Source organism: Colossoma macropomum, unplaced genomic scaffold (assembly GCF_904425465.1).
Source record: "Colossoma macropomum unplaced genomic scaffold, Colossoma_macropomum, whole genome shotgun sequence".
Lineage (NCBI taxonomy): Eukaryota > Metazoa > Chordata > Actinopteri > Characiformes > Serrasalmidae > Colossoma > Colossoma macropomum.
Genome location: NW_023494787.1, coordinates 11,657,387 through 11,945,744, shown reverse-complemented (window position 1 = coordinate 11,945,744; position 288,358 = coordinate 11,657,387). Strand labels below are relative to the sequence as shown.

The window sequence follows — 288,358 nt, the reverse complement described above, 5'->3', positions numbered from 1 at the left end:
TGCAGGAAAGTAGATGTCCAGGAGGAGAGTTGTTTAAGCAAGGTACTAGTGTGCTTAATGCAGTTCATTTAAACAGTAGGGTCTGTCAACTATAGAGAGTCAGAGACATTATAATGAACAAGTGACAGTTCTGACATAGGCCCTGATGACTCTAAAACATTTATGCCAGGGGAACTCAGTCCTGCCTCCTGAAGATCTACCACCTTGTGGAGTTTAGGTCGAGACCTAATCTAACACACCTGATCCAGTTAATGAGGGTCTTCAGGGACATCTGAACATTAGAGCTATGTGTGTTGGATCTGAACTCTCCAGGACCAGGGTTGAACACTCCTGATTTACGCAATGCTATGTGGTGCTTTTTAGGGTTCTGGAGTGAACCAAATTTTGGCTATACCTGATATTTACACTGAGCACCTTCTTGTGCCTGTCATTATATTGACTTATAATTCTGCTGTTCATTGAAGTTATATAACATACTTATTGTGTATTTAAATTATGTATTTAAAAGTTTCAATATCTGGGGGAAAAAATAAAGGAAAAAAATCCCCCAATCACCAATTCTGTTTGTCTGTTCTCTTTCAGCACGCGTTTCATTTCCACTGCATCTCCCGCTGGCTGAAGACGAGGCAGGTGTGCCCTCTGGATAACAGGGAATGGGAGTTTCAGAAGTGAGTGACTTCTCTTCTTTAAAGTACACTGTCCTACAGTTTTAGCCAAACTACACTGCATGGATGTCCTAGAGGGTTTTTACTAGTGCTGTGTGGTATTAACCAATCTCAGTATCACAATATTCTCCAAATATATCACAGTATCAGATAAGTCAAACTTGTTAATGTTTACAATACTATACAAGAAACAAAGCATGGAAACTTGGTGAATCTGAATCACCCAGGATATGACACAATCCAGTACAGTAAGTTTTTATCTTTTAATACTGCTAAAACCAAAAATCAGTATTGTGCAACAAAATTAGCAGTATAGGTGAGATTTAACACTCAGCACTGATACACTGGTCTGTCTATCAGCATTAGAGTTAGTGTGACTGACTGTCTTCCAATATATTTTCCAACACTGACATATACTTTGCTGCTGGGCTCTGATTCCAGCTGTGTCATACGCTGTATGTGGCAAGGGCCTTGTGAGTAACACTTTACAGGAGCTAGCACAGTAGCAAGCAGTACATAAACAGTGTGTAATCTGTTACTGTTTTGAATCTTCCTGATGTTCTGCTCTGGTTCTGATTTCAGGTATGGGCACTAAACACCAGGATCAGCTAGAACTTTCTCAGCTGATTGCTTCACCATGTTCAACAGTCTGTGTTTATTCAGCACTTTGCTTTTTGCTGAAAATCTGCCTGCATGTTAACTGCGCAGAGTAGTTTTAAGTTAGCTTAAAAGGTTGTTTTTGATAAGTTGATCGAGAATTGTTGTAAATTATAAATAAAAGTGTCTGTTCATCATTCCTGTTGAGCATTACCTGTCAGTCTATGTGGTTTATTTTTCAAATGCTTGTTTACCTTATCTTAAAGTGCATACACTGATCAGGCATAACATTTATGACCACCTCCTTGTTTCTGTGCTCACTGTCCATTTTATCAGCTCCACTTACTATATAGGTGCACTTTGTAGTTCTACAATTACAGACTGTAGTCCATCTGTTTGTCTGCATACTTTGTTAGCCCCCTTTTTACCCGGTTCTTCAGTGGTTTGTTGGTTTCAGAACAGAACATCTTAACACGGACCTCCACGGCTGGAATATGAGTCTTTATGACTAACATCCACAAATTAACATGCATGTTAGCATAATTTATCTCAGTGTCTGTTCTGAACATGCTGAGACTAAACATGCCCAAACTTTTTGTACTGGGGCGAAAGCACAGCATTTGTGGTGGGAAGGCCAAAAAGACAAATAAGTGTACAAATAAAGAAGGCAGGTAAGATTAAATATATTTTGTAACAGAAATACATTTTTCAGAGGACAATAAGAATTCAATTAGTGTTACATAAAAACACTGTGCTCTAATTGGTTGAGGGGGTGGGGTAACTTTCTGCCAGGCCAAATCAAAGCTTACCATTAAAGATCCACCAGAGTGCTCCTCCATTCCTTGATGGAATGCTCATTAAGAATAAACTCCCTTGTTTATTTTTATTAATTTAATATATTTTACTTTAAAAAGACAGGACATTTAACTTCTGTGGGCAAATATTTTCAAAATATGTAAGCCTTTTTTGTTCAGAAAGATTTACAGCTTATTTATCTATGTAAATAAATAGCCAATGACCATACAATTTTAAATTATCATTAATAGTTAAGCATTTAAAGATAACCATTGTCACCATTCACTTGTGTTAAGTTTGTTTATCCAGAAAAAAGCAAGAAATTTGATGTAACTGGACCTTTTCAAGTTTTAGTTGAATAACGCTGAGACAAAATAGTGAAATTAATAGCAGAACAAAATAGAGTAACACTTTAATGTAGGGGGACATTAGAATGCCCTTGTAATTCTTTATAGGCTTTATCAAGCCAAATATTTATCAATCACCTGGCTGCTCATTACTATGTAATTAAGCAATAACGAGTTAAGCATTTTCTAGAGCACTTCTGTGTTCTGTTTGTGAGTTGTTGTGACACTGCAAATGAGCTGCTAGTGAGACCCCCTGCTGTGAATATTCATACCTCACCACAAAGATGGCTAAAATAAAACCGATAGCTTTCTTGATATAAAAATGCGTACACTGCCACAGTAAAACAATTTTACAAACAAGAAAAACACTGTTATAAATGTTGACTTTCTTGCTTTAGTTCAGTTCTTGTTTTCATAATATATTCCCTTTACATTAATGAAGAAAAATATGCATAGTACAACTGACGGACTTCATCCACAAAATGCAGAAACTGCATTTTATAGCTACTGCGAAAACATGCTAAAGCAGCACTTTTTCATATCATGGGTTGTATAATTTTCCTCATGTTATGTTCGGTCTTACCTGGTATTGATAGGATGCTTGAAAAACTGATACTTAAAACCCACAGACATTACTGCAACCAAAACCTTTATTGATTGACATTGTTCAACTCCATTTGAGATGCTCATCCTCCTTGATTTGAAGGACAAACACCTTTATCATTTGATTCTCTTCTTTTTTTTGCTTTTAAGAGAGAATAACAGAAAAATAAGAGATCTAGATTACAATGCGGGTAAAGAGAAAACTTTAACAAAGACCTGAGGATGAAAAGGGGTGTGAAATCTCATCAGAAATTACTGTTTCGCCTCTGAAAATCAAAAAGAAACCATTATAGTCAGCCCAGTTCAGCAGAGGAATACAGTGTTATACACGTACGGTGTGTATAAGACCAATTTGAAACCAGTTCTCTTTCCCATGACCCTATAATCCAATAATAGCTGTGAGAACCAGAGAAATCATTTAACAGTCCAATGCATTAATATTTAACAGGTTTATTTTCTGTATATGCAGTTTCAGTAACTCAATCAGTGACTGGACCATGTCAAACACACCTGTGCTGTCTTTGCACCAGCGTATCAGTTTGAGACTTACATCAGTTGCCTTTTATATGTCCTGATGTTCAATCCAGTTCAAGCTCCGCCCACAAATGCATTCTTTCACAGCAACTGCTGCTAGGTTGGACAAGCATTACAGATGGCAAGAATCTCATAATGAGAAACTGTAGCACACAACTATAACTACAGTTTATCAAAATACATTGAGCACATACTACATTAAGAGTACATATTAGTTTCAAGTCGTTGTAAAATCAAGCTAATATTAGGCAGTAAATTTGTTGCTCTTTCTGACTTGCTTACTTTTGAATAGCTACAATAATATAGTCCATCTTGTTAGTGTAGCATTTAAACTGAAGAGTCAACATTATGTAAACAAACACTGTAGCAGTTCATTGTCAATAATTTACACATTTTAACAAAAGAGTACAATAATACGTGCTACAATGTCCCATAAGGTTTTTTGCCAACGCTTTGCAAGCATAGCTAAGAACGAACACATTTATAGGTGAAGCATGGATAGATCAAGTCTATTTGAATCTACTATATTTACTCTGCTGAAGTAAAACAAGGGTCTGTGACAGTGGTTCCCAACTCTGCTCCTTGGACATGTTAGCATTTAACCAGGTCTGACACACCCACTTCAACTCATGTTAATTAGCTGATTAGTTTGATTTGGGGGATATTTTACAAAGCAGAATTTCAGAACTGGGAAACACCGGACTAGTAGAAGTTTAGGATTGGGATTAGGCCTAGACTGGACACTGTGATTGAGATTTGAAGAATCCTGCCGTGACTGGGCCTTCGGCTGCCCCTCAGTGCTAGTGGAGGTATAATGTTATAAAAATGTTCCAGGATCAGTGTGGATTAACACCAAAGTCCTTTCCTACTGTCGTTCCAATGCTTCTACACAGACTTCTCCATCCTAACACACCCGCTCCGCTGCACATAAGGATTGGATTGGTATTAAGCAAGACGGCAGTAACTCCACTTCAACCATGACCTCACCTATCCAGTCAGTCTCTTAGAAGATCAGCAAAAAGGAAGAAAATAAGCCATGAGAGAGAGATATAGAGAGAGAGCTCTGCCTCAGAGCACTGCAAACAACCCCTCACCTATTCACTCATTCAAAACACACACCCCACCCATCCCACTCCTCTGCTTTTAGCTCTCTAAGGCTGTGGGCCGCTGAACTTAGAGCTGAGTTTGTTGATAAGAGCCATGATTTTGGGGTTGCTCTGGTACTTGGCGATGTTGGCTGGGTTCTGAGCCACATCTTGGAATGCTGCCATCACTTCAGGGTCCTGAATGTACACAGACATAACAGTTGAGGACTTGGGAATACTGTCAATAATGTGTAATTTACTTCACCACTTTGGAAACAACCTTTAGTAAACATAGAGGTGGGAATATGGCAAAAAGATATTTTCACAATATTCAATTAACCAAGGCTAATCATGCACTCTTTATGATGAAACAGAGATGGCCTGTTTTTTTTAAGTATTGATGACATTCATAATTTATTTATTAAACCATATAATGTTAGTAGATATTGTCATACTGTCCACTCCTAGTACATATTCTATGTATCTCAATTTTATTAGTGGTTTGGAATTCATGGACAGCCAAAATTCATGCTTAAAGATGGCTGCTAATACTATTTTCAATTATGCAACATATATTTTCTAATATTCATAGAAACAGTAGGTTTTACATAGTCAGAAACAACGCAAGTCTACACATACTAGACACAACCTAATTTGAGGCAAGTGTATGATGATTTAAGCATGCAGTTTGCAGAGTACTAGCTGGTGGGGTATAAGTAGGACTGAGCATCAAATTTCAATAACTATATGATACAGAGCTAATTACTTCTATACTATTGAGCACTGAAACATTGTCATTCAACACCAAATTTCAATATCTTTCAAATTTCAAAGTCTTAGTATCTGTGAAATCTGAACTGCTGATTGGCTGCCTAAAGTATAGTCAAGAAGTATGCTATTAATAGCAGTGCTTCTCAATATACATGGACATTACATTAACGTTTACATTGCAGTAGCCCCATAGCGCTGGTGCAAAACTTGAAAAAAGGCGACTTCAGATGCCCAACATGTCTTGGCTGATCTTCTATATTAGGGGGAAATTATTAATTGTCTTATTGTGGTGTCTTATTGTCTAAATTAATCAACAATTTTTCTTCAACCTGAAACTCCTCATTTTAAAAAAAAAAGCTATCTGAACTGATAAATGTTCCTAAAAATGTTAAAATGTATATCATTGGTCTGCAAACTCCTTACCTTCATGGCCATCAGCACTTCAGGGTCGTTAAAGAGCTCCTGCAGGCCGGGCATCCCAAATGGAGCGCCTCCAGGGAAACCAGCGCCACCTACAGAATGATGATGAGCCATGAACTTAACATTGGTTTGCCACCGTTTAATATCTAGCTGAAAATCTCACTCCCAGACAAAGAAGATATTCCAGAAAACATGAGTACCTGGGAATCCTCCGTGTGCTCCACCTGCCTGCTCCCTGGCTTCCTGCTCCTACACACACACACACACACACACACACTTGCATTAGCTAGACTGTACATTTCTAGATCAATTTCTATAGATTTCTTGTTTCACTCCTATGTCTCTTACCCTCTGTGCTCTCTCATGCTCTTCTCTCGCTTTTTTCACTCTTTCTTTCCTGTCTCTGATCTCTCTCTCCTCTCGTTTGCGCTGATATTTACGCCGGTGCTCCAGGATCTTGTTGGCCTGTGAGGACACACGTCAAGTTAGCTCAGTCCACAGACATACGCACACACACAGATTTTAATCTGGGAGGAAATTCAGGTCAACGTAAGAATGGAGGAACTTGGGTGTAAAAAATAAAAGTAAACAAACACTGGGGCTAGTTTTTCCTGAGAACCAATGTCAGGTAAGACTGGTTCTAGACCAAATGACAGTTCCAGTATTGGTGATAACAATTACTCAAAAATATAATTATGAACATTTATACTATGGCTTCTATATTTTAAATATATTCATGGGAATTACTCGGAAAACCATTAACTTAAATGTGCGGATGGCATTTTTCACATAGAAGCAAATACAGTTGTATTTAAAGCTAATTAACCAGTTGTTGTACAGTAGTTAGCTAGTGAATGTATGTAATTCTGTGACAGCATGAGCTGCTCAATGTTCAATAGCCTGCTAAATGTGTCTAATTAACTGACAAATCACTCACAGTGCGTTTACATGCACTGTGCACAACCATGCGTAATTATCCATACAGACTTTACTTCTTTTTGAATCTCTAGCCATATTTGTTCTTTTTCTTTCTGCTCACATGGGTATGACACTACAAGTTAGCTGCTGCCCTCTTCAGGTTAAGTCATTAAATCACTCTACACCTTTTTTAGGAAAAAAAGGTTCTGTACAGGTATATTACCGTTCAAGTTACAGACCCTCAAAGGTACAACTGTGTAACATCAATAAGTTTCAGGGCGAAAGTACATATTTGTACTTTTTCATAACTTGTTTTAAATGTTTTATGTTTTTTAATGTTTTAAAACAGAACAGTAAAATAAATAAATAAGGGGTTCACAGGGTGTGTGGAGTCAATACAGCTTAGAAAATAAAACTGCAATGCAATATGGTACCTTAAGTGTACCACCACAGTGACAGTTTAGTATCCTTTTTGAAATATTTGTTGACGATTTATTTGTCAACATTACCAATAATTGTTTCAGCCCTAATTTATACACTTTAAAAGTTAGCTAAGGTTGTATTGTATTTAATAACTGTATGTATGTGTGAGACAGGGTGTGCATGTACATACTTTGGGCTGAACTTCCTTCAGCATGGCACTGGCATCTTCATCATAGTCTAGTTTGCAGGCTGTAGCCAAATCTTTAGCTGCATCCTCCCAATGACCGAGCAACCTGAGACAGAGACAGACAGACAGAGAGAGAGAGAGAGAGAGAGAATATAAGAGAAAATGAGGTAACTTTCACCATAGCATTTTTATTTATATTTTATTCATCTTTAAGCTATTCTTTCTATATTGTGATTATGGTTTATCTACATATACAATTCCATATTTTATTTTTCTATGAACCATTTCTATGTTAAATACCACTTCACAGTGTGTGTACTGTTACAAAGTGTTTATGAATGGTTTAGAATTAGTTTATTCATTATTATTAGGTTATAGCACCTTAAAAAGCAGTTATGATACATTTATAAAGTGACCTGTTATATGTGATGAATGTGACATGTATAACGCTGACTGTTCATTTCAATTATTATTATTGTTATTATTATTTTATTATTATTATTATTATTATTATTACTAGATGGAGTAATAGTCAGGGTAGCCACACAAAATCAAAATTTATTACAATCAAATTCAGCGCTTTTTAATAACATTTACTCCTCTGCATAATAAAAATAACATTTCCACTGCAAAAAGCACACTTACATATAGCATGTATTACATATCTATTTCATGCTTTGAGACTGAACAATCCTTACAAGGTTCTTTCAGTTTGTTATCAGCTCTGCTGTCTTCTAGTCTTCTATCAGCAGTCAGTTTAGGCCTTAGCACCACTGCCGGCTGGATATTGCAATATACTTCAATATACACATGATCCAGTTTTCAATATGGTCTTTTGGTATCATCTTACAATTTAATTAGAGATTTCACAATTTGTTCGTTGCCTTTTTGATCTGCTAGTTAGGTAGGATTATGTTACTCTGCCAATTAATACTACAATGAACCGATTTGCATGATGTGACATTCTGGACTGATATGTTTTGTTTTTCACCCTGCTATTTCAAAATGAGTTTGACTTTTTTAGTTTGTTTAATATATGCTTATGTTCAAATTTGATTGATGTGATTATTTGTCTTCTAGTTACTTTAATATGCAGTTAAATCACTTCATTTTTTATCATACACTTTGAACTGATAGTTTTAGGTTTTATTGGACTTCTTATGTGAAAAAAACATCTTATAGGCTAGTGAATATGCTTCAGTTTCATACGGCTCTAATGCGCACACAGCAGCTAGTCCTTTGTCTCATCGTTGAACTCGCTAGCCAGAAATGGTGCACGTGGCTGGTGAAGTACTTTGGAATTTGACAGTAAAAAACTTTGCAGGAGTGTATTTGGTAAACGGTTTTGGGAGCGTGTTGGTTGCAGCAAGCGACAGAACACATTCTCTAGTCGCATGCTCACATTTTACACGGCCATGTTTAGACAAAATGCGGCTAGTTAAACACACTGAAAACGCTGGAGCTGCACATATTACACAGTTTGAGCTTCCTCTTTAAAACAGTTCAACACTGCAGACATTTAAACTGCTTTGTTACATTCTGAAAACACTCCTCACCACTGTAGGTTGAGAATGACATCTGTTTATGACGCCTCTATCACTGCAGATTAAACAGTGCAAAAACGAACTAGAAAAAAAACCCTTTTTTTCCCGATATCTGATCAAATAAAATATGCCTGGACCTCCTTAAATTAATATCTCTAATAGTCAAAAAATAATACATTTCCAGACGTTTTATAAACTCAAATTTTCATATATTGTAGACCTTTTTAAAGGATCCATTTTAACCTTGTTATCACTTTTTTTTTACTTTATATCTCCTGTTATAAGCTATACCTGCTATAACTGCTCTTCCTCACCTGTGGGCTTTCCCTCTCCACTTGTACGGTTGTGCTGAGTCTGGGTTGATGTCAATGGCTCTGTCACAGTCCCGGATTGCAGCGTTGGGCTTCTGCATCTTAATGTATACACTGAGATGCACAAACATAGACAAATTATCATCATATAACATTTATTATGAAATTAGGGTTGAGTATACTAGAAAGCATACTGATCAGGAAATAATTACAGTAGTTGAGAAAAAATGTATTAAACAGTGTACAGGCATTCAGCAGGATAACTGCAACTTAAAATAGTTAAAAAACAATATTACTCGTGTTGTGGTACTGGGCAGCATATCAGTTTAAATCCTTCGTCAGGTATGAGTTTTGTCATAACCCATACACTGGTACGCCACAAGTAAGCACAGGTGATGTAAAAGCAGTGCAGACCACATTAATGTTAGCCTGTTTATAGAGCAGCTGAGTCATGGATGTTTCAGCCATGCTTCAAATGAAAATGAAAACAGCAGCAGATCACCTCCTGCTGTTTAGCCTGTTGCATCTGAAGTAGTCCACTTTGTTTTCAAGGCAGTGGACATAAAGCGATAGCCAGTCTTTTGAGATTAGCCTTAATCTAACATGGACACCAGAGTGGTCACCACACTTCTGCTGCCTGAGAAGCAGCCTGATTTGGTCAGCTGTATCAGACAACTGCGGTGCCTTGTGCGCGAAGCAAACCATGGACCAGCTGAAACTGATAGTAAGACTGAGTGTAATATTTTCCAAATTCCAGCACTGTCTGACAGTCTTTAGGAATTTGACAAAGCCGAAGCTGAATTTGAATTTTTCATTCCACCTTAAATTATGTAGCAGTTGCATTTATGTGCCTGTGCAGGTACCAAAACCAAAATTCGTATGTGAAACAACATTTAACACCATTTGAACTAGTATTAGTAATGAATACTGACATGGGTTTATCTACATAACGTTCGGTTTTGTTTTTTAGTACTTTGCACAATAAAAATATTTCTGATGTGCTTAGCTGTTTGTTTTTATTAAAACACGAAGGGACATCCTAGAAAAATACTGAGAACAAAGCAGCCTCATACACCTAGTTGTAAAGTGACAGCAGGCAGTTGGCTGTTACCTGGCTCTCTTGGCATAGAGGATGGCTGATCTGGGGTTCAGTTTGATGGCTTCAGTGAACAAACCCAGAGCTTTCTGTAGCTCCCCTGCACAAACCAGCACACATGAACACAAACACACAGAACTGTACTTTACAATACATCCTGTGGATCACAATACAGTCAGTTTTCTTACTTTCTACTGCTACTGCATTCAAAGCGTTGTAAAATCAGGTTACTTTTTTACACTGAAACATAATCTGTATCTCCTACCCAAAACATGACGTGTGGAAGTTCAAACTGCAGCTTTACCTCCACCTACTGTTCCCTCACCTTCTCCCAGAGCTCCAATAGCCTCCACTTTCTTCTCATTGGCCTGGTCGATCATCTCATCTGTCACCTAAAAGCAGCATTACCTTCTATTTAAAGAGATCACTTTCACCAAACAAAAAACAATAGACTGTGTTATATTCCCCCCAATTTCCCCAGTAAATGAACAACTAGCCCAAACATCAAATTTACAGTTTCATTCCTTAACAATCAGTCAACGCATGTTTGGTCTCTGAAGTTTGCTTTTTTCAGTTCTGCACTACAGCTATGAGGCTAATGTAGCTAGCAAATAATAAAAGGTTATATCTTACAATTATCATAATGCAAACTACACACCTAAGTCATCAAACAGCTGTCTGAAGGCCTTACATCATATTACATAAAAATCAGTGATGAACCATGACTATTAGAGCTAAGACTTCAATTCCATAAATATCAAAACTCTGTCAAAAGCACTAAGCTAACAGTGATTCACAACATTTTTGGCAGTTCCAGATCAAACACAGACAACTGAAGCTTCCAAAACATATTCCATGTTTCAGTTGAAGTTTGTGACTCAGTACAGTGACTCAGTAGAGAGGCCTGGTATAGAGGCTGCTATAGCGTCATCTTTCATTTTTAACAACCCTTTGATTAGACTGCTCACGGTCACAAACTTATCTAGGACTTCCAGAAGGCCCAAAGTGATGTTTTTCTGACACAATTGGTCCTGCCTATTGGAAATCAAACTGTGATTGGTTGATTCTTCTGTCACTTCGTAATTATACTGGCAGTTACTCTAATGCAGGAAGCCTTCTCTTATCTCCCAATAGGAGAGTTTTCCTAGCTATATCTACCTAAATACCATGGAGAAAAATCTTGACAGGCCAGTTTTCTACTTGGCATTTAAAGAATTCAACCCTTTTGTTTTAATCCAGGAATTAACAATGAAACAAGAGTAACTGTGTAATACTTGCAGAGTTTAAATAGAAGCATTATTCTAGTGAAGATAAATGAATAAAAATTGCATAAATGTATTAGGCCTTCTCTGAAGGCCCTGAGTGTTCCTCTCTGTCAAAAATGGAAAAAAGTAAGACAAAATTCAGGCGTTAAACTGGCTACTACTAATGAAATTAGCCTCTCCTACATACCATTTTTAAATAGACAGCAGTTTTAGGAATAAATCTGAGGTTTAGAATATTCTATTAGTCATAAAAAGTAAAAAAAGAAAACTGAATAGTAAATAAGGATTTCTCACATGCAAATTAGCTTCTCTCCAAAGTTGTACGTTTTCAGCTCAGAAGCTGAGATAAGCTGCCTGAACTCTACTCTCCACCAGAGGGCAGTATAGAGCTAGCCATTTTGGTCAGAGTTTCTAATGGAGGTTAACATAGTTAGCTAACAAGTAATGGAAGCTTACGTTCTATCATTTATCATTGTGCAAACTACATGCTGAATTTAACATAATGGGGGAAAAAAAAGTCTGAAAACGTGGCCTGTGAAAAGGTTATAGCACATAACTTTCCAAATATGTTAAAGAGTCATTCAAACATCTGCATACAATTGTAAGCAAGTCTGTTTAGGATGACTGCACATCGCTTGAGGAAAGTGTATTATAATTTGGGCATGCAGTTTGCATTATGCTAAGCGGTGGAGCATAATCTATTACTTGTTAGCTACATTAGCCTAGTAGCTCCAGTGAAAATATATTAAGCAAACTTCAGATGCCAAACATGTCCTGACTGATTATCTAAACTTGGAGTAAAAAAATGGTACATATATTAACACAGTCACACACACAAACACAGAGATAGTTGTGTCCCAGAGAGTATTGACCCCGTGTGTGATTTACTGATCCACAGTGGTTCTGCTTCTAACGATGTGGAGTGATTACCTCCAGGTTTTCATAGTCTCCCATCTCCTGAACATCATCTGTGTCTGGCTCTATCACTCCTTCCATGTCAATCTCTGCAGGGAGACACAGTTTCATTTAACACAATCACAGCTGCGTTCTGTAAGTGCTAAACCGCTGAGGCTGATGCTCAGCCTCTCTGTGTGTATGACTATGAATCTACAGAGTGCATTTTCCTTCATCAAACTAAGAGAACATCTGACTGTAATGCTGCATTAAACTAAACTAGAGCTCATAATTCTGAATTTCCCTCCTCTGACTAACAAAATCCACAGAAAACACCTCATCTGAGAATTCCTATTCCTAAGCTTGGGAAAGTGTTATAAAATCAGCTTAAGCTCATGCTTGCATTGTAAAAAGCAACAAATTGCACACTGCATGCAAGAGGAACCACTAAAATAAAACACCTGATGCAGGTGCAGCATGAAATTTGTGCACTGACCCATTGAGCTTTACACTCTATAATATTAACCGTAAGATTCAAAGCTTTGAGAACATAAATGCAACACAAACTTTAACATTGTCTGTTAATGTCAGTTGGCTAGCTTGTTGCTAACAATGCTAGCTTTTGTGGAGGTCCACTTTTTTTCCCCTACTACTACAAAATAAATGTGCTGCTAATTTCTGATACCTTTCTTTAGCTACATTAGAAATCATCAATATTTAAAAAAAACAAAAAAACAGCAAATGGTTTAATTCAGATGAAGTGCAGTCAACAATGCTACAAGACAGCTTACTGAGGCATATACAAGTGCAACACTTTATGCGCACAACTTCCCAAATTTCACAGATTTTTAGCAGCAGCTCATGCCACAATAATGCGTGTCAAGAACTGAATGTTAAAACAGGCCAACTACACAGACATTACACTCCTGATGTGCTGCTACAAGATGAGGAATGCATGCTCTGATGGAAAGGACCACCACATTTCAGACCACCATAAAATATTCGTTCCTGAAACAGCGGCATCATGCTCACTGGTGACTACAAGCTTACATTCACCGTTAGTGATATTACCATATGCTTGTTAAAAGTAACACAGGTCCAGCTGTGACAGGGTGAAGGGTGCACTGATGGAAAAAGCCCTTAGAGGAAAGAGAGGTGTCCAGATACCTAATTCACTCTCCTCGCTCTCTGAGGGCGGGGAAGGCTCGGCCTGTGGGGGCGGGGCTGTTGTGGGAGGTGGCCCTGCATCACATGGACAGCTTCCCTGTGAAGAAATGAACACAAATGTCATGTGAGGTCCTGCAGCATTCGCATAAGAGAACACACTGAAGTAAGCAATTTTGTACGGTAACGTTACGCAGCTCGGCTAATAACTCTGTGACAGCAGCCACATTGTGCTTCAGGCGACACAGTGCATCAAGGGTGCTCTGAGTCCACTAGGGTACTTTGTGTGCACACAAGATTGTACTGGATGTTCTTTAGGGCTAAAACTGTATACATTTTGATTGGGTTTTTTTGTGCATAATTGGGAAACTCCAGATGCCTTTAGTATTACGTTAAAATTTCATGATGAACCGACAAATAGAAATGTTCCAAAATGACCTAAATAAAGTGTGTAATGGCATTAACATTCAATACAGAGTAAGAACGTCATTTCCTTCTCCTGAAAAGCTACGGTTTTGCAGATATGAGGTTTGGTGCCGACAGACAGTAGGGACATCGAGGACGGTATCTTTTGTTTCAAAGAGAGGCAGCCATAAGGCCTTTTAATATCAAGTCCCAACACTGTCCTTCACATCAGCGCTCTTGGCAGCTCATAGTATTTTAAAGCTTGGAGGTGATCCAGAGCCTCAAACTCCTCACAGTACAGCTATCTGTGACGTTTTCAATTTCTGAATTTCTAATAGATAGTCTGGTTCCATTGACTTACATTAAAAGTAGAGTAGGTTTTTTACCTCTCTTGTAAAGTTACCATTTTGGACACAGAAGGTTTTCTTCCAACAACAGCGATATGTTTTGTTCAATATTATACACAAATGGCAGACTCTGAAAAATATCTGTGTAAAATGATCCATGTGTGAATGTATCGCTGATACAGCCTTTGCTGTTTTACGAGGGTCTCTCATTTATCATCTTCTGTGTAAACCACCCTCAAATCTGGATGCAGCCTATCAGAGCAAAGTGGGCTCTGATAGAGTGTGAGGAGCTTGTGCTATACAGACAAACATACTTAAATGCTTTTAATTTATCAGTTACAAACTGTAGGGGTTGTGATTTTTTTGGGTTATTTTGTTAGAGGGTGGCACAGTGGCCGCTGAAAAAGTTCTATTGACGAGCTTTCATTTATCTGAACCAAACCAATCTATATAAAATATAATTACTGTAGCATGAGTTTTAACATTCTTAACTCACATGAAAAAATCTCAGAATTAAAAATCATATAAAACTTGAAAAAAACTATTCACCTTGCATGAGGAGCTGTCATTTTGGGTCGCTGATGGAAGGGTGGCTCCCAGACTGAACGCAAAAGAGCAAAAGTACATTTGATGATGAGTCAGTGCATTAAGTGCCAGCACAGAGAGGGTTACACACTAATACATGTTGAAATGCACAGTTGCCAGCATGCTGTACCAACAGATGGGCTACTGGAACTTTCTAGCTCGATGAGTCGACTGATGCAGGGGGGCGTGACAGCAAACACACACACACACACACACACACACACACACACACACACACACACACACGTGGTTGTTTTGATGTTCTTCTGTTTGAGTATGTAAATGGTTCTTGTGTTCCACCTAACCTGAACTTCGGCAACCAAAAGATCAACTCTGGCCTTTTACTTTCTCTGATAACAGCTGCAGATTTTTTTTTGAGAATTCCTTTCTATAGAAATTGCCAGAGTTCACAGGGATGGTGATAGGAATCAGACATCTGAAGACTCTAAAAGCCACCTCACAGAAAGTTATTACACAAAATGACCATGAAAACATTGCCTGATGAAATAGCCTTATGCTTTCATTTTTCTTTTTTAAATACATTAATGGCTTAATGGATTAGTTAAATAAGTTATTCTTTACTTCTATATTATCGTTATCAACATTGTATACAAAGATGGGGAGAACTTGTGCAAGTTGACTGGATGTTTTGGATAGTAAATAAAATGGCTACATTTACATCGTAGACCTCATAACCTCTGGTTACTATCACCATCACTATTTTTTTTAAGAAAGCAGTTCAATGCACTGTTCAAGTTTCAAAAAGTGATATTCACTCTCTACTCCATACTATCAATGTATTGAAATGCACTGCAAAAACATCGCATTTTTAACTTGTTTCTGTGATGTCACAACTCATGCATATATACACCTACTCACAGCCTACAGCAGCTTAGCTCTGCCCATTAACATTTAAGTTGTAAAGAGAGTTCCATCCCAGACTGCTTTTTAATAATGTGCACAGCCAATCAGAGCACAGGCAGTTTACATTTTTCAGTCTTAAAGGCACAGTAACAAAAAAAAGCCTGTTTACTTTTGAGGTATGGAAATTATGAAATTGTAAAAATTAAATATGACCATTTTCGGTACATGAAGCTACAGAAATGTTATAAGTGGACCAAAAATAGAAAAAAAAAAAAAATAGAAGGAAAATGTAGAAAATGGGCCCTTTAAATATCTACAGTGAAGCATTTCACATCAAACCATTCTGAATGACTTCTTGTTTACATCTCAGGGAATTATGAATCCATACTTTTGCAAACAAGTGGAACTGCTCTTTAATCTACATAGAAAATATATTTCAAAAGATTTTTTTTTAACTCGTTTCCGAATTCATCGGATGTGATGTTTAAAATCAACGTACATGACATAATGTGCCTCATTCACTCTCATACAGTAAAAAAATATACACACATTCATAATTTATCACATTCCTTCACTTTCAGCACCTTACACAACTCCCACCACTTCCTACACAGTAAACCCAGCAGTGGGAGCCACATGGCGCAGAGCAGAGGGGGCAGATCAGCCAGATCAGTGCTCAGAGCGGTTAGTGAGTGTGTGTGTTTGTGGGTTTACCCCTGGAGCCAGGTCCGAAAGAAGCCCATCTCAGGCAGGTGCAGCACGGCGGGATTATCCGTGCACAGCTGCACAAAAGCCTTCAACTCGGCCACTTTCCGCGGGTCCATAATCCCAACAGGAGCGAGCAAACACGGCCTTTAAACCTGCTGGAGGCACACGAGGGACACCAGGCACTGCGTTAGCATTGGCAAGGCTACACTACTTCCATCCAGTCTGCACTAACTCCAGTACAAATCAGCACAAAGCTGCCCCAGTGACCCAAGATCCCCGGGATTATAATCGCACCCGATGGAAGCTTCTAGAATAAACGCGCCACTTGCTGCTTTCGCTTCAGTGTGAGCGCTCATGATAAACTAGTCAAAGCACAGCCGCATGTGGACGCGTTCACTAAACAATCGCACTGTAATCCTGTGATCGTGCTACCTGGATTAAAGGTTGCAGTATTATGGCTCCTTTTCTCCCGCACAGACTCCAACTAGCAGATCGCAGCAACAACAACCCAACTCCGCATTCAGCAGCGTTGCCGTTTTTCAGACAGGCGAGCGCCGGGCTTCAAAAGTGAGGAGGGTCTAATTGCTGGGCGTTTCCAGAGCCGGTTTAAGGGCAGAGCCATGTAGAGAGTCTACGGGGAGCCTGGTTTCCTCCTATTTCCCCCGTTGTATTAACAATATGACTGCAAAACGCCAGAGGGCGCCCGCCAGCGAGTCATCAATGAATGGGCATAAATGAAGCTGAACGGCTAAAAACGAAAAATTAAAACACTTTCTTATCACTTGCCCAGAATTTTCCTTTCATTTTAGAAAGTAGTAGGATGTATGTAAGTAAAAAGGTAAAGGAAACTTACCTATATTTTTCCATTTTTCTACAGCAAACGGGTTTTGGGCAGGAGGACGCTAGCATTACTGCTATTGAGTGCTGATTGGGTGGCGAACAGAGCAGCTTATTGGCTGTTCGCGCTCACAGACGTCATGCACGTACATGAGGCGCCCTTTTAAACCCCTGTAACGAGTTCAAAGGCTTTTAAAGTGTAACAGCGGTGTTAAAATATTTTATGCTGTTCTGTGATCAGGAAATTTATATACTATTTTACATTAAAATTGTTTAAGCATTTATAAAGGAAAAAATGAAACCTACTACGCACGTTAGGGATCATAAAACCGCGAGACAGTACTCTATACAAATCATCAGAAGCTATACATTCGCACATATTTGTTTTTAAATGCCAGATGCTTATTAGGTAAATATGTAGAAACAATGCCAATTTAGAATAACTAACGTCTTTAGTTATTTTTGCCATTGAGTGGACTCCGGTAATGAAAGAATCCATTTTGCGGACATATCGGCCAATGAAAGAAAAGGGGGCGTTGCCGATGTGGGCGTTCTTGTTTTACGAAAACGCCTTTCATTGCAGTTTGACAAACGTAGGCATTTAGCAGCGTTACTGTTTTAGACAGGCGGGCGCCGGGCTGCAAAATTACGCCAGTACGAAAGAGAGGCTGTGCTCTATTGTAATGTGCTCGCTCTTATGCCCTAATCCCTACTCTGCTCCCTACTTCCTTCACACAGATAGATAGATAGATAGATAGATAGATAGATAGATAGATAGATAGAACTTTTTATTGATCCCAAACGGAAATGCAATGTTACAGTAGTAAGACATTTAATTGCACATAAACTTACATATATTAGGCAGAAATAAAAATAGAAATAAATTTGGCACAAATAAAAAGGACATAACTCAGAGTAAACTAGGAATAAAAGTATATCTATTTGTATATTAAATAGCATATAAGATTTTTGTATTTATGCTGTATTTGTGCTGTTGTTTTGCTATGACCACTGAATATTGTAACCGAATATATGTGTGTGTGTGTTTGTGTGTATATATATATATATATATATATATATATATATATATATATATATATATATATATATATACGATAGTTTATATATATCTTGGAAAACCTGTGATGTCACATATAAACTCATAAAAATTATGTATATGTATGTATATATATATATATATATATATATATATATACGTATGATTTTTATGAGTTTATATATGACATCACAGGTTTTCCAAAGGTGCATAAGTAATCTATCTATCTATCTATCTATCTATCTAATACAAAATGTCCACATTGAGTGTGCACACTTCCTAGTCATCTATATGTACACTTATTGAAGCGCTTACCGAGGCCCCGAGTCAACTAGCGTCGCTCCCTGAATGCAGTCAGAGTCGACTTGGCCAATCAGAGAGCGCGCTATGTCAGTTACTCGACCAATCGGAGCTCGAATTCAAAATGGGGCTGGACCGAGCCGTTCACCTTTGCGAGTTCAACATGTGAAGAGGGTTTCACCCTCGGTGTGGTGCGGTGCTGTTGCTTTCTTCCGTAATGTTAGTGTTTTATAAATCGTCCTCCGTCCACATAAAGAAACCCTTCCCTCATGCTGAAAGGCAGCACATACACAGACGGTTCTGCTTCTACTAAAAATGCTGCAGCCTCCCTCCCACATACTGAAAGCTGCCATCCAGTTTGTGTCCAGAACACATCTGAGTTCAGGTAGGAAATGTTTATCTCTCTTCACTTTCATCCGGTCTGCATATATTTTGATGCATATTTTTGAGGGATTTCACATGAGAGTTCCTTATCTACATGTGATGGTGTGATTGCTGTTGGCGTGAGATATTATTACATTGGTCAAGTCATTTATACAAAATTTAATGCATAGAAACTCCAAAGACAAGTAGCTAAGAAAGTCAAAATTTCATAATGGAGAATCAACATTTACAACCAGACACCAAATAAACTCTTTGTAAGATGTGTTACAACGTGTGGAAAACACTGTAAGATGCTTAATGTGGCTCAAAACCCATCCCCATAGGACAATGTATATAATACATTTTCATTTTTTGTGTTTCTTTTTTTTCTTGAGGTAAACTTACTGTATTTGTGTGGTATTATATACCAAAAACAGTCATAATTAATTTTTACATGACAGTTTTCTAACCTCGCTGGGTGAAGGAGCCTATACTGTGCCTTTAAAGGGTCCATATGACTGAAAAAAGAAATTTTCACGTTTCCACTGTTTTGATTGGCTGCCATGTATTGCGCCTCATTCGATAAACTGTTCAAGTTGAAACACTACTTACATGTTCAACATGAACAGGCGGATGTACACTATATGAATAAAAGAAATAAAAACTTGGGATACACCTCTTAATCGTTCATTCAGACATTTACATTTACAGCATTTAGCAGACGCTCTTATCCGGAGCGACTTACAAGAAGTGCTTTGTTTATCTAGAGAAAGTATCTTTGCTAGTTACTAACAGGTTAGAGAGAAAGCCAGTCCTGAGCTTAGATACTGCTAGAAACAAAAGTCCCTGTTGATACCCAGAGAAAAAGGAGCAGAGTTAAACACAGAACAGTGTAATACAATACAATACAATACAATAGATTTCAATAAGTCCCATTGCCACAGGTTAAAAAAAATCAAGCATCTAGCCATGCAGTCTGCCTTTACAAACATTTGTGAAAGAATGGGTCGCTCTAAAGAGCTCACTGAACTTGAGCATGGTTTTGTAATAGCATGCCACCGTTACAAGTCAGTTAATGAAATTCCTTAAGTCCTAGATATTCTACAGTTAGCTGTGAGTGGTATTATTGAAAAGTGGAAGCGTTTAGGAACCACAGGAACTTAACCACGAAGTGTCGGACCACATAAAGTTACAGAGCGGGGTCTCGGAGTGCTGAGGCACAGTGTATAGAAGTCGCCAGCACTCTGCTGAGTTCCGAACCTCCTCTGGCTTTAACATCAGCACAAAAACTGTGCGCCGGGAGCTTCATGGCATGGATTTCCAAGGCTGAGCAGCTACATGTAAGCCTTACATCACGAAGCACACCGCCACTGGACTTTGGAGCAGTGGAAACAGCAGTCTGCCAGACGAGTCAGGGTTTGGTGAATGCCAGGAGAACATTACCTGCCTGACTGCACTGTGTCAACTGTAAAGCTTGGTGTAGGAAGGATGATGCTATTGGGTTGTTTTTCAAGGATTGGCCTAGACCCATCAGTTCCACTGAAGGGAAATCTTAATGCTTCAGCAGACCAAGACATTATGGACAATTCTATGCTTCTAACCTTGTGGGAACAGTTTGGGGAAGACCCTTTTCTCTTCCAGCATGACTGAGCCCCAGTGCACAAAGCAAGATCCATAAAGGCATGGCTGAGTGAGTTTGGTATGGAAGAACTTAACTGGCCCACACAGAGCCCTGACCTCAACACCTTCAGACACCTTTAGGATGAACGAGAATGGAGATTGTGAGCCAGGCCCTCTCATCCAACATCAGTGTCTGACCTCACAAATGCTCCTCTGGATAACTGGGTATAAATTCCTGCAGAATTTACACACAAAACCAACACTTTTAAATATATCTGTGTATTTGTTTTGAAGTTATAATTAGTCTTTCAGCCCGATTGTTTTTTGAATGAGGCGTGATACATGCCAGCCAAACAGATCAGAGGTAATTTACGTATATTGGTCTTAAAGGGCCAATTACAGGGAAAAAATGAAGTTTCTTTCCTTTTCTTGAAAAGAAGGAGTTTGATGTGACATAAACATTATTCCTGTGCAGTCCTTGAATAGAAACCTAAACAGTCAGTTTTGAATTTGTTTTGTGATGTCATGAAGACCAGCGCATTTACTGTATGACCACAAATTCAGTCTACAGCACTTTAACTCTGCCCAATGTATGCTGAAGTTATAAGGAGTGTGTCAGTAAGGGCTGCTTGAATGAGGCACAATAAGGACAACCAATTAGAACAGAGATTATTTGCTTATCGGTCTTAAAGACACAGTAACAAAATTGAAAAATGTTTTTTATTGAGGCACTTGCCTCAGAGGCAAAGGGAAAAAGGTGGAATCTACCTCACCTGCCACTTTGAGTCTCTCTCCTCTTGTGGTTTTGTATAGTCTTCAGTACTTACTTTGGATTGTTTGTTTCATGTATTTTTGCCTTACCTGCCCTCATCCTCCCCACAGGTGCTTTAAGGTGTCCATGCAGGAACATCTCTGTGAAGACGGGAGGATGGAAGACCAAGAAAGTTCCTCAACGATACCTGGGACAGCCGAGCCCCTATACACACCCCCACCTCATCAAATATGGTACCACACAGACACTGTACTATACTGTACTCACAGACATGAAGAGAATCCCTGACAGATGCAGACCTATGAAGATGTTTGGTCACTGCTGGTTAGATAACATGTTTTGTTGATTTTCTAAGTGAAGATCAGTTAACGTGTCCTCCAGAAAGAACATGCTTCTGCGCAATTTAATACAGAATTACAGTCTTATGTAGAAGCTTAGAACACCCATGTTCAAATTTTGTTTTGGTGATTTTCTAAGTGAAAGGGAGCAAAAACAAATATGGCCAGATTTTTTAGATATTGAATATAAAATGTGCTGTAACTTTTGCACAGGCTGAATTTTATGTATTATTTTCCCCCCAACTTGTTAAATTAGCGAATAAACAATAACGGTGCATTAAAATGTACAGATGTGATCTCTGTAGAGGACAGGTTAAAGTATTTTCACTTAAAATCGAGACCAGGGGCGCCCAAATTTGTGCATTTGACTATTTTAGGGTAGGAAAATAAATTATAAAATGTGGCCTGTGCAGAATTATGGCACATTTTATATTTTATACTTTAGTATTTTTGTTCACTGTGTTAAACTCAAATAAATAGAAACAAATGAGCATATTTTCTTCATTGATTTGCAGTAACGTTACCTTTTGAAGAATAAACAGGTTTATTTTTGGAAAACAATGTTGTGTAAGTATTTGTGACAATATTAGAAACAGTGCTTAGGCTGAATGTCAGAGTTCACCCATTTTATCCCCTTGTTATGATGTCAGCACTCATGAGCACTCAAACCTTTTAGCTGAATAAACTGTCTTTCAACAAAAGTGTTTCAGTACATGTTTTTAAAAGGGAATTCAACCCATTCAGTCTTTGAGCTGTAAACTAAGGCCCAAACCCATTTCTTATTTTTACCCCTACCCTGTTTTCCGAGTGTCACCTTGCCCCTTGGAACTGAGTTAGGAGGGGTAGTGGTTGAAATCTTCCGTTATGAAATGGGACAACGCTCAAATTAAAAAAAAGAACCTTACTTCATTAACAGGCTACTAGCGGTGTTCTGTAGGCTGCCCTGCCAGTCTGCAGTAACAACAGAGGAGGGTAGAGAAGTTCAGCAACCTTGCTGCTCATCTTCAGAATTTAGGGAATCACATGCCTTCAAAGAAGGGGGATGCAACAATTATTCATTATTACCCACCCCTAATTGTTCTGTGATATAAAATTGCAGTTGGCTATTCGCCAGCTTCTTGTTTGAATTTTCCCGTTCCACCTTAAATGGAGCAGCAGTTACATTCTGGCGCTTCAGGTGTCAGAACTGCTGCATTTAGGGTGAAATGGGGAAAAAACTGCACCATTTAAGGTAAAACGGGAAACCTAGCTAGCTAGCTACTGAGACATTAGCATACTACTAGCGATTTTTTATGCTTGTTATGAAGAAAAAGATCATAAGACATTGTAATATCTTAGTTTAAGATAGTTTCAATGGTTATCATAATTTATTAACAGAGAAAATACTCACATTTATGAGTTTCTTTGCTCGCTTGTGCAGCCATCTTGCTGTTTTTTCTTCTTTTTTTTCTCATACCACTCCGTTTGGAATGTGCCTCTGAAAAAACCTCCGTTTGGAGGGCCATGTAGCTCTAACAAACACCCTAACCCTCTATCTCAGCAAAAATTGGGACACCCTACCCCTAGGCGTGAACACGCAAAACGAAGGGGTTGGGGCAAGCCGTGAAATGGGATTGGGCCTAAGTTTAAGAACCAGTGGTCACTATGTCTACAGCACAAATATAAGCTTTTTAATTACTATTCAAAACCACCAGTGAGCCTACGCATGTCTTCATAGTTTTCATATGTAATATTGATACTGGTAAAACAGTGGAAAACATGAACTATAAGTTTTCTTTGGGACTGTTTTGCCTTACAAACCCTTGCAAGTATCCTTCTTGCATAGGGTTATACCTTTAAAATAAACTTCACCTCATAACATAAAAGGATGTTATTCCTAACCATTTAGTGTAATAGCTTACTGTGAGGGATATTAAACTCTTCAGACGTCTGGTTCTTATCACCACTACTGTGAACAATTCTAATTTGGGAAGAATTTCACATCAAATCTCTCTTAATGACTTCATACTAAAGGTGTTCAGAGGGGTTGAGGTCAGGGCTCTGTGCATGCCACTGGAGTTCCTCCACACCAGACTGATCAAATCATGTCTTGAAACTTGCTTTGGCACAGTCATGCTAGAACAGAAAGGGCCTTCCCCAATCTTTTGCCACAAAGTTGAAAGCATACAGTTGTCTAGAATGTCACTGTATGCTAAAGCATTAACATGGTCCTTCACTAGACTGAAACAGCCCCAGACCATTAATCCTCTTTCACCAAACTTTCCCATAGGTAGCGTTCTTCTGGCATCCGACAAAAATAGATTTGTCCCTGTGACCTGCAGATAGTGAAGCGTGATTCATTATTCCAGTGAACACATTACACAGCTCCAAAGTCCAGTGACAGTGTGCTTTACACCACGCCAGCCAACACTTGGTATTGCAAGATGTGATCTTAGGTTTGTGTGCAGCTGCTCCTGCAGCACAGTTCTTATGCTGATGTTGCTTTCGTAGTTCTAGTTTGGAACAATTTTTATGCACTACAAGCTTCAACATTTGGTGGCCCCAATCCCTGAGTTTGTCTTCTACTGCTTTGTGACTGAGCTGTTGTTGTTCCTAGATGCTTACATTTCATAATAATAAAATTTACAGTTGACCAGGGCAGATCTAGCAGGGTAGAAACGTCCTGAACTGACTTGTGGCAATGTTTGTCTATTGAAATTGTGCTTGATTTTATCCACCTGTTAGCCGTGAGTGTGCCTGAAACACCTGAACTCATTAATTAGTTAACATACTTTTGGCTGCATAGCGTATCCAAAGATTAATTCACATCCAAGAGAGGATTTTAGTGGATCACACTAATATGTTCTCTATTTCTCTCTTAGGTGAGGTGACTCCAGGTTTAACTCAGACGGAGTTCGAACTGCGGCGGCAGCGTCTGGCATCTCTCATTGAGGCTCATGCCGAGCGGCTGTCTGGTTCCAGCCGTGCTTCTGACTCCGCCCACATTGTCATTGTCCTGTCACACCCCATTCGTTACATGACCAATGACATTCCCTACCCGTTCCATCAGAACCAGGACTTCCTGTACCTGACAGGGATTCTGGAGCCGGATAGCGCTCTGGTGATGTTTGGTTCCGGGCGACCGGACCAGGCCGTTCTGTTCGTGCCCCGTAGAGACCCGGCTCGAGAGCTGTGGGATGGGCCACGATCAGGGCGGGACGGGGCAGCTGCACTGACAGGACTGGAGAGGGTCCACTGTATCGAGGAGCTGGGCATGGTCCTCAAAAGCCTTAAAGGTAATATCCACAGAGCCTTAAGATCAAAAACATTAAAGTGCCTAGTAGAGTTGCAGCTAATTATCATTTCTGTAATCGATTGGCTTTTTGCTGTCACCATCAAAGCCAGTGTAAGAGTAGCCTGGCCACTTCCTATTTCCCCTATTGTTAGAAACATGACTGCACTAGAGGGTTTCTATGCTCATTGTCCATTTTATCAGTTCAACTTACTATATAGGTGCACTTCGTAGTTCTACAATTACAGACTGTAGTCCATCTGTTTCTCTGCAAACTTTGTTAGCCCTCTTTTACCCTGTTCTTCAGTGGTCAGGACCCCCATGGACCCTCACAGAGCAGGTATTATTTGGGTGTTGGAGCATTCTCAGCACTGCAGTAACACGTGGTGGTGGTGTGTTAGTGTGTGTTGTGAAAATCTGAGTGGATCAGACACAGCAGTGCTGCTGGAGTTTTTAAACACCTCAGTGTCACTGGTGGACTGAGAATAGTCCACCAACCAAAAATATCCAGCCAACAGTGTCCTGTGGGCAGCGTCCTATGACCACTGATGAAGGACTAGAGGATGATCAGCACAAACTGTGCAGCAGCAGATGAGCTATCGTCTCTGACTTTACATCTACAAGTACATCTGCAGTGCTGAGAATGACCCACCACCCAAATTGTACCTGCTCTGTGAGGGACATGGGGGTCCTGACCACTGAAGAACAGGGTAAAAGGGGGCTAACAAAGTATGCAGAGAAACAGATGGACTACAGGCTGTAATTGTAGAACTACCAAGTGCAGCTATATAGTGAGTGGAGCTGATGAAATGGACAGTGAGCGTAGAAGCAAGGAGTTGGTCATAATGTTATGCCTGATCGGTGTGTGTGTGTGTGTGTGTGTGTGTGTGTGTGTGTGTATATGTATATGTATATATTTGCGCATCTCCAAACTTTACAGAAGAAAGAAAAAATGTACTTTAATGTAAGTCAGTGGAACTAGAGGTTTTTTTGATGTAATTTTGGGCCGTTTATTTTGGTTTGTTCATCATGAAATTTATACACAAAGTAAGGGGCAACAGGCATTTTTAAATTATGTCAAAACTGAAAAATGAAAATGGAAATACAAGGTTTTGTTCTGACAGCAGCGATATTAGAGACTTTGTAGTGGGGTGAACTGGCACTTAATAGTGTCTTTCGAGTTTGTCAAACACTAGTGGGTGCTCCAGAGTGAGTCCAAAATCAATTAGTTATTATAGAACTTTCTGCATATATAAAATCATTTACAAACCATGATTTTGCAGAAAGTAAGTAGTTGCTAATCCTACATCATCAGTCTAATCTTATTTCCCTTGGTTTCCGATCACAGTAGTGTTATTTGAGTGTTATTAAACCCCAGCTCATGTGCACATCCATCTTAAAATCCATGGTTTCGTTCAGTGGTGCATTCACCCACTCAAACGCCGGAGCTATTACGGTTGCAGCTGTAGATAGAAGCTGAAAGGATTCTGGATTAATATGCATCACATGAAGCATAAGCAATTTCACGGAGGCAACTATATTGACTTTCACAACATTAACTTTTATTTAATTTTTTTTTTTATTTATTTAATTCTTTTTTATAAAACAAGCTAATAGTTCTGAATTTTGGGGGAACTCCAGTGCCCTTAAGTTGAGTTAACTAAAAAATACTGTGCAGCCAGGTTTATTTTTTACAGCACAGTACCAGGTTTAATGGGTGTGAAGAGCTCTAAATCACTAAACTGTGAGACTAACTCCCAAAGCCTATAGGCACTGTATAAAAGCAAGGAAAGTAGTTGAACAAAACTTGGCAATCATTTTTTCAAATAATACTTTATAATGTGCAGTAACCTAACAGTCATTAATAACTGACACCCAAACCATGTATGTAACCACATGGTGCTAACGTAAAGAATTAAATATCTTTCTCTCTCAGGAGGGACAGTTTGGTATGATGGGTCTCAGCCCTGCCACCCTCGGTTGCATCAGAGCCATGTGCGCCCCCTGCTGGAGGGAGGGGCTGTGGCACGCTCTCTGCGGCCCCTAACTCATTCACTCAGAGCCATCAAGAGCCCCGCTGAAGTGGAGCTCATGAAGGAGGCAGGTCGCATCACCGCAGAGGTCAGTGTGTATGTATGTGTATCAGCTTATCATTTTTCCAGGGGGGATTTTCACAAAGCAGTTAGCCAGATAACAAAACCCAAAGTCAGCGCTGTCTAGTAGGAGAAGAGATAAGGGATATTCCTATGGAACAATCTTATCAATTGGCTTAAGTTAGCCCATTTACAGAGAAATCCTAATTTGTGGAATTCCCCTCAGAGCAATGCCACAAGAGTAGAAATGATGCCATGCTTTGTGATTATATTGGTTTGACAAACTGAAATATTCATGGTTAGATGACAGCACACAGTTTTCTGCGTGCTGACCATCTGACCATTCTCAGTTTCAGTAAGGTTCGTGAGAGTTGACATTTGCTGTGATCAATATATTTACTGTGAATAATGTACTGCAAATATTTTGCATGGACTGACTGCCTTGTGTCTGTTCAGGCTTTTAAGAAAACCATGGCGATATGCAGAGGGGACATTGATGAGGCGCTAATCTATGCTAAGGTAAATTGAGTGAAGTGTTGATTTTTGCTAATCTAAACTGGAGGACGTTATCTCATTAAAGCTGTGCAGGAACATGGGCTAATTCATGCAGATGTAAATCAGGGCGGTGCCAATCTATGCTAAAGTAGATGAGGACTTGCTAATGTATGCTAATAGATGAAAAGTGTGCTAATCTACACTGAAGAAAAAGGACACAGTGTTAATCTATGCTAAACTAAAAGGGGGAAGGCCCTATCTACGCTAAAGAAAATAGGGGCAAGTGCTAACTGATGCTAAAATAGATGAAGGTAGTGTTAATCTGTGCTTAGGCAAATTCAGAAAAATATTAACTGGTGCTAATGTAAAGTAAGGAGTGGATTAGACACTTGTCAAATTAATTTGCAAACAAATAATAACAAAACACATAAATAATAATAACAATCCTACTACTACTACTAATAATAATAATAACAATAAAAACAATTTTATTTAAAGAGCACTTTCCATACAGGTAGCAGCCCAATGTGCTTCACAAACAAGTTTAGTAATAATATTGGAAGAAATAAAATGTAATAAATGATTGTTAAGAGGATTCATTAAAATAAACAATAACACAGGTAAATATGTGAAGTTAAATGAACAAACATTGCAGAACTTTGATTAAAAGCTAAATTAAACATATGTTTTCAAATGCTTCTTTATAGTCTGTACCATGCCTAACTGTCTAAGCAACTTTAGTGATTGCATATACATGTAGGATAAAACATCTAACATCCAAGATTACACCCAGGTTTCGTACCTCAGATTTGAGGTAAAGAAGTAAAGGGGCCTTGTACCTCACAAAGCAGCTTTATGTGAATTTTAGTACCAAATTCAGTCGAGCAAAGTTTGTTTTTTCTTGATTTAGTTGTCAGTTATTTTGAGACATTCACTAAGAAATATTTTTGCTGAATGATTTTCCAAAGAGACAAAATTATACCCAGTCAATCTTGCGTATAAGCCCTGTAACACCTCCTTGTTACAAAAGCTGTGCTGCTACCTTTCCAGAACAAACATTAACATTATTATGTGGGTTGTTGACTATAATATTTGGCAAGAGTGTAATAATACACAAATTGCATGATATTTTAAATAGAAAAGTAAAAAATATACAAAGCATTTTGTGTATATTGCAGAGAAGGTTTTTTTTCTTACTTTCAAGGTTTTAAAAATGTTTTAAGAACATTTTAAAAGAAAAGTGAAAAAAATAATTAATTTCACAACATTAAAAATAATTAACTGTATTGATTCATAAATATATTTTATCGCAACCACCATATAGGGAAAAAAATGAATACTAACTTGCCTATAATATGCCGTAATATTTTGAATAATTGAACTGAAGCAAAATAATAGATGTATTTACTATTATGAATTAAATATAGCTTTTTCTACTTTTCTAGCAAGGCAAATCAGTGACAGCACAGCATTTGCTGGAGGTTGCTAGTATGTATGAGGGATTTTGATGTTTCAGAGAACATAAGATTGTTACACCTTTTGTTGTCTCACCTCGGCCTCTATCGTTGTCTGACTGTGCCCATTTTTCTCTTGCTCTTAGTTTGATTTTGAGTGTCGGGCGCATGGTGCTAACTTCCTGGCGTATCCTCCAGTGGTTGCTGGTGGAAACCGAGCAAACACCCTTCACTACATCAACAACAATCAGATAATTAAGGTACTGTAACACTGTAAAGTGATGGAAATAATTGTACAATAGTTAGAACCTTACATTTTTTAGAACAATGTTTAGGGCTTCTTTTCTTTACATTTTCCTTTACTTTGTCAAACTGTTGTATAAAAGCAATAGATCACTTTGGTCTGTTAGAGATGTACCTTTCAGTTTTAGTAGGGCCTCATAATTCAGAGAGGAGATTCTACAACACAAATCTTTGTTACAGCATGCTATGACAGTCAATGACACTAAATTCACCTTTTCTATTTAACATATTACATTGTACTGTACATTTGAATGCAGGGTTTACATGAACCTGAACATCATAGTCATGTGATTTCCATAGAGTGAACACGTATTCCAGTTTTCATAACCAGTGTGAGCAATGGGGCTGCATATTTCAACAAGTGAGTGTTTATATCATATGCACTGAAGAACCAAAACATCATGACCACTTACAGATGAAGCATTAACATTGATTTAGATGTCAAGGTCTGGGATATATTAGATGGCAAGAGAACAGTTCGTTCTCATAGTTGACATGTTGGATGCAGGGAAAAGGGCAGACAGGGCCAAATCACCATGGCCAGATGACTGGGTCAGAGCATCTCCGAAATGGCAAGGCTTGTGTTTTGCTCCCAGTCAGCAGTGGTGAACAGAAGTCTGAGGAGGGACAAACCACGAACCGGTGACGAGGTGTTGAATGCCCAAGGCTCATCAATGTGTGAGGGCATTGAAGGCTATCCTGTCTGGTCCAAACCAACAGAAGAGCTACAGCAGCACAAGGCTCAGAAATTTTTAATGAATGTTATGGGAGGAATGTGACACAGCGCATCATACTCTTTGCACCAGACCGGTCAGAGAGCCCATGTTAACCCCTGTCCACCTCAAAAGCACCTACAATGGGCTCACAGGCGTGGATGGTCAGTTACATGTGTGCCATTTACCTGGTGAAGTGATGGCACCAGGATGCACTGTGGGAAGAAAAAGAAAAGTCAGTGGAGGCAGCGCAATACTGTTGACAGTGTTCTGTTGGGAAACCCCCGAGCATTCATGCTGATGTCAATTTGACACATGCCACCTACCTAAACATCATTGTAGACCAGGTACACCTTTTCATGGCAGTGAAATTCCCCAGTGGCAGTGGCCTCTTTCAGGAGGATGATGCAAGCTGACAGAGTCAGAGTTCAAGGTGTTGTCCTGGCCTCCAAATTCCCCAGACCTCTATCCAATCGGGCATCTGTGAGATGTGCTGGAACAACAAATCTGATCCCCAGTGGCTCCACCTCGCACCTTATAAGATTTAAAGGATCTGCTGTTAATGTCTTTGTGCCAGTACCACAGGGCACCTTCAGAGGTGTTGTAGAGTCCATGCCTTGGTGGGTTGAAGCTGTTTTGGCGGCATGCAGAGGACCAACAGCATATTACACAGGTGGTCGTAATGTTTTGGCATAATCAGTGTATGTCAAATATACAGTCAATGGTTTGAAGGGTCAAACTAGGAAAATGTGTCAACAGTGTCAGCCTTACTGTAGGGCAGTGTTCATAAATCTGCATAAACATTTATTGCTTATTTCAAAAGGCATTGTCTGTCATAATGGCTGCTTTATTCAACTTTGAGGTCAAGTTGACATAAAACCTATGCATTAGGTTGTCATGAGAGCTTTTGAGTGAAATAACATAGCATGTAGCAACAGCTGACATTGTAGCTTAATGTACATTACAGTGACATAATGCTGAAGAAACTCTCACTCTCTCAGGATGGAGAAATGGTGTTGTTGGACGGAGGATGTGAATATTATGGCTATGTCAGTGATGTCACGCGCACATGGCCAGTTAATGGAAAGTGAGTGAACTGTTCTCTATGGCAGTGATATTCAACAACACAAGAAAACATTTACGTGATCATCCACATGGCTAGTACATCCACTAGGCATGCCGCCATAAGTGGAGCACCGTTTCCAATTTTTTTCAACACCAACATTTAAACACAGCATTTCAGTCAAACACAGCAGCTAGATGCTTAATATGTTTAATTGTAGATTAGCACATCTTTGGAGTTCCTTGCACACATTTTTGAAATGATGGAGTTAATAAGGTTATCTGAACTGGAATACATTTTCATAGTAATATTCCCAACCCTGCTGTAGGTTCAGTGAGGCCCAGCGGGAGCTCTATGAGGCCGTGCTGGAGGTGCAGCTTGCCTGCCTGTCACACTGCTCTCCTGGCGTCAGTCTAGACCACATCTACTCCACCATGCTCACTCTGCTAGCCAAACAGCTCAGAAAGCTCAGCGTTCTACCTCACAGTGCCAACGACGCAGACGCTATCAAGGTATGCATTAATCTACCCACACAAGTTAACACACCTGACTGTAACATTCAGATACTTCTGAACACTTTAACCCCTTAATTAAAGGGGCAAAAAAGCATCTTTTATGGTGTTGTCTTTTAGCCATGTAAAGAACAAGATCTGACAACAGTAATAGTGCATCAATTTTTATTTAGTTGGTGTGACAAATTACCATTTTAAGCAAAAACACATTAGTAGCAGTATAATTTACACTGCAGTTCCTCTGATGAAACAGATCCATACCTATTCCTTACTGGGTCTGAGTTCTGTTGTGAATGTGTGCACATGCTTGCTTAGAAACTATCACAGTGCATTTACAACTATAGAATGGTGCAGGGGCAAATCTGGGGGGGGCGTGGCAAAGATTGGCAGCTAGTGTTTGCCACTCCATTTCTGTTTAACACTACTGCATATACAGCATTTAAGAAATAGTTCAGATACACACATGTCCATTATCTCTAGCTAACTTGTCAGTTGTAGCAAGTCAAATGAATAATCATAGTTACATTGGAGTTGCATTCTTTTGTCAGTTATTGTTCCCTCATTGAATGTATTTCAAGATTTATTTTCTTATTTCTCATTATCTTCTTTAACCCACCGATCACTGCTTAGGAAGTGTTCCTATCAGTCTTTCAGTTCTTTAGCAGGGCATCTTTGTGATGTGTAGTTTGAATTTAAAGCTCTAGCTATGGTCAAAATTGTGTAAAATGTGTAAGATGTGTAAAAATTTCTACCCATTTCCAAAGCCAAAAACACATTTTCAAAACATCAGCTTTTGTTAAAAAGGTTCTTTACCTTTGATCTGTAAATTTGGTGCTTAAAAACTCTTTTACTAAAAAAGCTAAAATAGCTAAGTCAGAATATCAAAGCAGATGTCTACTTCCATGCATGACATCATCAAAGGTAAAACATAAACAGTCCATGAACATTTTTTTCTTGCCTGCTTTGCCAGTATAATGATTGCACTGCCAGGCTGTAGCCTTATGTAATGACATTGCAGGACATAATGTGTTAGGATATTTAACTCTCCCTTGTAGTTACACCACTGGCTTAGTGCTTCTTTGCGTATTGATAGAAAACACAGTGGCACACAGGAAGCTCCAATTCCATATACTAATCAATTTTACTATGGCCAGTGTGGACATGCCTGCAGGTCAACTACCGTTGGTAGTAAGTAACTACTTGGTAGTTATTACAAACTACTGGGGCAGATTATAAAGACTCAAAATAGGAGACTCTCAATGGATCGACGACTGTAGGGTTAGTTTTGATCTTGGTGTAGGTGAAAAAGCTGGCCGTGTGTGCTATATGAGATGAACATTTTCAACCATTTCAGCAGCTGCCTTCTTGGTGCTCTGTGCAACAAAAAAGTTGCATTTGCCTACTTGCCTTTGTCCTTTTGTCACTGTGATGTTGCTTTCCCTATACCTTAAAAGAATAGTTTGGCTAATAAAATCAAATTTACACCATTTTCGCCACATGGCATTTATCTAAATGACTATTATTATTGGTTTTAGCTCTGATCATTTCCTCCCCAGGTTAGTCGTGGCCAGGTCCACTGGTAGGAGAAGGCTAGCATGAAGCACTACAGCATCTTTTTCAACTGCCACTAATGCACAAACACTGGACAGCTCAACATTCCTGGAGCAAAATGCTAATTGTGAGTTCTGTTACCTCAGGTAGCAGACTCCTGCGTTGGCTAGCATCTAGTGATGCGAAAATTATGTTTTGAAGCAAACCGACATCTGTTTGCCCAAAGCGACGCAGTTGTTTGAATTTGTATGTTGCTGTGTGCACCGACTGCTGAACAGAACTGGACCGCCTTGTTTGTTCTTGCCCTTGATCATGATTGGTTCCAGTCACTGTATCCATTGAGGCCAATAGAGTTCTATTTAACAGAGGTGGAACCTACTCTTATTATAGTATTTATGTAAATTTTTCCCTCTAACTGTATTTTTTGGAGCAGAATTCAACTAAAAGTACTTTTATTTCTAGTACTTGTACTTCATGAACTTAATTTTTAATAACCATCAGTAAAAAACAAATGTGTTTCAGCTTATAAACCAATTAGAACAAAGCATGTTTAAGATTCAGTTCTAAAAGCCAGTCACAGTAGCGCCCAACACTGCACTTCATGCCCTGACGTGTTCAGAGACATCAAATTTAGTGGAGAAAGAAAGAGAAAATATGCACCAGCACACATGACAAACACTTTATCCAATTCGTCATCTTCATTCATTTCCACATGAACTAAAGAAAGCAGCTATTATCAGCTGCTAAACACATCGAGAGCTCCACTTTTCACAACTCCCATTTTGAAGAAGCACACAAGCAGTTATCTGGCTAAATAATCTTAAAGTAACTCAAACTAATTATGTGAGCAGATTTTCCAACAACTTATTTCCTCTTACTTTAGTAATTTCCTTTATTAAAACCTTTACTTGTACTCAAGTAAATTATCACTACAGTAACTGTACTCTAACTGAGGTAGGAATCAGTGTCTTAGCTAGATTAAGCTCGTAGCTCCAGCACAAAATTAAAGAAGCAAACTTCAGACACCGAACATGCCTTGCCTGATTAACTACATTTGGGGTAAGAAGGAAACTGGGAAAATTTATTATTTTTTTGCCAGACTATTTCTTTAAGGAACGAAGGACAAGATTCCTTGAGAAAGGGGGTTCTTCAGAAGTTCTAGTTCCAATCTGGCTCTTGTGCGCTGTGTGTGTTTGTTTAGGATTTTGCGCCAGAGCCCTGTGGTCAGGAAATGACTATAAGCTCTTCTGGGCCAATTTAAACTGTAAAGTCCTGACCCAATTACGCCTCTATAAAATGCCATAGTGCCGCATGTAGCGCCCATAAAAGGCACGGCTCTCTAACGCACTCTCATTGCAGCGGGCCTTGGGCTCTATGATGCTTTGGCAATGTGGTGGCACCTTGGGTGAATTTCACAGCGTCGTGGCCACAGCCGCTTGTTGCGGAGCCCACAAATAGAGCAATAATACACTAGCTGACACAGTGCGCATGTGAAGAAACACGATTTTCCAGGAGTGCTCCGACACCTCATCATTTGTTACAAAGACATTATTACTGTGGTTTCCTGTGCTATAATGAGTGCCAGCATGTGTTAATACATTTGCTTATTTACAGGCATCCAGTGATTTAGGAACTGTGTTTTCTAGGAATAGAAATGCCTGAGTTAATGTTGCTTTATTATTAATTCACCTTGTTCTTGCTATCTCCCTCTTACATCTTTTCTCTCACTTTTCTGATTCACTTGCCTTTTATTCTTATCTCTTTCTTTCTTTGTTCTTGCACACATACTTGACTCTTTATTCTTTCTCTCCCAAATTCCTTTCTTTTTCTTACTCTCATCTTTCTCTGCTTTTTTTCCTCTTGAACTCTTTATTCCTCCTCTGGTGATGCTTCACTCTCTCTCTCTCTCCCTCTCTCTGTCTATTTTCCTATTTTCATGCCATTTGTATTCTTATGGACTGGTTTTTCCCTTTTCTCTGTCCTTCCCTCTTTTTTCTCTCTCTCCTTCTCTTTCTCCCTCTTGCTCTCTCTGTAGGCTGCGAGGCGTTACTGTCCCCATCATGTAGGTCATTATTTGGGTATGGATGTCCATGACACCCCTGAGCTTTCCCGTTCTCAGCCCTTGCAGCCAGGCATGGCCGTCACCATTGAGCCCGGTAGGTAGAATCCACATTAAACACAGCCAAGTGAGGTGTCCAAGTATGCTGTAAATCCAGGTGTGCTATGCAGTCTATACAGCAGGGGGGTCATTTGTTGAGGGGCCGCAATCTGAATGCGGACCCAACAGGTTATTTCAGCAGACCAAACTGAGCGCTGTGTGTAACCGTAGCAAAGTCGATCAACATATGCAAATAAATTTTCTAACCATGAACCAACACATCCAATCCCATGCATTTATGTAAATTACTTAGCCGAAGGCAGATCACCTGAACAGAAACTAGCTACAGAGCTAGACAGCATGTCTAGCTATCTAATAATTTCACATACTTTTGTGGATTTTTAATTTCATTTACTGTTTTTGGTCTGAGAAGTAAAGCAACAACATGGCTTATTTAGGAAAAAGGAAAGGTGAGGACAAAAGCAGAGTGTTTAAAAGTTGATGAACAGAGAACTGAGCATTGTTTCTTACCGTTTCAAGCTCTCATCTGTTCAGAGTCCCTGGTGCTCGTCAAAAATGGAAACATTAAGTGTCTGTGCCGCTGCTAAACAAATCACTTCGAATTAACCTACCCACAAAATTCAGATCTGAGGACAAGTGAAAGAAACCCAAAGCTCAACATGAAAGCTCCATTAGAGTGCTTGTCCATTCCCTGACTGTGCAAGAGAATGAAATGCTCTTTAATGATAGCCTTTATTCATTTTTATTTTAACCATTAATAATTTAATTAAGTGTTTAATGGTAAGTGTTTTTGCCATTCACTTAAGTTAGTTTGTTTAACCAGACCTTTATAAGCAAGAAATGAGTTGCAACTGGACTTTTGCAAATTTTAGTTGAATACCCAGATATAGAGCATGAAATTTTGTTTAGAACCTAAACCAAGTCCAACCTGACCTACATCATTAAGTTTTGAGTATGAATCCGAACAGAGCCCGAAAAAAAAAAAAAATCTGTCCAAACCCAACACACCCTGAATCACATCAAGTTTTGGAAACTGACCCGAGCCTTTTCTGTCTGGAGTGCTTTCGAACAACATCCCAAATGTTTTTTAGTCTGGACAAACTTTCCAAAATGTGATGTGGGTTGTGTGGTGCTGATATGTAGTTCCGGCCACCATCATTGGCACCCCTGAAATTTAATTACATACTGTACAATATCTACAAAAATAAAAATGTGTAACATTTTTGGTCAGTATACACTCATGTCCATTACACAACAGCTAAGGGTAAAACTATTTAAAATGGAAATATGGATATGACACAATTATTGGCAACCTATTGATGAATTCCATTCAGATTAGACTAGATTAGACTCACCTGTGAGAAATTGGAAATTAGAATCACCCGACATGACTTAAAATTAACCAGTGAATGATGGCTCTAGTGTTTAAAAAGGCCACTTTATTTTCCCTGATCCCTTTCCACAATGCTGAATACAAGAGAACTGTCTGAGAGCATCAGAAGTGCTATTATCTCCAAACACAAGAATGGTAAAGGGTACAAGGCCATCCTCAAAGTCCTTGCCATCCCTGTTTCAACAGTGCGTAATGTAATTAGGAAGTTTATTGCTCATGGAACTATCAAGAACCTTCTAGGACGTTGGTCAAAGAGGAAAATCAGTAGGCATAGTCTCCAAAGGCCGGTGTGAACTGTGGGAAAAAACACTGTGTATTATCCAAAGAGCTAAAAGCAGACCTAGAGCAATCTGGAGTGATGGTTTCAACCCGTATCATACACCACACACTCAACCAAGAAGGACTTCATGGGTAAAGGCCAAGGAAGACTCTGTTGCTGAAAGAAAGACATGAGAAGGCATGACTGATCTTTCCAAAACATACCTAGATAAACCTCAATCCTTTTGATTGATAAACCTGAAACAAAAATAGGGCTCTTTGGCAATGCAGACCAACCATTTCTTTATATGAAACAAAATGAAGCGTAAAAGCAAAAGGACACCCTACCTCAAACATGGTGGTGAATCCACAATGTTGTGGAGTTGCTTTGTTGCCTCAGGTACTGGAGGCCTCAACAGAATTGAAGAAATAATTAAATCAGAAGATTACCAAGGCGTTTTACATTGAAATGTGCTACCTAGTGTAAGAAAGCTAGGTTTGAGGATTGTGGGTCCCCCAGCATGATGAAGACCCAAAGCACAAATCAAAAAGCACAACAGAATGGTTGCAAAAGGATAAGTGGACTGTTTTAAACTAGCCAGCAATGAGGTCTCATCTCAACCCCAGTAAAAATCTTTGGAGATTTTGAAATCTGCCATAAGGAATGGACACCCTGCAAACATCCAAGAGCTTGAAAAGTTTGCAATGGAGAAGTGGGGAAAAACTACAAGCAGACAGGTGAAAAAAGCTTGTACATGGCTACCAAAAATGTTTGGGGGCTGTCATTGCTGCTAAAAGGTGTGCAACAAAATATTAGGAAACGGTGCTATTAATACTGTCCATGCCATATTTTGTTAAAATATTCTAATGATAGAAAGTTGGTGTATTTCCATTTATTTATGAAGATATTGTAAATTTTATATAAAAAAAGAAAAGGGTGCCAATGATCTTGGCCAGAACTGTGGCATGATGTTAGCTTTTTCTGTACATAGAACATATGTAAGGTTTTTGGCCAAACAAATTAAATCTGAACATCCATTTGGCTGCACTAAACTGAACTCTCCTGAATCGTTTTGCGTTTTAGGTATCTTTCATCCATTTTGTCATGAGCGGGGGCTTTGTGGACCATGTTACTAAGTTCTTTCATGCCCCAGCATGCAAGGAATAAAGATTAAAAGTAATGAAAGTGAGGGGAAAAATAAAGCAGGGGGATATACAGGGTTAAATCTGTTAAAAGTTGAAGGGGGGCTGCCAGAACTCAGATGTGAAATTGATGTGAAATGAACCCAACGTGGGCCTGACAGATATTTGGGAAATGACATTCGAACCTGACGTGAGCTATCGGGTCCAGTCAGGTTTCAACAAATGTTTAAGCTCTACCAGCTTTTCCATCAGTTAGTATGTAATGAAGGTTAGAAGACTACAGTTATTATTATAATTTTGCTATTTAAATGTAATTATCTAATTCTATGTAGGTAATACAATTCACCCAACTTAATACACACTTATTTAGGAAATGAATTACATTTACACTTGATTTACATTCTGTATTGAGATGTTTGCACATCAGACTTTTTTGTTTCTCTTTGTTTCAATGTCAAAAAATAACAAAAACCAGGCAGTTTTGCTTAGTTCAGTGAACATCAGTGGGCTAAGTTATATAAAATCACAAGAGGCTTTTCTTACTGACAATAATGGCAACCACTAAGGGTTAAGTCCCTTAAGGGGCAAGGCTCCTATTTTATAATATGAGTAGCAGATCAAATGAAATTGCAGTTTTGAAATGAACAGTATTTATTTAATTAGTCAACACAACAGAGATGGATTAAGAGCAACTCAGTGGGTCAGGCTTCAGATGGAAGTGGAGAGATACTGATTTAAATTGATAGAGGAGTTGCATAGCTACAAAGAAAAGTAGCCACCTGAATTTTGTTCATACTTTTGTCCTTTTTTATAGATAGCATACATGCAAACTTGTCACCTTTCAACAAGATTTGCTGTTTTGAGTACTGAATATGTCAGAGTCATGTAGATTTGATGAGTTTTTCATTTTAACTACTGCTAAAAGAGAGAATCTGTCCTCTCCCCTAAACACAGCGCAGCAGCCATTCACGAATATCCTACAGATGTAGTGTTTAATTTTTAGTGGCCAATCACAACTAAGATGACATTTCAGAAATGCGAAAAGAGAGCGGTGAAGTTGGTTTTGTTTTTGCTTATTCAAATTTCTTTTTTCAGTAACTGCTGAATGAAGCTAATGTTAATAATAAAAATGTTAATGAGTAAATTATCATTGTTAGCAGCCAAGACAATCAGCTCTCATTCAGTTTTTGTCTGAAACTGATATAGAACATGTTGATTTCTGTGAACTATAAGCCAAAACAGCCATCCACAAATAACATTGCAAATGGCAATCATCAGGATCCAAGCACTGTGTGCCTAATAGAACCAGTAGAACATGGATGGGCAAAGTTTTTAGAATGGCCTCGATTTATAATGGATGTGGGATCTTAAAAATGGATGCCTGCCAAATTTCATACACACTAGCAAATACATCAAAATACCTAGAAAACAGTACATTATTCTGTGTGACTGGTAGTTGTATAGTTGAAGTAAATAATTCCACAGCAATCAGCCCTGAATGTTAATCAGAATTTCATATTAATATCTACTAACATTTTCTCCTGGGAACAATGCTGCTGAACTCAGAAAAAAGGTACAAAACTGTCACTAGGGCAGTACCCCTCTTGTCACTGGAGTGGTACTCTCAAGAGTACATCTCGGTACCTTTAGTCAAGGAACACAATTAACCGTAATCCATTGAAATGATATTTTCTAAGTTGTATTGAATCCACACCCCGTCTCATATCCAGGCTTTTTATTTTATTATTCTGTTTCAAAACATTAGGTTATGAAAAGGTACAAATATGTTCTTTTCCACAGGGAAAAACTTATTTCAGGTACACAAATGGACCTTAAAACCACGGCTGTACCTTTGAGAGTATGTTTACATTGTTTGTACCTTGAACGAAAATGTACCTGCACAGTACCTTTATTTCTAACAGTGTACAGTTTCTGAAGTTGTCATCTTTTTCACCGCTTGTTAGTTTTCACATATATAGATATAAGTATATAATACATGTTATGGTGAGGGATATACTGCATTCTTCCTTCGTGTGCAGACTCACTCCACACAGTTCCACAGGGACACTGCACCAAATAGAGATGTCACTGGAGAATTTGTGATGCCTGGGTTTATCAGGATTAGCACTACCCTAGACCAGAGCCATTATTCCAGACTAAGCATGCTAACCAGAGATCATTCATAGTGGGTTGAAAATGGCCCCATATTTCCACTGCACAGTCTTTCTTCTACCACAAACACTGCCTGTGAGAAATTTGAGGATGATTTTATACATACATGTTTTCTTTGTTGGATTGCAGTAACCTAAACTAGTTTAATATTAAAGACTAAGTATGGTTATTTTGAGGAAAACGTTATCAATATTGTAAATATGTCATTAAAACAAATACAATACTTGTTTTTATAAGCTTTTTTATAGGCATGTAGGAGGTTTTTAAGAGAGATTTTGTGTGTAGTTTCATTGGTTTTTTATCATTGTGACAATTTAATGTTATTATTGTTTTCCTTAAAATAAACTTAGTTATTCTTTAACTGAGAAAACAGGCATGAAAAGCTAGGTGGTCCCAAACTTTTAAGAAGCAGTCTATATACAAACATTAAACATGTTACTTAGCAATTGGATATTGATTTCTTTAAATCTGACCTAAACCTTATTCGTGTTTTTTACTTAAATTTCTTTTGAGCTGTGAGGTAGGGCTAGAACAAAATGAATGATAAAGTGTTAAGAAATTTCATTGTTGATGTTGATTACTTAAAGTGCTCTATAATGCTTTATAACAGTAGTTCTCAATCCTGGTCCTGAAGTACCACTGCCTTGATGCAGCTAATGAACTAATTAACAAGCCCTCTTGAAGTGAACTGGGTATGTGAGACTAGAAAAAATGCTATCACTTGCTGTGTAACACAAATAGTTGACGCTGTAAAAAGTTATTAGGCTTAAACACTAATGCGCAAAGGTTTGCACATGCACAGTGTACATAGAACTAAACTTACAAAAAAGTTGACGCTCGCCTGTGTAGAAGTATGGCTGAACATGCTGTGTTTAGTTATGCTGAAGAGGATGATGATATTCAAATGAAATTTAGCTAGCTGCCATGAAATAAAGACCACTCAATTAACTCTTTTAGGCGCTGTTTACGTTCTGAATGCCACTAAGAATCATTTTAGTCTGAGAATTGCTGTAACGTTACTTTGTCCTTCATCTATCCAACAGTGCTGTACGACAAATTCAGAAGCACTTACGAAGCAGACAGAGGAGTTAACTCTCTTGTAAATGTGATATTTTTAATTAGGTGAACTGCCTGCCATTTAAAAGCAAAGGGAAATATTTTAGCCACTGTGGGTTTAGTTACAGCAGTTTAATGTTAGATTAGAAGCAGCTGCTTTGAAACGAGTTAAATTATTTTCTGCTCAGTGGATGACGTAAATGTTGGCTTGTCGAGGCATAGAAATATGTTTTCTAACTTCAGATAGCCCAGCCACATTCATTCAGACTTGTCAGTCATGTATGTGGCAATTGTGTTTTTGAGTAACGTTAGAAAGATAATATATAGATCTCTCATTGGCCATTTGAGCTACTAAACACTGAGAATCGTGCTTCAGCTTTAGACTGCATCAAATATTTTCATTACACCGGGACTGCTAGATTGTGCTACAGGAATTTTAGGGATGATATAGCTTCTAGGTTAGATTCATATCCTTCATTCATTGTCTAATACAGACATAATTAAACAGATGGGACTTCGAAAGCAAATGTCAGCAGGTATAATACTTTGATTATTCAAATGAATCAAGTAATAGTCAATAGGTTAATCGATGATACAAGGAATCGTTAGCTGCAGCCTGACTGGAGTGTTTAGTTCTAACTCTGAGGCCTCGTCCACACGTTTTCAGATATTTAAAAAAAAAATCTTTGTCCATAACAGCAGCGTTTTTGAAAATCTCTACGTCTACATGAGTATGCAGACCTCAAGCAGAACATTATGAGCACAAGTCCTGCGCAAAATATAGAGGGCGCCATGAAACTAAATTTTCAAAAAAACATAACTTTGACCTGCAGGCCATCAGACCTGCATTAGTTGATATTTTACACGTATTGCTTTGAAAAGTAAAGGAAATTTAACCTTTTATGCTCGAGTCATATCTTTGGAATCATTGAGGTATTTTTAATATTTGCAGTCAAGATGACCCCAAGAACTGAGCACAGTACATTTTTCCCCCTTTGCACTACAGTTTAATGAAAAAGTGATGCTAAATTCAATGATAAATATATCTGCTCCCAAGTCACCCCCAAATTGCTGAGCTTTCAGAAATAACCCAGTTGTCAGTCGTATTTCAGACCGAGTTCTGCATGCTTAATAAATTCAGACAGCTACAGACAAACGGTGTGATGTCAGCTGTATGCCCACCCACACAAAAACACTGAAAACAGTTTTCAAAAAAGAGTTTTTAAAAATCTCTACAGTGTAAGGCATTTTCAAAAATTCTTTTTCAGTAAATGAAAAAACTGTTTTTTCATGGGTGGGAGGCCAAAATGCAGAAAAAAACAATGTTTTCAAAAATATCTGAATACATGTGAACAGGACCTCATGGGGTCTAGAATGTTCAGGAGCAGCTGAATGTCTGGGGCTAAGTTCTGCAGTGGTTATAGCTCCTGAGCATTGCTGAACATAATTTTCTAAACGCTGCCCTAAAATTTATAAAATTTAAAAGCATCATATTTTCTATATATATCATGGTATCAGCATTAATAAAAGGCCAAAAAAAGAAAGCCTCTCTTTTAAATCTGATGCCAGAGGAGTTGCTGTATGCGCACATTCTTATTGGCAACAGTGAATTATTTTGTCAATTTTAGCATGTAGAGCCAAAGCTTTCTGTGGGTTACCATGTTTTCTATCAATGTACAAAATATTCACAAGGCTTTTCTGTCACCAGTTTTTTTTTCTTCACGCAAGCTCGTTCAGTTTGGATCAGTAAGTGCTTATTGTTTTGTTTAATCAGAGTAATATTAAAGCACTTGATGTGTGACTTTTGTATTGCTGTTCATGTGTTTTCTTGTTCAAAATAGTAGTTTGTGCACAATGTATTTAATAGACAATAGTCTATTCACCCAAATCTGTAAATACATGCCCAAAATGTCTCTCAACTACATCCAGATCTGAATGTGCTGAATGTGTAGCTGAAGTCTCATAGGCATAAGTATGCTACAGGTTATGTTTCTGTTGTCACTATTTATGCATAATAGTGCTGTGAAAAAGTATTTGCCCTTTTCTCAGTTTCTTCTATTTTTGCATATTTGTTACACTTGAATGTTTCAGATCATCAAGTTACTTTTAATATTGGACAAATATAGTAAACACACAAAATGCTGTTTTTAAATGGTGATTTCATTTATTGAAGGAAAAATGCTGTTCAGCCCTGCCTGGCCTTATGTGAAAAAGTAATTACCCCTTAGCTACTAAATTAACCATTTAACCAAATTCAACTAACTTGTGGGTTCAACTTCACTCGCCACACCCAGGCATGATTACTGCCAGTCCTGTTGAATTTAAACATCACTTAAATAGAACCTGTCTGGAAATGTAAAGCAGGCTAGAAGGTCTCAAAAAGCAGCACATGATGCCACGTTCTAAAGAGATTGAAATACAGATGTGTAACAAAGTCATAGAAATCTACCAGCCTGGAAAGGGTTTCAAAGCCACTGCTAAGGCTCTGGGATTCCAGTGAACCACAGTAAGAGCCATTATCCACAAATGGAGAGAACTTGGAACAGTGATGAACCTTCCCAAGAGTGACCAGCCTACCAAAATTTCTCCAGGAATGCATCGAGTCATTCAGGAGGTCACAAAAGAACCCAAACTAACATCTAAAGAGCTGTAGGCCTCACTTGCCTCAGATAAGGTCAATGTACATAATTCAGCAATAAGAAAGACACTTGGCAAAAATGGCATCCATGGGAGGGCTGCAGGGCGCAAAACATCTAGATGACCCCCAAGATTTTTGGAATAATATTCTGTGGACTGATGAGTCAAAGTCTGAATAAAAGTCCTGACCTGAATCCCATTGAGATGCTGTGGCAGGACCCTAAACAGGCAGTTCATTCTCAAAAACCCTCCAATGTAGCCAAACTAAAACAATTTTGCAAAGAAAATTGGGCCAAGTTACTGCAAATGTTAGATTGCAGTTGTTACTGCCAAGGGTGGCACAACCAGATATTAGGTTTAGGGAGGTAGTTAATTTTTCACATGGGTGATATAGGTTTGGAATAAATCTTTATCTTCAATAAATGGAACAATCATTTTAAAGCTGCATTTTGTATTTACTTGTATCATCTTTATCTTGTATTAAAATTAATTGGATGATCTGAAACATTTAAATGCAACAAATTAGCAAAAATAGAAATCCAGTGAGGGGCAAATACATTTTCACAGCACTGTATAGGTTTAAAAATAGAAACAACATAAATTGCAAATGTAATCTATTGTCCATATGCCTGCATGACATGGGTGCATGCAACAGGGAGTTGGATTCCTTAGGGGAATCAGAAATCAGCACAACACCCCTGCTGTCTAAAATGGCTGACCACAGTGTTCAGCTACACTGTGAAATTATTTATAGTTCATTTTTATAGTTCATAGCAAGTCATACTGTGTCCCAAACCACACTGACAAGTCTAGACGACTTTACTGTGGTTTGGGGGGATTGAAAAGTTTTGAGGACATATTTACGGAAAAGATTTGAGTGAGTATTGACTTCTAATGTTTGTTAGCAACAATACCCTTGTAGCACATTAAACTAAAGAAGCAAAATTTGAACACCTAACAAGTCTTGGCTGATTGACTACATCTTGGGTAAGTGTAAAATTGTGCAAAATAGATTTTTCACCAAACTATTCCTTTAATTGCTCCATCAAGCAATCTGAAGCATCCAGCAAATGACACATTGATGTGAACTGTTAGGGCCTGGATATCATAAAAAAGACTGCACAGAATACAATGAAAAACTTAGCAAACAGGTTTGCCACTATTTTAGGGGCATTATATCATGGACATAATACTCATTGTCTATCAAACATATTGTTAAATATATGTCAGTATCATAGGTTAACAATACCAACGAAATATCACCCAATTCTACTCCAACCCTTTCTCCCTATACAGGATTGTACTTCAGTGAGGATGACGAGTCGTGTCCGGAAAGGTTCCGGGGCTTTGGAGTGCGGATAGAAGACGATGTGGTGATCCAAGAACATGGTGGTCCACTTATCCTGTCTGAAAACACACCAAAAACAGTGTTGGACGTGGAGACAGCATGCACACAGGCAGAATGCTGAAGGTGGAGGACAACACAAGAAACTTTACAGTTCACACCACATCCCACTGATGGCACCATCCCTTAGTGCTCTACTTTTCTAGCACCCCTTTCGTAATGCCCTCCTTTCTTTGACTTTCCTGTTTTAGGGCTCTTTGCCTTTAAGGGTTCTCCTCTAGTGCACTTACCCTGGTGAGTCTGCATCAGTGAGGATGAAGTCCGGACTGGAGGCGTTTAGGACACAGCAGGACAAGCATACTGGAGTCGCACTGTAAAACTTTAACAGTATGAGGAGAGAGTCTATGAAATTCTGGATCATGAAGGGCTATGTGAGTGTACAGTTGTATGCAAAAGTTTACATGATTTTTTAAGTGAACATAGAAAAAATAACGAATTTTGGTACATTTTAATGCACAATTACTGTTTATTTGCTGAATTTAACAGGTTGAAAAAAACATAAAATGTGGCCTGTACAGAAGTTATGGCATATTTTACATTTTATTTATTTATTATTTATTTTCCAATATATTAAACTCAGCAAATAAATTTAAGTTGTGCACTTAAATTTGCAGATAAATGCCATATTTCATTTTATTTCTGGTAGAGGATGTGTTAACATATTTTCACTTCGACAGTCAATAAAATGTATAATCTGACCGGGGCGCCAAATTTTTTGCATACGACTGTGTGTGTGTGTGTGTGTGCGTGTGTGCGTGTGTGTGTGTGTGTGCGCGTGCATGTGTGTGTGTGAACTGTGAGATGGATATTTACTGGATCTGATGGATATAATGACAGCATGGGTGTGATTAATTTTGTCTGGTTTTTTGTTAGTTGTAATAAATTTTGAATCCTACAGAATTATCAATATTTAAGACATAATTGTGCCCTAACTAATTATGACATTTGCCAGTTACGATTTTACAGCAGGCACATACTTTAGCAGTGTTCCTCAAAGGAAGAATGTAAAAATGCATTGATTTGAAGGTGGAAATTAAACCGCATTCATTTTAGAATGTTAGAAGTGACTGTTAACCATTATGATAATATTCAATATAGTATATACTCATTTTATGGCCATGATATTGGGCTATTTTCAAACATAAAAATCCAAAATAAAGCTTGCTGTCTAGTTTGTATTGTCTGTATTCCACTACAATCAGGTATTCTTAAAAAATAATTCTTAATCATACCACAATATTCATGGTGAAATTTAAGATTTGATTTTGTTTGAAATTTAAGTGAATTGTTTCCTGAAAAATCGTAATCAAATCAGAGACATAGACTCCTATGTACAAAGTTCTCACTGTTGTATGCATATTTAAGGTTCTCCGTTTTTGCATTAATTGCATTAATCTTCATACGATACAGGGAGACATGCATCAAAGCTTTGGAATCATCTCAGCTGTTTGAGGGGTTGTTAGGATGGTCCTCACGCTGCCACCTTTAAGAAGTGCTTGTGGGGAACCCTTGTCAGGAACAGTGCAAATCCTGTTCACAACTTTTTAGTTCCTTCTGCACCTAAGGTCAGGGAGGCCAAAGATGTTCTGTACTTTGGATGTGTCTTGGAGGGAAACAAGCTTAGTGTAATGGAAGAGATTTTTTGAGTGCAGAACTACTAGACCAAAATTTCCCAACACCAGCTCTGTAGCCCACCAGTACAGCATAGTTTCATGTTTTCCTGCTCTGAAACACTTGAGGGATGTTTCACAGAACATTATTTCTTAGTAAAGCAGGAGCACTTAGGCCCAAAGTGATGACTGTTCCATAGTGGTGACTTACATCTTATCCTATTGGACAGGTTGGGTTTTTGGCTTAAGTTATCCAGCTAAATTGAGAAATCCTGCTCTGTGAAATACTCACCCAATTCGCTTTCAGAATTAGCTAATGATGAAATAATGATGAATGGCTCTCTGGTAAAAAGAAAGCACAGTGGGCTTTTCAGGATTGAAGTTGAGAAAATTATATTATTCAAACCGTTGAATAATAATGTCAAGTGTCCTGTCTATGCAGTTGGAAATGAATTTCAAATGTTCCCTAATCCAGTGATTGTCAAACAGTCAAGTACCCCCTAGACAGTCCACATATTTGCTTGATCCCAATTCCCAACACATAGAGCAAAAATGTGGACCCTTTGGCGGGCCCTGAGGGCCGGGTTGAGAATCCCTATGTAGTGCACTACAAAGGTCATGAAATAAAGGTTTCTACACCTACACCTAAGTGGACTATAGGGAGCCATTTGGGATTCAGTACATGAGCCCAGCCTATAATCCTTGGTGGTTTATGAGAAACACTGCTTCTGCACTTTTCTGAGCTTTTCTCCTTCAAGGATGTTCAATCTTTGCTCTTTTGGTTTCATCCACCAAGGATAAAACCAAAAGAAATAGCCTTTTGGGCATATGACCCCCATAAAAAAACAACAAAAACAAACAAACAAAAAACCAAATTTAAAAAAGGACATCTGGACCTTTGCAGAACCTTGCAAGTCTGAAATAGTGAGGAAATCCCAAGCACCAACTCCCCCACCCCCCGTTTTTCTAGTGTTGCTGTACCTCCAAGCCTCCCTCCCTCCCCCCCATGGCAAAGGAGTAGAAACAACAAGCCGCCATTTTGTTAGTGCAGGGCAGAGCGAAGGAAGCAGCGGAGACCGAGGGGAGCGCGACGGCAGTACGGCGGAGAGGGGGAAAAACGGGAAAAAAACACACACACCCAAACCGAGATAGGAGGGGAGAGAGCGGGCGAGAGAAGGAGGAAAAAGCCCTCTTGTAAAAGAAAAAAAAAACAACGGAGGAGTGTTAATGGAGAGGCGGAAGAGGGCAATAGATTTTAAACCGACGGGAAAGAGAAGCCTGCGAGTGCGAGAGAGAGGAGCGCAGCGCTGAAAGAGATTTATTTCACTCGCAGTCAGTTCGGTCACGAAAAGTGGAAAAATCCTCGTCCGCGGTTCGGCGAGGAAAAACGACGGAGCCGGTCGGTTTTTAAACGACAGCTGCGCGAAAAAAAGTGAAGGAAAGAGGAGAGAAGAAGTGAGAGAGGGAGAAGAGGAAAATGCAGGGGGGTTCAGAGCATCACAAAGCCTGGGGAAGCTTTCAGAGGAGCCCTCGGTGTGAGGGGCTGGGATGGGAGGCTGTGCTCTCTTAATGCTCTTCTTGCAGCTGCGTTTCGTTTATTGACATTATTCTCTGCTCTCTCTGCTTACCGGAGGATTTTTTTTCTTCTTTTCTTGCATTGCGAGCTTGTTAGTTAGCTTGCTAGCTCCTTATTCCTGTGGGCACACTTCTTTTTTTGCAAACTACTTTTTATGTTCAGTGAGCTGAAACACAAATATCAGTACTGATAAGAAAATCCAGCTGTCCACTCTGTATTACTGTAGCCACATTGCTCAGCTGTCCACAGATAATACTCTTGCAAGAAAGGTGGTGGGGGGGAGGTCCGGTGCACATCAAAATCTGGACCTGACACTTGGTCATTCGTCTTGAACTGAAATGATTTCTTTGCACGCATGAACTTTGGACATTGTGTGCACGAGGACAAGTTTCAAGTGCAAAAGCGATGGGCAGAGATTTCTCGATTCTGGCAAAGATTGTGGTCAAGTCTCCGTGCAGTGGATAATATCCACGGATAGGGTGAAATCTGCTGCATGCATACATGCACAAATATAGCCCTGCACATTTTATTGGTCACTTTGATGCTTTGTCAAACACTACTAAAACCTTGAGCAGGATTAGAGGAACACCCCTTTCCAAGTGTACAACTTACAGTTTAGAAACAGAAAAATTAGTACATCGAAGGGTAGGCTAGTTGTGGTTGCAGTCCGGGGGGTGTTGAGTAGTATTGTGCACGTCATTTCCGAAGAAGCACAAATGATTTGATCTTGACTGGGTTACAAGCATTTCTGAAGGTTTGCATGCATTCTTTATGTGCACTTCATAACTGAACCGTGTTCCCTTTGCACATTTCCAACCATCTAAGTGTTGTGTCTTACTGGAGAGAGTGGAAGGCTACCTTGGAGAAATTGCAGTATTGATGAGGCGACGTTTGGGGGACCTCAGTACAGACCCCCAAAATCAGAGCAAATCATGATGTTTGAAAGAAGCAACGCTGACTGCAATGGAAACCCAATGCAAATGGAGAATTTCTGGATCTTGGGCGTTTTCATAACCATTGCCTGAGGGAGAAATTGATAACCAAGAGGTTGTTTTGGCTTCCAGTGCATTGCTTAATCTACCATTTCAGCTACGTCTCCAATCTCTAAAGCCTCCACTTGGTCTCCAGCTATGGCAGTAAAGATGGATCCAGCCTTGGAGGAGAGGTCACGGCACCAGGTCTCCGTCGCCCATGAGGCTACATGAGTCCACACAAAGCCCTTAATGAACAGCTTCCAACACCGTCTCACTATACCCTTCACCCAGATTTCACTAATACACCACAACATCACTAAATATCACAAGGAAAGAGGAGATTTCAGCCCTTAACCCAGAGCAGAATCGAGGAGAAGATAACGTTAACTTATTTATTTTCGGATGAGACTTTTCCCTCCCACTGTCCCAGTAAGTTAAAGGGGGAGAGGAGTTCAGCTTGTCTGATGACTTTTTAAAAAAGGGAATAAAACTTGTAAAAACTCCCAGGACTTCGGATAAGGGAAACTGTACTGTCCTCTGCGGGTATCTATGCTTTAATAGTCATTTGTGGAAGAAAAATATGGCCGATAATGTTTTGGACTCCGGCCCGTCTTCAGCCAAGAGGCCTAAGCTATCTTCACCGGCTCTCTCCTTATCTGCGAGCGATGGAAATGGTAAAAATAATTTTATTTTATTTAAATGTCATTGCCTATCTAAGATAACACGGCTAAGCTAACGTTAGCATTAATGGCTGCGTCTTCGCTGGCTAGCTAGATAACTAGCTGTCGTTAGCTAACGTTGGCGTTATTTCTGCTGTTTATACGTATTGCATGGTTAATTTCTTTACAAAGGTTGTAATGCTTTCGTGATTGTTTTGTTTTGTTTATTTTAAACGATGAATTCTTCACATTTCGTAATTTGTGTTTGTGCTTGACGCTTTTGCCAAGTTAGCAAGCTGGCTATAGCTAACTAGCTAATTGGCTTTGTGTTTTTATTAGCTAGCCGGCTAGCTTTGCCATTCTTTGCCAGACTTATGTGAAGTATTGCGACGATATTCTGCAAAAGTGGGAAATTAAGGGGAAAAAATAAGATTACCATGGCGTATTTTTCCTTTTTGCAATTTAAAGTCGACTTAGTTCATGTGGTCGGTGAAATAACGTTAAATACAGTATATATTTGTAACTTAACCTAATGAAAAGAGGATAATGTTGTTACAATATATGCTTGGAATTGCCCACAGCAGATCATCATCACACGGTTGAAATTGCTTAGCTTACTGAAGCTATTAATGAAGTTTGTGATGCATGTTTTGCTCGCAGACGTTAAATTCGCGAAGAAATCCTCTTTATCCAAGTTCGTAATGTATTTTGTTTTAGCTACAGCATAGGGGTGGGCGATATGGCAGAAGTAACACTATGATGCTTTACATGATGCTAGATATTTTGTTTTTTCAGAGATTTATGAACAAGTTACACAAAATGAACCATCAGAACTGCAGGGCAGCATTTGAAAAAGACTATAAAAAACTGCCATTTTTACTTTTAAAAAATGTAACATAAACAAAAAAATGAATTTAAAAAGTTATTTTTTTATGATGCATGCAGTTGTCATTCTAAAAGTACTGACAGTACTCGTACTCAGAAAAGATATTGTGATGTAATTCAAAACATTAGTGATAATATGTCATCGTTTTCCTCTTACGCAGCATGATTTACCTGGGCAATTAAATGTAGTTCAGCATCCTTGAAATGCAGTTGTATGGTTTGCAGCTTTATCTTTTGTATTCAACCTTTCTGCAAGTGTGGCCATGAGTCCTCTCAATAAGCGGATGCGTTCAGTAATCTTGCTCAGTTTTTATAGCATTTAGATTTGATTTTATTCCGCCTGTGACCTGGCATGACAGTTCCTGCTGAAGCATGTATGAAGGCCCCCATTTTGTCTCACCATTTTTTTTGTTGATTGTTGTAAGGCCTGTGTGCCATGTGGTTTTTGTTAGTGCACCCATTATTCAGCACTGTGGACGGGGAGTGTTTTCTCCCCCCTGCACGCGTGATGCAGCCCAGTTCTGCTGTGTATTGGCCCACTGTCTTTCTCAGTCTGTGTTAGCTTGAGTAGGGCAGAATAATTGATGCTGCATGCTGAAAACCGCCCCCTTCCCTCGCTTCTCGTCGTTTCAGAAGGCTTTCAGATTGCCGTTTCCTTTTCTCTCCATTAATGTAGGTCTCAGGTATTTGTTTGTCATGTAATTCACTCTCTCTTTTTCTGTCGTTCTCTCAGATTTTGGTTCACTCTTTGACCTGGAGCATGACCTCCCTGACGAGCTCATTAACTCGTCCGACCTGGCGCTCCCTAATGGAGGAGTGGATTTGGGCCAGCTTCCTTCAGGCATGTCCAGTGGAGGTCAGTCAGCGCTGGGTGGCCCGGTCCAGGATGCAGCCGCCAAACACAAACAGCTTTCAGAGTTGCTATGCTCTGGAGCCCCTGCTGCCCACTCTGCGGCTTCCGGCAGCCCTGGTAATGCAGCCTCCATTGGGCTTATGGGGGGCCTGAGTGGGTCCCCTGGACCTCAAGGTCTGGGGCACCCAGCTTCACAACAGCAGCAGCAGCCGGGTATGATGGCACCTGGTGGCATGGTGGCTGGCTTGAACAGGGGTATGATGGGTGGTCAGAAGGGTAACGGGCAAGCGCAAGGCATGATGGGAGGGCAGGTGATGAATGGGGCGCCCAGGATGGGTTACGCCAGTGCAAATGTTGGTGCAGGGATGGCGGGTAATGGCGGAGTGATGGCTGACCCTCTACAGCAGCAGCAGCAGCAGATGGGGCAGGCGACACTCAGAGCCCAGCAACCAGGAACAATTAACAAGGTAAAGCATGATGACTCCCCACACACGCTCAAGCTTCTAACTGTAGTGTCTAAAGCCACAGTCAGACCAAAATAAATAAAATTTGCCTGGCGCAAAAAGCCAGTCCACTTGAATAGGAAAGGATGTGGGAACGTGAAAACGGGATCTGCATCCATTTTGAATAGGTTACCTTAACCCAACAAATTTGCAAGTAAGCATAAGCCAATAGACTTCTAAAGTTAAGTCAAGTTAAGAGTTCTCTATGGGGAGAAATAAATGCTGTTTTAGAAAACTGCCTGTATTGTATTCTGTGGTAAACAAAATGTTCCAAAATTATGTACGTTTTATATTTGAATATCAGTAGATCCTCCTAATCAAGTACACAGGACAAAATGTATCAGGTTTGAAACAGTTTTGTTTACCATAGGTTACTTGTAGAGTTGAGTATACTCAAAAAAGCCCCATGTGTATTTACATGCATACATAATGTGTAATGTGAGTAGGCCTCGTCTCAAACCCCAGTATGCTGAGTTTAGGGCAGTTGTATGCCCACTATACTATACCACCTACCCACCAACCACCTCCGAGAAGGTAGATGAAAAGAACACTTCATGAAAGGTAAAACTAATCAGGCTAATGTTGGTCTTAGCCTTAGCAGGGGTGAAAAGTTAATAATTTTATATCAAAATTGTAGTTTAAAAGAATACAGTTGTCAGATTGTTCAATAGCTGTTTAATATCCTAACTTTTATTCAACAGTGTTTTAACAACATTTAAGTGGGAAAATTTAACCTAAAAATAGAGCTTATGAACTAGCACTCGGGCATATTACGTTCTAAATTTATAAAAAAATTATTGCATTTAAACTGCAGTCACAATATTGGTAAGAAGAAAGCGCAATATTTTACCCAAATCGTTCAGCTCTGAATTTTAACATTGGAACATCAACATCAACAGATCTTATCAGTCTAGCACCAAGTTTTGATTTGACTGGTATTTGGAAATTTGAAATAGCTTATGTGTGATGGCAGAGACTATTGATGATTGACTGCAATCACAGGTATCTTCGCAGATGGAAGGTTTTCCATTTTTATGTGAAGGTTCGTTTTCTGAAAGTACAAGTCATTCTGATGAAACCAGCAGGTGATCTTGAATCAATGTAGGCAGGCACTGTTAGATAAAAAATAATAATAGGGATGCGCTGAAATGATATGATGCTGATATTTTTCACGTACACATCAGCTGATGCCCATTTATTCTGGCCTATAGTTTGCAAGACTGTTGGTTAGTTGTGGTTGTGTTGTCAAGTATGCAGCACATGGGTGTTCAGTTGCTTCTGATTGGAACTATTCAACAGGCTCCATGTTATTAGGTTGAATTTCTCATTTAAAAGTTGTAGGCTTGTTGCAGCTTTTGTGATTTTAAAAAATTGCACTCACTTACAAATTGTGATTTGCGATTTAAAAACTAGCGATCTTCAGTTGTACCAAAAATCATAATCAGAAATATTTGTCAACTCTAAATATCTATAAATTTATATACATTTTATGCCGATACTGATATCGTTCTGATGTCATTGTGCATTACTAAAAAAATAATGCTGTTCATTATGGAGTGGTGCAAACTAGGTGTTAGGAACATCGTTCTCCATATACTTTTAATGCAGCTGTTTATCTCGCAAGAATGCTCCATTTTCAGTGTGCTGCATTGTACGGTGGTCCTGTCTCACAGTCGTGGCTCTATTATGCTTCAGGTGTACAAATACACTGAAGTACTATAGAAAAAGTGAGTGAAAAGTCCTGTACATATTCTGACTACATATAAAAGCCTGGCCTGTCCTACTCCAGGAAACAGTTTGATTTAAAACAATTAACTAATGTTAATGTTTGTCATTTACATGACAAGCATTAACATTAGTTAATTTTTTGTCATTTACATGACAAAAAATTGGAAGAAATTATATTAGTCTGAAGTGATTTAAGCCCAATGTAGATATAAATAATATAATTTATTTTCAAATGTGTTCTTTGAACTAGATCAAATTGCAAAATGGCCATCCCACTTGAAACATGGATGTTGTGCAGCTCGTTGTGGAAATGGAGATTCCAGTAGTGGCATTTTCCTTTCTGTGTCCTGTGGTTTAGACCAAAATATAGAATTAATATATTAGGAGATCTGTAATGAAAGCATGTTTATAAAGTCTATTCCTAACCAGTATAAAAATGTTCACTGCTACAGATTTAAGGAGAATTCTGTAGGGCTGGACCCGAATATTCAACTACTCGGCTGTTTGTTCGTTGACTAGATTTTCAGGTTTTAATTTTGGGATTGGGATATACATTTTTTTATTTATTTATTTTATTTATTTAGGCAAAATGTAGACTGTCAAAGGCAAACTGCGACACACTGTAATATGTTTGGGGTTCTCAGGAGAAAGGTTAGTCAGTAAAGCGGACGAAGCCGCAGATGTGCTTTCAACATGGGCAGATTTTCTAAACGACAAATTTGTGGTTTTGAAAAAGATGTCGCTTACATTTGCTGCTATTATCCTGAATAACTCTTCTGCTGTACATGAAGCATCTGCTCACTATCAGTTAAAATTACGACAGTTTAGTCATGAAGGTTAGGTTATTGCCAGAGCCATTGCCACTACATATTGTATGGGTTCCTAAATGGCACAGTGCATAACTTTGGTCCAGCTGCTGTCGCTGCTGTCTAGCACAGTTTGGTGATTCTCCTGCTCAGACACATTCAACTCGTACGTAATTGCCAGGTTTAGCGGAGGTGAGTGCTAGACACTGGCCGTCCACCAACTGAATATGTACATTCCTTTTCTAAGGGCTCGTCCTGTCATCGGGAGTTGCCATGGCGCAGTTGCCCTCTCCTCATTACTCGGTGTGATGCTAGCCAACGTGAGTCTGCTAGCTGATGTAAAAAAAAAAAATTGGCAGTTAGTGTTCTCCTCCAAGTGTGCTGAGCTTCTATATTAACGTTGTGTTAATGGCACTTTGAAAAGATGTGGTGGCTGACTTTGCTTATCTCAGAGGAAGAACGTGCTAGCCTTCACCCTCCCAGCTTGGTAGCTTTGAGGGATAGAGGAGACCTAGCTGGTGGGTGGAATTGGCCATGACTATATTTTTTGTTTACTACCTCAATTTTCTCCTCAATTGTGTACAGATTATCAGTGTATATGGTCATATAATAACAGTTATCAACATAATCACTGTTCCATAGGGTCCAACATTAACATTTTTTCCCCAACTTGCCTGATTGGGCGAGTGGATTTTTTTTTTTTCTGAATTTTTGCTTTTAAAAACATTTTTCAAAAATAAATAAGCACACATACACACGTCTGTTCAGGGAAATAAATGCATTCTTAACATAAAACATTTATTCACTCACTCACTCATGCACACACTCACTCACTCACTGAGTGAAAAAATTGGAAGTAAGTGTGTCCGGGTCTTATTTCCGCTTTGCTTACATTTTGAATCCTGCCTCGCTGTGCAAGCAGTTACCAACAAACAATGTGTCTGGCTACGTTTTATATGACAAACAGTTGGATAACACCATTTTACCACATTGAGGAGGTGTTTGGATATGAAAATGAATGACGGCAATATGAAGTACATTCTTCTCCAAGTCGATTGTCGTCAAAACCGTCAAAACCATCAAAACATCAACTTGCCCAACCTGGCAAGTGATTTTCAGCACTGCTGTCCCTATGTAGTGTTTTACTTGCCCCGGGCAGTCAAGCTGTCATTAATGGTGACCCCTGCTCTATCCTTACTAAACCCAGTTTGTTAAGTGTGATCATTTCTTTCTTTCAGATGAATATGATGCCTGGTGCTGGTTCTGCCCCCTATGTGGCTGGATATGGTCAGTGCGGTGGTCAGTCTCTTGCTTCTCCCCACCAGAACAAAGCAGCTCTCCCCAACAGCCTTGCCCAGTTCAGCATGGACAAGAAACCTCAACCTGGCCAGAACATCCCAGGCCTGGTGAGTGGCATCACAAGAATTGGAGTTCACTCTTCTACACCTACTTTGTCTCAGCTTGGGGACTTTGCTCAATGGTTTGGAAAGATACACTACATACACTAAAGTAATTAACTACCTAGAACCTTTTTTGTTGAGTTTTATAATCTTAAAATGAACACTAACTTTTGCACTAAACAAAAGCAAATTACTGTTCACTGCCTCATGCCAAGGTTTCTAGTCAGCTAACATTACTAGCAAGCTAACATTAGCTATGACAGGCCCTAACATTATAGCAGCCTTAGTTGTATATCCAAAATAACATTGCATTCAAATAGTCATTGAAGACATCTAATTTGAAATTTCAGAAGGCACCTCTTCTGCTATCTATGGCAGTGTGGTAGTACAAACAATGTCTGTTTCAGTTCTTGGTGGAATGAATCGATTTTGCTTTTTCACACGTACCCAGGAAAGCTAGAATTATATGAGATGTTAAGATGTATGTTCTAAATGTCCATCCTCTCTCTGCCTCCTCAGCCTGGTTCAGGTGTGGTGGGTGGTGTATCTGGTCCAGGGGGTGCTGTAGCGCCCCCTACAGCAGACCCAGAGAAGCGGAAGCTGATTCAGCAGCAGCTGGTGCTCCTGCTGCATGCCCATAAATGCCAGCGGAGGGAGCAGGCCAATGGTGAAGTTCGCCAGTGCAATTTGCCCCACTGCAGGACCATGAAGAATGTCCTTAACCACATGACCCACTGCCAGGCTGGGAAGTCCTGCCAGGGTGAGGACCTGTCTATTGTTCAGATATAAAGAAAACCAAATTCACCATGTTTAATTAAATGGGGTTTTGAATAAAGGAAATGTTGTTTGAGGGGAAAAAAGTGAAATGTGTGAAAGGGATAATGTACTATCTCTGAATATAATATCTGAATGTAATATCTCTGAATAACTCTGAATTTGATCTAAAAATCTGTATTATTTAAATACTTGTTTACCAGTTTGTAATAAAAATATAATTCCTAAGCCAATATATATGAAAACATAGAACTGCAGAGGATGCTTGGACTCACTCAAGCAACTGAGATTTTGTCTCACACTACATGTAATAGGCAAAGCTAAGCAAAGCTGTTTAAGGAAATAGTCATAAATGTAAGTTGTGCAATTCTGAGTTATTATAAATGTGCCTAAAACTCAAAGGAAAATCTCTGAAACACAATAGGGAACAGATCACCTCTTTTGGTAACTGCACGCAACAGACAAGGATTCTCTTTATTCAGAACAATATTCAGTATTTTCTTGCTGGGGTATTTAAATACTAATCACTTTAAAACGCAGATATGTGAATATCAAATATCAAAAACTGGTTAAAATGGCCATCCTTACTAGGTAACTACCTGTGTTGCTCATCTGTCTGTTTGTTCAGCTGTTCGACTGCCTTCATCTAACTCTCCTGTGCATAGCTCAATTCTCTCTCTCTCTCTCTCTCTCTCTCTCTCTCTCTCTCTCTCTCTCTCTGCAGTTGCTCACTGTGCATCCTCGAGGCAGATCATTTCTCACTGGAAGAACTGCACACGGCACGATTGTCCTGTCTGCCTGCCTCTGAAGAATGCAGGAGACAAGAGGAACCAGCAGTGTGAGTATATACACACATTTACACATGCTTACATGTATGTTACTGTCAACTTTTTTTTTTTCCTCTTGATAATCAGAAGAAACTATGTCAAAGTCAGCTTTTCTGTCAACTTCTATGTTTATTGGGTTATTCCCTTTCTTTTTGTGTGAAACACAAAGAAATAGCCTGTCAAAATCAAATGAGTATTCTAGGGATGCACAGTAATTCTGGCCACTGAAACATTTTGGCAGAAAATGGTCAGAAGTTACACTTTTGAGTTTCCACCAAAAGAGAAAATAGTTAGGGAAAAGATTAAATAGGACTACCACGAAATGTCAAATTACATTTGAATAAAAACGGGAAATAATGAATAAAAACTCTGTTTGTTTCCTTCCCTCTCCTGCACCAGTCAGTGCAGGCACGTTGAAACAGTTTGAGCTGCAGTGCCAGAGAGCAAAGTATATCTAAACCTGAAAAATAGGGGAATTTGTTTTGTTGTCAAGGATGTTGGATTTCATATACAAATACTGTAGCCTAGATGTAATAAGATGTAGTAATCTTAATTTTTTTCTATGTAAATTGTTTTTTATGTATTTTCAGATCAGTTTTGTTGTATTAAAAGTAGACTTTATCGGTGATAAAAGTGTGTTCTTTATTATTTTGTAGTTTAGTATGTTTATTCAAAAGCATAAATAAAATGGCAAAAAAGTTCTGACTTCCAGTTTCTGACAAGATGTGTCTTAACCACTGCCAGGAATTTTCATTGCTGTGCATCACAAGGATGTTTGTTGAATTCAGTGAAAAGAAGTTGCAAATCAGCAGTGCAAAATGTCCATTTGGATGTTTAAAGCCATCTCTGCAGTGGCTTCTAGCATATTTCAGGCTAATGAGTAAGAGCAACTGCCAGACACATGCAAGAGCATGCTATTGCTGACCGTAAATAAAGGAAAACAACAGTCTGTTTAATTTTGTGTTTAAAGGTATAAGAACATTTGCAAACATTCAGCAGCTTTTTTAGCAACTCCTGAACGAAATGATACCTTTACTTTCAACGTTGACTGCCAGAAAGTTTTTTTTTGTTTGTTTGTTTCTCTTTATGACAAAGTTCTGTAGTGTAGTAAGCTAGTAAGTGTGTAAATTGTTCAGCGGTTTACACAAGTACAAGGCAGTGAAGTAAGGCGCTAGTTTAGCTGCTTGGCTGGAGCCATCTGCAGTTTTTTTTTTTATTTTATTTTTTTTGGCCACAATTCATTGCGCTTGCGCTTTCGTTAACACAGCCTGTTTCTGTTTGACCTGGAGCATATTATTACTGCTTGCTTTATATGGATTAAATGTCAAAATTGCTTGGTTTTTCAGTGCTCGTTTATGTCTCTAAGTAGCTGCTGTCTACATAGTTTGTTCCCGTCCACTGCATGAGACCGACGTTTACTTACCTCAGCTGTCAATCACATTTAGCCAACATGGATCTGCTCTGGCAGTTTATATAGCGATTTTAATTGTATTTGCTCTGAATGAAACAGCAAAATAGACAATAGTTGTAGTCAAACGCGGAAAGTATAGGCTATTTGTGCATCTTTATCACTAGAAAACAGATAAATACCCCAGAAAATCAGAATAACTTACATTAGAAGATGACATCGCTGCTTGGTGAAGCGCTTCTGCCCGCCATCTTCAAACAAAAGTTGCGGCGCGCTGCATCGCGGGATTGCCTCAGCGGCTGAGGAAACATCCGATGCTCTCTTGATATTCGGCCAAAATGAGGTACCTCAGTAGGCAGCATATTTGAGATATCTAAGAATTAGGACAGCCTTCTTGTCGGGAGCGCACATATTGTGACGTAAAATGCTGTCTACGTAGAGAGCTCACTAGGTTTTGAGACACACCCATTGTCTTCTTGAAAAATAATTTATAATTCAGTTTATTTTTTACTTGACACCTCTAAAAAGCACAAATTCTTTGTTTTTGTTTTTTGTCTTTGTGTTCTGTCTTTTTTTTTGTCTATTCTTTTTTTTTCTTCTTTCTTAATTTTTTTTTCTTTTTATATCTTCCTCTTTTTTTTGTTCTTTTATTGTCTTTGTCTTATCTTTCTCTCTTTCTGTCTCTGTAGCTCTGTTGGGTGGAGCTGGTATGGCTCTAGGGGGGTCTATAGGCGGTTCTGTCCCAGGTGGTGCCCCTGCTGCCCCCAGCCTGAACCCCCCAGGGCAGATTGACCCGAGCTCCATCGAGCGAGCTTACGCCGCCCTTGGCCTCACCTACCAGGGCACACAGACGACAGGGCAGAACCCACTACCACCCGCCCCCACGCCTCCCGGGGTAGCGGGGCAGACGGGCATGAGGCCACTTAACAGCGTGGGTGAGTAAATCCACACCTATGAGTCCCAACAGCAGGGCTGGGGGAGTTCGGTCCTGGAGGGCCTAGCTCAAGGATAGTTTGGTAAATTTCCTTCTCAAGCACACTTGATTAGACTCATAAGTTACCTAATAGATTTAGTTGGTGTGCAGGAAAATCGCCAGACTGTGCAGGACTTTGACCCTCACCTCCCCATCCCTGCCTTTCAAGGACAGAAATACAAATACAGTATTGTTCAAAAGTTTCTAAATAAATAACAATGTATGCCTATTGACAGATGTTAAATGATATTAATATGTTGGTACTGTGTAATTTTGTAGGTTTGAAATAAATAGTATGAAGGTATATAAAATATAATGAAGATCCGGAATATTCTGTAATATGTTGAATAAAATGCTTAATATTGTTTGCTGTCTAATTAATAATATTTAAATCTTTCTTGTGTAAGTTGTTGTTATGTATATAAATGTATTAAAATTAACATGTGCATCTCACTTCTTTTTGCACAGGTGCCAACCCAATGGGTGTTAATGGTGGTGTTGGCGTTCAGGCCCAGAATCAGCAGCCCAACCTCCTACCAGACAACCTACTACACCGAAGCATCAACACGCATGGGTACAAAATAATGCAGTAGACTAGTGCAGTACTGTGCTAATGCTGCAATACACATTAGGGCAGTCACAACATTCTGTTGAAATAAATAAATAATAACATTATTTAAACTTTACTTTCTTGATAAATCAGCAGTCATAAAGTGTCAGTTTGCAAGATGATAAGGCATATGTAAAATTATCTACTGCTCTCTTACAGTAAGAAATCTGATGGAAACACCCATTTATATACATAGTGCCTTCAGGACTGTGCCTTTTTCATTTGCCTGTGAGGTATTTTAGAATATTTGAATGCTGAAGATGTATTATTTATTAAGTCCCCTTTTTTTGGACCTTTTAAACTCTTAGTGCAGTTACTACTATAATCTGTTAATCTGTATAATCTTAACATATGTTTGATGCTAAAAATGTGTCCTTTAGTAGTTATCTGCTGATACCAGTATGATTGCGATAGTATCTTGCATCCTATCTACCTTTGAGACTGTATGTCAGTTTGGCTTTAGACAGCTTGCCATGGAAGTATTTCCGCACTAAAGAAGTACTTTGGGCTTTGTGTTTAGCAAAAAAAGAAGAGTTGCTTCCTGGAAGTTCGCTACTGTTTTCCTCCCCCCTGCCCCCAGTCTCTGCATTTTACTACTCAATTCATGCACTGTCCTCGTCTAGTTTGCTGCTACCCACAGCGCAGATTTGTGGGTTTATTAGTCGACTGGTCTATGCAACCCCTACTGTGTTGATAGCACACTACCACACTGCGCTGTAATGTGTTATTGGTGCACTACCACATCATTAGTGATGGAAATCACTTGCTGTTTGTTCAGTCGATTCCAAAGTCTGAATACCAGCATATTATAGGATATTTGCCCCCCGTTATATGGCGGGGTGGCTGCAGATCAGTGGTAGGTTGTTTTCAGCTACTTTTATAAGAGGTTTAGGGCAGTTGACCCAAAGCTTATACATAGGTATCTCTCTCTCTCTCTCTCTCTCTTTCTCTCTCTGTCTCACTCAGTCTAATTAACGAGGGAGCAGGAGTGGGGGGGTTGGGTTCTGTTCCTGTGGCCACGCCCCCCTCCGCAGCGGGGGTGAGGAAAAGCTGGCATGAAGATATCACACAGGACCTTCGCAACCACCTTGTTCACAAGCTGTAAGTAATGCACACACATACACGCGCATGTTCACACAAACCCATGCAGCCTCATCAAACTGACCAAATCGTAACGAGCAGATCCCCACTTATCCAACAGATACATACACACACACTTGTCACAGATGCTACTGCTCACTTTAGTCATCTCATACTGGGAATGGAAATAATGAGTCATTTTCTTTTTTGTTTGGTTCATTATCAGTATCTGTAGTGATGACCAGCGTTGATTTGAAGGGAATGAAAGAAAAACACATTTTCCTCGCAGCAGTTGTACTTTCCAAAAAATAAACATGTTAAAATCGGGATCATGACTCATTACTTAATGCAGTTTGATTCAAGAACAATGTCTGTTCTACAGACTGTATTAGGGCTGCAAGGATCAATACACCACCATGATGGTAGCATGCTAGCTATGGTTGGCTAATCACCACCATAACAAGGCATTTTTTGCAATGAGAGCACAGCCAAGTGAAGAAAATTTCACATCAGAAGCAGTAACTTTGATGTGAGTGGCAAGCTTTCCACATCGTGTGTTGTGCGAATGACAACAGAAGAGATGCATTGTCGCCATTTATTCCTGCTACATTTGTCAGTTTTTCTTTGCTGCTGTGTCATGTGACTTGGCATAAAGCAAGCTTGCCTTAGCCTAATTTTGGGCTGTTGATTTATGATACATGCAGTGGAATAAGTAAGTCAGTCTAATGCCAACATTGACCGATTTGTGTGGGTTTTTTTTTTTATGTAAAATGAGTATGAAATGTATTTACATACATGCCACCTGAATGCTCATCACACATGCAGTCTGTGTGCGTATCCTTATGTAAGGCTCTCAACAGGCTACAGTCATTTGTAGGTTGGAGAACAGGTTGTGCAGTTGGTTTCTCTTTGGTCTGTTTCACAAACAAGATTTTTGCAATTATTTTGTTTATGCTTTATAAAGCAATTTGATTATGCATTTGTTCATATGGTTATAATCGTTGTTTATATATTTCAAATTCTGTTGTAGATGTTGCAAGTTTTGCTATGTAAAAAGTTAGTAAATACACATTGTTTATCACAGAATTGGTGTGTTAAGGAATTATGGGAATCGTGGAATTAATTAAGAACACTGTTTGTCTGTTGGAGCAGTGTGCAGGCTATCTTCCCCACTCCTGACCCTGCGGCTCTGAAGGACAGAAGGATGGAGAATCTGGTGGCTTACGCCCGAAAAGTAGAGGGAGACATGTATGAATCTGCCAATAGCAGGGTGAGAACACACACACACCAGGTTTCTCAAACACAGATATTGTTTTTTCTGCGGTTCTTAGTCGTAGCTTATTAGCTCTAAAATGTATTGTGTTTCTATGTTTGAGTTTTTAGTAAGGATACAAAGGCTATACTTAGTTTGTTGTTTAGTTTTTGTTTGTTTGGCTGTTTTAAAAAAACACTCTGATTACTTGATTACTCGATTAATAAGACAATTAATAATATAATTCAAAGTGACAGCTTTTAAATAGACTATTTCATATTTATCCCCCCAGGCGGAGTACTACCACCTGCTAGCAGAGAAAATTTATAAGATCCAGAAGGAACTGGAGGAGAAGAGAAGGACGAGGCTGCAAAAACAGGGCATAATGGGCCAGTCGGGCATGCCAACCAATGCACTACAGCAGCAGGGGCCACAGAGTGCGTACACACACACACACGCACACTGGGGTAGACATTGCCTATTCCCCCATGCACGTGGCCACAACGCTTCAAATTTTGGCCCCTAAAAACGCAGAGGCAGTGGCCTGATTAATTTTTTAATTTTATTTGTATTGTTTGTCGTTTTAGAAACCACCAGACCAGCTGAATTTTCAGGCATTTATAAGTATCCACCATTGATACAAAACATTTTTCACCCTCTGACATGAGATCCAGAGCTTGTTTTGGAACCAATTGCATCAAATCAGATTTTGTCAGAAATGAGCAACCGTAACTTTACCGTTTCTACTGTGGTAGCTGGCATAGCAGCAATTGACAACTTCTTTCTAGAACTCCAAGCATTTCTTTATAGTGTGCTGTGATAGCTCTATGATTAAAATCAGACTTTCCTGCCAATAACTGGTTTGACGCTGCAAAAGTGAACGATAGTCACCTCAAAAAAAGAATTGAAATTCAGAGTTCAAAGTGGATGAACGAAATTATTTCCGGAAGGATATGTTGTTGAGCATGTCAGTTTACACAGCAGATACAGATTTAAGTGTATTCTTTATTAAGAGACACAAAAGCATTGCTGCAGCTTTCAACAGAAGTGCTGTTGTAGTGCAGCGATTTTCAGTGATTCCATTTACAAGCCTGCAGGGCCAATTGATGAAAGCCTGCTGATGGAGGTTAGTTAGCAGCATCGAATGATACATCGTTAAATTAGTAACAATATTGTGAAAAATAAGGGTCCCATTGTCATTTGCTGGTTTAACTGGTATAATGAAACAATGTGGAGTGGACCTCAGGGAATCATAGCAGAAAAGGACAGAATGAATGTTTTTGGGTGCCGAAGCATTCATGTTCATTTTAAATGCAGTGTACATAAACATGTTTCTGTATTTATGGCCACAAGATTGGCTTAGTATGCCGAGTAATAAGTTTATATATACAAGTTGCTAAAGGTTCTTGTGTGACAATGTTGACAAACTTCTCTCTTTCTCTCAGATGGCCCTCTGGCAGATCCATCCCTCGTTCGACCCACTGGACCAAACCAGATGGTCAACAGAATGCAGAATCCTGCTGGTACACACACACAGACACCACACAAAACACGCTCTTTGTGGCTCCATAATTAAAGTTAAATAAACTAGGGTAAAAGGACTTAACCAAGACCTACTGCTTGATCAGACCTACTGTGTGATCCCTCCTCTGCTGCATAAAGACCCACATAAAATGTTTAAGGAACTTGATGTAAAATAACTCTTTGATTGGAAACACTAACTTTATTCTCAACCCTCTTTCTCACCTCTGCAGGTATGAATCAGTTTGCTCAAATGGGAATGCAGAGCATGGCTCAAAGGGGGACACCTCCACTGCCCATGGGTGCTAACCCAAATCAGGTAATCAATACGGTAACTAATCTACAGTTTTCATGCTTCGTCAAGGCTTGCAAACACCCAGAAACGGCTCTTTCCACAGCTCCAACATGCGTGATTCAGCTCATTACAACGTGCTTTGTGAGTTGAATCAGGTAGCAGGTAAAACACTAAAATTATGGGGTAAAAAGGAGCTCCATAACTGCATCAGTTTAAGAATATTAGAATAAATTTAATATGTTATCAGTAAGAATGATACGTTATTCAATAAACTATGCACTAATGTTGTGGACAAAACAAAATTCGTGGTTTTTCAATCCAAAAAATTTGATGACAATCAGATTAACCCACTTGGGGAAGGGGTCTGAAGCGCAACAGACATTACAAAATGTTCTTATACACACTACATGCAATAACACAAAACGTACATAGTGTGTCTTCAAATTTGTGAGGATTGTTCTCTAATGTGTTAAATATTTTCTTGAAGATTTGTCATAGAATTGAATGATGTGCCTAATAAATTGGCTTATTGGTGTAGAAATGGGATGAGTAGTCTATCGTTTGACTGAGTTTCACTGAAATGAATTGAATACATGCTTTTTTTTTTTTTTTCCTTTGTTTGTTGTTTTTAGATGGGTATGCAAGGAGCACCCCGAATGGCTCAGCCCAACATGGGTTCTCTGCAGTTCATACAGAACCAGAACCAGTTCCCTGGAGCTGGCTCTGGGCCAATTCAGAGCAGCATGGGACTGAATCAGCCGGGGCCACAAGGACCACTGCCTCAGGTCAGCACTCTGATTCCGTGTTTGGTTTGTGTAGTAATCGATGTCTATAATTTCCTGTAAATACTGTATCAGCATACACATCACAGGAGCTAAAATACTAATCATTAGAATCATGTAATTATTTAGTTTGTGGGTCAACAATATTCCGTCTTTCGTGCCATCAACTACGCTATCAAACATCGCTGTGATTGCAAAAGCAATAGCTCTGTATCGGTGTTTGATGGTATCAGTGTTAGTTTGACATTAGCTTAAGTTACATGAGCTCTATTAATATTCTGCCGTCCTCTCCGCTGCTTTCATTATCTAGCTAAAGCAAAATAGAACTAGACATTAATAGTCAAATTAAAAAGTCAGTCATCAATGTCAGTTGTCAGTTAACAAATAATTCTCAATGATGAGGGCAAAACTGCAGAATTGATCTATCATGTGCCTACCTGTGACAGATTGATGAGAGAAAACTTTGCTGAAGGGAGATGGCTGAAAATTTTTCCTGTTTATTTTCGTCATACAAAGATTTCTCTTTCGCTGGCTTAACTCTTTAGCCTCTTTCCGCTCATGACGTCGGACAGCCGGGATACTATAAAAGGTTTTTTTGGGTTTTTGGGTTTTTTATTTATTTATTATTATTTTTTTTATTTTTATTTTTTTTTGCTGTTGTCAGTATAGTCATGAAACATGCAAGACACCTTGGCTATATTTTATCTGTCAGGATGCTTCATTAACTATCACAGTATTTCCAGTAGGATTTTCTTCAGTTGTGGTGGCAGGCCCACACTCCAAACCACACCCCCCCCCCAAGACAGTTCACTTAAAATAATTTTGTTACTAAATACATGTGTAACAGAGTAATTAGTAATCAGTAACCTACTGCACTTCAAAAGTAATCTTCCCAATATACATATCGTTGAGAATTATTTCAGTGATGTTTATTGAAGTAACATTACCAGAATTATGATTCACTGAATTCGCGAACGTTAATGGTAGGTTAGCCGGACCATTATTTGACGGTACAATATTAATAATAATACTAATAGCAGTAGTAGTAGTAGTTATTTGGCCATGAACATCAATAGAGAATAACTTTACATTGCGAATGTTCTTTTACAATGTAAAACTGTAATCTTACTTAACATTAGCTTGTTTAATCTACCTTTTTGTTTTCTCTCTCTCTTTCTTCTTTTTCTCTCCTTCTCATCGGATGCATAGACATAGAAAGACCGGGTTGGGTGTCACCACATGTCTCGACTTACTGTATTCGTCTTTTCAAATTAAAACCCTCTGCTGAGTTTTGTATTTGCAATTTCATGACATTTCATAAAATTCAGAAGCAGCGTCGACAAAATATATATATATATATATATATATATATATATATATATATATATATATATATATATATATATATATATATAGTGGAATCATTGTATCGGTGCACATACATTGCGGCGTTGACCTGTTGGTATGTCAGTATGGCAGCAGCGACAAGTGTTTAATCAATCCAATATCTATAAATGAACTTCTAGTCAATCACATTTGTGATTTCTGAAATATTTTTTTTTTAAATAGGAAGTAAACAAAGCTGACCTAACAGTGCTCTCTCTCTGTCTCTCTCTTCCTTTCTTTCTTTCTGTCTGCCTTTCTTAGATGTCCACTCCTCCATTATTGCCGGTCAGTAGTCCAGCCGTTCCAACTCCGCCTGCTGTTCCAAGTTCTGGCCCACTGGGGCCTTCCCCCAACCTCCCGTCCTCCACACAACCCCCTAACTCGCACACACACTGTCCACAAACACCCAACACACACACACATGCTCCACCCCTGCAGCAAAATACACCATCTCCTGCTAGGAGCCTCACCCCCAATCCTCATCAGACTCCGCCCCAGTTGCCTGGCAACCACACGCCCCAGCCACACACACCAAACTCAGTCACCATGGCCCCTCCTGCCCCGCAGCAGCAGCCAGAGAAAGCCAATCAGATGCAGCCGCAGACACACTGTGGTGGAGCCTCAGGAGTTCCTCAGGTGGGGCTGGCGTCGTCTGTGCCTTCCCAGAATGCTCTGGGGCTGAATGCTCACCCTCACACTCCGGTGAGTTGCACAATTTTTGAAACTGCCTTTCTAGACTGCTGTCTGCGTTATTCTTTTCATTTCCCTAATTTTAACAGACAAACCCGAGTTCTGTTTTCAATTTTATTATGATTCTTTGGGAAAATAATTCAAGAAACTAGACATTAACTCCCAAGTTTCACCACAACGTGATTATTTTGGTACAATCCAGAATTAAAAGTACACGGAATATACAAATGTGAATGGAGAAACTATTTAGTATTTATTGTAGCATTTAGACAGTTAAATCAATACATTTTATTATTTTAGATTTTACAGTTAAAAATAGCGAAAGATAGCACCGATCTGATACTGGGTATCAGATCAGCAGAAAATGCTAGATCAAAGATCAATGAAAAAGGAATGTTTCCGGCCCTATTCTGTCACAGACATAGCTCTGCATGTAGCACCACAAAACAAAGTACAGTCGCATTACACTCTTTAAAAAGATGATTCTTTAAGAGTTCTTTAAAAGCAATGTTTTATTTAAAACCATGAATTTTATATAGAACCCTTTCTTGCTTAAATGAAATGGTTCTTCAGATTGATAGTTCTTCTGTTTATACGCTTGACATAACAATAGCAGAACTCTTGTTGGAGCTATATCGACCTATTTTCAAAAAGGGGCTATATAGAACCAAATGCAACACATTCTCCATTAATCTGAAGAACCATTTAATATATATTATAAATAGAGCCATTCTTTTTACTAAAGAACCCTTGAAGAACCATAATTTTTAGTGTATAACATCATTAATCATGCAATAATTTTGCATGATAATAGGGTTTAAGTAATTTGAGCATGGACTATAAATATATCTTTCATTTCTATTTGTATTTTAAAGAAAAGAGTATCAGCTTGATATTGGAGAGGCTTTCTTGTTGGTATCATCATCTGAAAAGTCAGCATTACACCTCTCTGATCTCAGATAGCCTAAAATCGAAAATATGAAATTCTAACAAAATGCATTCCATACCTCATAAGCAGTTCCAGCTTTCCAAAACGCCTGCAGTAAATGCAGTTTTACACTTCTGTTTCTAGCTTTGATCTGTCTTGCATATTCAGATACAGAAGGACTGCTATTGCTCATTGCCTAATTTGTGTTTGTAGCTCTGTTTTATTGGCTATTTTCTCTGTTCTGTACTCTTTAAAGTTTTCTTTATTTCTTAATGTCAATGTATCTCTTCTTTAATTGGCTGATGTGTAACTATGCTGTTCTTGCTGTTCCTCAGCCATCTCAGAAGTCATCTCTGGATGGGCAGGTGTCTACACCAGCCTCGGTCAGTTTCCCTGACCCCCAGCTGACTTCAGTGGAAGGCCCCTCCCTGGCTGACCTCAAAACGGAGGTTAAACAAACAGAGGAAGAGGAGGAGAACGAGGCAGAGAGCAAAGCCTCAGGCGCAGTGTCCACCATGCAGGAGGAGATGAAGACTGAAGAAAAACCGGAGGTGAGAGAAAATGAGGTAAAGTGATAGTTTGGCCAAAAATCTAACATATTTTTTCAGTTTTGGTAAATGTAGTAAATCAGCCAAGACATGTTTGATGTCTCAATTTTGCCTTTGTAGTTTTGCACTGGAGCTAAAAGGCTAATATAGCTAACAAGCAATGGAAGATTTTATCTCATCAATCAGCACCATTCAAACAGTACCACTAAATCACAAACTGAATTTTGTCTGTACTTCTGCTGAAATCATTCCAGTGTCTGTGTTGTTTGTGTTGTGTGATCACATCTAACATCTCTCCTTCCATTGGTGGGACAGATTAAGAAGGAGGAGCCATCTGGTGATGACTGTAAGGAGGAGCCTATGGAGACGTCGTTAGCAGCGATGGGAGAAGAGAAGAAACCGGAGATGAAGACTGAACCCAAAGAGGAAGAGGAAAAACCTGCGACAACAAACAGCTCCACCACCAGTACACAGAGCAAGAAGAAAAGTAGGCTTATATATACATATTTTTTGTGAAATACATATTTTATAATGACAGATATTCACTTGGAAATACATATCCCACCTAGCAAATGTGTATGTCAGATGTATATCCCACAAATCAGTGTGTATGTTAGGTGCACAACACACTATACAAGTACCCCAGTCACCACCCTTACTTTTTTCATCAGAGTTTGCGCTTTTTTCTTTTAATGGAGAAAAAATTTCATCATCTTCAAATTTCATACTCTATAGATTCTATGTGTATTTTTTGCTGAGTTTAATATATTAGAAAAAATACAATGTATACTAAAAATGTGCCATAACCTTTGCACAGGCCACTTTTATTTGGCTTTATTTTAAAGTTCAGCCAATAAACAGTAGTTGCGTATTAAAATATGTAGAAGTTGTCTGTTGAAGATGTTTACTTTGTTCCATTGTTACAAGTGGATATGCTGTATTTTAGAATGAAACTTTTGTAATTTGACCACAGGTTCCCAAACCTTTAAACATGTATACACACAAATGTTTTTTCTGTCTCTCTCTTTTTCAGTCTTTAAACCAGAGGAGGTCCGGCAGGCTCTGATGCCCACTCTGGAGGCTCTGTACAGGCAGGACCCCGAGTCTCTGCCCTTCCGCCAGCCGGTGGACCCCCAGCTGCTGGGGATACCTGTACGTATTCGAACTAGTAACAAAACTAACCTGGTAAGGCCCTGCGCTCACACGCATTCTGCTTCCTGTGCTCCAATCAAAAAACCTAGCTCTAGAGTCATTAGAATCATGTTTCCTTTTCCTCTTTCTATCTCTCTCTTTCTCTTTCTCTTTCTCTCTCTCTCTCTCTTTCTCTCTCTCTCTCTCTCTCTCTCTCTTTCTCCTTCTTTCTCTCACACCTTCCTCTACTTGTGATGTCTGAACGAGAGAGTGTAGAGAAGTTCACCCAGACTGTGTGCGTGTGTGTATGTCTGACTTCTCTGACCCTCAGCTCACTGTACACCACATAATGCAATGAATTCTGTGGCTGTGTGTTCATTGCTTTGCTGGTGAATCAGGTCAGTGTGGACCAAATAATTTTGTTTTCTCTGAATAACTTATTCATAATGAATTATGTACTTACTTATATCACTCAATTTTAAACATCCACATCGGTTTGTGATTGGATTGCAGTGATAAAAATGAATGTAAGCAAAACTGGCTGTGTAGTCCAAGTCCAAGATTGTGGTTTTAATGTGTCACACCTCAAACCGCTTCATAGCACATCGCTTTATGTAGAGCTGATGTCCATGCTTGGTGCCCGATGACTGTTGCTCGAGTTTGGCCTGATGCTTACATCTGCTAAAATTGCCACTAAATCACCAGAATAGCTGTATACAAAGTTAATAATAATAATATGATCCTTGACCTGCGCTGAGAGAGGGAACAGAAGGGATTTTACTTGGACAATAAAAAGCCTCTCTCTGTGTTCCTTAGCAATCTCTCCTTTTCAAAACTCATGGCCATATCAATCAAATTGCAAAACAGCTATAGTGAGTATTTAGTTTTCTTGCCTCCCAGGGTAACTGACTGTGAATGTGTGTGTGGTTTATGGAGGTTGGGGGGACTTTGATTTTCAGGCACCTCAGCATTTGCTTTTAGTTCAGGGAATATAATCTTAGCCCTTTAGCTGTTTAACAGCAGTTTGGTTGCATTAGGCCATGTGTTTGTCTATGTATCTGTTTGTGTGTGAATATGAAGTGTGCCAAAAACACATGCGCTTCAGTGACAGATGCTGGTCTAAAGAAATCATCAGTGATGCACTGAAATGAAAATCCTTAACACTGATTGCACGTCTTGATATTTGGCATTAAAAGTAATTACATATCACTCTTTCCCTCCTAAAAACTTACAAAACTTTACAAAACTTTAACACTTTAGGCATATTTAATGTTACATTTCAGCCTGTTTTCTTTTCTGGCCAAAAACAAAAAGTGTAATTTTTTTTTTGACCATTTTTGAGCTATTTGGTGGCCAAGATTTCAGTGCATCCCTAGTTTTAATAATAGGATATCTGATGGTAGACCTTTAGCTACGTTGCTGTTGGTACAGCCTGTCGTGCTGCATTCTCTAATTCTCTATAATGAACTATGACGACTGCTCAGTTTAACTTGATTACTCACTTTAAAAATCAATTCAAATACACATTCTCTGTGAGTCTGTTATAAAAAGTCATTTACATATACGTAATACATATTTTAGATTGCCACTGACATCTCCTATAGTAAGAAACTAAGCGTGGTTTTTTTCGTATAATACAGTGAAGTCCATTCTGAAACAATTTTTTAATGCAATGAGTAGTGACAATCCTAAAATCAGCACAGCCTTCCTCACCCAATCTTAGATCAGCTGTCATGTGAGTGTATGGGTATTTGGCACGCTTTTACTGCCTCAGCTTCACTGTTCCCATAGCATAGTGTGCTTAATGTGCTAATTTACTGTTTACAGCAGTGTTCTCAAATGCTAGCCTTGGCGGGCTCTAGCACTGTATGATTTAATGCTGTGGCGATCAATTCCAGTTATGGGGATCCCTTTCAGTGCACTTTTTTGTGTTCTTTCGGCTAACGCAGCTGATTCAACACCTGATTCAAATCAATTAGCTCAATACCAAGCCTTTCATGAGCTGAACCAGGTGGGTTAGAGCAAGAGAAACACAAATGTCCCCCCAGCACTGGGATTGAAAGCCACTGCTTTAATGCAGCCTTGCCCAATCTTATCTGCAAAGGGCTGGCATGGCTGCACGTTTTAATTACAACTAAACAACTGGTTAGTTATGTGAAGTGTGCTCCTTCCTGATTGGAAAGAAAATCTGCAACCACACTGGCCCTTTGTGGAGAAGATTAGGCACCTCTGCTTCAGTGTTTTCTCTGCTCTAACATACTTGCTTTAATTGTCAGGTTAAATCTGGTGTTTTAGAGCCAGAAAATGCTGTTCTGTAGCCCCCCAATTCATCATTATTAGCCATATACACTACAACATGGGTCACCAGTCTTATTCATGAAGAGAATGTGGCTGCTGGTTTTCATTCCAGCTGAACCAGAGCACACTTCATATGACTGAACAGTTGTTTGAAGGCTGAGACCAACTGATTTAACAGGTGCAATCAGATGTGTCCTCTGCTTGATTGGAACGAAACCTGCAGCCAAACCGGTCTTTTGTGGATAAGATTTGTGGCTCCTGCACTACAGGCTAAAAGTCTGAAAGAAATATTAACTCTGTAAAAATAGATATGGCTTTTTTTGCCAAGGCATAAGAGTAAGAGTGAAAGAGGTGAATTTTCGGTAAATACAAAACTCTCTGCTTAGTCTGCATCTAATTTTTTTTCATTGCATTTTTGAAACTTCAAAAACGGACCACTTGCTCCTATACTTTTGCCTGTAGTCTATGTTAGCCATATTGAACAGTTTTTAGCAGTTTATTTTAGTCTCTGTTCTCTCTCTGAATGCTGTCATGCTGTCTTCATCCTGAAGGTTGCGCCATTTGCTTCAGTTTGCTGTTAATGCTGCTAAAAATTCAGTGTGCTGCTCTAGTTCATTAATGTGTGATGTTACAGTCCAGTCTCCCTCTGCACCCAACCAGCCAAACCGCACACACGCCCATGCGGCCACATCGCTTCAACACCCATTAATCCTAAACCCCAGCCAATACAGACCCAGCAAACTAAACTCATCTCACCTTTTTTTTCCTTTTTTTGCTGTGTGAATATCAAATTTTAAATAAGTACTATTATTTTTTTTATATAAATATTTCCATATACATATATTTGACTTAACATGAGATGCATTATCGACTGCTTGTGTCTCCACATTCTCTGCAGCTGTGCAAAATCCCAGCGTTTGGTTTTGTTTGGGGTGTTGGGTCAGTGTGGCATGGTGCCTGCATCAGAGAGCTTTAGACCTAGACCCTTGAACACACAACACAAGCTGTGTTTGCTTAGACCAGTTTCTACAGTGGCTACATTCAAGGTTCTTCCAAGATGACCATTCAGTTGGACGGCTGAGTGACTTCTGAGCAGTAATTTGTAATTCAGATGCTACCTTCTTATTAAGCTATTAGCTAAAAACCTAAACAGATTATTTGGGGCAAATTAGATGTAACAGTGCATCATTGCATTATGATATTGCAGCGCAAAACTGTGATACTGCATCGTAGAGAATGAACATTCTATTAATTATGGGGTCTAATACAGTTGCATTGTTTAAACACCAAAGTTTGCAAACAACCAGCATCAGTCAGCAACTCTCTCCGGCAATTTCATTGGCAAGACATGCAACAACATGGATACACGGTCATCATTTTGCTTCATTCAGATATTGCTCAAAATATCGTGAGAATATCAAATCGTGATGCTAGTATCATAAATTGAATCATGGGCTGAGTGTCGTTAGACCCCTATAAGCACATAATTACTGATTACTTTGACAAACTGAGTATGGAGTTTAAAAAAAGACTTTGAAAAGAGTTAACTGAGCAATAACAAGGTATTTAATAGCCTTTTGAAAAAAGAAAGCCGATCATTGAAATTTGCTGCTACTGGAGCTTTCTTTGTGCTTCTGTTTTTTCAATGTCTCTGTAAAATATCCATGAGGTTTCTTGTGCATGTATCAAACATGCATTAACATCAATCACTTTATCAATAAATCATTGTCTGTATTTGTGTTCAGACATAATCTTTGTACATTACTGAATCAAACAGGTGGCAGCTTACAGCTGTTTAGTGTTAGTGGAATATAAGCTTAACTTACACTATAATGTGATGCAACCTGTTTTGTTTAATGCGTAAAATTTAACTTAAATTATACTTCGCCTAATTTTGAGCCATTGCGACTAGTTCCAAGTCTTCACTTACTGTCTGGCAAGTATCACCAAAGCTCAATAAAGTCTACAGCTCACTAATAATCATCTGAAGTCCCTTGATGTAGTCCTTTGCTAGCCATTTGCAGCATCGGCTCCTCTCATTCTCATAGCCTACAGTCCTCCATGTGATTGTATTAGATCACATGCATGTATGGAAGTATCTCTGTGTGTTTGTGTGTGTGTGTGTGTGTGTGTGTGTGTGTGTGTGAGGGTGCAGGGTGATATGAGGGAGCAGGAATCTGTTACGTTTCTCTGTTTGTGCACATGAACTCTTCCACAGCCCTCAACATTGCCCCCTCTTCTCTCCCTCTGACCCGGCTTTCACCTCCACCATGGTCTCACTGCTGGATGTCTGCTTTCTCTGCTGCACTTGAACGTCTTTGCTACGACGAAAATGGTGACATCCTTGTCTATGACCTACAACTCTGCCTCTTCCTCAATCCTGGAATGCTGTACTGCCTGGTGACGACGGCCCCCTTTCCTTCCATTCGTCCGTCTCAATCATTGCCTCTCCTGTTGCCTTCACGTCCTTCATGCTCCTCCAGGACTATTTTGACATTGTGAAGAACCCCATGGATCTTTCCACCATAAAGCGGAAGCTGGACACGGGGCAGTACCAGGAGCCGTGGCAGTATGTAGACGATGTCTGGCTCATGTTCAACAACGCCTGGCTCTACAACAGGAAGACCTCGCGTGTGTATAAGTATTGCTCAAAACTGGCCGAAGTGTTTGAGCAGGAGATCGACCCAGTCATGCAGACTCTTGGCTATTGCTGCGGAAGGAAGGTGAGTGTGCATGTATGGGTTTGGCGATATTGCAAAAATATAACATCACGATACTTCAAGACATTTTCTCAGTCACTATATGCATCGTTCTGCACCAGACACATCAGTGTTCTAGTTAGGATTTTATCTTCTTCATTAGAATATTCTTGGACATAACATAGCATTAAAATACTTAGAATTAATAGAACTGTATGTAAGCTATTTGTACTTTATAGCATAAGGTATGAGTGATTCATATAATTTATCAAGACAGACTCATAGTGGGGGCAATGGCAAAAACATATCACAACACTAAGATGTCTTCAATACGTTTTATTCACCGTTTCAGATACAGCACTGCACTGAATTCAGTTAAGTAGGACTAAGTGTGCTCTGTTTGAAATGAAACATGTTGAATAATGTTCCATAAGTACCTAGAGCCCTGATAGAAGATCGTATTGTGACAAAATTGCCATATTGCCCACCCTTGCATAAGCACCAAATATGCTGAAAAGGTGTAGTAACCTACCCAACCACCACTACTCAAATAAAACAATTTTAGACTTGTATTGCATTCTTATAATACTTGTCAACAGAACAACATAAGGCTTTTACAGAATTAATCACTGAAACAGTCCCCTTTATTCTGCTCTACGAATTTAAATAACAGTATTTAAATTTATATTTTAGTAGTTATTTTAGTGAATTCCAGCTCATTCTGTCCTGCTTCCATAGCGTTTTTTGGCAAGTAATTAAAAAATAAAAACTTATACAAACATCCATGTTCTGCACTGGAGCTATCAGTGTTTTTGTCATGATTATACTTCTTTTAATCTTTAATAACAGTGCATGACAAAAAAGGTCTATGACATGAATAATAAACAACATTTAAAGAATGATTGCTTGTATCTAATAGAACCAAATGTCAATTAATAAATAATACAGTATTTAGCGTGGTAAGTTTGTTAATTTATTGCAGTCATTTTATGGCAGGAATTTAAGTACTTTACAGCATTAGGTATGAATGATTCATGTAATTAATCAAGACAAAATTCTCTCTCCCTTCCTCTCTCTTTCTCTATTTGCCTCCCAGTTGGAGTTTTCTCCTCAAACTCTGTGCTGCTATGGGAAACAACTATGCACTATCCCACGAGACGCTGCCTACTTCAGCTACCAAAACAGGTCAGCCTTACACGTACACTCACACACAGTCTCACACACACACACACACACACACACACACACAAGTATAGCTTTGCAGCTTCATTTATTATATTTTTTATTGCAACCAATGTGCCCCGCACTCAATACAACCAAAACATGAAAGTAAAACAGCTTATATTCAGTAGAGCCACATACCCACTTGCACCATTATAGATCAGCACGCTTTTGTTTACATTTTTCCAATATCAGTTATTTCAAATGTTCTTGAGCGATTTTGTCCTGAGCACACATCTCATGAAGTAAAGCATTGTTCAATCACAGGTGGATATTTGTTTGATGGGGGGAATTTTCAGTGGTTTTTATTGACCACCACTCACTCCTGCTTTACCATTTGACTTACAACGCGGACATTTTCAAAGAGAATCCTCAGTCTACCAGCAGATTACCACAGTAAATGACCAGTCTGTGGTCCTGTACATCTGTGTTGAACTCTGCCACTACCCATAGTGCTTTATCACATAAGTCCTGTTTGGAAACAACAGTGCATAATTCTCATTGAAAGCACTCTAAGCTATGCATTTTGTGCATTTTGGAGATTTCCTGTGCATTGTGTGCATTTGATATGCTTTTTTGGAGCTGATTGAGCGTAAATGAAAGGCATAAGGCTGGATCTCTTTGAAATGGTCTGATAGGATGATGGGTCTCAGTTGCACCAATACTCGTTCCTCCGTATCCACCTGTTTCTTTTGGCCTCTGTTGTCCTTCTCTCCGCCCTGTACGAGTGTGCGTGTGTGCGCGTGCGTGAGTGAGTGAGCATATGCATGTGTTCACGTTCATGTATCATACTCGTGTTCACTTGTCAGGGTTGGGTTAAATTTCATTTCAGATTGTTAAATGAAATTTCACTTCAGTCAGTGAGTTAAAATTGAATGCAAAATTGGCAGTTTTATTCTAAATTACTGATTTTAAATAATTAACCCTTAGAAGTCAAATGAAGTCAAAAATACTTTCCTATACTGTTTAAGTGTATATTTTTGATTACATAGCTCATTACATTTGATTTCCACTTGATTTACATTTTGTATTGGCAGTCTATAACAATGTAATGGATCTTTTTTTTTTTTCATTGCACAAAACAGATCTGTACACGAAACAAAAATCCAATTCAAATCATATTACAACATCTCTTCTACATACAAATGCACATGGTATTGATTGAAAGTTTAGAATCTACACTTTACAGAACATCTCCACTTGTTTCGATGGGGTACGGTTTAGGGCCGGGTATTGATGACAGATGACAAAACACGCCAGATGTGCAGCAGGCATTTTTGCTCAATGCTTACCCTAGAATTAGTTCCCACTTTTAATTTTTACTTCAGTCTAAAATGCTAGTCAGAGTATGGGTAGGCAGAAAAGAGAATTTAGTTCACTTTTAATCACAAAAGCAGCAGCCTTGGGGGCAGTGGTCAGAATTTAGTAGTAGTTCTAGGCTATAAACTATTAGTTTACTAAACATAGTACTTACCCTTGAGCTAAGACACTGCCAGAAACAACCTAGAAATAGATACAAAATACAGAATTAAGGCATGACACAAGTTCAGTACAAGACATTTCAGTAAGTGGTAGATTAATGTCTCTTAAAGGCTTTACAAAGAGCTGGGTCTTCAGTTGACATTTGAAGATGTTAAGAGACTTTTAGACTTTTGCTGTTTGGACAGCATTCGAAGTTGGTTCCACCACTTGGGTTCCAGGACAGAGAAGAAACTTGATGCTTATCTTTCATGTGTCTTAAACGATGGCGAGTCGGGCCAAGCCATACTATTGAACGTTGCTATCAAGTAGGTAGGGGCCAATCCATTTTTCGGTTTAGGCAAGCATCATGGTTTTAAAGCAGTGGAGTGCCATGATCATGTTATTGTTCTTCGTATGGCCCCAGACTTATCCACAATATATTTGCGTTAATAAAAGTTGTAGGTCATAGTTTTGAACACAGTGAGTGAGACAATTGATATAAATTTACAGAGTACTGTTATCACTGACGATAACTGCAACTTCTAAGGGTTAATGTAGTCAGGCTCAGGGATTTCCTGAATTCATGAATTTAGCTCCAACCATTGGTGTGTGTGAGGAAGTATGCGAGTGCCTTTAGGGGCTGGTGGATGGGAGGGTGTCTGTGCTTTGCTTGGCTTCCAGCTAGATGGTTATTTTGTCTTGAAACGTGTTGATTCATTTTCTCCACCTCTCTCTGTTCCACCCCTCCACCTTTCCATCCTCCATTCTTCTTCTCATCCGTAACATTTTTGTTTTTCACACTTTTTTAAATTGTTCATTCTACCCTCCCCCTCCCCCTTCTCCCCCTTCCCCCTTTTCTCTCCCTCCTTCTTTAACGCTTGTGATGTCTGCATTGGCCTGCTTTGGTGCGACCAATCATCCTTCTCCGAAATTTACACGCAACCAATCAAATCAATCTGCCCACACAAAAACGCTGCTTCATGATTGGCTGCATCCGGCGACGACCCTGCGCGCTGCCTTCCCCGGCCTGCCCTGCCCTGATTGGTGACTCCCTCCGCGTGCCTTCTCTGTGATTGGCTGTGCTCTTGGCGAACGGTGTAGTTCACCCAAATATGGGCTTCTTGCTAACAGGTACCACTTCTGTGAGAAGTGTTTCAACGAAATCCAGGGGGAGAACGTATCCCTGGGCGACGATCCAACACAGCCACAAACGTAAGTAATGCATCACTGCTGTTGTTTTATCTGTGATTTTGTTTTATTTGTTTTTGTCAGAGCTGTTGTTGCTTGAATCAGTTAAAATGTACATCATTGAATCAACAGTTTTTTTTGTTTTTGTTTTTTTTTTTTGGTTACATTTTGTAATTTATTGAAGTATTCTTAAAGGCTTTTCAGTAAAGTATTTTGATAACTTTGAAAAGCTATGCATGATTTGTTCCATTCACTTTTTTTATTGCTTCATCTTTTGTTAACTCTTTCTTGTTAGAGTACTTGAGTAATCACTCAATTACTAATCTGATCAATAGTGACAGCCTTATTTTGTTTATTTTATGACTATGTATTTAATTATATTAAGACATGTAGGACTTGATTCTTGTTCTAAACTTGGCAAAAAAGTAGTGACAAAATAACAAGCCAATAGATGATCAGGCAAATTAAAATGTATAATAATAGAAAATACAAGAAATACCTGTTAAAAAATCAAATAACTTATTTTCTACAGGGCTAAATTAGTGGTTCTGAGAACAAGGTACATGATGGATGCCTGTCAAGGTGTTGACCTGTATAAAGTAGTGGTACATAGGTAGTTAAATTGTTGTTAAGGAATAGGTTGAACACAGTTAACAAACTTCATCACATCATTCCATGAACCTCCCTCTACCCTTTGGTTTTTTACAGATCCATCAACAAAAACCAGTTTCAGAAGAAGAGGAATGATACACTCGACCCTGAGCTGTATGTTCACTTATTGCTCCGTTAAATAACAGCCTGATCTTGCAGATTGACTGTTTAAGGAATTAACAGCTGAAATTTGTGACATATTTAATGGAATTGATTTTAAAATATACATTCATTTTTTTCTTTTGCTAATCAGTTCTTTCATTTCTTTATTCATTCTCTATTCATTCATTTTCTCCTATTGACATATTTCCCCTCTCTCCTGCAGATTTGTGGAATGTACCGAATGTGGCCGTAAAATGCATCAAATCTGTGTTCTGCACAACGAGACAATATGGCCATTGGGGTGAGCTGGATTTTGTCTGACTTTTGAGCCTCCAATTTTCCAAAGAGAATTTAACAAATCAGCAATAAACAACAGCTAGCTGTGAGGCCAGTATGCTAAGAGATTTTTTTCACCTCCTCCTTCCATCTCTGTTCAGCTTTGTGTGCGACGGCTGTCTGAAGATATCCAAAAAGACGAGAAAGGAGAATAAATACACAGCCAAAAGTAAGTGGATGGTTTTTCATTTTCTTCTGGCTTAAGAGGGAGGAGAGCCAAAAAGGGCGAAGGTTAAAAGAGAAGACTTAACATAGTTTTATGGTTTAATAAAGAGCTTTTGGAGTCCCTTTCTTTTGCCAGTTGAAGATACAAAACATTTGAACACAAAATAATTGGTCTTTACAGGGGTAGATGCAGCCATTTGTAATAACCTATGTAAATCTGAAACATTTTCATTGAGCATTGTGTTAGACCATGGAAATGTAGTTATAACTAACTAGCAGTTACTACAACCTAGTGACTGCTACCACATGCTGGAATAGTCTCCTTTTTGCTTAATCTGAATGCTCACTGGCGTAAGTAAGCTGAATGCTGATAATTGTCCACATACTCTGATTTGTGGAAGTATCCCTGATATTTTTGAAGTTCAGGATGGTAAATGACTTTTGTGTTGATACCCTCAGACTCTACACAGCCATGTTGCTGTCACCGTGCTAACAGCAAACGTTATCCACTTTTTCTTCCTCTCTCGCTCTCAGGGCTTCCTCAGACGAAACTGGGTAACTTCCTGGAGACACGGGTGAATGAGTTCCTGAAGCGGCAGAACCATCCGGAAAGTGGCGATGTCACCATCCGGGTGGTGCACGTCTCAGACAAAATGGTGGAGGTGAAGCCAGGCATGAAGTCCAGGTGCGATCCTGCTTTCCTGTTAGGAATTTGATCATACATTAGCCTAATGCAAAGACATAAGGCTATCTATTTTTTAACAATGAACTCTGCTTTGCATGTGTGCCATTTTCAGTGTTGTACCAAGCTTAAGTTCCTCTTTCATGCTGAATGACATTTTGAATAGATCAAAATGTAGATCTTTGTCCAAACATTCATTCAGTGTTACAGTATTTGCAGTAATTGCATGTGTAGTAACTGGAGTTGCAACAAATGTTCAATAATAATTGGAAAATCTAATTAAAATGTTCGGAAAGGAGAAAGCCATATGAATAACCCACACCCATGCAGCGGGCGGTATTAAGCCAAATGCTAATTTGTTACCTGTAACACACAGGCAGTGGAGCGATATGGTGCAGCTTGCGAGAATCTCGCGATATGAGGTGATAAAACCGGTTCTGACTCCAGGTGCAGTCTGAATAACTTTTCTGCAGCTTTGGGTTGCTAGCTTTGTTAGCATCTTCTTGGTTGCTTTAATTGCATAAAATAATTAAGCATGGGCTGGCTAACTAGCTTACCAGAGCTGAAAGAAACAGACTGCAGTGGGTGAAAAAGCAGACATGGTTTAGTGTGTGCTCTGACATGAAGTGGTTTTGAGCAGCGTAAAAATAAGACTCCATTCAGTTGTTCATGTTGAACGTTTCGTTTTGTACCCTTATAGAATATATGAATATTCAATAAAATATTCAAAAAAGAGTATATTCGATAGCCCAAGTAGTAACATACATTGTTGCTGCTGTTGAAATATGAGTAAAACTCTGTGTGTGTGTGTATGTGTATATGTGTGCACATGCAGGTTTGTGGACAGTGGTGAAATGGCTGAGGCGTTCCCATATCGAACAAAAGCACTGTTTGCATTCGAGGACATTGATGGAGCTGATGTGTGCTTTTTTGGAATGCACGTGCAAGAATATGGCTCAGATTGCCCTCCACCTAATCAAAGGTGACAGAAAATCTACCTGCAAACAAACACTCACTCATCACATTCTCCCTAGTACACATACACTCATTTTAGGCTTCTTACAAATAGGATGTAGACCATGTGTCATCCATCTTTTTTATGGATGTTCCTTAAATTTTGGGATGTCTAGGTGATACTGTTCTTTGGAAATTAAAACTTTGTTGTAATATGCTTAATGGGGTTAGAAAGAACACATTTACTCACCCTCCTTTCTCTTTGCTTTTCATGCAGACGTGTGTATATATCCTATCTGGACAGTGTGCACTTTTTCCAGCCGCGTCAACTGAGGACAGGCGTGTATCACGAGATCCTCATAGGTTACCTTGAGTATGTTAAAAAACTGGGGTTCACCACTGGACATATCTGGGCATGCCCACCCAGTGAAGGTGATGATTACATCTTCCACTGTCATCCCCCGGAGCAGAAGATACCAAAACCCAAACGTCTGCAGGAGTGGTACAAGAAGATGCTGGATAAGGCTGTGGCTGAGCGAATTGTGCATGACTACAAGGTAGATCACTGGTGTAGTGTATTACTAAGCTATGAAGGAGACTGTCCAAAGTCCCTGCTGAACATTTGCCCCAATTTTTCTACCTTGGAACCTCCCCTTGTTCCCTATAGCTGTTCATGCATTTTTTTTTCTTTTTTTGCTATGTTTATGTAAAGCTCTGCTCCACATCTGATTTCAACCCCTGGCCCATTTTCTTTGCCTTTCCTCTCCTAGGACATTTTTAAGCAAGCCACTGAAGATCGTTTGACTAGTGCAAAGGAACTGCCTTATTTTGAGGGTGATTTCTGGCCTAACGTGCTGGAAGAGAGCATCAAAGAGCTGGAGCAGGAAGAAGAGGAGAGGAAGAGAGAAGAGAATAGCACCTCCAGCGAAAGTGTTGATGTAAGTGTTCACTTAGGAGCCCTACATATTATGCAGGATTTGCTTACTTAGCCTGTATGCCTAATTTTGTCTTGTCAAAAGATTTGACCTTACATGGTGAAATGGAGAGCGGGTCACAGAACTTACGCCTTGCTTCCTTCATGCAAATTTTGAATTTGATGTTCAGTCTAGAATTTGACATTTTAATAGGTATCTGTTGCAATCCCACTGTAAGTGTTTGATGTTTGTGACTCTTTAGGCCACCACAGGTGATAGCAAAAATGCCAAGAAAAAGAACAACAAGAAAACGAGCAAGAACAAGAGCAGCTTAAGTCGAGCCAATAAGAAGAAACCAGGAATGCCCAGTGTCTCCAACGACTTGTCTCAGAAACTGTATGCTACCATGGAAAAACACAAAGAGGTAAATTGCACTCCTCTGTCCTCTGAGCCTTTCATGCATTCAATCCTTAGAAGTTGGATCTTCTGACTTACCACCTCTTTCTTTCTGCTTTGCAGGTCTTTTTTGTCATCCGTCTCATTGCTGGCCCTGCTGCCAACTCCCTACCTCCTATTGTGGATCCGGATCCCTTGATGGCCTGTGACCTGATGGATGGACGCGATGCCTTCCTGACACTAGCACGTGACAAGCACCTGGAGTTCAGCTCTCTGCGAAGAGCCAAGTGGAGCTCCATGTGTATGCTGGTGGAACTGCACAACCAGAGCCAAGATCGCTTCGTCTACACCTGCAATGAATGCAAACACCATGTGGAGACACGCTTCCACTGCACTGTCTGTGAGGTGAGAACACAGCTGAGTGCAGTCTTATGTGCTGTATTTGTAGGCGTTGTACTTAACTCATTCGTAACTATAAAAGTAGATTGGGTCTATTAGCTGCTTGCTAGGTAGCTGTTAGTAGATTGTTTTTATAGAGGTCCTATAGAAAGTTTGGATGTAATGCAAGTAGATTAAAAAAAGGAAGAAGAGGACATCACAAAGGTAGAACTTTCTGGAAATACTCAATAACATTTCTTTCTTTATTGCTCTTTGCAGGACTATGACCTCTGCATCACTTGCTACAACACTAAGGGTCATGAGCACAAGATGGAGAAGCTTGGTTTGGGTTTGGATGATGAGAGCAACAACCAGGCTGCAGCAGCCACTCAGAACCCTGGCGACTCACGTCGTCTCAGCATCCAGCGCTGTATCCAGTCCCTGGTACACGCCTGCCAGTGTCGCAATGCCAACTGCTCTCTGCCATCCTGCCAGAAGATGAAGCGAGTGGTGCAGCACACGAAGGGTTGCAAGCGCAAGACGAATGGTGGCTGTCCTATCTGCAAGCAGCTCATTGCCTTGTGTTGCTACCATGCCAAGCACTGCCAGGAGAACAAATGCCCTGTACCCTTCTGTCTCAACATAAAGCACAAGCTCCGTCAGCAGCAGCTGCAACACAGGCTGCAACAAGCGCAGATGCTGCGCAGGCGCATGGCCACCATGCAGAGGGCTGGGCAGCCTCCTTGTGGAGGTGGCCCACCTGGAGGTCTTCCATCACCAGATAATAATGGTGCTACAGGCCGTAGCACACCAACATCAATGGGTACCCAACCTACCACGCCTCAGACGCCCACGCAACAAAGTCTTACGCCCCTCCCCCCACCTGGAATAGGAGCTGTTCCGGGCACAAACCCTCAGCAACAACAGCAACAACAGAGTAACATGCCTCCCCAGCACCCTGTCCATCAACAGTTTCAACAAATGCCTGGTGCTCAGGGAATGATGACCTCGCCACAGCCACAGATGGTTGCCCAGCAACAGCCAGGACAGTTGTCACATCCCAGTAACTTGCCTCAGTATGGCCCTCGACCTCCAGGCTCTTCTCCTCACTCACAGTCCCAGGGCAAACCAGGCCTTGGTCCTACAACCCCTCCACAACAACCTGGCAACCCAGGAGCAGTGACAGTTCCCCCACAAACGCAGCAGCAGCAGCCCTCAGGTCCTCCTCCTGCCGCTGTGGAAATTGCAATGAAAATCCAGCAAGTGGCAGATGCCCAAAGGAAGATGGCGAAAGTTCAGCTCCTGCAAAGACAAGCCACCCAGGCCGGCATGATTCCACCACATCCCCACCACCAACAACCCCAGGGGCAGATGGGGATGACTCATGCTGGGGTTGGCATGGTAGGTGGGCCAGGGCTACCTCCACAGGCACAAGCTTCTGTGGCCAGGGCCCAAATTGAGCAGCAGCAGCAGCAGCAGCAGCAGCAGCAGGGACCTCAGGGAATGATGGTGGGAACAGGCCCCATGCAACAGCAGGCTGCACCCCAAGCTAACATGCAGGGCCAGCTTCCTCCACAGGTGCAGCTGCAACAAAGGGCCAATGCTCAGCTTCAGCCTCCTCAGCAGCAATGGACAGGACAGGGGATTCCACCTCAACAGAGACCCCCAATCATGGGTCAGCCTGGGATGGTTACAATGCAACAGCAAATGCAGCAGTCACAACAACAGCAGCAGCAGCAACAGCAAATCCCCAGTCGCAATGCCTTGATGAGTATGGTGCAGGCAGGCCTGCAGGGCGGTGCTGCAGGTGGACCTGCAGGTGGGAGTCTCCCTCAAGGAGCCTTACAGGACCTCTTGCGAACTCTGCGGTCGCCAAGTTCACCACAGCAGCAACAGCAGGTCCTCCACATTCTGCGCTCCAACCCACAGCTGATGGCTGCGTTTATAAAGCAACGAGTACACAAGTATAAAGGTGGGCCCGGTGGCCCACCTGGGCCTCAAGGAGTGCCAGGGGCCATGAGTGGGCAGCCAGTTGGAGTCAGTGCAGGTGGGCCTCAGCCAGGCATGCATATGGGACAGAGTATGAACATGCAAGCTCAACTGGCTCAACTCCAGCAGCAGCAGCAACAGCAAATGCAACAGCAGCAAAGGCCTATGCTACAGCAACAGCAAGTTGCTGCATTGCAGCAGCAGCAACAGCAAGGAATGCCAGGGCAGGCACCTCCCAACATGGCCAACATTCACAACAATCCACAGTTCAGAGAGCTGCTAATGAGAAGACAGCAACTCCAGCTCCAGCAGCAACAGCAGCAGATGGGAAATCATGCTGCATTCCAACAACAGCAAGGCTATATGGGTCAGCAAGGAAACATGCAGGTACCTCCAGGGGGCCAAGCGCCACCAGGGGCACAACCTGGGCAGCAGCAGCCCCAGCAACAGGGTTACCCAGGCAACCCTACACAGCAACAGGCTGCAGCAGCCTTGCAGCAGAGACTGCAGCACCAACACCACTTGCAGATGCAGCAGCAGCAGAATGCAGGACTACAGGGGCCTGATGGAGGCTCTGGTGCAGGTGGTCCACAGGCCCAACCCACGCAGGGAAGGCCTCAGCCCCCCTCATCTCCTGCGCTATTGCAGCAAGCCTTGCACCAGCGACTGCTTCAGCAGCAGCAGCAGCACCTGGGTGGAGCTTCGCCTGCACAACAGAACAATCCCATGAGCCCGCAGCAGCAGCAGATGTCCCAGTCACCACATCTGCAGGGCCAACAGCAACTCCCCACCTCCCTTAGCAACCAGGTGCGTTCACCTCAGCCATCGCCACGTCCGCAGTCGCAGCCGCCACACTCCAGCCCGTCCCCACGCACCCAGCAGCCCCAGCCGTCGCCCCACCACATCTCCCCCCAGACCCAGACAGGGTCACCACACCCCAGCCACCTCCAGCAACACTTGCCAGGCATGGCTCCGCCTCCTCCACCCCCACCACCTCCGCAACAGCAGAATGCTATGGACCCTGGAGGATTCGGTACAGATCAGAACTCTATGCTGCCACAACTGAGCGGCATGGCAGGACTCCACGCGACAGGAGCAAACGACATGCTGTCCCCTAGTGGACAGGATCTTGGTGTGAATATGACATTAGACATTATGTAGTTATGGAACACATGGAAACTTGCCAGAGACAGTGTTAGCCTTTTTTATATTGCAGTGATGAATTATTTAATGTTTTGTCAGTATGAACACATTGAACTCTGACCTTCCTATGGGAGATACAGCAATTAATCAACATAAACGAGTATAAGAGGTGATTGCTAAATTATGGCTTTTTTTTCCCCCCAAATTGTGTACAGAGAAAGGATTATTTCTCAGACTCAGAGAATATGATGCAGGTAATATTTTTGGGGCTGGGTCTAGGGGAGTATTTACCTTTTTTAAGATATATTTTTAAGATTTTAAAACTGTTAAATTTAAAAGACCGAATCATTGAATGCAATGGGCTTTATTTTCTATATATACATATATATATATATTTTTGCTCCATGAACCAGTCTCTGTTACTAGTTTTACAGTGTGGAGTGTTACAAATGTTATTGATTATCATTGTTTTTGTTATTGTTAAAATTATTAATTATCCAAACATCATGCATATCTTCTTTGTCAAGTTTGGTTTTGCATTCTGTTATTTATTCCAGTGTTTTTGGGGTTTTTATTGCTCCTTGAGACTGCTACAATTCATAGATTATTTTTGTTAATACCCGTCAAAATGGGGGAACCGTTCCTTTACATCCACAGTGAGTTTATAAGATTGAATAGAGTAAGAATCAGTGTTTGGAGGACAAGGCTTAGTGGTGCGTCCTGTTGGCTAGTGGTGGTGGTGGGGTTTTTTTTGTTTGTTTGTTTTTGTTTTTTTTTTGTTTGTTTTTGTTTTTTTAATAAGTCGTGCCACTTTTGAAATGCCTAGCCATTCTGCCCGCATGGGACAAACCTCCTGAATGCACATACCCTGTACAACCTACCCCGCGAGTGTGAGTTTGCTTATGGACGTGTAGGGGTGCGTTTGGGTGTGTGCACACTCCATATGACACTTGCTGGATAGTGGAGGTGTGTCTTCATCAAAGTTTGTGTGTTGTCTGTTTAGCTGCTATTCATGCCAAGATGAATAGATGAAATTAGAGTTTATCCAACAGAGAGAATGCCACTGATCTCGCTCTCTTCTCTCTCTCTTCTCTCTCTCTCTTTCTCTCTGTCCGTCCTCTCCGCCCTTGCTCCACTCTCAGAAATGTCATTGCTCTGAAATTTGGGAGTTTAATTTAATTATTTTTTACTGTACAAAGAAAACGCAAACTGTGGACTCCTTACTTTTTTTTTTAATAAAATGAAGATAAAATATGTCAACACTTTTAGTTTGTTTATTTGTCACTGATATCAAACCACACTACTTTGCAAAAGTCATCGCTCGTTTAATACCAGTCAAAAGGCCATTATGTACAAGTTATTCCATTTTCATTATCAGGAACAAAAGCAGAAAGCTTTCCTTCTTTTCAGGATACCTGCTTTTAGTTTTTCAAAGAAATCTGCAGGAGATATTTTTCCAAACCACCAAAGTTTAGTTTTAACAGTGTAATTGTTCTTTCTTCCCTATTTCCTTTTCTCAGTAACAGATGTCCATTTTTAAGGATGGACAGAAACAGATCTGAAGCAAGAGTGGAGTTTGATTTTCTTCTGTCTCTCAAAGGTAGAAGCTTTAAGTACTGTATATCTGAAGGGGACAGTTGTGGTAGTCTACCAGGTCTTGCACGTTTCTTAGAGTCCCATTTTTCTCTTGTAGTTTTTTGAACTTGAGTTTTTCCCTTTGACTTAAATCTTCCACATGCAAGCAGATGATATCTAATCTCCTCAGATGTATCACCTGAAAAATGAATGACTGGTACTTAATGGATATTTGGACTATATTTAAATGAAGGATGGTCTCTGACTTTTGCACAGTATTGTATATTGGCCATTTTTACATAGAAAAATGGTTGCCCGCATGATTAAATCCATGTTACTATATTTGAATTGTAGATCCTTTTTTTATGTAATAGATCTTGCTAAATCTGGACCCTTTTATTTTTAAATTACCACACACTAGTGAGCTTAATGAAATGAAACCTATTTCAAGTTTGAGGCGTAGCTGTATGTTCTGAAAATACAGGATGATTCAAAAAGATTAACCCAATTTCAAAATGATTTATTTCACTTGTAAATCATTACAGAGCAATGCAGTAAATTGTAAATGATTTAAGTGGGCATAAAGTTTATTACATAATTTTACAAGTGCTCAATATGACATCCTCCAGATGTACGGACAACATTAACACCATAGTCAAATTCATCCCATACTTGATTCAGCATGTCTGTACTCACGGCTCTTTCAATGTGATTTCGGAGATCGTTCGGAGACAAATGCTCTGAGCTGTTGGAGGTTCACTGCCGACAAAAATCACATTGCACAGTAATGACGGATTCACTCTTGTTAAAGTGGAGAACGCAAAATGCTTTCTATCACCATCTTCTCGCAGACTGAGGGGAGCCATCGTCCAGTGACAGTTAGAAGCTCTGTGACCCGTCTTTCAGTTGGTATGTGATTGGTTCCTAGGCGCTTCACGGTTGTAAAAATATGGCACTTTGAAATCGGATTAATCTTTTTGGGTCACCTTGTGAATATACACTATATGGCCAAAATTATGTGGACACGTGACCGTCACACCTCTCAAGCTTGTTGGATGTCCTATTTCAAAGCTATGGCCATTCATATGGAGTTGCCCCCCCCCCTTATTGCAGCCATAACAGCCTCCACTCTTCTGGAAAGGTTTTCTACAAGATTTTGGAGTGTGTCTGTGGGAATGTGTGCTCAATCAGTCAAAAGACTTTGTGAGGGCAGCCAATGATGTTGGACAAGAAGGCCTGGCTCACAATCGACATTCCAGATCGTCCCAAAGGTGCTCACTAGGGTTGAGGACAGGGCTCTGTGCAGGCCACTGGAGTTCCTTCACACCACACTCAAACTATGTCTCTATGGATCATGCTTTGTGCACAGGGGCAGTCATGCTGGGACAAACTGCTACCACTGTAATTGTTTGAAATGTCTTTGTAAGATGTAGCATTATGATTACCTTTCACTGGAACTACGAGGCCAAGTCAACACCCTCAAAAACAGTCCCAGACCATTATCCCTCCTCTACCAACCTTCACATTGGCACTATGTGTTCTGGTAGGTGGCGTTCTGGCATCCATCAAACCTAGATTTGTCCATCAGATTGCCAGTTAGTGAAGTGTGATCCATCATTCCAGAGAACGTTTCTACTGTTTCAGAGTAAGCCTCTGTTTCAAGCTTGAGATCACTATGCGCAATGTCCACTGTCAGCTGGAGTGGTGTAAAGCACGCTGCCACTGGACATTGCGCATAGTGATCTTAGGCTTGTGTACAGCTGCTCCGCCATGGAAACCCATTTCATGAAGCTCCTGATACATAGTTCTTGTGTTCATGGGTGTGTGTGACCTCTTGAGGTCATGAAGGGAACTGCACTGATAGCAAAGTGGCCCTTTTGCCCTGTTCCTGTAGGTGTAACACAGGAACAGTTTATTTTGGCTGTGGTTAACTTGTGCTGTGCAACTGATCTTTATCTTGACCGAAGCGGTCAATGCCAATCCTTGTACAAAAGAGTTTGTTGTCAGCCAGTCTTCATTTGACCATTCAACATCAATAATGATCACAAATAATGATTATTTTTCTCTTTCTGTGAAAAATCTTAGCATATTATAATTTAAAAACCATGCACTTTTTTGCAGGATTGAACTGTTAATATGATCACAGTGACTAACAAATGGACTTTGACACAACATTTGTCATTTTATTTATTGTAAATACAAATAAAAATGTCACCTTGCCATAGATGAACTACAAGTTGACAAAGGCTGTTGTTTTTATTTTTTTTCCTTTTGGAAGTCCCACCACATAACCGATCGCATAAGTTAAGTTCAGCTCGATACATGCTATAAATACATCGAAAGCACACTGGATTCGTATGCGAACAGGGCCTACACTTCAGTACAGCATCTGCAGCAGTGTTTTGTAATGTAAACTGATACTGTCTCTTTAAAAATGCAGGAAGGCCTTGGAGCACAATGAGGGTGCACACTCTAGCCACAGGTAGGACAAACCTGAGCCAGGTAAGCCTTTGCCTTTCTCCAGCCCACCTGGACAGGTCACACAGAGCTATAGACTCTACAAAGTAGTAATGTCAGCTACATAAACTTTTTTTTACCTTTTTTTCCAATTTTGTTATAACAGTAACACAGACTATGCGTTGAGAGCAAATGTTTGTGTTTGCGTGCATTTAAGGCTTCACTGTCAGCAACACTGAATATTATCAAAAATCCTTCACCGATAATTCACTCTTTGACTAAAACGAAGAGAGAAAAACCAAGAAAAAAGCCTTCAGACATGAATGAGAGCATCTGTAAAGGATATCGAAAGACCTCACTACACTGACAGATCAATCAACTGCTGCGGTAATTTCTCCCTCTCTCATGTTAAAGAACTTCACCTAAAACAGCTAGCATTGCTAATACATTGCTAGTAAAGTTAGCAGGTGCCAGTAAGTATTAAAAGGAAAAAGCTAACTTGTCCCTATTAGCACTCACAGATTTTTTAGCCATGTTTACAATTAGAGGTGAAGTATTCCTTTATAGGAACAGTTCGAAAATTAGACTTGCCCAATTTTACACTTGACGCAAATGTAGTCGATCAGCCAAGACATGTTTGGTGTCCAAATTGTGCTTCTTTAGTTTAGAACTGGAGAAGCGAGGCTAATGTTGCTAACACTAGAACTAAATAGTTACCCAAAGAGCACAATTAATTTCTGTAAAAATACATCACCCAAACTTCTTTCAGCCCACTCGAACTGCATCCAGGTCTTTATTAAGGTTGTGCAGATTTGGGCCCAATCCCATTTCTTATTTTTACCCCTACCCCTTGTTTTGGAGTGTCACCTTGTCCCTCGGAACTGAGTTACAAAGAGTAGTGGTTGAAATCTTTCCCTACGAAATGGGAAAATGGGACAACTCTCAAATAAAGAAAAAAGAATATTATTTCATTAAAAGGTTACTAGCAGTGCTCTGTAGGCGACCCTGCCAGCCTGCAGTGATAGCAGAGAAGGGTAAAGTTCAGCAACCTCACTGCTGGCCTTTAGTTAAATTTAGGGCATCATATGCCTTCAAAGAGGAGCGATGCGACAATTTCTTCTTATCACCTACCCCTAATTCTTTATTTTATGTATGTATTTTTACATTGATGATTTGGGTGACCACTGGGTTCTAGTGTTAGCAATGTTAGCCTCGCTGCTCCAGTTCTAAACTAAAGAAGCAGAATTTGGACTCGAAACGTCTCTGCCGATCGACTACATTGGGAGTAAGTGGGAACTTGTGTACATTTGATTTTTCGCCAAACTGTTCCCTCAACAGCTGTAATTCTGATGCCTGTCTCCTCCTTTTCACTGCCTCTCAGACTTGCAGGCCGTAGCCACTGAAGAACCCTTCTGCAGTCATGGCCTCTTTAAACGTCACAGTCACACAGTTAATCGTCACATCGGTCACAATCACCTTCCCAGGATGCTCTGTGCTGCCAGGGCCCTGCGACTGGTCTGTCCTGACCTCGGCACTCAGCTGTAAAGTAGTCGTACACTCGGCTGTGACCTCATCCTCGTCCGTCTCTTTCTCCGTACTGTCCACTGACATGTCTGCCTGACCTGCCTCTTTCACCTGGCCCTGCATACAGCTGTCAATCAAGCAGATTACTGAAGCTCGCTTTTGGACCCCATCAGTCAAACCCACTTCTTTTGCTGAATAAACCGATTCTGAGCTGCTCTTCAATGATTGGTTAATTTTAGTCTCATTATGTGATGCTGGTGCAGAGGCCATGCCTCCTGACCTGTCTTTGATTGGCTCATGCGTGTCTGTGATTGTGCTGACCGCTGATTGGTCTGTCAGTCTCTGAACTGAACTGGTCTCAGTGTGGACATGCTTGGTTGGCTGGTCCCCGCATTCACATGACAAAGCGCAGTGTTCTGATTGGTTGGCCACGATGACAGCTTCCTGTTTTGCTGAGGGGGTGTGACCTCCGGTCATCTCTAGGGCTGAGAGAGAAAGAGAATCTTTAGGCTAATGCTGTGTTATGGTGCTCATGCATGTCAGATCATTGACTAGACATTCAATATACAACCACAACAGAAAAAGAAAGCATGGAGGTGTGGAGAACATTTGTTCATCCTGCTTTTTCTTTGCTATATTTAAACATTCACAATTTAAAACTAATATTCTCAATAAAATAAAATCTATTTGGTTGCAGATAAAATGGTTTTAATATGTCAGTCTTGTGAACTTGGAAGGTTTCAAGAAGCTGATAAAAGAAACTAAATGTAGATTTGTCCAGAAGTGATGGATGGAGCTATAGATAATGCTGAAATGACTGAGATTTCAATATTGAAATTGTAATAAAATAAACATCCATAACATATTTCAAAGGTAAATATTAAATCTTGAAGGAAAGAACTTCATAGAACATGATTTTAAATAGATAATTACATAAAATTATAATTTCATAATTTCTTGTTGTGCCCAAAATACTGTGTTGATTAAAAGACATAAGACTTCTTTTATATTTGTGTACCTTTATTATATATATATATATATATATATATATATATATATATATATATATATATATATATATATATATATATAAGGTACACAAATATAAAAAGGAAGTCTTGTGTGTGTGTATATATATATATATATATATATACATATGTACTTTATAAAACAACACTGACTTAATATGACTTATTTCATTATTTCAGTGTCTACTTTTACTGTCCATCATAATCCAGATTATAGACATGGAATTATAACATAGGTTGATTAAATTCCATCTGAAGTCAAATTAAACCACTGATATGGTTTATAATCTATTTCCAAAGTTATACACTGCACTGTTTCCATGGCTACAATACACCCATTTCCACAGTTATGCTACAGTGTTCCCATGGTTACGCTACAACCATTTTCATAGTTACAGCCCAATTTAGTACCGCCCCACTTCTGACACCCCAAATGCATCCTTCACAGATGTGTTTTATTCAGAGCAGTGTGAACACTGATGTTTTCAATTAGATCTGAGCCATGATGAGAGCGGTTAGATCAGAATTGTTCTGTTTGGTTTTGTATTGTTTTGGTTTTTTTTGTATTTTTCAGTGCACATGCTCACATCACTATGGCCATCATCTAGTATGGGGGGCAGTGGGTCAGCAGCAGCTTTAATGTTCACACTTCGGACAGATATGGGTCACTTACACATGTGAATGTAAACCATCAAAGGAGAAAGATCAGGTCCAAATCGACCAACAAAGCTTCTAATGTGAAAGAAGCTGGAGTTTGTGAAAACACATGAAGGAGGCTTAGCAGGGTGTAACTTTCAAAGAACAGTACATGCTTAGCAGGGTGTAACTCTGCAGAACGTTCATATAGAGCTACGTTTCATAAAGCTGATGTGTTCACATACCACAGGGTGCGTGAGTTTGTGGCTGCTCTGTGAAAGGCATCTCTGTGTGCAGTGTTTTTGCCACTGAGCTTCACCCTGCTGATGGTGATAATGCCTGAAATGATGATGCTGTGACTCTAACAGTGGAGGAAAAACACTTAAAACGTGCCAGATTTTTTTGTTGTTGTTGTTGAAAATGTTACATAACATTAGATCACCAACCAACTGATCACTGACACCTCATCCTCACACCAACTATCTCTAGGCAGAATGTGTTTTTCGTTTTGTAGGGCTTCGTCATAGTGCTGCATGGCAGAGGGACTGAACTTGAGCACAGAGCTCTTGTATGACTGGTGTTTTTCTTCATGTGTGCTGTGGTTGGTGCTTTTTTCCCCTCCTCTGATGTATTCACAGTGAGTTAGCCATCTGTATTTAGCTTAGATCGCTAACTCTTGAGTCGTGACAACTCAGAGATTTCAGCATGGCCTCTCTGACCTCAGTGCATGCTACATGCATGGTATCTTAGCAACAGTTGTCATGCCAATGCCATGTTACACATACCACTTGGAATGTCATGACGTGAGTCTGTTGTTTTCTCATCGTCTTTTTCTGTCTTCTTTTTCTTTCTCTTCTCCTGCTCTTTTTCCTCCTCGTCCTCCCACTCCTCCTCCTCCATAATGTCTTTTTTATGGGTCAAAGGTCGTTGCCGTGGATTTTCGGCAGTGACCGGCGGTTTGGATGAATAGTTCCTACTCTTGCGCTTCTCTTGCCTTTGGTAATAGACTCCGCCTTCTCTTGTCCTGTAGCGACGCCCATTCTGGTCTAGCTCCGCCCCCACAGAGCGGGTGAGTGAAAGGCGGATTCGGGGGGTGGGCTTCTCCGGGAGTTTGTGAGCACTTCGTAGTTCCATAGTGTAGATGTTCTGTTTGAAAAAGAAAAATTACAGAGGAAAGGTTTAATTCCAAAACACATAAACCACTTTCAAGAGTTTTTTTTTGTTTTGTAATATGTTGTTTGGAATGGGCTTTACCCATACAATAAACACCAATGTTATATCATGATTAACATGTTTATTATTAGAGCTATAAAAATTGCCAACTTAGCTTTACATTTGTTAAAATTTCATGATAAAAGGACTAGTAGAAATGGTCCAAAATTACTTATAAAGTTGTATTTAACTTACATTACAAATTAAGAACTTAACACAACACAAGGTTTTCTTCCAACAGATGTACAGCATTTTGAACCCTTCCCAACCCACCCCCCTCAACCCAGTACTACACTGATCATTGGTCGGTTTCTGACCACAGGACTGCTGTTAACCAGGTATTAGTTGGGTAGTGGATCATTCTGTTTCCCATTGCATCATAAACACAACTTACTTTTGGGTTCCTCTCTTGTTAAGGTTTTCCTGTAGTCACTGATCGATTAATCAGACTGTGATAATTATACACACAACCAAAGACATAATAACTTTAATAAAGGGTCATTTATTAATAACAAGGTAAACAGGCACCAAAGGATAGATTACAAAAGAGAAAATAGAGACATGAGATTCACCGGATGAACATACTGTGGTTAGCTGAAACTCAGAAATAGTTTATGGGGTTTGCGCAGTGAACAGAATCTAGGTTCAAAATTAAAGGGGAACAGTATAACACAGCTTTGAGTCTGATCATATACAGAAGTGAAAGTGCCTTACTGCGTATTCGTAGAGGGTGAGAGCCCCTGGTGCCGCGCATGCGTGACCTGATGATCCCTGGTTAGGGACGATGCAGTTAGAGAGGTGAACCCCAAGAGTGTTGCATCCAACCAGACCTGGATGGGCAAGGCGGGCTATCAGTTGGCTCGACCGGCCTCTCGTAAGGATGCCAGACTCTTCTGGTTCTTCTGCGGGGGCTGGCTGGTGACGTCAGGCAGGAGGTTAATAACGGGCCGCTGAAGCAAACTTCTGTGATGACTTGTCGGCGCTGTTTTATTTCTAAGCATAATTCTTGGACTACGCTTGCAGATTTCACAATGACCTACCACTGGCCAATCAGTATTTTTCAATGAATTGACACAACTTGAAAACGAACGCAGCTCAGTTAGACTCTTCAACGTGCAAATGTGGTGAGTCTAATAATTAACAACATGTCTGTCAGGTTACTGTGTGAGTGACAATAAAAAAATGAACTGAACAAAGACACGACAAACTAAAACAAATCTGCAGATTTAAAATGCATGGGTATGAGCTCTTAACTACTTCTTCTGTCCTGGTATATGAACAGACCTCTTGTGGGTGGAACTAAAGCAAGGAAAAAATGGGTTTTGTGCTCAATTTCCTAATGAATATGCACACTCTTTGGATTTCTGAGTGTGGTTGCGTAGCATTAAGTAAAAGAACATTAAGCATGTAATTTCATTTATAAGCATTATTACTGTTTCAAAGGTATATATTAATAGAAACTAATGAACATATAACCTATTTGAAGCCTTTCACACAATGGTTATATAAAACTACTTGAAACCTCTAACAATCCCACTTCTAAAATAAACATGATTACTAAGAATAGGAAATGAGATTTCTTAAGGACATACTTCCAAAGTTAGTGTTAATCAGCACTATAACAAACTCTCAACAACGGTTAAATGACAAAGAAGTTACGTAGCATAGAGTAAAAAAATGCTGAGTACATTATCTAATTAATATTAACGTTTCCTGTGGATGTTTACAGCAGAACTTATATTATGCTTGGAGTATTGCATTTTTTGTGAGAATTTCTAACTTATGGAATGCACTCGGAGTGTTTGCAAAAAAGAGATTTTGTGAGGGGGTCCATTAGCGTTGTAGACTCTGGATTATCTGGTCATGGTGTATTTTATCTTGGTTCTTGAGCCGGACGTCTTCCTCTCACACAATGGCTGTAAAGGGCTGAGGTGTCAGATGATAAGATGTGTGTGGGGAAGAGAGATAGATAGAGGGAACCCAGGAGGGAATTTCCAAGCCATAAACCTTAGTTTGTATCCAGAGTTTACTTTTGTTAAGTCAAAAGTCTCCAGACACACTGGGTTGGTATGAGAACATCGATGGTTCTGAGGTCAGGTCCTTCTCCCTTGCACAATGCTACCATGAGGTGAAAAAGATGGCAGATAAGGGGGTTGAGAGAGTCCTTAGAGAATTCCGGGGTCATAATCTAGGTTGGTCAGATTTCCTTGCATCTTCTGATTCCTTACATTCATCTTGTTAAGTCAAATGTGTTAACTCAGCTCATCTTATGAATGAAAGTAGCTGAATCCGCTAAAGCAGTGACACTGACATGGTAGTGGAATGGTACTGTGTGCGGTGTTGCTACGAATGTATGAGGCACAGTGGTGTTACTGGGGTCAGTGTCACTGCTAGGTTGAGAGTGGTCCACCACCCAAACATATACAGCAGAAAAGCAGCTCTGTGGTCAGAAACATCAAAAGAAGGGCTATATTCTCTACAGCAAAGTGGAGCTACAAGGTAGGTGTCTCTGCAAAACTTTACTGTATGGACGTGTTCATAACACTACAAGACACCTGTAACAGCCCTTCATGGCAACTGACATAAGCCTACATAGATTTGTCATACAGGCTTTCATGTCAACTGACATCAAAGCCTGTATGACAGGTTTACCTAAAAGCCAAGAAAATGCTGTTTTGACCAGCTTGACAACGGCTATAGGAATAAGCATTTATAAATGCTTTTGTAGGTTTAAGTCAATTGTCATGACAAGTTTATCTAGGTGTCATGAAGCCTTATGAACACTGCTCTACAGTAAATTGTTACTGATGTTTCTAATAAAAGGCCACTGAGAGTATGTAGCATATCATAATTTATAAATATATCGCTGGTGCCAGAACAAAACCTCATATCTCCGAAATGGAAACTTTAAAGGATAAAGGAAATATTCTTAATTTTGAATGGAAGTTAATAGAACTAGATTTTTTCAAGTAATTATGGAGCAATTCTTTTGGTCAACTCATCATAAAAATCTTAGAATATTGTGAAGAGCTGCCATTTTCAAACTCTAAAAAAGTACAACGTAACAAAAAAGGAGATATGAGGTTTTGTTTTCCGATATCAGCGACATGAATACTTATAAACAGCTTATGCTGCTAATCATAAGATGTTTCATTAAGGTTAATGACATTTATATTGACATAAAGGATCTGTGGCAGACATCTGTTGTATTTGTAACACTGCTATGAAGCATCATTCAAAAGTAATGGAACTTATAAAGCAGAGGCCTGGTTACAAACACTATATATCAGTTCTGTGGCCCTTTAAGTCAATACAGTGTCAGTTTAAATAAACTTCATTAAACACATGCAATTAGTGACATAAGTAATCAATACTCATGCTGCTTTACAACTATGTTATTCACTGCTTATGCATATGTTATGTAGTCCTTATGTAGGCAGCCTTCAGATAAAGCGTTACCAAAACAACTTGTAAGTTCTTCATACCCGTAAGATTAGTCTCCTGGGCCTCAGCCCTTTCCTCCTGTGAGTCTGTGCTCTGTCCCTCTCCTCCCTGTCAGGACAGAAAGACAAGAACAAGGAAAAAAATAACAATGAAGACCAAATGAAAATGAGAGGGGGAGAAGTGTATGATAATGATTGTGATGCCTTTGAAATGAATGCAAATAAATGAACAAATGAAGTTGCTCCAGTAGAGAGATGCTCACTTCTCTTCAAAGGCAAGAACAAGCTGAGGATCCAGTATGTTTTCCTCTGGCTCCCATGTGCTGTATCTGCCAAACACATATACACACACAGTGTCAAATGTAGTACCTTGCACAGAGACCATGCAGTCAGAGACCACGCACACACACACACACACATCTTCTAAGCTGCATATCCTTCTGGGTCACGGGGGGAGCTGGAGCCTATTCCACCAGTCAAGTCAGAGACCAGCCTTAATTTATTTAGTTTCCAGTCAAACCACCTAATAAGTAAATGTTATTGATATTTTAGTTGATATTTCTAAGAAGATTAAATGTATGATAATCCATTTGCATATGTAAGGAAAATAAGCAAGATCTTGGATTATGAGAAGCGGAAAATGCAACCAACTTCTAAGACTGAACTTTGGAGAAGTGGAAAAACATCCCTGCACATTTCTTGAAAACAATACTGAAAGCAAGTATCCTGAAAAGTACAGAAGCTGTAATAAAGACAGGCTTCTGTATAAATGATGTGTAAATATGCTTATGAATAAATGTTTTCTGCTTTCGTCCTGCCACTGAAACATTGGTAACTTGTACTTAATGGTTATTTTATCTAGAAATTACATAAATGAAGGGTGGTCTCTGACTTTTGCACAGTATTATGTGCAATGGCTTAAAACTTTTTTGCTCAGTGCGTGTGACTGTTAACCGTGTAAGGGCTGCGAATGTTACTGCATAAGTGTAGCAGCATAAGTTTTCAAACTGTGAGTCAGGACCAACTGGTAGTGTCTGAGTCTGGGGGACGACCGGGTTGCGAGGAAGCCTCATCAGTGCATGTTTTTTGTTCCTCCACAACAGCAGTGCAGTTAGGTTGTGTGATCACTGTGTTCAAAACTTCTAGTCTATTTTTCTGCTGTTTGCTGCGAGCTGCATTCCACTAGAAGCACAAAAAAACTCTTTGTTTGTCACTTACGACTGGTGTGTATAAGCACAGCTGTTGCAGAAAGATTCAGGTTTGCTGCCGTGTATTGCTTCTAATGTATAATAATGACTTTTCAAAAAGCGCTCACTAAGTGGGAGTGGCTATGTGTCAGGAGACCTGCCACTCCAAATCTGTTGACCAACGGACAGTGCATGTGAATGCCCTTTTTACACCAAAATGAGTAAAATGTTGTAATCTTTTTGAGAAATTAAGTTTGATTATTATTTGTATTTGTAGTTTATTTTAGACGCTTTGATACTTAACATTTTGCTTGTGAATTTCATGTTATTTGAAATTTCCAGCACACAATTAACTCCTAGAAAGCCTTTTGAATGCATTTATATCTTAAAGTGGGTCCTGGCATGAAAAAGTTCAGACCCCCTGCTCTTTCACAGCACACCTGATACCATTTTAGTTCTCTTGGCCATAATCATGTACAAGTTGTCTGACAGTCTGTCTGGCTAATTTTTTCAATGCAATCCACTTACTTTGGGGGCCATCCTTGCCACTTCAGTAGGTATTCCACATTTCCCTAATAGAGAGAGAACATCAGAGTAAAAAAAGTGTTTTGCTTTCACTTTACAAGTTAAAAATTATCATCATCATTTTATCATAACACACCCACACTATCCACTAATGACTGAAACCTTTTACACCAGCCTGTAGAAAACATTCAACTTTCAGCTGCTCTTAATAGCAGCACAGCCAGAGAGGGAACAGTGAGAGAGTGAGAGAGAAAGAGATGGAAAGAGGGAGAGAATGCACATGGAGTGAGGGAAAAAGAGAAAGAACGAGAAGACAGACAAAGAAAGTAGATGAAGCGAAGGGGGAAAAGAAAGAACGAGAAGATCTAAAAGGGGAGACAAAGCAGATGGACTGGGAGAGCGAGAGCAAAAAAAGGAGATGGAAAGAGGAAAGGTAGTAAGGGAAAAAGGAAAGAAGCAAAGATAGAAAGAAAGCACATGGAGTGAGAAAAAAGAAAGAAAGAAAGAAAGAAAGAAAGAAAGAAAGAAAGAAAGAAAGAAAGAAAGAAAGGGAACGAAAGAAAGCACATGGAGTGAGGGAAAAAAATGAAAAGAGGGAGAGAAAGCAGATGGAGTGAGGGAGAAAGATTAGACAGAAAGAGTGAGGGAGAAGAGAGAAATGAATAAAGAAAAAGAAAGCCAGTGGGATAAGAAGGGAGAGAGGAAGATAAACACAGGGAAAACAGATGGAAAGAGCGAGAAAGAATGGGAGAAGAGATGAAACAGCAGCACGTGCGTCACTGTTAAAGAGCTTCTGTCCCTTTAAGGCGCGGAATCCGCACCGCGCGCTGCCGAACGCAGAGCTGAAGAGCAGCACTCGGCGGCGGTGACGTCATTCCATTCCGTTCCATTCGAGGCGCGAGGCAGGGGGGCGTGTGCCCGCGCGCTCGCTCGAGATCTCGAATCAAACCGCAGATTCTAGAACGTTTATGGGATGGAGGAGGCGGGGCCACGGCGACAGCGTAAACAACCCCGCGATTGCGCAAGGCGGCCCCGCCCCCTCTTTACTGCTGCTGCACGATCGCACATGCAGCTCTGGCTGTTAGTCACCAACAACACCAGCAACAAAAACAACAGCACCGCCCTGCAGCAGCCAGCGGACACCCACACTGGGCTTACACGCGCGCACGAGCCGAGCAGCTAGAACTGAATTTAGAAACACGCGGTTATTATTGTTGTTGTTGTGTTTTTTCAGCGTCCTGCTCGAGCGCGCGCTCAGCGCGTCCTCCAGCAGCTGGGCCTTGACCCGCGTGTAAATAAAAACTGCGTAGCACACTCGTTCTGAGCTGAGCGCGCGGACGAGAGCGCAGCGAGTTCGACCTACACACACACACACGCACTGCACTTGCGCACGCACCTATATACACACACACCCGCACGCGCGCACATCGACAGCGATGACACACGCACTCTGATGGGTTCACAAAAACACGCGCACGCACGCGCACCTCCGATTCGTGCACAAGTGCAATAAAAGTGGACTGAAAAGGGGAGCTTCTCCGCGCGCGCGTTTTACTTGTTTATTTATTATTTTTCGTAAAGAAAGTCAACAACAACAAAGTTCCAAACGTCCCCGCTGCAGAAGATGCTCGGGGGGGGGGTGGGGTGTAAAAGTGTCCTGCACTTCCAAACGTAACCCGAACGCGCGATGTAAACAGAGTTAACTGAAGTGACTGTGTTCCGTTTCCGTGTTTATCTGTTCGTTCTTACCTTCCGAACCCTCTTCTTGGTGATGGACTCCACAGCGAACACTTGCTCGCCGAGCGATGACAGCTCCATCCGGACCAGCTCAGCTCAGCAGCGCAGCGCGCACTACGACTTTCTACAGCTTTCTATCTCTCTCTCTCTCTCGTTCTCAGTCACTCGCTCCCTCTCTCTCTCTCTCTTTCTCACTGTCTCTCTCCACTCACTCTCTCCCTCCCCCCCTCTCTCTCTCTCTCTTTCTCAGTCTATCTCCACTCACTCTCTCCCCCTTCTCTCTCTCTCTCTCTCTCTCTCTCTCTCTCTCTCACACACACACACACTCTCTCTCTCCCTCTCTCTCTCTCCTCTTCTCTATTTTTCTCGGTTTTCAGAGCCCAGTATTAAACTCTGCTCTCCTCTATTTCTCTCTCTTTGTCCTTTTCGGCCTCGCGCTCCGTTCCTAGCATTTTCGGAATCGCTTCCAGCCTTGAGAGTTTTTAAAATCTGCGACACACTCCACACACACACACACACTAAACACACACGCCACACACACACACACACACACACACACACACACACACACACACTAAACACACACTCACGATCTCGCTCCCTCTCGCGCTGCTTTGGGGGGAAAAGTTCTGTGCGCGCGCCCCCTGGTGTTCGGTTTTGTTTACTGCAGCAGAGAGAAAACAGAAAACAGAGAAACAGAACTGAAACAGCGCGAGGGCCGAAACACCTGAAACAGTTGGAACTGAATCACAGCAGAAGAGATGACGCCCACATTTCACGAATAATCTAAAATACAGGATTCGTGTCCGATTTCTGTTTCGTTTGCACTGACGGAGCGCGAGGAGCAGCTCCAAACAACAGCAACAAAAAAAAAAAATATATAAAAAGCTTTTTTGTGTAATAAAGCATTTAGGTCGTTTTATGTGTATAATCCAAGGAGTTTGGTGTCTCTTTCTCATGTATTTATTTATATATTTATTTGTGCTAACATTTATTTATTTGTTAAAAAATATGAGCAACCGTTTATGTATTCAGTCATTCATTCATTCATTTATTCATTCATTCATTGTTTTAATTCTGTTTCATTTTGTTTTGTGAACATACTTTCCTCGCGCGCGGGGGGAGGAAAGTGGGGGGGCAAATGCAGGAAAAGGTGGGCCTGTTCTTGTAAGTGAAGGGACCAGAGGGGGGGTTGAGTGGTGAGTCATTTAATGGCCTCAGCGTGTTCATTGTTCTCGTTGGCCTCTCTTCCTCCTCCAGTGTTCCCCCAGTCTGATAATGGTAAAAAAAAAAACAGTACACAGGTATGACACGCGCGCGGGGAAGGCCATGACGTAAGTTCTGTTCCCAATTACAGTTGTGTTTTCATTTGAGAATAAAATGGATTTGTGAAGCTCTTGTTGCGCATAATGCAGATCAAAGCAAAATATCTCTTTGCTACAGCAGACTTTGTATCTTTATATGAGCTAATTTTGATTTGGAATTACATGTAATACTGTTGCATTACAATATATCTACAATACATTTCTAAAACTATGTTTAAAATGACATATACTGGAAAAAAGAAAAGTCAAAATTTGGATTTGAGATTTTTTTGGCCCTGTCTGCTTCCTAATGTTCATTGCGATTTATTTTAAAGCAATAAGCCACTTAAGGCCGTGCGTTACTGCGACGTGAAGCGGAGTGCCTAAAACTCCCCTCCCTGAGAAAAAATCAAAGTACTGTACGGCCTCTCCTGGCTTATTGCTTTTATAAAATGGCGGCCAACATAAAACATGATAAAATACACATTTTTTAGAATATAATTCTATATAATAGAATAGTTATTATAATTCTATATAATAGAATAGTTATTATGATTAATAATCAACATATACAAGTATTCCACCAAGAAATGTAGTTCCTTTAGGTGTGGTATGGTTGCCAAGCAACCATGAACCCTTGAAAGAAGAGAAGGTTTGGTCGCCCATGGCTGCTGTCATTTTTATTAACTTTTTAACTTTTTGTCATATAACAATGAACATATCGTAACATAGCACTGTTTAATGCAAAAACCTTCACTTTACAAGTACTTTTTGGTCACCAAATTAAAACCCAGAGTCTTATAAAGCCTCAATCCAACACCAAATTACCACCCCGAGTCTTATAAAGCCTCAATCCAACAGTAAAGCACCACCCCGAGTCTTATAAAGCCTCAATCCAACATTCTTCAATCTCAACCCCTCTTACCACGCTGGGGCTGAATCTCAAATGGCTCCCTGCTCCCTACATAGCACATGACATAGGAATTAAACTGTGCATAATAAAACTAAAAATAGTTATTAAAAATAATTTGGGATTCCGCCACATCCATACTTGACAAATAGCACACCATTTGTTGGCAGAAGCTCGAATTTTAAAACCTCCATAACTAGCAAGCTACTTACGGAGTACACATGGTGTTTGGGATTCAGCCTGGGCTTGACGCAACTTCTGACTAAAACATAGACATTTGAAGCGTGTAATCCATTCAGGTGACATGCTTTAAACTTTTATATTGCAGTTTTACAGGCAATCACATCACAAGTACTTTAATTGAAAGATGTGATATTAATAATGGAGTTATTTAGGCTGTTGACTATCTTTTAGCCTGTTAGCTAGCTGACCAGCCTAGTTCTAGTTAAGAAAATAAGTTGCCAGCCCCTTCAGTTTAAACAAAAAGCAGGTTCTTACTTCATCAGTACACTCGGTGGTCCATGTGAGCAGCATGAGAGTCAAAGCTTATTCCATTAACGGCACAAGGGATTTTTGTTCTGTGGCGCAGTAATACAGAGTTCAGTTGTTGTGAGGAGGTCATAGTGTGCATATATTCGTTTTGAATGCAGCTCAACCAATCAGATTTTAGGACTGGGACTATTCGTTTTATTACAGAAATTTTAAAACATTAAACATAAAAAAAACAACTTCAAATAGGCCTTTTTCACAGTATCTGCATCGTCACATCCGGCTGTAAAGAGTAGCGTTATCGAACTTCCGCCTTCACTGTGTTATCAAGCCGGCAACGGAGGTTCGTCGGTTTTTAGCATCCTTCAAAAAACTTTCTTTGTCTTCAGTGTGGTTATTAGGAGAGCAGTTGGCATGTCAGGTAATTCCTCCAACATGGCTAGTTTGACTTGGCCAAAGCCCATTGCACAAAACTTAAAAACTTCTGAACTTTGTATGACCCTGTGTGTCTGCCGCTGAGGACTCTGTTTACCACTATGTTGAGCTCAGGGGCAGCCCGGTAAATGGAGTACACTCTGGCAGACGACTGTGCTGCGTACCCCACGTTTAAAAGTATATCTTCGAGTCAGGGCAGCTGCATTCAGGTGGCAGAACGTATTCCGCAAAAATCTGTGTCTGAACCCTGAGGAAATTTTGCAAAGCAGAAAAGCAGCAGAGCAGATCTTTATGTTCAACACCACATCACACATCTCTAAACAGATTTGCACTTACTGCGCTTCATTTTGGAGAAAAAGTCCCCCAGGTTTAATCCTTTCTACTCAGCCCTTGTGAACATTTGCAACATTAGCAAGTGCCCTGAACACCACAACCAGCACAGAGACACAGCATTGTATTTCTACATTACAGTAAACTAATCACCAAGCTACTGTGGTGAGGAGTCTATTAAGCAAACCTCTGTGATAACCATCTCCAGGATTGTAAAAATGCCAGTGAATAAATATTTGTCTTATAGCTGAGCATTTTTAATCACATATGTGAGTAAATCTGTGCTGCTGTACAACCCACATTCGCTCTCTAGTTAAATTTTACCTCCTTTTTTGATCGGTTACCTCTTTAAAAGTGATACATGATGAGCAGAGCTTTTCAGCTGAAGTTAAACTTTTTAAACTTGATCAAGTGAAAATGTAGGTAAGGCTGTTTCATTGGATTATTGGTGCATTTAGGAACACAGCAATGATTTCAGGCAGTATCACCCATTGTGTACAGCGCCACTGGAAGCCACTTTTAACACTACTATTTACTCTTCTGCATTAACAAACACAGAAGCGTGAAAATGGTTTATTAAAAATTTCATAGTGAATTCATGTTGTGGCATTGGTATAGAAGGAGTCGAGGTAGAGGCCATTATTTCTGACACAAGAAATGCTCTTTTATTTACACAAGCACAAAATGCGCACAAACAGCTGGGGAGCAGGCAGGCCACTTCAAGCCATTTGTTTTCTCCTTATGGTAAAACAGTCTAACACAATAAAACACAAATAACACATACTACATTTAAACTAACTAAACAACAACAGCAAGAGTTGTCTCTTTCACAGAGTTGGGGACAGAGCTTTGTATACCACGAGTCCCTGGAACGTGCAACATCCCGGGCAGCACAAGTGCCAAGGAGTACCTGATCTTGGCAGTGCATGCCCCCAGTCATCTGCACACAGTCCTTGGCACACCAGTCCTTGGTACACCCTGTCCTGGGCACGCCATCCTCCTCTGACCCTGGTGGGCAGCCAAACTGCAGCTTACTGGGTGTCTTCTTGATTGATGCGCCAGAGGATGCTGCTTGTGTGCACTGCCTCGACTGTCTGCCTCAGCTCCTCTGCTAGCCACTGCCATCAGCTTCACTTGTCCTGTTTCCAAGCCCAGCGTGTCTTCCTCAGATTGACCAGGGCTTAGGAAATCTAAGCTGAGTATGCACACATCCCATATAGGTGCAAGCCAGAACTTGAGAACTTGTGTACTTGGCCTCCCCCAGGATGACCTCCAGGTGGACTTGGCCACTGGTGACTGACCTGAGCTGGATGGTGGTTGCTTCCCAGCTCTTTGATGTGCCTCTCTTGGTGTGTGGGAGTACGCTTGGTTGTAGCAGGGAAACAAGCCCGGGTCGATGGTGAGCCATCTGCTGTTTATGCTGCCCTTGACCTCAAGTCCACATTGGCCACTGATCTTCCTGGGTGGCCTTGGGTTCCCTGACAGCTCAGGCTTGCAGTATTGTCTGGTGCGATGTCTCCTCTTCCTGCATTGCCAGCTCATCAGTCTCTCTCCCACTGCTCACTTGGGGGCCGCTCTGCACATCATCACCCGCCCAGGCTCCTCTGCTGTGTAGCACTGTGTTGCTGTCCATGGAGCTTCCACGTTGAGGGTGGGTTCTGCTTTCTCCACCTCAACAAAGGACTCTTTAAGGCCGACTGCAGCAAGCTGTTTTCCTTCCAGGGCCAGGCACAGCTAAATCGCTGTGATGGCCGCCATCCAGCCATGACACCAGGCGGTCTTTTGTAGCTGTGCAGAGTAGGCCTTCCACCAGCCTCTTCTGCACTCTGCCAGCTTCTCTATCACCATCTTCCTTTCGCCATCTTTTTCGTCATCTTCCCTTCTTCTTCAGCATTCATCTGTAAGTTTGCTGAAGCACCATTCTACTTCTTGCCCCTAGGCGGCACTATCCCATTTCTGACACCATGGTGGTGTCGGCGTAGAAAGAGATGCGGGAGAGGCCATTAAATCTGCCATGAGAAGTGCTCTTTTAGTTACCCAAAGAGAAAGGGCACATTTTGGGGTCAGTCGTGAGCTGGAGGTTAGGGAACCAGCCTTGTGACCGTCTTTAGTGGACATGACTGAAGTGCCCTTGAGCAAGGCATCTAACTCCTAACTGGTCCCTGGGCGCTCTGGATAGGGCTGCCCACTGCTTTGGGCAAATTTCAAACCAAACCACTTTGAATGATTTTGTTTACATATAAACGGTTGAATGAATAACTAATTTTGCAAAATCGGTGGAGTTCCCCTTTAACTCAAACACAGCCAGGGAGCAGGTAGGTCACTTCTAGCCAAACATTTCCTCCTAGACACACTAAACCCCAATATCTCACCAAAGCCCAACACAAGAAAATAAAAATAACACATACTTCATTTAACTTCATTTAAGCTCCTTTTCACGTCACAATATTTTATCTACAGTAGACGTTAAAAACAATCTACTCAAAATATAAAATATACAGCCTAGCTTAACAAGAATAAAAAATAACAAATAATACCAAACCTACCCTGAAGAGTCAATAAAGTGCACAGTTAAGGGTCCATATTTTCTTACGTTTTATTATTATTATTTACCTTGAGGTCCACTTCTAAGATGTAGCCTGTGTGGGTTCATGAACAAAAACCTGTCAATTATTTTTACATGACCATTTTCAAATGACTCCCAACCTGTCTTTTATCTATACTTGTTCTTTTGCCTTTAAGGCAGGTATATGTAAGTGCTCTCTGTTGTGATTGGCTTTCCAGGCTCAAACACTCCTTTTTAACTTCTATGTGTTTTTGCCACGTAGTTTTGCACCAGATTAGGGAGAAAACAGAGTGTTTTGAAACGTTAACAGTATTGACATGCTACATCAAACTAATTTATTTCTAAAAGGCGAGGAAAATTCCACAAGTTTTTCATTATTTGAACCAATTGTGTACTTGTGTATTAAAAAGTGAAAAAAATAATTGCCGCTGTTTTGTTGCCCCCTGGTGGGTGAGAGCGAGAACTGCTGCCTGACTCCTGAACAGCAGAGGGTGCTGTAATGTCGTTCAGTCGGACACTAGGGCAGATGCTGATGACCGTATACAAGTAGGTTATTTATAAACCCCTTATGTTAGTTGCGTTCACAGTGACATTAATTCAGATAGCAGAGAAAAACGCAAAATCAGACGTTTGTCTGTAGAAGAACTTGATTTTACCGACTGCGTATTTATTGCAGCTGCTCACCACCTCATCACAAACACGGCATGGATCCTAACGGCACAGCTTTTCCAGTCCAGCTATATATTTATGATCTGTCGAGGGGGATGGCTCGCCAGCTGAGCCCTATAATGCTGGGTGAGTGAAGATAATGCGCATTTTCATATCGTGCTTAGTGGACGATGGTGAGGAAAACACAGTGATCAACGATAAGGATGCTGAATAGATGGACAGAGCAACAGAGAGCTACAGCACCGGTGCTGCTGACCTCTGCCTTCATTTCACAGACAGTCTGGTCACTACAACCAAAAAAAAAAATAGGTTTTTGCTTTAACATGAGTATGACAGGCTGTAAAACTGAAATATCAGCCATGTAACACGGATTATTTTATTAATATTCTTATTATTGTAGGGAATTGAATGATCCATTTCAACATGTAGATGTGTAGCCTACACTGCTGTGTCTCTTTGGATGAACAACCCATGTTCTCTAGTAAAAGGAACCCAGGTAGCTCTCTGATTGGACCATGGCTGAGAGAACAGGAGATCCACTATACTATACTAGACTCCCTTTAAGAGAAAAACAGATTTACTAGAGAAACCAATGAAGATTTTTGAAAACGATAAACCTCGTATTTAGTATTTGTACTACATCTCCAAACTGACTATACACACTTAAGAAAGAGGGTTCTTCAAGGGTTCTTTAGTAAAGGGAATGGTTCTATTTAGGATCTTGAATTTGAAATAGAACCATCTATTTCTTTGCATGGTGAAATGGTTCTTAAGATTACCAGAGAATGTGTTGTATATATCTTTGAAAATGGTTTTGTATAGCACCAAAAAGGCTTAGGTAATAACAGAAGAACCCTTTTGGTGCTATATAGAACCATTTTCATAGACGTTCTATAAAGTACCATATACAGCACATTCTCCAATAATCTGAAGAACCATTTCACCATGCAAGGAACCATTTAGTAGGGGTGGGGGAAAAATCAATACAGCATATTATCACGATATTTTACAGGCAATATCGTATCAATGCACAGATGCCAAGTATTGATATTTTATTAAATGGCAAATATGAACAGATTAAGTTTGCTTACTTTTTCAGTCCACAAGATGGTGATGATTTTATTTCTGTTGAGGTCATCGGAGGGACAAAGGACATGGATATGACATGGGATTTGCAAGGAATGTCATTGGAAAATGAAATACTCAAAAAAAAAACTATAATAGTACTAAAATACTGCGAACATGGGGGCTCACCTCATACACCACCATCCAGAGATGACGTTAACTGATCATGGCAAACAAGGCTGTAGTCAGCGTCCTATTCATCAGCTTCTTGTTCAGATTGTCTTGTTTCACCTTAAATGGTGCAGCAGTTACTGGCCTCAGGCACCGTAAAATAATAGTTCTACAACCTCTTTAGTGGTCACCCATAACTTCTTGTTTCACTGGGGTAAGAGGGAGCTTCTTGTTTGAATTTTCAGCTTCTTATATGCCTACTTCTTGTTCAGATTTTCCTGTTCCATCTTAAATGGTGCAGCAGTTATATTCTGGTGCCCCAGAATTCAGTAGCCAGAAAATAAAAGCTGTATAGTTCAAGGTGAAATGGAAAATTTGAACAAGAAACAGGCATATGAGAAGCTGACTGCTTTGTTGATGGCAAAGCCAATGTTAGATCAGCTCCAACAAAAAGACCAAACAAAACTGAACACACTTAGCTTGACAAAGCTACCTTCCAATTCTTCCAATTCTAAATCTATTACCTACTTCATGTGCAAAGACCTGCATTCATACAACATCATAGAAAACAAAGGCTTTTGTCACATGCTCAAAAATATGTATGTGAGACCATTGCAGACCTCCTGCAAAATGTGGCACAAGAATGGGAAATTGCTGACAAGAACCTGGTGGTTGTATTTGCAGTTGAAAAAAATGTAATAAATCGCAATATATGTTATCACAATGCTCAGCATATTGCAGTATCTTCAAAATCGCAATAATATTGTGACTTAAGTATAATTATAATACCATATCGCAGGGTCTTTTGTGATGCCCACCCCTACCATTTAAGCGTGCAAAAGGTTCTATATAGAACTATTGCCTTTGCTAAACAACCTTGAAGAATCATCTTTTCTAAGTATGTATATTAAGTGTGGAATGATTCCAGTACAATTAAAATAAATCAAATTTAAAACCGTGTATCAAAACGTAAAACTGTATTTCTGATACGCTCCTCCTTTTTGAGTGTCTCTCATTTGCCGTCTCATTTGATAGACATCTGGATTTATCCTGTCAGAGTAATAAGGGCAGGGCTTACGTCATGCATGCACTCTCACTCAAATGACTGTTTATTTTTCTGTTCAAGTCTACGGGTGATTCTTGCGATGTACTTTGTTAAAGGGTGGCACGTTTTTTATTTACCTGAGCCAAGCCAGTCTGTGTAGTAAGTCATATAATTATATCTCCATCAAATCAAGACATTTTCACACATAAAATATAAAAAATCAGATCAAATCTTGACCTCAGAATCGAACATCATATGAAACCTGAAAATATGTGTATTAGTGCACCCTGATCCCTACAGTGGAGCCCTAGTCTATCACAGAGAGTTGCTTAAGCTTCTTTTACTGGAAGATAAATATTGTAACATTGCTGAAACGTTAAAATAAATGAAAAGGAAAGAAATGGGAATGCCTTAAAGCAGGACTGTCCCAAAGTTTGGCCTGTGAGCACCATAACACCACCCTCTCTACCAATGAGAGAACAAGCATTTTGTTTCATAGTATATATGTTATTAATAAGTCATTTAGTTGTTATTGTCAGATTATAGTAAAAAAACATAGTGTAGTAAATAAATAAACATAAACATAAATACAAATAAACAATACTTTGTGATTTGATGTGTGTTAGCTTAAAGGGGAATTCCACCAACTTTTCAAAATTTTTGCATAATCCCATTGTTCTAATGTAGACAAAGTCATTCAATGTAGTTTAATATAAAATGGCTTGTTGTAGAGACAGTTACAGACTCTGATTTCTTTACAGTGTTAGTGATGGGAAACATGGGTTGCAATGTCCACAACACAAATATAAACATTTTATTTACTATCCAATACCACCTATGTATGTCTTCTGAGTTTTTATATGTAATATTAATGGTAAATTAGTGGAAATTCTGAAAAAAAAAAACATTTTCTTTGGGGACTATTTTGCCTGACAACGCCCTACATATATCCCTAAACCATGAATGGATTAAAATAAATAGATTAATAAGATGTTTAGGCCAAAGCTTTATCACAAAACTACTCAGCTTCTCAGGCATTAGGTAGTGTATTCATAAACATTACATGCAGTAACTTTCTGTGAAGTTCTTATCACCACCACTGTGAACAGTTCTGACTCTGTAGGTTTCTCTAGAAAAGAGCATTTTACACAAAACCACCATGAATTACTTTTCTCACATCTTAACTGTTTAATTATGCAGAAATTTTCAAAGATTGGTGGAATTTCTCTTTAACCATTTCCAAAGCTCTCCTTAAAGAAGTCCAGTGTTTACAGTTACCATCCAATACCTAGTTTACCTTAGCAGTCATTTACTGAATTAAATCAGGTGTGCTGCATATGGAATTGAACAAATCCATGCAATTAGTGGAGTTTTTACTGGCATTAACACACTTACCTCTTGGACCTAATCTTAGTTTAGGCAGTCATGTCAAAGCAGTTACTAAATCAGCATTTTAATCAGCTTAAGAACGTCAACAAGATTACAAATCGTCTGACTAAACCAGACCTGGATCTTCATTTGATTCAAAATGCAGCTTCCAGAGTCTCGCTAGGAGTAAAGAAGGAAACACATCACCCCCATTTTTAAATCCGTACACTGGCTGCCAGTCTGTTACAGAATAGACTTGAAGGTACTGTTACTAGTCTATAAATCGCTTAATGGTGTAAGACCAGTGTATTTATCTGATATGCTGCAGTGATATGAGCCGAGCAGAACTCTCAAATCATTAGGAACTAGTCAGTCCTGCAAAAGGTAAAGACTAAACATGGTGAAGCAGCGTTCAGCTACTGTGCCGCTCTTAAATGGAACCGGTTAGCAGAGCATTAGAAGAGTGATCCCTGAAAACATTCCAGCAGCTTTCAGCTCAGTTTAAAACACTGTTAGCTCTACTGCACTTCTCTCCTCTAATGGCACTTTATTCATTTAATTTTTAATTTGAATTTTAATTTAAGGATTATTTTAAATCTATTGTGTATAATCATGTTTTAATCATGTTGTTAATTTATGTTCTTCTATGTTTTCAGTTTTAATTTGAATTATCTTTGTATTTTCTCATTTTCTGCTTTACTTTGAATGGCCACAGTTTGTGAAAGGTGCCATATTAAGAAACTTGCCTTGCCTACTACCAATATAAATCATTTTCAACAGCTTTCATGGCTACACAGTGCTGTATATCAATGGTCATATCATACAACAATGTTTATTATATTCAGAAAGCTGTAAGGACTGTTTATCTGTTGGTGACAGATTTGGTGGTCTGTCAGGTCTTGTACGGTTATTAGGAGTCCCATTTTCTCTGTATCTTTCAATTATTTTTTGAACTATAGTTTGAAAACTCCTATTTTTTCATTTATTTCTTTTGACTTTCCCTTCATTATGGACTATCTTATATCTAATCTCCCCAGAAACATCTCATCTGAAAAATTAATAACTTGTACCGAATACTTTGACTGAAAATTTAGTTAATGAAGGGTACTCTCTGACTTTTCCACAATACTGTAAATCTCTTGCAAGGGACGCAAAGAACGCTTCAAAGATTAGCTGATTGTTTTGTTGAGCACATTTGAAGCATCAGAATCAAGGACTTTTAATTTCATGTAACCTAACTGTTAACATTGCCAGCTGTTGCTATGGCAGCAGTGATGTTGCAAAACTAAATGAAAAGAAACTCATTTACACTCTCAGGACTTCAGAGCTCCTTGAGAGAAATGTGAATATCTGGACACTTTGTATGTTGTGGCATATGCTATTTATACTAATATACTTATTAGATATAAATAAACATAAATTAGCTGACATGTTTAGCAGCTTTGAAGGGTTTTCGTTCATGACTGTAGTGTCTTGGTGCATAAGACAGAAGAATGACTACCACTTTTTTGCTTTTTTTGTGGTCGAATGGTCACTGATGATTTGACAGTACTAACTTTTCTTACTTTAAATAACACATGGCAAAGTAAGGTTTTGTTGCCTCACTTTGCAAAAGTCAAAATTGTGTTCTAATTTGCTTTTTTTTGGTTTTAATTTATTTATTTATTTATTTATATTTACAGGGAAGCAGCTTGACGGAATTTGGTAAGTTGTGCCAGGCTGCAGTTTGTATCTTAGCCAAATTCCTTTGTATTGCATTTTTTTTGGTGGTGTAACAGCATGTAATAATAGTTTAAACTGCTGTTTTCATATCACTGTTGCTCATGCAGGCATACCTCCATAGTGGTGTATGGAGAGGAGTTCTTCTTTGGAGGCGTGGGTATCTCCAGCTGTCCCCCGGTAAACCTCCCCTCATTTACTCTGCTGCACTACAACTGAGACAGCTACAAGCTCAGGGACTGGGTTTTATGGACCATTATATTTGCCATAAACTTGTTATTATAGCTTTGTTAGACATACATCACATCTGCTGAGTACAAAAATGAATTAAAATTTAGATTAGGCCTGTGTCCGGTGACAGTTAGCCAAGTTACCACAGTAACAGCCCCCAATGAGGGTAAAAACACATTTACCACTGGTTTAAAAACCCGTCATTATTTTATTGTTGTATTTAAAGGGGAAGATTCAAGTTTGGGTATTTTTGCGTTATATGGTGCTGTGTTTTACCAGAGATTTGGGCATATTTCAAACAAAGAGAGGACACCCCACAACAGCATGATGCTTCTGTTAACTAGCTCAACCCCTTAAAACTCACACACAACAGTAACAGTCTATATAAGCATCCACTAACCCATAACTCACAACAGAAAAGGCAGTCATACCAACTGGGAATACATAACTAGCCACAGTAGAGTTTGGAGTTAAAAGCTAACAGAGTTTATCAGGGACGAGGGACTGTGTTTAAAGTTGGGGGTGCTGAAATTTTAAGCAGCATATATGTGATGTAAACAATGACATCATTCTAAATTATTTAGGTTTTTTTTCATTTTGGTTTCTTTGATACTTTACATCAAACACAGTGTGTCAAATTGCACTATAATGAGGCAAGAGACAACTATGTATACATATAACTGACCCATCACACTGATGCACCTCTCTGCTCTCTCATTCTGGACGAAATTTATGCAAACCAAGTGGCAACTAATCAGATTCTTGATATGTGGTGCATTTAATGTTGAAGTGGGAGATGCAATGGATAAAATGTTAGATGATTTTTTTTTTTTAAAACAGTATTAGGCTGCTTTGGGGTTCAGAACAGGCCTCTATCACTGCACACACATTCTCTCTTGAAACCTCAACCTGTGTGTGTTTTAGCGACGTGCCTCTAAAGCAGCCAGCAGTGGGCGAGGGAAGTGATTCAGCTCATTGTGAAGAAAATACAGAGTTAACTTAAACAATTTTTGGAAAATATATAAATGAAAATAGAACAATACAAATCTTCTCTAAAATAAGCAGACGAGTTGCTGCAGCCTCTGGAGCCTTTCTGCGTCCCTACAGTTTGAGAGTTGATTCTGAAGCGACCAGAAAACCGCATAATTTTTAACAGAAGGTCAAGTTGGAAGTGATAGAAGAGCGATGACTGCAGCTGCGGTACAAAAGAGAAACACACACTGGAGTCTATGAATGAAAAATGAATTGTGCTCAGAATATTTCAGCTGACTCTGCTGAGCTGAGGCTAACAATGTGTAAAGTTGCGAAGCAAGCTCGCTTTTCAGCAGTTAAAGCAGCATCTCTCAGTTACAGACAGCCAACCTCAGTTTTCTGTTTCTGTTGAGTGTCCACGGAAAAGGTTCGGTCTGGCTTTGATGCTGTTCGAAAGTCCAGAATCTAAATCCTTCTTGATGTCTTCTGGCTTGAAGTGTTTTGAACACATGCAAATGTTTCTCACTATAAATGCTGTTTGGGTTATTTATAGCAGCAGCAACTTTTAAACTCTTACCTCTTTCATGGTATTTCTGTGGTGTGTGATTCATGCGGTGTGTTTGCAGGGTGGCACAATGCTTGGCCCACCAGACACAGTGGTGGAGTTGGGGAACACTGAGGTTACCGAAGAGATTTTTATGGACTACCTATCATCACTGGGAGAGACCACATACAGGTGTGTGTGTGTGTGTGTGTGTCCGTGTGAGCTACATATTTACAGAATCATAAGTAAATACAGCTGCAAGCATCAGTTTGTTAGATCCAAGAAAGATTCAGCACAATAAAGCTTCAACCCCTGAATGAGGCCCTTGTGCAGACAGATGTTAAATGATTGGAAATCAAAGTTTTCCAAAAGGCCTCTATTTGTCATTCTTGATGGGTAATCTCTAAAAAAAAATGTATGCCAAATTTTGTACAGACTGACCTTTTGACTTCTTTATTGTAAGCAATAATTGTATTAACAAAGAGGTCAACATGAATAGCAGTAAATTTGAAAAGTGTGCAAAGTGTGTTCAAGGTTATGCTAAAAGAAATTAATAATTTGACTTTAATTATGTATCTCCAAGCTAAAGTAATTGCGTGGTTTTGAATTTGAGTTTTCACCTTCCTCTTAAAAGCTAGTTTGGAGACACAACAAAGAAAAACGCTAATTATATGCTTTAGCACCCATATTGACCAGCAAAATTGCAACCTCTGAATCAGCAGGCAAGGCTATCTAAACTTAGTCTTAGAAATCTTACAAAGTTTAGTTCTGACAGTAACTTAACACACATACCTTTTAATGTTAGGTGTTAGATTAGGTCTATAGCTAAAATCTGCAGGGCAAGTAGATCATTAGAAGCGCTAAAAATAATTTTTTAAAAAGATAATTGTTTACCTACTCCACCGATTGCTTCAAGACTGTTTTTGAAGTGATTGGAAACAAGTAACAAATGTGGAAACACAACGCATTTTATTGTTGGAAACATGTAATACTGCCAGAGGCCAGTTCTTAGAGTAGTGAAGGGTACCTGCATGGATGTACCATTTAGGTTCCATGAATTCAGTTCCCCAGTGTTAAGCCTGTCAAATACCTACTAAAAGCTGATTGGCTGGTCGTGGCCATATTTTTCCAAATATCCAGTCACTCTTATTTAACCTCTTACAAACTAGCAGATGCAGCATGCAAACGTTCAGCTTGATTGGATGAGCTGATACTTAGAAACAGTTGCTTACATGTTATGGTGCCCCTTCTTGACATACATGTGCCAAAATTGATATGCTACCTCGACAGTTGTAGTACTTGTAGTGTGTGTGTTTGCAGTGCGGCACAATACTTGGCCTACCAAACACAGTGTCAACATGTAAATGTTACAAATCAACAGAGGTTTAAATCAGGTTAGAGTGAATATATGGAGGTGAAAGTATTTTGACACCAGTTTTGTGAGGACTGGTTGAAATACCTAGCTGATAAAGTGGGTGGGGCTTATCGGTCCAAAGAATCTTCAAAACCAAGAATTTTGTCTTTACACGTCATAGACATCTGGACTGTCACTGTGGGTGGTCCTCAGATGGCCAAGCCTGCTAAGTTAGTTTGCTAGGCCAAAAACTGGTTGACATTTTTAATGAATTTAATTTAGTTGAATTTTTAAAATAAAATAAAATACTACTCTTTTTTGTCAAAAAATTTATAGCTGTGAATTTACCATTTTTTTTTATATTATTTTTTTTTTAGCTTATAGGGATTAGGCAAAAGCAGGTACTGGTTATTCTGAAAGGAGCTTTCACCTTAACCTGAATCCAATATCCAGTCCAACCCTCTGCCTTTAGCACAAGAGTTCAAAAAGAATAAAAATATTTGGGACAGTCTGGCTTGTTTCCGCTGTCACTAGTATTTACCTAAATAAGGATATGGTTGGATTCAAATCAAGTGTTTTTTCCTCAGCTGGCAGCACATATTTTAGCTGCGATCAATCCTGATGTGATCAGATCAGAATGTGACTGTATTTAAAGAGCGCTTTCAAAAGGTGACTAAGTTCAGCTATTCAGAGAAACGCAGAGTAATGTACTCTATGATAGTAGTGTTGTTATGGTTACAGTGCACACGTCATGTAAAACACTCCAAGCTGTGCTTTTGCTATTTGAAAAAAAGCTTAGCTCTTAAGCCTTGTAAGTTGAACAGACACAAAATGGTGACAGCTAATCTAAAGTACACTGTAACTGGAAAAGCTTGTTTAACATTTTTGGGCTAATAGAGGTGAAAAAATGCTTTAACTCCTATTCAGTTTTGTCTGAATTATTAAAAAGGCAGTTAATCTGAAAGATTAAAAGGCCTTAATGAAGGCAGCATGGAGGAAAACAGCTGAAAAAAATAAAAACTAAACAAGAAAACAAACAAGAAACTGAAAGAAATACTAAATATAATAAAAGTATAGTAACCTACAATGCCAGGCAAGGAACAAGGGGTACAAATACTGGGGGAAACGAATATGAAACACCTGTGAACAATTACAGGGCAGGGCAACAGATTAGATACAGGTGGGGTCCATGAAAGCCAAAACCAAAGCAAATCCTCCTGGGGAGTATTTCACAATAAAGTATTTTGCAGTTAGCCAGATAACTTAAGCCCAAAGATGAGGACTGTGCCTCAGCTCTTTTCCTATTGGATAAGCAAGATTTTGGGCTTATCCCCCTAAAAACCCAGGCTTCTTACATACTAAGGTGTATTATTCAGTTACTACAGGGACTTAAATGCAAACTAGTTGAGCTATTCTTAGGTTATAGAAGTATGTAATAAAACATTTTACTTAGAAAATCAAACATTTGACAAGGTGCGGCCAAACTTTGGCATACCAATGTATGCTTAGTCAAACAAGTGTGTGCCCAAAAGATACAACTGCCTGGCTTAAAATTTAGTTCTGGCAAGGGGTTTGGCCATGCCAGAAAAGTTGAATAAAACTTCTTTCTATGATTTTACCTGATCTGGTAGCCATGTGTATCCACATGGTAGGCAGCTTACCCAAATATATTTAGGAATTGAGCTACAGATCAGGGTCGAGGAAAGTAGATAGAAAATAAAAGTTTCATTCACCTGTTTGGATGCATGAAAAGCTGTGCTGCAGCTCCCACTTCAGACAGATCAGGCTCATCTTACTTGGCTGAGTAGCATGACAGAATCCTACCTATCCACCCTGCGCTTGGACCTCTAATTAAAGTACAGAATTCACAGATGCTAACATAACTAGTGTACAAATCTCTTTAAAATCATAGGAATTATAAGTTATGAAGTAGTAGTGTCACTTATTGTTGACAAAATATTCTCTCTATCGCTCTGTGTATAGAGGGGAGCGGTACAGGTTGTTTGAGCACAACTGCAACACCTTCACTAATGAAGTGGCTCAGTTTCTAACAGGCAAGAAGATTCCTTCCTACATCACAGACCTGCCTTCTGAAGTGCTCTCCACGTAAGTAGGCAACTGATATTTTTAAAAGAATTTAAAATGCCAATCTGATTCATTAAAGAGCAAATTATGTTATTTATATTGTGACTTTGTGACTCTGGAAATTGGTTAGTGTTTCATGTGTTCATTTACTTTACACGGTATAAATAAAAAAAAAAAGGCTAATAAAAATCAGCAAATCAGCCAATTTGGCTGTAAAGAATTTAGAATTGGAGTCTGCTGTGAAAAATCATGAAAAAACATGAAAAAAAAATGTGAAACAGAATTTTCTTTTTCCACATCACTGGTGGTGATATGTTCAATTCAGAATTGGCACACGTCGTATGAAAATCTGAAGACAGCTGAGTGTGATGTTGCAAGCTCTCGTTTTCTAACTTGTACGTCTCTTTTTGTTCTTTTTTTTGCCCATCTAGCCCGTTTGGTCAGGTTTTGAGGCCCATCCTGGACTCCATCCATATTGCGCCCCCAGGTGGAAACGTCATCAACAGCCATAATAATCACAGCTAAACTTCTTTAATCAGCTCTTTACACTTTCAACAGATACAGTCGTATGCAAAAGTTTGAATCCCCCTGGTGAAATTGCATGTTTTGTTGATTTTCTATGTGAAAACAAGTTAACACATACTCTAAAGAGAGTGCATTTAAATATTGCATTTTTCTGCTAATTTTAGTGCTCAACTTACATTTATTTGCATAACAATTTATAGTGATGCATCAGTCTGATACTCTGTCACCATGGCAACATTTGTGTGGCGTCATGCCTCCATCAGCCGCATACCGCTATGAGGTGCAGAATGAACTGATGTGGTGCATCAGAATAAAAGCCTGATTCAGGAACTGTTCTCTGTACTGTATCAGTTTTGCAACCGAAAAAGTAATTTCATAGGTTTGCGTTATCAATTTCATGTAGGCTAAAAAAATGATAGTTAATTAAATTTGAATAATTTGGTTAAATATGAAATTAATAATAAGGGTGCCTCATTTTAAAAACCCTCAATTTAAATGTCAACTAACAAGACAAGCTGCAGGACTCATGCTGGCTAATAACATCTGCAATTTGAAGGTATTTTACATTTAATACAGCTGCTAGCAGTACAGCAACTTGTAATATTTCAAAAGCTAAAGTTTCGAGGGTTAAACTCACATTTTGTTTGAATGTTTAGACGTCATAACTTTACTGTAGCACTGAAAAGTTTACACTGGAATTATAATTACTATTTATTTTCCTGTTGCATTATTCAGAAGCATATTAATAAAAAGTTTTTTGTAATACTTCATTCTCGTTTTTCATTCTTTTTCATTTTTATTATTTTTTTGCTCTAATTACAGCCTCGTGTTAGACACACTGAGGTATTCAGAATTAAAAACAATGTTTAGAAAAAGCACTGATATTGGATCCGTACTCTGTATATACCCAGAGTTCAGGTATCGGAATTGGTATTGAAAGAGAAAAACTGGGATCGGTGCCTCCCTTAACAGTTTAACATATTGGAACAAATAAAATGTGTATATAAAATGTGGCCTATATTTTGTGGTTTATTTTTCCAATATGTTACATTCAGGAAATATGCAGTAATTGTGCATTAAAAAGTGCAGAAGTGTGTTCTCTGTAGAGGGCGTGTTAACTTATTTCCACTTAGAACATCAACAAACAATGTAATTTGACCAGAGGTGCCAAACTTTTGCATGTGGCTGCACACACACAGATACAGAAGCACACTCAGACACACAACACCACAGTGGACAGGCTATCAACACAACAGCTGACGCATTCTTCTCACATAGACACGCTGTTTCATGCTACACGTGTTGGCAGTGTGTGGGTCAAATTAACCAGCCATCTTAGACTGAGAGCACTGTCCTGGGATCAGTCCTCACCCTGTACTGTCTCATCGTCCTCTTGCTATACTGAAAAGCCAAACTGACCTTGAGACAGGACTACTCTTAAAGCCACAATCAGGTATTTCACACACTGACCGGCCACTTCATTAAGTACACCTCCTTATTGTTCTCCAATTACAGACTGTAGTCCATCTATTTCTCTGCATACTTGGTTAGCCCCCTTGGTTAACCGGTTCTTCAGTGGTCAGGACTTTAGTGGTTACTACTTCATCAGTGGTCACAGGATGCTGCCCACAGGATACTGCTGGCTGGATGTTTTTGGTTGGTGGACTGTTCTCAATCTAGCAGTGACACTGAGGTGTTTAAAAACTCCAGCAGCACTGCTGTGTCTGATCCACTCAGACCAGCACAACACACACTAGAACACCACCACCATGTAAGTGTCGCTGCATTGCTGAGAATGATCCACCACCAAAATAATACCTGCTCTGTGGGGGTCCTGATCACTGAAGAACAGGGTAAATTATGCAGAGAAACAGATGGACTACAGTCTGCAATTGCTGAAGTACACCTATATGGAGCTGATAAAATGGACAATGAGTGTAGATACAAGGAGGTGTACTTAATGAACACACATACATATTTATATATGTTTTGAATGTACAGCTAGACTAATGGCAAAAGGAACTGTATTCATGAACACGCTTATCAAAATTGTAGTTATGCTGTCTGGTGTCTGTATGGGTATATAGGAAAAATCATAATGCAGATATTATCTACAAAAATCAGTGTTTAAAGTACAATCAAAAATCACTTTATTGATTCCTGATTGTGGCTTTACAGATGCTGCACGTAAGATAATAAAGTAATGGTGCTTTTTGCCTCTGAAGACTTTCGTTGATGTTTATCGTACAAGCTAAATTTCTTGCAAGTGAATGTTCAATCACTTTGTCTCTTTTAGACTACTTTTGTTGTATTTTGATCAAACTGGACTGTGCATGACAATTTAGAAACAACATAAAAGTGAAGTGGTAGTTGATAACAGCCATTTAATATGTGTGACCAATTAAAGAGCTTATTATTATCACATGGGTTATTACTTGGATTTTTATTGTAATATTAATATTAAAAATACAGTCTTTAGTGAACGCCTTTGGGCTTTATAGTCCAGTTTGAGCTTGCGTCACATTTTGTAGGTCTTCATATCGCTGTTCAGTCTGTTGTTCTATAGCTGCCATATGCTAAACTAGCTCTAACACTGCATTTTATTCATTTATTTGTGGATATTTTGTACCACTGAGCTGTTCTTCCCTCTGCCCTTTATAATTCCTGTACCTCATATGATTGATGTTGTTTTTTTGTCCTATTTTATGTTTTAAAATTGTCAATTACCCAGATTTGGTTCAACTGTTGCTTAGAACTGTTGGTTAGAAGTTGCCATTTTACCCACATAGACCACCAGCGTTTTTAGCAAATCCTGAACCAACCCAGTATAAGAGAAATGGTTTCAGATGCTGTAGTGACCAGTTAGAGGAGCTGATTGCTAGACCAGTCTGTATGTTGAATGTCCATGTTAGTTGCTGGGACAGTTTGCATGAGTTGGTTTGGCACTAAAAAGTTGCTGACTGATGATCACTTTAGACCAAGGCCTATTAGATTTGTTTTAGTGCTCACTGAATGAAACTTGTTCAAAGGAGATGTCAACTGGTTAACGTACATGGGCCGAAGGCTCCCACCAAAGCAGAAGATTAATGTATCTCTGTGCCTTCATCATGCCAGCTTAGGCACGTTTGACATTTTTAAATACAATCATCTTTGATTCTGTAACATTCCCAACGAAGATTACTAACATTAGTTAGTGCAGAGGTATTATATCATTTGAGTTGAGCTTTTAGGATGCCACTCATTTGTTTGGCTCAGCTGCTGCAATGTCAAATGTGTAGAGTTTTGACTGAAATGTAACAAAGTCAATGTGTCATCAGTTATATTGAGTTCTTTGTATTCTAGTTTTGTGTGTTGTGCTGCTGGAGAGAGAAAGAGAGAGAGAGAGTAGACAGACTTGCCAAAGACAGAGGTGAGAGAGCACAGAGAGGTCAAAGGAGACCTCACTTAAGTCATTTCTGATTTGCACCCATTTTTTCTTTGTATGTCATTGAGGAATATGTTTGTCACTTTATAACATATTTATTGATTTAGTGATTTAGGTTTTACAATCAAAATGTGTGCTGTATTAGTTAAATTAATAGACATCTGCATTTTAAGTATATATATGATTAAATGATGTATTGTGTTGCCATATATATATATATATATATATATATATATATATATATATATGTTTTGCCATTGTGTATCATGTATACATTTAATCTCTGCCTGAAATGCTTGGAATTTAAACCCATAAACTTAAAGTTAATCCTGTTTCATCTCAATAAAAAAGCAGGTCTGATTATTTGTGTATTTGGGTCGTAACGTCTTGTTCCCAAAGAGAAAAGCGGAAAATGTTTTTATTGTAAATATGTAACAGCTGTTTTGAACATAAGCTGTGATTTTCTGGACAAGATTTAGTCATAGATAAACTGATGATTGACACAACAGTCATTAAAGCTGCACTATGTAAGTTTATTTTTATTGACGTTGAAAGAAACGTCATTACTAAGTCAAGAAAAATAACACACTAAATGTTTTTTAAACCACATTGTATGTCTTTACATATTCCCGTGACAGATACAGGCTCAAAAAGAAGATCCGACTCAATGTTTAGGTCTCAAATACATGATTAAACGTTATACGGATGAAGACATGATGACAATAGAAGATCATTTATTTACATCGTCAGAAGACACATCCCTCACCAAATTTGACTGAGTTCTTTTTGAATACCGTTTCATTTGCCTGCAATCATCAGATTCATCTGCTCGGGGAAGGGGTCAGAAGCACAACTGATGTTACAAAATGTTCTTCCCCATAATGTGAGCAATTACACATTTCTACCAGAAAGGTATTTGCATGGACACCATATTATAAGATAAGATAATCCTTTAATAGTTCCACAATGGGGAAATTCACAAAAAAGACGTTCTTTCCTCCAGTCACAGTAAAGCTGCTTCTTTCAATTTTAACAAAAAAAAAAAAAAACCTTAAATAGTGCAGCATTGTCCATGTAGAACTGCATCTTATCTTGATTAACTAAGCGTAACTAACAAAATAGAGTCTTAGGTGTGTCTGGAGTGGCATTTAAATTTTTCAAAGACTAATAACTGAAAATAAAATTACAATAACAAATGTAGCCACAAGTTGCAATCATCAAAGACCAAGCACCTTATTGGCTACTGGTTTCTAATTTGCCATTATTTCTGTCTAACCCCCTCTAGTGATCAGATACAATATTACTACTCTGTATATGATGGACATAGTTTTCAATGAAACTGCCTGAATGTCTAAAATACATAGAACCATCATGAGATGTGTGGTTTGAAATCATTTATTTCTCTATTTTGATTAGAGAAAAAGTTTCTAAATTTAAACTTCTTCAGTTTGTCATTCTTTACATATGGTCCAGATTTGTTCATGATTGGACAATCCCTGATTGATGTATAGCCCCTTAATTCAGAATAACCAAGGCCACACTGACTGACTCATTTGTTTCAGACATACAGCGTAAAAACCTACTGCATTGTTTTCCTAATAGTATAATGTTGTAATAGTATTCCTATTCCTGAAAGTATAACAGTGTAAAAGAGAAACTTACAGACTATTATTAACAGTGATATATACAGTTATATGCAAAAGTTTAGACCCCACTGGTCAAATTACACATTTTGTCAATTTTCTTAATGACAAGAAGTTCCCTCTGCAATATAAAGTATTGGGAAAAAATAAAACAGAAACTGAGGCATGTGCAGTACTTAATAACACCTACTTTGGCTCCAAACTCTCCTTGTAGCCAGGTAACAGGCCTACTATTATTGTTTATTTTTTCCTGCTTTTCCTTGCAGAATGGTTCTAGTTCAGAAATATTTATAGATCATCTTGCATGCATATCATGTTTGAGATCTACCCACAGATTTTCATGATATTCAAGTCTGGGGACGGTGAAGGCCATTGTTAAACCTTAAGTAGTTTGAGGTTGATTTTGTTGAATGTTTTGGATTGTTATCTTGTAACATCCAGCCTCTTTTCTGCTTCTGTTTCTTCACTGATTGTGGAACATTAGCTTCCAGAATTTGTTAATGTTTAGCAGAATCCTTCCTTTCTTTTATCCCACAATGTATATTATGCCACTTGCTGCCACACAACCCCAATGCGTTAAAGGTCCGTTTAAATGATGAATAGTTGGCAAGGTGATCTATTTATTGATAATGAAAAAAATCATTTGGTGATTGAGGCCAAGAAGTTCATTTTTTATTTCATCAGACCACAGCACTTGATTCCAAAATGAAAAAAAAGTTTCTGTCATAGTACTAAAACAGTTTTCAGGATGAAGCTCAATAAATGTGTGTCGTATAGTTGTCATAAATTCACAGATGACATTACTATGGGAAAATGAGAAGGAGACCCAATTTGCTGAACATCAGGCAATCTATTCTATATTTTCTGTGGTATATGTTGTCTTAGTAGCCTGTAATCAAGGCTATTTAATTACCTATTAATAACCAAGGCATTTAATAGAAGTCTTCACTGAGTCTTGTCCATATATTCACCAGACCCTGCAAATAAACCCAAACAAAAAAAAAAACAAACTTGTCAATCAAGCAAGTTTTTGACATAAAAGAACCTCTGTCACTTCTCTGAAGTAGAAATGTGTTTTATGTGTATATGCTTTTAGTTTAATCTGAACAAACAAGAATTGCATTCAGAATGTATTAAAGTTCTGGATTGTGAATTCTTTCTGCTGCCACAATAAGCAGCTATGTTATCAAATATATTAAACCAGTTTCAGTAACAGCCAAGTTTCCACAATGTTTCACGCATGAAGTTTTTTTTTTAATCACCAAATATATGTATTTCTTCATGTCCTGTTTCTTTCTCCCTGGTTCAGGTTAACCTTTATCTATTCTGGCTGTAAGATTCTTTTGTGCACCATAAAGACAAGTGTCCAAATGTGTTTTGGTGCACTGAAATAGTGTCTTACTACAAGGTAAGGAATAACATAGTGATGATCAGAAAGTTGTTACATGGTTCAGAATATGAAAATAATGCCATTACAGCATATAGTTACGTCTGTCTGCATTCCTTTTTTTTCCTACTGTCCCTCGATTTCTAGCTATTAACCACATACATGTGTGACAAAACGGCAAAGTTTTCAGTACGTTAAATTATTTTGGTTAATATGATGGTAAGTTCCAAAATAGTGCAACTAAATTACACTGAAATGGTCAACAGGTTGATATTAATTGGGTAAGTAAGGACACAACCCTGAAGTGCTATGTACTTATTGTGGGTAAAATTTAGTGGGTAATTATATGACATTTGTTTTCAGAAAACAATACTTGTACTTTCTTTTGTTATTTTACACCATTTAACTACTCAATACTTGGAAGTGTTTTCCAATTTACTTTCCTGCTTAAACATGAAATTTAGTGGATGTTAATGAGATATTTTACTATATCCTTCATCAGCTTAATAACTAGAGCACGATAGTCATTTCAGTGTAATTTAGTCTTGGAACCAAAAATAATTATGCAGTAGTTTGGAATTTGTACCTCAGTCTTACCCAGTTAATACTTAGAACTTAGTAAACTGTAAAAGAAAATGTTACTGGCAAAAAAAACTTAAAAAACATAACTGTTCATCTGAAAACAAAAACATATATTGGTTTAAGTATTGTATATATTGGTTAGAGCCTGGGCAGCTTTTCTTATTGTATTTAAATATATAGAAAATTGTTGTCCTTTTATCAATGTGTGCTAAACCCTCAGTACCTAGATTTCATCTGTTGTGTATCAATCCACTGCCCAGCACAATTTCAGGTATTCCCTGCCCTGAACACACCTGGTCCAGCTCATGAAGAGCTTAATAATTGGCTGATAAGTTGGATCAGGTGTGAGACCGGGAAAAGCTGAAACTGTGTATTGCAGTATGTCCTCATGACTGGAGTTAAGAACCACTGGCATAGGTCACTCTTCCTGAAAAGACTACTGATTTAAAATTTTCACTTTAGTGACATGCAAACAAACAGCCTATTTAAACTCTTCACAAGCCTGTTTAAATGCAATGCATTTAACATATGTTATTGCTTTATAGCCATTGGTGTATAGCATTACAGCTGATCACATCCAAACCAAGTATCATACTTATTATTCATGATTGATACACGTTAGACATTAGAAATTTTACAGTGAAATGGGATCTTTTTATATCATAACCATGTTTTAAATGTCTGTGTACAATTATTTTAATAAAGTATAACTGGACAGTTACAAAAATTGCTATAATTTACTCACTTGGGCAAGATATATAATTTAACAGCTACATGATAGTAATATTGTATCATAAAACTTATAGACCATGCCATTTCAATTCATATAAATTAATGAAAAATAATATTTTTTTAAGAAATCAGTTATGGTTACAGTTGACAGTGACAGTCAGCCATCCTGTGGTGTGTGCTGTAAGTTAGTGCGAGCATCACAACCAACTCTACTCTACCGTAACTGCACTGTTTACATTTAGCTACAGTTGTTCTTAGATTATTGGTTTAACATGTTCTGAATGATGAACAATACATTGGACACTAGTTTTTGTAGTTTTTGTCTTGTTCTATCTGATCTGCTAATGTATGAAGTAGGCTGTCAAAATAAAAGTGCAGTCAGCTAAAAAGGAAAAAGAAATACTGTGGTTGTATCATCATGTAATGTGGTCTGTCTGTAACAGAAACAGGAGTTCCATGAGCCTCTTTGTGGCAGGGTAGTGTTAGAGATGTTTACTTCCTTTGGGATGCTCATATGACTAGTTTTAGTGTGCAGTAGAGGAAAACTATAACAAGAAATTGAATATAATAGATGTGTCTTGTCCATAAAGTACAATCAAAATTCTTTTACGAAATGACACATGCAATATATGTGCTGAAGGTTTAGCACAAACTGCTAATAAGACAAACAAGTCCACAGTTTTGTAAATATACAGTGTAACAACATTATATAATGTAACTGTTATTGTTTATATTACTTCCTTATTACAAACCATACAACTACTCTTAAGTACTGTTAAACATTTACTTAATTGTAGTTCTAATTGTAATTGTAGTTCATGTCACTGTCACTGTAATAAGGGCACTGCAAAACAGTGTTACCAGATGTAATTACTTGTACTTTAATTGCTAAATGATCAATCTGATATACTGTTTATAAACTGTTAAAAAAGATATGTTTATTTGAAGTCCCGAATACTCACTTGAGTTCATGTAGTTTGTAATGTTCATCAGCCTTGAGAGCATCTAGCAGCTTCACTCCTGAGTTTCCTAGATCATTCTCAGACAAATCTAGCACTTCCAGGTGTGAGGGGTTTGATTTCAGAGCTGATGCCAGAGCAGCACAGCCTTCATCTGTAATATTACAATCCCACAACCTGCAGAGAGAACAACGACACACCCTTCACTCCCTCAGTTCAGGACACAGATCAGTACAGCAAGATTTTTTTTAAATAAATAAGCAACAAATTAGCATTATAGCAATATATTACAGTACATGAATTTAAAAAAGCAACAAAATTCTGTTGACACTTTTCAGTATGTGTAAAAGAAAAATATGATTCACAAAACCAATCTGTTCTGGTCCTAGGTTTACCTCAGTGTCTCCAGTTTACAGAGAGGATTCTCCAGTCCAGCAGAGAGCAGCTTCACTCCTGAATCTCCTAGATTATTCTCAGATAGTTCCAACCATCTCAAGTATGAGGGGTTTGATTTCAGAGCTGATGCCAGAGCAGCACAGCCTTCATCTGTGACATTACAATAGTGCAGCCTGCAAAGAGAACAATACCATACACATTATTAGAGCATCTTAGTTATATCTGGAGTGGCAAGTAAAATGTTTGCAGGAAACTGTACATATGACTTATGAAACCGCTGACATTTTATTGTGTATTGTATTTTATTTAATAAGTAATTGGGAATTTGCATGTTGCTCTTGGGGTCTTTCTGCCTTTTTTCACCAGGTTAAGAGTTAGCACACCTTAAGTCAAGAAGTTGAACGTGCTGAATGTGTTACTGTTTTGTACACTTAACTGGCTTCAATATGTTTGTTGGATTTTATTAAAGCCTCTGAAACAGTCTAGTGCTGTGGATCTTACTCTGATGTAAGTGTGCTCAGGTGATCACATTTTAAATGTTGCCACAGATTAGTATTTTGCTGCTGAAACAAGCACTAAAGGTGAGTTTATGTAAGTGCAAGCCAAAGTGAACCATTTGGGGAAAACTAAACAATACACATGAATGATACACCCCACAGTACAGGTTTAATTCCAGCTTACTGAAGCTTTATTGCTGCAAGTGTAGAAAATAAAAACTCAAATCTGAGGAACCAGACCTGTTTGTGTGTTGAGACTTTGCTACTCTTACTCCACTATACTGTTCATGTTAGCACCAGAGACTAGCATTAGCTTAGTTAGCAGGCTAAAACAACTTCACGTCACAAAACAGATTCAATTTTGGTTTACTGATGCTTATTTGCAGTACATTTTGAGGATAAAAATGCAGTGAAGCTGTTTTTTTGTTTAGAGCCATTAACTATGCTATTCTCACTCTATTATACTGTCCATATTAGCACCAGAGGCCAGTGTTAGTTTAGCAAACAGCCTAAATCAGCTCTGTACCACAACACAGACTTAAAATCTGAATGAGTAAAGTTGAGTGTGCTGGAGTGACAGAAAGACAGAATCTAACCTGTTCTGTGTTGAGCTAAGGTATTAGCCAACTAAGCTAGTGCTCTTTTTAGCACTTTTCAGGACTTAACAATTGCTGTTCAATTTTGTGTTTAACATTTACTGAGTGATGAATTAAAAAATTTGCAGGTTTATTGTTTGATTATTAATATTATAGTAGGAGCTTATTTTTATTTTTGATCTTATTTTCTCATCTGCTGAATCTGTTCAAATGTAGAGGGCTATATTTCCAATTTACCAAATGTAAAAGCACAGAGGGTTAGAGTGGGGTTTGGAACTAATAGGCAAGGGAGCATTTACAGTTTGCATAAATATGAATATTTATAAATCTTTATATTCTTAATTAATTTTAAGGCCGAAGGATGGTTATATGACATTTTGGTAGTTTTCAATAATAACACAATATTTAACAATTATTCAACATTACTTTTCTATGTTTTACGTTATGATGTTAGGGGTAGTGTAAATGATTTGGACTAGATTCAGGAGCAAAAAACTGTATTGGGACATCCCTACAAACAAGTTAACTTTTTAAAATCAGCATCTGCAGATGGCCTTGTTCAAATGACCCGGTACTTTCTGTGCATGCAGCTTATGGCAAAACACAATGGCATTGTTTGTATGAGAACAATCATTGATGCTAATTCTAATTAATCTGTTATTGATGTAGCCATCCAGTCAGTTGGAAATGATACACTAATATCCTGCTGTGGTTTGTGAAAAATAAATAATCAATGGCAGTTTACAGTTTTTTTTCAGGCTCATTCTAACTTGTATTAGTTGACAAAATATGAAATCTCTGCTTTGTCTCACTACTTGAAAATATGCTTTGTTTAGAACCAGAGCCAATGCCGGAGGAGAATCAACAGGGGGAGTCTGAGAATCTGATAGGGGGCATTGATAACAAGAGTTAAACATATTTGCAATAAAGTGAAATCATACAGTCTAACTGGTACAAGAGGTAAAATGTAGTCAGTAATCCCAATTTGCCCAGACTGCATTATTCAAAAAGTATGAAAACCAAAACATAATAAGCAATTTTTAGCTCTTTTGTTTCTCAAGTCAAAAGTGACTTTTTTGCCTTATGTTGCAGAACAGTGTTTCTGCACCACCAGACATTTTATCTAATCAATGAGGGTTCTAGCGTACTAAGTGTAATTACAAGGGATGGGCAAAAATTTTCAAACTTAAATTAGTAATTGTTAACTTAATCAAGTAACTCAAATTAGGCATGTGTAGTTTGGAATACAAAAATGAAATAGACAGTGTAGCACATTATTACTTCTTATTTTTGACTGAGTATGGTATATATAGGGGCAGAGAAGTAACAAATGCATATCTTACAAACTTCAAATGTCAGCGTTAAAGCTAGAGCTGCAGTATGTAGCATTAACCCTCTGGGGTCCACCAACTCACTGGTGCATCAAATTCACTGTCTCTATATGTTTCTCTGTCTTCGCAAAAACATAGTGTAGAAATACAGTTCAAACTTAGAGGTTTCTGCAGCGATCTTGAATAGCAGCAATGAAGATAACAGAGCATTTTGATACAAAACATATGGGTATCATGTTACATAGAAGTACCTTTAAAGGCAAAAAAGAAGATATGCAAAAATCAAGGAAACATTTGTAGACCACAGAAGGTTAAACTTAGTGTGGTAAAGTGAATGTGCATCATCGTTAGCGTGGTGCTAGCATAACATGATAGAGGTGCTATGAGAAATGAGAATCACCGTAATCAAAAAAAATAATTCTGTATAATAAAATGAATCTAAAAATATATATAATATGTTTTGTATAATTATTTAAGATACATTTAAGATTACATAACAAAAATGCCATGAACTTGTGGAGACAACCACAGGCAAGAACAACCAAAAAAGAGCTGTATTTAGTTTTTATGTTTAGTTTTTAGTTTAGCTTAGTTTATTTTTTTTTAGTTTCTGTTTTGCACAATTTAAAATACATACTAAAACAAAGAATTTCTACAAATAATATTTCTATTCCTCATTTAAAATTTTGGAATGTCTGTCCTTTATTTGACCAGTAACTATAGAACAATAGATGTTTTTGGTAGGAATAATCTAGCTATTTGTGATGGTACAAGTAAGCAAAAAGGTTTGGATTTTTTATGTCCAAAACCAAGGGGACAGCGTTCTCCCTTTTGCCCCCTTCTGTGGTCTTGGCCTGTTGAGTACCTTGTCATCTGTGACTCTCAGAGAAATGATCTTACTTCAGTTTCACCAGTTTACAGTGAGGATTCTCCAGTCCAGCAGAGAGCAGCTTCACTCCTGAATCTCCTAGTTTATTCTGAGACAGATCCAGCTCTTTCAGGTGAGAGGGGTTTGATTTCAGAGCTGAGGCCAGAGCAGCACAGCCTTCATCTGTGATATTACAACCCCACCACCTGAAGAACACACAACTTAAAATAAGAAGTCTGCAAATATGTTAATGTACCATGGAGACACCAGAGCAGAACCATATTTGACCTCAGCACAATGACATCTCTGTTTTGACAGTTTTGTGCAAGAACAATTTTATTAATTTAACATGATGAACAGTTGAATACTGTTGTTAGTTTCGGTTCAAAAATGAGATAGAAAGCTCAGTGAAGACAGTGAAGAATATGTGTATGAAATGAACACAAAGTTCAGGGAAATAAAATTCTTGAAGAATCATTGAAGGATCAAATTAATTGAGCATCCTCCTGAGGATACTGTTGTTGAACCTTGAATGTCTGATTTAGTTTCATAAAAGAATATAGTGTATGCCTTATTGAGGACCAGGTCATGTGTGACTTTTACAGAAGTGATCTTACTTCAGTGTCTCCAGTTTACAAAGATGATTCTCCAGTGCAGCAGAGAGCAGCTTCACTCCTGAATCTCCTAGTTTATTCTCAGATAGATCTAGCTCTATCAGGTGTGAGGGGTTTGATTTGAGAGCTGAAGCCAGAGCAAAACAGCCTTTGTCTGTGATATTACAACACTGCAACCTGCAAAGAACAATGTCATAATGTTCTTTTGCTCTCTCAGTTCAGAATACACATATAACGTTGATCAGATCAAATTCTATAACAATGCAAAGTTGAAATTCACTGAGCTGTTCAGTACTGCCAACTTTATTTCCCTTGTTTGTCTATGAAGATTGCATAGCTGTATGCTTTATTTTATGCAATGGGTGAAACACTCACTAATTACAAGTGCTGTCTATGTACATTTGCCTATGTAGTAGTGTATCTAATGTAATAAGGACAAAACATGCAGTTTTATAACAAAATCAAAATTAGTCATATGAAATAATGATATTGATGCTGTAACCTTACTTCAGAGTCTCCAGTCTACAGTGAGGATTCTCCAGTCCACCAAAGAGCAACTTTACTCCTGAATCTCCTAGTTTATTTCCATATAGATCCAGCTCTCTCAGACAGGAGGATTCCAAGCTGAGCACTGATGCCAGAGCGTCACAGCTTCTCTTTTTTAGATTACAATTATAACACCTAAAGAAAGCAACATAATAACCCTTAGTCATCAAAGGACTATTAATAAAGCTCAAAGTCTGTAAATTCCAATTTATAACCCCATTTCCAAAAAAGTTGGGATGCTTTGAAAAATGTAAATTAAAAAAAATGTAATGATGTGCACATCATTTAAACCCTATATTTTATTGAAAATGCTTCAAAGACAACATATCAAATGTTAAAAGTGAGAAAGTTTATTGTTTTTTGAAAAACATATGCCCATTTTGAATTTGATGCCAACATGTTCAAAAAAATGGAATGGGGGCAACAAAAGGCTGGTAAAGTTGTATAATGCTAAAAAAAACACCTGGTATTTTGCTTGATTTGCCTGTTTGCTTTGATTGACAACAGGTCAGAAACATGATTGGGCATAAATAGAGCATCCCAGAGAGGCAGGGTCTTTCAGAAGTAAAGATGAGGAGGGGTTCACCACTCTGTGAAAGACTGCACGATCAAATAGTACAACAATTCAAGAAGTACTTTTGCTTTCCTTCATCTACGGTACATAATATCATTAAAAGGTTCAGAGAATCTGGAGAAATCTCTGTATGCAAGGGACAAGGCCAAAAACAGTATTTGCTGGCTGTGATCTTTGGGGCCCTCAGACAGCACTGCATTAAAAACGGACATGATTCTGTAGTGGAAATCACTGCATGGGCTCAGAAACACTTCTGAAAACCACTGTCTGTGAAAACAGTTTGTCGCTGCATCCACAAATGCAAGTTAAAACTCTAAAACACAAAGAAGAAACTGTATATAAACAGGATCCAGGAATGCTGCCACCTTATCTGGGCCCAAGTTCATTTGAGACAGACTGAGGGGAAGTGTAAAAGTGTCCTGTGGTCTGATGAATCAACATTTGAAATTCTTTTTGGAAATCATGGACACTTTGTCCACCGGGCTAAAGACCACTCAGCTTGTTGTCAGTGCACAGCTCAAAAGCTAGTATTCATGATGGTATAGGGGTGCATTAGTGCACATGGCATGGGTGATGTGCACATCTGTGAAGGCACCATTAATGCTGAATGATATATACAAGTTTTGGCAATATTTTATTTTATTTTATTTATTTTATCAGTGCTGTGTTATGTTAATGTTTAATACTAACAGCTTCTCTCTGTTTCTAATGATGCAGTAAAACAGCTGTGCTCAAAAATACTCACTGAGCTCTTCTGGATGCTGCAACCACAGGCAGGAGATTTAGAAGAACCTCGTCTGAATTGCTCTGAGAACTGGTGTATTTACTCAGGTCAAATACATCCATCTGCTCTGATGATGTCAGTAACACAAAGACCACAGCTGACCACTGTGAAGGAGTGAGTTTACAAATTTGTAGACTTCCAGATTGCAGGTACTGCTGAACTTCCTCAACTAGAGAATTATTCTCCAGTTCATTCAGACAGTGGAACAGATTGATGGATTTCTCTGCAGAGGGATTCTCTCTGATCTTCTTCTTGATGTACTGAACTGTTTCCTCTTTGCTGTGGGAGTTCCTGTTTGTGTCACTTCCTGTCTGTTTCACTAAGTCTTGTAAGAGAGTCTGACTGGACTCCATTGAGAGACCCAGAAGAAAGCGAAGGAAAAGATCCAGATGTCCATTCTTACTCTGTAATGCCTGATCCATAGCACTCCTGTGTACATCTGAGATTGTAATTTCTTTAATCATCAGGTTATAAAGTTTAGAGAACAAACTCTGTTTAAACACATTTCTCTTCTGGTTCATGAAGGTCAGATGCACATATAGAGCTGCAAGATGTTCCTGAACACTCAGATGAACAAAGCAGTACACTTTACTCTGGAGCAGCCCAGATTCCTCTCTGAAGATCTGTGTACACACACCTGAGTACACTGATGCATCTTCAACTTCAATGCCACACTCTCTCAGATCTTCCTCATAGAAGATTAGGTTTCCTTTCATCAGCTGCTGAAAAGCCAGCTGCCCCAGTTTGAGAAGCATTTCTTCATCTGTCTTCTGGTTCTTTGTGTATTTTTCTCTTATGATTTTTGTCTGAATGATGAGGAAATGTGTGTACATTTGAGTCAGAGTTTTGGGGATCTCGCCACTCTCTGCTTCACCCAACATTCTCTCTAGAACAGTGGCTGAAATCCAGCAGAACACAGGTATGTGACACATGATGTAGAGGCTTCTTGACTTCCTCAGATGTGAGATGATTCTATTGGCCAGACTCTGATCACTGATTCTTTTACTGAAGTACTCCTCCTTCTGTGGGTCAGTAAACCCTCGTACTTCGGTCACTCGATCAACACACTCAGAGGGGATTTGATCAGCTGCTGCAGGTCGGGAGGTTATCCAGATGAGAGCAGAGGGAAGCAGATTCCCCTTGATCAGGTTTATCAGCAGCACATCCACTGATGCTGATTCAGTTACATCACACAAACTCACTCTGCTCTGAAAATCTAGATCTAAACGACACTCATCCAAACCATCAAAAATGAACAGAGCTTTGTGCAGGTAGAAAATTTCTGTTTCTTTTGTCTTCTTAAACCACAGACAAAGGAGATCCACCAAAGTAAGTTTTTGGTCCTTCATCAAATTCAGTTCTCTGAAAGGAAGTGGAAATATGAACTGGACATCCTGATTTGCTTTATCTTCAGCCCAGTCCAGAATGAACTTCTGCACAGAGACTGTTTTTCCAATGCCAGCGACTCCCTTTGTCAGCACAGTTCTGATGGGTTTGTCTTGTTCAGATAAGGGTTTAAAGATCTCATTGCATTTGATTGGTGTGTCCTCTCTTGCTGTTCTCCTGGATGCTGCCTCGATTTGTCTGACCTCATGTTCATTATTGACCTCTCCACTGTCTCCCTCTGTGATGTAGAGCTCTGTGTAGATCTCACTGAGAAGTGTTGGGTTTTCCTGGTGTGCTATCACCTCATTCAAACACTGATACATGTTTTTCAGATAAAATTTCAGGTTCTCTTCTTCTTTCATTTCTTCAGCTTGGCCATATCTACAAGGTGGTGAGACATATGCTGAGACATAGAACCAACTGCTGGTAGATTAATAGTGTAAGAATAATAGTATAATTTTCTACACTATTAAAAATTGCTGTCTTGATGGCACTTGCATCTCTCCCAAAAAACAGTTGCTATCTGCTAAGAACAAATCTAGCATAATATGTATAATGTGCTATGTATATATTCTCTTTGTTTTGCTATACATGCTCTGTATAATCAAATCAATCTATACTCAGGCGGACTGCATATCACTGTCACTGTATGTTGGTTGTGATCTTACTCTATGACGATCTTTTCTTCTGTTTTGTCTGTTCCGCTCTGCAGGACACTATGAACACACAAAATTTTATGTTGTATACACTTATCTTTGAAAAGGTACAGCTTGACTAACAAGGCTTGACCAGCATTTCTGAACCAATACAAAATGAGTGGAGAAAATCTCTACCCATATTTTCACTCTAATTTTGTCCCACTGCACTGAAATCACTGTTTTCCTGATTTCATGGTAAGTTTATTTTCTCAGTCATGTATTGTTGTCTAAATTGTGGCAAACCCATTTACTCTGCACATGCAACCTGCCTACATGCCCTGATCATTACAGAAGTTCACAACAGTTTTGCAGCTGGGTTATTTCATGATAATCATCTACAGACTGACAGGACACATGGATTTTCATGAAAAAAATCAAGCAAAAACCTTTTTTTAGTTCAGAAAACAAATAAAAAAGCTTTGCTCTAAGGGTTTTAAATCATTTTAAATACTGAGTTTAACTTCTTATAAAATGGCTGAACTGAGTGGAAATATTAACTTGAACTACTGTAAAAATGTGGAACAAGACAAAGTTTTTTGAGGTTTGAATTGATATAAAAACTTTGCATCCTTTTATTTATACTATTTATTTGAATTACATATAAGAAGTTAAATTGATTGTTAACCTTTTTTTAGGCAGCACTGACAAACTATTTTTATTTACTCTGAATAAATACATAATAATATTTTACTTGAAATCAACTAGTTCTCATGACAGATTTGTGTATATAACGTAAACTCTCAGTCATGTTTCAAAATGATTTTTGTAAAATACAGCATTCCTATATTTCTATAAAAACTTTTAATTATTCATTTCTATGTGCAATATTTAAAACTAAATTTTTCCAAATTGCTCATTCCAGGACCTGCATGTAGAGTTCTTGCGCTGTGACCCACCAAATATTGTGAGAAGTGAAATAAGACATGAATGTGCCAAGTAGAAAATAATAAATTTGCATGATAATCTAATGCTACAGACTCAGAGAGACTCATTTAAATGTTACTTTTTTATCATGTATGTAAGATATTTATCTCAGATTCCATCCATTTGTATGATTTTTATTGTATCATGAGATTCTCATGTTTCTGTGAGACATATTGCGAGTTGACAAATATGTAAATATCAAAATGTGTAACCAATAGATTTTTGTAAATGTACATCCTTACACATGACCCTAAATTAGTATGATAATATAAATATGATATAATACATATTAAAATGATGTAGAATCCTTGTCATTGCACCTTTTTGCATATTATGTTTGCACTGTAGAATCCATATTTACAGGTCACTGTAATTTTTGTAGTATCCTATGTCTATGTATAGTGCAGTTACTTTATACAGGATAATTTGTATTGCGTGTATGGCTAAAACTTTGTAGTGTATATTTAATTGTGTTGTATTAAAGTACTGATCTATCTATCTATCTATCTATCTATCTTAAATATTTAAAAATGGATGGATTTTTTTTAATATTTGATTTCATTTGGCTGTTTTATGCTTTTAGGCTACATCTTAATGCAGTTAGGATTCAAGTGGCCAACTCAGTGAACCTATGTCATAGTGTGTAAAGCTGTTTTAACCTGCTTCCTAGGCAAATGGTTGCCTGAAGAGTTAATGAGGACAGTAGTGGAGAACGAGTACCTTAACTAACTGCTCGACACATAACTTGGCAAAATGCTCTACCCTCAGTAAATCATTTTGCCAAAAACAAAACCTATGCTGTGGTGTGGGAAGCTGTTATTAATATAAGCTGTCACTATGTACTACTTGGACAGTACATCGCTAACTTAGTCAAGATGCTTACTTACACACCACATTTGACAGTTTATTAGATATATGTGGAACATAATGTTGGCACAGTCAAAATAATTTCTATTTTTTAATTTTGTCTTCAAATCAATTCTAAATGCCATCAGTTCTTATCTGTTTTAGTTAACTGCTAACTGCACACACCAAACATCTCAAAAATTAAGATAGCTTTGTTAGTGCAGATATAGGCATGTTTCTTAACTCTAAACTGTCCGATACCACATTGTAATCCTTTCGTTAGCATATTTTAGTAAATTGGGTCGTCATAGGTTCAAGCATTCCAGGAACCATGATGATTAAAGCTTGGCCTTCAGTTTGGGCCATAACTGTAAAAGCTCTCCGCTAATGCTCCTATAGGATGTCTAGTAGTTCTAGTAGTTCTATTCTAGTATTTCTAGTTTTTTGATTATTCTAGATTAAACAGACATTTGAAGCTTGTAAAAGACATTCCATGTTTTATTTGAAGCTTGTAAAAGACATTAACATGTATTTTATGTTTTATGTAGCAGCTTTACTGTGACTCCTTCAGCTTCAGTTTCAGCATTGTTCAAAGTCTCTGCAAGCCACTTACTATGTTAAATTAAACCCAGAACGAGACCATAAAAAGCCATAGTGGATGACCTGTGGCTTGAAATGTACACAGATAAACAGACAAATGCTAATAGTATATTGCCTCAGCTAACATTACTAGCCTAGTCTTTTTCCCCTCATATCTTTCAGCTCAAAATCAGTTTTTATAGAGTTAGTAAACTGATACCAAATGTGATAAATTCATTAATTATGCTGAACATTTTATTCCATCAAATTTATATGAGTGGAGTGTAAAAATGAACTTGGTTGATGTTTGTGCACAGTGTGTCTGATGTGTGATGTGGCCTTCAGTATTGGTCCCAACCATAGGAAATTAAAAAAAAATGATTGGTTGATTTCATTGTCACTTCAGCTCCTTAAGTCCTAGTCTGAATAGTTGAATAAATATAAATCTATTTTCCTTAATTTGGCCTATTAAATAAAGGCCTTCCCTGAAGCCCTAGAAGGCTCTGAGGATTCCCTCTGACATGTAACATATTAACACTAATACCATCATTGATGTCAAATTTTGCTTTGAGGACCATCAAGTCTTGAGACTTTTTACTTGCAGCAAAACGACTTGTTCCCAACTCTAAAATTAATCCTTTCCCTCTACAGTGGCTCAACTGTTAGTTCCCATTACCTGTATCCAGATGAAGGGTCCCCATCTTTGAATTTTACCAGGTAATTCTTAGACGCATCACTCTTCATTGACACACAGCTGGGTACTGAAGAATCTGATCTCTTTGCCTGGATTAGACTGCACAATAACACAGATATTACATGAGTATTTACATACTCTTTCCTATTTAACCAGCCCTTATTATTTTAAAATTTCTTTTAACATTAATTTAAATCTCTTTATTTTATTTATTTTATCAGTCTTGTTAGAATTGTCACCATTTTCCTATACAGTGGCTAAATAGCGAGGAGCTGTTACCTGTGTCCAGATAAGGGAATTCCATCTTTGAACCATAGTGAAACTTTCTTAGATGCATCACTCTTCATGGACACACAGCTAGTTACTGGAGAGTCTGATCCCTTTTTCTGGACTTGACTGCACAAATCAGACACATCTCTTTAGTGATTTACATAAACTCTTATCTTAACACAGACAAGCTATTCCTTTAACATTAAAGAGGATCAAGAAAGTGCAAAATGCATTTACAAAATACTTCTGCAGATTGAGTATAACATGGACAACTGATGATAAAAACACAAAATCATGGTTACTTGCCTATGGCTTTGGTGTGGGGGCCCATTATGTGTGTCCAACAGAGGGGTGTCCATCTTTGAATAAAAAAAAATGGTCCTGGTGAGTCTGTCCTCTTCTGCTGGAATATATTACAGTCCTAAAAAAAAGCCTGGAATAACAATGGAATCAAATCATGCATATCTGTTTCACATTCTTTCACCTTTGGACACATATCAGAACATTCACATTTTGTAAATATAAAATGTTGCATTTACAACATTAAGCGATTAGTTTGTACACCAACTGCCCCTGGCTTCTCAAATTCCAATCAGCATATATCAAATTTAACACCCTAATAAAATTTCCTAAACAGTGGTGTGGAGTGTTTTTTTCCAACAGAAAGTGTGGTGCCATTATTCATCACTCCAACACAGTGGCCCAGTCTCACACTGGACTCCCTGGCTGCCTTTCCCTATTCCCACTGCCACTGGAAGATAAGTTCCTCTCTGTTTTTTGCCTGTGGTCATCCACAATGTAGCGGGAACAACCAAAACATGACAGAACAGCTGGACAGCACATATTATCAGCATCAAGCTCATGAACCTAGACAAAAACAGCACAAGACAAACCCTATCACAACAAGCCAGTTCAAACACACAATCAGCACAAGATTTAACAAAAATACAGAATACATATTTTCTTGAAAAATAACATAATAAAAGCTAAATGACATTTTGAAAAAATGTATATAGAACTTTAGCCACAGAGATGGTATACGTACAACATAAATAAACTTACTAGGCTGGCAAGATAAAAATACTAGAATATAAAATCATAAAACCCCTTTGGATACTCATCCGAACTAGTCTTTTTCCATGAACTCAGCCCACTTAACATTTAATTTCTCAACACTAGCACTCTGAATTGGATTTAAAATTAGCAGCACAGCTGTATCAACAGATAATGGGTGTGTTTAAAAATAGCCTACTACATACTGCTCGCATACTGCTTGTGCTCAAAAGTAGTAGTAGTATACAGTATGTGACCAACACAAATTTCTATAGTACACCAAAGATACTCAGGTGATGTACTGCTCCGGCAAAATGTTCTAGTACGTGGACAGAGCTCGCTCCATGATATACTGCATCCCAAAATGCAACGCTGTCATTTCAGGAAGACATAACAACTGAAGTAACCACCTGGATATTTTTTATAGCTCTGAACTCAGACTTTCTATGCATTGAAAATGGCAAAATGAAAGAAATTTGTCCAAACGCTGCTGCACCCGGTGCAACACTGAAGCCGTACCAGCTCTCTCTGCTGGTCTTGTGGTGGGTTTGCTTACTTCATCTAATTTAATAAAATTAACCAACTTACTGTGTAATTTATATAACATGGTTAAAATAGTAACTTAATAAAGTTGGTCTCAATCAAACAATTCGCTTAGCATTGGCTATTCAGGCTTCTGTGTGGAGACACACTGCTTATTAGTCAGTCAAACTAACTCATATTACCAACTATGAGTGTAATCAAAATGAAATTACTCAAAACGGAGGAAAATGGGTGTGTTTGGAAACCACACGTTTGTCACAAAGATCAATCCGAAGCTGACAATTTAAAAATTTATTAGTGGCTTTGGAGATGAGTCAAAACACCGTCCTGCCCACTATCACTGTATGGCAGGGTTCCTTAATTACTTTTCATCAAGGGCCACATTCATCCAACATCACAAAGGCAAGGGACAGTGTGTCATTCTCATACTGTTTGATACAGTATGGTATATAGTTTTTATTGCAGAAGTCCTATTATTATCACTATTATTATTATTATTATCATTATTAAGTGTATGTAATTAGGTAGGCCTAACTAAAGTTATTTGATTTTACTCACAATGACAGCATGACAGCAGCAGGTTGAAACAAGAGACCTGAAGTTGGGATAGTGCTCTGTTGTAGTGATGCGAAGCATTGCAATCATTCTTATTTGTCTGAATTCAGGAACCATATTAATCTAGAACTCACTCACACTATCATGCTTGTGCTGCTGTTCGAGCAAATCTGATTTTGACATTTCTAAGATCTCCAATAGAAAAGATGCTTCATCAAGAGATAGAAGTAAACTTTTGGCCTCAGCAGTCGACTGGTCGTCTGCAGAAATGGAGAACGGCTGTCACAAGAACAGGAGGATTTCACTTGAGAGCTGGAAGCTATCAAATCATTCCTTGAGATTCTCTAGCAGTCTCATCATTAACATTATGCACACACATCATTGAGCCTTTTTTTTCTCACTGTGTTGCTGCAGATTTGGAAAGTGCAGCTTTCTTCTTTGTAGATCTCATTCCAACAATGACAAACTTTAAGCGGAAAGCTTCAACTGCTTAGTATATCTCCGCAACAGTAGGCTTCTTGCCTTGCAATAGCAAATTCAGCAGATTTAGGTGAGACATTATGTCACATAAAAATGCTTACATGCCACTTCTTTGTTGTCATTCAGAAAATTTAGAAAGATGTGAGCCTTTTAGCTTTGCAAGTTACCAAGATAAGAACAAAGTTCATCTTGTAATTCACACACTCTCTCCAACACTCGGCCCTTGCTAAGCCAGCGCACGTCATTGTGCATCAATAGATCATGATGCTCTACTGACATTTCCTCCAGCAGAGCTCTGAAGAGGCAATGCTGCAAATTTAAGTAAATGTCCTTCATTTTCCCGCACAGTTTGGCACACAACACTGAATTGTGAATGATACAGTAAAATGTTGTCAGCACAGTGTTAACAGCAACTAACTTGCTTACCAGGCCTTTGTGTTGTCCTACCATGGATGGAGCATCATCAGTGATGACAGACATGACTTTCTCCAAATCCAAGCCATTTTTCTTAAAGAACTTGGTCAGTTTATTAAAAATGATTTTACCAGTTGTGCATCCTTAAATGGGGAGCAAATAAACCAGTTCTTCCCGTTAAGGTATCCTGTCAAAAAATCTCATGAACACAGATAGCTGTTCTATGTCCGTTCTATCACCAGATGTGTCAATGTTGAGTGACATAAAATCAACTTTCTTTAAGTCAGAGAGCAGAGCAGACAGGCAGTCTTCTGCTCAAACTTCTGCTCTTCTCACTGCAGTGTTGTCCGATAGTGGCACCTACCTCAACAAGTCTTGCTCTTGTTTTATCGTCATGACTTAAAACTTCTTCCACCATATCAAATGCACGCATCTTTATCAAATTAGCATCTGTGAAAGGTGTTTTAGCTTTTGCTAAGTCCCAGGACATATACAGAGACACTGCTGTTATGTTCTCTTGCAGATGTAGTTTTGTGGATGGTGGTAACAGAATGATTGTAGAAGGCAAGCAAATTTGCAGTCTTTTGCTTTCGACTCCAGACTTTGCAGGGAAGTTGTGATTGAAGCTGCAATGGTGTGTTTCGAGAGCAAAGCAAACAAGTTGGCTTAGCATGACTATGGTTTGGTAAAATAAAACAAATTGGGCTGTCCAGACAGAACTGAATTGTCTATTTTCATTATCAAGTTTTCATTTTTTAGCACTGGCCATGGTTTTTGTACAAACACAACCTACATGCACTGTGTCCATAGAGTGAGCTTGGTAAATCGCTACGACGTTCTGGTTTGTTTTGTTCTTTTTGGCACCAGTAACGCACATATGCGTGCCTATGTCTTGGCAGTCGGCTAACAGAGCCGCTTATTGGGAAATGCTGCTGTATAGGATGTACCTTAAAAGACACACAGGGCAATCTCATCACCAAAATATAAACATCCATGCTAAAGGCAGCTAGTAATCATTGATAAGCAGAGATTGGAAGGTTAAGGAAAATGGGACGGGTCTTGATGGTCTGATTGGCTCAGTGCCTAATGTAGGCAGCCTAGTCGCACCCCTGTCCTGTAGTACGGCACACAGCTTTGTCACGTACAGGATACTGTCTAATACTAATGATGAAGGGTAGCAAGGTACTAGTACTAATAATACTAGTGCAGTATACAGTACACAGTATGCTATTTTGAACACTGCCAATGTCATATTAACCTTGTTTATGAAACCAAGTGCCTGAAGCTTTTCACTGAAGAAATTGTGGCCAATCATTTTGAAGCTGTGTGTGAATGTTACCTCAATTGGTCAAGGGTATTTTCTTTAGTGCCCTGAACTAGTTTTCAAAGTACTGTACTGGTCTAACAGTCTAACTGTTTTACTCTGAAATACAAAGTTGTTTCTGGCTATTAAAGGGCATAGTAAAATATCTCATAAATTGAGAAATTATTTGGAGTAAAAACGTAAAAAAAAAAAGGAAACAAAAAAACAAACTTGCAGTAAATGTCAAAGCAATGTCATGTCACAGGCTGGAAAGTAAAATGGAAAAATAAAGTAAATGGTAAGGACCCAGTAAAACTACAAAAATTATCATTACTTTCTTTTACAGTCATTTCAGTAAAGTTTAGAGTTTGTTTGTACCCCACATAATCATCCAAATGTGAGACATTTTATTATGTTCTTTATTTGCTTAACAGTCAGCCAGTTAATATCTAGAACCTGTTGGGTATTTCAGTGTCTAATGTAATTAAACTGTCTTTCCTGTCTTACCATCATATTACCCAAATTAATTACCTAGAACTTTGAAATTTGTACCTCACACTTGTCCAGTTAATACTTAGAACTTGGGAGACCGTAAAAAATGTTAGCACTAATTCCCTGCCCTCTTAATTGGCTTACACAAAGGCAAAGACAAAGAGTTTGGAATCGACAGGGGTTGCTCTGTGACTGCCACTCTGCAGCACAAACAGAAACTACAGCACCAGTTTTTAGCTGTTGTAAATGATTTATAAACTGGCATTAATGTTTTGACACTCCACTCAATTTCACAGACATGTATCAAACAAAACCTATTTATATATGTAGTAGATAAATAGTTATATATTTCAGTCTGGTTATTTATTCTTTATTTATTCTGTTTTGCTAGTGGTAACAAGTAGAGTACCCATCATGGATGAAACGCCCATGTTCCTAACAACCGTAGCTTCCTAAAAGATCCTGTAAGCACATATTCTGTAAGCACCAATATAAAAGGTTCTTGTTTGAACAACCTGTTAAAACTCCAAACTTCTGCTTTCAATCACAGACCTTGACTTCTCGTAACAAGAAATAAACCCAGCTGTTCAGAATTCCAAGTGTGTAAAACAGACAAAATAACAACAACAACAACAAAAAAAACTCAACGGAAAGAAGTCTAACTTCAGTAGTAGCTGATTAGACATAGTTTTCCACCCTGTTTTCACCAATGTTTAAAGAACAAAACATCTGTTTTTACCTTGAATGCCATTATCGGTGTTTCTGCTGCTGTTGAACAAAATGGAGTCTGAGGAAGTGAAACATTTAGCTCAGCTGTTTTCACTTTCAGTGTAGAGCTTGTAAGTCACAAAGTATTCCAGTATTTTTTGTCAAGATAGTCCCCATCCATCTGATTCTACTGCAATTTACAGTATAACCAATGTAATTATATTTAATTAGACATCACAAATTAATATATAGTTGGTCTCCTTTTACAGCTATTATCTCCACTCTTCTGGGAAGACAAGATTTTGTAGTTTGTTGTAACAATACATCCTTTACAACTCGTACATAATGCAGCAGTGCGCATCCTAACAAAAACAAAAAAGAGAGATCACATCACTCCCATTTGGCTATCTGTATCGTTCAGGATAGATTTTAAAGTTCTGTTGCTAGTTTTTAAGGCTCTAAATGACCTTAAAGCACCCTCTTACATCACAGAGTGTCTGTCTGTTTATGTTCCAACATGTGATCTTAGATCTAAAGATACTGGCCTTCTGCAAATACCTTCTGTAAAATACAGAAAACATGGAGAGGCCTCGCTCAGTTATTATGCTTCTAAACTGTGGAACTCAATTCCATCTTTTATTACACAGTCAAGCTCAGCGCTCACTTTTAAGAAGCGCCTAAAACGTATCTTTAACTTTTCTTAAATGATTCTAAATTAATACTTATAATTGCTTGTATTATTGTTAAACTTTATCACCTGTGTGTAAAGCAGTTTGTGCTGCCATCAGTGCTATATAAATAAAAATGATGATGATGATTATTATTATTATTTGTCTTTATGATTATTATTATATGTTTGTCTGTGGGAATTGGTGCCTGGTCAAAAGAGCATTTGTGAGGTCAGGCATTGATGTTGAACAATAAGGTCTGGCTCACAATTCCAGTTCATCGCAAAGGTGTTCAGTGGGGTTGGGGTCAGGACTCTGTATAGGCCACTGGATTTACTCCACACCAAACTCTTTATCGACCATTCTTTGTGCACAGGGGCCCTGCCTTCCCCAACTCTTGCCACAAAGTTGGAAGCATTTAGCTTTCTAAAATATCTTTGTATGCTGTAGCATTAACATCACCTATCACTGGAACCAAGGAACCAAGGAGCTGATTAACATTGTATATAAATGTCACATCGACAACAGACAATCCACTTTCAGCAGACTTAACATACTACAGGACACAGCAATGCCCCCCGGCTCTACCTGGATTGTAACTGGGTTGGGGAGATGGCGCAGTCGGAGGAGGGAGCGGAAGCAAAAGCGAGGATGCCAAGCAGGCCTACTAGCTAGACTAAGGAAACAGCCACACAAGCCCCCATTACCAAGTATCTTCCTCACCAATGCCTGATCCATCATGCACAAAACAGACAAACTACAGCTACAAATAGCAGCAAACTTTTATGTTTGTGAGTGTTGTGTGATGATCATATCAGAAACCTGGTTAAATCCGTTGATCTCTGATGCTGTAGTACAGCTGACAGGCTGCACTACCCCTCGCCAAGACAGGAACAGAGACTCCGGTAAGAGCAGAGGAGGAGGATTATGCATATATGTATGTCACAATGTTATGAAAACCCTACAGAAGGTCATAAATAGTGCTCAAAAAAATAATTGACTGCCCTCTGCCATCTCTGGAAGACATCTCCAGCTCCCGGTGCCTCAGCAGAGCCAGGAAAATAACCAAGGACCCTTACCATCCTGGTCACCAACTTTTCAATCTCCTGCTGTCTGGCCAGACAGTACAGGTGCATTAAGAGCCAGACAAACAGATTTTAGTGTGGTTTCTTTCCCTGGGCCATCGAAACTCTAAATTCCACACATACTATGTTCTAAAAGCAGTAACACTGGAATAAGCACATAATATTTGCAGACTGCTGCCACCTGTTGAGCTTAGAATTATTTATTTAATTATTTATTTATAAATAAAATTTCTTCGTTTGTTTCTGTCTGTCTTGGTTTGCACTGTTGAGGAGTAGTGTTCTTAATTTTGTTGTATATTTTATAAAATGACAAGAAAGGCATTCTATTCTATTCTATGTGTGATTCATCCCTCAAGAGTACATGTTTCCAGTGCTCCATAGGTTGGTGGCGGCATGCTATACCTGCGTATACCTGGTGGTGGCATTCTGTAGCCAATGCTTGGCATTGTGCAAAGTAATCTTAGGCATGGGTGCAGCTGCTTGGCCAAGGAATCCCATTTCATGAAGCTGCTGACGCATCAACATTGCTTCCAGAGGCAGTTTGGAACTCTGTAGTGAGTGTAGAGAAAAGGTGATTTTTGCACAGTACTTGCTTCAGCACTCTGCGGCTCTGCTCTGTGAGTTGCATGGTCTATTGCTTCGTGATTGAGTTGTTGTTTCTCCATAACACTTCAATTTCACAATAATAGCACTGAAAGAGTTGAATAGGGCAGATCTAGCAGGGCAGAAATTACATGAACTGACTTTTGTAGCCCATGTGGCATCCTGTGACAATGCCATTTGAAGTCACTGAGCTCTTCAGTATGACCCATGTTTGTCTATGGAGATTGCAATGTTGTCTATGGAGATTGCAGTGTCTATAAGATGGCAATGTGCTTGATTTTATACACCTGTGAGCAATGGTTGTGGTGGCTGAAACACCTGAACTCAACAATTAGATGCAGTGTCCACATACTTATGTATGGTAGAGTATGTATATAGAGGCCATGCAGAGTAAATTCACCATACTCTCGCAAGATGTTGCAGTGGATTATTTTGGATTAGTTGTTTCACAACATAATGTCTAGAACTAAACTGCAATGGTAAGGAGAGTGATACCGACTTTGAGTCAGTAGGTTTCTTAATCATTAACAGTACTGGTCCAGTAGGCCCACCTATAGAAAGCATGAAAACAACAGGAAAACAAATAAATATTTTGCTTAAAATTTCATTTTTAGGAAATTTCCAACATAGCTATGTTTGAGTGACTATCAGCATATCAAAGAATAAATATATGAACAGAATAGTGGCAAATAATGTGAAATGTCGTACAACAAATTTTTATTTTACAGCAGCCACTCACAAGTAGACAAGCAAAATGTCAGAGGGAGTATATTTTGTTTTTAGAGGCAAGGGGCAAAAATTGATGACAATTTGTGTACCATAGTTGGACTAAAATTATTTAGCATTTAAAAACATTTGATATATTTTTTATTCCTAAGTCAATTATTTTTTCACTGATTTTCATGAGAAAGTGCTATCACTGCTCCTTATGAACAACTGACTCCCCTCAATATTGGCCCAAGATTTGCAGCCTACTTTTGGTGGCCCAGTGTTTGGAAAACCTTGACTTAGGTTAACCTAAAAGTTTTAGTTTTTTTAAAAGTTTTAAGTTTTAGTGTAAACAACATGAGAACGTTGATGAAATGACTGGAATAATCCATCTAAAATAGACAATATGGCTAAGCACAACATAGTGAGTGAGCTGCTCAGTCCATGTTGTTAGTAATATGTTCTTACAGACCATCTCTGCATCTTTGTCACATGTAATTGAGTCCTCAGTGTCCCAGTGTTCCTGCTACTAGGGACTTACCCAGTATCTGAATTTGTATTCTGTATTATTTTTTTTGCAAACTTTTAATTGAGTTTTGAAACAGGTATAACATAGGAAGGAAAAAAGGAGGAAGGCACAGAGTGTTTTCATTTAAAACAAATTGACAGTTATGTAGTAAAAAAGGGGAAAAAACACAAAGAGTAGTACCTAATTGATATCCAGATCCACTGTCGTGCTCCTGCATTTAGATAAGACAAGTATTTTCTCCATTTAGAGTGAAACATCTCCAAACTGTTCTGAAGCCTAAACGATAGATTTTCCAATGCAGCCAAGCTGCGCATTTCTGTGTACCAGTGAGATGAAGATGGTGCTATAGAGGCCCTCCTCTCTATCAATTTACAGCCTAGCATTAAGGCAGTCTGAGTCCAGTTGGACTCAGAGGGCTCTAGATCAGACAGAGCAGAGGGCAAGATCTGAATGTGTTTGCCTAGAATTTTCTTAATATAGTATTGGATATCAGACCAGAATACCTGTGTATTAGGGCACTCCCACATAATGTGCATCAAAGTGCCATCTTGCAAACTTCAGTATGCTCTGTTTATGATTTTAAACTGAATGAGTCATGTCTTAAGCTCTCTGGAGCCTCAGAATCCTATCCCACTCTGTTTGGGTAAAAGAGGCATTAAGATCTGTTTCCCAGATCGTCTTAAGAGAGGACTCTTTAAGGTTAAGGAATGAGTTAAGAAAGGTATAATACCTAGCAGCCTCATGGCCTTGACCAAAGTGTTTCATAACTGCCTTAGTAGGACATACTGACAAACAGCCAAAGGTTTGCTTCAATAGATGTCTTATCTGACAAAATCTCCACAATTGGTTTTGAGGTAGATTAAACTGTTGTTTAAGACAGTCAAAGGAGTGAGTCACTGCAGTATAGATCACCTATTGTTTTAATGCCTCTTGGAAACCATTTTTTCCAAAAGAATGGGAATTTACCTATAAGTAGTCTGGGATTATACCATATTCCATCAGAGGTATGGGTTAAACTGAAGGAGTGACAAGGTTTTCAAGGAGACCTATGCCTCCCCTGTGAACAGGCCTTTGGAGCTTTTTTAAGCAAATTCTTGGCCGTTTACCTTTCCATAGAAATATACTACAGAGTTTGTCAAATTAGTCGAAATACTTAAGAGGAATCTTAACTGGCGATGTTAGAAGCAGTTATTTGAATTTTGGGATTATATTCATTTTAGTAGTATTTAATTTTCCCCATAAAGAAAGGGAGAGTGAGGCCCAGTGTTCAATATTAGATTTAAATCTATCTAGCAGAGGTTCAATGCTGGTACCAAGATAGTTCATGCCCTTTTTGGGGCAAGTGAAATTCCTAAAGTTAAAAAGAGACTGGGGGCAATAGGCAGTTAAAGGCAGAGCCTCCAATTTTTCCCAGTTAACCTTATAGTATGAAATATTAGAGAATCTACTAATTACATTGATCAAGAATGGCAAAGATTTCTGGGGATTAGACACAAACAAAAGAACGACATCAGCATACAGCATAAGCTTATGTACCAAATTCTATAAATGAATACCAGGGATTTTGTTGCCTTGCCAGATGGGCATCGCCAGTGGTTCTAAGACTAAGGTAAAAAGGACACCCTTGTCTTGTGCCCCTTTACAAAACAAATGTATAATGCCATTAGTGATAACCCTGGCCTTAGGCAAAGTATATGTAAGCTTGATCCATTGAATGAAATTATTCCCAAAGCCAAAGGCTTCCATGATTAAAAACAAATATTTCCGCTCCACCCTGTCAAAAGCCTTCTCTGCATCGAGAGATATAGAGGTGGCGAAGAAGAGATTGATGATGCCGCCCACATAATATTAAAGAGACGTCTAATGTCTGTTACAACAGGAGCCTTTAGAAAGCCAACCTGGTCTGGGTGGATCAATGATGGGATAACCTTGTCTAGTCTATTAGTCAATATTTTACAGATAATTTTGCTGTCACAAGGGATTAAACTAATCGGTCGGTAGTTTTTACACTCCAACGGATCTTTATCCTTTTTTTCAGAATAAGAGAAATTAGAGCTTCTGACAGGGATGGAGGGAGGCTGCCTTTGGCCAGTGATTCGTTGTACATGTCTAAATGCATTGGTGCTAGCTCCTCTACATAAATTCAGATTTGAAACCATCTATCCCTGGAGCTTTAACATTAGTTAAGTGTTTAATAAGTGAGATAACTTCAGCTTTAGTAAGGGGAGAGTCAAGCATATTTGTTTGATCCTCATTTAGTCTAGGCAAGTTACAAGCAGAAAAAAATATTTTGAGTATATGTGATTACTTCTGCTGTATAGAGTTAGTTAGTTAGTATAATACTTTTTGAAGACCTCACTTATTTCTTGAGGGTTATAAAAGAGAGTATCTGTATGCCCCCAAAGACTTTTCATGCTTTATACATCTAGCCAAGAACTTCTCCACCTTATCTCCCTCCTCAAAAAAAAAAAAAAACTGAACTCAGCTTATTTTGTTAAAATAGAATTTAACTCATATTTTAGTTGGGTCAATTTGACAAATGCTCAGCACTTGGATTGATCTTGAATTTAATTTCTTCAGTTCCAATCTTTCTTTCTAAGTCCATCTTCTTAGCTCTATTAAGTTTCCTATGTATGCCTTGAGACAGAACTGAAGTGATATTGGTTTCTTTAAAAAAAATTAATCTGGCTTCGCAGTGAATCTGTAAAGTACTAATCATCCGGCAGACAAGGGTTTAATCTCCACCTTTGAGTTTTACATAACTTTCTGAATGGAATTAAAGAGAGAGATACTGGGCGTGATCCTGATGATTACACTTCCTATACTGCAGAGACATATTAAGTTAATCAAAGTATTTGAAATAAGGAAAAAAATCCATCCTAGAGAAAGTATTATGGGGGGTTGACAAAATATATAGTCCCTCCTATCTGGATTAAGCAGACGCCAAATATCAGCCAAGCCAACCTCCTGACACCAATCATGCAATCATCTCTCAGCCTTAATGTTCCAGGACACAACATGTAGGTCATCAGTAGTACACCTTACCATACTAAATACTTTTTAACATATACTGCAGTGATGAACTTACTACCCATAATGATAGTGAGAACGTTGCTTCCAAAAAGAAACAAAGACAACAAAAAGAAAAAAAAAACAAAGTAGGATAAACAAAGCCACACATAACAGAGGTAACAAAAACTATTAAACGGTCACATGGCGTGAGCAGAACATAATGATGGCACTGTCAGCATTGAGAGTAGGTCCATGGCAGCTATATGAGAACTGCCAGAGAAATGAAAGCGTCCACAGAGGCAAAGTAAGGCATCAGAAATGGGAGCGACAGGCTATAAAACTAAAAGACTATCGACTACATTATAATATAATGGGGGAAAAAGGGGAAAAAGATTACTCATTACAGTGTAATGAAGCAAAAGTCCAAAAGCCCGCCACATATAAAATAACTGTACCGTAAATTATTATTATTTTTTTTATTTTATTTTTACCCAATTTTCTCCCCAAATTTAGTCGTCTCCAATTCCACCCGCTAGTTAGGACTCCCCCAATCACACGATACCATCAACGCTAGGAGGGCGAAAGCTAACACAGGCTTCCTCCGAGACTAGCATCGCGTTAAGTGATGGGGGAAAAGGAGGGGCCATCCTACCCACCCAGAAAGAGCGAGGCCAATTGTGCTCTCTTGGACTCCCGGCTACGGATGGCTGTAGCATCACCATCGAACTCGCGATCTCCTGATGATAGGGCCAACGCTTAGACGGTTGCGCCACTCGGGAGCCCCCCTGACCTTTTTTTTTTAAAAGGAATGAAACTAAAAGTTCCTAAGCGCTTCAATGATGTTTCCTTATGTGTAATACCATTATTTTGCCAGTCTCACTCAGTCTCTTGTGGGAGGAAATCCCGCTGCAGATGAAAGCCAGATGGCCCTCTGAAGAATGGATGACCAGCACTGCTGGATAGATGTGGGCGAAAGAAATCTGCTGCTTGTAGACTAGCCTTTTGCAGTTGTTCAAGTCTTTTTTCTGTGAGGTGTATGGAAAAGCCTGGGAATACCATTATTCTCTTTCTGTTCCAGAGTACACGACCCTGGTTACATGCCAACTCGGCGATGCAAGCCCTGTCCTAGTATTTCAAGAACCTAGCTATGAGAGCTCTAGGCGGTTGGTCTGATTTTGCATGCAAAGTGCCAATTCTGTGTGCTTGCTCTACCTCCAATCCACCCGGAAACTCAATGTTTAACAACTCTGGTATCACTATACAGAGGAAGAAGAGCAGGTCACCCTGCTCGTGTTTCTCAGGAAAGCCTACAAAACTCAAGTTCTTTCTTCACACCCTGTTCTCGATATTGTCAAACTTATCCTTCAGTAGCTTGACTTCACTTCGGGAGGCAGTGGGTTTGCTCTTTAATTCACTGTAAGCATCCTCCACAAAATCCAAATGGTTTTTCACTTGGTTAAGGTGATTAGCAGTGGCAGAAATATTGTTTTCCACTGCAGAGGTAGCTTGCTTAATGTCGTCCAACTTTCTATCATGTGCTTCTGCGGTTGCTTTAAGCAGCTCGTAAATTTTATCTTTCTCTAACGCCGTCAGAGAAGTTGCAGCTATTTCTGTTGCAGTGTCAGGTAGCAGCACGTTAGCTGGACTAGCCTGGCTGTTAGCCTTTGCAGTGCCAGGGCATATATTGCCATTGTATTACATGTGTACAGACAATATCTGCCTTAAATGCTGGGAATTTAAATACAAGTTAAAATGAAAAATTCTATCTGTTTCATTTCAATGAATAACAGGGTATACTTAATCTGTCTCTTTCCTTTTCTGTTTCTGCCCATTTAGTGTCATTCTAGATCCAACCATGTGTTTTGTTTTAACTGTTTAACTCTGTCCTTTTGTTACTTGCCTCATCTGTGTCTAGTTCATTACTCCTCCCGTGTGTTATGTAGTGAACACCACAATCTGGTTGAACCAAAGTCACACCTGTTTACAAGAACTCTCCACATTACCCGAACTAAAAGCTTTGGCTCCACAAAGTCTGAGGTAAAAGCCAAAAAACAGGATTAAGTCGTCTAACAAGTTTTACAGCTTAAAAGGAAGTTACCCTGGGACCAAGCATGGACACTGTGGGAGGTTATCAACCTTCTGCCCCAAAAGGCATACCAGGCAACCATAAATCCCTACCTGGAATCCATCTGCAGGCCTCACCAAACTCTTAACTATACTTTTGAATTACAGAAAATCTAGATAGATAACCTCTTTTAGAAAAGTTTCTAAAGTGTGCATCAACACAGACGTGCCGCCATTCAACAGGGTTCATTTCAAGAAGTCTGGAGACCCCAAAAACGAGGTTGTTATGAAAATCTATAACAAAGTTAGCCTTTTAGATTTTTTAGACAATTTAGATATGGAGCCACAACACCCCCAGTGGTGAGAATGAGACACAACACACCACCACCGTAAGGACATGTGCTTATAAAGAACCCAAGAAAACTTGTTGCGTTGTCTGCTTGATTATCAACATTTATATAATCTGTAAGCAATACTACCTGTTTTATTAATCTTATTGTTATTTGCATTATTTAAAACCTGTATCTCTTCCTACTATTAAGTGCTAGAAATACACAATGCATAACTTTGATAAAAGACCAAGGCAACCATTTCATTGTAGTGAGTTTAGACCATTGACAAATATGTTGAATGTAGTTTTCTTTTCTTTTGTTTCTTTCCCTTTCATTGTTGATTTTATTTCTTCATACAGTACATTGGGTAATGATCCTGTTTGTAACCAGTCATATTCAGAGATTACAGACAAATGTTACCTGTGTCCTTTAACATGTGTTGTGTATCAGTTAATCTCATTTGGCCAGGAGAAGTCGTTGATGTTTTTGACTCTGCTAAAGAGAAGTAGTTAGTTAAATTAGTTTCACCAGCCTCAGAACCCTGATTGCAATCTAAACCTCGCCAGCAGAGTTAGAGAAGTTCTGACGCCACAGAGACCCGGCATCACACCCAGAGCCATGACCTAATCTGCCACTAATCTGGCAGATTGACCATCGAAAGGCTGCCCAAGCTCCACCCTCAACAGCCACATGATGCCTTCGCTCAGTCACTGACGGAAAGGTGCGTGCCTGCACGGAGACACAGCATCCATGACCAGCGAGGAGATGAACCAACATATGAGCTCCAGCATTTGATTGAGCCCGTCCTGAGATGACCCCTCCTGAAGTCAGCCCCTCGACTCCAACATAAGCAGCTTCCTTCAATTTGCAGTCAGGGTCCTGATGCCAATTTATTCAGTAAGAAAACTTTTAATAGATAAATCCATCCATATTGTTATTCCTGTCCATACTTAGGTTCATTCTCTAGAGGCTCTTTCACGCCTAAGTTTCGAGGGGCTTTCCAAGAACCACACTTTATTTTTTGTTGTTTGTCATTGAAAGTAGTCTAGATGTAGTTTGATATTTAGCCAATAAATCATCTTTTGCTGAAGCATCCTTGTTGTGAGCATTTCTCTCTCTTGCCCTGGTCTGTAGACTTCAAATAAATCCGGGTTACCCTAAACCCTTATCTAAGGTTCTAGCAATTCTGTTCCAGCTGTGATTATTGTTTTGAGTAATGAGTATTTATATTACTGTATTTGCTCCTTTCCCTTGCACTGCTCTTGGTTTTGCTCTATTACTCGGTCATGTTGTTATCAGTTCTATTTCCTCCTTTAGGTTGTAGTTAGTGCTTGTTATTTTTCTTTGCCTATTGGTAGCTTCCTTTAGTTTTTTCACAGATCCCCTAGACTCTACATGTCTGTCTGCTCAGTGTTTCCTGTGAACTAAGACTGACAAATGCATACTGCCTTCTTCCCTCTATCATTACAATAAAGAAAAGCAGGTCTGATAACATATTTGAGTCATAATATCTTGCTTATTCCCAATAAGAAAAGAGGAAAATGTTAAATTGAAAATATTATAACTATTGAACAGTTATTTTAAGTGTAATCCAATGACTGTGGATATGACTGTATCAAACACACACACACACACTAATTAATCAATCTCTTTCACAGGGCAATGCGGAGAGATGTCTAAATGCATAACTGATTACATAATCATTAAATTAATCCAACGTGTTAATGGAATTTCATTCTGTACGCTATGTGACAGTATTTAGATGCAATACACAGTAATTCACTTTCTAAAGAAAAAGGCTGCTATTTTGCACTTCAGCAAATACTGAATTACTTTCTATTAATAAACAGATCAACAGACTAGTTTAAAATTTAAATAAAAATATATTTTAAAAATATAATGCATTGCCTCTAGATGACTATATAGCATCTCTAGATGACTATATAGAAAACAAGACAGTGAGAAAAACAATCTTTAATATAATGTCTGAATGTTTGGGATTGTTTTCTTTACCTGTTTTGTTTGTTCGCTTATTAAAGTGCACTGTACATAAACACATGTCTATCTAGTCCACACTGTCATACACTCAGAGCTCTTTGCTCCCTTTCACCACTCTCTTAGGACCAGAAGTACAAACAAAAACACGCAAAGTGCAAATGTGCCTTGACATGACTGTAATATGCATCCACAATGTGTCTTTGATTTACTAAGGCAGCAGATAATTGCATAACCTTCATATACTGCACCTATTAACTACTCTCTCATGAGGCTTATGAAGGGTTTAAAAGCCTCACGAAACAATCCATGGGTATTGTTAGGCCAGCTTTAAGGGGTCTTTAGCCCCCCTTCCCATTTAAATGTGCACTAGTAGTTCAAATCATCTATAGTTCATTTTCATTCACAATTTACTGTGATAGCAGGGCATAACCAGGTGGATACACTGCTGCTGCTCTTTTGCAGTTCTGTCTCTGCTGTGCTATCAGAGATTTACTAACATAACATGAAAAGTTGAACTCCTGGTGCAGCTAATCATAGCAGACGTTGTATATTGTAAGCCAATCATGTCAGACATTGTAAGCCTGGTGTTATTCACTCTGCAAAGTAACATCAAAGTCCTTTATAATGTCTCTTTTAACATCAGTCAGCAACCGCTGAAGCTGAAGCCAGAATTTTGGCTGAAAGTTCACTAAAATAAACATTAGGCCTTATTCAAAATGTATCATATACAGAGTGAAACAGTAAGTAGTTGCAAGAACATACCCACCTACAGTATGGATTTGTGGCAAATTATGGCCAATATTGCTGGTTGGTTTTTACTCGGTTGCCTGTTAGCAAGTTAACTTTGGGTTTACTAGAGGCAAAAGAGGAAAGGCTAACACTAACATTACTGTCACGAATGTCACGGGCGAAGCGGAGGAAACAGACTCGATCTCCCAGAATCCTCTGGGAGATCACATGACTGTGACGCTTCCTACAAACCCCAGTACACACATGGACTCCATCCCCCAGAATACACAGGGAGATCAGCTGACTGCTGATCTCCCCACACGCTCCTATCAGCGTTCTCGATCGCCTGAATACTGATGTGTTTCACCTGTGTTTTGATCATGTGACTTCTTTAGTTAGCTTTAAAGACCGGTCTTTAGCGAGTGTTCTTTGCGAAGTATTGTTTCTTTGGTAAACTACTGAGCGTTATATCTATGATCTGGATTTTGTGTATGACCTGTAGCACCCGTTCTTTTCGACTCTGTTTTTGGATTTGCCCTTTTGGATTGATTGCCCCGGATATTTGTTCTCTGTGTGTTGACCTTTTTGCCTGTTTTTTGACAACGATCTTGGACTCAACATTAAAGCTTACTTCTCATTCTTAATCCGCAAGCATCTGAATTCTGTGAAACCGTTACAATTACCTTGCTAGCTGACAAGCTAGCATTAGTCATTAAGAAGAAAGTGACGGAGAGTTGTTCAAGCTTACAGATAAAATTAATACTGAATTTGATTGAATTAAACTTAACTGAGAAAAATACATTATTTGTCACTATGACCATGACCTTCTGTCAACTAACTTTTAAACATGCCTATATAGCAAAATCACACTTTTTCTGACTGCACCAACTGAGACTGAACTGATTTATAAACTCTATGGATTAGAGACACAAAGAAATTTACAACTGTTTTTAAAAGTAAGTGAAAATTCATGCAAAACAGCTCCCAGCAGTTGGTCAAGCTTTAGTACTGAGCAGGAAACATAATCAGTTGTACTTCCAATATCCTCTCTCAAATGCATATGTGTTTAGGATTGAGTGCAGTTTCATACATAACACACTGCCAGACTGCATCCAATTTACCCTTGAAACAGTTGGTACAGTCTTTACATTGTACACAATTTTTTTTTCTGCACTTACAACCTGTAAATATTTCTGAATTGTCTTGACTGGAACTAATCTGTACAAGCAAAACTAAAGTCAAACATCATTTTCACAAAAGGAGTCCTGAAACTGATCACAGTGTGCTCCGCTAGTGCACGTTTACACATCTTTCTGCTTACTGTGTATTACACTTAAGCATTTCATGATTTAATTATTATTTGAGGTTTCCTAGTTTCTCTGTTTCCAACAAAGTAATTCATATTCTCTGAAAGGCTCTGCATAGTTTGTTACAGTTTAATTGTATATTTGGTTTGGTTAAAAATAGATTACAGATTACGAGTCAAAATTAGAGTAAAATATTAAATTAATAATGTAATTTTAGTGAGAGCCCTATTACCCATTAGCTCCTAGAACCTTAGCTTATATTAATAGATGTCAAACCATACAGACAGTAAACATTATATTCACAGCTTTAAACTGTAAACATTCACAGATATCTACCATTAAAATCATTAGCAACAACAGCAGTTTATCCAGTGTGGATTCTCTCTGAAAAATCATAGGTACTTCATTCACAATGAGAAATTTAATTTACTTTATTTAACTCTTAAATTAACACAGGACAGTCAGAAAGAGGCTGCATTTTGTAGTGTTGCTGAGATTTTTAGTAGTCAAGTCTGAGTAATGACCAAGACTAAGCGTGGCAGAGAACAGATTAAAAATATATATGTATATATATGTGTGTGTGTGTGTGTGTGTGTGTGTGTGTGTATTAATACATAATATTTTGTAAAATAATATAATCTTAAATAATATATAGCTTAAAACCTTATTAATGATGATTATATCTTAGTCAACTTTGCATTGTAACTGGAAGCAACAGTGGGGTCATTCTCTATGCTTCTTATTCAGAATCATCACCTAAAGTTAAAGGTAAAACTTTAACAAAACAACTTACATTTTTACATGAAAACATTGTAGTAATCAGATTCCAGTTTGCCCTCAGAATGAACATGTAATGCTGGGCTTCATCTGCGTGGGAAGCAAAAACGAGTAATGACCACTCTGTGCTGTCTGCTTATGATTTAATCTGTTAAATCTTATGGACTATGGAAGCTTTTGTAGTTGTTTGTGTGGGCTGCAAGTTGCAACAGTTTGGACACCCCTGACACTGAGAAAGGACTGTTTTATTCTGTTTGTTCTAGTTCGGAGATTTTCAGTAATAATAATTCAGTTTCCTGTTACCACAGACACATTGCACAGCTGGTCTCAACAACAGTTTTCAAGCCTACCTTACCCCGAGACTGAGATAAAATGATATCACAACCGAAATAAGACCACTAGTTTATGGTCTCAAGACTGAGACCGGACTCAAGTACTACAATCCTACCATTTTGAATGAAAGCATCATTTCAGGCAGCATGTTCAAAGAGAGAGACAGAGAGAGGAAGAGTGAGGCTGTATTTTCAGAGAGAGAGCAAGAGGGATAGGATTTTTCATCTGAAGTGATATTAGTTTTGTCTTTGTACAGCATGCGCTTGACAAAATCATTTCATAATCCACCACTTTCAATCTAATCAGATTACCGTTAGGCCAATCTTAAATAAAATTAGGTGAAAGAAAGTAAAAAATCTGAGTGTAAAAGAATAATTGGCCAGAGTTGATGGAGAAAGCAGTATTAGACATCTTACATCCAAAACTTTGACAAAACCATATGTTAAATGGCTAAACCATATGGATGGACACTTTTTAACTAAAGCTGACTAGCTAACAGATGCCTGAAATGAAACATATGCACCAGTTTTTAAGTTTAATAAATAGCCACCATGTAATTCTAAAACAACAAAGTAAAAAGAAAATAGCTGTTAAAATGAAACAACAGTTAGAATTAATGGCCACATCATTAGTGAAGGGCACAAGAGCACAGACCATAAAACCCCAAGACTCATGTGATGTTTCACACATGAAGTGTTAGTCTTTAAATAATGGTCCTATTTATCAATTCAACTTTCCAACTATACTAGGTATAAAGTAACCTTCATATCATCTCTGAAATTTGGTGTCTGTATAAAATGCATGAATGATTAATGAATATAAAGTCTTCATTTTTAGGATGCATTATGATTTTTGCAGTTGATTACTTACATCAGTTGCTGTAGTTTGTAATGTTTATCTTCTTTGAGAGAAGAGAGCAGCTTCACTCCTGAATCTCCTAGATTATTCAGAGACACATTCAGCTCTCTCAGGTGCAAGTGGTTTGATTTCAGAGCAAAAGACAAATACACAAAGTTTATTATGCCATGGCATTTCCAATATTTTATTTCTCACTACTGGTGCTGTTAGGGCTGCATCTTCATGGCTTAACCTGAATATTCAGATGCTCCAAATTGCCCAGCCTTGAACCATTGCTACAATGTGCTTTGCTGAACTAGCGCTGTCACTTTAAATGTTACATTACATCACAGCAATCCAAGTACCCATCAGGCCCTCCCCTGAACCCCCTCTGACATCACACTGAGCATGAAGTTACTGTGGAGTAAGGGCATGGAGAGGGAGAGGCTAGATAGTAGAGTGCTATCATTGTAATTTGATCCCTCACTGGTTCTAAAGTCAAGCACGAGAAACCTTCACACTGTAACACCACTACAGTACTGTAATGTTAATTTCTGCTAGCATTCTATTGGATATGCAGTGTTACGTTAGTGCCAAACTAACAGTGGTGTACATTGGCTTTCCCACATTGGGTAAAACACTATTGATAGCAGCACTAGTTTAAAGTCTGACATTTGAAGCCTGTAATGTGCTGTACTTTGTATGTTGTAGTGTTTCAGTAAATAGTTCAGTAAATACTTCAACTTTAAGCCTCACTCGTAATACTGAAAGAGGCATTAGTACTGTATTCTTCACTTTACTTAGAGAGGAAAGATACAACTTACAAGCTCCTAGAATTTGTTATAAACACTACTTATAATACATTATGTTAATAATTCATAATGCATAATAAGTATAGCTTTAACATGTAATGCATTTTTATAAATATTTATAGCCATGCTTATGATGCCACCTGAAAGAGGCCCTAAATATTCTGTAATAACTCTGTCTAGGATGAAGCAATCTGAACAAAACAATGTGCAATGTGCTCCTCAGTATACGTAGCTTCGAACAAGCCAGGATGCCCCTGCATCGGAGCGATGAGGCAGGTGCCGGACAGCTGTCATGACGTCTAACCTCCGTTTGAAACTTCTGGGTGCATACCCCCATACCACTTCATGTGTCTGGCAGAAAACGGAGATCACTTAAGGCATCGCTTGTAAGGCAATTGATTACACATACGTCAAGTTATGTAGTGTATTTTTTTGGTTCAGATTGCTTCATCCTAACGGGAGTTACAACAGAATATTCTAGGCCTCTTTTGAGTGAATCTTCCTGTATTATGAATGTGTTCATAAGTTCTTATAGACATGACATTCAAAGAAAGTGCTATCGTCTTAGCAATAATAAGCATAATTAACTTTTTTCACAACACTTTTGCTGTTCAGAGTGCTACACAGAAATATAACATTAAAGAGAGCAAAAATGAAGACTTTAGAGTGGGATCAGAAGTAAAAGTAAACAATCAGTATGCAGACAAATATAATAGTAAAAGACAAAGAAAATGCAAGTAAAACCACATACAATTGCCTAACTAAAAACTTGAGTTAAAAGAAAATGTCTTAAGTGTCTTAAATTATTTTTAAAATAAGATACAGTGGTGGAAGATGTCAATTCATCAGACAGTGTGCTTCACAGAGCAGAACCAGAATAGCTAAAACCACTTTCACCTATTTTAGATCTAACTCTGTGTGTGTGTGTGTGTGCATGATGAGGGCTGTACCAATCTACAGTGGAAAGATGAAAACAATAAAATAGTAGAAGCAAAAGGGTTCTCTCTTCAAATACTGTGGCTGCATATGCACATACACTATCCATTCTGAGATCATGTTCTCTGCAACTGCACTACAAGCTCTACAAAAATTAGATAAAAGGAAGGAAACAAAACTGGCTCCAAAACCTGCTGCATACAGTTTGCATTTCAATCTGGAGCCTTATAGAATTATATGCAAACACACCTGTTTACATGTTTTATTATTTTTATTTTATTTTATTTTAAAGTTTTCTAAGGAAATTCCACAGATTGTTCAAAAATTTCTTTGTAATTTGATCATTAAAACATACTGATTCAAAGTGGTTTGATATGAGATGCTCCTCTGTAGAGAAACATACAGAGTCAGATTTGTCAGAGTGGTGGTGATGGAGACAAATGTGAAGGGTTTAATGCCTCTAAGAACTCCCTCAAAGAAAATTATTATATGAGATGGTTATGAATGTGTTGCCTCATGCCTGAGATGCTGTTTCACAATAGTTTTAAAAAGGTTCTAGCCTGAAAGATCTGTTGTAAATAATGTATTTACTGAAGAATAATTAATATAAAAGTAATGAATCATTAAGCAGAAACAACTGAATAAATCATATATTCAGCAACAATATTATTAAATTACTCAACATTAACTAATGTGTGCACCAATGAATAAGGATGAAGGCTTTATTCAATGTTTGAATCTATCAGGAATCAGTGTTAAGCATGCAAAAAACAATTTCCTACACATCGGCCTGCTACTGTAAGCTCCACTGATTTCATTCTGTTCATGCAATTTATACTGTTACTTATGTCACTGTAAAGTCATACTGTTACCTATGTAGCTTATGTGGCAATACAAATGTGAATTGCATTTATTTGGTGTGCTTACCAAAAACAGGCTATGTAATTAAAATTGTGGAAGATTACAACAGAAAGGCTCTATTTCAAAATACATCATTTTTTATTTTATTTTAATTTATTATCTCCAGGTTGTTGTTTCTTTTCTACTTTAGTTTCTTCTTCCATAATTTAAATTGCAGAGCACACAATGACTGATCGTATGGCTTACTTGTAAGGTGTTAGGTGTTTCCTGACTTAAAACACGGTGGTTTTGGTCCCTAGTAATGGCACTAACGGCTATATATCACTGTTATTGGAAGAAAACCTTGTAATTCCAAAATGATAACTTTGCAGGAAAAGGAAAAAACATACTTCAGTTTTAATGTAAGTCAATGGAAGCAAACCTTTTGCCAAGTCATTTTGGTCCATTCATTATGAAATTTACAGACAATGTAAAGGCCAACAGGCACTTTGAAACCATGCCAAAAACTGAAAAATGACAAAAATGGAGATAGGAGGGTTTCTTCCAACAGCAGTGATATATGGGTTTACAACAGAATGTCTGTTGTGCTTAGTGTATGCCCAAACAGGTACTTGCATACTGTACTCAATTGTCCGGACAATCTTTAGCAGATGTAACAATAGCTGTAGAGCAAATAATCAGTCTGTACCCTAAACCTGTCATGTAGAATGGATTTGTAGAATGGAGAAATAGAGCGCGATCTTTGAATAAAGACAACTTTCCTGCAAACCCTGCTATCCTGAATTCTCTTCATTGGCACAGCAAAAGATTTATAGCAACGTTATAGACTACTTTCAAGAATTGTCTTTAGTTTGACAGCAACATCGTAATAATCAGAATAAAGGCACTATTAATCATGGTATCACCTTAATTCTGATTAATACAACGTTGCGGTCAAAAAAACGTAGTCTTCGTGTAATGTGGCGGCAGAATACAGACACTCACGGATGTAAGAAAAATGACATGTTTAATAAGATCAGGCAAACAATGCAAAAGGGCAGAGCAAAAATGAGCTCACAAAAACAGGCAAGGAAGTCAAAAACACAGGTCAGTCAAAAGAGGCAAAGGCACAAAAGGGATCAGGCAAAAGGCAGAGTCGAAAATACAAAAATGGTGGTCAATACACGGAAAACAGGCAAGAATATACAAATGCTCAGTAGGTCACAAGAATACAATACTTCACATTGAGCCTATCTAAAGCCCGGGCTTAAATAGTATCCTGACTAATCATGTGAAACTACACACAGGTGACACCAGTTAGAATTCCGGTGAAGCAGAGCGCTGATAGGTGCGCGAGCGGGAGTCAGAAGTCACATGAGACCCAACTGTATTGTGGGTAGTGAAGTCCGTGTCTGAGTCAGAGTCAAAAGGAGGTTGCTCCGTCATGTGATTCCCAGAGGAGTTTGGGAGATGAAGTCCGGTACCTTGCTAGCGTTCGCTCAATACGTGACACTTTGTTTTATATATATATATATATATATATATATATATATATATACACATACTGGATCCAGAGTGTTGTATACATGATTTGCATCACAAAAATAATGTTTAGACATTGTATTGCATGGTTGACTGAGTGTTATGAATGTCTGCTAGCATATATTTTCTTGCCTCACACCTTGTTAGAATAATACTGAACCTACAGTCTCTGCTTCAATCTCACAATCAGAGAATGTCTTACTGAAGACCAGGTAATGTGTGATTCTCAGAGAGATGATCTTACCTCAGTGTCTCCAGTTTACAGTGAGGATTCTCCAGTACAACGGAAAACAACTTCACTCCTGAATCTCCTAGATTATTCCAAGACAGATCCAGTTCTCTCAGGTGTGAGGGATTTGATTTCAGAGCTGAAGTCAGAGCAGCCCAGCCTTTATCTGAGATATTACAATTATACAAGCTGAAGAGAGAACAGTGACACACTCTTTATTCTCTCAGTTCAGAACACAAATTTTTGAAATAAGTTACAGAATGCATAAGAGGATAACTTTAAAAAGTCATTTAAAAAGAGAGAAATTCATAGTAAAACCAGATACCTCTCATAAGATGAAGAAATACATCAGCATTTAAATGAATAGAAATGTGGTTCTTTGCTAGTGTGATTATAAAAGTATGCATACAGAATTCATTATTCACACAAGAAAATGGAAACTTACATTCATAGTAGACATTGCAGAAATGATCTGTGTATCTTTGTTAAAAGCTTGTTTTTAACATGCACGTCTTTGTAAAGAGAGCAAGGCTCTTACAAGCAATGTTCATTAAAAGTTTTATTTGTATCATTTCCAAGGTGTTCTACCTTCTTTACTTCAAGGGAGCAACATACTTTTATTGTGAAATGGAATAATCTAAGATAGGCATGTAAAACTGGGGAACTTCTAGGCCAGAGGGTTGCAGAGATTAGCATTTACCCTCATGTAACACTCTGAATTCACTTCATGAATGCCTTGCTAATTAGCTGATGATCAGGTATGTTTAATGAATCGGTATGCTGAAGTCTGCAGTGCTTTGGCCTGACATGTCATCTAGAAACAAAAACAGCTCTACTGCAACCTCAAAGAGTGCTGCTGAGCTGAAGCACATAGCATGTAGAACATGCCTATCCTCTCTTCCATCACTTAAGACAGACTTCCAAACTGCCTCTGGAATCAACATCAGCACAAGAACTGTGTGTTGAGAGCTTCAATGAGTTTCCATGGCTGAGCAGCTGCACACAGGCCTAAGATCACTATGCACAATGCCAAGCATTGGCTGGAGTGGTGTAAAGCTTGCCAACACTGAACTCTGGAGCAGAAGTAGTATTCTTTGCAGTGATTAATCACGCTTTACTATCTGGCAGTCTAAAGGACAAATCTGGGTTTGGCGGATGCCAGGAGAATGCTACCTACCAGAATGCATATTGCCAACAGAAAAATTTGGTGGAGGAGGGATAATGGTCTGGGGGTTTTCAGGGTTTGGGCCAGGCCACTTAGTTTCATTGAAGGGTAATGTTAATGCTACAGCATACAAAGATATTTTAAACAATCATATCCTTACAACTTTGTGGCAACAGTTTGGGGAATGCCCTCTCCTGTTCCAGAATGACTTTACCCCTGTGCACAAGGTCCATAAAGACATAGTTTAATGGGGCTACTGTGAAGGAACTTCAGTGGCCTGCGAACAGCCCTGACCTCAACTCCATTCAACACATTTTGGATGAATTGGAATGTTGACTGCAAGCCAGGCTTTCTTGTCCAACATCAGTGCCTGACCTCACAAATGCTCTTTTGCCTGAATGGGCCCATATTGCCACTGACACACTCCAAAATCTTGTGGAAAGCATACCCAGTAGAGTGAAGGTTGTTACACTCACAAAGGGGGGATAATGGGGGAGGGTGGTAACTTCATATTAATGCCCACTGTTTTGGAATGGAATGTCCAACAAGCTCATATAGGCGTGGTCAGGAGCCCACACACTTGGGTGTATTGTGTATATATCATATATACAGTCAGTGGTTCAAATGATTGTGGTCTCTCAGTCTTGCTCTTGTTCATATAATGTTTGGATTCTTGTTACAGTGGAAGTGTATGTATGTGTGTGTGTGTGGTCTTAAGTTTAAATGTCAGAAAATGTGGCATCTGCAATTTTAAGATGCAATACAGTAATCACGTTTTTTTTTTGGTAATATTTCATTTCTTCTAGCTTTTAGTATGTTTTCTTTTGATGTGTAGCCCATGTTTATACCAGTATAAATATGCTGTGTGACAATATTCTGTAGCAGCTCAAGGCAGCACATTCTTATTAAACAGATAACGCCTTGCTGTAGTCATTCATACACACAGAATGCTTTCCCTTGCAAATATGAATGAGGGTTTAAATAAATCTGATTTTGTGGTCATATGAACAGTAATAAAATATAAAAGAAAATGCATATCATTATCAATTATGATAGTATGCTATGATTACAGTAAAGAAAGCTATAATAACATGGTAAGCTTTTGGTATAACTGTTTTTTTAATAAGAAGTGATTTATCAGCAGTAAATGTGTGATTTATTAAACCTTAGCAAAAGATACCAAACCATACTAAGACCTACCAAATGATACCATGAACAATGTTAAGTGTATTTATTATGTTGGATAAAAACAGTCTTCTGTGTGACATAACCACTTAACCTGCTGCTCTAAAGCAATATATTTCAGAAAGAAGATGGAGAAATAAAGAGCCTCTCTGTCAGTATTTGTGGCTCTTTTTTCAGAAAATGCACACACATGGTGTACTAGTAGAGAAGCATCTTTTTTTTCTTTTTTTTCCATCTCTCACTTGTCTAACCCCACACACACACACACACACATATACATATGCAATACTATCATTGATCACCAATGGCTAAGCGACGCAATTGGACAATATTATATTGTACCAGGACCAGGTCATGTGTGACTCTCGGAGAGATGATCTTACCTAAGTGTCTCCAGTTTACAGAGAGGATTCTCTAGTCCAGCAGAGAGCAGCTTCACTCCTGAATCTCCTATTTTATTCTCAGATCCAGTTCTCTCAAGTGTGAGGGGTTTGATTTCAGAGCTGAAGTCAGAGCAGAACAGCCTTTATTTGAGATACTACAATTATACAACCTGAAGAGAGAACAATGACACACTCTTTATTCTCTCAGTTTAGAACACAGGTTTTTGAAAAAAGTTACAGAATGCAAAAGAGCATAACTTCTAAAAGTCATTAAAAAGGAGAGAAATTAATAGTAAAAAAAGATACCTCTCATAAGATGAAGAAATACCTCAGCATCTAAGTGAATGGAAATGTGGTGTACAAAGTTCCATCACTAAGTGTTGCTAGTGGACCCTGTTGCTTGAATTACAGATGTGCAAGTACTTGTAAAGAAAGCAAGGCTCTTCTAAGCAATGCTCATTAAAAGTATTATATACACCATTTTCCAGGTGAGATAACTGAAATAATACAACACCCATAGTTTGATTAATGTAAAATTTCACAGAAAATTTGTGCAGTTGAGTGCCTTTGTAATATTTATTTGTCCATGGTGTTGTGTCCTGGTTACCTTTTGTTCATAGCTATGATAGCCAATGGACTATGTTTCTTTGCTAGTGTACTTATGAGTATGCATACAGAATTCAGTGAAATTACAGTTATACAACCTACCGAGAGAACAATGACACTCTTCACTCTCTCAGTTCAGAACACACAAATCAACGGGCCAGCAAAAGCTTCATTACACATCACTCTTAATCTTGTGGGTGTTACAATGGAGGCTGTAGTTGGAAAACTGTAGTTTTTGATTTTGCTCTCATTTTTGTTTTGCTGCACACTTATTTATCCACAGGTCTCCTGTAAACTCTGTCCTACAAAGTCTGCTGAATTACTGTTATTACTGGTGTCAGAAGTGTGTTTTGCTTGTAAATAATATTTCAGATTTTATGTTCAGTGATAAATACACAGAACTGCAGTTGCTGGAAATATGAAATTTATTAACGGTGTTAAAAAAGTTAACACATTATTAGCAGGTAAATTTCACACTACTAATTAACTTTACTGTATCTGTTGGATTTTGTTAATGGCTCACAAACAGTCCTGTACAAATTTTCTGACTTTGAGATGATCTAAAGATTGAGTGAGCTAGATGAAGGTGTTCTGGTGATGATTTTTTTTAAATGGTGCTGCAGACTGGATGGTGTTCAGAAATTCTTCTGTTCTCATTGCATGTGCTCTGTTGTGCAACACAACTGCCACATTTCTTCAAGAATAACATCTTCAGACTCCAGTTATTAATGTAGAACATCACTTTACATATTTAACGGTTAATTTATGTGCAAGTAGAGTAAACTAGCATCTGCAGTAAAAAAGCTCCTAATAAGCCCAACTTATACCCACTTGCACTTTCATTGTGTATTATTTTAAAAATTGGAGTGCTTAAAATACTGGAAATCTCATAAATAAACCCACATCTTCTTTGTTACAGCATACACAATAGAACTGTTACAATATAATTTTGTCAATTTGAGATATTTGTGTGAATGTGAAGCGGCTGTCCTGAAAACATGGGAAAGTAACTAAGAAGACTGGTTTATTGGTGGTCTTGGAAATAAACACTTCACAAAATATAGAGATTAACACTTATGTAAATTACCTATATGACAGCTTTGCTCAAAATTTAGATATGTTACTTCCAGTTGCTTAGAAGTAAATACTTAAAAACTCTAAAACTCATGATAGTATTTTTAACATAAAGTTCTATATTTTTGAATCATTGTATGCAAACTATGTTTGTTTGTGTGTGTGTGTTTAAATATTAGCATTTATTTACCAGTTGGGCTGAAATGGTGTTCTGTCAGAGATGTGCTATTCTTTTTAAGGATACAGGTTCATTATTAAAATTATTGATTCAAATTTGTATTATTTTGTTTCTAATATAGGTCATCAATAACATTTGGCAGTTTATTGATTAATGTTTGTTTGTAATTACAAAAAAAATGTTTAATTCTTTAAAAATAAAGTCACAGGTCCTAATACATTTACAAAGACATTTCGGTAACACTTTCTATGAATGTCACCTTTGTAAGCATCTATAAACACATTTATAACATGTTATAATGTATTCATAAGGCATTATAAACATGGTTATAAATATTTATAAAAAAGAATTACACTGAATTACACTTCATAGCCATGTTTATTATACATAATGAATTGTTAATATAATGCATTATAAATAGTGTTAATAACATGTTATAATGTCAGTGTGAAAGAAGTCAGTCCCAGCTTGGAGAGCGTAAAGTAAAAACAAATACCAAGCTAACGGTGGTGTACATTGACCTTCCCACATTGGGTAAAACACTGATGCCAGCACTAGTTTAAAATCTGACATTTGAAGCCTGTAATGTGCTTTATTGTGTATGTTTTACTGTTTCAGTAAATTCTTCAGTAAATACTTCAACTTGAAGCCTCACTCTTAACACTGGAGGAGGCTTTAGTACAGTACACTTCACTTTACTTAGAGCGGACAAATACAACTTATGAGCTCTTATAATTTGTTATGATCAGTATTGTATTATGTTAACAATTGATAATGCATAATAAACATGGCTATAATGTATAATGCATTTTTATAAATATTTATAGCTATGTTTATAATGTCTTATGCATGCATTATAACATGTCATGAATGCGTTTATAGACGCTTACAAAGGTGACATTCATAGAAAGTGTTACCCAGGTAACGTTACCTAGAAACTTACCCTAAGGTGTGTGTGTGTGTGTGTGTGTATGTGTGCACGTGTGTGCTTTATTGTTAAAATAAACATGATGTCAGATGTTGAGGACACTGGCAGGGGGAGAGAGAGCAGCAGACCCTATTGAATAACCAAATGTGAGGAGAGTAGCGTTGGGGAAATTAAATTCTTTCTAAGCATTACACCATTGTGATACACAAAATATTTTCCTTCTGTATCATTTAGTTTTCTCTTGCTTTGTAAGAGTCAAATATCTTTCGTTTCAGATCCTTAGGAATTTTTAAAACTTTGTAATTGTTTACACCTGACTTGGATTATAGCCTGATGAGTCAAATAAGATCTGAAAAAAATAACACTAGTGGAGCATCTGAAAAGGTGTCTAAACCTATGCATATGACACCATCTATATTTATTTTTTTACAATATGCTAAATTCAGTAAATAAATCATAATAATGCATCAAAATGTGCAGAAATATCAATTTAAGTTTGCATATCAGTTTATTTTAAGGTCTATCTCTTAACAATGAATTAAGCATTAGCTTATTTTGGATAGTGTAATTTTACAGCAACTTAAAACGTTTTCTTAAATTACAATATTTAACTTTATTTTGCTGTAAAGTCTGGGAGCTCATGTGCATATTTCATAATTTATGATCTGAAAATATTATATGTAAGAAAATAATACATTTACGGCAGTGGTTATTAAGAATAAACAAGTTCCACTTTAGTTGGTCTTGCAAATTCATTAATAAAGATCTTTTAAATGCATTTGCACAATATTTTGAGTAATTTGTAGACTTGTAAGCTTCTCCTTTGACCATCATATGGATCATACAAATGGTATACTAAACAAGTTATATTAACACCTTCTATAGCTCATTTGACTTGTAATTAAAAACACTTCCAAGTGGTACGAAAACAAATGTATTTTTACATTTTCAAACACAGTGGTCTACAAACCATTGTAAAATTAGTTGTCATTTGTTTATGACAGGACATGCAAACATGTTTATAAAACATTACTTGTTTGAGTACATCTCACAGTTGGTCATTGTGAAGTCAGATAATTACCTGTTTATATTCCTTGACTAACATATCACAAAGACATTTCAAACATGATTTCAACTAAAACATTACAAATAACATAATAGTCCACAAACAGTTAATAACTAATTCACAGGAAACGTAAATAATACATCATGCAAATACATTTATACCACTATATAACATTTCTAAGCTTGGATACAAATGATATGTTTTTATTTACCAGAACATTATAAATTTCTTGCTAAAAGTTTAGTAATCACTAAGAGACCTTAAAACAATTTTGTGAAAAGACTGATTTGATTTGTTCAAAACATAACATTTAAAAATGTATTTTTGACCAATGAAAACAATTAATTTTTTTCTTTTATAATGGATGCAGTTGCATTAGGAGAAATTATGAACAATGCGTCAAGAAAGCAAATGAATCACTTCGCCACTAGGGTTCATCAGTTATTTCTGAGCTCTGTGTTTATATAAGTGTACAGCCTGGTTTCAGCTCTTACGCATAGTGTCGTACAGCTCTGACACAGCACATTTACAGACTTACACACTGCATATGGTCCAATTAGTGTAATCAAGTTGAATGAACACTTGTTTCGCTTTTAGCTACTAGTTGCTCCTGCTTTCATTATTAGCACTGGTGGTGCAGTAGGGAGACATATGTCAGTAAGATTTGAACTGAAAGACTGTCATGGTTAGGAGTGCTGGTGCAGTAAGGAACTGAGTCATGCTGTGGTGTGTCAGTTTTCTGTGAAACAAGCTATGTACTTGTTTGTTTTGAGAGCAACAGCTGTAGACATAAGCAAAGGGAAAAATGTGGGTGTCATGTAGGTAAACTGTGGTCAGGGCATTCTTCCAAAGAAATGAGACAAAATGCTGTTATGTCTTTTGTTGGTCTTTTATCTCCTCTGGTCTTTATTGTATGTTTAGGAGTTTTTCTTCTCATAAAATGTACTGTACCAAGCATTCAGATGTCCATTGAAGGCTTTAGATCCTTCAAAAGTAAATAAGGGATACTTCATCATATCTGAAAGAAAAAAGAAACAAGAAATACATTTAATCAAGCACAGATGATTGTCATTCATATTCAAGCTCTGGGACAACGACATGTCATCAGTTAAATGTCTACAAAACTCCTGCAGATTTCTTAAATAAATAAATAAATAGATCAATCAATCAATGCTGGTTAAATGGTTCTACAGGATTGCTGACAAAACAAATAATGTAATTCTTTCTAATAATTTCAGACTATAAACAGCTTTTGAAACAGGTAACTTTTTCCTCATCTGCCATTAGCTACACTCTGCCACAGACACATTTCAAATAATCATTAATACTGTCAAGTGTCAACAACTGCATGATGGAGTCAAAAGTAAATATTTATGTTTAGTATTTTATATATATATAGTAAGTAGGTTATTGATTGTTATGATTTGCCTCCACTTCGCGTAATAATTCTGGGACTGCTTTGAATAATCATTTGGATTCACTGTAGACAGCCTTGCACAAATATGGTGACTTGACTTTTAAATAATGATTTTATAATCCCTTTACATACTGAAATACCACATATTCTAACAAAAGAAATAAATATAAACAAACTAAAAAACATTTTTCAAAACATAATTGTTTTAACTTAACAAACTGTCTACCTTGTAGTAAATGTATTTTATTGAACTTTTGAACCACTGAAAATACAGATTATTGTTCTGAAATTGTTATTATTAGTTCAATGAATTTGCAATTATAGGCTGGTTATTTATGTTTTTAAGTTAAAACTATCATTTTTTTGCACTGCATGAACAGTGCATGAACAGAAATATAGACTACTTTGAATTTCAGCTAGGTAAACTTGACTTGAATCACTTACACTTAGAAGAAATGGCAAAGCCAGGTGAGTTTTGACTAGTTTTATTGGAAATAATATAGGAGTGAATCAGTATTCAATATTAATGTCATGTAAAATAAGAATACTTCATTAATGATGACTGAGGCATTTATTAATATGTTATATACAAGTTTATACAAGAAATGTGTTATACAAACACTTTTCATTGGGGGCAGTTATGGGCTGGTTAGGGAAGGTCGGAAGGTTGCTGGTTCGATCACCTGAGCCGAAAGTACTTGACTGAAGTGCCCTTGAGCAAGGCACATAACCCCCAACTGCTCCTCGGGCACTGCGGATAGGGCTGCCCACTGCTCCGGGCAAGTGTGCTCACTGCCCCCCAGTGTGTGTGTTTACTAGTGTGTATGTGGTGTTTCACTGCACAGACGGGTTAAATGTGGAGGTGAAAAATCCCTGTTGTGGGACTAATAAGGGTCATTTAATCTTAATCTTAATACAGTGTTACACCAATTTGCAGGACAGTGCATGGTGAGTGTAGTTAATTCCTTTGCACTCAGGCGATCTTTCTGAAATAATTTAGCACTTTTTGACAATAAGGTAAATGTAACAATATCTCTGCATAAAACAAAACCATTGAGTATAATGATATGTTATAGTTAATCTTTCTTACCTTAGTTTTTGTAGCTTGTAATGTGGATCAGCCTTAAGAGGAACCAGGCCTCCTCCATTCAGTATACCACTGTTTTTAGTAAGATCCAGCTCTGTTAGATGTGATGGGTTTGAATTAAGAGCTGAAGCTAAAGCAGCACAGCCCTCATCTGTGATATCACACCAACTCAACCTGCAAAGAAAACAATGACACACTCTTCACTCTCTCAGTTCAGAACACAAAAATCAGTTCAGGTCTGTCCGAAACAAGCAGAAGAAACTTTAAAACATATAGAGAAAATATACAAAGCTGATGTCAGTTGAGTAAACAAAGTATGACAATGCTGGAAGTGAATACTTTTCTATAATACACATAACCACTTCTAAATATAATACCTGGGGCTTATCTGAGGTCCTAGTGACATTTCCCCCCAACCATCTCATCTGCACAAACACATCTCACCTTCTTCACACTGTCGCTGTGTGAAAGGGAGGCATCTGGCCTCATAGACAAGATGACCAGATGACCCTGAGTTACAATGTTAATGGGTCAACTCACAAAATCCCTTTTTTTAAACACTCTGATGAGACTTTTTTCTGTTGTTTTCTGGTGAACTATGTGAAACATCAATCTTTAATCAAATGCTAAACCATATGGCTTTCCTTCATCAAACTGTGGAAAACACCTCTGTGACTGTTAAAAGGCTACACTGTTAGAAATTAATTAATTAGTACTTGTCAAAGGTGAATTGATAAACTCCCTATGCTTAATAGTTATTTTATGATTCTTAAATTGTAACTCAGTTTCATTAAACTGTTTTTCATTTCATTATTATTTTTTTAGAAATAGGAAATCCATATGTTCCTTTAAATCATGGTTCTAATCTTATATATCTGCTTTTCTTTCAAGTCATCATGTAGGTTTTAGAAGTAGAATTATAAAGTTTGTAGCTTCTGTGACTATATATATATACTTTATGGCAGAAATTTTACTATCCATAAATATCTACAGGATATTAAGATCATGTATTCAACATTCCACTTTGTAACTTCTTTTTCACTTAAGCATTGTTTAGAAATGGTAGTTTTGATTTATACTAACTTCGAAATTGACACTTTCACTTCTTCATATGGCTCAGTCTCAGTATTTCACTCTATCTCTCTTTTCAATGTAAACTTAGGATATTCATTGCGCTATCATTTGTTTTCCATTCTATGGACTGCTCATCCGCCACATAATAACAGTTTTGAGTCTCAGCTACTTAGCTATGTTTATCCAGTAAATTTCATATTTATGTTTCTTTTGCATACTCTTTCATTTAATATTTACATACCTTTTGTAATTTATCCTTTAGTTCTTATATACCTTTATCAAAAAATTTCCCTATATTAAAGTCATCATTGGTGGTTCTGTAAGTGTAATAATCACAATTGTTCAATGGTTCTCTGTCCATGGGAGAAACCCTGACCTGAGATTAATTTAAGTAGCTGTATTTTATGGTAAATGGCCTTGTCAGGCTACAGCAGCCTGAGATATAGATTCATTTTTTTTATCATCATGAGCAATACAACATGATTTAAACACCAAACATACACTATAGTGCCAAAAGTATTCACTCGTCTGCCTTCAGACGCATATGAACTTTAGTAACATCCCATTCTTAATCCATAGGGTTTATGATGTTTAGGCTTTTTATGATGTTGGCACACACTTTGCAGCTACAACAACTTCCACTCTTCTGGGAAGGCTTTCCACAAGGTTTAGGAGTGTGTTTATGAGAATTTTTGACCATTCTTTCAGAAGTGCATTTGTGGTCAGACACTGATGTTGGATGAGAAGGCCTGGCTCGCAGTCTCCGCTCTAATTCATCCCAAAGGTGTTCTATCGTGTTGAGGTCAGGACTCTGTGCATGCCAGTCAAGTTCTTCCACACCAAACTTGCTCATCCATGTCTTTATGGGCCTTGCTTTGTGCACTGGTGCACAGTCATGTTGGAATAGGAAGGGGCCATCCCCAAACTGTTCCCACAAAGTTGAGAGCATGAAATTGTCAAAATCTCTTGGTCTGCTGAAGCATTAAGAGTTCCTTTCACTGGAACTAAGGGGCCGAGCCCAACTCCTGAAAAACAACCCCACACCATAATCCCCCCTCCACCAAACTTTACACTTGGCACAATGCAGTCAGACAAGTACCATTCTCCTGGCAACCGCCAAACCCAGACTCGTCTATCGGTTTGCCAGATGGAGAAGCGTGATTCGTCACTCCAAAGAACACGTCTCCACTGCTCTAGAGTCCAGTGGTGGCACTTTACACCACTGCATTCGACATTTTGCATTGTGCTTGGTGATGTAAGGCTTGAATGCAGCTGCTTGGCCATGGAAATCCATTCCATTAAGCTCTCTATGCACGGTTAATCTGAAGGCCACATGAAGTTTGGAGGTCTGTAGCAATTGACTCTGCAGAAATTTGGCGACCTCTGCGCACTATGCGCCTCAGCATCCGCTGACACTGCTCTGTAATTTTACCTGCCTGCCACTTTGTGGCTGAGTTGCTGTCATTCCCAATTGCTTCCACTTTGTTATAATACCAATGACAGTTGACTGCGGAATATTTAGTAGCGAGAAAATTTCACGACTGGACTTGTACAGGTGGCATCCTATTACGGTACCACGCTGGAATGCACTGAGCTCCTGAGAGCGACCCATTCTTTCACAAATGTTTGTAAAAGTGGTCTGCATGCCTAGATGCTTGGTTTTATACACCTATGGCCATGGAAATGTTTGGAACACCTGAATTCAATGATTTGGATGAGCAAGTGAATACTTTTGGCAATATAGTGTATATCCATCAAATCACATTTATAACCATACTACCTACACAACATGCTACATGGCTACTGTTCAGAAGTTGATTAGCTACGTTTCCTGGCAAAGGAGCCATCAAAGATTGCATGTCTGTCAAAATAAAAATGTGACGTGTAATGTCCACACTATGTGATTAGTGTGTAAGGAATACGAAGGTATTGCTTAGGAACCCTCTTGTTTATTTTGTGAATGCTTTATTAGATTAGACCCAGTCATAACAGAATTGGGGGCTTGTCAAGGATATCTCTCTCTCTCTCTCTCTCTCTCTCTCTCTCACTCACACACACACACACACACACACACACACACACACACACACATTCAAAGGCCATACCAAATTCCTCAAACAAACCAGTGAAATGGTCTAGTAACAGGCTGTGACAAAGAATGACAGCGGGCTCTCTCCCCAGATCTGTTGCCAGACCATACAGCAGACACTTTTTGAGCCTTTGAACAGGTCATGTTTATTTAGATTTTCTTAGAAGTCTCTATGGTAAGGTGGTGGTTATGGGATGGTAGCTTCAGGGATGAGCATGTGCCAAAATTACAAACAAAACAACTAAGTGTTATAAAAACCAGCTATCAGAATCTAATAAGGCTTTTACAAAATTAATAAGAGTATTGAAGCAACACAAAAGAACAGTGTGGAGAGTGTTGGGCTGTATACTTCTAGGGAGCTCTGAACTGTGGTAGTGGCTCAGTGAACTCTTATATACAGGAGGGTGCCCCTGTGTGGCCAATCAGAGACCTGTACATAATACAAGATACACACAAAAAGAGAAAAAAACACAAAGCAACAGACAGTAACCAACACACGTTACAAACATTATGACCAGGGGTCATAACAATTATTATTAATTAAACCTACCTGCTGTCTAGCCTTTTTGGTTTAAACCTGATCAGGACAAAATCCAATTAGAAAACACTCATGACAGCAACATTTGCTATCATCATTTAGATCGTCAAATAAAATGTGAATTTTCCCCATTGTGGGACTAATAAAGAATGATCTTATCTTAAATAAAAACTGCAAGATTTGCAAAAGGAATGGGGTCTGTGCAGAAACTGGTCTCCTGTGCTGACAGAGAAAGGAAGCACATGCTGTAAAGAGTTGTTTTTTTGTTGAAACCAACATTTATACATCAGTGTGGCCAATCACAGATTACAAAATTACAAAACAGGGACAGTGGAATTGAAATTGACATAAAATAACTGTTCATGTTCTGCAATCCTAATGTAAGATGATTAAATGCACCCTAATTAATAATCAGATGACGTTTTGTGAGCCATTTTATTATAAATTATTATAAATGTTTGTTAGATCTTTTTACAGAACACTACTGAAACATTCAAAAAAGTAATTCATCAATACAGTGTTTATAACAAGAATACTTTGTCAATCATAACAGCCTTCTAAGAAATAAACAATTGTTAGAATTGAGGGATTAATGTAAACTGTAGATAAGATTATCATTGATGTTAATTAGTCCTACTTTTGGCTTTTATTCATCATGCTTGGACTTTAAATGTTCTCATATGACCTTATTATTAAACTCTGTGAATGTTTTATCCATGTGTGTATCTTGTATCACAGAAGGCCTAAGAGCTTATAAAAGAACTCAATAACAACAAATTATTACTTTTTCTATTGTTATTATAAGTCTCTATAAGGTACAATCAAGTGTACCTCAATTGGAGGCATTATTTAATGCTGTTGGACAGATGCTCCACTTATTAGAACTTATTAATATATAGGTATTAATAGTAATAATTACCCACAACTCCTATGTTGGTTTTAAGCAGAATTGTAAAGCTTACACGTTGAAGTATGTTTACATGCAGCAACATTTTTAATTCAGTTAGTGCCAGACTGTATCTGTGGCAGAAACTTTTTTCTGTATTGCGTAAGTAAAAATTTATTTTAATTTTCATCACAGTTTATAAAGGTACCTAGGCAGACATAATTAAATAATTAAAGGTTGCACTTAATTTACGTCCTTGAATATGCAATTATTTTAGTATATGGTAAAGATATTATTTTACTGTCCACATTTGGTGCATTCTAAAATTGGAGATTGAGATGGTTATGTGCCATATTAGATGCATCACCAGTGTAAACCTGTAAAATGTTCCTATAAAACATTTTTGATAGTTTTATCCATAACTATTGATTACCTCAATATCTTCAGCTTACAGTGAGGAATCTTCAGTTCAGCAGAGAGTAGTTTCATTCCTGAGTCTCCTAGTTTATTCATAGACAGATCCAGCTCTCTCAGGTGTGAGGGGTTTAATTTCAGAGCTGAAGCCAGAGCAGCACAGCCCTCATATGTGATGTTACAAGTTCTCAACCTGCAGAGAGAACAATGACACTCTTTACTCTCTCAGTTCAAAACAACACACAAACAAGGACCCATTTTCTCAAAAGCATCTTAGTATTAAGATCATTTAATTAGTTGGAGAGAGTGGATGCTTTGGGGAAACCCATCCCAGTTTAACAGGAATTTCTTGATCATAGACACTACATTCTTAAGTTTAAATCCTTCCATTGAATCTGCCACATACAGTGAGCAAGACACATGATCTATGGGAACAGTGTTTTCACATTTTCTTATTCCAACAAGAAATTCACTTAAAATTTGCTAAATTTTTAACGTAAAACTAGCAAATGACTTATTAAAGTCCATTGGCACTATTTAGACTCTCCCTCACTCTCCCTCTCTCTCTCTCTCTCTCTCTATATATATATATATATATATATATATATATATATATATATATATATATACACATATACACACACACACACACACATATATATATGTGTGTATATGTATAGAAAGAGAGAGGGGGAGAGAGGGAGAGTGTAGATAGTGCCAATGGACTTCAAAACTCAAAACAAGGTCATAGAGTTTAGTGTTTCTCAACATACTTGAACTTCCATATTAATACAGATCATAATGAACAAAGACCAAGCCATAGTGAATAAACCATGTAGAAATGTCTAATATATGATTTATTACACATAAAACAAGACCTTAATAAACTTTAATATGTGTTCCTTAAAGTGAAATGTTACTAAGAGTATAGAACTGTCATGCAGAAACCTTGTATACTCACTTTAGGTATTTCCATAATTTAAAAAAAACAGTTACCTTTTCCATTCTGTTCAAGTTCCATGATGATCGCATCAATAGAAATTGCCAAAAAGTACTTGGAAAAACATTTTGTTACACTGTCTCTCATTACAAGTTAAGAATAATTTTTCTTCTGTAAAATGACCATTTTGGTGATACTAGGTTTAGTTCAGACAGCAAGGATATGCAACTTGACAATCAGTTAGAAGAGTCAGTTGTAACTCTGCTATACAAAAAACTTGCCTTGCTTTGTTTTAATAATAAATTTCTTACTACAAACTTCTGAAATGATACCTCTTTCTGTTTTTAGTGAGTACCGAAAGATGGATGACTGATGAAAGCTGCAAGATGGGCCTAAATCAGGAACCCAGCAACACACTTTTGAGTGTAAATATATACACTTCTCTCTGTTTCTCTTCCAATATGGCCTTGTGCTAAGTCTCAAGAGGCTTCAAACACTCTAGTATCTAATTTGATGTAAACTGTAGATAAGCTTATCATTGATGTTTGCCATGTAAGGAGTTAATTAGTCCTACTTTTGGTTTTTATTCATCATGCTTGGACTTTAAATGTTCTCATATGACCTTATTATTAAACTCTAATGTTTTATCCATGTGTGTATCTTGTATCACAGAAGGCCTAAGAGCTTATAAAAGAACTCCACAAAATTTGAGTAACCTGATTTCCTTCAAATAATTAGCAAATTATTACTTTTTCTATTGTTATTATAAGTCTCTATAAGGTACAATCAAGTGTACCTCATTTGACATGAGACATTATTTAGTGCTGTTGGACAGATGCCCCACTTATTAGAACTTATTAATATATAGGTATTAATAGTAATAATTACCCACAACTCCTACGTTGGTTTTAAGCAGAATTGTAAAGCTTACACGTTGAAGTATGTTTACATGCAGCAACATTTTTAATTCAGTTAGTGCCAGACTGTATCTGTGGCAGAAACTTTTTTCTGTATTGCGTAAGTAAAAATTTATTTTAATTTTCATCACAGTTTATAAAGGTACCTAGGCAGACATAATTAAATAATTAAAGGTTGCACTTAATTTACGTCCTTGAATATGCAATTATTTTAGTATATGGTAAAGATATTATTTTACTGTCCACATTTGGTGCATTCTAAAATTGGAGATTGAGATGGTTATGTGCCATATTAGATGCATCACCAGTGTAAACCTGTAAAATGTTCCTATAAAACATTTTTGATAGTTTTATCCATAACTATTGATTACCTCAATATCTTCAGCTTACAGTGAGGAATCTTCAGTTCAGCAGAGAGTAGTTTCATTCCTGAGTCTCCTAGTTTATTCACAGACAGATCCAGCTCTCTCAGGTGTGAGGGGTTTAATTTCAGAGCTGAAGCCAGAGCAGCACAGCCCTCATATGTGATGTTACAAGTTCTCAACCTGCAGAGAGAGCAATGACACTCTTTACTCTCTCAGTTCAAAACAACACACAGACAAGGACCCATTTTCTCAAAAGCATCTTAGTATTAAGATCATTTAATTAGTTGGAGAGAGTGGATGCTTTTGGGAAACCCATCCCAGTTTAACAGGAATTTCTTGATCATAGACACTACATTCTTAGGTTCAAATCCTTCCATCGAATCTGCCACATACGGTGAGCAAGGCACATCATCTATGGGAATTCACACATAACGGTGTTTTCACATTTTCTTATACCAACAAGAAATTCACTTAAAATTTGCCAGTAAAACATTTTTTGATAATTTTATCCATAACTGTTGATTACCTCAATATCTTCAGTTTACAGTGAGGATTCTTCAGTTCAGCAGAGAGTTGTTTCATTCCTGAGTCTCCTAGTCCATTCCTAGATAGATCCAGCACTCTCAAGTGTGATGGATTTGACTTCAGAGCTGAAGCCAGCGCTTCACAATCTTCTTCTTTGACATCACACCTATTCATCCTGCAAAGAAAACAGTAGCTAGCTTCTGTTTCACACTTTTCATGCAAGTTTGGACATACTGAATAAAAAGTGCTTGATGGAAATGGCAAGGACCAATAAAAATAAAAGCAAAAAAGTACTTGGATACTGTATGAGATGCTTTTATAGGGATGACAGCTATAAGATGTCTAGCCACAGCTCACTGGCCTTGGTAACCTGGCTCAACTTATTAAAAGCACTCCAAAACATGGTGAGTTTACCTCTATTGTCAAGAACAATGACAGTGCAATATAAAACAATGTTTCTGAACAGAGCACCTCTTAAAGAAGACCCTTCCCAGAGTGTGTGATGCCTCTTTTGACCTTTGAAGAGATTTATGACAAAGGAAGTCAAATGCAGGCACACAACTTTCAATGAAAGAAATGATCTGTAAACATTTTAATTTCAAAAATGCTAATCTTCTATCAACAACATGAAAACAGGAATTTCCCAGGACATTCATAACATCATGTGATTCATCACATGGTGTTATGAATGTCCAGATTGTTTGTATACACCTGAATAGATGTATAATTCACTCTTTTTCTGTTTTTCTTTTTCCTTGTATGTGAAATACACAGTTCCTATGAAGTTTAATCTCAAATTAAATGTACAAGCATGCCTAAAACATTTGGAGGTTCTGTGACATGCTAGCATAATTTAGGCATGATATAAACTCTGTCACTCCAGCACTGCCCATACGGTAGGAGAATGAATCAACAATAAGGAACATGTGACAGGTACTGGAAGACTTCCCATGCCTAAACACCATAAAAGTTGAAGCACCTTAAATTCCCCTTTGAGTTGAGAATTAGGGGTCACTTCCAAGTTGGTGCTTCTGGTTACAACTCTTTGGCTGATCCTACTCTGAACACAATCTGACCCTCTCTCATCAAAAGTTTTGATGAGACAATGCAGACTAGATCTTTTAAAAAGCCTCTCAGTCTAATATCTAATGCTTTTCTCTGCTTTCCTTTCAAAGTTGGCATGGTGGTAAGCCTGCTGTAAACCTCCTAGAATAGTTAGTATAATTTGGTGTAACTCTCATGAAAGAAGTTTTGTCACGCATCCCTTAGGCTCTGACTCTCACTTTGGCTTTAGGCCACATCATAGTACAGAGACAGCACTAGTAAAAACAGCTCTTTCCTGGTTCAGGACCTACCTCATTGATCGCTATCAGTTTGTTAATATAAACGGTGAATCATCTGCCCTCGCAAAAGTGAAGTATGGTGGTCCACAAGGTGTTTTAGGACCTGTATTATTCACATTATATATGCTACCACTGGGCACCATTATCAACATGGCATAAATTTCCACTGCTATGCCGAAGACACTCAGTTATACTTAGCAAGCAAACTGGATGATAAATTTAAACTTAGCAATATTGAAGACTGTATAAAAGACATAAAAGACTGGATGTCGAGTAACTTTCTCCTTCTTAACTCCGATAAAACAGAGGTTCTACTTCTTGGTCCAAAAGCGGCTAGAAACAGACTGTCTAATTCAACACTTAAACTTAACAATTTCTCAGTTGCATCAAGCTCATCTGTAAAAAGCCTTGGTGTCATTATAGACCCTGATCTGTCCTTAGACGCACACATAACTAATATTACTAGAACAGCCTTCCTGCATCTCCGCAAAATTGCTAAATTGAGAAATGCATTATCTCTACAGGATGCAGAAAAATTAGTTCATGCATTTATTACTTCAAGGCTAGATTACTGTAATGCCCTGCTATCTGGATGTCCCAGCAAAAGCCTTAACAAGCTTCAGCTAGTCCAGAATGCTGCAGCCAGAGTTCTTACTAGAACGCGAAAGTTTGACCATATCAGCCCAGTTGTATCAACCTTACACTGGTTACCAGTTAAATTTCGCATTGATTATAACATTCTCTTACTGACTTATAAAGCTCTAAACGGACTCGCCCCTCAGTACCTGAGTGAACTTCTCTCTCACTATGAACCTGGTGCTGGCTTACTATTAGTACCTAGAATTAATAAAGTTACATCAGGGGGGAGAGCTTTCTCCTACAAAGCCCCCCAGCTTTGGAATAATCTTCCTGTTAATGTTCGGGACTCAGACACAGCCTCAGTCTTTAAGTCTAGGCTAAAAACTTACTTGTATAGTCAAGCCTTTGGTAATCAGTTTTCCCTGTCAGTTCTATACCTGCCAGAGTCTCTGCTGCTCTGCTAACACTTTAATCTGTAATCAGTCACCCTTTACAGAACTGACTCTCTGTGTGTTTTTCCTTTCTTTCTTTCCTTTGCCGAGTTGAATAGCTGTTGCTGCCACTGCTGCTGCATGAACTAAACTAATCAAATTAATCATTGCTCTACCTGTTTTCCCTGTTTTTGTACTAACAATGTTTACTATCTGGTGTCGACCAGAGGAGGATGGGTTCCCCTTTCTGAGTCTGGGTTCCTCTCAAGGTTTCTTCCTGTTTCCTAGGGAGTTTTTCCTTGCCACTGTTGCCACTGGCTTGCTCATGGGGGCTTGGACCCGGATTTCTTTCTGTAATGCTGATTTCCTTGTAAAGCTGCTTTGTGACAACACCTGTTGTAAAAAGCGCTATATAAATAAACTTGACCTACTTACTTACTTACTACCATCCTAGGCCTCATCACTGATGGAGATGAAACAGCCTACAGAGACGAGGTCAGCGCTGTCAGAGTGGTGTCATGACAGCAATCTCTGTCTCAACATCAGCAAAACAAAGGAGATGATCGGGGACTACAGGAAGCAGCAGAGGGGCGGTCACTCTCCTCTGTTCATCAATGGAGCCGAAGTGGAGAGAGTCAGCAGTGTGAAGTTCCTCGGCATACTACTCACTGATGACCTCACCTGGTCCCTCCACACCAACACTATCATGAGATCTGCCCGTCAGCGTCTCTTTTTTCTGCGTAGGCTCGGGAAGTTTGGTCTGCCTCCTCAGATCCTCACCAACTTCTACAGATGCACCATAGAGAGCATCCTCATGGGCTGCATCACTGCCTGGTACAGCAGCTACATTGCCTGTGACTGCAAGGCCCTAAAATGAGTGGTGAGGACGGCAGAAGCCATCATAGGTAACAAACTACCAGCCTTACAGGACATCTACCAGTCCCGCTGCCTCAGGAAAATCAAAAAGATCCGGTCAGACAGCAGTCACCCAGCACACAGCCTGTTCACCATCCTGCCATCAGGCAGGAGATTTCATAACATAAAGGCTAGAACAACCCAGTTTCTACCCACAGGCTCTCAGGCTTCTGAACAAGCTGTGAAGCTGTGGGTCCTTCCCCAACTATCATTTCACTCAGTCACTTTCTCAGCATTATTACTGTATCATATCATCTCTGCTATGGACAATAACACCTTAACCTTAACACTAAGCCACTTTAAAGAACAATAACACAGTCACTTAAGTTACTTTAAAATGTATATTGCCTCTATATTTTGTATATATTTCTCTATATTTGTGTATATTTTCTCTATATTTCAGTTTGTTTTTTATATTTTACTTTTATTTATTTACTTTCTGTACAGTGATTACCTAAGCTGTTGTGCAAATGACAAAGAAACTTGAAACTTGAACACCAGTCTACGCTGTCTGCAGGCTGCTGGACTCCTGGAGACAAGGAGGTAACCTCCAGTACTTGGTGGACTGGGAGGGATACGGCCCGGAGGAGCAGTGTTGGATGTCAGCACGAGACATCCTGGACCCTGGTCTCATCGCAGATTTCCACAGTCCACACCCTGACAAGCCTGCTCCTCTCCCTAGGGGTCATCCACGGAAAGTGCTCCCTAGTACACTTCCTGTCCATCTGCAGGGTTGTCGTGGACGAAGCCCGTCGGTTCAGCACCTCGGCAGCTCTGTTGTCCTGGCATTGGGGCATCTTTGGGGGGGTTACTGTCACGCATCCTTCAGGCTCTGACTCTCACTTGGACTCCATCTTGCAGAATCCTCAGGGAGATCACATGACTCCTGCGACCTCTGAACTGCCTTCACGCTCCAATCAGCGCTCTCACTCTCCCGAATACTAATTCGGTTCAACTGTATCATAGGTCATGTGATATCTTTAGTTTAGCTTATAAGCCCAGGCTTTAGCATAGAAAGGTTGCGAAGTATTGTATCGTTTTCGACCTACTGAGCATTCTATTGTATATCTGCTTTTCTGTTTATGACCATTTTGCCTGTTCTTCCCGACTCTGTCTTTTGCCTAACCGTTTAGATTGTCTGCCTTTTGTTCTCTCACCGTTTTTTTTTACCTTTTGGACTGTCTTCTGGAATTTGCCCTTTTGCCTCACCCTTTGGATTGTTTTGCCGATTGTTATGTTTTTGATCTGGTTGTATTTTCTGGTTTTGACTCATGGTGTGTTAACTACTTTTCAGTTCAAGAGATGTGAGCTCTTTGAGATTTTTACTAAGGTCTCAGACTTTGATTAGCTTGTTAGAACTATGGCTTGCTCACAGTCAGGCTTTGGAAAGGCCAGGAGATGCAAATGTTAAGGTTTTATATTTACTTTGACTTATCAAACCTTCTCCCAACAATCAGTAGCCATGGGCTCCTCAAAGCAGCTGAATAGCACTGTGAAAATTAAAATAATTGATACCCACCAAAGGAGAAGGCTATGAGAAGATACCAAAGCGTCTTCATGTAGCCATTTCCACAATTTGTTATGTAATTAAGAAATGGTAGTTAATGGGAATGGTGGAGGTCAAGATGAAGTCTGAAGACCAAGAAACGTTTCAGAGAGAACTGCTGCAAAAAAGGCAAATCAAAATCTCAGAACACCTTTCCTGTGTCCTCACCACAAAATTCAGCAACAGAGGTTTGCAAAGGAATATTTAAACAAGCCTGGTGCATTTTGGAAACAAATGCTGTGAAATGATGAAGTTAAAATTTAAGTTTTGCCTGCAATGAGCAAAGGTACGTTTGGCAAAAAAAGGTGCAGAATTTCATTGAAAGAACACTTCTCCAAGTGTTAAGCACAGGGGTGAATCGATCATGCTTCGGGTTTGTGTTGCAGCCAGTGGCACAGAGAACATTTCACTGGTAGAGGGAAGAATGGAGTCATTTGAATACCAGCAAATTCTGAAGACAACCATCACACCTTCAGTACCTGAGGATAAAAAGAGAATGGCGCCTACAACACAATGATTATCCTAAACACAAAATCCACAATGGACAAGAGGCACCAGCTGAAGATTTTGTCATGGCCCTCACAGTCCCCCGACCTAAACATCATCAAAAACCTGTGAATAGATTGGCCCAAGGTGGCCCAAGAATCTCATAGAACTAGTAGCCTTTTGCAAGGTAGAATGGGCAATAATTGAAAGCTGGCTGCAAAGAGCATTTATAAGCCGTGGTATTTGCCAAAGGGGATGTTGCTAAGTACCAGTCACGCAGGGTGCCCAAACTTGCTTTGGGCACTTATTTGTTATTCTGAAACTGTAAAAATGGAATTAAAAAGTAATGTTGCTTAAAATGTTAAAGGAATGTGTCATCTTTAATCAGGTCCAATTTCATTCGTTTAGCTATTCACAGTAACAGAAATTTTGAACACAAGTGCCCAAACTCAAATAAAGAAATAAATTTATATTAATTTTCATTACAACGTAATAATGTTTTTTTCTCTCTCCTGTAAAGTTATCATTTTAGATAAAACATTTTATTTAGACAGTGACAATATCCTGCAGTATCCTTTTTATTAATTGATTTATTATTAGCTTTGTGAATGTTCTACCAATGTATATCATATCACAGAAGTTGTAATATTTAAGAAAGGAATTTCATCAAATTTGAGTAGTCAAATTTCTTTCAGATAATGAGAAAATGATTACTATTTCTGTTGTTATTCAGTGTGTCTGAAGGATAATTATCCAGTGTATCTCTTTCGGAAACTATTTACTGCTGGTAAATAGTCAAATACATGCAGAAATGTAATTTTTAGCATTCACTCCACAATGGCTGACTGGTAAATAGTCAAACTCATGTAGAAATGTGATTTTCAGGATTCACTCCACAATGTCTGACTTTAAATGCAAATATGAAGCCTTTTTTTCCCAGTTAGTCCCAGTGTTATGCGATGATGCATCTTCTCTCTGCTCCTTAGTTTCTGTTCCCTGGTTTCTGTTTTTGTTACTTTATGGATTTGTTTCTTTTTGTGTACCTTTTTTGTTCTGTTTCTTGGACTTAAGTTTTGGTTTTGTAATAAAAGCAACTTGCACGTAGGATGCCACCTCTGCCACAAGTTTGTGAAATTTCTGTCCTGCAAGATCTGCCTCTGTCAACTGTAAGTGCTATTATTGTGAAACAGAAGCACCTAGGAGCAACAACAGCTTAGCCATGAAACACAGTGCAAATGTATTCTAAGGAGTGACTAATCACACTTCTCTATCTGGCAGTCTGATGGATGAGTCTGGGTTTGGCGAATGGCAGGAGAATATTACCTGTTTAATTGCCAATTATTGTACCAAATGTAAAGTTTGGTGGAGGAGGGATAATGCTATGGGGTTGTTTTACAGGGTTTGGCCTAGGCGCCTTAGTTCCAGTGAGGGGAAATCTTAATGCTTCAGAATACCTAGACATTTTGGACACCTCTATGCTTCCAACTTTATTCCAGCATGACTGTGTTCCAGTGCACAAAGTAAGGTCCATTAAGGCATGGTTTGGTGAGTTTGGTGTGAAAGAACTTGACTGGCACACACAGAGCCCTGACCTCAACCCCACCGAATACCTTTGGGATGAGCTAGAACAGAGATTATGAACCAGGCTCTCTTGTCCAACATCAGTGTCTGACTTACAAATGTTCTTCTGGATGAAAGGGCAGAAATTCCCAAAGACACAAAATCTTGTAGAAAATTTCCCAGAAGAGCGGAAGCTGTTATAGCTGCAAAGGGGGGACCTACTCCATATTAATGCCTATAGATTTAGAATGGGATATCATGAAATCACCTGTAGGTGTAATGTGTAGGTGTCCCAATACTTTAGTCCATATAGTGTTTATGCTACACAGTGAAAAATACACAAAGTTTAGAATCAGCTGACATTCATTTGATAATCAATAGATCAAATATTGCTAAAACGTGCTTGGTAAATTATTGGCAGTCAGCTTTCTTGCTGTAGAAAAGTTGTTGAGATGTAATTGATTTGATCTTCAACATGATGTACTTTGATAACACTTATGACACTATACCAGTGTACCTCATTCAGAAACTATTGGAACATACTTGTGGAACAGCTCTGTGACATTGGATTGATAGTATAAAGTCAGTGGATAGACAGTTAAATACCAGAAATGGCTAATTAAGTTGTTACCAAGTAACAGTTGAGGGTGAGTTAGTGACCTTCCATTTTCCAGGGGCTTATCAAGGATTTTACGCATGGATTGCCACACAGTGCTGGCTTTTGCCTTTTGGGGGGCCTAAGCAGAATTTTTTCAGGGCTCCTTATCTTGGTAGCTGGTTTACTGTGAAATTAAAAGCTAAATAATAACAATGACTACCACAAACTGTCTGAATATGTAACTGTCTAATTATGGTAATGCATAACTGGCTAATTGTGTATTGCTCATGATAGAATGCTCTTTAAGGTTCTAATAAGTTTAGTTTAAATTACAGAAAACCGTCTCAGCATTGTCGATGCAGGAGTCTCTGTAACAATGCAGTATTTCATGCCTATCCACCCAACCTTAAGTATCTAACTCTGGTGGCAGTGGCAACAGTGTTGGTTTTAATCGTTATAAATGTTTTACTCACTACACACACACACACACATTTTCTAAGCTGCTTATCCTTCTGGATTACTTTCCCATGAACAATGCACAATTCTGACTGGTTAATCTTGATTCTCGTGGCAGCTGGCAGCCAATAAAATGTGGTAAATAAGATAACAAGCACAATGCACACTTGGGTTAACTGGTGAATTAAGCCTACCATACAACAGGCTATAAAAGAAAAGTATTTCCAAAATGGATGAGAAAAATCCCATGAAATATGCTGCTCTCAAAGTAAAAATGAATGGCCATTAGTTCTGCTGGTCTACTAGGCTTGAGCTTGATCAGCTAATGTGATATGAGCAGATAACAGATCTTACTTCAGTGCCTGTAGTTTACATTGAGGATTCTCCAGTGCAGCGGAGAGCTGCTTCAGTCCTGCATTTCCTAATTTATTCTTGGATAGATTCAGCTTGCGCAGATGTGAAGGATGTGATTTCAAAGCTGAACTCAGCGCTTCACAGCCTTTTTCTGTGATAGTGCAGTGCTTCAACCTACAGAGAGAACACATTCATTAGCATGCACACTAGAATTCTACTTTTAATTGTTTTTAGAGTATCCTGTTCATATGTTTGTACATACACCCATTATGTCCAGGAAACAGAAAACAAAAATAAAAAACAAAATAAAACAAATAATAATAAAAAAACTATATAAAACCTTGATATGCCACATGGGGTCCAAAAGAATCCAGGATATTACAACCTGTAATCATCTTGTCCTGGCAGCTGTTCAAAGTCTGATATCTATTTTTATGCTTCTGCTACTTATTACAAATTATGAGGCATCAAATTATACTAAATATTAAGTCTATTGAGAAGAAATAACAAAAGGTGCCAGTTTACTGTTGCCATTCAAGTCAAGTCAAGAGGCTTTTATTGTCATTCCATTTATGTACAAGTACACAGTGGAGTGAAATTACGTTCCTCCAGGACCATGGTGCAACATGGAACAAAATAAAAAGTACAGACAAAGTGCAAATGTGCAGACACAAGTGTGCAAACATTAAACTAGAAACAATGCAATAAATACGGTAATTAAAACAGACATTAGACACAGTAATCAGACAGGACAGTGCAGCACTGACACATGGTGCCTGAGCATGAGGTAGTGAGAATAAGGTGCAGAGAAAAATCTATGTTAAATAAAAAATAAAAAAGATGTCAAATCTACATCCCCCTAAAAGTTTATGTAAAGAGGTTATATTCCAAGCAATTTTGAAGCATTTCAATTGGTCCATTCATCATGAAATGTTTATTTATTTATATATTAATTTTTTGGACAGCAAAAATGTATCTCACAGAAGACACATTGAACATAAGGCAGTTTATGGCAACAGGCATTACTCCTAATTTCTCATACACAAGCAGCATTTTGGACATTTTAGTCAGCAGAGCAGCTGCTCTCTACAGCAGACACAGTTTTCTCTCTCTGCTGCACAGTACTTCTCTGGTCCAAACCTGGCCCAATGAATCTGGACAACACTTTCCAACTCTCTGGCTTACATCTCTACAGAGCAGACTGTGCCAGAGCCCTATCATTAAAAATTAAGAAGTGGTGGAACCTTTTTACTGTAAACTGTTATTACACACTTCTCAGCACTGCAGTGACACTGACATGGTGGTGGTGTGTTAGAGTGTTCTGGTACTAATGGGTCAGACTGCTGGACTTTTTTAACACCTTAGTGTCACTGTTGGACTGAGAATAGTTCAACAACCAAAAATATTCAGCATATTTTGCATATTCTTGCTTGATATAACACTACACATAGCAGACAGATCTGGATTGCAGGCAGACCAGTTTTGCACCTGTACTCTCTGGCTACAAAGCCAAGCACTTTTAACTCATTCAGTATGTGGTTTGGCATTGTCTTGCTGAAACAAACAGCAAGAAAAAAATGTGCAAGTTACCCATGCCATTGGCACTAACATACCTCCTAAACCATGAAAGAACAAAATACTTTGATGTGTTTCCACTTTGCATCAGTCCATCTCAGACAAGCTTTAGCCCAGGAAGTTGGTGGATTTTTTGGATTTTCTTGATTTAGTGTTTCCACGTTGTATAGCACATTCTTAACTTGCATTTGTAGATCCAGCCATGAACTGTGGTTATATTCATTATAGAAGCATATCAGCATAATGCAGTGCTATCTGAAAGGTTGAAGGACACAAGCAATCAATATTGATTTCGTTTGTTAATAATGCTATGAACTGTCAGTTCCCTAATTTCCCTGCAATTATGAATTATGAGCACTGTTCTTATATTGGATTATTTGCTTGTGCAAATTTTACCATTGTTTGTTGACCTACATACAAAGTAACACTTTATTTTACAGTCCTGTTTCCATAATTTTACAGAAAATTTGCCAGAAAATTTATTACATAACATGGAATGAATTATAAGAGTGTACTTACTAAGTAGTGAGTGGTAGGTACAATGCAATTTTTACACCATTGTCACCTACTCTTCACTAACACACAAGCATGTATTTCCTGAAACAGTTTGGTGGTACTTACCATTACCAACTTCATAGTAGTACAAGCTGAAACATACCTCTGTAAAATAAAGTGCTACCAACATTTCACTTTCAAAACTACAGCAATTGGTCTCAAAAGCTTACAAAGTGTTAAAAGAATAGGTGATGCAACACAGAGATTTTTTTCAAGAAACAATACATTTTCTCAGTGTTAACATTTAATATTTGTCTTTGCGCTACTTTCAATTAAATGTAGGATTTAAATGACTTGCACATCTTTGCATTCTGTTTCTATTAACATTTTGCATAGTGTCCCAACCTTTTGGAAATGGCCTTGCACAGTGAGTGTTAAAAGTTAAAAGGCTATGTAGACCATACTTATTCTGTGTTAATGAGGCATTAATTACTGTTTAGCTATTTAGCTTTACACTTTGTATTAAGCATTTGTATTAAGGCAAGTGCTGACCTGACTTGCATGCCCACTCAGAATTGCACTTAACTGACTCGCAACTCGATTTAAACTCAGGACTACAGATTTGCAAAATTAAAAGCCACAGGAAGAAAAAGCATCAACAAAACATACTGAATTACAGTTTGGTTAAACCAGTAACTTCAGGGGTTTAACATAGAGCAATCTGTTTTAATTTAATGAACAGCTCTATCAAAGCAAACACTAGTCTACCTGATCCACTGAACTGAATGTCAAATTACATCATGATCATTCCAAAAAAAACAAAACACTGCATACTAAGGACATATTTTGTTGTTTAAAAGCTTTTGAATCAAGTCAACAACTTATATATTGCTACACACACACACACACACACACACTACTTAGCCAAAAGTATGTGAACACCCCTCCTAATTATTGAGTGCATGTATTTCAGTCACACCCACTGTTAACAGGTATCATGACCGTTTGTAAAATTTCTGTCCTGCTAGATCTGCCCAGGTCAAGTTCTATTGTTATGAAATGGAAGCATCTACAAGAAATAACAGCTCTGTCTTGAAGCGGAAGGCACTGAGTGGGGAAGCTGAAGAGTGCAGCCTGTAAAAATCACATATTATTTGTTTCATCCCTAACAACAGAGTTCTAAACTGCCACCAGAAGCAACATCAGCACAAGAACTCGCCGGGAGCTTCATTAAAATAGGTTTCTATGGCTGAGCAGCTGCACACAAGCCTAAAATCACTATGTGCAATACAAATGATCTGCCAGAGAGGTGTATAGCATGCCACTACTGGACTCAGGAGCAGTTTAACTCTCTGGCACTCTGATGGATGAATCTGGTTTTGGCAGATACCAGTAGAACACTACCAACTGTAATGCCAACAGTAAGGTTTGGTGAAGGAGGAACAATGGTCTGGGGCTGTTTCTCTGGGTTTGGGCTCAGTCCCTTAGTTCCACTGAAGGGTAATGTTAATGCTACAGCTTACAAAGACATTTTAGACAATTAAATGCTTCCAACTTTGTGGCAACAGTTTTGAGAAGGCCTTTTTCTGTTCCAGCACGCCTGTGCCCCTGTGCATAAAGCAAGGTCCATGGCTTGACAAGTTTGGTGTGTAAGAACTCCAGTGGTATGCACAGAGCTCTGACCTCAACCCCACTGAACACCCCTGGGATGGACTGAAACAGCAACAGCAAGCCAGGCTTTCTCATCCAACATTAGTTCTTGATCTTACAAATGATCTTTTACCTGAAGGGGCACAAATTCCCACAAATACACTCCAAAATCTTGGGAAAAGCCTTCCCAGAGTGGAGGCTGTTATACCTGCAAAGAGGGGGCAATTCCATGCTGATGTCCATGGTTTTGGAAAGGGATGTTCAATTAAATATGTTTTCATTTCAGCTATTTACATGAAATTTAGACCAGACAATGTTATTTATTTACTGAAACTGCACAACTAAAGAAACAGTAACATTCTAATCCATAAAAAAGCTATGTGTAATAAAGTGAAATAACACAGGAAAAAAGTATTGGACACAGTAAAAAAAAACAGCACTAAGCCAGCTGATTTGTGTAGGTTAGTACTACAACTCTTTGAAGAAAGAATGCAAGTATACAAACCATTTGTCAGCTGTAACACAAGAAACATTACATGATGGGTAAAGGCAAAAAGCTCTCACAAAACCTTCACAACATGAAGTAGAGCAGCATAGCATTTCTCAACTCCTTAATGTTCCTTTAAGCACCACCATTATCTGTAAGTGGAAGGAACATCACTTGACCATCAACTGGCCACATAAAGAAGCTCCTCACAAGATTTCTTAAGAGGCAGTCAGAAAGTTTGTCAGAACAGTAACCCAAGAACAAAGGACCACAGGAAGAGAGCTCCAAAAACACCTGAAAGCAGCAGGTACAGCAATCACACAGAAAACAATACGCAGTGCACTCCACTGCCACAATCTACATTCATGATCAATCAAACTTCTCAGCAAACCTTTTTGATGCACTATGCTTGAAAGAGAAATGGCTCTGCATATGATCCTAAAAATATCATACCTACAGGGAAGTATGGAGGTGGAAGCATCATGGTAGGGCACTGTTTTTCTTCTCATGGTACCAATGGAATCAAAATTATCTGGAGGTTGGGAGGCAGTGTCCACAGAAAAGTTGGGCATGGCTCTGGAATAAGGTCACCCATGACGACCACCCCCCACATGACTGGAGGTATTGGACAACAGAACCCCTGAGCCGTCGTGGTGCTGGGAAAGTGAAGGACTGTGGGAATATCCACAGGAAAGGATTTGGGAATGGACAGGAACCAGAAAGTGACTTCTTGGGACAGCCTCTGGGACATGGTGCTGGTTTATTTGGATGGCGATTGTGGAAATCAGCCAACAAGGCCAGATCCAGTACATTCTTGGCCACCACCCAAAATCTTTCCTCTGCACTGTATCCCTCCCAGTCAATGAGGGATGAGAGTTCTGAGCTATCTCAGCCCACATCAGGTGTTTAGACCAATCTGACTGATTAGTGAAATAATAAAGCCTTAAAAAAGTTCTTCATTAACTCTTTCATATTGGCCATTGGATTGGGGATGACAACCAGATGTAAGACTCACAGTGATGCCCAGATGTTCAAAGAAGCTTCTGCAGACTCTGGAAACAAATCGTGGACCTCTGTCAGAGACAATGTCCTCTGGACCACCATAATTCCTGAAAAAGTGTTGATATATAGCCTGAGCAGTGTGACATGCATTGGGGATTGATGGCAAAGGTACAAACTGGACACTGTCAACCATAGTTAAAATTCTAGTGTAACCTTCAGATGATGGGAGATCAGTGACAAAATCTATGGCAATATGAGATCAGGGGTAATTAGGGACAGGAAGGGGCATGGGTTTCCCTGCAGGTGATGTTTTGGGGGATTTACATTAAGCACAGACAGAACAAGATGAAATGAACTTGTGAAGATCTGATTTTAGGGTCTCCCACCAGTGCATGTCTTGCCTGGGTGTCCTGATGTGAGTGATGAGTGAGCCCAAGAAATAAGGCCCAAGAAATAATCTCTGAACTGGTCTGGGACATAAGTGGTCTTCCATTTATCTCTTTCTCTGACTCTGATCCAATTGTAGGCACTGCAGAGGTCTAGTTTGGTGAAGAACTGAGCTCCCCTGAGCTGCTCAAGGGCGACAGGAATGAGAGGAAGCGGATATGCAAATTTCCTTCTGACATCATTGAGTGCTTTATAATCTATACACGGCGTAAGTCCACCATCTTTCTTTTTAATGAAGAAAAGATGGACAGGAGACGTTGAGGGGCGTATAAAGCCTTGAATTAATGCCTCATTGATATACTCCTCCATAGCTTTCTCTTCTTCGAGAGTTAGGGGATACACACAGTCATAGGTGCGATGTGGTAGCAGTTTAGTAGCATTGACCTTGTTAAAGACTTCTGACAGATCTGAGTATACTTCAGGGATCTGAATGGCATTAACAGTATCAGAGCTTTCTATGGAAGTGGAGGTAATGGTGATAGTAGGCAAAGCTAGACAGTTCTGTCTACAATAGTTGGACCAGGCTATGATTTCTTTATCCGACCAGAAGATTTGTGGATTACGTTTCTCTAACCAGGGAAGATTCCAGGCCAACAGGTTTCCCATCCAACGCTGTCATTCAAAGGGGAGTATGTAGAGGTTCACTGGGGATCTCTAGCTGCGACACGACCTTGGTGTGGAAGAAATTTCCTGCTCCTGAGATGATCAAGGCTGGTAAAATGAGAAGAATTCTGGCAGTCAATAGTTACAGGCAACATGAAAGATTTCTAAACCAACCCCTTAGTTACATAACACATGACCTGCAACACTGCGATAGAGACACAAGCCCCATGGAGATGTCAAAGTCTCTCCTCCTTTGACAGCCTTGAAGATTCACATTGCATAGGTTCAGGAAATGTGCTGGAACTGGAGTTGAAGCTTGGGCTGGAGCTGAAACTGGAACTGGAACTGCATCTCTGACAGGAACCGAGGTAGGAGCTGGAACTGGAGCCAGGTCAGGCGCTGGAGCTGGGCAGACTTTAAGTGGTGGCACTACTCTTTGCATAAAGCATTTTTGCAGAAGTTGGTCCAGACGTCCAAACAGTACTCCGGACCATTGTAGCCCACTCCAAAGCCTTATTGGACAGAGAGGACACCAAAAATGATATTTTAGCCTGATCTGAGCTTGGGGGTGAATTGCTGAAAAACACTGAACACTGTATCAAAAAATCCACTACATTTCTCAGGAGTTCCATCAAATTTATCGGGCTTACTAACAGGAAAAGTGCTAAGGCTAGTGTTGGAACTAGAAGACTGGGAAGCATTACCAATCAGATGTTAAATCTGGCTAGACAGATCTTTAACACTGGTGATAAGTTGAGTCATTTGTTGCTCACCCTGTTGTGATTTTAATTCACTGATAGACTGAGTGAAATCAGAAAGAAGCTGGTGGTGTCATCCCAGGACCTGGCCCTGAGTGTTAACAGCCAGTTGGACAATGTTGAGGTCTGCCATCTGCATGATGGTGTAGTTTCTGTCAGGCATGGAGAGAATTCAGACATCATGTGATCTGGAGTGGGGTTCTGGATAATGGTGTCTGGAGGTTGAGAGGCAGAGATAGTGGGAACGGAAGGAAGCATGACACTGTGAGAGATTAATATGTTTGTACAGGAAGCATCTTGAAGCTGTCATTGCAAACAAGGCTCCAACAAGTATTAAATACATTTCAGTTAGCAGTTTAATACTTTTTTTTCTGTGTCATTCCACTTTATTGCACAGATGGGATTGTTACCATTTCTTTAACTGTGTAATTTTATTGAGTTAATATCAATGTCTGGCCTAAATTTCATGTGAATAGCTGCAATGAAAATGTGTTTCATAAAAAAAGAAAATGTTGAATACTTATTTTCCCACTGTATATGTAAAAATCAAGTGTTTAAATACAAAGAATAAAAAACATTCAAACTGATGTCCTTAAGTTGATTTACATTTTATTATATATTAGTAGTTTATTATTAGTTATTATTATTAGTTAGTTATTAATATTAATTCAAATGTAAACAGCACAGCAGTAGCTGCACAGCTGGCCTACTTTAAAACTGCACACAGATCCCATACCGAAGACACTGTGGGCAATGCATTCCACTTACCAGTTATTGCAAAACGTTTTTTATTGTTCAGCCTAACAAATGCATTGTTATTCTTTCTTTCTAAAATGTTTGCTGAGTTGAGATGTGTGTCTGCTGTTTCCCTTATGAGTCAATAATAGTGACAGCCTAAACACAGGTCATCTTTAGCTTCTCTTAGAATCAGAATCAGAATCAAGCTTTACTGGCCAGGTATGCTTACACAAACAAGGAATTTGGTTTTGGTTACAGAAGATCAAACATTTTACAGTAGTAAATAAAATAAAAATGAAGGTAAATAAAAAAATTAAAAAAAGAACTCTATGATGGCTGTGTAGAACTGCACCATCAGCTCCTGGGGCAGGTTGAACTTTCTCAGCTGACGCAGGAAGTACATCCTCTCCTGGGCTATCTTGATGATGGAGCTGGTGTTGCTGTCCCACTTCAAGTCTCTGGTGATTGTTGTGCCCATGAACTTGCAGGGCTCCACTGCCATCACAGTTCTGTCCAGGATAGTGAGTGCTGGCAGGGTTGGAGGGTTTCTCCTGAAGTCTACTGTCATCTCCACTGTTTTCTCTGTATTCAGCACCAGGTTGTTGTGGCTGCTACAAAGAACCACTTGATCAACCACCCATCTGTAAGCAGACTCATCACCGTCACGGATGAGACTAATGACTGTAGTGTCATCTGCAAACTTCAAAATTTTGACTGAGGGGTTCGTGGAGGTGCAGTCATTTGTGTACAGTGAGAAGAGCAATGGTGAGTGTACACAACCCCATGGTGCACCTGTACTGATGATCTGGGTTTTTGAGGTGAACCTTACCCACTGCTCTCTGCTAGTGAGGAAGTTGGTGATCCACTGGCAGGTGGGGGTTGGCACACTAAATTGGAGCAGTTTGTTGTGTAGCTGTCCTAGGATGAGTGTACTCCCTGTTCACTCATGATTCCATAGCCATGCACAACTCCAATGTCCTCATTAAATTTGTGGATGACACGATGATAGTGAGACTGATCTCAGACAATGACAAGGTGGCCTACAGAGAAGAGTGTCCTGACATGTTGGTGCTAAGGAAGTAACTTCCCACTCAACATCAAAAAGACCAAGGAGATTACAATGGACTGCAGGAGAGAATGCACACTCCTATCACCATCAATGGGACTATGGTAGAGGGAGTCAGCAGCTTCAGGTTCCTCAGTGTACACATCACAGAAGACCATACCCTGTCAGAACACACTGCCTGTGATAAAAAAGGCACACCAGCACCTCTTCTACCTTAGAAGGCTGAGGAGATAGAGAATCATCCTCCATATACTCAGGACATTTTACACATGCACTGATCATCCTGACTGACTATAGAGGGACTGCACTGCTCCTGAACAAAAAGCACTGCAGAGGGTGGTGCAGACAGCCAAGCACATCACTGGGGTTGTGCTTCCCTCTCACCTGGAGAAATATACCAGTCGCTGTCTGAAGAAGACTAGGACGGTCATAAAAGACTCTTGTTGCTGGGTGGCAGGCAGTACAGAAGCATGAAGTCCAGAACCATCCGATTCCAGGACAGCTTCTTTTTCCAGGCCATTAGGCTGCTGAACAACCAGTAGCTATGCAATGTGTTGATCATATAGCCTGCACTCACACAACACACCTTCACCATCTCACCCCATATGAACCCTATATGAAGTATAAGTAACTGCACTTATTCTTCAAAAATGCAACAGCTTGCAGCAGACTGCACACCCTTGACAGACTGTCACCCACTCTCCTCTATATAATGTGTCATGTATGGTATACTGCCTACTCAGGGTCATGTATTTTAGACAGGTTGTCTGTACTGGACATTACAGCGTGCGTTCTAGTGTACAGTGTATATATGACTGTGTGTACTCTGTGTACTTCATATGAATGGCATTACTGAACTGCTGCTGTGTATGATAAAGTGTACATCTCAAATATTTCTATACAATATATACAATATTTCACAATATTTACATTTTTAAACATTGTTATACACAGTCAACATTTTTTTGCAACACACAATCATACCTGCATATATAATGTGGATATCTTAAATAGTTTGTATCTGCATATTTTGTGATGTGATATATATCTGCATATAGTGTGTACAATAATGTGTATATGTTGTATATTTGTTTTTGCATAAGGATAGTGCAATAGTATCATTGTGAGGATGACATGTATACAAATCACAAATATATGACAATTTTGTACAAGTGAGGACATTTCGCTGGTCCTCAGTTTAGCATGCTGGCTTTATCACAAATTCAACTTATTTGAAAAAACTAAAAGAGCAAAAATATTGCCTTTTGGATGCTGAAGTTAGGGTAGGGTTAGGTTTAGGTGTAGGTGTAATGTAACTTGACAGAAATAGACATCACAAGGAATGTAAGACAAACATGTGTGAGTGTGTGTGTAAAACCTTACAAACTGTAATAAACTTTATCTGTCTGTATTGTACTTTTCTAAGCTGACACATTTTTGATTGCCATTCTGAATTACAGGGTCAAATTTAATCTTGAGTAGTATCTTTTTACCCAAATAATGTGGTTAAAGGAGGGTTAAAGATACTCCATGCAGCTACCACAAGCCACAGAGATCAACAGTGGCTCCAGTAATCTGTTTCTTCCTCTGGGTTTCATTATCAGTTTTATTATATTACATTGCCAACAAAAGGATGCTGTACTTAAACATTAATTTTGTATCCACTACAATTCAGTAAATACCATCATCATAGTCTCATCTCACAGCCAAAGACTATATACAGTATCTGCATCCACTGCTCTCTTGAGGTATCCCCCTGCATAAGTTTCTGGCCTAAATAGATAGCTAGTTAATATTAGCCACAGCTGGTTTGTGGGTACATTAAAACAGCAGAAAAACAAATTATAATGTGCAGTGACCTTGGGATTGTGAAAGGCGCTAAATAAATGTAACTTATTATTATTATTATTATTAACTTATTATTGGTGCACACCATCGTCTGGTTGAGCCAAAGTCACGCTTGTTCACAAGAACTCTTCACTTTACCCAAAACTGAAAGCTTTGGCTCCACAAAGTCTGAGCTAAGAGCCATAAACAGCTTAAAGGAAGTTACCCTGGAACCAAGCATAGACACTGTAAGAGGTTATCAACCTTCTGCCACAAAGGTTAAAAAATGCAGCAATAAAACCCTGCTTGGAATCCAGCTGCAGGCCTCATCAAAACTCACTTAACTAAACTTTTTAAATAACAGAAAATCAAATTTCTAAAGTGTGCATCAACTCCTAATTGCCATAATTCATCAGGGTTTGTTTCAAGAAGACTGGAGACCCCAAAAATGAGGGTGTGAGAGAATTTATAAGAGTTAGCGTTTTTTGGATTTTATTGATAATTTAAATGTGGAGCCACAGCACCACCAAGTGGTGAGACTGAGACACACCACACTGCCACCGTAAAGACATGCTTTTAAAAGAAAAGGACCCAAGAAAACTTCTTATGTGGTATGCTTGATAATCAACATTTTTATAATCTGTAAGCAATACTACTTGTATGTTATGTAGTCAATTACTTCTTTTCTCCTATCAAATGCTAGAAATATGTAGTGTATTACTTTAATAACCCACCGATGCAGCCATTTCATTCTAGTGAATTTAGACCACTGATAAATATGTATCCTGTGTTTTTCTTTCCTTTTCTTTTTGTTGTTTGATTTTATTTCTTCATCCATTGGGTAATGACCCTGTTTGAATGTAGTCGTAACCAGCAATACCCATATATTACATGCAATGTTACTTGTGTCTTTTAACATATTGTGTTTCAGGTAACAAGGGTTAAAATGGTCCAAACCTATTTTATGCTAGAATATTTTTTCTTTTCCTTTGTTTCAAGATCTGACTAAAAGAAGGGAGTGATTCTTGTGAGGCGTTCATAAGATTACGCACCACCAATTAGAGTTGGAAACCATGAATAGCTAATTAACTGTTAGGAGTGGAGAACCTAGCAGTACTCTGGCTCCGCCTCCAAAGGGTAGGGCCTACAGCTGAACAAAACCTGACATGCCAAAGAGTTCTTGTCAAAGAAGATATACAATTTTTAAGTTTGTGCCGGCCTTGGTCAGAAAGATAGGTCTGTCCATTTGTACACTTTAAGTTTAAACCACCCTTAGAGAAGAAAAGTGAAGAGGTTTCTTATCTGGCCAGTGAGAACTTCACATTTTGGCTTGGTCAAAGAGAGGTAATTAGTTAAGCTAGTATCACCAGCCTTGGAACCCTGACTGCAATTCAAACCTTGCCAGTGGAGTTAGATCAGTTCCACAGTTCTGACACCACGGAGACCCCAGCATCTTAGCCAGAGCCACGTATTAATCTGTAAGCAGATTGAGCATCAAAAGACTGCACCCTTGAGCAGCCTTTTTTTTAAATATTGAATACAGAGCTGCACAGCTTCTCAGCAACTATGTACACACAAAATTAACACACAGCACACCCTCAACCATCAATTACTGAAATATTCTCATGTCATCCTTTGGCCTGTTTTACCTTAGTATCTCCAGTTTACAGTGAGGATCCCCAAGTCCCACAGAGAGCAGCTCCACTCCAAAATCTCGGAGTTTATTCCCAGACAGATCCAAGAGTCTCAGATGTGAGTGGTTTGATTTCAGAGCTGAAGCCAGGGCTTCACAGCCCTTATGTGTGATTTTACACTTCCACAGCCTACAGAGAGAATAATGACACATTTTATTCTCTCAGGACAAAACATAATCAGTTCAGCAGTATCTTCATCTGAACAAATAGATTAAAGTTACAAATTTTTATAAAATTCACTGTCTGAGGTGTGTTAAAAATCAACAAAAATCACGTATAAGTAAACAATAGAAAAATAATATAAGGAAAAGCCCAAATGTGGTGGTGTATGCTATATCAAAATTAAAGACTCTGATTTCTCTTTTAACAAAATTATTTTTAAATCATTTTTTAAAACTATAAATAAATAAATAAATTGATAACTAAATAAATAAATACACAGACACACACACACACATTTTTTAAGCCTTCTTGGTTGCCATGTGGAGCTGGAGCCTATCCCAGTGGTCATTGGGCAGAAGGCAATAAATTAATGAATAAATAAATAAATAAATAAATAAATAAAAGTAATGAGAAAACAGCAAAAAAGCTGAAAAGTCTGAACTGGGCTTAAAGGGGTCCCTTGTATGCCTTAAGGCAACCTGTGTTCCCAATAAGCATAGTCAGTTTTATTTAAAAAAAAAAAAAGATAAATGTTAATAATTGATAATCTTAGGAGCAACAGGAACAATCTATCAAAAAGAATTACAACAAACATTTAAACTGGGCACCATAAGCTAGGCTGATCCTTCTAAATCACATGACTGGCTGACTTTTCATAGAGTTTTTAATTAATTTACCCAATGCAAGATTATTTTTGTATTTTTTTTAATTTTTCCCCAATTTTCTTCCCAATTCCACCCACTAGTCAGGACTTCCCCAATCACACAATACTACCAGCGCTAGGAGGGTGAAGGCTAGCACAGGCTTCCTCTGAGATCTTTGAAGCCAGCCACCTCATCTTTTCGATGCTCACGCAATGTCATTGGACAGCTGAACACGCTTGGAGGAAAGTGCCAACCGCCAGTTCTATTACATCAGCTACCCACCCAGAGAGCGAGGCCAATTGTGCTTTCTTGGACCGTATCACCAGGGATCAAACATTTAATATCCTGATGATAGGGCCAATGCTTAGATGGTTGTGCCACTCGGGAGCCCCAAGATTATATGTATCCACTTAGGTATCAAGAGTTTTTTTGTTTTTTCGGACCTCTAGCTAGTCTGTAGATGTGTTATTCTATTTAACTGAACTGAAAATGCTATTATTTATGCAATGAGTACTGAAAAGCAAAGCAGATATAAACATGGACTGAGGATTTGTAAAGATGCGTCTTAAAAGGTGGACAATAATCTCTGCAAATGCAGTTTTACTTACAGCTTTTTTTTTACAATTGTTTAAAGTAATAAATAACAATGTTTTGAATTTTCACTATTAACAGCAAACTCAAGCATGAAGTATCTTTAATCCCTTTTCACCTGACCAATGTTAAGTATACTAAAGAAGCAACAGAAATGGGTAGTAGATGTAATATATATTCAGCATTTTATTAATTGATAAAATGAAATATAATATTTATTGAAAACAATAAAGATTACGATAATAAACCTTTTATATCAGAAATATACATTCTTATGATATTTAAACCCACAATCTACAATAACTGTTTAAGTAAAAAAAATGACTTCTGACTTTAGGCTTCTGACTTTAGCCACAAGCTCAGATAAGCTACTTCTGAAAAGTATTACAACTAAATCTTGAGCAACTGTGTCATATAAATGATTCATTTGCTTATTAAGTTGGCTTGGAAAATTAAGGTGGCACTGAATGTAGGGTGGAACTACATTTAAGGTGGCACTGAATTTAAGGTGGCATACAATTAACATAGCACCAAATTTAAGGTGGCACATAATTTAAGGTGGAACTCCATTTAAGGTAGCACTAAAATTAAGGTGGCACTGAATTTAAGGTGGAACTCCATTTAAGGTGGCACTGAATTGAAGGTGGAACTGAAATTAACATAGCACTAAATTTAAGGTGGCACTGAATTTAAGGTGGAACTCCATTTAAGGTAGCACTAAAATTAAGGTGGCACAGAATTTCAGGTGGAACTTCATTTAAGGTGGCACAAAATTTAAGGTGAAACTCCATTCAAGGTGGCACTGAATTTAAGGTGGAACTCCATTTAAGGTAGCACAAAAATTCAGGTGGAATTCATTTAAGGTAGCACTAAAATTAAGGCTGAACATATTTGGTTTTCAATTTACAGACAAGCAATTGCTTTTATTGTGATCTATACTCTGTATCTCTTTTATTGTATGCCATTTTATTATATAACTCTGCCAGCCTCCTGTATCCAGATGTTAATACAAAAGTCAGTTATGTACCACAATTTAAGGGCACAAATCCACACCAACTAGCTTACTATTGATTAACCTGACAAATTTTATTTGATGAATTGGTTATTCCTTAACAATAACCTGTCCCTTCCAATAGGACTACCCAGCTAGCATGAAGAATTGGGCTGAGCTTGGCTACTGTGCAGGAGACTTAGCTAAGAGTTGGCACCGGCACACTGGAATTGGTCCAGTACAGTCAAGGCTCTGCAACTGATGCATCGGCAAAAAGTACAAGGGCTGATTCCACCCATACTTTTGTGGCCCAAGTCCACCCATACTGAAGCAGACAGAGTGACCCTTTACACAAATGTTTAACTGAATAGGCACTGCACACTTAGAGCCGCTATTTGGGGTCACTTCTGCTTTAATTTTGGAGAAAATAATATGTGTCCTTTTAAATCTCTCTCTATTAAACCTCTCTGTGCCTCCATTCCTCATGGGATTGTATAGGGAGGTCCTGAACTTTACAACGCCAGCCAACTCTGACAGGACCTGACATAATTTCTAATGTCTTTCTCCATGTTAGACCAAAAAAAGAAAGATGTAACTGGTGTTTGGCCAGATCATGAACATCAGTCAGGGCATCCTTGTTCAGTGACTCAGGCAAAACAACAGTGCTTAACAGTGTATTGTAAGGCTCCAACAAGAATCTTCTGCTTAAAGGCTTCATAAAAGGGTCTCAGCTCAGGTCATTGGCCACTACATTGTGCGCCAGAAACAGGTTTGATATCAAAGCAGTATGGAGGGAGTTTGGAAATCCTCTGCTGCTCACATGCATCCAATTTTGGTTTGGTCATTATGTTTATGAGAGGATTATTGTCTGTCCAAACCATGAATTTATGATCTTTGAGCCAATGACTAAACTTGTCACACACAGACCACTTAAGCGATAGGAACCCAAGCCTATGTGCTGGGTAATTGGCCTGATTTTGACTTAGAGATTTACTAATGAAGGGTATTGGCCTAGTTCTGTCTTCCCTATCTGGAACTTGTGATAAAACAGCACCAGGGCAATCAAGAGATGAATCGGTGGACAGGATAAATATGTGGCAATCTTACCCTCACACAGTTATGACTGTGGCAGATAATGAGTCAACTCACCCTACCAAGTCTACCCTGATTTAATTTTATCCAACAGAATGGACAAAATTACTGCCTCAGGAGCTTTTGATCTTGGTTTCATTGACCATTGTCTGATCAGATCAGATGCATTAGAAACATTTGCAGGGAAAAAAAACAGATTATGGTGGTTAGCAGAAATTTTAACAATTTTAATAAGCTTTTCTTTCTGACTTAACAATGGGTGAAACTGACTTAGCACTAGATTATTTTAGCACTAGATCATTTTAGCACTAGATCATTTTAGTAAATCATTCTCAGTAGTGGTAAACAAACATGCTCCCCACAAAAAGCTAAGAATAAGAAAGACTGAATCCCTGGTTTATTAATGAAAGTTTCTCATTGCTTAAAACAGGAAATAAAGTTTGGATTGTTGCCAAACACACAGTGCAGAGAGGGAACTGGCTCACATTCAGGCGGCTGAGAAATAAATGTACATCGGCAATTTAAAATGGCAGATTAGATTATTTTGTCAACTTGATCACCAACTCTTCCAACAATTTCTGGAATCAACTGGTAGTTGATCAAAAAGAACTGCAGCCAATTATATATTTGAAAATACTAACATAAATCTGCCTTTGAATCAGTTGACATCACTTTTACTGCTACCCAGAACCATGGCCTCTTCACACTCCAAACTCTCTTTCTATATATAGTGGCTAATGCTCTCACTGCTATCAACTGCTATAGGTGAGCACCGTTTGAACCCCTATTTCATGTGTCTTGCAACCCCAGAACATGTTACATACATTTTTTAATCTTTCTATTTTGTCTTGTAAAATTTCCAGTATCTGGAAAACAGCTCATGTTATTCCGCTGCATAACGGAGGAGAGGCTAGATCTAAATAACTACAGATCAGTCTCAAAACTGTCATGTTTAGATAAAATTTTAGAATCTTTAGTGAAGAGCCAACTCACAAAGGACCATCTTTGTGATAACTCAAAGTTTTGTTAAACTTTGTTAAAATGATCTCTACTTGAGTACTGTGTACTTAGTACTATGAAATGTTACTACCCTAACAGGATTCAGCATTGAGTGAGTCACAGAGTATAAGTACCTTGGCATCTGGCTAGATGAGAAGCTTACAGTGAAATCTCATATTAATAAACTAGTCAGTAAGTGCAGACAGAGGCTCGGATTCCTATATTGAAATCAATGTTTTCTATCTATGTATGCCAGAAAAAGAGTCGTGGAGGCAACCTTACTATCAATACTGGACTATTGCAATGTAGCTTATAGACATGCTTTCACCAGTACCCTCAAACTGCAATATTTTACTCCACCTTGCAATTCATTACTGGCAACCCTTACAACATTCACCACTGCAGACTGTATGATAAAGTTGGTTGGTCCTCACTAGCAGGAAACAAACAGGCTTGTTTTTTATTTATAAATCACTTTCCAGCAACATGCCAGCTTACATCTCATTTATGATCTCTATAAATAACAGTAATCAGACCCACAGTAGTGACTGGATCACCTGTCAGGTACCTAGAATTTTTACACAACTGGGAAAATTTGGTTTTAGTTACAGAGCACCAGTGAGCTGGATTTCAGTACAGGAGCCTCTAAAACTCAGCTCACAGGTGTCACTCATCATCATTTTACACTTTTAGTCTCTAACCACCTTCAGACAGCCTGTAATCATTTTAGTTGAGTTTAACTTTTCCTTTCTACTTTTTAAAAATGTTATTATTATTTTATTTTTTATTTACCTTTTTCTTCCAAATAATCTTATTTATTTTATTTCATTTTATTATATCTATCATTTCTATTACTGATTTTATTTATTTATCTATTTATTTTATTACCTGTTATAATCCTTTTCCTGACTGGTTTAAATTTTAGTTTGGATATTTATCCTGTTAAGTTGAAATCTTATTAATTGGTTTATTATCATAGTTTTATTTTATATTTCTCCTTCTTAATCAAATCCTAACTCTTCTCTTACTTCTTTTGCCACATATCCTCTCCTTTTTCTGCTAACTTGTTTATGTAGTTTTGTTCATGTTAGTTTATTCTGATTAAATTCCATTTTAATTTCTTTTTCAAACCTTTTATTGTTGTAAATGCTTGGCTACACAAAAAATGAGGGTCACCCTCAATGTATTTCCAAGTGACAAATGTTGATTAATTGTTATCACCCAACCCACAATCCTTAAGCAGCTGCTTAGTGTCAGGTGATGACACCACTTTTAGAGATACAAAGTATATAGGGTCAGAGTGACTTCGAGATAAACCCTGAGTGATTGATAGGTCTTCAACAGCAATTCAGTAAGGCACATCGGCCAGCTTGGTTTTGCACCGCAGGGCATTTAACAGTTCACTGACTCCTTCAAGTCTCTGTGAGCCTACAAAATTGCAATCTTCTCTGCTGGTAAAAGTGCACAGCTATTTATATAGATTGCTTCCCAGTCTGACTCAATGAAGGTAGCAGTTCTTCCCCTTTCAGGAGAATCAGAAGATGGGATTAACTGCTTTGGTGACTAGGGGTTTGGACAGGTCATTGAGACTCCCCCTGTTTGATAACGGCTTGGGTGACTGGTGCAAAGTCCCTCCTACGTGCTGTTACTAATGCCTGTGAAGCAAGCACTGTATCTTTTTTCACATCTCTCTGGTGGGCATCCAGCTTCTCTTGGAACTCAGCTGCAGTCCATTTTTCAGCAGAGTTGAAAAAGAAAGACAAAGCGAGACCAGGGCGAGGGCAGTGGGAGATAAACAACATGACAACTTCAGCACTTGGGTCCTCCACATTCGTACCTTGCCTCCTCAAACACTCATCTGCTACATCTATAACTTAATTGAGATGAATCCAATAAATCCAATAATCCATAACACTCTCACCAGCCACAGGAACAGTGTTACAGAAATCCCTTCATTGGCATATTAGAGTATGTTCGCTCTATGAAATGCCTTTTCAGAATGTCAAATATAGCAGTAGGACTACTAGAAGTTACTGCGTAAGGAAACTTTCACCTTATCTCTTGCTTTACCTGTCAGTCGGCTGATGATAAAACTGCCAATCTCTTCTTCCTCATGGTTTACATGGCAGAGATAGCTCATCATTATGTCATCCCATACATGAACCGTAATGCTGCCTGTACAATGACCTCGAAAGAAAGGGGGAAGCTTTACGTCTGACTGGACAGTTATGTTTAGTTTTGAGGCATACTTGTCTGACTGTAACTGATGGCTGTGACACTGGGCTTAGGAAATGCTTTGCTGGTGCATGATGTGGATGCTGGCAGTAATGTTTTCACTTATCTGTTTAACTAGGTCAGCCAAAACACTGCTTAAGATATCTGTGCAACTTGAGAGGGAGTCTGAGGAATTTTATAAGTAATAGGGGTAAAAACTGCTGCTGGGCTATTATAACAGTCTAACACAAACTGATTCACTGTGTCATCCTGATTTATCATAAAGGTAGATGCTGCTGCTTTGCCCCTCCCATAACCTGTAACTGACTGACCCCTCTCGAAGGTAAACCTTGTATTATGTGAAACAGGACTGTGGTCTTCACAACTGGCACCATCAGACTGTGGCATATTTAAATCTTAGTCAGCAAGTGTGCAAGAGAAAAAATGGAAACAAATAAAAACTAACATCTGATAGTCTTCAAAATTGTCAGCAGATGTCTTTAAAATAATGCTTACTGTCTAACCAAGGGCAAGTGTCACGCATCCGGCAAGTTCTCATGAAGAAACGGATTTCAACTCCCAGAATCCCATGGGAGATCATGTGACTGAGCAACCTAACTCAGACTCCGACAGAGACTTCATTGCCCATAGTTCAATGGAAGCTCACGTGACTTCTGACTCTTGCGTGCACTCCTATCAGCGCTCACATTCACCAGAATACTAATTGCTTTCACCTGTGTGTGTTGTCATTTGACAGGAAGCTAGTAATATATAAGCCCGGGCTTTAGTTAGTTTCTTTGCGAGGTATTGTTTCCCTGAAACCTACTGAGCGTTGTTTATCTGATCGCCTGTATTCCGTGTTTTTGACCACTGCTTTGTTTATCTCGTTTCTGACTTTTGCTTCATCCTTTTTGTACTTTTGTCTCTACTGACTGATCTGTGTTTTTGAACCTTTTGGCCTGTTCTATGACAACATCTTTTGCTCTGCCCTTTTGATTCTGTTTTGCTGTTTTTTATTAAACCACCATCATCTTTACATCCGCAAGTGTCTGGTTTCTATTGACTTGTCACAGAATACCTCGCCTAGCATGCAGACGGTGGACCCGGAAGCCTTCCAGAAGGCTCTCACCGAGCAAAGACAACTCCTAGGCAGATATCAACAAATGCTGTCTGGAGTGACTCAGTCTCTGGAGTCACTAGCACATCAACAGGCGGAACAGCAAGCTCAGTTGGCTCAACTGGTCGCCAGCGTGAAAGGATTGAAGGGCCAGCTCCAGAACATGAGCCTAACCAAACAGACTGCAAGCACTGCTTTCCTCACCCCTGCAGCCGCAGCTTCACTGGCAGTATTTCCTGTAAGTAAACCCGACAAATTTGAAGGAAATCCAGAAAAATGTTGTTTTTTTGCTTCAATGCTCTGTGTTTTTTGATAATTCTCCTTCTAGTTCTGACCCCGCCAAGATCTCTTTTGTGGTATCTCGATTAGCTGATAAAACTCTGGAATGGGCCACAGCCATTTGGGCCAGCCTGCATCTTATGTCTTATGTGCAATTTGTAAGAGAATTCAAGTTAGTGTTCGATCACCCTTATGAGGGTAAAGTTAGTGGAGAACTATTGTCCCAATTACGTCAGGGACATCGTTCTGTTGTGGATTATTCTTTAGAGTTTAGAACTCTCGCCGCAAGCAGTGGCTGGAATGAGGCAGCTCTTCATGTGATGTTTTGTCAGGGACTAAACACTTATATATTGAACGAATTGGCTAGCAAAGATGATGACCTTACATTGGATAAACTAATCACTCTAGCCATTAAGCTTGATCATCTCCTGCACTCCCGAAAGAGAAATAGGAATTAAAAGGTCCATAGAAGTACACTGCACCAAGTAAAAGTCACCCGAGACACCGCTGAAACCAATGCAGTGTGATTCATCTCGCTTGTCAGAAGAAGAAAGACGGCGCCGGTTAAATAATCACCTCTGTCTATATAGTGGCCAAGCGGGTCATCAAGTTTGTGACTGCCGCACGAGACCACAAAAAAGCATGGCGCCGACCCCTGGACAGCACGTGGAGTGAACTAATGTGGTGAGTGTTCCCACAAAGGGGTTGGTTTCCAAATCGGTGATGTTACCTGTAATTATATACTTTCATCCCAATTCCCTTCTTGTTTCAGCCCTGATCGACTCTGGTGCGGAGGGGAACTTCATCCATGCACGAATCGTGGAACAACTTCAGATCCCAGTGAAGACGCTGCTGACAGTTCTGAAAGTGGCTTCTTTAGATAGTGGACCAGTGGGTATGGGGACCATATCCCAAGCCACCACAACCCTGGCGTTACAGACCAGTGCCCTTCATCAGGAGAAATTGTCATTCCTAGTCCTCGAACAGTCCGAATTTGATGTTATCCTAGGACATCCATGGTTAGAGAGGCACAACCCTACAATTTCATGGGCAGAACATACTGTCACCCACTAGTCTGATTACTGTCTCCAAACATGTCTTGACACCCCTTTGATTTCCATTTCTTCAACCTCCATAGAGAGCCTCAACTCTGATTCCACATTTGAAATCTCCCCTGAATACATAGACTTTAAGGAAGTGTTTAACGAGAAAAATGCCACTAAATTGCCTCCTCATAGACATTATGACTGCGCTATAGAGCTCATAGAGATCCCAGTGCTCCCCAAAGCTAGAGTATATCCCCTCACGCAAGAGGAGCAAAAAGCACTTGATGTTTATATACAAGAAGCCCTTGACCAAGGTTTTATCAGACCTTCCACATCTCTTATAGCTTCTAGTTTTTTTCTTTATTAAAAAGAAGGATGGAGGCCTACGCCCCTGTATAGACTATAGAGCCCTGAACCAGATTTCTAAAGCATATCCTTATCCCCTACCACTAGTGCCAGTAGTGCTAGAACAGCTTCAAGGGGCGAAATTCTTCACCAAGCTGGATCTTCGTAGTGCTTACAACTTAATCAGAGTTAAGGAGGGCGATGAATGGAAGACCGCCTTTTTGACCACTAGGGGGCACTACAAGTACCTTGTTATGCCATTCGGGTTCTCTATCGCCCCTTCTGTTTTCCAAGCCTTCATAAATGACACCCTCAGAGACATGCTAGGACAATTTGTAATAGCCTACCTGGATGACATTCTCGTCTACTCCTCTTCCTTAGAGTCCCATGTCCAACATGTCTGAGCCATGCTACAATGGCTGTTAGAGAACAATTTGTTCCTCAAAGGAGAAAAATGTGAATTCCACCTACAGTCAGTGTCCTTCTTGGGTTACACAATCAGCCATCAGGGAATCATCATGGACGACCACAAGGTTGAGGCAGTTGTCCAATGGTCTACACCCACGTCCATAAAAGAGTTACAGAGATTTTTAGGGTTTGCCAACTTTTATCACCGATTTATTAGAAGCTTTAGCAGCATTGCAGCCCCACTAACCTCTCTCCTGAAAGGAAATCCTAAAAAGATCACATGGACCAAACACACCGAAAAAGCCTTCCAAGGTCTCAAAGAGGCTTTTACTATGGCGCCCATTCTGATACACCCAGACCCCACACAACCTTTCATAGTAGAGGTGAACGCTTCAGAGATGGGAGTAGGAGCGGTGTTATCACAGCGGAATGGAAGTTGCACCCCATAGCATTTTTTTCCCATAAGCTATCACCTACAGAGAGGAACTACGGAATCGGAGACAGGGAATTACTGGCAGTCAAATTAGCTCTGGACGAATGGCGTCATTGGTGGGAAGAAGCCAACCATCCTTTCACTGTTCTGATGGATCATAAAACTTGGAATATCTTCGCACTGCCAAAAGACTCAATTAATGCCAAGCTAGATGGTCTCTATTTTTTTCTCGTTTTAGATTCAGTATCACCTATCGGCCAGGCTCTCGTAATACCAAGACTGATGCCTTGTCTAGGATGCATCAACAAGAGACGTCTACCTCACAGTTTGAGACACCTGAATGCATCCTTCCTCCAGAGATAAACATCTCTTCTATTCGATGGCAAATAGATGAAGATATAGAAAGAGCTTTACCCAATATCCAAGTGCCCAACCAGTGTGCCCCAGGTAAACTGTATGTCCCAGAACCATTTAGAACCTCACTTATCACATGGGTTCATTCCTCTTTAACCTCAGGACATCCAGGAGAGACCCGAACCCACAAGATAGATACCAATAGATACCGGTGGGAGTTTATGAACCAGGATATTCATTCCTTTTATCCTCATGTTCAATGTGTTCCCAGTGTAAGACCCCTAAAGCATTACCTGCAGGTAAATGAATGCCCTTACCCATACCCAACCCGACCCTGGTCCCATATCGCTGTGGATTTTGTCACAGATTTACCAGAGTCACAAGGGTTCACAACCGTTCTGATGGTTATAGATCAATTCTCTAGGGGAGTTCACTTTATACCCTTTGCTACTATTCTCAGTGCCTTTCAGACTGCAGAGACCTTGTTCAATTATATATTTCGAATTTTCGGTATCCCGGAGGACACTGTGTCAGACAGGGGACGTCAATTCACATCCCAGGTATGGGCAGCCTTATTCGAGCACATTGGGGTGTCTATTAGTATGTCATCAGGGTATCATCTGCAATCCAATGGGCAATGTGAGATGGAAAATCAGGAACTGGGAAAGTTTTTGAGAATTTTCTGCCATGATAATCCTTCTGATTGGTCAAAGTTTTTGGTTTGGGCAGAAATAGCACAAAAATCATTAACTAGCTCTGCTACTGGAATGACTCCTTTCCAGAGTATTTTAGAATACCAACCCCCTCTAGCACCTTGGACTGGATCTCAAACAGACATTCCTGCAGTAGATGACTAGATGACATGTAGTGAACAAGTGTGGGAGGAAACTCACCAGCGCATTGAAACCATGCTGCCACGCCAGAAACCCCATCTTTCATCCCGGTGACCAAGTGTGGTTGACCACAAAGGACTTTTGCCATTCTGAGGGAAGTTGCCGTAAGCTTCAGCCCAAATATATTGGGCCATTCAAAATACTTAAATGTATTAATGATGTGACTTATTGGTTGGACTTACCCCCACGTTTTAGAGTTTCTTGCTCATTCCATGTTTCTCTTCTTAAACCTGTGGTTACAGGGCCCTTAGATGAGGCAACACTGGGTGTCATGCCACCGCCACTGGAGGAGATAGATGGGGCTCCAGTCTTCGCTGTCCGAAGGCTGCTGGACTCCAGGAGATGGGGCGGGCTCCTTCAATACCTGGTGGACTGGGAGGGGTATGGCTCTGAGGAATGTTGGGTGCCAGCTAAAAACGTGTTAAACCCTGGTCTCATCTCAGACTTTCATAGTCAGCAACCCGAAAAGCCAGCTCCTCATCCCAGGGGCCATCCACGTAGGAGGCTCACCAGTTCTCCACCTGCCCATCTGAGGAATTCTCGTGAGGAGAATCCGCCGGTCCAGTGCCTTGGCAGCTCTGATTCAGCCCCTGTTCAAAAACCCGGTGGTGAGAGTGGTGGTCGTCCTGGTTGTCCTTGTGCTGAGGCCCACCCGGACTCTTTGGGTACTGTGACGCATCTGGCAAGCTCTCATGAAGAAATGGACTTCAACTCCCAGAATCCCATGGGAGATCATGTGACTGAGCAACCTAACTCAGATTCGGACTCCGACAGAGACTCCATTGCCCATAGTTCAATGGAAGCTCACGTGACGTTTTTGAACCTTTTGGCCTGTTTTACGACGATGACTTTATGCTCTGCCCTGATTTTGTTTTGCTGTTTGCCGCCATCATCTTAACATCCACAAGCGTCTGGTTTCTATTGACTTGTCACAGCAAGCTATGTTAAAGAAAAAAATGTCAGATGTCAAAAAAAGATATATATATATATATATCTTTGTGTATGTATATATATATATATATATATATATATATATATATATATATATATGTGTATATATATATATATATATATATATATATATGTATTGTGTGTGTGTGTGTGCATATATATATATATATATATATATATATATATATATATATATATATATATATATATATATATATATATATATATAATACACACACACACACACACTATATTGCCAAAAGTATTCACTCACCCATCCAAATCATTGAATTCAGGTGTTCCAATCATTTGCATGGCCACAGGTGTGTAGAACCAAGCACCTAGGCATGCAGGCATGCAGACTGCTTCTACAAACATTTGTGAAAGAATGGGTTGCTCTCAGGAGCTCAGTGAATTCCAGCATGGTACCGTGATAGGATGCCACCTGTGCAGCAAGGCGCCCTGGTGAGGAGTACCAAGACAACTGTCTCTTGCCTACAGTCAGGTGGTAGCATCATGGTCTGGAGCTGCATGAGTGCTGCCGGCACTGGGGAGCTGTGGTTTATTGAGGGAAACATGAATTCCACCATGTACTGTGACATTTGGAAGCAGAGCATGATTCCCTCCTTTCGGAAAGTGCACCACATGGCAGTTTTCCAACACGATAATGACTCCAAACACACCTCCAAGATGACAACTGCCTTGCTGAAGGTAAAGGTGATGGACTGGCCAAGTATGTCTCCAGACCTAAACCCAATTGAGCACCTGTGGGGAATCCTCAAGCGGAAGGAGGAGGAGCGCAAGATGTCTAACATCCACCAGCTCCATGATGTCATCATGGAGGAGTGGAAGAGGATTCCAGTAGCAACCTGTGCAGCTCTGGTGAATTCCATGCCCAAGAGGATTAAGGCAGAGCTAGATAATAATGGTCGTCACACAAAATATTGACACTTTGAGCACAATTTGGACACTGTGGTTCACTGTGAGGTGTACTCGCTTGTATTGTCAGCTATTTAGACATTAATTGCTGTGTGTTGAGTTATTTTCAGAGGACAGCAAATCTATGCTGCTATACAAGCTGTACACTGACTAAGTTATATCCAAGTTTCATCTCTATAGTGTTGTCCCATGAAAAGATATAATAAAATATTTGCAGAAATGTGAAGGGTGTACTCACTTTTGTGAGATACTGTGTATATATATATATATATATTAACTTGGAGCATATGAGAAAATGTGTGTGTGTGTGTGTGTATATATATATATATATATATTATATATGTATATATATATATATATATGTATATATGTATGTATGTATGTATGTATGTACAGCACAAGGCAGGGAGGGGAGGGATGGCTCATCTCTATAGCAGGGGGAGCAGCACTAGACAGATGGCAGAGGAGCGTCTGGTTTGTCACAGACGCACTACAGAATACATTGCCAATGTGCATACGACAGATTATAAGGATCTCATAATGCTGTTAGTAATCAGGGGCAAATGCTTGGGCAACACCACCAGCTCCTTGATTCTCTGACATAGTCCATCAGTAATATTACCAAAGAACAAGGTGAGCAACAGTAGCAGTTAGCCCAGATTGCTAATAGTATGGGAGAAGTCACTCCTCAACTTCAGCTTTCAACTTCAGCTCCCCTAGTTCTTCAGCTATCGTTGCTGCTGCTTCTCCTGTTGCTTGCAAAGAAACCACCATGTTTGCTGTGAGTAAGCCAGTTACATTTGATGGAATGCCAAATCAGTGCAGATGTTTTCACGCACTTCATTTTTGATATCTCGTTTAACCGGCAAGGCTTAAGATTGGGCTACAGCAATCTGGCCAAAAGCTCAGTTGTATACTTATAAACTATTTATTGATAAGTTCAAAGCAGTTTTTGATCACCCTAACGAGTTGCTCCCAGGGGGAATTGCTGACCTGTCTTTGTCAGGGTAATTGCTGGGTTTCAGAAAACACCTTAGAATTTCGTACATTTGGTATATTTGGCTGGTAGAGGTTGGAATGAACTTGCTTTATTGGTGACTTTTCATAATAGAATGAATTCTGATTTCCTTTCTGAACTGGCCTGTAAGAATGATGTCACTTGACATCAATGACTCACTTGAAAAATTAATAGCGTTAGCTATCTGGTTGGATCAGTTAAAGCACAGGAGAGAACCACGACAATTGCCAATTTTAGCTTCAACTAACAGTCCTCCAGTTGCAGCTATCAGTGCATGCCTGTGCATGTACTGTGGTGTTGCTGGTCATTTTCTGTGACTGCTGGACTTGTCTGAATAGCAGCATGGATTTCATCATATATAGGACATAGTTTGAAATGATTTGGGGGTATTTCGCACAGTGGTAGTCTAATTGATCTGTGAAAAGAGAACAGAACCTGTGGGAGATGAACACTTAGATCAGAGGATCCAATTTATAGCTGACACAAATTATTCACTCAAATAAAGTAATATAATTTAAATTTTTAAACTGTGTTTACACTGCACTAAACAATTATCTAAAGCAAATCTGTATGATCTGAATGATAGTTAAAGGAGAAGTTGACAAACATTTACAAATGACAAAAAATACAATTACAGAAAGTTACAATTACAACAAATAGCATGCAAATGACAAAATACATTTAAAATATTTTATGAATGAATTTGCAAGCTGATAACTAAAGTGGAAATTGTTCATTCTGAATAACCACTGTCTTACCCTTAATAAGTGCCACAAATAATACTTACAGGTTATAAAATAGCAAAAAAATGAACATTGACTTCTTGACTTTATAGCAAAATGCAACTAAATATTGTAATATAAGAAAATGTTACTTATTTTAAATTGTATTGAAAGTAACTATTAAATTAGTGTTCAAGTTTGATCAATGTGATTTCCTTATTTTTCTCTCTCCTGTTCATTATGTTTGATTAAGATATCACATAAAAGACATGTCAAGTATGCTTGCAACTGAAAGATTAGCACTAAATGCATTTGTCATCAAAGGGTTAATAATTACTGTCAAGTAGACATTTAATACATCATATAAATACATTTTCCACATTTCTAAGCTTGATTACAAATGATGTGGCAACAGCATAGAAGAAGACATGAGAAAAGCCATTATTTCTGCTACAAGAAGTGCTCTTTCTTAACAACCAGAAAAAAATGCACTTATAATACAGCTAAACCAGCTAGGAGGTCATCTCAAGCATTAAAAAACCTGCTGACGGTGACCACAACACACTCTCCTTAACTAACGCCACAGCCTGGCTCACAACACTGCAAATATATCTTAACTAACAAACACCAATAAGGACAATAACAATAAACACAGTAGATGTATTTCACCAAAAGGTGGTGTGCAGCATGCAGTCCAGCTTTGCATGCCATGCCTCTAAAGCATCTTCTGAAGTACAGATCGAGCACATAGCCCCTAAGAGAAAGTATAGGTCTTTTCACGTTTGCCTTCTTCTATGCTTTAACCTATGTAGTCTTTTTGTTGTGTCAGCTGTATTGTCTTACAGTTGTGTGCCTTTTGGTGTTTTATCTGTATTGTTCCCCCTGAGGTGAGAACAACCTCACTTCTTCCCCTGACCCCCAGTATCTCTACTTAAACCATGTAGACCATGTATTCATCAGACTGGACTAGACTTGGCTGAACTAAACTGCACTGGTGAAAGACTGATGACCAAGCTGTGCCCATGCATGATTGTCTGCATGCACGTGAATAAGACTAGACTCCTGACACTTTGTATTGACTGTTGATCAACCACGCTGCACCCATACTCTGTATGTGTAAATAAACTCCAGTCAACGCTAAAGCTCCAGTCTCCTGACTCTTCCTGCTGAATTTCTAACACCTCCTTCAAACATCAGACATCGTCACCTACACACTATCCGAACAAAATCTGCACAAGTAACAGGGTGCTTGCTTCTCAAATACCCCCAGTTTTCTCTCTGGGCTGCATCCAGTTACAGGTAAGACATATATAAACCATAAACACAATAGACATGTTTCATGCCTGCTGTGGCAATATTTTTTAGCCTATGATGATTAGGTTTAGGTGTTTAAGATTGCTGTGTTGTTTTTCCTTTGCACATCAGCTGTTTAATTTAACTTTAATGTAATCTTCATTTAGTTCTGTTAGGGAGTTTTTGGCTTCAATTATTCTCAGGTTTTTAGTTTGTATATGTTTAACTAGCACATTTTGTGTGTGTGTGTGTGTGTGTGTGTGTGTAGTGTGGGCTGGTCTGCATCATGTAACTCATGGTCTGAAAATCCTTTCTGCCTGCTAAAATAAAAATCAGCATTTTTTTTCTTAATAGACATTCCATCAATGTTCATATCAAGTTCTTGTGAAGGAAATCAAACATGTAAACATATTTGGGTGTTCTAGATGACCCTGAATAAAAAGATATCCTGTTTAAAAAACTGAATTAGAAATTATTTTTAAATGAATACTTTTACTTTTTTTACTATATTACTTGTACTTTTACTTAAGTAAGGGACTTGTGTACTTCCACCACCTCTGGACCTCTGGTGTCTGAAACTGGGAGTGATACTCACAGAGTTAATCTAATGTAATTGTTACATGTCTTATGCCATAATCCATTACATATCACTGCTAGCTTTTGGCAATCTGATACTTTTATACCTTTGAATTTTTATTTCAGACAATACAACACATACATTTGCATGAAGTACCCATGCAGATAATCCCTGAGTTTTGCGTCAGGAAAATGAGAGAAACCATGAAGGAGAAAGTGAAACCAAGCAGCAGCAGCATCCAATTGGGGTGCAGCTAAGCAGAGTCAACGCATATTTGACTGCCATGGAATGGCAAGAAAGAAGCCAGGGAGCCATACTCAGTGCAGCTGCAGATGGTCGCCTTGCATTGCAGACATAACGAATGGGGAGCTTCAAAGAAAAGAAGCCATGTAAGACTTAAAGGAAGTAGTGTTAGTGGGGGTGGTGACGTAGAAGAGGAGAGATAGAAGTGGGAGACGTAGATAGAGATAAGAAAAGAGGGAGAGGAAAGATGGAATTAAAGGAAAGATGGAAAGTACAAGAAGAGAAAAAAGAAGAGTAACAGCAGAAGATAAGATAAGATAAGAGCCAGAAATGAAAATAAAAGTACCTTTAGTACTTTAGTAATCTCAAAAATTACTTAGGTACTCTAAATTCATTTATTGAACTGCACCTATTAGAACGGAATGTTAGGCTCTATTCTTCTCTTTTTGGATTCTTATGGTCTAAAATTATAAAATAAAATTACATGTATGGTGTTCCCTTCATGCTGCACTCTGATCATGCAGTTCAAAGAGCCTGAGGGCCAGGTGGCGAGGTAGATCATGGCGTTACTGGAGTACAACTTCTCCATTCAGCACTGCCTACATAGTAATGCCAATGCCTGTCCTGTCGCTCGTGCTCTGGTAAGGAATGCAGGTACTGGGCGCATCTTGAGAAGAAAGTTAAAACAGCAGTAAAGTTCACAGTGGCCATCGCTCCTAGCTGCACCAGACCTGTGGGGTGGACACTGGAATGGACAGATATAACTTCACAGGGACGCAAAGCCAATTTGCTCTGAGTGGGTTGGGGCAGCCTCTGTTTATGCTGTGTGTGTGAGTGTGACTGGCAGGTGCTGGTGCCATGCAGCCTGCATAAATCAGTACTGGGTATGGTTGGTCACTTCAAGGTGGGCAAGACCCTTAAGCAGCTGTAGAGATTCTACTCTAAAATGAGAGATGAGACCAACAGCAAAGCAGTCTAGTTGTTCTCAGTCACCAACTGTCTACTTGAATTGAAGGCACTTTGCATGAACAGACTTCAGTTTACGTCCCATTACCTTAAAAGCAATAAAGTGACTTGTTGTTTTTTTTTTTAATTCTGTGAAAAGTGAAGGGAACTTAAAATAAAATGATCAAAATTAACAATGATCACAAAACCATATAAATGTCTGAATCCACCTTTAATATGGTGATTTTGGGCTGTCCATCCTCACTGACATTGAACGTCTCTATGAAATATATTCATTAAAATCTTCCAAGAACACCATAATTCAAAGAAAAAAGTAATTTTTTAAAGAGTTTTGAGGCCTAAAATGAATGTTATTCATCATGGAAAGTGCCATTTCAGTATGAAATGTGGAACTGAGTGAACAGAGCTCATTACTGTCCACCTTTGAGGACAGCAATTCAAAGTTACTCTAAAGTTATTAGTAATAGTAATAATTAAAGTTATTAACCAAGGGTTTGTCCCTGAGAGAGGCTGATCAGAGGTCAAACAGCTGTAAGCAAATCCACTGTTATTTATATCAATCAAACACTCCAGAAAGAAAACAGGTAGGTGCAATGGGGGTACTGCATTTTGGAATATTTATGGATATTTTGTTAATTCACTATGTCACTGCCAATAGAAAAGTGCTATAGTGTAATAGCCTCTGAGTAACTAAATCACACTTTTCCCCACATATTCTAAAGAATGCAACACAGAGCACCATCATAGCTTCTCTCAGAGGAGCACACACATCAATAAACATGTTTTTGTTCTTTTGTTCTTTGAAGTGTGCAAATTGTCATAACTTGTAATTATCATATGTTGTTAACTTTTTAGTCACATCACACAAACATATTTTGAGGAACTTTCATATTGTCTTTACAAAATTATATTTTACTTACAGTAAACAATCATGATTTTGGGAAAACCTCCAGATAAATATGTTTAATATTTAATATACTTGTTTAATATTTAGTATACTTGAGTGACTATGGTTGAATATATTATTTACTCATAAAATGATGTCTTGGAATATTGAGGTCAGTATTTGTTCTTAAAAAGTATATTTCCTCAAAAGCAGTAGTACTTCATTTTGAAATGCAATTGTACTGTTTTGCAAAATGAAGAGTTGGTTCAGATGGCTGTGCTGATTGTTGTGAGACCATTTACCTCAGTTTGAAGAAAAGTGACAGAATTTGAAAAAAAACAAACAAATAATCATATCATATTTAAAAAGAAATTGTGAAATAGTTCTATGTAGCACCTTTTCAGATTTCCTAATGTGAGACAAGCTATTGAATTGAATTATTTCATATAAATTCATTTGTGGCAATAGTGTAGATCTGCAAATGAAGCATCCGTTTCAGGGTTGTGATACTTAATGAAAGCCACTGCTTCAATGTCACTATGAGTTCAAAATGCCTACTTTGATGTTCTCTGTAAAATTAATAGTAACACTTTATTTTGAATAGTCATTTGTAGATGATTAATAAACACTTAACAGAATATCAGTAAAGTAGCAGTAGTGCAGCATCTGAATACATTGAGGTAAATATCTTAAAAATGTACTGTAGATAATACATACATTAAGTAAATGTACTATTCATGTCACATAAAACAGACTTTATATGGAACTTCCACTATGGAAACCTAACCATACCTAACCCTGGCCCTAATCCTAACCCTAACCTTAACCTCAACCCAAGTCTAATCTTAAACTTCACCCTGGCCCTAATCCTAACCCATTGAAATGTTGTTTATGTTACTGGGAGTCTGTTGAGGGTTTATTTAATCTAAAAAGGACCACTCAAAATAAAGTTACTAAATAAACTTACCATAGCGCTTCCAGTTTACATTGAGAATCCTTTAGTCCATCCGAGAGCAGCTTCACTCCTGAATTTTCTAGTTTATTTTTAGACAGCTCCACATGTCTCAGACAGGAGGATTCTGAGCTGAGCACTGAGGCCAAAGCCGCACAGCTTTTCTTTGTCAGTTTACAATGATTAAGCCTGGAGAAAAAAGCATACAGTATATTGGTTAATCCTAAGGAAATCAGCAGGATACACCAACACTACTGTTACATGCTTTAACTTCTTATATAAGCTGTATTAGCTGCCAAATATATAAATAGCAAGCTCTCACAAACGACCACTGGTATTCTGAAGGCACAACAGGGTGAAGATTTCTCACTCTGCAGCATTGGTCATAAGGTTTTATGTACACTTGCTGTCTGACTAGTATTGCTCACTAGCATTAACTGATTTTAACTAGTTAACTGATGTGCAGCCTGAATAGTTGCTGAATAGTTGTATTGCTCAAATGACTTATTCCAGGTACAGTTGTGGGAAAAAGAAAGTACACCCCTGTCAATTCTATGTTATGTTTACTTAAATATCAATTGTGTGGCCTTTATCAACTTCTATAAATAAAAACTAACCTGAGATTAAAACAAAAACCCAACAGATTTAAATATCTAGTCCTTTTTTCCCAAAAGTAAACCAACATTTAGTAATCGGGTAAGAAAAGCACACTCTTCCAACTTTTGCAGAAAATAAGAGAGAGTAATTAGCAGCCAGGTGTTACTAATCAAATGCACAAGATGAGTTAATCATCAAGAAGTGTGAGTACCTCTACAAAATCAGAGTCTTTGGCAGAAAGGACATCAGCCATGACCTCAGAGAAACAATTGTTGCTGCTTATTAATCTGGAAAGGGTTATAAGGCCATATCCAAACAATTAAAATTCACCATTCTACAGTCAGAAGGATTGTTTACAAATGGAGAACCTTCAAGACAGTTGCCATTTATCCCAGGAGTGGGCATCCCAGCAAATTCAGTCCATGGTCAGACCATTTAATGCTCAAAGATATAAAGAAAGACTCAAGAGCTACATCATGTGACCTGCAGGCCTCTATAAGCACATTAAATATTTGAATTCAATTTAAAATATATTTTGTACCTTTTACATGTTGATGTTGAGATGGGATTTTGATGATGTTGATGTTGAAATGGGATTTTTGACATGTCTGAAATGCTGCATGGTTAGGTTTAATGACTCTTTTAAATGGTTCAGTAAAACAACTCTCACAAATGTCTATATTTTTCTTAGTTTTAAAGCAGTTAGTTAATGATTTTTATTTTTTTTCATTTTGCCATTTTTATAAAAATATAAAGCTATTTAAAAATGTCAAAGAATTTGTCATCTCAGGATAACTGCCTCTTTAAGAAAGTGACATTAGTGATATCACAACCTCTATATAGTTTTCAAAGGACTAAAGTAGACCCCCAGCTTTGCTCAAGTACAGGAAGACTATTTGAGAGAAGTTTTCTGTTCACTACCATTCATTTCAGGCTCTCTTCTGTCCAAAAATAAAGGCACATCTGAGTCATTTTAGAATACTTATGATCCTTTCTTCTTCTAAAGAAGAAGAGTAAAGAAAATGATGGGATAAAGCTCTGACTTAAAAGACTGTTTCTTAAAACAGTGTTTGAAGTGAAAGCTCCTTAATATTTTTTTTGTCAATGTTTCATTCAATGCTTAATGTTTATTTCCCCAAAAAATTATTTACCAGGACAAATAGACAATCACAGTAAAGGCAATTTTGAGGAACTAGTAACTAAAAGTCATTATATAGTGAAAGCGTGCTGTTTTGCTGGATGGTTGTGAAGATTTTTGTTTGTTTAACAGGCTTACAAATTTTGCTAGGCAGCTCCTACAAACAGTAGGGTAATTTGCATGGCATGGCTGAGATTTGCATTATTAAGGTGCTAAAAACAGAGGGATGTCCAGTTTATTTAAACTGTCTATGGATTTAAGATTACTGCTGCATGTTCCATAAGTATAATTACAATAAGGTAATTTCACTTAATATTTCACACATTGTCTCCATACCGAGGTCAAGCTTAAAATGTCCACCCTGTTGTACTGAAATACTGAGTTGATTAAAATTATTTTGGAATATCAAAATATATCTTTAAAATGATGTAAGAACATCTACTCAAAGTAAGTGCTAAACCATCAGAAAAATGTATTTTCAACTCCAGAAATATTAACACCCCTCAAAAAAGTGAGCAAAAACAATCAAATATACACCGATCAGGCATAATATTATGACCACCTCCTTGCTTCTATGCTCACTGTCCATTTTACCAGGGTATGAATATGAGGTAATACACAGTTAAAATCCCTTTGTCATCCATCAACATGGGCAAAACCCAAGAGTTCTCAGCTCAAGCTGGTGAGCTGCATAGATTTGTGAAGAGCTACAAAAAACACGTCAGCAGTGAAAATTACCAGTAAGCACAATCAAGGCCATAGTAAAGAAATTTCAAAAGCATAGAACCGTTGAAAAAAAAGTGCCAGGAAGGGAATGTTTCTGCATATTGCCCTCATGCACAGTGAGGAGGAAGTAAACAGAGGCAAAGAGAAGCCTGAAGATCACCGTTTCACAACTGCAAAGTTTAGTTGCATCTTGGGGTTTCACCATTTCAAAATCACCTTTGAGATACCACCTCCATGACCAGGATCGTTTTGGATGAATTCCACAAAAGAAGCCCTTTCTGAGACCAAGACACAAATCCCAGTATCGGACCTTTGCCAAGCAACATTGGAATTACAAAAAGAAATCATGTGTTGTGGTCAGATGACACAAAAATTGAGCTTTCTGGACATGCACACCATCGTCATGTTACAAAAAAGGGGACAAGGTACAAAAAACGACACCTCATACCCACAGTAAAATATTTTGGTAGCTCTTTAATGTTGTGGGGCTGCTTTGCTGTCAGTGGTCCAGGGGATTGTGTTAAGGTCAGTGGCATAATAAATTCCATTCAATACCAGAACATTTTATGAATTATAAGTCTGGTGAAATCTGGATGCCTCTGCCAGATGGCTGAACCTGGGCCATGCTTGGATCTTCCAACATGACAATGACTCGAAGCACAAAAGACGTGGTTGCAGCAATACACGATCAAGGTTTTGCAATGGCCCTCTCAATCTCCAGACTTGAACCCAATTAAAAATGTGGGGTTTCAACTGGAAAGGGCAGGTTACATGAGAAAACCCAAGAATCTTAGTGAGTTGGAAATGTTCTGCATGGAAAAATGGTCCCTCTACAATTGTTCTCCAAGCTTGTTGAACACAACAGAAAGAGGCTGAGTGCTATCATTCTTGCCAGGGAAGGCTCCACCAAATACTGAGGCAATGAGAGGCACTCATTGCATTTGTTTTTTTTTATACATTAATATTAGCTCATTTTCATGATAGGTGCCAATATTTCTGAAGTTGATTCGTGACGATGCTTCGCCGAACCCCATGAGGAGACACAAAGCCACCGGGTAGGTTGTGACGGAATGGGTAATGCAGTTGCAGGCTGAAGATGGGATCACTCTGAATGGTTCTTTGCAAATGGTGGGTGATTTATTTACAATGAAGACATACAAAAGAAAAACTGTGCAAACACAAAATAAATGGTGGTTAAAAAGTTGACCGGACTCAATAGCAGTACAGGTAAGTATAAGGAGTCTTAGGCCGCAAGGCCATAGGACTATACTCTCTAGCTTAGCTTTACTCCCTTCTCCTCAGTTTCCTCGCAATCTGAGGTAAGTATCCTCGAACTAGGCCCCCTACTGAACCTTTCCCATACCTCTTATAGGCTTAGCCCCACCCCTGCATCACCTGAGCTGAACCATTCCACTCTGCAGGGGTGTTGCTGTCCTATAAGAGTGGATTAAAAACAAGGATAAATAAAATCATAATCCCGTCACAAGGCCTTAATATATAATATTACCGGTAAGATGTTTCATACAGTGCGCACATTTACTAGCCTGTCTCACTCTGTTTTCTGTGACCTAGGTTAAAGACATCACCCCTCTAATGAGCTAGCCGTGGGCCCTCCGGCATGCTCATGAGTGAGCTCCATCTGATCTGCCTCCCTTTTGCTGAGTCTACTAGGAAACAGGCATCAGGTGAGTATTACAGGTAGGTGTTCAGGTAAGTATTACACAAACACACACATACACAGTCTCTGGTGATGGGCAATGCGTTTGCCTCATCACATGATTGTATATGCCTTTCATTGTTTTCTTATTGTTGTTGTTTTTATATTTTAAATAAAATAGTAGTTTCTGTTAACTGTTAAGATATTGGTGTTAAAAGAGTTAAAATAGGTTAATATTACCTTTTGTCACTCATCACACTGCAACAAGGGCACTTAAATAGTAAGCATGATGAATGAGTTTATGAAACTATTGCCATTTTTGTAAATATAAAATGTTCTTGTCCACCCTGTCATATCGTGGTCCATCCTGACATGTCCATCATCTTCAATTTTTATTAAAATAACTCAGGAATCCTTCACAGGTACACAAACCATTATAATTGATTTATTGTATATATAACAGTAGGGCAAGTAATTTTATTCCAATTTTTGTTCAAGGATTTTTATTGTGTAACGGATTTGGCTACGTTTACTCATAAACTGAGCAGAATTCTTGGGTCAAAACTTACCGTTTTGACTTACAGATACAAAAAGGAATCACAAGGTGCCAGGACATCTGGTCAAAATCTGATCAACCAAGTTTATGAATTCTCTAAGAATTCTCTCAACCCCCTCATGTGCCATCTTTCTCACCTCATGGCAGCATTGTGCAAAAGAGGAGGACCTGATCTCAGAACCATCTCTGTTCTTAACTCATAGACCCATATTTTATTCACAATAGAACATAGAACACATATTAGATGTTGACAGTGAGACATTTTACCATTTCATGGAAAACATTAACTCATTTAGAACTTGATGGCAGCAACGCATCTCAAAAAAGTTGGACAGGGGCAACAAAAGGCTGGAAAAGGAAGTGGTACTAATAAAAACCGCTCAAGGAGCAATTTGCAACTAACTGACATGACTGTGTATAAAAAGAGCATTTTAGAGAGGCGGAGTCTCTCAGAAGCAAAGATGGGCAGAGGTTCACCAATCTACAAAAAACTGCACCTAAAACTGTGGAACAGTAACAGAAAAATGCTCCTCAATGTAAAATTGCAAATACTTTGGATATCCCACCATCTTCAGTACATAATATTGTCAAAAAATTCAGAGAATCTGGAGAAATCCCTGTACGCAAGGGACAAGGCCAATGGTCAATGTAGGATGCTCATGATCTTCAGGCCCTCAGGCAGCTCTGCATTAAAAACAGGCATGGTTCTGTTGTTATCATCCAGCTTGTTATCAGCACACAGTTCAAAAGCCTGCATCTCTGATGGTATGGGGTTGCATTAGTGCCTATAGTGTGGGCAGCTTACACATCTGGAAACGCACTATAAATATTGAACAGTATATAGAGGTTTTAGAACAACATACGCTCCCATCCAGACAATGTCTCTGTCAGGGAAGGCCTTGCATATTTCAGCAAGACAATGCTAAACCACATACTGCATCCATCACAACAGCATGGCTTTGCAAAAGAAGAGTTTGGGTGCTGAACAGGCCTGCCTGCAGTCCAGACCTTTCACCAATAGATAACATTTGGCGTATCATAAATTGAAAAATCTGGCAAAGAAGACCCAGGACTGTTGAGCAGCTAGAATCCTACATCAGACAAGAATGGGACAACATTCCTCTCCCAGAACTCCAGCAATTGGTCTCCTCTCTTCCCAGGCGTTTACAGACTGTGTTAAAAGAAGTGGGGATGCTACACAATGGTGGACATGGCTCTGTCCCAACTTTTTTGAGCATTGCTGCCAAAGTTCAAATTTTTCATGAAATGGTAAAATGTCTCACTTTTAACATCTGATATGTTCTAGTGGGAATAAAATATGTGTCTATAAGATGTGCAAAACATTGCATTCTGTTTTTATTTACATTTTACAGTGTTCCAACAGTTTTGGAATTGAGGTTGTAAAATTCTGGATACAATTCTGGTTATTTGATTTTCATAAAATTAAATCACTTCATGTCATGCTATACACTAAAATAGACATTTTTTTAGACATCTTTTAAAATTCTTTCATTTCTCTGCAGTTATCCAAAGTTTGAAAAAGAGCTTTTTGAAGTAGGCTGTGAACTTTAATTAAATTGTCTCAAAACTGCACAGGAACTATGGAGTTGTGACTTAAATAAACAAATTGTTCCAAGTCATGCATACAACCAGATCTGACAACTGTGCAAATACAAGGCTTTTGAAAAGTTACAATTGTTAAAACTTTTAAATTTATGTGTTTTTACTACTAATTGAGTTTTTATCAAATCACCTGCTTGTATTCATGCTTGGGAATCTCCCTAGTCTCCTTGACTGTCCGAGAGGATTTTGGAGATTTTGGGTGATCACGGCATTCCAGTTAGCAGCGATTTGATGATTTTCTCCTCCTGGCTGCTAATCCTTAAGGCTGCCCTCCCATTCCAGTTGACGCCATTGCTGCTGTTTCCATGGCACCTGGACAGCTCACGAAAGTTGTAAGAAAGCATTCAGGGATGTTTTCTTCTCCTCACCCAGGTCCTGCAGGTCCCCTGCTCTTTTGCTTTCCCCCACTCCGCTCTCCCCACATCCTTTCGCTCAGAGTCCGGCTGCCCTTGATCTCCAGCTAATTCAAGTTGTTGAGAATCTCAAAAATGCTGTTCAGAGCCTTAAGTCTAGGCTGCATGCTGTTGAGAAGCATTTCAGCTCCGGCCTGGATGTGGTCTGCCTTCGTCTTTGGATCTCCCTGGCCGCTCTACCTCTTCAGCTTTGTTGGCCCTGGCTTCTGCTCCTCCTGCTGTGCCCCTCCCTGGTGCCTCTGATGTATCAACCCTGCCTTCTTTCAGTCTCTCCACTGCTGTGCCTGCACAGGTAGGTATTTTGTTCCCTGTGCTGTATCTATAATTGTATCTTTATGCATGGGGTCTGATATCCTTCACGGTCAGAACATTAATTTGGCCTCTCTGCTTCTCCCCTCTCCAGCTGTTGACGGACAAATGGTTGATTGTGGTAAAGTTTGTTTTTCTTAAAACATCCGATCATCGGCTTCAGTGCAATCTATCTTTTGGGAAGTTTGTTATCACATTTGGCATCTATAGAGACATTTTGTGTCAAGTTTACCCTAAATGAGGAGGGAGGAGCTGGACTTGTATTTGACCGTGATAGTGGACTTTAGTCAGCAATATGGTGGTACACCGTTTTACAAACGTTACAAGCCTTTTTCGGCAAAGTCTACATTGTTTATTTCTCTCTAAATTTTCAGACTGGACTAGTCTGTTGTGGACACTGACTTGCTGATTTGCCACTTCAGTGGCTGCTGCACACTGGCCTGTGCTGTTTGTGGTTCTCACTGTCACTCCTCTGCCCTCTGCCCTAGAATCTTCAATAGTGCAGCTGCACCTGCTGTCCATGGTGCTAAACATCTAAGTGCTCCTCGTGATAAGCATGGCCACCATTTCATCAGTTTTAATGGGAACGTCTTGTGTAATAACTTGCTGTTTTTGCTTTTATTCTAATTGTAATTTTTTACATTTGTAGCTTTTGCAAGGAACTCCATCCGAAGTCTGTTTGTTCTCATTGCCTTTCTCTGGCAAGGTGGGGAAAGGCCACTAAATTAAAGAAATTTCAACTCCTGTTAATTTGCCCATTCTATTCTCCTTCTTACCCTGACCAAGTTTTGTGAATTATTTGATCACTTTTAAATTTTGTAGTAGCCCTCATATTTTTAATTAGGCATTGTATTCCATGTGCAATAATGTGCAATACTGGTGGACAAATAAACAAAGTGGCAGTGCAATATGAGTGGCTCAGTAAACAATAATGTCACAATCAAAATAGTGTGATCACTGTTGGTACAAATGATCTCCTGTACCGTTCCTTGCTAGAGTGGAGCTGAATGAGTCTGTTGTTGAAGGTGCTCAGCTGTCTGACCAGTAGGTCATGGAGGGGGTGTGATGTATTGTTCATGATAGCAGTGAGTTTATTGAGTGACCCCCTTTCAACCACCACCTCAAAACCATCCAGTGAGCATCCCAAGACAGAACCAGCCTTCTTGATCAGTTTGTTGAGTCTTGTCCAGAGCTTCTGGTCCAAATGGGAATGTGCCTTCTGCAGTAGATAAATAACAGTGTCATCCACACCAACCTGCTGTTGGCACAAGGATTGACACAACTGATGTGCACAAGCTTTGAGAGTGCATGCAGGGATCCCATCAGGTATGGTCGCCTTACAGTCCTGACGGGATTCCTGCACACGCTCTCAAAGCTTGTGCACATCAGCTGGCAGGAGTGTTTACAGACATTTTTAAAGTCTCTCTCTCCCTCTCAGTTGTTCCTGCATGCTTCAAACTGGCCACCTGCCACTCTGGACCCAGTGCAGTCCACTGATGACGCAATAACCCTGACTCTTCACACTGCTCTCTCCCATCTGGACAAAAAGAACACATATTGAGAATGCTGTTTGTGGACTACAACTCAGCATTCAACACTATGGTGCCCTCTAGGCTCAAAATTAAGCTTCGGGATCTGGGTCTGAACAGTTTTCTGTCCAGCTGGATACCGAACTTCCTGACAGGCTGACGCGAGGTGGTAAGGATGGGCAACATCACCTCCTCCTCACTGGTCCTTAACACTGGAGCTCCTCAGGGCTGTGTGCTCAGCCTTCTCTTGTATTCTCTGTACACCCATGGCTGTTCAGCCATATACAGCTCCAATGTCATTATCAAATTTGCAGATGACACCACGATTGTGGGCCTGATCTCCAGTGACAACGAGGAGGCCTACAGAGAGAAGGTAAGCTTCCTTACACACTGGTGCTAGGAAAACAATCTCTCTCAATCTTGACAAGACCAAGGAGCTCATAGTGGATTTCAGAAAGCAAGAGACAGTGCACGCCCCCATCCCCATCAATGGAGCCACTGTAGAGAGGGTCAGCAGCTTGAAGTTCCTCAGTGTTCACATCACAGAAGATCTGATTTGGACCAAACATACCACACGGGTGGCAAAGAAGGCACAGCAGTGCCTTTTCTACCTCAGGTGGCTGAGGAGGTTTGGCATGAACCCCTGCATCCCCAGAACATTTTACACATGTACTGTGGAGAGCATTTTAACAGGTTCCATCACCTCCTGGCATGGGAACTGCACTGCCATCAAGCGGAAAGCTCTGCAGAGCACTTAGTAGATTCAGTTAAATGTTAGGTGAAGAAAGGTTTAACCCCTTTGACTCTTAAAGCCTATAATTCTATGTGGTCTTTGTTTATACCGTTCAGTTTTTTTCTCTACAGATTCCAGTTACTCCAGTCCTTGTAACCACAATTTTTACATTTATTTTTTACAATTATCAAGTTTGCATTTATAACCTCTTCAATTTGTAGGATGTTAACAGGCATTCAATTTCAAGCTAGAAATGACATTTGTGAAATAATGGTTCATTCTAAAGAGCTCACTGAATTCGAGCATGGTACTGTAATAGCACTGTTGTTATAAGTCAGTTTGCGAAAATTCTGCCCTCCTAAATATTCCATCAACTGTGAGTGGTATTATTGAAACTGGAAGTACTGGATCAGGAAGCACAATGCCAAGCGTTGAATAGAGTGGTGTAAAGCATGCTTCCACTGGACTCTGGAGAAGTGGAAACATATTCTGTGAAGCGATGAATCACATTTCTATATCTGGCAATCTGATGGATGAGTCTGGGTTTGGTGAATGGCAAGAGAACATTACCCGTCTGACTGCACTGTGCCAACTGTAAAGTTTGGTGGAGGAGGGATAATGTTATAGGGTTGTTTTTCAGGGGTTGGCCTAGGCCTCTTAGTTCCAGTGAAGGGAAATCTTAATGCTTCAGCATTTGGGACAACTTTATGCTTCCAACTTTGTGGGAACAGTTTGGGGAAGGCACTTTTCTGACCCAGCATGACTGTGCCTTTGTGCCTGTGCACAAAGCAAGGTTCATAAAGGCATGGTTGGGTGAGTTTGATGTAAAATAACTTAACTGGCCTGCACAGAGCCCTGACCTCATCCCTTTGGGATGAACTAAAACAGAGAATGCAAGCCAGGTCCTCTCCTCCATCATACCTGTCTGACTTCACAAATGCTGTTCTGGATGAATGGGCAAAAATCCGCCCCCCCCCCACACACTCCAAAATCTTGTAGACAGCCTTTGCAGAAGAATGGAAGCTGTTATAGCAGCAAAGGGTGGGCCAACTCCATATTAATGTCTATGGATTTAGAATGGGATGTCTTAAAAGCTGGTGTAATGTGTAGGTGTCCTTTTGTCCACATAGTGTATCTTGTTAATAATATCTCATATGTTTCTTTTCAGACTACTTGATTCAGGTCTCCTTTGGTGGGTAACTCTTATCTCTTGTAATCTTTGAGGGTAGGCTCTGCCCCTGCCGTGGTAGGATCTGCGAGGGTCCAGATGTTCCAAGACCTGGGCTGATGATAGGGCCTGTGTCAAAGAATTTAACTTACAATAAATGTTATCTAGCAAATTGTTAAATCCTATCAAGATTAAAGTTTTTCTTTCTTCACACTTGTCTCTGGAGTCTTTCTGGTAGAAATAAAAACTTTAGTACAAGTTCTACCAGGGAGACTCCAAGGCTATGTCACTCAATACCAATCACGAGCTTCAACCTGTCTTTAAAATGACACATCTTATGCATCTGCTTTGCTGCTTTCAGATGCCAATGTTTCGTCATTCCCCTCCTTCCTCCCCACTGCCGCCAGTTTGGTCCCTGCCTGGTTGCCTAGGGGGTAGGCCTTAATAAATAGCTGATGAGCTGAATTAGGTGTGTTTAATAAGTCTGCATGCTGAAGTCTGCAGTGCTTTGGCCATTGAAGACTGAATGTTGACGTGTTTTAGAGACTAACACATAAGGTTTCACTGACCTCTTGGTGCTTGGATCCCACAGATTGCAGCTAATTGTTTTAATTTTCACTAGTTTATCACAACATAAAACCCACATCTATCGCTCATTTATATTTCTAATAGAATGTATTATTGCTTTCATTGTGAAGCATTAAAATGAAGATGGTTATTATCTGCATGTACTGCATTCAGAAAAGTAACACTCTATCTTCTTGATTGGTTTAATTATGTGTCAGTTTGAAATCAATCAAACAGGTAGCTGAGGTCTGGCCCAACCTATCAAAAATAAGTTATGTGGTCTGTGTGACAAAATAAAATGTTTCATTACTGCTCATCTGCCATTATTAACAGCAGCTCATCCTGCAAACATGATAGGAGCGTCAGCAAAGAGTCAAATGTTAAACAGGCTGATTATGTAGACATTGAGGTATGGACATGCACTGAGAAAAGTGTGTCCTGATATTGAATTCCCTCGTTTGATTTTGACCATTGTAAGAAACTGCTCTAACTCTCAGACCTCTCAAACTTTATCTTTAGTTAGGTCTATTTTGATAGACCTCCCATTCTTCAGTGCACACAAACAAATGAATTGTGGTTAGAGCAAGTTTTTTTGCTTCTTCTAGCAGAACATCAGGGCTGTACTGTCTGCATAATCTGCCTGTTTAACATCTGACTTTTTACAGATACTCATATTGTTCTTACAGTACAAGCTGCTGTTAATAACAACAGAGTAATAAAATAAACAAAATAATACTGAAGCTATGCTTTTAATTTTGGTACATGAATTGCAAAACGTATTGCATCAGTGACCGGATTGGTTACATTCAAATTGACAACTAATCAAAAACAAAAAAGCAGATATCACATTAGGTTTATCATTATTGCTTTGAATGTGATGCAAATTGATTTTAAGCATCTCTTTTTCTCTTGTAAAGGAGGAGTATTTTGGCTCAAGTGGTGGAAAATGTGAGAGTAACAGAGCACTTGTATCCCTGAAAAATTTCTGATAAATAAACAAACATTCACTTATAATTACAATATTACAAAATTTAATCGATTTGATACACTTTAGCCACTGCAGTGTAAAACCAACTGAACCAAATTAAAAAAATACAATGTCACAAAAACCCAAACTTTGTTTCTGCCTTAATATCCAATCTTCTCTGCACTGATTTCAGTGTGTAGCTAGACTATGGGTCAGTGACTGTTACCACCAACTCCCAATGTTCACATTTTGCCACCACAACAGCCAGATATAGAACCTCTTCATATGTTTCACCACCACTGCTTCACATGACTCAGGACTCTAAAAAACCAACCTATCAGCGATCTTCTAACCACACACACACCTGTTCCTCATTTCATGTCTTTGTTAGTTTAGTATACAATCTCAGGTTTTAGCTAAGTACTTTGCAAAGTATTGTCTCAGCATGAGCATACCGAGCATTCTTTTCTTGCCTGTTTATCGACTCCCATGTATGACCTATTTTACACACACACACATACACACACACACATTATCTAAGCGGCTTATTGTTCTGGGTCACGGGGGCTGCTGGAGTTAACACTACGTTGCTTTTCACATAGTGTTAGGTTTGTCCCATTTCAATCCCTGCCTTCTGCTTTCAACACCACCATGGTCCTGTACACTCGCATATTTCATATCTGGGGCAGTCGTGGGCTGGAGGTTAGGGAACCAGCCCCGTGACCGGAAGGTCGCCGGCTCGGTCCCCTGAGCTGACAGTACGTGACTGAAATGCCCTTGACCAAGGCATCTAACCCCCAACTGCTCCCCAGGCACTGTGGATAGGGCTGCCTGCCGCTCCGGGCAAGTGTGCTCACTGCCCTCTAGTGTTGCGCATTCACTAGTGTGTATGTGGTGTTTCACTGCATGGATGGGTTAAATGCAGAGTGCTTTAAAAGTGTACCTCAAAATCAAAGATTTTTTAGAATAGTTTTGCTTGATTCATTCAAACTGGCCTCTTAGCAGCAAATAAACAATGAGCAAAAGCTCTTTATGCTTTATATGCTTTATAATGTCAATAGTGTAAATCAAAATATCAAAATCAAACAAAAACATAACACACACATACAAACACACATATTATATAAGCCCCAGGGTCACAGGGGCTGCTGGAGCCAATCCCAGGGGTCACTGGACAGAAGGCAGTAAACATCTTGAACAGCACCAAGTTTGTCACAGGACAAAACAAACAAGTAACACTAGGAAAATCTTAACAACCACAGCACCAGATTGTTTAACTGTTTTCTTCTAATTCCACAGGTTGACAGAATGACAAGATGTTTTGAATTAACAAAAATATGTGATGTTTCTATTTAATCAAATATTTTTATTTGGTGGTTAAAAATATAAATTAAATCAGTCAAGTGGAAAGACACCACTGTGACCCAATTCATGCATAGCATTTTTTTTTTACCTGAGTTGCTCTAATGCTTTATAGGCAGTATCATTAATATTCATGGCACATAGCAAATCTTTAGTTAACTTAATAACAACAGATTTGTTCACAGCAGTCTAAACTGTGTAACTTGTGAAGGTCCTAATGAAAAAAAGACCATTAGGCATTAGGTTTATAACCTGATGGTTTTGTTTTCAAATGAGAATTGGCTTAATGGTTACCATTAGAGACCACCAGTTTCCTGTAGGAAATCTTTATGTTAGGAAACCATCAAATGCATCTGGAATCTGTCCCTGGACACCTGTTAAACCACTAGAATCCTTACACTGTGATATCAACCCATCAGTAAGACCAGTGTGTGAAATATCCCCTGGTATTTAGGGGTGTAAAGGTATTAAACTAATAAGTGATGTTAAACGCTTGATAAGTGATGTTAAATGCTTTATTTTATTACATCTAGATGAGTAGCGTGTGAAAATAAGCTTGAACTTGATGTTTATCTGCTCTCCCTGCCGGCATTCTATTGCAGCACTTTGCCACATGACACTATGTGACATGCTAGTCCGGCGTGATACTTTTGCAGCAGAGTGTCGCACAAAACTCTGTAGATGGTCTGAAAAACTGATGCAAAGTCATTAGTGGTTATAGTCAGAAAGTACTTCAATAACGCAATCGCTATGCTATGATATGACTTGATACAGTTCTTATACAGCAGTACAGTAAGCACATTGATGCAGTCTTGATAGACAAACACTGTCAGTAGAATGGATTGTACTAATGACTTTAAACATGGCATTGTCATAGGATGCCATCTGTGCCACAAGTCAGTTTGTGGAATTTCTGTCCTGCTAGATCTGCCCCTGTCAACTGTAAGTGCTATTATTGTAAAATAGAAGCACCTAGCAGCAACAACAGCTTAGCTACAAAGTGATACACCATACAAACTCATAGAGCAGGGCTTCCAAGCATGTAGCACATAAAATCACCTATCCACCTCATGCACTACTGTGTCACTCACTATAAGTTTCAAACTGTCTCTGGAAGCATCAGCACAAAAACTGTATGTTGAGTGCTTCATGAAATGTGTTTCAAGCACATAATCCTAAAATCACTATGTGCAATTCAAAGTGTCAGCTGAAGTGGTCTAAGGTTTGCCACCACTGGACCCAGGAGCAGTGGAAATGTGTTCTCTGGAGTGATGAATTATGCTTCATTATCTAGTAGTCTGATGCATGAATCTGGGTTTGACACATATTAGCAGAGTGCTATCAACGGGAATAGTGCCATAGTGCCAGCAGTAAAGTTTGATGGAGGAGGGATAATGGTCAGGGGCTGTTTTTCAAGGTTTGGGCTGGACCCCTCAGTTCCAGTGAAGGGTAAATGTAATGCTACAGCTACAAAGCTACAATGACATTGTAGACAGTTATAAGCTTCTAACTTTTTGACAATAGTTCAGGGAACCCCTTTTCCTGCTTCAGATTGACCGTGCCCTGTGCACAAAAAAAGAGCATAAAAACTATGGTTTAAAGAGTTTGGTGTGGAGGAACTCCAGTGGCCTGCACAGAGCCCTGACCTCAACCCCACTGAACACCGCTGGGATGAATTAGAACATAGATTTGAGCCAGGCTTTCTCCTTGCCTGCCCTTATAAATGCTCTTTTGACTGAATAGGTACAAATTCCCACAGACACAAAATCTTGTGAAAAACCTTCCCAGAAGAGAGGAGGCTGTTATAGCAACACAGGGGACAGGGACTCCACATTAATATCCAAAGTTTTGAAATAGGATGTCCAACAAGCTCATATAGGTGTATGTGAATATGTCCACATACTTTTGATCATATAGTGTATGTGGGCACCTACAGCATACTGACATGTGGACAATTTCACCTGCATAGTAAAATTTTAGACATTTATGTGACGAGTGAAAATACGAAATACACTTTATTTAGATGCTAAATCTTGCAATGTGTGAAAAGACATTTTGTAATGTCAGTGGTGCTTTGGACTCCTTCCACAAGCAGATAAATCTGATGATTGCGAGAGTGTTGAAAGAGACTTTAAAGAGAACTCAGTCAAATCTTGGTGAACGACATTTTTTTCCAATGATGCAGAATTATCTACTATCATCACATCTCGTCATCAGTATATATTCTGTAATGATTTTGCATTTGAGACCTAAACATCAAGCCAGACCTTATTTTAAACCCGTGTAAAAATGGCCTGTGAAATCCTTTTATCATTTAAAAGTCAGAGGTGTTCCACTTGACACCTCTGACTTTTACATGAATATTTCTGACTTTACAAGGTGATTGGCAACGCATCATGTGTGTTGTCCTCCTGAAACAGCACTGTTACTTTTTCAATTTGTACAAAATGCATAGTGTAGCTTTAGACAAACACTGAACAAACTCAGTTTTTGTTATAATCTGCATTTGACCAAGTGGTTTGAGGTTGTACAATGTAACAGTTGTACTGAGCATTACTTACCAAGCTGTTCTGGATGCTTCAACCACAGGCATCAGTTTGAGAAGAACATGTTCTGCTGCACCATATTTTTTTAGGACAAATTCATCCAGCTCTTCTTCTGATGTTAGCAATGCAAAAATCACAGCTGACCACTGTGAAGAAGAGAGTTTGCTGTTTTCTATACCTCCATGTTTTAGGTAATACTGGATTTCCTTTAGTAGAGAATGGTCACCTAGTTCATTCAGACAGTGGAACAAATTGACAAATTTCTCTGCAGAGGGATTCTCTCTGATTTTCTTTTTGATATACTGAATTGTTCCCTCTGTACTGTAGGTCCAATTTTCTGTCTGCATTACTAGGCCCAGTAAAAGACTTTGACAAGACTTCAGTGAAAGACCCACAAGAAAGCGAAGGAAAAGATCCAGATGTCCATTCTTACTCTGTAAGGCCTGATCCACAGCACTCTTGTGTACATCATAGATTGTAATTTCTTTTCTGAAGAAGTACACAAGTGCAGAGAACAAACTCTGATTAAGCACATTTCTCTTCTGGTTCATGAAGGTCAGGTGCACATATAGAGCTGCAAGATGTTCCTGAACACTCAGATGAACAAAGCAGTACACTTTACTCTGGAGCAGCCCAGATTCCTCTCTGAAGATCTGTGTACACACACCTGAGTACACTGATGCTTCTTCAACATCGATACCACACTCTCTCAGATCTTCCTCATAGAAGATCAGGTTTCCTTTCATCAGCTGCTGAAAAGCCAGTTGGCCCAGTTTGAGAAGTATTTCTTCATCTGCTTTTTGGTTCTTTGTGTATTTTTCTCTTATGATTTTTGTCTGAATGGTGAGGAAGTGTGTGTACATTTGAGTCAGAGTTTTGGGGATCTCTCCACTCTCTGCTTCCCCCAACATTTTCTCTAGAACAGTGACTGAAATCCAGCAGAACACAGGTATGTGACACATGATGTAGAGGCTCCTGGATGACTTCAGGTGTTTGATGATTCTGTCTGCCAGACTCTGATCATTGATTCTCTTCCTGAAGTACTCCTCCTTCTGTGGGTTGTTGAATCCTCGTACTTCTGTGACTCGATCCACACACTCAGAGGGGATTTGATCAGCTGCTGCAGGTCGGGAGGTTATCCAGATGAGAGCAGAGGGAAGCAGATTCCCCTTGATCAGGTTTGTCAGCAGCACTTCTACTGATGCTGATTCAGTCACATCACACAAACTCACAGTGCTCTGAAAATCTAGATCTAAACGACACTCATCCAAACCATCAAAAATGAAAAGTGACTTCTGCAAGCTGGAAATGTTTGTTTCTTTTGTTTCCTTAAAAAATATATGAAGGAGATTAGTCAGACAGAGTTTTTGGTCCTTCATCAAATTCAGTTCTCTGAAAGGAAGTGGAAATATGAAGTGGACATCCTGATTTGCTTCATCTTCAGCCCAGTCCAGAATGAACTTCTGCACAGAGAGTTTTTCCAATGCCAGAAATTCCTTTTGTCAGGACAGTTTTGATGGGTTTGTCTTGTCCAGATAAAGATTTAAAGATATCTTTGCATTTGATTGCTGTGTCTTCTGTTGTTTTTCTCCTGGAGGTGTCCTGCATCTTATTCACCTCATGTTCATTACTGATTTCTCCTTCTGTGATGTAGAGCTCAGTGTAGATCTCACAGAGAAGTTTTGGGTTTTCTTGGTTTGTTATTAGTTCATTCAAACACTGATATTTATTTTTCATATATGATTTGAAGCTCTCCTGAGCTTCACTTGCAACAGACACAGTGGCATACCTGCAAGATGGTAGTAATATAGGTTACATTGCATTGTTTCAGTCAAGGTATTGATTGAACTTGTACATATTATACAATTATATGTACAAGTCAATATATATATATATATATATAAAGGTGAGGTGATGTTTCCTTTAATGTGTGTGTTAACAGTTCTGTTAAGCATTGAGAATTCTTTCAACAAATAGCTTCTAATGCACTAATGCACGAGTTGTTAATAAATGTATGTCACAAGCAGTGGCTGTAGCATGATTGGTGGTATAAATAAAGCAAAACCACAAAAATATGAACTTGCAAAATACAAAATTCTATTTTTGATCTGACCAATAAAAATCCTGTTAAGCCTATAGTCATTACTATAAGGCATGTACTAAGTGTTCCAGCTTCTGAATTATACAAAAGCTCAAAATATCCTCTTCTAAGACCATCACTGTCTCATGGAGGCATGAATATGATGTATTCAAAGCATTAAATTAATTAAACGCACCATATAACATTACAGAGACACAATAACTACAATCAGTTATCTAAGTTTTTTAAAGGTGGTTCATTAAATCTTAACTCACAGATGCTGGAATAACAGAAAAATTGCGAGCAATTTATGTTAGGCAAGTCCTTGGACGAGGTGCAGGATCCAGTATGAATAAACCCTTTTTTTGAAGTGATGACATTTTTACAGCATACAGCTCTCCAGCATGCCTCTGAAGGCTACTACATGCATGACAATGTCTTCTCTCTCAGGCTAATAATGCTAAATTGACAGAGGCTAAAGCTCACAGTCCACAGTGAAAAAGAGAAGCCTCATTAACCAGCAGTCCACAAACTTCTTTGTCTTTCCTTTTCAGTTTAGGAAATGGGTAAAATTTCACTACCTTTTAAAACTTGGTATACTGCATTGCTGATTTACAATTAGCCTACGCTAATTGTATGTGTTGTGGTACATTGTAAAGTTCTGAAAGGTTTGAAAAAGTGAGAGTCGCTAAGCTATGGCTGGACAATCATTGTTTAGATTAGAAGTTAGTGAAGGGTCAGCTCCTAAATAAAATGTGTTCTCCAACACATTGGAAATACTTTAAAAAATTGCTTCAAACATTGATTCTCCTGTATCGTTCAGTCAAGACACAGATGTCATTGTTGTTTGCTGTTTGCTATTTTACCATGTGTCTACGAGGCTGATCTCCTCTTGTGGTCCCCTCATTCTGTTCGTCCTCTCTTTCATCTGGGATGAGACACTGTGGATACATCAAGATGGTAAACACATAAATACTTAAAACTTTGGCTATGTAAACTACTATGCCTTCCATTATCTAAATAAATAAATGAATAAATAAATAAATAAATATCACTGTTATACTTCATTTTACAGTGCTCTTTTACCCCTTAACATCCCAGGATTATTACATACTAAGGCTTATTATTCAGTAACTATAGGGACTCCACTGCAAACAGGTTAAGCTATTCTTAGGTGATAGAAGTGTGTAATGAAACTTTTAAGGGGTTAACAGATTACTGATGTTAAAAAATGTAATATGTAATCTAATCCAAATTATTATTATATAAAAGTTTCATTACTTTTGGATTACTTATTATTCCAAAGCCATATCAAACAAAGATGAGTTCAAACAAGTTTCAACAAGGCATCATTAAACAGGACAAAACTGCACTGATTTCTGAAACAAAATTATATGTGACATGAGTTAAATGCCAAAACTATGCCAAAAATGTAGCCAGAATTTCCAGCTAGAGCCAGCTAGGAAGTATTATGTCCCAGAGACATATCTATAGTGAGTTGACAAACACTAACTTGTCTACTTAAACCACTAACTAGTCTATTTAAAATGAAATTTTAAATACACACACAGCTGCTGACCTTGCATTTAACTGCCTAGTTAACTTACAACTGACAGCACATCATGGCGGATAAAGGCTAATTAATTACATTGTACAGCAATAGTCATACAGATTTACAGCAATTTAGCTGAAAACTGCATTGTCTCATGGCTTTTTTTTCTGCAGAACTCCATTTTGCTTTCTTTGCCTCAGTTAACTTTATCACTTAGCCAACTCACTGTAGCTATGTAAATAGGAGCCTTCACTTGGACCTAGCACAGCTCAACTACATTCCTGTAGCCAGGAGAAACAGACAAGCTCCTCCTAAACACCCGCTGGTTTGCAGTTCTAAACTTTGCAAGAATGGTCAGGTCCCCAACTGAACTAGACACATATATTTCAAAATGTTGTATAGCCAACACCAAAGCCAACGCCTCCTTCTCAATGGTGGAATACAATCTTTGTTGCTTGTTTAACATCTTGGAAAAATTTGCTACTGGTTTTTCAATACCAGCTGCATCAGACTGAGGTAGGACAGCACCTATGCCTACCTCACAAGTGTCCACCGCCAATATGAATGGTTGCATAAAACTCTGGTGCACCCAACACTGGCTCACAGGTTAACACTGCTTTAATTTGTTCAAAGGCCTTTAATTTGTTCTAGGCACAAGCGCTAGACCAGGTGAACTTAACCCCCTTCTTCAGGAGGTTAGTCAGAGGTGCCACCAGCACAGCAAAATTTGGAATAAACTGCCTGTAGAATCCACATAAGCCCAACACCCACATCAAATACCTAGGAGATTTTGGTACTGGTGGATCTACAATTGCTTGGATTTTAGCCTGCTTTGGCATTACCTTCCCTTGCCCAGCTTGGTGACCCAAATAAGTGACCTAATCTCACACTTTTCCAAATTAACAACAAGTCTAGCGTGAAGTATCCTCCGCAGCAACTCCTGTAAATGATGTATGTGTTCTTGCCAGGAGTCACTATAGAAGATCACATCATTAACCTTGATTCATTAACCATTGAAAGGTCGCTGGTGCATTCTTCATCCCAAAATGAGGAACCTTGCAGACATATAAAGAATCCGGGGTCACAAACGCAGAGATTCCTCTTGTCCTATCTAAGAGTGGAACCTGCCAGTAGCCTTTTAGCAGATCAAGTTTTGACACATACTGAGCTCTACCAATATGATCTATACAATCCTATAACCGAGGAATAGGAAATTCATCTGTCTTGGTCACTTGATTCACTTTTCGATAATCTATGCACAACTGCAGTGAACGATCAGGCTTTGAAACCAGCACCACAGGTGAGCTCCAACCACTCTGCCCTGGTTCTATAACACCAATCTCTTCCATATATGCCAGTTCTTGTTTAGTGAAACCCATGCTATCATTCACTGAATCTCTAACAGCAAACATAAGAAAAGGCACGGCACAATCCCAATCTACAGGAAACTGAATATAATATGCCTTAATTGTACACTTCAAAGTCTGATGATACCTTTCTGTCACTTCCTGTGACTGTGGATGATAGGCTGAGGACAGAATCTGAGTAATGCCAAGTTCATGCATCACTTGTTGAAATACTTCAGATGTAAAATTAGTCCCTCTATCTGATTGAACCTCCTTAGGCAAACCAAACCAGGAAAAAAATTGGAGCAGAGCATCAACAACTGTTTGAGCTTTAATGTTACGCAATGGGACAGCTTCAGGAAAACAAGTTGTAACATCCATTATTGAATCTTAGCTTAGGTTTTTCAGATACCTAAACCATAGGAGTTTCATGTGGCAACCGCAAAACCTCTTCCTGAAAACACTGAGGCAGTATGACCTGTTCCAGTGTCCACTTCTCTGTAGCTGGGTGGTCAGGTGGCCTCCATTTGCGCATAAGCACCCATTCCTGGATTTAATAACCCTTGGCCATCTCCTTACTCCTTACAAGCTGCTGTCACTCTTAAATAAGACGGGACAGGGTCATTCTTTTGCTCTTTAATAAGAACATCATGGCTAAACTGAGAACTTATACAAGGACTACATAACTGGGGAAGAGAGGAATATACTGATTTAGTCTGGCACTTTTTGATAGGCTCAGCCATACTGACTGGATTCTTGGACATCGAACATGTAATAACGCACACAGGAAAAACTGCAGGATACTCTTGCTCCAGGGCCTCTGTCTCTGGAGTCACGCAGGGAATATTACTCACCACTGGTGTCACACAGACCTGATCTCCTGCTAAATCATTTCCCAAGATGAGACTAATGCCCTTCACAGGCAAAGAAGGCATCACTCCAACTGTTATATAACCAGTGACTAAATTTGATCTCAGGAACACCTTATGGAGAGAGATACTATCATATTTTCCCCCAACGCCTTCAAGCAAGACAGAAGTTTCTAAAGAAGTACTCTTGGGCAGATTAATCACCCCACCAAGGAATAAGGACTGGACAGCCCCGGTGTCCCTCAATATGTTCACAGTGGTCCCTACTTCTTCCTCTGTTACAGAAACCGAGCCTTTGGACACAAAACCGCTATACAACGAGTTAGTCTACCTAAAGGAGTCTAAAGAGATCCCATCTGGACAACCAGCTGGCAAGACCTCAGACATGACTAAGGCCACCGGTCGATTAAAGTGATCACCACCAGAACACTCTTTCCACTGAAGAGTGGTGCAGTGATATTTCATGTGCCCTGGTTTCTTACAGTAGTGACATTTCATGTCATCAGGAAAGAATGCTTTCTAGATAGCCCTCCCCTTGATTGAAACTTTTGAACTTGATTGAATTTGATTGAAGCTGATGTTTGTTGCTCACTCTTAGGCTTAAAATCATGTCTTTTCGCATTGGTAGGAAGCTCCCTAATGCTGTTCCTAGGTTTATCTTGCCACAACTCTCCATGTACAGTACCAACGCATAGTTATTTGCTAATTCTGCAGCTATCAGTTTCTACTGTCTGCTCATTTAGATGAACCTCTAGCTGCTGTGGAACATGATTTTTAAACTGTTCTAAGAGTACCAACTGCTTAAGCTCTTGAAAAGTATACACCTCGCTAGCTCTCAACCCTTTGTCAAAAAGTAATTCCTGCTGTCTGGCTAAGTCTCCATATGTCTGTCCTCTCTTTAATCCTTCTGAGCGAAACTGCTGCCTATATGCCTCAGGTACAAGTTTATATGCTCTTAGTACAGCTCTTTTAACTACCACATAATTATTACTATCCACCACACTGACTGCTGCATAAGCCTCTTGAGCTTTTCCTGTCAGTTCCCTACGAATAAGAGTTACCCACTCGTCATTGGGCCAGTTCCTCTCTATTGCATCACGTTCAAAGGTTTCATAAAAGTCATCAACCGTTTTTGGACTAAATCGGGGCATAAGGGCAAAACACAGGAGGGTCAAATCTAGCTTCATGAGCATGTTGCCGATTATTCTCTTGTTGTCTCACTCTAATTCTCTCTCTTTTTGACTCTCCTCCTCCTGCAACTCTTCTTTACGTTTAATTGATTCTACCTCCATATCTGGGACTCCAAGACAAAGTAACACTCCACTTATTATTTTGCTTTTCTTGGCTTCCAGAGGAATGTCTATCTCACAAAAATGTACTCATTTAATTAAGTTTGGCTTTGAGAGTCTGACTAAATGCACACGGTTTACTTCCTGCTCCAAAAACTCCTCTGGATCAAATTCAGCCACTGTTGCTCTGTTAGCTGAATATCGAATACATTAGTACGTTCCCAAACACAATACAGCTAGCTTACGTCAAAACCAATACACTGGCACAAAATACAAGACCTATCAGTGTATTGTGGAAAGCTACCAGCTGCTCACAAATTCACCCTGCATATAATTTATTTGCAGATGATATCCAGTTGTATTTTTCATTCAAATGAAAAACTAGGCACATCGTTTATCTAGGGTCCTAGATTATCAAAATGCTGTCAGGGACTGGACAGCAAAACATTTCTTACAGCTTGATGCTGATAAGTTTTGATTGTTGCTCCAGAAAAGTTTACCCCCATGATCAAACAAAGTCTTGGGCTTCTTTCCTCTGCTGCTCATTTCAACCTGTGTTATTTAGGGGCTATATTTGATCAGTCCTCATTGATTGACATGCATGTTAAGCAGCTGACCAGATCTTGTTTTTATCAAAAATACTGGTAAATTGAGATCTGTAGTTTTAAATGCCGAGCTAGAGATGGTTATACATGCCTTTATTTCATCTTGTATTGACTACTGTAATGCTCATTTCTCCTTACTTAGTATGTCTATTCTTGATCATTTGCTAGCAATTCAGAATGCCACTACAAGACTAATTTCTAGGTCTAATAGATAGTCTCACGTAACCCCTTTGCTCATATGTCTTCACTGCCTCCTGTTCCATTTTAAAATTCTTACTCTTATTTACAAAGCATTGCACAATTAGGCTCCTGCCTATGTGGCTGATCGACTTCACCCTTACGATAAGCTTGCTCTCTTAGGTCAAATTTGGGTAATTTATATGTGTTAGGTTTGTATTTTATGTATTTATTATGTATTGTGTATTTTTGTAATGTATTCATATTTTTTACATTGTGAATTGTTTTGAAGCTCTTTGAGATTTATGTCTGTGAAAAGTGCTGTATAAATATATATATATTTTTACCTTACTGCTTGCAACCAAGCAGTCAAAATACAGCACAATACAGCAGGAATGACAGGAGTTCTAGACCTGCTGCGTCTAAACATCACCTGAACTGAATTCCTTCCTACTGTTTTCTTGCTGTAATTCAAAAAAGAACATCAGGCTGTGTTGGTCAGAGGTGGGGTGCACATTTGTGGCCCCATTCAGCATTGCTTGTCTACTGGTGAAGTTTAGCAGATGGAAAATAATGTTCTTTACTTAAATTAATGTAATTGGAGCTGCTGTTGCTCCTATGTCTCATGCAATGAAATCTCTCAATTGGAATCTCACAGCCTGCCAAACTATGAATGCATCTCAGCAGATTTTTCTTGAGGAAGGATATAGCATTAAAGTCTTTTACCAACACAGGTAAGTAAACCCACATTATTTCTGTAGTTTCTGTCTTTCATGTAGCTTGGCCCCAAGTTTTTGAAGCTTCTGTGCCTGCTTTAAGGCATTATCATGGTCTGCACAAGCTGCTTGTTGAATGTTGTCAACCCCAGATTGTACCAGGCTAATACAGATGCTTTCCAATTGGTCAGTAGGTATATTGAAGGTTGGCCATAACATCTAGCCAAAAGATCTTTAATCCTTAGCCTTAGGTATTCAATTTGAGATGACTAGCTGTTGGTCAGAGCATTTGTAAATACTCTAGAAGAAAGTGAGTTCAGTCTGCTTTGTTGCTCAGCATGTTCATTTTAAACTGTTTTCAAGATGGCCAAATCCAAGTCTTCAAATGAGGTAGAAGTGTCCCTGCTTTTCTTTTTAATCAGTGAAAATTCAGTCTTTAATTTGCGTGTTCGCTTAGAATGATCACATTGCTGCTGTTCGTGTTTAGGTTTAGGTGAGAAAAAACAGTGTAAAACCTCAAAGCTCAAAAATTAGTGTTCTGTCATTGACGCATCCTAGCTTATTACTGGTTTACTACTGTTTATTATTGTTTATTAACTATTTAATTAAGTCTTATTTTTTGGTTTGGCCTTTGCAAGCACAGACTTCTTAATTAACAGTCAAAATAACAGGTAGATTAGTGAATTAATAATGTAATTTTAGTGTCAGCACTAGCTTCTTGAAGGTTAGTCAGAGACTTCAAGCAGTTTACAGGTTGAAGTCTATGTATACAGAAACTCTTTGTAGAACAGAGACTGAGGAGTAAATGTATTTTTGAAAATGCAAGTCAATGACGGTAATGCATGGTAACTTTACAGTTTTCCATACTCAGACAGAAAGATAATCTGAATATTACAGCACAACACTTTTTTTAAACTCTGAGTAATGCCCTGATGTTTGTAATGGGTCATTATTCATGTGAGGTGATAGCTGTTTTGTCCGTGTACAGCATGTACACAGCAAACAAACTTCATACTCCATTCCTTGGCCAGATAAGACTATTAAGTCTAAAAAACAGAAAGTGAGAAACAAATCTGAGTATGACGGAATTACTGTGCAGAGTTTATGTGAAGTAAGTCGAGTAAACTGTATGGGTCACACCTGTGTTAACGCATTATCTAGATAACAGATACTTGCAATACAATATATGCAACAGATTTTAAGTTTAGTAAATAGCTGCTATCTGTGGAGCTTGAATGAGGTAGCTAGTTAGGCAACTCCTTCCTCAGAGTGGAGGTTGGGTTGTGGAAAACAGAGCTATCAACAGGTTTTGGGAGGCAGACTTGCCAGCTGATAATAATGTCATTTTTTTAGTTCTCTTGAAAATGAATGAAGATAACTGTTTGGATAAAGTATGTTCCTAATGTGTGCTGGCAAAATTAAGTTAAATATAAACTTAAAAGTTTAAAAAGTAACAATACTACAATTTAATTCTTCTCCAATAAGTGCTGTTACTGGCAAAAACTTACTTAAGTACAATAATGAGTAAATGTGATTTGTTACTTTGCACTTCGCATAATTCATATCAGTACATTTTTAGATGGAAATATCTGAGCTTTTGGTAAAGAAACAAAATTGTTGTCTTTGCTTCCTCTTGCTTAAAAATAGCTAATAGAAAATGGCCAAAAAAAAAGTTAGTGGCCATAAAATGTTTGAAATCACCTGTGTCCAGATGAGTGGTCTTCATGTTCGAATGTTAGTGGAGGATCCTTAGATCTGTTGCTATTCAGGGACACAGCACTGGGGCCAGGTGAGTCTGATCTCTCTGCCTGAATTTCTCTGCACAGCAAAATGAATATTCTCTCAATGATGTAAAAGCAGTTTCTACACTCATATTAACAGAAACAGTGACAAGAAGTTATTACATATTTTTCAATGTGTTTCTATAAAACAATTTAAGCTTTAAATATCAGTGCTCCCTAACAGGATGCTCCATCAAAGATTATTTCTTAAATATGAAGAGCTATTTCTTATGTACAAGAAAGGGTGGCGCATATATGAATTAGATGATCAACACACATGAATTTTCATGAAAATTCAAGTGACTGATGATGAGTCTTCTTTTAAAAGTCTTTACGCAGTGGCTTAAATGTGAGGAGCCTTTACCTGTGTGCAAGTGATGGGTCTCCCTCTTCTAATGTCAGTGAGGGGTCCATAGATCTGTCACTTCTTTTTGACACACAGCTGGACACTGGAGAGTCAGATCTCTTTACCTGGATTAAACTTTACAAACACAGATATTGAGTCAGTCATTTAAATAAAGTGGTAAAAATAACAAACATAGAACTTACACACTGGATGTTTCTGAAAAAAAAACAACAACAGGTAAACCTGGTAAAACTGACTGACATTGAACAGCAGGAAGTACAGATTACACTCACAAAACATCTGATGAATAAGAAAAGTCAGTATATGCTTTGAAAACACACCACACCGTTCATCAAATTCTGATCTAGTATGACTACAATGTTTTGTCCGATTGATTTTAAATAAGTTGTACAGTGTTAATGTAATCATAACTTTAAAAGTATTTTAAAGTTTAAATCTCTAATCATAGACTCATACATTTTTGCTTTAACTGCGTCTAACTGTGGCTTATCCAATATTCACACACTTAAAATGTTATTTTTATTAAAGAGAGAACTGGCCCTTCCAAGCTTTGCTCACAGGAAGCTCTGAATTGGAAATACAGCTTAAAATATTTTTCAAGGCTGTGCAGCCTTACAGTGAATAAACTTTGTTGAAAAAATTAATAATGAAACAAATGTAAGCCCAGTAAATCCCAAAAAAACTATATAACATTTAAATTATAAAGTGTTCATTGACTTCATCAATATGCAACATAAAACATACAGATATTAGTGGCAACAGGTACAACATAACAACATAATATTGAGTATAATGTTTAATTTTGTGTAATACATTCATTTTTAAGCTCTCTGGAAATGCCGAACAAAGTACATAATTTGAAAAATTGTTAAAATTGTGCATCTGGTATGATCACATTAAAGAAGAATAAGTTATAATATTAGGACCATTTCATTATCATATTCATTCTGTTACTGGAGGAGAGGGGTCCAAATGAAAGGCATGGTATAGCTTATTGTAATATGCTGCATCATGCAGGAGGCTATTCTGTTACTCCGCATATTAAAAATATAGATGTTGCCATCATTTACCTCTATCATACTGAATATAATGAAGGAATTACAGCAGTAATCAATAATTGCAGCTAAAGAGGATCAGTAAGAGTTGTATGCATTGCAGAATGCAGGAGGGAGATCATGCCAACTTTTTCTTGACTTCAAAATAGTGTTCTTGGGATGCAGACTTCAATATCAAATTTGGTTGCTGATATGGTCTCACCTAATAGTAAGTGTCTCTAATAACTATGTAGTTTCTCATTTATAATATTTGTAACAACACTGGCAATGTATTCACTGTTACAGATGCACTGCAGGAGTACAGCTTATGGAAATTATGTAAATAAAATTCTGACACTAGAATGTTAGGTAGTTAAGGAATAAATGCACTTTCACTGTTAAAAAGCCTAATTCTGATTATTATATTTGCTTAATTACAAACTCCTCTTACAAAAACAAATCCTCACAATCTTTGTAAGGCAGTAACTTCTCTTAAAATAAATAGTTTCCCATGCTCTCCCATGTTGTAATTGATAACCATTCCATTTCTGACCAATGATGCATACTTTTCTGCTGCTGGACACCTCTTTGCCCAGAATTACCTTTCTGATAGGCATCAATGTGTGGCCCTGAGACACCAAAATCTGGTCTACTGCCAGTAACTAAAGATGTGCCACAGGACAAAGTATTAGGTCCCATCTTCCTGGAGTCTGAAGCGCAAAGTGCACTTAAATGCAGATGACACTTTATACTAATCTGCTGATTCTTTATAATCATAAACTAGTTTTAAATAAGAATAAGATCAAATGCATGCTGTTTTCCAGACCTTCTCATTTTGATTTAATTTCACTATATCTTACAAACTTAAAGGGATCCAGAATTGATGTGCCAGGGTGAGGATTAGGATTCAATTTTGGATTGAGGTTAAGGTTAGGATTAGGGCCAGAGTGAGGTTTTGGGTAAACTTGGGTAAGGTTAGGTTTTGCTTAATGGAAGTAACATATTGGGTCTACTTCATGTAACATATCAACAATACATTAACTTCATGTAAGTAATGTATCAACAGTATATCTTCAAGATATTTACATCAATGTATTGAGATGCTTCACTACTGCTACTTCATTGATTTTACTGATACTCTGTTATGAGTTTGTTAATCATCTACAAATAGCCACTCATAATAAAATGTTACCTGCAATACTGTAATTAAGGGTTACTCTCAATGTACTCTGAGTTTAAATAAAAGTCAGTTGATGTGTATGAACTCTCATGTAATTACATAAGTGTATCTTTCAACAGCATATTTCTCTTATGTAATTGCATATTTCTGATTGTAATAGGAGGTGTGTAAATGTCTACATTGTAAAATATATGCGGTGTATTATACTACCCCAGAAGCAATGTTTGTATTACCAATCTGAAGGGGTGGGATCAAGTCAATAAGTTGCAAGTAACAAGTAAGACTTGACACTTGACTCCCGAGGCAAGTCCCAAGTCAAGACACTGAAGTCTTGATTCAAATCCCCAATCAGTATAGGTAGGTCTCAAGTGAAGTCTCAAGTCAATACAGGCAGGTCTTAAGTCAAATCCCAGGTCCTAATCTTTGAATCCTAAACAAGTCAAAATACATTCTTCAGCTAATTTAAGATACAGAAGCAAATTTAAACACGAAGCTGGTCGATAAAAAGTCCACTTCAAATCATGATTACAATCATCTGTTGGCATCATTTCTTGTTTTGCATCTGTATTTGAATCCCTTTAGAACGTGGCACCATGTGCTGCCTTTTGAGACCTTTTCACCTGCTTCACATTGCCAGACAGGTTCTAAGATCTGGCAGTAGTCATGCCTGAGTGTGGATAGTGAAAATGAACCCAGTAGTCAATTGAATTTGATAAATAGATTGAATTATTAGCTAAGGTGGCAATTACTTTTTCACATAGGGCCAGGTAGGGCTAAACAGCATTTTTTCTTCAATAAATGAAATGATCATTTAAAGACATTTTGTGTGTACTTGGGTTATACTTGTCTAATATTAAAAGTAGTTTGATGTTAAATATGCAAAAATAAAAGAAATTGGGATGGGGCAAATACTCTTTTTCACAGCACTTTACATGAAGATAAAGGTAAATTGTTGCTATGTAATAAAGTTATATTACAGAATGGTTTAAAGATGGAATGTTGGCTTTGTTGACTTTGTTTTCTGTTGCTTAAAAATGGCTAAAAAAAAATTTAAAAAATGTATTTGTCATTATTTTTTAGAATGAATTTATTCATTAATTTATTCATGATGTTAAGAAATTGAGAAAAAAGCATAAAAATCATGAATGATGCACAATTGTTTAACTGTGTTAAAATGTTACCTGTGTCCAGATGAAAGGTCTTCAAGCTCAAATGTTAGTGGAGGATCTTTTGACCTGTTGCTCCTCATGGACACACAGCTGGGTCCGGGTGAGTCTGATCTCTCTGCATGAATATGTCTGCACAGCAACATGAATATTCTCTCAATAAACTCAATAAAGTTTTATAGTCTTATTTATATAAACTAGAATAATACAACTAGAAATTCCAAAATACTTAAGATATTTTACTTTTAAACTGTAAGACGATTAAGCAATACTTTAAACTCTAATGCTGCCTAATAGCGTACTCTGACCAGATATGATGGAATAATTTGTGTCAATTAATATGTAGATCATTGCTTGACTTTTACAGTAGACCTTTCAAGACACAATTTTAATGTTCCAGCCATATTTTTCCCAGACTGAGATTGCATCTAAACTAAGAAGAGCTATTCCTTATGTACAAGAGAGGGATATTTGATTTACATGATCAATACACATGACTTTTCATGAGAACTCAAGTGACTGCTGTTGAGCTTTTTTTTAGAAGTGCTTTAAATGAGCACAGAACATCTAAATGCAGTGACTTAAATGTGAGGAGCCTTTACCTGTGTGCAGTTAAGGGGTCTCCCTCTTCTAATGTCAGTGGGGGATCCATAGATCTGTCACTTCTCATTGACACACCACTGAATACTGGAGAGTCAGATCTCTTTACCTGAATTTGACTTTACAAAAACAGTTGATTAGTTAGTCACTCTTCCTGTAACATGTTCATGTGAGGTCATTTTCACGAGAGAGAGATTATATATATTTGTTTTTTCTGTTTAACCCTGGCTTGTTATTGTTTATTTTTTTTTCTGTATTCTGAGTTTGAATTTTCCCTTGTGTTTTTTGGGCTATTTCCTGGTAGATCAGCTTATTCTGTTTGTGGTGACTCATCTATAGACACAAATAGAGAATAGGAAGAGTGAAAGTGTGCCCGAGTTCCAATATGTTTTCCGTTCTTGCTGGCAGTGTATAAGATTTAATTAACTAGCGAACAAAACAAAGTTAGGACACAAATTTGGAAAACAGAACATCTTGTGGAAAATAATAATATTTTGGTGATGTTAAATGCAGAAGCGCAGGCAAATTTCTTTTTTCTTTTTTTTTTTTTGAAAAACTTTAAGTACAAGTTTTCATTACACAAATATGGGTGATTAAGAGTAGACAGATGGGTACAATGGCAATTATATCCATTCAAAATCAAAGTCTATGTATGTGAAACTCTTTGTGTGTGTGTGTGTATATATATATACATATACAGTGTGTGTGTGTGTGTGTGTGTGTGTGTATACAGAGCTGTGAAAAAAAGATAAAGGTAAATTGTTGCTATGTAATACAGTTATATTACAGAATGGTTTAAAGATGGAACTTTTGTTTTGTTGACTTTGTTTTCTGTTGCTTAAAAATGTTTTCTGTTGCTTAAAAATGGCTAAGAAAAATATTTTAAAAATGTATTTGTTACTACTTTTTAGAATTTATTCAGTATATTTGGCTGTTAAGAAATTGGAAAGAAAGCATAAAAATCATGATTGATGCACCCCTATTTCCAAATGCAATTGTTTAACTGTGTTAAAATGTTACCTGTGTCCAGATGAAAGGTCTTCAAGCTCAAATGTTAGTGGAGGATCTTTAGACCTGTCGCTCCTCATGGACACACAGCTGGGTCCGGGTGAGTCTGATCTCTCTGCATGAATATGTCTGCACAGCAACATGAATATTCTCTCAATAAACTCAATAAAGTTTTATAGTCTTATGTATATAAACTAGAATAATACAACTAGAAATTCCAAAATACTTAAGATATTTTACTTTTAAACTGTAAGATGATTAAGCAATACTTTAAACTCTAATGCTGCCTAATAGCATACTCTGACCAGATATGATGGAATAATTTGTGTCAATTAATATGTAGATCATTGCTTGACTTTTACAGTAGACCTTTCAAGACACAATTTTAATGTTCCAGCCATATTTTTCCCAGACTGAGATTGCATCTGAACTAAGAAGAGCTATTCCTTATGTACAAGAGAGGGATATTTGATTTACATGATCAATACACATGACTTTTCATGAGAACTCAAGTGACTGCTGTTGAGCTTTTTTTTAGAAGTGCTTTAAATGAGCACAGAACATCTAAATGCAGTGACTTAAATGTGAGGAGCCTTTACCTGTGTGCAGTTAAGGGGTCTCCCTCTTCTAATGTCAGTGGGGGATCCATAGATCTGTCACTTCTCATTGACACACCACTGAATACTGGAGAGTCAGATCTCTTTACCTGAATTTGACTTTACAAAAACAGTTGATTAGTTAGTCACTCTTCCTGTAACATGTTCATGTGAGGTCATTTTCACGAGAGAGAGAGAGAGAGAGAGAGAGAGAGAGAGAGAGAGAGATGTAAATGTAAACCAAAATAATTTGATATTACATTACTAAAAAACAACATGTTCCAACTGGAGACAAAGCAGTTTATTGGAAAATAAACAGTATGCAAAAATGAAAAATCAGGATTTACTTTAATGGACATTCAGCATTGGGCTGTGTTAGTGTGAAGTAGGGCACATTTCCGAATTGTGGACCTCACTAAAATTTTGATCCTAGTTATGGCTTTATTGTCACATTACAGACTGGCAATTCCCCTCCTCAACTGCAGAGGTCTCTATCACCCCAGCACTAACCAATTTTCTCTAAACTGTTTGCAATCTCTCATTTACAATCCTTGTCTGTATATGGACTTTGTGAAGTCTTGCCAGTGTTTTTTTCCTGTGAATTCAGAACAGTTTATTTATATTTGTTTTTTCTGTTTAACCCTGGCTTGTTATTATTATTTATTTTTTTCTGTATTCTGAGTTTGAATTTTCCCTTGTGTTTTTTGGGCTATTTCCTGGTAGATCAGCTTATTCTGTTTGTGGTGACTCATCTATAGACACAAATAGAGAATAGGAAGAGTGAAAGTGTGCCCGAGTTCCAATATGTTTTCCGTTCTTGCTGGCAGTGTATAAGATTTAATTAACTAGCGAACAAAACAAAGTTAGGACACAAATTTGGAAAACAGAACATCTTGTGGAAAATAATAATATTTTGGTGATGTTAAATGCAGAAGCGCAGGCAAATTTCTTTTTTTTGAAAAACTTTAAGTACAAGTTTTCATTACACAAATATGGGTGATTAAGAGTAGACAGATGGGTACAATGGCAATTATATCCATTCAAAATCAAAGTCTATGTATGTGAAACTCTTTGTGTGTGTGTGTATATATATATACATATACAGTGTGTGTGTGTGTGTGTGTGTGTGTGTGTATACAGAGCTGTGAAAAAAAGATAAAGGTAAATTGTTGCTATGTAATACAGTTATATTACAGAATGGTTTAAAGATGGAACTTTTGTTTTGTTGACTTTGTTTTCTGTTGCTTAAAAATGTTTTCTGTTGCTTAAAAATGGCTAAGAAAAATATTTTAAAAATGTATTTGTTACTACTTTTTAGAATTAATTTATTCAGTATATTTGGCTGTTAAGAAATTGGAAAGAAAGCATAAAAATCATGATTGATGCACCCCTATTTCCAAATGCAATTGTTTAACTGTGTTAAAATGTTACCTGTGTCCAGATGAAAGGTCTTCAAGCTCAAATGTTAGTGGAGGATCTTTAGACCTGTTGCTCCTCATGGACACACAGCTGGGTCCGGGTGAGTCTGATCTCTCTGCATGAATATGTCTGCACAGCAACATGAATATTCTCTCAATAAACTCAATAAAGTTTTATAGTCTTATTTATATAAACTAGAATAATACAACTAGAAATTCCAAAATACTTAAGATATTTTACTTTTAAACTGTAAGACGATTAAGCAATACTTTAAACTCTAATGCTGCCTAATAGCGTACTCTGACCAGATATGATGGAATAATTTGTGTCAATTAATATGTAGATCATTGCTTGACTTTTACAGTAGACCTTTCAAGACACAATTTTAATGTTCCAGCCATATTTTTCCCAGACTGAGATTGCATCTGAACTAAGAAGAGCTATTCCTTATGTACAAGAGAGGGATATTTGATTTACATGATCAATACACATGACTTTTCATGAGAACTCAAGTGACTGCTGTTGAGCTTTTTTTTAGAAGTGCTTTAAATGAGCACAGAACATCTAAATGCAGTGACTTAAATGTGAGGAGCCTTTACCTGTGTGCAGTTAAGGGGTCTCCCTCTTCTAATGTCAGTGGGGGATCCATAGATCTGTCACTTCTCACTGACACACCACTGAATACTGGAGAGTCAGATCTCTTTACCTGAATTTGACTTTACAAAAACAGTTGATTAGTTAATCACTCTTCCTGTAACATGTTAATTTGAGGTCATTTTCACAAGAGAGAGATGTAAATGTAAACCAAAATAAATTGATATTACATTACAAAAAAATGTAATTGATTAAATTACCTAGTCTAACTGGACACAAAGCAGTTTACGGGAAAATAAACAGGTAGCATAAATTAAAAATCAGCATTTGCTTTAGTGGACATTCAGCATTGGGCTGTGTTAGTGTGAAGTAGGGCACATTTCCGAATTGTGGACCTCACTAAAATTTTGATCCTAGTTATGGCTTTATTGTCACATTACAGACTGGCAATTCCCCTCCTCAACTGCAGAGGTCTCTATCACCCCAGCACTAACCAATTTTCTCTAAACTGTTTGCAATCTCTCATTTACAATCCTTGTCTGTATATGGACTTTGTGAAGTCTTGCCAATGTTTTTCCTGGGAATTCAGAACAGTTTATTTATATATTTTTTTTTTCTGTTTTTTAACCTTTTTTTAACAACAATGCATAGGGTGGCTGAGTTCCAACGTTTTCTGTTCTTGCTGGCAAGATTTTAATTAACTAGCCTAAGAAGAGCCAATAAAACATAATGTTAGGCCACAAGTTGGAAAATGGAACATCTAGTGGAAAAGAAGAATATTTCAGTGATGTTAAATGCAGTTTCAAGTGCATGCAATTTTTTTTTTTTTTTGAACAAGTAAGAACTTTTTTCACTTCATCATTGAGGTTGATTAAGAGTAGACAGATGGGTAAAGATGGCAATCATATACATTCAAAATCAAAGTTTATGTATGTGAAACACTGTGTGTGTGTGTTTATATACATACACAGTTTGTGTGTGTGTGTGTGTGTGTGTGTGTGTGTGTGCGTGCATGCATGTGTGTATGTACAGTACTGTGAAAAGTTATTTGCCCCTTCCCAATTTTTTCCATTTTTGCATATTTGTCACTCTTGAATGTTTCACATCATCACTACTTTGTCTAATATTCAAAGATAACCCAAGTAAAAACAAAATGCTGGACACATTCTGGACACGAGGTAGGTTGTGGAATAAGGTGCAGACATATTTAACATGCTGTGATCTGTGAGTTACGCAGTCAGATAACATACATATACACAGCAGTTACTGAGGTAGTAAAACAGTGTAAACACAGTATTAGCAGCAATGTTCCAGATAGTGCAAGTCGAGCATCAAAAGAAGTGTGTGTGTGTGTGTGTGTGAGTGTGTAGGGGGGTTGTTTAGTTCAGTCCTGAGTTTAAAAACCTGGTTGCTTGAGTAACAATGCTGGTGGCTTTGCGGATGCAGCGTGTGGTGTAGATGTCCATGATGGAGGGGAGAGAGAGAGACCCCGATGATCTTCTCAGCTGTCCTCACTATACGCTGTAGGGTCTTGCGGTCGGAGGCGGTGCAATTCCCAAACCAGACGAAGATTCAGCTGCTCAGGATGCTCTCTACAGTCCCCCTGTAGAACATGGTGAGGATGGGAGGGCGGAGATGAGCTTTCTTCAGTCTCCGCAGGAAGAAGAGGCGCTGCTGGGCTCTCTTGGCTATGGAGTTGGTGTTAAGGGACCAGGTGAGGTTCTCTGTGATGTGGACACCGAGGAACTTGGTGCTCCGAATGATTTCCACAGCAGAGCCAGTGATGTTAAGTGAGGGGTGGTCACCTCGCACTCTTCGGAAGTCAACAACCATCTCCTTAGTTTTGTCTACATTCAGAGACAGGTTGTTGGTTCCACACCAGTCTGTTAGCCACTGCACCTCCACTCTGTATGCTGACTCATCATTCTTGCTGATCAGACCCACCACAGTCGTGTCATTAGCAAACTTGATGATATGATTTGAGCTGTACTTTGCTGTACAGTCATGAGTCAGCAGAGTAAACAGCAGTAGACTGAGCACACAGACCTGAGGGGCACCGGTGCTCACTATGGTGGTGCTGGAAATATTATTACCTATCCTGACTAACTGTGGTCTCTCAGTCAGGAAATCCAGGACCCAGTTACAGTGGGAGGTGTTCAGGCCCAGCAGGCTCAGTTTTCCAATCAGCTGCAGAGGGATGATGGTGTTGAATGCTGAGCTGAAGTTTATGAACAGCATTCTGACATAGGTGTCTTTATTGTCCAGGTGGGTGAGAGCCAGGTGGAGTGTGGGGGAGATGGCATCATCTGTTGAGCGGATGGGGTGATATGCAAATTGCAGTGGGTCCAGTGAAGGAGGAAGCTGGTCTTTAATGTGCCTCATGACAAGCCTCTCGAAGCACTTCATGATGATGGGAGTGAGTGCGACGGGACAGTAGTCATTGAGGCAGGACACTGGAGACTTCTTTGGCACAGGGATGATGATGGTGGACTTTGGAATGACTGCAGTGCTCAGAGAAAAGTTGAATATGTCCGTGAGAACATCAGCCAGCTGTTTGGCGCATTCTCTGAGCACTCTGCCCGGTATGCTGTCGGATCCTGGTGCTTTTCATGGGTTGACTCTATGTAGAGTTCTCTGCACATCAGCTGTGGACAGACACAGTACCTGTTCACTTGGAGGACGTGAGGTTTTCCTTGCCATTGTGCCATTCTGTGCTTCAAACCGAGCATAGAAGTTATTTAGCGCATCTGGAAGGGAGGCATCACTGTCGCAAGCAGGTGGAGGTGACTTGTAGTTGGCAATGGCCTGGATGCTCCACCACATGCATCGTGTGTCAGCAGTGTTTCGAAAGTGATTGTGGATTTTCTTTGAGTAGGCATGCTTAGCCTCTTTGATGGCCCGGGAAAGCTTGGCTCTTGCTATCCTGAGGCTTGCTTTGTCCCTTGTCACGGGTTCTCAGCAGCATGTGCACCTCTGCAGTCATCCATGGTTTCTGGTTGGGGTGAGTTGTGACAAGTTTGGAGACAGTATCATCATCAATGCACTTGCTGATGTAGCCAGTCACTGATTCTGTATACTCCTCCAGGTTGATGGAGTCACCGGAGGTTGCTGCTTCTCTGAACATCTCCCAGTCAGTGTGTTCAAAACAGTCCTGAAGAGCAGAGATAGCGGCCAGGTTCTCACTTACTTCTGGTCTGGTTTGGCATGTCTGATAAGTGGTCTGTATGTTGGAATGAGCATCACAGAGATGTGGTCTGAGTAGCTGTAGTGGCGGCGGGGCTCAGCCCTGAACACGCCGGGGATGTTTGTGTAAACAAAATCCAGCACATTAGCACCCCAGGTTGCAAAATCCACATACTGGTGAAATTTGGGGAGTACTGACTTCAGATTGGCATGGTTGAAATCTCCAGCAACAATAAACAGTCCATAGTTGTAGGACTTTGCTCAGAATTCATGCATTCAACTCATCCAATGATTTAGCTAGTGGATTACTGGCTTTGGAGCTCAAAACACTTTGTGAACTGGCGATTCCACATTGGCAAAACTCAGAGGCCTGCACACCAGCGGTCTCGCCTACCATCACCAACCACCACAGGAAGCGTAAGCAGGGCAAGAGATCACACAAACGCAGCACTAGAGTGGGTATTAGCACTAGGCTAAAAGCTAACCCCCCCAGACCTGCACTTCCATCTATTCTGCTATCTAATGTCCGCTCGCTATCTGAAATTGGATTTAACCACCCGATGCAAGGTGAGAGACTGTTGTGCCCTTAACTTTACCAAGACATGGCTTAATTCCAACATTGCCGATAGCGGCATTAGTGTGTATGGGCTAACAACATTCCGTGTGGACAGGAGCCATGCTCTCAGTGGCAAATCTTGGGGAGGGGGTGTTTGTATTTATATCCACAACAACTGGTGCAATAACGCTAAAATGCCTCAAGCCACTGTTCAGGAGATACAGGAGTTGCTGACACTAAAATGTCGACCATTCTATTTGCCAGAGAAATTCCCAGCCATTAGCATCACAGCTATTTACATTCCTTCCAGTGTTAACACAAATGATGCACTATCCACACTGTACCAGTCTGTCAGCATGATGCAAAATGCCACCCACTCCCACCTTCGAACCATCTCTCTGTTATGCTAATTCCAGCATACAGGCCACTGCTAACCAGAAGCAAGCCATCTGTGAAGCAGATAAGGACCTGGCCAGAGGGAGCAGTTTCAGCACTTTGGGACTGTTTTGAATGTCCTGGCTGGAATGTGTGCAGAGAGGCTGCCACTGTCAACCTAGAATGCTGAATTTGTGACGGGATTCATATCCAAGTGTGTGGAAGATGTGGCCATCAAGAATATCACCACACATGCCTACCAGAAACTCTGGCTCACCAGAGCGATACATGAACTTCTGAGAGCATATAATGCTGCCTTCAACTCTGGGAACAAAGATGCTCTTAGATCTGCTAGAGCCAACTTGAACCGGAACGTGAGAGCAGCAAAGCCTGCTTGTGGTCAGAAAATCAAGAGTCACTTCACAGACTCAAAAGATTTCAGGTGCTTGTTGTAAGGCATCCAGTCACAGACTACAGGTCCCCTCCACCACCCTCCGTTGACAACACCGGCTTCAACACACCCAACACCTACTTCAGCTTGTTTGAGGAAAACAACATTACCAAAGTGATGAAAGCCCCTTGCCGTCTGGGTGTGGGTAATGAAAATGAACCCAGTAGTCAGCTGATTTGGTTAATAGGTTGAATTATTATCTAAGGTGGCAATTACTTTTTCAGATAGGGCCAAATGGGGCTTGTAGCATGCTTGGCTGTTTTTAATTCATAAACTGATCAGAACTTTGTGAGCAAAGTGAAATCTACATCTGCAGGCGGCAGGATGTTTAGAAGAACCAACAGCTAAATTTATGACTGAGTGCTAAAAACACGTCTCTCAACCCCCATTGGCTCTCCCCCTTTTGGCAACCTGGAGCAGATGTGTGCCACCCTTTTTAAACATCCTGAAGAGACCTTTGGACATCACGGGAGTAAATTTTGGATAACAATAAATTGTGAACTTTTGAATATTCCTTTCCTTCTCCCTCACACACATACATCTCACCTTCCTCCACAAAGAGAGACATCTAGACTGAAACAAAGGCCAAGGTGGCACCACCAATCAACCCTGGTTGAGGGACTGTTGAGACCTCACAAATCTCTGAGCAGACCCCCAGTGTGGCCAGATACCTTTAAGTGCGTTCCTTCAGTCTCGTAAATCTTGGGCCTGTGCAGAGACTAGGCTCCTAAAGGCCCAGCTTCAAGAGCCCTGCTTTCTGGCAAATTACTCACAATATGATCTTTTATTATGTACCAATTGACACAAGCCACCTGGAAGCCTGCCACGCCTCTCTGATCCAGCCAGATGTGGCGCCCTTGAGTTTCACTTCTTCTTCGGCTTCGCCTTTGAGTGACCAGTGGACTATTCTTCAGCCCACGCAAGCAGGCGGCTTCTCATCCTCAGCGTGGCACGCGCCTCACCTCTGCTCTGTCTGAGGCACCCAGGTCATAGACTCACTCACACTGCTTTTTTGCTTTGGGAAATTAGGTGCTTTAGAGGCTTTCTCCCCACTACAGGCTAAACAGCTTTTTCCTTCAATAAGTAAAATCATCATTTAAAAACAGCATTTTGTGTTTACTTGGGTTATCTTTGTCTAATATTAAAAGTAGTCTGATGATCTGAAACAAGTGTGATAAATATGCAAAAACAAAAGAAATTGGGAAAGGGGCAAACACTTTTTTCACAGCACTGTACATGAAGATATAGGTTACAGTCTTATTTATATAATCAGCAACTAGAAATTCTGAAATACTTACTTCAGATATTTTACTTCTAAACTGTAAGACAATTAAGCAATACTTTAAACTCTAATGCTGCCTAATAGAGTACTCTGGCCAGATTAATTTGTGTCAATTAATATGTAGATCATTGCTTGACTTTTAAAGTAGATCTTTCAAGACACAATTTTAATGTTCCAGCCAATTTTTTTTTCTCAGATTGCCTCTTAACCATAAAGAGCTATTCCTCTCTCATTAAAATACCTCTCTCATTAAAGTACTTTAAATGAGCACAGAAAATCTAAATGCAGTGGCAAAAATGTGAGGAGCCTTTACCTGGGGGCAGTTAAGGAGTCTCCCTCTTCTAATGTCAGTGGGGGATCCATAGATCTGTCACTTCTCATTGACACACCACTGAATACTGGAGAGTCAGATCTCTTTACCTGAATTTGACTTTACAAAAACAGATGTTCAGTCAGTCACTCTTTCTGTAAATGCAAATTACATTACAGAATTAAAAATTAAATCTAACTGGAGACAAAGCAGTTTATGCGAAAATAAACAATACGCATAAATTAAAAATCAGCATTTACTTTAGTGGACATTCAGCATTTCACTGTGTTAGTGTGAAGTGCGGCACATTTCCGAAGTGTGGACCTCACTAAAATTTTGATCCAGTTTATGGCTCCGTTGTCACATTTCAGACTGATGGTTCCCCTCCTCAACTGCATAGGTCTCTATCACCCCAGCACTAACCAATCTCTCATTTAGAATCCTTGTCTGTATATAGACTTTGTGAAGTCTTGCCAATATTTTTTCCTGTCAGTTCAGAACAGTTTATTTATATTTGTTTTTTTTCTGTTTAACCCTGGCTTGATTTTTTTTTTTTTGTATTGTGAATTTGAATTTTCCCTTGTGTTTTTGATTCAATTTTCATGGTTTCACAGAGTTGGCATGTTTTGAATGCACTCACTGGAATGTGTTCAGAGAGGCCGCCACTGTCAAGTGAGTCTGTGATGGGATTCATATCCAAGTGCTGCAAAAGCTCTAACAAAATTTAAACTTCAGTATTGGTGTGATTAATTGTAGATGGATGGGTAAACATCATATATATATAATCAAAATCAAACCTACAACACAAACTGTGCAAAAGGTCAAGGGGTCTGAATAATTTCTGAATGCACTCTATTTTCAGACACTGGTTGAATGATTGTTTCTTTTAAATGAATTGTAAATGTAAACTCCAATGTCAGATTTTGGTGCAGAGTTCAACTCCATAAAAGAGTGAAGCTGAAGTCCATTCTTATTATCACTTTTTATACATTTGCAGCCTGGCAACTTTGTAGACCTGACATGATGACGTTGAAAACTATGAACATCCCAGAACATATGTCTGAAGCTCCATAGTCGAGAGTCATGAAGATTATTTAGAAAACATTACTAAATCATTATTGATGCTATTTCCAAATGTAATGGCTTGGGTTTGTTAAACTGTTACCTGTGTCCAGATGAGTGGTCCTCATGTTTGAATGTTAGTGGAGGATCCTTTGACCTGTGGCTCCTCATGGACACGCAGCTGGGTCCTGGTGAGTCTGATCTCTCTGCATGAAATTGTCTGCACAGCAATATAGATATTCTCCCAATAATGTTAAACAGTTTTACATTCTTATTAATAGAAACTGTGACAAGAAATTCTTAAGTATTTTTAAATGTTTTACAGCAAGACAGTAAAACAATTCTTTAAATACCAATGCTCCCTAACAGAGTACTCTGGCCAGATATGATGTAATACTTTGTCCTTGTTTGAGAACAATTCTTTTTCTTTTACAATAGTCCTCTCAAGACACAAGTTTAATATGTACGAGATTTTTTTCTCCAAATATGTTAAAAATACAATGAATTGTCTTGGTGAGTGCACACATTTATGACATACAACACACTGAACAGCCTCGACGAGCACAAAAACTATTAACAAATATTTCTCTAAGGGACAAATAAAATAAAAAATACCAACACAAAATGAAGAATAATAAATAGCCAATGTGAAAGGAGCTAAATAGATGTGTGAATATCTATACATATGCAAATCCTATTATTATTAAAATTACAGAATTATTTAAACATGTGTTTGTTAGGTTCAGTTTAAAGTTAAATTGCAAGGTGTCCACTGTGGTTAGGAGCTCTGGGAAGAAAGCTGTTAGATGTCAGGTCGTGCTGGATTTGATGGCCCTGAATTCTCTACTAGAAAGGGTTGATTGGAAGAGGTAACATCCAGGATGAGAGGGGTCGTCAGTTATTTGGCTGGCGTGCTTAATGGCCCTGCTGTTGTAGATGTCCTGAAGCATTGACAGACTACATCCGATGATCCTCTTCACTGTCCTCATTATATGCTACATTTTGGCTTGTTCTTGTGAGGTGGAGGAACCAAACCAGAGGGTTATGGATGATGCGAGGATGAACTTGATGATCGCTGTGAGGCAGGATTGAATATCTTCAGCTGTATCAGGAAGAACATTCTCTGCTGTGCTGTCTTGACTACGTAGACTGTGTTCCTCTTCCACTGCCCAGGAATTTTGACTCCACATGGGAAAATACAAGTGGTTGCTGCTGCACCAGGAGACCAGCTGCTTGACTTCCTTTCTGTATGCAGACTTGTCACCGTTGGCGTCAGTGTCAACTACAAATTTCAGGATCTTCACTGCTGGTTCCTTAGAGACACACTCATTGGTGTAGAGCATACAATCTGTTGGGTAAGATTTGGCCTCTTTGTAAAGAATTCTGTCCCCAGTCCTGAATGCTGCTTCGTTTTCCCTCTGAAGCTGTCTACATTCAGTTGAAATCCTCGGTTTATTGTTGCTGTATTTCACTCATGCTGAAACTGATGTATGTTGTCATAAAGTCCATGTATTAGTCTACTCTGTCTGTTGATTCTTCAAAAACAGTATAATTTGTGGATTCAGAGCCCTGCAGCTTTTCACTGAAATGTATCCATTGGTCCACCTCTTCATTGTTGTGATGACAGGCTTGTTGGTTTTAAGTTTGTATGTTGGGATGAGGTGAACGAGATTGTGATTGGAATTCCTGAGAGCCACGCATGATGGTGCGATGATCATCCCTTCTCTTGTGGCACAAATGACATGCTGTCTGTATTCAGGCATTTCCTTTGTTAGACTGGCACTGTTAAAGTCTCCCAAAATTATGAGATGTGTCCAGATTCTTTCTTTCTACTTTCATTTTCTGATCGACCAGCAGATTCTGCACATCTCTTGTGCACACCTCCGGCGGAATGCAGTCACTGACCAAAAAGATAGAAGAAAACTTTTTTTGAGAGTAGAATGGTTTGCAGTTGATGAAAAGTAACTCTAGATGAGAAGTGCATGATCTTCACAGTACTGTGACATCTTTACACCAGCGTTCATTGACATAAAAGCAGATTCCACATCTTCTAGTTTTACCAGTGGGCTCTGCGCCTCTGTTGACTCTGTGCAGCTGGAAGTTGGGTAAGTGCAGGGCACTGTCTGAGGTCAGCTCAGAAAGACAGGTCTCTGTTCTGTTGTGTAGAGATTGCAGATTTGAGAGGAATATAGATGGTAAAGGGGTAAGAAATACACACTGTCTCAGCTGTATGAGCAAACCCACACATGAGCCTCTCTGCCTCCTCCTCACCAGGTTGAGCAAAGTCAGCACACCCATTGTGAAGATTTCCAAGAACTCTTAAGGTTTTTAAATAAACTTCATAATAATTTCAGGTGAAACATTGTTATTGAAGGTCAGTAACTGTTCTCTGCTCCGACTGAGTTTGATGTACAATAGACGACATTAATAAACAATAACAAAATAAACACAAAACATAGGAGACACACACTGAGGCAGCCATCTGCAGCATCATCTTAGATCTTCTTTTAAAAGTGCTTTGACAAAACACAGCAAATCTATATGCAGTGGTTTAAATGTGAGGAGCCTTTACCTGTGTGAAGATGAGGGGTGTTCTTCTCCTGGTGGGGGATCCATAGATCTGTCACTTCTCATTGACACAAAACTGGATACTGGAGAGTCAGATCTCTTTACCTGGATTTGACTTTGCAAAAACAGATAAAACTAACCACTTAGAAAAGCAGAAAGTGCCGATTACATTCACAAAAAATATCTGATGAATAAGAAATAATAAAAAAATATTTTGTGGAATATTTATCTAGATGTTTCAGTAACACTCTTTTCTTATCTGGAGTTAATGGATAAGATTATGAACTTAAGAACAGTTGCTCTGTAATAGCTTCTGTAATAACTATAACCATCTGTTTGTCCACAGCAGCAATGACAGTTTTGTGTGTATTGTTTATCAATGCCCTGATGATTAACAATAGTTTTTGTAATGCAATCACAAAGATTAATGAAACTGCAGATAATGCACAGATTAAACAGACTGTGCATATAAGTTGAGTTTAGGTCAAAGTTTTACTAACACTTTGAGTGGTTCTCTGTAGATGATTTATAAACTCTTCACAGGGTGAAATAGCAGCATCTGAAGCATTTGAATATACTGAGGTAAATATCTTGAAGATGTTGATACATTACTTGCATTAATTGGATATATTGTTGATGTTACATGAAGTAGATAATATATTTCTTTCATTAAGCAAAACTAACCCTACCTAACCTCAACCCAAAACCTAATTCTAACCCTCGTCTGGCCCTAATCCTGACCCTAACCTTAACCAAAACCTAATCCAGTTAAGCTCCATTTACAGAATGGTGTCAGCAGTGTGTCTATAACAGCTTGTTGAGGATGTTGAGATGTATTTAACCTGTTAATTTGTTATTAAACTTTCTTGTAAATGATGAGATCATAAAACACTGAGTAGTGATGGATCCAGCAGGTTGATGAGGCGGAGGAGGTTTCATAACAAAACAATACAAAAAAAAGAACACCATGTGTGCTTTGTCCACATTGGATCCAAACTAACAAGTGTGTTAATGAGTCTGTAAAGCATGACTCGTTTCCTCATACATGGGTTTCCCAGAACTAAACGAACAGCTTCTAATGCATGAATATTTAATAAGTTGTTGTCACAAACCAGTGGTTTAGTTCAGCATTACTATACTCTTTTGAGAGATGAACAATTATAGCAATAGTGTGTGCATTTATGGGCAGAGCTGGACAGAACTGTTTAAAAAAGTAGTGACGGCTGAATACTAATACATGGTATTAGTACAATTGATTGATGATATATTCAAAATACATTTATATTTAGAGTACATATTGAAAAGGCATATGGGGGAAACATTCTGTTGTAACTTTAATATACGTATTTCGTGAAAAATGTGCTTATTGTGGCACCTATATAGACACACAGGCCTATTATTGAATACCAAGGTTTAAATATATTGGTAACTCTCATTCCATGGTGGTTGAGACATGTCGGTTCTCAAAAGTTCAAGAATATATGATCATAATAAGCCAAACAATGACTTTCAAAAATGTTCCTTTTTTGACAGTATTTATCAAATAAATTAACTAAATATAATTTTAACAATACATACATTGTCAAATAACTTACTGTCCTACTTTTGCTAAACTAATTTGCTAATCAAAATAAATTAATAAATGTTTTCTATTAAAAATCTCCACATCCTTGTAACAAAATCTTGTCAATTTGACTGTAACATGGGTATCTATGTGATTTGCTGATATGTATGTAACATCATGCTACAACACACATACACACAGTCCAGGACAACACAGATTGTGAACAATCCACTACTGAAGAGATGGCTCAGTTCCATCATTCTTCAAAAGAGCTTAGCAATGTTGAAGTGATAACATTGATTTATCAGTCTACTTATTTATAAGCAGGAACTTTGATCTTTGCACAGGTTATTTAAGAACAAAACTTTAATTGTATTAAAACTAATACTCTACAAAATTGTTTTTCAGAAATTTGCACCACAGCAAGAACAGTCAAAACGTCAGATCTACTTAAAAAATTACTTCATGTGGTAACAAGCAATTAAACTAGTTTTATTGAACTTAAAATACTACATTAATTTAAAGAATTGTTCATTCAAAGTATATATTTAGGTTGAATAAAACTAGTTAATTTACTTGTTACCACATGAAGTATTTTAATTTAAGTAGATCTGAAAAGCCACTTTTTACAGTATACCTCTGCGCTGGATGTCACAGTAACCCCCCTTCACTGTTCTGATCACCACACTCTTCACACTCTTCCACTCTTCCTCCCTGCTACTCCTGTCCATACCACCCCTTAATGCTCTTTTACTAAACGCAAACTGCACTCCATTCTTCCTCATCTCTCCCTTCTAATGTCCTGACTACCCTTCCCCATCCTGACTTTTCTTCTCTCTCACTGGACACAGCTACAGATATTTTCCTTTCTTCACTCTCATCTGCAATTAATTTTCTGTGTCCTCTCTCCTCCAGGTCAGTAAGACCCTCCCCACCTGCCCCCCTGGCTGACAGGTGTCCTGCGAAGCAACCGGCAAGAGCTAAGCAAGGCTGAGAGAAGGTGGAGGAAATCCCAGCTTGACTCGGATCTTCGCTCCTACCAAGCTCTCCTTTCTAAGTTCTCACTTGAAGTTACTGCTGCAAAGTCATCTTTCTACAGATGGAAACTGGACGCATCAGCCTCTGATCCACACAAGCTCTTTAGCATTTTTTCCTCCCCCTCCACCCTCGTCTCTCACCCCTGAGGATTTTGTCACCTTCTTTGAGGAGAAGGTTGATAGAATCCACCAGTCTTTTCCCTCTGTCTCCTGGCAGCTAGATCAGTCAAACTGTCATCTTTTATGATTCTTCTTGACCTGTCTGCAGCTTTTGACACAGTCAACCACACGATCCTTCTGGCTGTCCTCCCAACCTTGAAATTACTGGCTCTGTGTAGATGTGGTTTAAGTCCTATCTGGAAGGGCACTCTTATCAGGTGACATGGAGAGGGTCCACATCCTGTCCATGCAGGCTCTCCACTAGTGTCCCACAAGGCTTGGTGCCGGGTCCTCTTCTTTTTTCACTTTCACTTTACATTCATTCTCTTGGTGATATAATATCCTCTAATGGCTTCTCTTACCACTGCTATGCTGATGACACTGAACTAATGCTTTCCTTCCCACCTTCTGATACCCAGGTTTCCAGTCGCACCTCAGCACGTCTGACTGACATCTCTTCATGGATGGCAGCTCACCACCTGAAGCTCAATCCTAGCAAGACTGAGCTGCTATTCGTCTCTGTAATTACAGGTCTTCATCATGATCTTGCCATCTCATTCAAGAACTCTCTGATTGTTCAGTCTGAAGATGCAAGAAGTCTTTGTAAGGGTTGGCTCCAGGGCTAGGCCACCACCGGCCACCAGGGGGAGTCAACGACCCAAATGAGCCACACCTGCTCAGGGGGCTTTATAAGGGCTGGGAAGAAGACACACTTTGCTGAGTCTTTGTTTCAGAGTTCTGGCAAACAGACTGGCCGGTAATCTCGGGTAGAAGCTCTAGAGAATTTCTCTCAAGCTTCTTTCTCTCTGTCACTTCTCAAGCCTATCCCCCTTTCTCGAGTTGTGTCTTTCTTCCTTTAAAAAAAAAACAAAAACGTAAAGCTAGAGAAGGGACAAGTTTGCGCCTTTCTCCTTTTCGTTCTCCTTCATGCATTCTTTTCTGTTGGGAAAGTGGTTTTTCAGTTATCATTTCCTCATTCATTTTCCCCATCATTTGAGAGAGCCAGTCTTTCCCCTGGCGTCCTTTGTTCTGTTCCCGCCTAAGCCTTAGTAGGTGGGCTTTCATACGACCTTTTGTTTTCCACCTGTTTTTGGCGTTCCCTTTTAAGGTGAACCCTTCCTGCACCACGTGACACGGCCTCTATAGTGCAGTGATAGAGCGCCGGTTTGTTAACGCATTTATTCGAGCCCCAGCATCCGCAGTTTAATATATTATTTTAATAATACCTTCCAATCACACAGAAGCTTAGCGTTTGGGTCCTGCCTTCCAAAACCCTGTGGTGGCTCACCCGGTTGGCCTCTGAAATACCACCCAGATGGCCTTGGTTCTAATCCCACCGCTGGCAAGCTGCCACATTACAGTCTTGGTGTGATTCTGGATGGCCAGCTATCATTTTCAGCTCATATTGCGACCCTGATTCAGACATGCAGGTTTCTCCTGTACAACATCCGTAAGATTCGACCATTTCTCACTCAACAGGCCACAAAGTTGCTAGTCTCTTGTAATCTCAAGGCTTGACTACTGCAACTAGCTCTTGGGTGGTCTTCATATACAGACCATCAGGCCCCTGCAACTCATACAGAATGCAGCAGCATGGCTTGTCTTCAATTTCACTCGTCAGTCCACTGCTGCGATCCCTTCAATGGTTTCCTGTAGCTGCACACATCAGATTTAAAACCCTGATGCTTGCCTACAAAGCCAAAAACGGACCAACGTCTCCCTAATGGCAATGATTAAAACTTCAAGACATGTGGAAGACAAGCATCAAGACTTTTCTCTGTCCTGGCACCCAGGTGGTGGAACGAACTACCACTGGCTGTCCAAACAGCAGACTCTCTCGTGGTCTTCAAAAGCAGACGCATCTCTTTTTACAGCACTTAAGTGAGCACTAAGTTAAGTATTTCATGTAATGTGTTGTACTGCACCTTTTGAAACATATTGCGCTATGTTTAATTCAATTTCTTTTTCTCTAGGTATCAACATGGGCTTTTGTTTCTAGCAGTATCTGAGCTCAGGACTAGCTTTCTCTCCAACCTATTTGTAACTAGCAAAGATACTTTCTTTGAGTAGACAACAAAAGCACTTTTTGTAAGTTGCTCTGGATAAGAACGTCTGCTAAATGCTGTAAATGTAAAAGTAAAGGCAGAATGATACTGTACATATAACTATTCCAGTGGACTGGCATGTATTATTTGTTGTCAGTTGTGTTGAAGAAACACCAGAGTGTAAGTAGCGTATCTGCTGAGATAATGATTTCTGTCTGTATCGACTGAACTGATACACTTATTAGGTAATATCATCTGTTCCTCAAGCACTCAGGTTTTTAAATTCACAAGGACTGAACTACCCCCACACACATACTCCACACACACACACACACACACACACACCTATTTTGATGCACTACTTGCACTATCTGGAACGTTGCTGCTAACACTGTGTTTACACTGTTTTACTACCTCAGTAACTGCTGTGTTTATGCATGTTATCTGACTGTGTAAACTCACAGATCACAGCATGTTAAATATCTCTGCACCTTATTCCACTACCTCATGCTCAGAAATGAGTGCTGTGTCGGCGCTGCACTGTCCTGTCTGTTTACTGTGTCTAATGTCTGTTTAATTTATCGTATTTATTGTATTGTTTCTAGCTTAATTTTTTGTTTGCACACTATGTCTGCACGTTCGCACTTTGTACTCTTTTGTTCCATGTTGCACCATGTGCCTGAAGGAACGTTATTTCACTCCACTGTGTACTTGTACATAGATGGAATGACAATAAAAGCCTCTTGACTTGACTTGACATTTCAGTAAACGGGCACTGAAGTTTCAAAATCATATGGTGATAGATTTTTTTTTTTGTGAGAAATTATTCTGTGCTTTGCTGTCACAGTGATGTATCTGTGAAGGGCTGTTACCTGCGTTCAGATGAAGAATTTCCATCTTTGAATTCTAATGGATGATTCATAGACTCATCACTCTTCATGGAGACACAGCTGAGCCCTGGAGAGACTGATCTCTTTGTCTGGATTAGACTTTACAAGAAGAAGACATGACAACTAATTAATATCCAGTATTTACTTTTTTATGAACATACCCAGGAACATGAGAGCATAAGTATAAAATAGCCAGGTGAGTTAGTCATTATGGCACCAAATGCTAATGACATAATGAAAAAGATTACATAACTCGTGTAATTTTGCCCTCTTGAATCACAAAACCATTCTCCAGAGTTTACCTTTAGAAATGTCCATATCTGAAATTGATATTTGGACCCATACCTGATTCCACACGTTTACTGACTGCAGCGGCATTTTATCATGGCCGCTACAGGAGTCTAGTGCTTGTTAAGTAGGTATGGAGTCTGTTTTGCACTGGCAAAAACTTTTTACATTTAGCTGTACAGTTGCTCACCCCTAGAAACAAACTGTCTAATTTAATGCTTAAACTTAAAAGCTTCTCAGCTGCATCAGGTACATCTGTAAAAAAAAACCTTGGTGTCACGATTGATCCTGATCTGTCCTTCAATGCAAATATAACCAATATTTACTTGAATCTCTTTCCTCCATCTTCGCAATATTGCCAAATGAAGAAATGCACTGTCTTTTCTGTATCCTTTAAAGATAATTCACACCTTTTTACTTCAAGGCTGGATTACTGTAATGCCCTGCTGTCTGAATGTTCCAGCAAAGACCTTAACAACTTCAGTTAGTCCAGAATGCTGCAGACAGAGTCCTTACAAGAACTAGAAAGCTTGACCATATCAGTCCAGTTTTATTGAACCTACACTGGTTGCCAGTTAAATTCCACATTGAGTACAAAATTCTTTTACTAATAAACAAAGCTCTAAATGGCCTCGCCCCCTCAGTACCTGAGCAAAGATTACGAGGTGCTGGCTTAGTATTAGTACCTAGAATTAATAAAGTTACATCAGGGGGGTAAAGCCTTTTCATACAAAGCCCCCCAGCTTTGGAATAATCTTCCAGTCAGTGTTCGGGACTCAGACTCAGACTCAGCCTAAGTCTTTAAGTCTAGGCTAAAAGGCTTGTTTAGTCAAGCTTTGGTAATTAGTTTTTCCCTGTTAAATAAAAGGTGCAGATCTGGGGGTTCACGGACATAGTGTATTATGGTAAACTGGGAGTGTTGGTGCTGTCATCCCGCTGCTCTCACATGTTCACTCAAGTTTGCTGACAGTGGAGCAGAGGGGTGCTGATTTCTCAGGGAGCCCTCATGGCCTTTACTTTCTGGCTCTCCCTTTAAGTTATAGATAGACCTGCATCTGTGTGTTTTCTTTGCCAAGTCGAATAGCTGTCCATCTTGTACGATCTGATGCTGTTGCTTCATCTGTCTTGATCAGATGCCCACTGCTTGTCACTTTCTGGACCAGTTTGACCACCATAATGCTTCCTGCTGTACAATGCTGTGCAAACCTTATCTGCATGAACTGACCCTCATGATGATACTGCTGCATGAACAGACTTGAACTAGACATTGCTTCACCTGCTTTTCCCTTTTCTGTTTTTTAATATTTTATACTAAGGATAAAACCTTATTCTCTGCTCATATTACTCTTTTGTTATTGTTTGCTATCCGGTATTGACCAGAGGAGGATGGGTTCTTCTTTTGAGGCTTGATTCCTCTCAAGGTTTTTTCCTCTCGCTCTTAGGGAGTTTTTCTTTGCCACTGTCACCATTGGCGACGCTCATGGGGGTTTGGACCCAGATTTTTCTGTAAGCTGCTCTGTGACAGTGCCCGTTGTAAAAAGGACTATATAAATAAACTTTGACATGACATACACAGGGCCCTGTTGTTGTGATTATAGCACAAAAATAAGCCATAAGAGCACAGCACAGGTGTGTGGTGGTGTAAGATACAATTTTGGTATTATTGGTGCAGAGGCAAACCTAGGCCTGTCCAAAGGGTCCACCAAGTCCTGCAGTACTTTTGTTTCTTTTTTATTTTTTGAGCTAATTTGCTTGTCCTCAGTAACTCCGTTTAGATTACAAACAAATTAAAGTTTATTTGACTCATTAAATTAATAATAAAATTAAGTTTAACCCACATCTGAATATCTTCTTATCTGTTGTATGAGACAGAAGTTTAAAAAAAGCATGTTTACTACCTTTTTGACAGAAAAAGATGGTGTCTAAGCCTATAATTTGAATGATGCATAAATGTTTAGCCATGAATTTGCAAATTTCTCATATGCTCACTTTTTTCCTGCCATAATATAATGGATTAAGTAAATAAACAACACATCATGCAATCTGTCCATGCCCCAAAAAAAAATGTAATATTACATTTTGTTACACATCTTTAACTTGCTGGATGCAAGCCCTTAATTTTCCTGCAGATTAGTGTATTGGTCATTAGCCTATAATTTGTGTTAACCAACATCATCTCCAAACAAGGGGAGTCTTAATAATATAGCATAGCATGATTGCCTATATGGGGAACTAAATACATATTAGAGTATTTTACCACAAATGTGACTTATCCCATCAGATTTTACTTTAGTTTGATATTCCAAATGTGTCAATTATTATATATGTTCTGTGTGCAATGATTCATCAGCTGTCTGATTCCCTAATAGCATTATTCAGTGTAATTACAATACAGAATAATAATTGTTTATATATATATATATATATATATATATATACATACATACATACATACATACATGTTTGTATCTTGGAGCAAGATGGCAATGTCTCAGATGTCTTCCTACCTATTGTGTGTATCTTTTTATTGTTCGTGTTACTGTTTTGTCAAGTACATACAGCTGTTACTTAAGATCAGGAAACTTCGATTCATATTAGAGCTTCTGGTTCAACGCATGGGATTAAATCCCAAAAAGCCTTTTTCCTGCCATTACTGAAGCTTATGGTCGCCACGGATACCTTCAGCAGTTCTCTTCACTGCTGTGGGCAACAGTGTATGTGGGAGAAGAGGAATTTCTTTGATCCAGCTGAAGCAGCTGTTTAATCGACAGTCAGGCCGATTCGCTCTCTCTGCTGGCATGTTAATTTCCATGTAGATGATGCCACTAACAGATTTACCTCAGAATTTCAAACACTGTTAAATCCTTCAATTTTGTGCAAGATGTGTCCAGCCCAACTCATAGGATTTGGTCTTTGCTCTGGGGCTTAGCCTTAGTTCTGTTTGTTTGGAAGATGTGTGTTTCTGATCATAAAGTCAATGTTTTTGAGTGTTTTTTAATCTAAAGCTGTAAACCCTAAAAACATTAAACATTCGTTTTTTTAATGAAGAGACAGCTGCTAAATTTAAAATATTTTTAATGGTTCGTCTGCACAGTTGTCGCAATTTGCAGATGTTACTGATTTTGCTAGCTGTTTTTAATCATTTCTGCATGCTTATTCTAGATTCTAGATATTCTAGATGATGTGGCTCTATTCAAGTTTAGATCAAAACCATTAACTAATCCATATCCTTGGTTAAATGGTGATGTACATTTGAAAATAGAGCACAGACAGGCAGAGCGTGAATGGAAGCGTTCTCAGCTTCAGGTTCATTATCTGCATATAAAAGATTTGTTAGTTTTGTACAATAAGGTCATACTAAGCTGCATATGTTTAACGATTTAAAGCTATAGGATAAGCCACCAACCAGATGCAGAGACAGACTCAAGTGCAGAGCAGTAGAGACTTGAGAATGGAGGTTGCACTGAGCGAGACTCAAATTCTACCACGGCAACGCTGAGGAGAGCCTCGCAGAAGGTTGATAAACATAAAGGAGAAGGCCAAGGCCTGACAGAGCAGTATCTTCAAACAAAAGTTTCTGAAAACTAAGGAGAAAAGCAGTCAACAGAAAGGACACTCAAAGTTTTAAGTAGAGTGTGCACAGCTGCACCTGATCAGCCTCTATCAGCTCATCCTAGTTCTCTGATTCCTCCTAGTGGTTGGAGGTGGCCTAGAAGGAGGCCAAGACATTACAATTATAGCTAATAAGCATGATCCAAGATTTTTCTTCTCTATTATTGATTCTCTCATCAGTGATGTTAAGTTGAACCCTCATATTTCTGACATTGGGTGTGAACAGTTTTAAAGTTTTTAAGGATACGAATATTGATATTAGAGCTTATACTCCATCTCATTCTACATGCATGAAGATTCTTCCTGCTAGCTCTAATACTGATGTTTTGAATCAGTTTACTTCAATCTCTTTGGATGTGTTAATATACACTGTGCAGCACTTGCAACCCTCCTCTAGTCCTTATGATGTTCTTTTTCCCAGTTTTCTTAAAGCCTGTTAGCCCTCATTTGCAAGCAATTGTAAATCCTTCTCTTACCTCAGGGTGTGTACCTGATTGTTTTGAAGTGGCAAGTGTGCAGCCTTAAGACACTCTTAAGAAAGTGGGCTGTGACCCTAATGGCTGTTCCAGCCTTAGATCCATCTCTAAATGTTTAAACTTTATCACAAAATTTTGGAAAAATTGGTTTTCAACTTTTGCATGCACTGGAGGCAAAGAGCATTTTTAAAATTTCAATCTGGATTTCGCCAAAAGCACAGCACAGAAACAGTACTTGTGAGAATTTTAAATGATAGTTTAACACATTTGGGCTCTGGGGAATTATCTTCTTTGGTGCTGCTTGTTCTTAACACAGCCTTTGATATAGTGGATCATGATATCTTAATAAACAGGCTTAGTAAATAGGTTGGCTTATCAGGGACTGTGCTAGTCCCTGTCTATTGGCAATATGATGTCTTCTGTGGCTGATCTTATATGTGGGGTACCCCAAGGTTCCATTGTTGGCCCTATTTTATTTTCTCTTCACATGCTCCCTCTTGGAGTATTAATCAGATGTTTTAATATCTCTTTCTATTTTTATGCAGATGATACGCAGTTGTATCTCTCCGTTAATCAGAATGAGCATCCAATCTAATTAAGTGCATTGACGCTATTAAGGACAGGATGAACTGTAACTATAGCAATGCTTTATATACTTGTCTCAGTCAAGGAGCTTTGGCCAGACCTCACTTGACCCAAAATGCAGCTGTTCGGCTCTTAACAAAACCTGGACATAAGGAGCACATCAGCCTAGTGCTAGCCTCCCTTAACTGGCTCTGAGTAAAATTCAGAATTGATTTTAAAATACTGGTTCTTAATTATAGAGCTCTACATGGTGAAGTGTCTGAACATATTTGTTGTTAGTTCCCCATACAAGTACCAGGTCGCTGAGATCCTCTAATAAAGGGCATCTTCTTGTCCCTGGAACTAAACGGAAGTGAAGGGCAGATGGTGCATTTGCTGTGTGTGTTCCTAAATTGTGGAAGTCTTAACCTCAATATCAGAATCTCCACATCATCTTTTAAGAAGCACCTAAAGATTCATTTTTATTCTCTAGCTTTTTTGAGCAGTGATAATAGATAATGTGCTTAACTGTGTGTGTGTGCGTGTGTGCGTGTGTGTGTGTGTGTGAGTGTGTGTGTGTGTGTGTGTGTGTGTGTGTGTGTGTGTTTAATTTCTTTTTTCAATTTTATTGTAAAGCACTTTGTATTTATGTCTTAAAGTCCTCTATAAATAAAGGTTTACTTAATAATAACTGAGTTATTTTTTTGGGTTATAATTTTAATTATTCAGTCAGTTGTATTTAGTTAATAATATGGTTAGGTTGCCTGTTTATAGTGAAGTGGTTGAAATAAAAGGTGCACGTCCCCAGAATCATGCTGTGAGAAACTGGCCACAGTTTTGTGTCTGCACCTGTTTTGGATGAAAATGGATTTGAAAATCCCACTGCACAGGGATTTTGAATGTCCCCGTGTTGCGCCACTCTACCCATGTTGGTGCATACGGATTTATTTCTGACTGCTAAAAAAAGTCAAAGTTTATTTACGTAGCACTTTTTACAGCAGGTGTTGTCACAAATCCAACAGAAAAATAAGTCCAAGCCCCCATGTGCAAGGAAGAACTCACTAAGAGCAAGATGAAGAAACTTTGAGAGGAACCAAGACTCAAAAGAGGAATCCATTCTCCTCTGGTCAACACTGGATAGCAAACAGTGACAATAACAAACTTGGTGCAAAAGGGAAAGGATGCATCTGCACCAAACAAATGAACAATACACTAGCATCATACCACTGAAATGTGCTTTGCACCCACATGAAAACAGAGCCTCTAACTCTTACCAGGAGTGTTTCATGTTTATGTGAAGGCCTTCGTCACATTCCTCAGAGTGACTCATCCTGCTGATCTGGTACAGCAAGATCTGTTACACATAGTATATCAACACACCTCTGTACACAAATCTCTTAAAAATGAAAAATGTTCATACAAATGTCAATCAATCGGATAGTACACGTGAATTGTACAAAACACAGTAAAGGAATATGTGTTTGACTTTTATTCTTATGCAATAAAGAAACCTGAAGCTCTCAGCAATGACCGATAGGCTGAAAAAATGTATAAAAATGGGTTCCTTTAAGATAACACGAGCAACAAGTCAATGCAGATATTGTGGATTCCTTTTTTGATGTTTAACAAACTGAAAGAACTATTGTAGGTATTTGTGATGGAAAAATGATAAAGTAGATTGGATTAATTTAAGAACATTAGTGTAGCTTCAGAAACAGATGCTTTACTGAAATCTGTTTCCTGCTTTGGCATGTTGTAAAGGTTCCTTAAATTCTAACATAAAGCCTTTACTTCTATTAACATGAGTACAGGAAAAAACTCACCTTTTTCTCTTTTCTGTGTCGCAGAAATCCTACTTTGTCCTCATGGTGACCAAAATAATGATCTTGTGTCTGTATCACCATTAGAATCGTGTGAAAGGAACACTTTCAGTTTTATCTCTGTAGAAAACCAGTTCAGCAACCTCCTGCTGCTGCTGACATATCGTTTAATTCACCTTCACAGTTTCAGTCATTTGATGATTCATTTTTACATTACATGCAAACACAAATGTTCCTCCACTGTACTGCATAACACTAGTTTAAGTGATATCAGTCTAATATCAGAAAACAATCAGTGCTTTCTCTGCATTTTCAATAACCTTCTGTAACCTTCTGTCTGCACACAGGCCATGTCGGAACACACTTAGAGAGAAGTGTGGGTAACCAGCTTTGCTCTTTCTAAAGGTATATTTTTACTTTAGAACAAACAAAAATTTTTATTTTTTTTTCCTAAAGGAAAAAAAAATCAAGAGAAAGTAGATTCTTGAGATTTATAATCTTAGAATATCCTCAAAATTATCTTAGACTGAAGGAGTTGACAAGGTCTGTGGTGGTCAGTCCTGACAACACCAGCAGTTTCTTTGTTTGACAAGAACCTGCTAAGCCTACATTTGATGCACATTTAATTAAAGTTGGAGGCACTAGAGTTTGGAATTGAATATGGTGATAATTTCATTACATTCTAGGGAGTCAATATGTTCTTATTCCCAAAAAAAATGTGGGCAGTTTTCTCAACAAGAGTGGGGTACTTCTTTTGTTCCACTGCTATTGTCCAGCAGACATTCTGGAGAATTTTGCATTCTTATTGCAATGGGTAGTTCAGTTCAGTAATCTGTCCATCCACAACATCATTTCACATTAGCCTGAGATCTGTTTTGTATTCAATACTTGATGTATTCCCCAATGTGCAAGTAGAGATATCATGCTTAGTCATTAACTCTTCGGTTAATTTGTTTACCTTGTAGGAAGTGTAAGAAACACACTTTTAGACCTCTTGAATCCAGCCTTAAACCCTGGAAATTTCTCCTAAATTGCAAGAGAATCCCAGGCCATAAAAGAAGGCCTGTCTTATCTCCAGCTGAGGACCAACCTATGGCCAGCCATAAGACAATATCCACTTAACAGGACTCATTCCCACAAGCATGTGACCTCTTGTGATCTGCTATACAATGCAAAGACACATTTGATTAAAACATAAACATCATAATTTCACAAAAAAAGAGAATGTTCAATTAACAACATCAAAATGAAAATTTCACAGGACATGCATAACATCCTGTGATGTCATTTGGTAATTATATAATGTTGTGTGGATATGTAATTCACTCTTTTTCATGAATTGTACATGAAAAATACAAAATATTTTGTCTCAAATCAAAATCAGCTAAAATCATACTTGAAAGACTGGGATGATTTTCAAAGTTGTGTGACACACCAGTAGCATAGTCTGGACCTGATATGAACCATATGAACCAGCCTGGAAGGGGTGAAATTGGAATATTACCTTGAACACCTCCTATACAGAAGCAGAACCAATCAGCATTAATCTGACAGCGACCTGGACACTCCCAAACCCTATTAATCACGCCACCTCCTTTTTCTTTTGTTGTGAATTGATGGTCTACAGATTTCCATCACCAACTCCTGAGTTGGCTCTTAGGCTCTAATGTTTTGGCTGAACCAATTTTGACTTTCTTACTTTTCAGAAGACAAGACAGCACATGCAAACTTCTGGTTTTTAAAGGTGCACTGGGTCTTCTCTCACATTTCCTGGGGAAAACAGACCACATACTGTCACTGTAGGTCATTCAATGCAATTTTGAACTTAACTATAAATCTTTTCTCTGCTTTCCTTTAGTGTTGGCATGATGGTATTTCTCAAGATGCTATAACATTCTAGAACCCCCTGTGGTGTAAACTCTGGTGAAATAAGTTTAATGTTGTTCTTTGCACACATCTTCCATGATGTGTTAACTACTCCTACTTCTGTTTTTTATTCAGGCAATTTAATAGTACTGCCTGATTTGATTTTACCTATATAGATACATACATATATCTTAAAATACCTTCAGACAGAATCAGAAATCTATTTTTACTTTATTTGACAATTAAACGTTAAAGAGAGTTCTGTGATGATCTGACAAAATAAAAAGGGTCTGATGATGTAGTATTTTTTGTGAGCCTGATGACTAAATGTATCTAAATCTAAACTGATGACTAAATGTAAATAGTTACTCTTTGCTACGTGATTTTGTCTATTGTCTAAAGTGGCAAACAAAGAGAAAATTATTTTCTTCATTTATGTGTTTCGTGTCTTGTATTTTTTACTAGCGCTACATCAGCCAATATCTAGCAAGGTTAATGATTTTATTTTATATGCATTTGTAGTGTATAAGCGGTTACTTAAGAAAAAAATCAAGTCATTCTAGACCACATAATAATCTTTAGAATGTATTTTATACCCTATTTTGGAAGGGAAAAGAAGTAAACACAACCTCTGCAGCAAACATTAAAAAAAAAAAACTTTTTTTCTACAAAAGTTAATGCACAGTTACTTTATATTTGAGTGACCTGAAAAATATAAGAAATAAAATAATAATTGTGGGATTGTAATGGTGGCAGGCAGAACCAGACGCTTGCAGCAGAGGCTTGGATTAAAATCTTTAATAACAAGGGAGTCCAAAATCACAGTCGTATATCCAAAGCAGAAAGTTGAAAATTAGATAACAGAAACAGAACAAAAGGGAACAGACAAAATGACAGTAGTAAACAGAAAACAGGTCATACACGGGAAAGCAATCAGATACACAGCGATTACACTAAATGATGATGTGATGTGGAAAAGGTGTGAGTACAAATCAGAAGTCTGGGGAAGAGGAGTGCTGATAGGTGGATCGGTAAGGGTCTGTAGCCAGGTAAGAGTTTGTCATGTGAGAGTCCTTGGTCATGTGATGCAGCAAGGAGTTCTGGGAATTGGAGTCCTGGGTGGCCCTGTTAGCAGAAGTAACGACTAGACTGTAGGGAGGCGTGACAGGCATGTGCAAAAATTTGAATGCCCTACTAAGTCAGTACTTAGTGTCACCCCCTTTGGCACAGATTTCAGGCACAAAAGATTATTGTAATCAGCTAGAAGTCTTACTATTCTTGTTTGAGATTTCCAGATTTCAGATTTCCTAACAGCACACTCCTAGTCCTGCAATATTCTTGTTCCACTGTTAGGGAACACGTCATGAATCTGACGAAGACTTTTTCTTACGACCTTTCTCAAGAACACATTTAAGAAAAACATAGGCAGATATTGGTGAATGAGAATTTGAAAATTAACAAATGTTTACAAATGACAGTTCATGTAGTTACCAATGCATGTATTCATATTTACAAATATGTTAACGAATCATTTGCTCATCAGAATTTGAAAATGAACAAATGACTAGTTAATGAGACTTTGAATATGAGCCAGTATTTACTTTAAAACTATCTGTTAAATGTTGTAAATGTTTATCAGTCAGTGACAAGCATTTAACACATATTTACAGGTTGTCAGTGAATTCAAACTAGGCCAAGAATGAAATTAAACAATGACTTATAATTGCAAAACGGGAAGAAATTTGCTAACCAATTACAAATAAAAAATGAAGCCATTTGCTCAACAATTACAAACAAAAAGAAAGTTTCTCGATGAAAGTAAGAATTCCATTTACATTCTTTCAGTGAATTCATGTATTTTTCTCTCCATTGCACTGTTAAACTGCAAAGTTGTGTCAGTTACTTGTACTTCTTGGAAATGTCATGAAATAGTCTTCCTAGTGCTCCATTTTTGTGTTTTTAGCTAGCCATTCATTCCACTCAATTACATTAAGGTGGTCTTCCAGTAAACCCTCGGTTCTGTTTCCCTTCAACCTCCACACATTTTTCTTATATGTGCGCCATGCTCTCTATATGCTGAGTGTGAGGGGTCTACATAGCAGACACTGTGGTTTACAGTAAACTGACTGTAACTAATTATGAAGACTTTCAACTTTATTTCAGGCACAACAAAAAAGTCTATAACTGATGCATATATAGCTTAAACATATTTAACATTTTTTTAGAGTTATGCATGTTTATTAATATTTTGTAATTATATATAAACTAATTATGAACAGTTTCAACTTATATTATCCACTGAAAAACGCTTAGAACTAAAATATCTTTTATTGATTTATATAATTATATGTTACCTCAATATTTAGCCATAATATAGACTTGCTGTCTCTTAGTAGACACATCTGCCTTGCTGGAACACACTGTAGGTGAACAGGAGCACAGAGCTGCTCTTGATTGGATATCTTTGGGTGTTGGAGCCCTCTCAGCCTAGCGGTGACACTGAGTATGTAGAACCACAGCAACACTGTTCTGAGACAGCACACTGCTGTACACAAGCTGCCTATCATAAACATTTGTACATTTTCAAATTCTTAAGAACTAATGATTTGTTCACATTTGAAAGTATAAATGCACACATTGGCAACTACATGAACTGGTATTTATAAAGTTTTGCTAATTTTCAAAGTCTCATGAATTAATGAGTTGTTAACACACTCATAAATATGAATGCACACATTGGCAACATGAACTGCCATTGATAAACATTTGCTCATTTTCAAAGTCTCATTAACTAGTCATTTGTTCATTTTTAAATTCTGATGAACAAATGATTTGTTCATTTGTATATATGAATACATGCACTGGTAACTGCATGAACTGTTATTTGTAAACATTTGTTAATTTTCAAATTCTCATGAACTAATTATTTGTTCACAGCTATTAATCATTAGTTAATGGTATGTTAATGAAACATATTATAAAGTGTTACCCAGTATCCTTTATTCAGATAATTTAAAAGAACAGTGAATATTTGCAGTACTATTTAAATGAAAACCCTCCTTTTGCTTGTAGCTTTACGGAACAATGTTTTGCACACTATATGTCCAAAAGTATTCAGACACCCCTTCAAATTTGCAAATTCAGCTACTATAAGGCATGCGCACAAAATTGCCATGTCATTTTCTTCCACCTTGCTGTGGGGCAGGCGCTTGCACTTTTAAGAGGAGAGTTGTTTCACTATCAGCGATCAGCAGAGCAACCTCTCTTTCTAGATCTGCCACTACTTTAAGGTGCACCTATTGTTAATATGGCCACTCAATGGTGCACGCATAGCTTATATAATCTACCTAGAAAAGCACTGTCAAAAGATATTCTGGAGCAGCTATGTGCCTAAGATCACCACGCCCAAAGCTAATCGTCAGCTGGAGGGGTACAAAGCCATTTCAAAATTGAGCTGTTCCAACATCTAGTGGAAAGCCTACTCAGAAGAGCAGAGGCTGTTACTGCAGCAAAGGATATAAATATTAATATCCTTGATTTCAAAAGAAATGTTAAATGAGCAGGTGTCTACTAATGTTTGGATATGTAGTGTATCTCTGTACATTTATAGGGAAAAAAAACATTTCAACTTTTAATGTAGCATTTTATTTGAAGTAATTTTAAACTATTTAATTTGATCCCTTCATCATAAATTCTTGAAACAATGTAAAGGCCAAGTGGTATTTTCAAATAATTACAAATAAAAAATGACATAATAATAATAATAATAATAATAATAATAATAATAATAATAATAATAATAAATATAAAAAAGGCATACAAAGTTTTTCACAAATATTGCAAATGCTACATTTGTTCCTATTTGAAAACAGCTCCACAAATTCATTTTCTCATACTTTACTACATACAAAACAGAATAATCATAGAAAAGTGATATGCTTGTGATATATATAATGTGGAAATAATCAGTCAAATAAAATAACTGCAAAACCAAACAAAGCAAAATAATAATTTAGATTAACAAAAGTGATATGTTTCCATCCGTTCAAATATTAAAAATACCATTTACAGTGTATAGATAAGGTGCAGATGGGTGACATAGATGTCACTTTGAGGCTTCTGGTAAATTATGTCATAAAATGAATGTAAACAAGTATTTTTTTTTTTTTGATTTGGACTTTTCAGTCCCCACAAAAGCAGGGATAGTTCCATATTAGAGGAGCAACATATCCAGACATGATGACTAGGAAATCAGGGCTGTTTAACTTCTTATTCTCCACATTTTTCCTTTTCCCAGACAGATGTGCGCACCTTGATCCTGTAAGAAAACACAACAATTAAATAAAAGAACAGCTCCACTTAATGACCACATTATGACTGATGAACCAGCTTTAGTAACAACCATACATACCTAAGGCTGCATTCAGACATCAGAGTGTATTATATCCTATGGATGTTCTGCTCAATCCACCACGGAATGTGTTTTTGGTTGCTGTGGATCATTGTGCATCGAGTTGAAAAATGTTCAGCATCAGTGGAAAAGCTTTGCTCATCATGTCATTTTTCACAAGGTAATCAATCAAAAAAGAATGCTGGTCAAATTGGACTGTAAAGCTTAGACATGTTTGCTCTCTTTTAAGATCTAAATAAATATTCAGCACTTAGATAAATATTAATTCACTTTAATTTCTCCCTGTCATTCTGCTCGTTTCTTGAGTCTATCCAGTGTGACATGGCATTGAGCCTCCTGTCCATGAGGGCCTGCTTTGCTCTTTCTCTGCTTTGCAAAATTTGTCACAGACAGATTCCTCATGGTTCAGATGTGGGTTTTTTTCTGGGAAATGCTACACCCTCTGAGCGCACCACGAAGTAGTTTAATTGAAAGTATGCACAGCTCATAACTATCTTCTCAACTATTTAGAGATGTAAAAACAGTTAAGAATATGAATGACTTACGATAGCTCCTGTAGTAATGTTTATCATTTTTGAGAGCAGACAGCAGCTTCACTCCTGAATCTCCTAGTTTATTGTTGGACAGATCCAGATCTCTCAAGTGTGAGGGATTTGATTTTAGAGCTGAAGCCAGAGCAGAACAGCCTTCATCCGTAATTTTACACTTACACAACCTGCAGAGAGAACAATAAACACAATGAAACAGGGGCAAGAAAATATATGCAAATCTTAAGAATTACAATTCTTTTGGCATTAATTGGTCAGAAAATGTGATCTGTTCTTTATCTGTGTCACAAGTGCATAAAAAAAATGTGCTTCAGCTAATAACATACAAACACATTTGTAAGCTAACAACACACAAATAATTCTAATCGTTCATGTCCTTATTGTGCATACCAATTGAACATTCACAGTGCTGGTGGAAAAGGTTAGCACAATATTGCAACTAATAATGAACCATTTTTGGCAGCAATAACCTCCAGCAAGTGTGGATCAGACCTGTTTAAGAGGAATATTGGACCATTCTTCTTTACTTAACTTTTTTAGATTTACTTTAATGTTTAGGGCCATTGTCCAGCTGCATTACCTGGCTTCTGCTGAACTTCAGTCCTTGGACAGCCACCGCAACATGATCCCTTAAGATACTTTAATAAACTTGTGAATGAATTTTTCCCTCTATGACGGAAGTCAGTCCAGGCTCAGAGTTTCCCTCCATAATACTTCACCATCAAGATGTTTTCATTAGTTTGCAGGGCCCTTTCAACGGCATTTGTCAGCAAATTTCAGGCATGCAGCAATTTTCTGGGGGGGGGGTGCAGAGGTTTCCTCCATGGTGTTCTGCCATGGACACCATGCATGTTCAATGTTTTTCATATGGTAGACTCATGAACAGAGATCTCTTTTTGCCAGCAGTTGATTCTTGTGAACAGCAAATGCAAAATTTTAGTTTGAGGAGTAGATCTAATTTACACATCCAATTTAATTTCATTGATTGGACTCAGGTTTGCTAACTCCTGACACCAGTTAGCCTAGTGGTTCAGATACCTCTTTTCTAACTTGCATTGTTTGAATAATGTATTCAATATGGACAAGAACAGTCCATAGTGTTGTTAATTTAAACAGATTGCGTTTGTTCTTTATTGCAACTTAGATGAAGACCGGACCATATTTTAAGATGACGTTATACGTAAATGCCAGTAGGTCCTTGCCACTGTATTTGTTCAGCTGTAGAAAATGTTTAATATTTAATCATAATGTTTGTATAATTTTCAGATTGCACATTATTTTCATTTCATGAAAGAAGAGTTCACCTTAACCTGAAAATAGTCTGCTGAAGACTTATGTTACTGATACTACTGGTATTCCTGGCACCAGGGGTGTGTCTTGCTTGTAAGTGATGTAAGCTATGTAATGTTTCAAAATTTGCCAGTTTTGCTCATAATCAGCATAACACTTTTGAATGGAACTGAACAATTTTAATGCTTTCTGTGCATTCAAAAAGGTCTTTTCTCTGATAAATGCTGACTTTTGATGGTGCAGACAAAAGTCTAAATGTATTAATCACAAACTACAAGAAGTGAGACACTAATGTTGCTGAGTCCCTTCCGGTCTTCATTCAGGGCCAGGATTTTCAAAATTGTATTTATTTATTTATTTATTTTTGTTTGTTTTATCAGACATGTTAACTTATTTGGTTATCACATGTATTCTTTTATTGTTCTGTGAAGAGATATGAAGTGGAGACTGTAATAAATTTGTAAATGCCTATGTATTTGTTTCTAACATGGATTTCATTTGTGATACTTTTGATAAAAGTTGGATGGTTACATAGAAAACCTAACATAACCTGTGAGGTGGGCTAAAGAGGACAGTCCAAAACAGAGGACCTGGAGAATTTGAAGAGTTTGAATG

The 288,358-nt window shown here is 38.7% G+C and overlaps 8 protein-coding genes, 1 long non-coding RNA gene and 1 pseudogene across 15 annotated transcripts in view; 4 read left to right on the top strand and 6 right to left on the bottom strand.

Moving 5' to 3' along the window:
- rbx1 (ring-box 1, E3 ubiquitin protein ligase) overlaps positions 1-1,475 on the top strand; it is a 5,344-nt gene extending 3,869 nt beyond the window's left edge. Inside the window, exons 4-5 of the mRNA XM_036566145.1 lie at positions 583-668; positions 1,248-1,475. Of these exons, the coding sequence (XP_036422038.1) occupies positions 583-668; positions 1,248-1,260 (99 nt within the window). The 3' untranslated portion in view covers positions 1,261-1,475. The remainder of the gene's footprint in view (positions 1-582; positions 669-1,247) is intronic.
- Positions 1,476-3,032: 1,557 nt separating this feature from the next.
- st13 (ST13 Hsp70 interacting protein) lies at positions 3,033-17,096 on the bottom strand. 2 transcript variants are annotated; one of them, XM_036566141.1, is made up of 13 exons: positions 16,961-17,096; positions 16,535-16,683; positions 14,921-14,972; positions 13,623-13,719; positions 12,492-12,565; positions 10,622-10,688; positions 10,312-10,396; positions 9,204-9,314; positions 7,349-7,451; positions 6,166-6,282; positions 6,018-6,066; positions 5,821-5,909; positions 3,033-4,824 (listed from the first exon to the last, which is right to left on the bottom strand). In XM_036566141.1, the coding sequence occupies exons 2-13, from the start codon at positions 16,642-16,644 to the stop codon at positions 4,693-4,695; spliced, it is 1,086 nt and encodes a 361-aa protein (XP_036422034.1). In that variant the 5' UTR covers positions 16,645-16,683; positions 16,961-17,096; the 3' UTR covers positions 3,033-4,692. The 2 variants fall into 2 exon arrangements, with proteins under 2 accessions (XP_036422034.1, XP_036422035.1); XM_036566142.1 differs by having other exon boundaries at positions 16,535-16,680; positions 16,961-17,087.
- Positions 17,097-18,857: 1,761 nt separating this feature from the next.
- On the top strand, positions 18,858-45,994 carry xpnpep3 (X-prolyl aminopeptidase 3, mitochondrial). 2 transcript variants are annotated; one of them, XM_036566138.1, is made up of 11 exons: positions 18,858-19,107; positions 21,588-21,710; positions 24,677-25,090; positions 27,023-27,207; positions 27,636-27,698; positions 29,275-29,388; positions 31,146-31,231; positions 31,536-31,719; positions 35,306-35,426; positions 45,345-45,519; positions 45,645-45,994. In XM_036566138.1, the coding sequence occupies exons 1-10, from the start codon at positions 19,038-19,040 to the stop codon at positions 45,515-45,517; spliced, it is 1,533 nt and encodes a 510-aa protein (XP_036422031.1). In that variant the 5' UTR covers positions 18,858-19,037; the 3' UTR covers positions 45,518-45,519; positions 45,645-45,994. The 2 variants fall into 2 exon arrangements, with proteins under 2 accessions (XP_036422031.1, XP_036422030.1); XM_036566137.1 differs by having other exon boundaries at positions 45,345-45,994.
- Positions 45,995-48,102: 2,108 nt separating this feature from the next.
- On the top strand, positions 48,103-88,485 carry ep300b (E1A binding protein p300 b). 4 transcript variants are annotated; one of them, XM_036566130.1, is made up of 30 exons: positions 48,103-50,287; positions 51,891-52,477; positions 56,286-56,453; positions 56,967-57,207; positions 57,946-58,059; positions 60,146-60,391; positions 60,898-61,003; positions 62,006-62,140; positions 63,272-63,389; positions 63,664-63,808; positions 64,817-64,894; positions 65,126-65,211; positions 65,820-65,972; positions 67,617-68,057; positions 69,309-69,524; positions 69,837-70,008; positions 70,555-70,673; positions 75,434-75,673; positions 76,746-76,834; positions 79,463-79,543; positions 80,228-80,284; positions 80,496-80,573; positions 80,710-80,777; positions 81,308-81,458; positions 82,291-82,437; positions 82,687-82,966; positions 83,180-83,347; positions 83,586-83,747; positions 83,843-84,124; positions 84,377-88,485. In XM_036566130.1, exons 1-30 carry the CDS (start codon positions 50,194-50,196, stop codon positions 87,245-87,247), a joined length of 7,893 nt encoding a protein of 2,630 aa, XP_036422023.1. In that variant the 5' UTR covers positions 48,103-50,193; the 3' UTR covers positions 87,248-88,485. The 4 variants fall into 4 exon arrangements, with proteins under 4 accessions (XP_036422023.1, XP_036422021.1, XP_036422022.1 ...); XM_036566128.1 differs by having other exon boundaries at positions 70,555-70,706; XM_036566129.1 differs by having other exon boundaries at positions 69,309-69,539.
- On the bottom strand, positions 79,717-82,823 carry LOC118805388. Its single transcript, XR_005007050.1, has 2 exons — positions 82,660-82,823; positions 79,717-81,474 (listed from the first exon to the last, which is right to left on the bottom strand). It is a non-coding gene; the product is annotated as an uncharacterized LOC118805388 (long non-coding RNA).
- cbx7a (chromobox homolog 7a) lies at positions 88,001-102,726 on the bottom strand. 2 transcript variants are annotated; one of them, XM_036566139.1, is made up of 7 exons: positions 102,566-102,726; positions 100,820-100,863; positions 99,368-99,433; positions 99,147-99,213; positions 96,376-96,576; positions 95,235-95,595; positions 88,001-93,270 (listed from the first exon to the last, which is right to left on the bottom strand). In XM_036566139.1, exons 1-7 carry the CDS (start codon positions 102,632-102,634, stop codon positions 92,639-92,641), a joined length of 1,440 nt encoding a protein of 479 aa, XP_036422032.1. In that variant the 5' UTR covers positions 102,635-102,726; the 3' UTR covers positions 88,001-92,638. The 2 variants fall into 2 exon arrangements, with proteins under 2 accessions (XP_036422032.1, XP_036422033.1); XM_036566140.1 differs by lacking the exon at positions 96,376-96,576 and having other exon boundaries at positions 90,964-93,270.
- A 6,379-nt stretch (positions 102,727-109,105) lies between these two features.
- On the top strand, positions 109,106-121,103 carry desi1a (desumoylating isopeptidase 1a). Its single transcript, XM_036566143.1, has 7 exons — positions 109,106-109,133; positions 109,264-109,382; positions 114,588-114,609; positions 114,735-114,804; positions 116,454-116,563; positions 119,709-119,831; positions 120,242-121,103. Exons 1-7 carry the CDS (start codon positions 109,114-109,116, stop codon positions 120,333-120,335), a joined length of 558 nt encoding a protein of 185 aa, XP_036422036.1. The 5' UTR covers positions 109,106-109,113; the 3' UTR covers positions 120,336-121,103.
- Positions 121,104-125,482: 4,379 nt separating this feature from the next.
- On the bottom strand, positions 125,483-146,306 carry LOC118805377 (NACHT, LRR and PYD domains-containing protein 12-like). Its single transcript, XM_036566132.1, has 12 exons — positions 146,245-146,306; positions 140,972-141,098; positions 140,675-140,791; positions 140,378-140,494; positions 137,323-137,370; positions 135,230-137,035; positions 133,872-134,045; positions 133,368-133,541; positions 132,783-132,956; positions 129,458-129,631; positions 129,066-129,239; positions 125,483-126,379 (listed from the first exon to the last, which is right to left on the bottom strand). The coding sequence occupies exons 2-12, from the start codon at positions 141,022-141,024 to the stop codon at positions 126,370-126,372; spliced, it is 3,021 nt and encodes a 1,006-aa protein (XP_036422025.1). The 5' UTR covers positions 141,025-141,098; positions 146,245-146,306; the 3' UTR covers positions 125,483-126,369.
- A 26,119-nt stretch (positions 146,307-172,425) lies between these two features.
- On the bottom strand, positions 172,426-279,716 carry LOC118805376 (NACHT, LRR and PYD domains-containing protein 12-like). Its single transcript, XM_036566131.1, is given in 25 exon segments — positions 172,426-173,157; positions 174,647-174,817; positions 179,664-179,837; positions 181,873-182,046; positions 182,393-182,566; positions 190,660-190,833; positions 202,957-203,130; positions 223,132-223,305; positions 239,023-240,480; positions 240,482-240,796; positions 241,954-242,028; positions 249,343-249,459; positions 249,787-249,903; positions 253,185-253,301; positions 253,772-253,888; positions 254,790-254,906; positions 255,377-255,493; positions 256,805-256,921; positions 257,392-257,508; positions 263,547-263,663; positions 264,709-264,825; positions 267,178-267,288; positions 272,851-272,967; positions 279,083-279,162; positions 279,632-279,716. Coding segments are annotated over 25 exon segments (4,653 nt in total). The 5' UTR covers positions 279,713-279,716; the 3' UTR covers positions 172,426-173,126.
- Positions 279,717-285,665: 5,949 nt separating this feature from the next.
- LOC118805378 overlaps positions 285,666-288,358 on the bottom strand; it is a 26,234-nt pseudogene continuing 23,541 nt past the window's right edge.

Excerpts from the sequence above, each read along its gene's own strand:
- st13 (XM_036566141.1), bottom strand. The coding sequence starts at position 16,644 with ATGGACCCGCGGAAAGTGGCCGAGTTGAAGGCTTTTGTGCAGCTGTGC. Across the intron at positions 6,067-6,165 it reads AGCATGAGAGAGCACAGAGG|GAGCAGGAAGCCAGGGAGCA; the intron begins GTAAGAGACATA and ends GTGTGTGTGTAG. Across the intron at positions 5,910-6,017 it reads AGCACACGGAGGATTCCCAG|GTGGCGCTGGTTTCCCTGGA; the intron begins GTACTCATGTTT and ends ATCATTCTGTAG.
- xpnpep3 (XM_036566138.1), top strand. The coding sequence starts at position 19,038 with ATGCTGCAGCCTCCCTCCCACATACTGAAAGCTGCCATCCAGTTTGTG. Across the intron at positions 21,711-24,676 it reads CCCCCACCTCATCAAATATG|GTGAGGTGACTCCAGGTTTA; the intron begins GTACCACACAGA and ends TTTCTCTCTTAG. Across the intron at positions 31,720-35,305 it reads ACGACGCAGACGCTATCAAG|GCTGCGAGGCGTTACTGTCC; the intron begins GTATGCATTAAT and ends CTCTCTCTGTAG.
- ep300b (XM_036566127.1), top strand. The coding sequence starts at position 50,194 with ATGGCCGATAATGTTTTGGACTCCGGCCCGTCTTCAGCCAAGAGGCCT. Across the intron at positions 62,141-63,271 it reads AACCACCTTGTTCACAAGCT|TGTGCAGGCTATCTTCCCCA; the intron begins GTAAGTAATGCA and ends CTGTTGGAGCAG. Across the intron at positions 64,895-65,125 it reads CAGAATGCAGAATCCTGCTG|GTATGAATCAGTTTGCTCAA; the intron begins GTACACACACAC and ends TCACCTCTGCAG.
- cbx7a (XM_036566139.1), bottom strand. The coding sequence starts at position 102,634 with ATGGAGCTGTCATCGCTCGGCGAGCAAGTGTTCGCTGTGGAGTCCATC. Across the intron at positions 99,434-100,819 it reads TGGCAAGGATGGCCCCCAAA|ATACAGCACATGGGAGCCAG; the intron begins GTAAGTGGATTG and ends TGTGTTTGGCAG. Across the intron at positions 96,577-99,146 it reads CCAGGAGACTAATCTTACGG|CCAGCCCCCGCAGAAGAACC; the intron begins GTATGAAGAACT and ends TGACGTCACCAG.
- desi1a (XM_036566143.1), top strand. The coding sequence starts at position 109,114 with ATGCTGATGACCGTATACAA. Across the intron at positions 109,134-109,263 it reads ATGCTGATGACCGTATACAA|CTGCTCACCACCTCATCACA; the intron begins GTAGGTTATTTA and ends TATTTATTGCAG. Across the intron at positions 114,610-114,734 it reads AAGCAGCTTGACGGAATTTG|GCATACCTCCATAGTGGTGT; the intron begins GTAAGTTGTGCC and ends TTGCTCATGCAG.
- LOC118805377 (XM_036566132.1), bottom strand. The coding sequence starts at position 141,024 with ATGGACACCCCTCTGTTGGACACACATAATGGGCCCCCACACCAAAGC. Across the intron at positions 137,036-137,322 it reads GAAGAAAAGATCGTCATAGA|ATATGGCCAAGCTGAAGAAA; the intron begins GTAAGATCACAA and ends ACCACCTTGTAG. Across the intron at positions 133,542-133,871 it reads TGTAGACTGGAGACTCTGAA|GTTGCAGTGTTGTAATATCA; the intron begins GTAAGGTTACAG and ends TGTTCTTTGCAG.